This window comes from Manacus candei, unplaced genomic scaffold, assembly GCF_025592945.1.
Source record: "Manacus candei isolate 608988 ecotype Guabito, Panama unplaced genomic scaffold, ASM2559294v1 h1tg000011l, whole genome shotgun sequence".
In the NCBI taxonomy this organism is placed as follows: Eukaryota; Metazoa; Chordata; class Aves; order Passeriformes; family Pipridae; genus Manacus; species Manacus candei.
Window position 1 is genome coordinate 23,342,705 of NW_026138059.1, and position 288,358 is coordinate 23,631,062.

General features: G+C 38.1%; 1 protein-coding gene and 2 long non-coding RNA genes across 11 annotated transcripts; 2 read left to right on the forward strand and 1 right to left on the reverse strand.

Moving 5' to 3' along the window:
• The first annotated feature begins 1,617 nt into the window (after positions 1-1,617).
• Positions 1,618-152,073, forward strand: BCKDHB (branched chain keto acid dehydrogenase E1 subunit beta). Of its 9 annotated transcripts, none has more exons than XR_007902853.1 (12): positions 1,621-1,791; positions 4,478-4,555; positions 7,172-7,240; positions 23,452-23,585; positions 24,266-24,421; positions 29,689-29,797; positions 37,868-37,965; positions 41,099-41,209; positions 69,402-69,488; positions 110,628-110,780; positions 112,427-112,573; positions 116,791-117,128. XR_007902853.1 is itself a non-coding variant. In XM_051778054.1 (12 exons), exons 1-10 carry the CDS (start codon positions 1,656-1,658, stop codon positions 110,766-110,768), a joined length of 1,119 nt encoding a protein of 372 aa, XP_051634014.1. In that variant the 5' UTR covers positions 1,621-1,655; the 3' UTR covers positions 110,769-110,780; positions 114,448-114,480; positions 116,791-117,128. The 9 variants fall into 9 exon arrangements, 8 of the variants coding, with proteins under 8 accessions (XP_051634019.1, XP_051634020.1, XP_051634017.1 ...); XM_051778054.1 differs by lacking the exon at positions 112,427-112,573 and adding an exon at positions 114,448-114,480; XM_051778055.1 differs by lacking the exons at positions 112,427-112,573; positions 116,791-117,128 and adding an exon at positions 150,580-152,073.
• LOC127466792 (uncharacterized) lies at positions 117,649-118,051 on the reverse strand. The gene is made up of 2 exons (XR_007902854.1): positions 117,915-118,051; positions 117,649-117,873 (listed from the first exon to the last, which is right to left on the reverse strand). It is a non-coding gene; the product is annotated as an uncharacterized LOC127466792 (long non-coding RNA).
• A 104,550-nt stretch (positions 152,074-256,623) lies between the features above and the next one.
• LOC127466794 (uncharacterized) lies at positions 256,624-269,790 on the forward strand. The gene is made up of 3 exons (XR_007902856.1): positions 256,624-256,895; positions 261,785-261,850; positions 269,742-269,790. It is a non-coding gene; the product is annotated as an uncharacterized LOC127466794 (long non-coding RNA).
• The last annotated feature ends 18,568 nt before the right edge of the window (positions 269,791-288,358 follow it).

Sequence of the window (288,358 nt, forward strand, 5' to 3'; positions counted from 1 at the left end):
TGTGATCATCATCAGATCCTCATTAATTGCTCTGCATGATTATTCAGAACTAATAGTAATCACTGCCAGAGTTTTTAATGGTTGTCAACAACATTCAGAGTGTGCACAATGACTAATACACAGGTGGGGAATGTAGCTGATTTCAGCTCTTAAATGTCTGGTGTATAGATTTAACAGAAGTGACCCCAAGTGACTGAACAACTTCCAAATGAGAAAGCTGACTTCAAAATGTAATTAAAGTTGCTTGAATATCATAACATATATCAGCAACAACATGGATATAATTATTACCCTATCAGAGCTGGAAAGACATGAATGCTAGGACTTATCTTTGCTAACATATTGGTCAGCCAAAGTACATTTGGATAAACCTCTTTGCCCATTTCTCTTTTTAGTACCAGTGCAAATGCCCAAGGCCATGTGGACAAATCATCTTTTGTACTCAAAAGACAATAATAATTTAGGTGTTAGTATCTCCAGATACTTTCTTCTCTTTCACCTATGTCTGACTAGCAGGTGAACATATCTTACTTCTGTCCCTCCTTCCATCATAAATGCTATAACTTCCTCTGTAAGATACTGGGCCATATGACCATTCTTTTCCTTTTCAAGTTCCATATATCACCAGGTGTAGGAGACAACAGTCACTTCAATCAGACATGAAGGAATATCCTTTATCTGCCTGTGCTGAAAACTGAAGCATCTCCTGGAATATTTGACCGGGTCATTGCTACATTTTATAAATAACACAGCATAGCAAACACTAACTGTACATAAACTGAATATATCTTACAGTTTATAGTGTGATCTTAGCAATTCACAGATCCAACAATTCACATATTAGTAATAGATTATAGACCTACATGTACAGTAATTACTTTCTATACTGCAGTTGGGGGAGGTTTTGAGAGACAGAGTGGAACAAGTAATATCTGCAGGTCTATGAATTCTTTTTCTCCTTCCGGGCCACCTGCTTGGGCAGAATTTGAGGATTTCAGATATTTGTGAAGGGAGCCTAGAAGAGAAATGGAGAGAGTCTATTTACAGGAGTATGCAGCGACAGGAAAAGACAGAACGGATTCAAACTGAGAGTAGTATTAGATTAGATTAGATATCAGGAAAAAATTCTTTACTGTGAGGGTGGTGAGGCACTGGAACAGGTTGCCCAGAGAAGCTGTAGATGCCCCATCCCTGGCAGTGTTCAGGACCAGGCTGGATGGAGCTCTGAGCAACCCGGTCTAACGCAAGGTGTCCCTGCCCACGGTAAGAGGGTTGGAACTACTTGATCTTTAAGGTCCCTCCCAACTCAAACCATTCTACGATTTCTCGATTCTGGGATGGCGACGCGACAACCCCAGCGGAACGAAGGAAAAGCGTTTAAAGGGAGAGGCGAAGCCTTCGGTTTCAGTCGCGGCTGCGGCAGCACCGAAAAGGCGCCGACGCCCCCGCGGCCGCGCCGCTCACCGCCCCCGCTCCGCCTGCGCGGCGCACGCGCAGTCAAACCGCCGTGCCTCTCCCTCCCCCCTTCCACCCACCGCGAGACGGCCCCTGATTGGTCCGTCCCCCGCCCGCTGTGGCCAATCGGAAGGCCGTCCCCGGACCCCGCCTCTTTAGAACGTGCGGCGGTGGCGGCGGCCCCGGAGAGCGGCGCTGCGATGGCGGCGGCGGGGTGGGCGCTGCGCGGGGCGCTCCCCGCCAGGCTCTGGGGCCGCCTGTCCCCGCTGCCGGGCGCGCCCCGCCGGGCCGCCGCTCACTTCGCGTTCCAGCCGGACCCGGCACCCAGCGAGTACGGTGAGAGCGGGACTGGGCCGGGGTCCATCCCACGGGCCGCCCTCAACCTCGCTCTGCCGCCGGGTCCGCCCCGCCGCCTCCTTGGGGGACGCCTCCGCCCGGCCGCGACAGAGCGAAGGGAGGGAGGGAGAGAGAGAGAGAGAGAGACGGGTGGGAGCTCCCCGCCTCCGCCCCCCTTAGGCCGTGTGACCCCGCTGTGACCTCGGCGCTTCCAGCCCTCGGGTTTTCCGCGGAAATCCTGGGCTGTGGGTGGGAAGGCTCCCGGGGGCCGCTGGTGCCTCGGGTGGTGAAATGTTTCGGACGGTCAGTGCCAGAGCTGCACCAGGCCGGCCCCTCGTCTGCTCAGACCTGCGAGGCCTTCCCCGGCCCCTCTCCCAGCGGCAACGCATCTGGCAGTAACCTACTCACTGACATCCTCCCCGAGCTTTGTACTGCCTGCTTAGGTCGTGACTGTGATAATAAACCTACGGTGAATAAAGGCTGCTGTCCGATGAAAAGTTCGAGGTCATCCCTGTGGTCACATGGTTGAGAGTAAACACAGATCACTTGGAAATGAACAGGGTGATGAAAGTTGCTGTTTTGACTTAACTTTTGAGATGCATCCCTGCAAATGACCAGTGCCATGTTCACCTGGAAGCAGCCTGGCTGCTGCAGAATAGCTGTTTCTTTCACATGAATGTCACTGTCCTCTAGGTGTTACTCAGTTGGACATCTTGGTGTTGCAGCTTCATCGTGACTAACAGAGGTGGCTGAGAGTTTTCTCGGCTTTTTCTATTAGTGATGAGGAGGTACAGGCCTCCAAGGTGTCACAGCAGAAAGCTTGTGTGCTGCAGGTTGCTGCTTGAGATGATGGTGAAGAAACTCTAGTGGGGTGGGCCAGTTGCTGCCATTTACTAATAGAAAACTAGTTCCCTGTGAGTTAAAATACACTTTGAAATTCTGTGAAAAGTAGTGAAAGTGAAACAAAATTTTGCCAATACTGAACCTGATATTGCTGAGATAATGCTTTTCCAACTTCACAATTCAAATCTGAAGGGCACAATTAGTTCCCCCTTCCCTGCAAGGGCTGATACGAAAGCCTGTTTTATAAGCAGAAGAAGAAAGTCAGAACTATCTGTGTGAGAAGCTCCTGACAGTTGCTTAAATAATAAGCATTTATTTATATCAAATACTGGAAGGAATGAATCTTGTGGAAAAGGTGACTTAAGCACTGATGTGGATGACTTCAGTGATGTGGTGACTTCCCACTGATGTGGGAAAGGGAGAAACAGCTGCTGTTCCCCAGCTTTCTTACCCTTGAATTTGTAAATTTTATTTGTAGCTTTCATATAATTTCAACAGTTCCCATAACAATTTTTTTTTACATTTTCCTCTTAAAGGGCCAGGTAAAGTGTAACGAGTTCAAGAAGCATTTGGCCAATGCTTTCAGGCACATGATGTGACTCTTGGGGATGATCCTGTGCAGGGCCGAGAGTTGGACTTGATGATCCTTGTAGGTCCCTTCCAACTCAGCATATTCTGTGATTCTGTGAAGTTACTAAGCACAGGAATGTGTAGGAATGCAGCTACTCAGCTCTGGTTTGGCATGACATGAGTCTTTTAACAAAAAATACTAATGTTAATTAACAATTTAGGAGAAAGGGAAGCTGAATGTTTGGTGAAAGGTACTGTAGCTACTGGAAAAAGTATGTAGTTCTCCTTTCTGAATTCTAACACCTGTTACGTTTGTCTGGAATCTTCGCCAAACCATCTTTTTTTTTTTATTCATTCTTTACATGCTGTGCATGTTGATAGATAGCATTCTCCTGGGCTGTGGCTTCTGGTCATGACTTAGAGGCCTTGCTGGTTAAAGAGTTACCAAATGTCAGCCACGCAATTTCTTATCCATTCAGTTTCTTCTAAGGCATTATTTTATTTGCTTGGAGAATATGAGTTGGTCACAGTAGTGGGGACTGGCCTATTTTTTGGTCCATCTTTGCTTTCAGGCCCGTTTGTTTTTCCCTGCAGTGCTGGAATGAAGAAAGGCACTCCAGTAGCCTTTCTTGGTTTGAAGGTTTTCTTTCAATTTCAGTTAAAATTCAAAGATTTGAATACAGCATTCTAATGCATTTGCTTATTTTGGCACCAAGTTGTCTTTCTTTGAAGTATGAATTTGATGCTTCTGACACTTTCTAACTGCAGTGCAGAGAGCAGGCCAGTGGTCTAAAAAAATTGATAATGTTACATGTCTGTAAATGGGAAAGGCTGGTACTTTAAAAAATGTAACTAAAGCATGATGAGATAAGCTTAATGAGATCTGGTGAATCTTAACAGAAAGGATCCCAGTCCTCAGAACAATACTTTGAAAAGTTTCTTCCTTTGAAAAAACTGTTGTATTAGTCATTGTTCCTGGTGTTTGACTGAGCATTGCAAAGCTGCATTTTCTCTAGCTAAGAGCATATTTTTTTTTAAAAATGGTTGCATGCAGTGTAGTAGAATTATAGTCCTTGGGATTGCGAAGTATACCATACTCAATCTCGTCTATCCCATAATTTAAGTTTATTTGGGAAACGAATCTTGAGTACTCCTAACAGGGATCTTGTTTTTGATGGTTGACTGAAGTTTTTAGTCATGTTTGCACCAGTGTTTTCTAATGTACTTTGTGTTTTGAATGAAATTAAATTGCTAAATGATCACTTTCACACAGGGCAAACTCAGAAGATGAACCTCTTCCAATCCATAACAAGTGCCTTGGACAATGCTTTAGCCAAAGATCCAACTGCAGGTATCCTATAATTGTTAGTGTGTTTTGCTTTGTATAAACTGTGTTTTGGTTTGCCTATTTGTGTGCAATACTTAATGCATTTTTTATGGCCTTTAAAGTTTTCTAATAAGTTATTTCTAGATCTCAAAAAAAAAAAAATCTTAAAAATGTGTTGCTTTAACAGATTACTAATGGATTGTGTGATCTGAGATGCAGTTGTGTCTTCTGTTATTAACTCTGTGCATTTTGCTTGAAAGCCAGGACAGAAAGATACATTATTTAACATACTTCTGGTATTACTGATGTGAACTGTACTTAGGGGCAACTTGAGTCCCACCAGTAGGAGTTTTAAAAATGTAAATATTACTTTTAAATTTCTTAAACTTTCTATTCTCTAAAACTGATATATATATTTAGAGACTGTATATTCCTTGCTCTGTCCATTCTCCATTCCCTTCTTCCCCACCCTCCAAAATTAATTAAAAACTTTACTGATTTCAGTTCATCATTATGCATAGGCAATGTAAGATTTGCAAGGCTTTTTGTGGTCTGGATAACCTATAACTTCAAAGATTATGGTTCACTATAGCTGAATTAAAAGGCTTATTCTAAACTCTTGCATAAAACTATTTATTCCACTTTTAATTTGTATACATAAGAGGAGGTATTTTGCTTCTGTTGTCCTAACAAAGGCATGATGATTGCCAGATATCTGAAAAAGATGTTTTATGTCATGGACACAGCTGTGAAAGCTGCGCCATCTTGTGTAATTTTAGTTTTTCTTTTTAGTATTTTAGTAACTCCTTTTGGCACTGCTTGAAGCACTGCTCAACCTAAAGTCTGACTGGTCGTCTAATCTGTTGGGACAAATTTCATGTTGTCTGCCCAGTACTATGCCTGTATACATTCTCTCTCAATCTACAGCTGTGTTATATTCACCTTGATTATATTATATTATATTATATTATATTATATTATATTATATTATATTATATTATATTATATTATATTAGACAACTGAGGGTTAATTAGTGCCAAGGACAGATTTTAGTACCATTTCTGTAGAATCAGCCATACAAACATAAGTAGAATGTTAGCCCAGCAGGAACCTAGAGTCATATATAATCTTCAGCCTTTAGAGAACCAGTTACTCCAAGGTTCCAGTCTTGCTGCTCTGCTTTGCAGAGCTGGATCTTTGTAAAGCTCTTTGCAAGACCGTGTTGGAGTTCTGCAGTCCAGACTGTACAGTCCAGTGAACTGTCACTATCACTGCACTTACTGAATTAATTAGGACTTCTCGCAATACAGAACATATCCTTCATATGTTTTTAGTTGTATGGGAATTGAGCAACTGTTGTTTAAGTAGGGGAAATTCTCATACTTGTGTTGATGAGAATTAGAATCTGTCCAGGAAAATTAGAATCTGTCCAGGAAAATATGTTTTAGTGACTGAACGAAATGAGTAAAGCCACACAAATTTGTGGATACCAGCATTAAATGGGATTTTATTTTTTTTTATATGCCAACTGGCTGAAAGTGAGTAACCATATGGTAACAGAAAGGCCTTACAAAGATTTTAAGTACATAAAATCTCCCCCAAATTATTCTTAAAAATTAATTAGAGAAATAATCTGGGGACATACTTCAATCATATACTCCATGACTGTATTCATTTTACATCATTATCGAAGTTATTTTTCTTTAAATGGTCATTGATGTCAGAAGTGTGTTAATCCCCTTTAGTGCTTCCAATCAGAAATTTATTTTATTTAATTTAAACAAGAAGGTTAACTTATTTTGCATCTTTTAGAATATGGAGAGTATTGAGGAATTTGGGAATTATCAGAACTGACCCTAGTTCATGCAAGGTGCTATTAGTGGTACTGCTGCACATCTTAAACACTTAAAAAATTGAAATGGGCAATACTTATTTCTACGAAATAAATAACAAAACTGTTTTAAGAAAAATTAGACATCATAGTTCCATAAATGCAATGGAAACCCCCCCAGATTAGCTGGTACAAAGCAAAGTTTTAAAAGCAAATACTTTTAGTGATAAGACTTTACTGACTGCAAAGATAGTAGTGTTGAATACTGAGATTTGTCCTAGTTATTAGATATTCATATTTTCTGTAGAGGAATTCCTTTGAAGTCACTCTCCAGGGATCTGGCAAGTAGGTTTGGAGAAGGTTGAAAATTTCGTGTTGGATCAGTATTTCGAAGACAACTTCAATTTGATAGTTTTCAAAACACTATATCTACTGAAATCTGTGGATGAAGAATGCAAATGGTTACCATTTGAAGCAGAAGACCTAACTTCAATGACTCTATAGTGAATGAATATAATTGCTTTTTAGAATTTTATTCATTTAGTTTTAGGTATTGTGATATTATAGGATATTTCAGAAAAATAAATAGATGGTTTAATGAAAGCCTAACTGAATCAGTTTCATGAATTCTGTTGGTTCTTCCTTTGTTATAGTGCATGAGAAATGCTTAGGTCTAGATAGATCTTGTAGTGAAATGAAATGTAAGGTGTTACTCATGTTAGTGTCTCATATAAAAACTTTTGAAACGTTCATTAAAAGTAAGATACATTAGAGTAATATTACCCTCCTCTGCTGTCCTTATTTTCAGTAGTGTTTGGTGAAGATGTGGCCTTTGGTGGAGTCTTCAGATGTACAGTTGGCTTGCGAGACAAATATGGTAAGTTAACTTATAAATCTGACATCAATTTCATTTAACATCTCTGCTCTTTTTTACCCCTCTGTGTTTTTTAGGAGAAGAAGACATAGGAGAGAAGCCTTGTAAATATACTTCTGTTTTCCTTTCTGTTGTTCTTGGAAATAGAAAAAGCTGTGAATGTGTTACCATTTCTGTAAGCTTTTCAAGCTTTTGAAACTTGCTGATGTAATTTCAGGAGTCTTCTATTTCTCAACTACCTTTATCAATGTAACTTCATTTTTTTGAATTGTTTTCTGACTGGATATTTAATATTGTGGCCCTATTACTGTAATCAGTTATAGCTTAGCAACAATACATGGTGATGTTTTTTCATCCTATCTGTTAAGAAGCATGAAGAAATTACATTAAAATGGACTTAAACTCTTTGTTAAATAGTTTTTCCCCTAGCATGGCCTGGAAAGCCAATAGAGAAATTTTATGGCTAGGCTTGTCCTTTATCTAGAATGTGATTGGTTTACTTATTTGGGAGACTTATGGGAAAGCATTCAGAGAAATGCTACGACCTTGTCTCAAAGAGTCTTAGAAGTAGCCTTTACACTGTAGAGAAAAAAGAGGTTTACAAAAGTATATGAAAAAATAAGATGGTACCTAAGTATCTAATAGTTCAGACTGTGGAGGTGAGTTCAATGGAAGAGGAAAAATAATTAATTGCAGGAATTTTTTCTTAAAAACATATTTTTTCTAAGTAAACTTTAAATAGGAGATTCCTTTAAAACTTGCAGGAACTTTTAAAATTTTTAAAAATTTTAATTTTTTGTTTTTGTGTGATTTGTGATTTAAATTAATTCATATATTGTGTTCATTTTGGAAGAAACTTGGTTCATCAGCTTCTGTGGGACAGTCTCCTACAGCGGAGTTTCAGTGGCTTCCAAGGATGGTGGGGGAAGGAAAAGACTTTAAGATCCTATATTGTTGCACAAGCATATCAGTGTTACATTCACAGTTCTTGCTGGATAGAATGTAACCACTGAGTTCTGACACCTAAAGGTGTCAGAAAATCTAAAGGACTTTTCCAAATCCTTCACTGCTCTTCCAATTAAGTTTCTTCTTTGGTTATCCATTTGGTGTGGTGCTCTCAAAACCTGGCCATGCAAACCCAAAACACAGGAAAAATAAATGTTCTTTATGCTGCTGCTGAGGTACTGATAAACAAACAAAGACAATATCTGAAATACAAGTTTGGACAGAAAAAGAAGTCTGAAGATAAAGTGAATTTGGGGCTCATTTACCTAATGATAATTTAACTTTGTAAGGTGGGTAAGACGACACAGATAACTTGGCTTCTTTCTTCACTAGTAGTGAAATTCAGTAGAAAATAGGCCATGACTGAAGAGGGAATGGCAAAGATGAAGTAGAGGATGTACTGAAAATATAGTTACAGTGCTGATGAGAACGAGGAAAGACTAAAAGTGCAAAAATTAAGGGAATCCAATATTTTGAGGGGTGTGTCTGTGTATCAGCGTTGTCTTAGAGATTAAATAAGTTCTAGGTGGAACGCTTGTTTTATGCAAAGGAGGAGTTTCAGGTGGAATTGACAAAAAAAGAGCTTCATGGATCTTAAAGAGGAAGTTTACATACACTTACTGACTCTTTTTTTTTCTCCATTTTCCTCCTGCACTTATTATCAACATAATAATAGGTGATACAAGTAATATAATATAAGGTTGTTTTTATATGTTGATGTAAAATATGAAGGAATGAATGCTTTTTTCTCCTATTCTGGAAGAGAGAAGCTGATTTTTTGTTTAGTTTCTTTTTCCTTGCAGGTAATCAAAATCACTAGGTGGCAGTCTATGCCTGTGAGTAGTTATTTTGATACAAATTAATAGTTTCTTTTTAAGCACTTTTATAGAGGTCAAGGTTTAAATATCACCTAAGATTATAGTAGGGAGAATTTAGTATACTAATACTCAGTAGTAGTATTATACAGATGTTGGCTGCTATCCAGAATGTCTCTCTGGAGAGACAAAAAAGAGAAAAAATAATTCTTTTAGAATAAATCTGTCATTAAATATAAAAGCTGCATTTTTTTTTCCAGAAGAACCATCAAACCCGTGCACAGTGTAATGTGGTAGTATAAACACAGCTAGAGGCCTGTACTATCAAGTGAAAGAAGACAAGCTCATTGACTTTGTAAGGAAATAAATCCAGCCTTTTGATCAGATGAATTTTTAACATGCTACCGAGAATTTTGTTTGAAAATGTTTAATTAAGGAATCATATGTAAAGAAGGCAGAAGGAAGTTTCTTTTCCATGATAGCTGTGACTTATGATGCTATGTTTGTTCCTATACATCTTATGTCAAGATCTGAAACACGATTCCAGTTTTCTGGCATCGAACTGAATACTTAGAAATCTTTTTCAGTATAATCCTCCATCCTGAAAATGAGTAGACTTTCTGAAATATTTATGTAGAGTGTTCCTTTCATATAAGAGAAGGGAAATAAGTATTCTACAGTTTTTTTTTCCTTTGTCCCTTCCCTCTGGTCGTGTGCAGTGGAAGGCATATTAATGTTATATTTCTTATCTGCTTTCCCACTGCCCTCTGACAGGTTTTTGGTTGTCACCATTTTGCAGAGGTTACATCCTCTAACCTCTGGAGTATCTTTATTGAAATAAGGAATATGTGCTGTTTTATAGTCCTGCTGTGTGGAGATGTGTCCTGTCTTTAAAGCAATGTGATGTTATCTGCCTACTGTGTTTTTATAGCCTAGGTAATGTGTGCAAACATTTTTTAAATTTTATTTTCTTAAGAGTAAGTACATTATTATTTCCATCTTTTAGAGGAAATGCTATACAAATGAAATAACTGTACGATTGTCTTTAAGTTCTGCAAATCAATTTGAAACAATGATCTTGGACTGGGAATACATGTGTCCCATTGCTCTATCTGAAGCATGAAATAAAGTTGCAGCATGTAAAGATCAGTACTATCCACATGACAGAAATACAGAGGAGATCAGAGGTAGGAATTAGATGATAGGAGGTAAAGAAATGGGAGGGAAAAACAGAGGATAAGGTAAAAATGGAGAAAGTGGACAGAAGTGAAGACTGAGAAACAAGAAAGATGAAATAGTGATTGACAAGATATGCCAGTCAGAAGAATGCCAGGGCAGGTTTTTTTGGGGTAACTCCAAAAAAAAGAGACGTGTTATTCTACTGTAGCCAAAAAACGAAGGTCTTAAGACTGTATAAACATTTCCTTGAATGCTCCCTCTGGTGTCCTCCAAACACCTTCAGCTTGAGGGCTTCCTTATCTAAAAGTGCCTCTGTGTAGTCATTAGCCTCTGTAGCAATTTGTCTTTCATACCATTTTGGCCTGCACTTGAAGGGAGTCTCTAGTGTGCACTTACTGCCATGTCAAAAGACTGTCCTTAGTGAGGGTAAAGGTCAAGAGCTTTGTGACTATTTCAGAGCTCGATATTCTGAGAATGTGGAATGGGGTCAGTCTTTTCTCAGAACCCTGGGAATCCAGCAGATAAAAGGTGGGCTTGACAGGTCTTTCCCTACAGCAGTGTTTGGAGGAGGCTGATTTTTTTTGTGTTTATATGTTCACTTTTATAGATGACTTACTGAGATTTTGCTCAATCCCCTATTACACAGCAGTCTGCAGTTCTCTTCCATGGAATGTCCTTCTATTTGCCATCAAGGGAGTCTAGGTGACTGTAAATTAGATTCCCAATATTTGCAGGCCTGAATAGGTGATATTCTAAGTTTTTGAGCTATTGAAAATTATTTTTGAACTTAAAGAGTAGTGTAAATGAGTTTTTTACTTTTCAGGAGGGAAATCTTGAACAATGGTGTTTCTATTCACATACAACTATTTGCAAATGCAGGTAGAATGTGAATACTTTGAATGGAAATTTTTATTTCAAAGATTATCTCAGTTCCTGGAGAGTGGCACTTTGGTGTATCCCATCACAAGTGAGTGCTTGCCCGGGATAGAAGAGACTTGGCCTTAGTGCTGTCCCTCAGGAGTTCTGAACTTACTCCACAGATGGTTGACTGAAATACCAAAGCTGATCTTTGTGGAGATACAGCAAAAATGGTTTTGTCAGCAGTTGTTCTTTTGAAATATTTTGGAATTAATTTGTCTTTTGCTCAGTGATTCATTTGTCACTGTTTGGGATCCTCTGTGTGATAGCAGAGTGAACAAGAGGAAGATAGGTTTCTTCCTTTCTGAATTAATGTACTGTCACTGATTGGAGGGTATTTCACTCATGGTTTTTATTTTTGTTCATTCTGGTTTCTTTTAGGTGTTCTGTTTGGTCTCTGTTATTGCTGTTCCCCTCTTTTTGTTTGCCCATGCACACAGAGATGTACTGCCCACAAAAGCTTATGGTGCCCTCATACAGAGTCAATTAGAACAAAATGCTTTTCATAAGGTTTCTGTGTAACATTGCTGATATGTTCTAGAGTGATATTTGCTGCCTTTATTAGCAATGCAATGTTGACTGTCAGTTTGTGGCCTGATTTAGTCCCCAAGTCCTTTCTAATCTACTGCTTTGCAGTCACTAATTGTTTTTTTTTTCTGGGGGGACACTTGATAAAATGGAACTCGGTAGGAACAACTGTGTGTCACTCCTGTACAAAACAAAATCAATCTCAGATTATTTCCTTTCAGGTAATTCTGAGTTACATACGTGGCTAGAGACATTAATACATGCAGACAGTAGTAAATGAGGAATATGCAGCTTCAATTTTTTTTTTCTCTTTACTCATTTTTCATAACTAAAATAAATTTCCTCTCGTGGAGCGAAAGGGTGCAACAAGTACACACATGTAACTTGAAATTTAATTATCTTTTTTCCCTAAATATTTTCAAGCATATAGGATTGTTTAATAAATAATCCTTCCTATGCTTTATTATTTCGATGCAGCTAGAAGTGTAGATAAAGTTGGTAGGATTTTTTTCTTTCAAACTCTATTTAAAAAAAAGGGTGAAATAGGAGGGGAGCAGATTATAAACACTAATTACTGTCTGTTCAGTCAGTCCAGGATATTTTCTTGCAAATTGGAAAATCGCAGAACAAAAAGGAAAATCAAAAGAAGAAATAACACTTGTATTGAATCCCGTGAGAATGGGGGGAATTGAATCAAAAATTTCCCCTGTGGAAAATTTCAAACACATCAAAAAGCAAGTGACTAAATACATATGAAACCACAGTTATAGTTGTAACAAGAAAATAGCATTCTTATGTCAGGATGACTTAGCCACATTAGCAATCAACTGGATGCTTTAAAAATGATTTTATTTATCACTTCCATATTTGTTTTGTTTTCCTTTCCTTTCTGCCTGCCTTACAGAATTTGGTCTCTGAAGAACAGGGTATGTTTTGGGACAGATCAGCTGGCAAAAGCTGTTTTTAGCCTTCAGTGGTGGAGATTCTCTGGCTTTCCTGCACACATGATGCCAGTGCAGGATTATTCTTATGGTTTGAAGCTTTTCCTTATTGATCAGTTTTCTCTGAGCTCTGGCTGCTGCAGCTGGAGGATATAAGCCATCCAAAACTGGATACTTTACTCTGTGTCTTCCTGAGTAAAACCTGGTTGCTTACAGCTCTCTGCTGTTACATTTCATGATGATGCTAGTTTGTCTTGCAGCAATAATGTTTATTTACAATATCTGATCCACTGTAATCCCTGGTTGTTATTATGTAGACTTGTGTCTAAGGTGTAAACATCTGTGTGAGTTTTCAGGGAACACTTCATTCTCAGTAAATGAACCATTTGTTTATAGTCCAGTAAAATAATTCAGGAGTTTTTGTTTATTTGGGCAGGAGATGGCTGTGCTTAGCCATGCCCAAGGGACACCAGCCTTTCTAAAATAATGGTAGTCATTCTTTGAAGATAAGTATTTACTTGAGCATGATATTATTTTATGAACTTGAGCTGTAGAAAACTCCTGAAGGCAAGTTCTCTGCTTTAAGTGAAAAGCCTATGAGGGTAAACATGGGTGAGAAGATAAGAGTTGTCCCTAGGTTGTTACAGTATTTGGTGAAGCTTCTTGGCTAAAGTTTGGATATACTTGCAAAAATTGCTTAACATACTGATGGCTTTTAGTAGCATGAAATAATGGGAGCATCTTTTAAAGCTGAGCTAATAGAAGTATATAAAATGTAGGGGTTTTTTAAAGCAAATTCTGATAGTTTGCCTTCAAAATCCATTCAATACTTTAAAATGTTTATATTGTAAATATTTTTTACTAGTGATTTCAGGAAATTGTTTATTATCTGGACTTCACGGCATGCTACTGGTGAGGGAGCAGAGATCTGTCAATGGAGATTCTGGGTTCTGGTTGTTCTTGTGTTGCCAAACAGGAACAGTGCAAAGGCAAGAAATACAAGAACACAATTTGGATGGGCTGTAATGCAGTATATTACGGTACTGTGCTGCCTCCCAGAAGCTACTAGTTGTTGAGTATTAATTCAACTGGTGGGAAGACACTCTGGGGTTTTATGTGGGGGTTTTTAATCAATAATTATGGGGTCTTTTACCTTTTTTTAGAACATAATATGCTATTATAGGGAGGAGGAAAAACTCAGCCTAAAGTAACATGGGTGTTAGGGGTTTATTGTATAAACAGGAAGATAGAAAATGTTATGTTGATGCTTCAGAAGCAGACTGCAAGCTTGTTGGAGAAGCACAGTGCTTCTTTCACATAGGTGCTGGTCCTTCCTACCACACTGCATGTGGTAGAAGAAAGTACTTCAGAATTTTTGACGTGGTGGACTTAAGCTGAGAGTGGAACATTTTATTCAGAGTTAAAAATGACTAGTTGTATAGATTGAGTAAAACCCAAGTAGTCTGGGGTTTGGTTATCCTTGTTTCTTTGTGGATGGATTTAAGTGGAGAATTCTGCAGCTTACTTGCCTGGTTCTTCCAGAGCAGTTTGGCAAGACCTGGATTTTGTTCTGATTTATATAAATGCCTTTGAACAGTAACATCTGGAGAATGTGTTCCAGACTCATTACACAATAGTACATTTTGTTCGTTTTCATGTTAAATAGCCAATTCTTTTTTTAAGATTTACAGTTAGAAAAAAAGGAAAAGTTATTTGAGAACTTGCTAAAATGTAATATGTCTCTTTACACTGTTTGTATCTGTGGGATAATGATATAAATCAGTCTGTGTCAGAGCTAAATAACTTTTATTTTAGTTTTGGTTTTATTTTTTTTTAATTGTTCTGATAGTGTGCCTAGTGTGAAAGCAGTATTTTATTTGTTTGGGACTTACTAATATTTCTTAAGTTTCTTTTTATATGTTGTAGACCTGTTTGAGGGGAAGATAAAGAATATACTTTTTAATATAGAACTTCATACTCAGTGCAGAGCTTAAGAAAGCTGTTCTAACACATTTTTAAGGTATTTCAAGATACATTGCTGGGCAAAAAAAGTATGTGCTGCTGAGCTTCATAAAAATGGAATTTTCCACTTTAGAAAATACTTGCAGTGAAACATAGAAAAATAATATTTTAATAATATCGTATCAATGAGTTTAAAACTTTATGTATTAAAGGCACAAGATGGAATTGATGAGCATAACTAGTCTTTGCAGTCTGTAATAATAATACCAGGTCTGCAAGGACATTTTATGTACCTTGTTTTAGATGTCTGTCTTTATGCCTTTCCTATTCCTTAGGTAGAATTAAATGATTGGTTAGTCCTATGATCACCCACATACAAATGGACATCACTTTGAACAGCAGGGTAATCTTAATTTAGCTTGATTCAGAGCCATCTAACTTGGTTCAGAGCTGTCTTCTGGTGACTAGGCTGACATAACGTGTTAGTCATTATTATAAAAGATCTCCTTTCTTTTTAATTTGTAAAAACATTAAATCCTCAAAACCTGGTAAGGAGTTTTCACACTTACATGGAAACACCAAATATAGATCAATTTACTGATTTTTCTCATGCTCATTCTTTGCATGATAAAGGGACAGGAGTGGTTGCAAGTGAGATTTGTGAGATGGTTTTCATTACTGCAGATTACTGGTCATTCAGCCCTTTTGCTCCTGAGTACTTCTTGAGCAGCATGAAATCCTTGCTCCTGTGTTGGGAATAGTTGCTTTACAATTCAAGGTAGATCCAGCATGCTTTCCCATTTACTATAAAGTACTTCTACACTGCTGATACTGAGGAACGTGAGAGAGCATAACGTGTATTTGACAGTTTTGCTTATTCCCTTATTTGTCATCCAGATGGTGTACCCAGCTTATTACAGCAGAATTTTCATTAACATGTTGTAATACTTAGCTTTGGTAACTGTTCTGTGTTTCCTGTTGGATCTCTCTATCATGTGATGTTGCAGATAGTGTGAAAATGCATGGAGCTGACCTGAGCCTCTTAAATTAAGCTGATATATTGTCCTTTGGTTATACCCACCTATAAGTGTTTGGTAGATGTCAATTTTAGGGCGTATTTTTGCAAGTAAGCATTCTGTCATCTGGTAGAGCTTCTCATGTCACACTTAATAGTCAGTTATGCTTTTCTGCAAGTGTGCTTCTCACACAGCAAAATTTTTTTGTGGCTGAGCAAGGAATGTTATTAGTCACAGCTGGAGGAACACTCCAATCCCTTGTATAATTAGGCATCACACTTTTTTTATTTAGGATACAACTGGGTATGTGAGCCAGATGATGATGAGGAATTCAGTGTGGTGTGGGCAACCTGCATGAATGTTTGAACTAGCAGTTCTAGCTCAGAGTGTTCTCAAAAAGTCATAGTCTTATTCAAGACTATGCATTTTTCTTCCAAGAGTTCATTAGATCACAACTACACTTTCATCTCCTCTCCCTCAGGATTCCCTTAGGAGAAAAGTAAAAAGAAATTCTGGTGAGCAAATCTGCCACTTAGATGTGAGCTGCTTATTGAATGTTTTGTAACAGTGTGGAGCTGAATCAGTACTATTTTATCAATGCCATTAAGTGGTTCCATCAACAGGACGGGTACAGGCATAAAGAGTTTGGGTAGTGAGCATGTAGCTTTGCATGAGGCTGTCATTGAATCATCAAATATGAAAGACTGAAAGGAAAAGACCTAGAAAGTTATCTGCTCCAAAGCAGGACTCGGAGTCAGTTTAGGTTGCCTGTGTTTTGTCCAGCTGAGTTTTGAACATGTCCAAGGCAGGAGCTTGTACAACCTCTCAGGTTTGTTCCAGCAGTTTGTTCCAGCATTTCACTACTGTCATAGTGAGGTTTTTTCCTCTTAGATAATTAGTTTCCCCTTTTGTAAGTCTTCACTATTTGCTTTAGGAAGGCAGAGCTATTCATAAATTAGTTTTTTTGAGTCTTCCCTCATCCAGAGGGCAGTAAGCCTGACAAGTAAGTTCTCAATGTTAGTCATGCTGTGAACTTTTAGAATTTACTAAGTTTTACTAGAAAGTTTTCCTTCCAAACCTGAAATGTGGTAACTGTGCAGATTGTAAGAATTTGCAGGTAATTGAGGAGTTTGCCCCCTGTCTGTGGTAATCTTTTCTTTGTACTTCAGCAGTTTTCCTGATTCTGATATTGTTTGTGATCTTTGAGAGTAAGGGTTAAATGAAATGCAATAGATATACTTTCTCCTAAGGAGATCTTGGGGGAGAGGAGGTGAAAGCGTAGTTGTGATCTAATGAGCTCTTGGAAGAAAAATGCATTGTCTTGAATAAGAGAATGACTTGTTGAGAACATTTTGAGCTAGAACTGCTAGTTCAAATATTCATATTTCTTCAAATGTATGATTGCCTTGGAATTAGTGACTGGGAGAGACTTAAAAGGAAGTTGTTCTTAACTTCCAGTTTACCTGAACTACTCATCAGAAGTGTTGGTTATGTCAATGGCATGTATGATAAAACTGAAGAATTCCTGCTCTTATCAGTTACTGGGCAAAACAGATGACCTTTGCTATGGGCAATACTATGGTGATTGGTGCTTCAGAAGGATACATTGCTTTGGTGTGATTTTTTTTTCCCTCTCAAATGAAGCATAATTAACACTCCTGTAAACACATGAAACCGAATAAGAGACGTATCTGTCATTTGACCTTTAAAACTTCTGTCTAGAATAAGAAGTCAACTCCTTTGTTGCAGAGTAGAGCGTGATAGTGAATTTTGCAACAGCAGTATAGGAAGAAGCTAATTTAGTTTAGTGTATGCAAATCTCTTTTCTGACCATGTTGTCGGTTGCTCACAGATTTCTGTAGTACGTTTTTTTTACTCGCTCCTGTATCTTACTGCTATAGGTTGACTTTCTGGAATATTTATGGAAAAAGGGATGGGAATGCCATGTAATTAGTTGCTAAGTGGTCAAAATTGGAATGACTTTTTCATTCAAAGGAAGTAAATGTTGAAATTCTTTTGAAGGCATAGGCAGTGTATACACAGTGATTTGTGACTGTGTGTGGATATATATGTTTCTCCTGTAACAGACCCAACTCACTGCACTTGACTTGAGACTTTACGTTGACTTGACTGGGGGCTGGGACCATGGAGCTGGCTGAGCTGTGCCAGAGGCATAGTTGGGTCCTTGAAGCCTGCTGTGAATGTCTGGGCACACAAATGTTCTCGACTCTTGTAGGATACAGATTTGGGGAAGAAAAGGAGAGGAATATAGCTCAATTCTGTAAATTGTATTATTCTATGTGCAATAGATAAAAGTCATCTTAAGAAGTTGTAAGCTACTTGCATATGAAATCTTTTTCATTTCATATAGTTACTTTTCATCTGTTAGGTGGATGAAATAATGTATTTTAACATGGACAGCTCTGGAAAAAGCAACTATTTGATGACATGGCATGTTAGTGTGCAGGAATTCAAGACTGAGAGGTGAACCATCTCTGTGTCTGTGAAACTGAAGGCCTGCTTTTGAGAAGTAGGTTTGAAATTTCTATATTCAGCTGTAAAGCTAATGTGCTTTTACTGATATCCCCTGTAGATGAATAGGGCCCATTGCACACCTTTTTTTTTAAAGTTTGAGAACTGTGACTAGGATGTCAGTAAACCAAAATGATTAAAATTAATCAGAAATTACTAGAGCTCTTTTGTGTTCACCCAGGAGCTCTAAAAGAGCTGAGTATAAATTTACTTAACTACTTGCTGTTATGCCTGTCCTCTCCCAGAGTATCAGAGAAATGGAAGATAACAAGTGTCACCAGTTATAAAATGAGGCTTAAAATGGATGGTGGGACCAAGAAAGTTTGACTGCTGGATAGACTGTCTTAATTATGTTATGAAATACAGTTTGTAGACTTATGTAGATGTATATCTGTGAAAATGATATTCTAGGGTTACAAAAGGTCTTCAAAGGCAGGACTGATTTGAAATCAGTCACTTCTATTTGCACTTTCTACAGGAAGTCCCTGGTGAGTAGCAAAGAAGCTAATCTGCTGGGGCTTCCTTTCCTTTCCAGTTATTTCTGAATGTGCAGCCCCGCCTGCTGCATTTGATGTCAAAATTAGCTTCTTACACTCTTCTATTTGACTTCTGGTGGATGTTTTAAATGGAAGTTGATGGGATCATGGGGAGGAATAAAATGCTCTCCAGGTATATTGTTAATAGTACTCCGTACTGACATTTTTTAAGATGCCTTTTTTTAACACCAGTATCTTAAAAACAAAACACAATTCTCCTTTGACTAACTTGCCATCAGTACTCCTTAAACCACTCAAATGGTCGATATCACTCTTGCAGAGTGATATGAAATTACTCAGAGCCGGGGCATTGGGTGGTGTGTTAACATTTTAGGAGATTTGATATTGTTTGACCATCTTATTTTTGAAGTTACATTAAGACAGGAACATGACTCATTACAGATACTGAAATCTGAAATACTTTTTTCCTGGTGTCTTGGAACAAATAAAGATGAAGCAGGCCAAAACATTAATGCACAATAATCGACTACGTATGTCTGTAAACATGCTCTGTTAGGTTGCTATGAAACTCTTTATTTTTGGCAGACAAGAAGATGTCTTTGAGAGTGCCTTAAAGCTGTTGTCTCTTAGACAGAGGGTCAGTGGTAACTTGAACATTTGTGGGGTAGTCTTTGTTCTGAAAATCACAAAAATCAATCTTTTTTTATTTAAGTAAAAATAGATCTGGGCAGGATGAAGTAGTTGTTTGAAAATTGAATCAGGTATTACTTTTTTTCCTTAGTGTAGTAATTTCAGATTTTCCTTATTAAAGAACACTTCTGGAGTGTTTATTCACTTCCTTAACATGCATCTAGTCTTACTCCTGAGTTGTTGGGATGGAGAGATGAGAATCATAGAATCATAGAATCAGCTGGGTTGGAAAGGACCTCCAGGATTATCAAGTCCAACCCTTGATCCACTACCACCATGGTTACTAGACCATGGCACTGAGTGCCACATCCAGTCTCATCTTAAAAACCTCCAGGGATGGAGAATACACCACTTCCCTGGGCAGCCCATTCCAATGCCTGATTACCCTCTCTGTAAAGAATTTCTTTCTAATATCCAACCTAAACCTCCCCTGGCACAGCTTAAGACCATGCCCTCTTGTCTTACTGATAGCTGCCTGGGAGAAGAGACCAACCCCCACCTGGCTACAACCTCCTTTCAGGGAGTTGTAGAGAGTAAGGAGGTCTCCCCTGAGCCTCCTCTTCTCCAGGCTGAACAGCCCCAGCTCCCTCAGCCTCTCCTCATAGGACTTGTGCTCGAGTCCCTTCACCAGCCTTTTTGCTCTTCTCTGGACCTGCTCCAGCACCTCAATATCCTTCCTGAAGAATCATCATCTTCTTTTTTAACATAGCCCTGTTTGCCATATTGCTTCCTTCACTACTTGGCAAATGGCACTGACCTGTTCAGGTGGCTGAAACCAGGGATGTTTATAGAGCTAGGCAGGTTAATTGAAATGGACACCAGCATAATGTCTTTCTTCAGAGGCTGATGCACCTGGCTCAGATAATGTAGAGGTACTGCTTTACCTGGAATGACAAGAGCTTGCAGAGTTTGTGCTAGCTTGTTTTGAGCTGTGTAGCTGACACAAATCATAGGAGAAGAGTACATTTTAGGAAATGTTTCTTCATTGGTAAGGAAATGAAATATGGAAAGACAACATATCTCTGGGTTATTTGTCTGCTTCAGTCATATTTCAGCTGAAATCTGACTCAACTGGTTTGCAAAAGATGATGTAAATGGCTGTTTATCAAAGTCACTTCCTTTTCACATTTAAAAAAAATGTGAAAAATAAAAAACCGTGAAATAAAATAGATAAAAATACATAGGCTTAATGCATTTAAATGTTAAGAGTTGAAATATTTTGTGTTAGTTTTTAGTAATGATTTTCGTACTACATCAATAAAAGTAGGAGGTTAAAACTATACCAGACAATTTTTAATATTCAGTTAAATAAATTGAATTTGTTTTATCCTAATGATGTGTATATCTTTTTGTCTTAAAAGGCTAGATTTTATAAAGAAAACCTTACCCCTTGAAACTCTACCCAAGCTTGTTTTCCCATCTAATGAACAGTAAAGTGCTTTAGGATTTTCTTTTAAGGGATCAGTATTATTGTTTTAATGGAACAGTCAAAACCATTCCTGAGTAATAAATCTCATTAATTGAATTCCCTCGCTCAGTCTTTACTGTTTTAAGCCTTGGTACTTCAGAATTGTACCTTTAGTCCTGAAAGTCCAAATTAGGTGCTTCAAGCTGATCACATTACAGCTGTCATGTTACATTTCACTTTTGCTTCATTAATTTTCACTTCATTTATTTCATCATACTCCATTGATGGCAGCATGTTGCCTCTAATTTAATATCTCAATGGTATTTCAGCAGTTTTAATAGGATGTATTTTATATTTTGAATTATAGAGTGACATACTAGTGTGGTAGAGCTAACACACTTTTAAATTCGTTCACCTACCCCAAATTGATATTAAAGAACTAACTTTCAAGTGTGTAGCAATTACTATTTAAAAGCTCATTTTACAGGGTTGTTCAAATACATTTCAATTTTTGTGTGATGATATAAAATTATTTGTGGAACCTGTGCATTAGGCTATTTCGGTGTACTCTGAAAAAATCTGTTAATAAAGAATACAGTTAGGTAAGCTGTAAGTCTTGTATCAAAATATCCTGTAAGCAAGTGAAGTGAAATATATTGATGTGCCAGTGGACTTTTAAGAAGTAGGAAAGAAAATTACCAACATTACCATATGTCTTCATAAAGTTAATAAATTTTTAAAATGAGATCTGTTTTAAATTAAAATTTTATATGCATCATTGAAAGAGAAGGGAAAGAAGATGTCTTACTCATGGTACGCTAGATAAATAAAAAGGAGGGAAGATGTTTGCTAAGTGTTGGTAGTGTTACAAATGGATACGAGTACAGGGACAGCTCTTGTGGTTGTATCTAAAGCAGGGCTTCCACACTGTCACAATTGGCAATAAGGCCTGGGGCAACTACATGTTTACATGGGGAGTTTATGTTCCTCTTTCTTTGACCATGATTCCTGTCAGGGGAGAGTGCACCAGAGGATGCTATGTAGGAATGGAGATTACAACTATCTCAGAAATGAGAACAATTTACACAGTATACAGTCTCTTTAGGTGAAAAAATAATCTTTCATTCTTTGTTTCCATGTCTTGTATGAAAAATTGTGGAGTGTCCTGCAATTGTGGTAGCTCTTTGTAGTTGGTGTTGGCTTGTGTAGCCTCACTGACACCACCAACATTGAAGTATCATTTGATGGCATGTTTTTTTTACTTGCTTTAAATGAATGGTGTCTTAGTCTTGTTCCTAGTGGAAGGGGAAAAAAAGAAAAGCAGAGGGGAGAGCCAAAAATTTATATATATAAAATATGTCCCCCCCAATAAACAAACAAAACCCCCAAAACAAATCAACCGTTGAAGTAGAAAACTGAAAACACCAGGTAAAGCACAAAGACAGGGTACAAGGAGTGACAATGCTGTGCAGGGTGATGTGTGAAGATGAAAGATTTGTACTTTAAAGATCTGTAAAACTTGCCTCCCTTTCGTGTATGGTAAATACAACCTTGGGCAATATCAATCTCCCTAATCATCCATTTCTGAAAACTTACGTTAGCTTTCCTTTTTCTAATTTAACTTACAGCTATTGAAATTAGGAATCTTCATAGTAACAACTTTCCGACTTATCGGTTTAGTCTCTTTTTTTTGGTTAGTTATTTCATGGTTAGTTATTGTTTAATTTATTTCATAACCACTGCTGTGCACGTTTTTTTCCATCCAGTTTGAAGTCTTGGCATTTTCCTGCCTGATGGACTCTTATATAGTCTATTTCCCAACGTTCTAAAGGGAAGATTTAATAGCATATGGAGATTCTTCTGTTGTACTCCCTTGGCAGAAAAGTACTGCTGGCAAATATTGTAAACATATCTTAGAGGATATTGTAGTGGTGTTTCATCTCTCTCCCACTCCTTTTTTATAATTTCATGAACTGAACAATTTTGTCTTTAACCGTCTATTAGATTTATGCATATTTGGGATCTGAAATTACTGTAGCACAGAAATATGTCAGGCCTAATATAACCTTTTGCACTTCCACATGGAAGATACAAAATCAAATATTTTAGGTTTGCAACATTTTTTTCTCTTGCCTTGGAGACAAGGCAAATTCTTTAAATGTGGCTTTACCTTGGGAGAGAAGACTGATAAGAATGGGCACTGCTGATGGGGAGTGTGGCAGGAGGCAGTATGCTTTCATACAGACTTGTAGAACTGTGTGCCTTTGGGTAGGGGCAGTTATTTTTGACTGCCTGGAAAAAATGGAAGAAACAACACTTATCTTTATTGTAAGCTTTTTAAAATGCTTATAAGTATTCTTTGCTCCCAGGTAACCATGAAGGCTATGCATGCTTAACTGTATATACATCAGAAAAAATTATTTTCCTTGAAGTGTTAAGAACACTGTAGGTTACAGAAATTGTTCTTATCTTTCATTTAGTTTCTCCTTCTCTTCCTCTGAGTTGTTACAAGTTAGATTGAAAGTATCTGTACCTGCAATGGATGGTTATTGTTTCTATACCTAAAAAAAGCACATCTAAAGCACAATATGTTTAATTGCATGTGACTTGTTTATAAGTCAAATATTTCTGGGGCAATATTTTCCACTTAGTACTGGTGTATTAAAGGAATTGTGTGTTGGAGTCTTTTTGTCCTTTTTGTTTTTTTTTTTTTAAATACATAGGTAAAGATAGAGTTTTCAACACCCCTTTGTGTGAACAAGGAATCGTTGGCTTTGGTATTGGAATTGCTGTCGCAGGTGCTACAGCCATTGCAGAAATTCAGTTTGCAGATTACATTTTTCCAGCTTTTGATCAGGTTAGTATAAATAAATTTGAAAGAGGTTAAAAGAAATCTTATGACTGTTTAAATTATTCTTCTGTTAGCATTAGTACTTGGTTTGATTATGTAATTTTTGCAAGTATATCCACAGTTGCATTACTAATGTTTATGCATACCTTAAGTAAACAGGAGTAAACTGCAAACAGTATCAGTACTGTACTGACTGTACCAAGACCAGTTTGAAGGCTTAATAAGTAATGGAAATTAAAGATGTTGTTTGAAGCAAATGCCTCTCTGTTTGTTTTGATTTTTGGTTTTGTGACTGTGTTGGCTTCAGCAGCCTTAAATTCATCAGCTGTGTCTTCCCAACACAATTTCTCATTTCTACATTCAGCTGCAGCTGGCCATATATCCACAGGACAAACTACAGATTTGAACTGGGGTGACTGACAGTATGCAATGAGGAAACAACTGAGTTATAAGGCTACCCTCGAGGCTTAGGCATCTAACTTGAATGCACTAAATTATTGTTTCATTTGCCTTGAAAAATTTTTGTCTTTGCACTGGCTTACAGTATTTCTTTGCTTCTAATTTGGTCCTCTGAATCCCGTGCATGGTGCAGATGATGTAGTTACATCCCATGTATTGAAGTGACTTAATGATGCATAACTAAAGGTATTGGACTGAATGTTACTTTTGTATATAAATCTTCCCAGATTGTTAATGAAGCAGCAAAATACCGTTACCGCTCTGGAGATCTATTTAATTGTGGAAACCTCACCATCAGAGCACCCTGGGGCTGTGTGGGTCATGGTGCACTATATCACTCTCAAAGTCCAGAAGCCTTTTTTGCTCATTGTCCAGGAATAAAGGTACAGTAACTCTTATTTTATGAAGATGAATTTTATTTGTTTGTTTTGTAATGGACTGGACTAACAAAGAGTCTAGATGCAGGCAGGGGAAGAAAGGATGTTAGCAAAATATCTGAATATGTTAATTAAAAACTATTAGAAGTTTTCAGTTTATAAAACTTAAACTGTGTTAAGTGTTTGAGAATTTTTAGCCATTATTGAAGCAATCTTAGGTAGACATAGCGTTTTTTACTTGTCTGCTTTTTGCGCTAAAAACATACATTTTACACTTTTGTGTGTCCAGTATAGTACAGAACCTAAAAACTTTAATAAGTAGTACTTTCTTTTTTTTCCTTTCTGTATCTGTCTTAAGTGCATAATTGAATTAATTTATATAAATGACAGTGCCAGGCAGTGGGTAGAAACTGAAACACAAGAGGTTCTGTCTGAACATGAGGAAGCACTTGGCACAACTTGGCCAGAGAGATTGAGAAGTCTCCATTCTTGGAGGCATTCAGAAGTTGTCTGCGCATGGTTCTAGGCAACTGGCTCTGGATGGCTCTGCTTGAGCAAGGGTGTTGAACCAAATGATCTCTGGAAGTCCCTGCCAACCTCAACTGGTTGGTGATTCTCTGAGTGATAACTTTAGGCAAGCTTTCCACATGAGGTGGTGGCATTCCTCGAAGCCAAGTTTGCTAATGATTAGAGAAGAGGGAGCTGCAGGATCTAGTCATCTCAGATTAAGAGAGCACTTTTTGCCAGCTCTCCATTTTTTTCTGAGTAAACTTTTGTCTATAAACTTGTACTTCTGGGTTAGCTGGCATCCAGACCATTGAACTCATAGCTGATTAGTGTGGAAGACTTAAGCAGAACTGGTATTTGCATGCTAAAGACACATGTTCATTGTTTATCTGTTGTTTAAACTGTTGACCATGTATGATTTTGGTATTCTAAATCTTCAGATATAACTCATCAACAGGGAGACCATAACCATTTCTCCTTCTTGTTTGTCTTTACTTAAATACAATCCTTTATATTGTTCACATTTTATTTCATGATATTTGAGGAATGAGGATACATTTTTGTCTCTGGGTGTTCTTTATGATATTTGAGGTGTTCCTATTCTGAACTTGAAAGTATTTCCTAATACAGGCAAAAGCAATCTCCAAAATCTTTTGCGAGGTAATTGAATCAAATGGTTTCTTGATCTTGTTTATAAACTAAAGTAGTTTCTTATCATATGAAAGCACAAGATAACTTACATGATTAAAATACTGATGCCAGGTCTATATTTCTACTGATCTTGTTGGTCAATCTCAAATTTTTATATACTGAACCAAGTGCTGAAGTTTAGTGGTCCACTCAGGTGATTAAAGCTCTTTCTAATTCTGGTACTACCTAGACCGGTGCATAGTCTTCTCGATAAGTTAATAAGTCAAAATTTTATTTAGTCATGCTGCGTAACATAAGTTCTTTGCTCCCACCTCTGATATTTCTTCTTATTGGTTTTTCACTTCCTTTCACTTCCTTTCACTTTTCCTTGGGTAAAGTGCTAAAATAGATTGCTACCACTAAGAGCTGTCATCTCAGTTGAAGATAAAGGGCACATTAATTGGGTGGAACTGATGGAACAATATACTAGTTTCTGGTGCACAGAGAAGTATTTTAGACTCCATCTTTTGAATATTGTTGCTTTGTGAAAACAGTGTTGTCGCTTTAATATTTTTTGCAAAGCTGTTTGTTAATGCAATTATAATATTTCAAGATTGCAGATATTTTTAAATGAACCCAAACCTAGCCTTTAACACGGGAATCAAGAAGTGCGCATGAACTTGTGGTTCAGATGCATTCTCAAACATCCTGTGTCTATGCGTATTTTCTCCATTATTACAGAAGGAAAGGCGATGTCTTACAAGCTGAGAAGGGTAGGGTTTGACCATTGGGAGAGTAGTCTTCGTAACCATCCTCTTACTAAACTCTGTGGAAGGTTTTTGCCCTTCTATTTTGTGTTTTTCTTAAGTGGCAGGTGAGATTTGGATTTCCCAAGCCAACGGGAGTTTGTACAACTTTGGCTATTCAGGGGAAGAACTTGTCATGGTTTGAGATAGTCCCAAAATCCAATCCCCTAGCTCCATTCCCCCTTCCACATCTCAACCTAATGTGAGATGGGTTTTTCCAGACAAAACACACCAGACTCAAAGTGGGGGAAAGGGAATATATTACAGTGACTGTACAAATAAATACCATATCACATTATACACACGATCACAAACTATCTCTACCATGACATATGTATTTACAATGATCAGATCTCTTCTCCCCTCCAAATAAAAGTCCAGGAGGGAAAGAAGGACAGATCCCTTCCAGTCCTTAAGCAGCAGCATCTTCTGAGGCAGCAGTCTGTCTGTCTTCTCCACATGCAGCAGCTTTGGCTGGCTTTCTGCCAGCACTCACGAGGGAGGTATCCAAACCTCTCTCTCGGCCCCATCGCCTCCAACCGAGGGGTCTTCTGTGGGCTTCGTAACCCCAGACAAGGTCGTATCACCACGTCATATCACGAAGACACAGGGGGGTCTTCGTGACGGTCTGGTATCTCCAGGAGACTCAGCTCCTTGCAGGGCCTCTGTGCCCTGTCTCTCAGGCTGCCACCGTGGCAGCAGTGCAAGGGGGGGAGCCAAGGTCAACTCCCCCCGCATTCCTCTGGCCGTCCCGGTCCAGCTCCGGGACGCTCTGAGCTTCTTAGCTCCTCTCTGACTCCGGTGCTGCATGTCCAAAACTGCTCTCCAAAATAGGAGTCCACGTCCCTCTTCTCCAAGAGGGGTCTCAAGGGAGTTTTAGGGGATCTGGTACAGTCTTACCCCCAGAACTCTGTCTCTCAGGCTGCTGGCTCTCTTTCTCCCGGCTCTCCTTCCAGGAGTCCTTTCTCTGGTGCTGCATGTTGCTTCTGCTGCTCCTTCAGTTCAGGTCCTTATCTCCTGTCTGGCTCTCTGCCACCGTTTCTCTGGTGCTTGCCGGCTGCTGCTCTGCGCCCATGGAGAAAACATCTCCCGGCATAACTACAGGCACCTAGCCCAGCTTTATGCTGTTCCAGGTCCCCGCAGCTCCCAGCCAGGGGCTGGGAGGCCCCAGAGGGCCCAAGGGGCTCAGAGCCCCTTCCTCGTGGCTCTACAACATGGCCACCTCTCCTGCAACCAAAACTACAAATCATCTCTTCTGGTGAGCTTGTGATATGTTTACATTTTTGCAGGAGCGCCCATTGGGCAGAACTTCAAAACTTCCAGGGGTTTCCACCCCTTGGGGTCTACCACTTTTCTAACCTCTGGGGGAAAACAAAATCCAAACCACGACAAACTGCAGTCATTGGTACTTAGCACAAGTCTTATTGAGGTGGCAGGACACTACTGAATGGTTGTATCTTTTGTCTGCTGTTGTGAGGATGTACTTCTTAATGGATGGAAGATATTAATATTGATTCTCTGCATTCCATTGTAAGAATATTTGCTGTTGTGGCTAGAAGCTTTCTTTTCATTTCCAGCCTAAATTTGTTCCTGACTAACTTATAAGTTTAACGTATCTCTTCTTCACCTTCCCTTTCATATACTAAAACAGTTGTATTCTCTTTAGTCTTCCTTTTGTTAGACTAAACAAATCAAACTACTGAAGTAATGTTAACAAGTTCTGGAGCTCTTTTGACATGTGTTTCATTAATTTTTTTTTCCAAAGGGTTGATATAGTCATAAAGTATTCCAGTTAAGTTTCTAGCACTGATTTTTACAATAGCAAGAAAAGTTCCTTGGCTATGTTATTATGTACTGCATAGTGTCCTAGTTATGCTTTGAGCAGATAATAAATTCAGATCTGAATTTCTGCTGCTGAGTTCTAAATTTATAACAAAAATGTGGTCGTTAAACATGACTTTTCAGTATGTATTTTTCTGTTTGCTATTGTCAGTCATGTCCTCAATGTGAACTGGGTCTTTTTGGTATCATCCTCTGTAGTGGTAGTGACTCCCAGCTTTGGAATAGTTTTCACTACTATGTTCTGACTGAACATCATTAGTGAATAAGGTAAATAAAGTCTGTCCTAAAAATGATCCCTAATGAGCTGTACTAGTAACATCCATGGTTAGTTTCCCATGTGTCTGTTACCACATGCTTTGGTGAAATATGATAGACTGCTTCTCCCTTGTTTAGAAAAATCACTTATCAAGTTAGTTTGATGTAATAGCAGATTTAGATTGTGTTTTGACTCTTTTCTATTACTTTAATATAAATAAATGTTATTACTATCAAAACATATTTGAAGCCTTGGAAACTCCTGTAGGCAGTAAGTTAACATGACTAGTAAACATGGATTACTTTTTTTTTTTAACAAGAGCTACAACTACTGTTTTCAGTCAGAGGGGGCCACTTCTGACTCCACAGCTATAAAAATGTAGACTTCATGCAGCATGTGCCAGCTCTTTGAAGTCTCTGGGATGTAAATTAGTTGGTTCTTCTGATTTGAGGGAATTGAGCTCTTGAGTTCTACTTTTGTTTAAACTGTGATAATTTGCTAATTTTCTCTTCGTAACTAGCATTCTCTTAGGTCATCCGAAATTAACTCCTCTGTTGGCAAATATGTTATACTTTTTTCTTCCAAGTATTCAGATTACATTTGGAGGCTTTACTTAGTTTTCTGTGCTTGATATTTAAGGTATGTATTAGTGTTTGTTCATTTCCAAAATGAACACATTTCAGGCTTCCATCATAAACAAAGAAAGTCAACTTTAAATAGCTGTTTCCTTTTTCAGTCTTCAAAACTTACTGGACTAAGTCTGAAAACCTTCTAGGTCTGTTCTGATGAATCTTTACCCAAGAAACTGAGGATCACTCAGCTGAATTTTTTTAAACATCTACGTTAATTTTACTAAGTTTATATATATGTGAATATATATATGAAGTGTTATATATATTTTATATATATTTTAATCTGACTGACTTTCTTCCATTCCTTTTACCCCAAAAGTTGTTGTTAAGATGTTAGTTCTACCTTATCTGAGAGGAGTCCCTTAGTGTTTAAATCAAGGTATAGAGGGGTGCTTTTAAAGCCTCATCAATGAACAAAATAAAATTAAAAATTTAGAATGTGTGTTAACATCAGTGCTGCATTACTAATTCAGTTTGTAAGAACTGCTCAATCTGTACATAGATTCATTTAAAGCAAATAATTGCTTAGTTTTAAGTAGTATTGAGGAAGTTTCTAGCAGAATTTCAATATAAATAAATTACATAAAAATGTTTTTACAGGTTGTTATTCCAAGAAGTCCTCTTCAGGCCAAAGGATTGCTGCTGTCATGCATAGAGGACAAAAATCCATGCATATTTTTTGAACCTAAAATACTTTACAGAGCTGCAGGTAAAGTTTTGTGTATTTTCCAATAAAGCTACTTTTTTTTTTTTGCACATATATGTTGATAGTCACTGCTAAAACAATATTTCAACAGAAGTCTTAACTTGTTTGGTCTCTAGCTATGTTGGGCCTTGGGTTTTTAGAGGAATTGTGAAAATCGGATGAGATATCTAAATCTGACTGCAAGGATAAATGAACATTTACAGTCTGATTCATGCTCAATTAACTTTGGAAGTGAAATGCTTTATACAGTCTTGGGTTAAAAAGAAGAAGAAATAGAGCTAAGTGGCATTATTCCTTATCAAACTGCAGTATAAATTTGACAGAAATTAAAGTACTTTCTTGTGATAACTCTAGATACTAAAATAAGTTTCCAGATCAAAGTTTGTTTCCAAAAGAACTGAACCCCATCATCACCATTTTCACAAAGTGTAGGATTTCTTTGAAATGTGTAATTTCTAAAAATCTTGAAAATCTTCCCACATAGATTTTAATCTTATTTGAAAGGAAATGAGATTACCATTTCTTTTTTCATTTGTTTTAGTCATAGTAAACTTTTTGGTTCAAAGAAGCTTTCACAGCTGTCTTATGTGTAACTTATTGGAACACAGTAAATTGAAGATGATGGTGTTTGAGTTGGTTCTAAAAATTAGCTGGTACTTCTTTAGATCAGAGAAGTTGGACTGAGAACAGAAGATGGATGAAAAATTTTGCATGTGGAGATAGGCAGGGTAATTGGGTGAGCAACTGAGAAAATAGAACTCAAGCCATCACTTAACTTTAGTGTTTCTGTGTCCTATAACTTTATATGCAAACTATGCTGGGATCCATCTATCTAATTTATAAGTTGACTCTGTGTGGCCTGAAGTTGAGTGAAGGACAAAGTGTTTGTATTTTTCTTTTAGCAGCACTTTTCTGTCAGTACATCCATTTTGTTAGTAAATTTATCCTCTTCCTAGAGAAGAGAGACAAAGGATACCAAGGGAAAGATTTAGAAAGCAAACATCAAAGCTACAAAAAAATAGCAATATAGCTTGGGAACAAATAGGATATTTACTGGTGAAACTGCTTATTTGCTTTATATTTTAAAAAAAGACTCAGAAATCTGATTAGCAATATAAATTTAAAAGTGCAGCTATTTTTAGTGTGGTGGGGTGTGATGCACTCAAAGGGTGTTGCATTCCTTAAGTTCAGTGTGTTTTGAGAGCTTACTAAAATTTAGCAAAAAGATTTCCGCCCATTCAATTTAGAGTATTTAATTTGAAAAATGAGCTTGAGTCTGAGTTCTGTTAAGCAAAGAAAAAAAATTAAGTGTCTTTAAAACAACCCTTTATTTCTTCCCCTTTCCACCAGTATTTACAAGTCCAAAATACAGACTGTAGAGTTAATAAAATATTTGCTTTCATACTGGCGTGAATGGCTGCACATCAATATCACGCAGCTTTTGAGAATAGAGGGAGGTTTTTCTGTTTGAGGAAATGACTTGTAAAGCAATTGCTGGATCATCTAGTGAACATAAATCAGTCTTGTGATTGAAATCTTGAGTAAAGAATGTGGTGAAATACTGGTTGATGTGATTTATGTGCTGGTCAATAACCAGCCACAGCGTTGCTGTTGTGGTAGTTTTCTGAAAGACTGTGATTTCCTCCTAAATTCTGGTGGCCTGATTTTCAGAGACATTACCTATGTATTTTTTGCCTTAAAATATCTAAGAACATCAGTTTAGCTATGTAGGCTGAAATTTATAGTACATTTGTGTCAACATGTGACAGGGATGATTTTAAGAGGTAACTTCTTTTGTATACATGGACATTTTATTGTTTCTACAATGTAAAGTATGAACATTTTATTACGTGAAATGGTTTTTATGTTCCTTTTATTTTCATTGCGAACCTGTCCCTCGGTTTCATTAGTTCATCATCCCAACTGTTAAGCTCTCCTTTTTGGGTCAGCTTGAACTAGAAGATGACTGGTGTCTGGGAGTTTCTCCTATGAAATTAATCTCTGTTGGAGTTCATTCTTATGCTGCTGGCCATGGTCAGGGTTTCTTATAATTCCACCATTGAAAGAAAGTGGCCTGGTGGATTCAGAAATGGACCAGGATCATCATGGCATGGTATAGAACTCCACCTAAGATCTGGGACCTCGTTGTTCCAGACAAAAATTAATTTTCCTTATTTCCATTATGATGGCCAAGCATTGAATAGTTAAGTTGTATTGCCCCTACCATAACATTTCTTTTTGTTCTAGCTTCATGTTGAGTAGATGTGTTTGTTCAGAGAGCTTTGTGATTGATGTTACAGTGGGCGTGTAACATCATTGAAAAAATAAGGTGTCAAAGATGTTAATGGAAAGGAGGATTTTCTATCTGTAAAATCAATGTAGGCTTTTGAGCCTTGTCATTTTCCTCTAATGGAGTTTTCTTTCTCCTTATGAGGTCTTTAAGCATTTGTCTAAGAATTCTCTTTTTAGAGTTGTTAATATATTTGGAATTATATATAATACAGCTGAAAATAGGGTGTAGGTGGGGTAGTCTTTAAAACACAGGATACCTGTCCTTATTCATGTTGGCTGAAGCTAATAATGCTTTGTTTAAAACAAACAAAAAAATCAAACCAAACCAAACAAAAAATGACAAAAATCCCACATCCACTACACCCCAACCACCACAAAACTATGTGGTGTTGCTATTATTGTAATTAGATGTTGAATGCCAGCGACAGAAGGTCATATATATCTAGCTTAGGATGTATAGCCTGAAGTTGCATCTCCAGAATGTTAAGCAGGATGCCAGGTCATTGCTGTTTTATATAAGGTCTTGTGCAGAACCAGCCTTGTGATTTTGCATCTGATGCATACCTCCAAGGAGCTGTATAGGCCCACTAATTGCTTTCATTTTTTTGTTTGTTTTTGTTTGTTTGGGTTTTTTATTTTGCTTGCTGATGACAGGGCAGGTTTTGCAACATTCAAGCATAGCTTTTTTTCCCCCATAACAGTAAAGACATTGTACAAAAGAGAAAAGAATCTTCAAAAGTGTTTTGAATTATAAGTCTGGTCTCCAAGGTAAATCAGAGCTGTAGGACAAAATATTTCAGTGCAACTATCACATGGAAAGTGTGATTGCTTGCTATATTTTTGGAATAATGAGATTAGCCGAATGTCTTCACAAATGAACACAAATTTGCCTATTCAAATATGTTGTATGCTTGTTCAGACATGTGGTAAAACTAACCATGTTAGTAAATGAACATTAATTTCTATATGAATATTTGCTGTCCAAACATGCCTTTGCCCACAAAAGATACAAGAGTAAATACAGACCTTTAGTCTTCACCTTAGTCATTCTTGTGGATCCCAGGTGAATATCAAAGTAACATTGCCTTAAGTTTACCATATTCACACTGTGAGGAACCAAGAAGAAAAAGCAAATTCCAAAGTGAAGGACAACTTTGCAAGAACGTTTCAGAAATGTTTTCCAGTTCATTCAGAAAATAACTCACACCTTAAATATCCAAGAGCCGTGACAACACCAAAGGGAGGTAATGGGCTTAAAGCTAAGATCAAAGAATCATAAAATAGTGTTGGTTGCAAGTGACCTTTAAAGGTCATCCAGTCCAACCCCCACTGCAATGAGCAGGGACATCTTCAACTAGATCAGCTTGTTTGGAACCCTGTCCAACCTGACCTTGAGTGTTTCCAGGGATGGGGCATCCATAGCTTCTCTTGGCAACCTGTTCCAGTGTTTCACCACCATCATTGTAAAAAACTTATATCTAATCTAAACTGACCTTTACCCCTCATCCTGTCACAGCAGACCCTGCTAAAAAGTCTGTCTCCAACTATTTTATAAACCCCCTTTCAGTACTGAAAGGCCACAATAAATTTCCCTGGAGCTTCCTCTTCTCCGAGCTGAACAATCCCAACTCTGTCAGCCTGTCTTCATTGGAGAGGTGCTCCAGCCCTCTGATCATCTTCATGACCCTCCTCTGGACCTGCTGCAATAGCTCTATGTCTTTCCTGTGCAGACAACCCCAGAGCTGGATCTTAAACTTTGCCTGGGTATCTGTTAATAGTAAATTTTAGAAGTTACAGAAGAGCACTATTTTGTTTGAATGAAATACAATTGATAAGTTTCATATTATGCATTAGCTCTAGTGTGCAAACAAGTTGAAATAGTCCCCATATACAGATACATGATTTTATGTATAGGTGCATATATATTGTTATCTATGTGAATATATGTATAAGTAGCTATATATGTATGTAAGACTTATATCACAAAGCAGTAGCTAGATCAGAAAAGAAAAAGAAGTATATTTACCATGCATAGTTGTAGCTAGTAACTGCAGATTTGTACTTCCCATACTGTGAAGCAGGACAGCGCTGCATTTGTGGTTAAGCCCATGTGCCTATTTCTCTAACACAGTCACCCACTTTGCTAGCAGTTTGTTTAGCAGAGGACTTGCTGTTCCTCAGTGTACCTGGGCTCTTTGGAGTGCTCATTGTTACTCTTTGTTGACTTCCCTGGACACTTATGGCAGTGTCACCCCAACTTGGTTGTACATATGTGGAGTGGGAATGACAGTGAGTGTCCCCTGGATAGCTCTTTAGCTTTCAAAACTCTTGAGTGAAGGATCTTAACCAGTCTAGCAGCCCTTTGTGGTTCCCACAGGACCTGGTAACTTGTGTTTGGACCACATGTTATTTCCAGCAGCTGGTGGCCAGGGCCCCTACTTGCTCCTGTTGGTCACACCACAGGCTCAGGGTTTCTGCACCCTGGTTTGTTTCCACTTGCTGACCCAGTGTCTTGTCTTCTCATATTTGTCTCACCAGCAGCTACTACTTAGTCCTTGCAGCACACTGTCCTTGCACTGGACAGGATTTCCAAAGAAACTGGGACTGACCACTGTGATGAGGCACAGGGCTCAATCAGACAAATGTGCTGACCAGCCCTGTTTATGTGCAATTGACCCCTTCTATAACCCTTTCTGTTTCTTCCCCATTTTGCTCCTTGTCAACCCCATTCACCTTCTTATGCCCTCATCAGCTGGTCTAGTTCCACACTTGCTCCAATTCCCTGGACCCTCAGGTTTGCATGCTTATCAGTTGCAAGTTCCTGGTATGCCCATCGTTTCTCGATAGTCCTTCACTGAGTGTTCCTGACCAAATTTGTTTCTTGTCTTTGCTGTGTTTATTTTCAAGTTTGTGTCTTTATATTTTGTTTAGAGCTTCTTCTTTTTCTTTATCATCCTGTTTGGCAAGGTCCTCATAAGATAGTTTTACTGAAAGAAACACTCCCATATTCCTCATACCCTTATCAGTAAGTGGGACTGAGCAGGTTTGGCTCTCCTAACTGCCACCCTCATCCTTTGGTGGTTAGGTTTGTGTCCCTGTATGTTCTTATGGCTTCTTCCTCTTCCTCTATACCCTTTTGCATTAAAAAGTTCCTTGTCCAGACACCCTTAAAGGAGCAGATGCTATCTTCTTCCACATCACCATACAAGTGTTCTTCAGAAGTTTTGTGTATGTTAGTTGTCCTTCAATAATATTAGAAAGGAGAAAAGAAACGTAAACCTTTCTGGGTAAAAATAGAGAGTTAAATATGCAAGTACACATATATAGAGAGAATTCTGTTGCTATTTAACTTACGACATAATGATGTTATTGACAGTGCTGTAGTGACGTCCCCGTAAATGTCAGAGATACTAAGAAAATATCTGAATTAAAAAGGAAAAGGAGGCTTTGATTTATGAAAAGTAGTTAACAGCCTGTGCAGTGTCAAGAGCACATAATGGTTGTGAATCAAAGGAGAAGATGAGTCACCTTGACATTATCAGGTTTAGACATCTTGTGGAGAACCTACTCTAATGTTTTTTGACCTTTTCAGTTTCATTTAATTGTACTATATATGACATTGGTGGCGTAGAAATAAATACGACTTGCATCACTGGTTGTTATAGAGACAAGACAGGTAAGATGAGAAAATGTGTTTTCTTTTGCTGTTCAGACTGCTCCTTTAGAAAAACCAACAGATGTTGGAGCCTCTTAAAATTAATGCGATGGCCCTTTTTTGCTGATAATTACAACTTTTTATTAGTTGCTCTATTTGAAACATGACTTAAAATACTTTATTTCTTCAGTAATAGGTGATTGGGCTGCTTTGTATGTAAACATTGTCATCCTGGTTTAGATAGTTATTATGAAAGAATATTCATAGAATAGTTTCATGTACTCCTTTTCATCATTATTAGTGGGGAGAGGAGTTTTTGCAAAGGCATATAAAGAAAATCCTACCAAATCTGGACCTCCCTATAAATTTTTGACTAAGCTGAATTTTACATTTAAAATTGTCAGGAATTATAGATGAGCTCATCTAATGGACATGTTGTTGCAGAACGGTTTAGCTATCATAAGAAACTCGTTAATTTGTGTAATTTTATGTTATATTTAATTTTCCTGAGTGGATAGAACCATTACACAGAGAAAAAGCTCTTTTTTGCATCATGTACACCTTCCAGTTCTTCCTCTTGTGCATCCCACTGACTTCAAAACCTTCTCCTTCATGTCAGTTGCCTGGGTTTCCATTCAAGGGTCCCATCATATATTTTTAAGTTTCTTGTTCTCCAGGTTTCATGTAGATGACCATCTCATGACAAAGACAGTTATGCAAAGCCAATTAGTACAGTCATGGGTTTTGTTATCTTTCAGAACCTCTTTCTTTTGCCTGGGGTTTTACCATGTGCAAAATCCATAGAAACCTGGTTTGCTTTACTGACAACCAGTAAAATGCAGTGAGCAAGGGCTAGATGTGCCTTTCTTCTCTTTCTTTCCCAGCCCTATATTCATTTAGCCACTTGTTATTCAAAGAAATTAATGCAGAAAGACACTGATATTTTAGTACATTAAAATTGTTTCCAAATAGATCTGTTTTTTTGCTATATTGAAAAGCACCTTGTGTTTAAAATACATTTAAAATTTTTTTTTCTTTGATTAAATGAACATATGTTGTTGAATTATGCTGAAAAAGAATTTCCTGTTATATTTTTAGAAAGACTGATTTAGTTAATATGTATGTCCCTTCCGTGCCTGTTCAGGTAAAGTGAGATATCTCTAACGTAAGCATAGACAAAAACATTTTTACTGTGAGGGTGATCAAATACAGGAACAGGCTGCCCAGAGAAGATGTGGAGTCTCTGACCATGGAAATACTCAAAACCTAACTGGACGTGGCCCTGAATGACCGGTGCCGTTGCTCTGAGCAGAGGGCTTGGCCTAGGTGACCTCCAGAGGTCACTTCGTACCTCAGCCCTTCTGTGCTTCTCTGAAATATGTGATATTTATATATCGTTACTGACAAGGAAAAAAAAAATCATCTGCTGTAATTAAAAAAAAATAAAATTCCTATTTCATAGAGAAGACAAGATGCCTAATTTTTGCCTACTCTCTCTAATTTTGATCTATTTTTGGTGAATAGATAACCTTTTTTTAAAGTAAAAATGTTTTGACTAATTTAAAATTGCTATAATGAGAAGTTTTTGCTGACCCTTTATGTGTAGGTTCTGAAAATTTTTCCCTAAATTTAAACTTAAAAATGTGGAGCATTGTTCTTGGCAGATATCAGGAGGGTGCTGGCACAGCTGTTCCTTTGTTCCTTCTTGTCTGAGTATTGAAGTATAATTTCAAGACTGTCTTGATGATTATTAGAATTTACTGCACTGGTTATTTGACATTTTTTTATCAAAAGTAACAGTGTCATCTCCAAATCTGATGCTGATATTTTGACTTGTTATACACCAGGACTTATTACTGTCTTTTGTATGTGTATATATGCATCTTATTGTGGTATATAACATGAGTTAAACTCTACAGTGAATGTATTGTTAACAGTGTAATTTAAAATAATTTGAATTACAACTAAACCTTTGAAATGAATGCTAATACTTAATGTTATTTTGATCTATTTTTTTAGATGGCAGTAACACTGAAGAAAATTTTTAGTGTATGTTTTTATGGGGTAATATTGAACACTAGAGGAATCTAATGCTTATTTTCCTCTTTTTTAAAAAATTTATTCAGTGGAACAAGTTCCTGTGGAGCCCTACAACATTCCACTGTCTCAAGCTGAGGTGCTCCAGACGGGCAGTGATGTGACAATGGTTGCTTGGGGCACACAGGTTGGTAACGCTCTTACAAGCTATTTGTCACCCAGCAAAGCCTAGGCCATGGGTCAGGTGATGTTTGAATTCAAGCTCACCTGCCAGACAATAAACTGCATGCATCTTCCATCACTTTATGCTTGAATAAACGTTTATCAGTGTTTGTAGTTATATGAAACTTGCTTTTTATTGTGCAAGTTATTAGTTTGCTTGAAGATGACTCTGGAAATGTGGGAGAGAGCCTGTGCAGGAGGTTAATGATTTGTCTATGATTATGAAAGTGACAGATTTAAGAATGGGGCAGTGAGATGTGACTCTGAGGAAGGTGGTGGGAAAGTTCAAAATAGTATGCCGAAGGAAAAGTATAGATTTTTACTGCAAGATTTAAAAAAGTGCAGTCTGGGGTTCCCTTTACACAGAGTTAAAAATTCACTGAACATGTAATACAAATAGGGATTGCTATAGTTTTGATTCTAACAGTTACATTTCAAAGCTGTTCAGGAACATGATTGGACACATACAAACATTGCCAAATTAAGATGTGCAAATATTGAAAAATCTGGTAAGAAAATACACTTTTATTTTCCAGAAATATAGAAAAGAGAAACTTCAGTATAGTTTGGAATTTCTAGAATTTGCTGTTTTCTTGGCCTGATTGTATTTGAGAAGCTTTTAGAGGCGAGAGCGTTAAACTTTCATCACAAGAATATTGAATCGATCTCTGGGGTTGTGCCTTCTTATTGTCGGTTTCTTTGTTGTTTGTTTTTTGTTTGGCTTTTGTTTGAAATTTGTAATCTTCCGTGCTTTTCTGTGGTAGTTTCCTTGTCCTCAGACTACTTGATCTTCTTTATATCTGTGGTTATTCCTATTAACTTCTGATACTTTGCACTAGTATTAAATTGTGGACTTCTTAAATATCTTTACTTGTATCATTTCTCTCAATTGGATATTGATGAAATAGTGGTTTGGAAGCTGGCTATGGAGATTTAATAATATCCTTGATTTATGCCATAGGCAGTAGTGCAGAGAGGACTTGGAGTAACACCCTTCAAGAAATCTCTGTACTTTGGTTCTTGGAAAAAGTTAAGACAGGCATTTCTTTTGATGTGAATAGTAATAGGGCAGATGTGCAGCCCTAATACAGATTTAGGAGCTGACCAAACCATGGGTGTGGCTGTGTAATACAGCATGGGGACAGATGTTTCACACATATGCAGTAAATCCAGCATGTTCTGGATGTGCCAGGGTTATGCAGGTCAAATATGTTCAGTGAGTTTGTGCAGAGAATGTTTGTGGGTTGTGTACCTAAACTTTGATTGCTAATTGTGCTACCAATCCTACACTTACAGTCAGTAGGCAGAGTGATTGCACATACTCCCCTTATGCAAGCTTTCCTGGGTGATGCTAATGAAGGACAGCAAAGGCTTTTAGTTCCTCTCCAGTTATGCTCAGTCTTTTATTGTCTTTAGCTAATCCTTATCCTCTGTGAGCTAGGTAAGTGTTTTCCCTTTTGCATCAGAGAAATGGCAAAAATATCCATCCCATGTACCATATTGAACATTCTCAAACATTCTTCTTACAGCTACAGACGTATTAGAAGTTTAAACAAAAATACTGCAAGCTATATTTCCTTTCTATTATTACAATACTTCTATTGATATACCTTTTAAAACAGTTCTTTGGCGTTTAGCTGTTCATATTTGCATGATGTAGTTGTGTGTTTAAATCCTTAATCATCTTGTTTCTGCGTATATTTTTTACCCCGTGTAGAATTTATTAATGCTCTCTGACCCTCAGGCAACTGATATGGCCTGACCATGTCGATGTTGTTAAATTCTGTTGCCTTGATCTTGAGATCAAGATGACCTTATCCAAATTGCTTGTTGGGGATGGTGTTTGGCCTCCAACCCCTTACTATGTCTAGAAATTGCTTGATCGAGGTCATCTGCCACAGTCCAAAACCTGTATTATGAAACGTTCGAACAATAAAGAGAGACCCAGAGTTTATTGGCAGCATCATATCTAGAAATTTTTTTATCTTCATATCTCATAAGTAAATACTTCGTGCTGAGATATTTGTGGAGGATTATCTGAGTTGTTGTCGTAACAGTTGTTATTTTCCATGTTGGAGCATTTGCTTGCGAATATTTGTTTTAGGGAAGCCAGTGCTTGAAACACTTTTTATTTAAGTGTTTTATAACATAATGTCAAGATACAATTTTGAAGGTATGTAGTATTGCCTTCATTTCCACTCTTATACCTTATGAAAAGGATGGTAATAGATGTGGATTGTTTGACATCTACTGTGACACAGTTACATATGCTACTGAATAGATTCCTTGACTGGTGGAGGGTGAATAATCTGTATTCCGGTTCAGTAATAGCCTCTCGCTAGAGGGGAATACTTTTTTGTTTTAGTAAAGTGTTAATTACAGTAATCAGATAATGCAATGTTTGTTATGGTGGTATTAAATTATTTGCTGGAAGACCAGTAAATTGTTATATTATCCTACTAATGCCCATAGCCTGTGATTGTGGGTGTCAGGGTTGGATATTTACAGGTAACTTTATGAGGTGTTTACTTTCTCTCCTAGCAGTTTGTAAGATAATGCTTTGGAGATGATCAGTCAGTTATCTGTTTCAGTGTTGTGATAAGTGTAGTTACTGGGACTACAAGAACCGTCTCTTGGCTTTGTGGCAGAGATCAAATATAGTGCAGTGTAGAATTTTTGAATGTAGGTAATGCTTCCTGCAGGATTGCTTGTGACTGCTACATCAAAATGAATTACTCTGAAGTATTTGGGTCTTAGCTTAGTTACAGTCCTAATAAAAAACTTCTAAAACTTATTCAAACTAACTACAAATATAAAACAGTGAGGCCTGATACTCTTCACTGAAAGATACTTTTCTAGAAAGCAAGAGTTTTGTTCTCAGTGATTCTTTGGTGAAGTTAGTTTTTGAAGTGATGCTAAAATACTAGGAATAATGTAAGTAGTAAATAAGAATGAACTGAGTAATAAATGGTTTTTACTGAAGAGAAAGGTCTCTGCTCAACATGCAGATGATATAATCACTGCTTGAATATGCATAATTTAGAACAACTTAAACAGAATTTACATGTTTATTTGGTGATAATACATTGCTTTTTCAGGTACATGTGATCAAAGAGGTGGCAGCAATGGCTCAAGAAAAACTTGGTGTGTCCTGTGAAGTTATTGATCTGAGGACCATCTTACCCTGGGATACAGAGACCATTTGCAAGGTAAGAAAATGGTGCACGTTAATTTAAAACCACAACAAGCCTAAGCTTTTTTTAAAGACCTACATTTTTTTGCTTTGTATTATGTATATTGTTCTGTATCATATATGCAGCGTAAATGCACATTACATGGACCAAACATTGTTTCAGGATTCAAAATATTGTCAGAATTCATGTTCTTTGCATTGAAACAGAGGGCTGGATTTAATCAGACTTCTACTTGAAAACTTCTTTTCCACGATTTCTGACTCTCTGTGTTATCTTTGCCGTCTTTAGGTCTGAAAAGATCAGGAGAAATCTTTATCTTTTTTTCCTGCTGTTTTAGTCTAAGACCTTTATCTAGTTTTAGATGTGCAATAATGTGCCTTGGTTTTGTTTGTCTGTATTTCTAGAAATAAATGTTCTGATTTAAGATATGTGAATACTTGGGTTTGGGAGAAAAGGCAGCATTCTCAGACTATCTAGTTTGAAATTCATGGGTACTGTGAAGTCCTTGTCTTCTTGTGGAAGTCTTTGATTTTGCAAAGACTTTAAAAACACTGGGCAGCTGAAACTGGAATTTGAATTCCCATATACTGCGAAACCACGGGAAATGGTTATTGTACTTACACATACCTTGGTCTACTTACCTCTTTCTTCCCTCCTGCATACTGTTTTCTCTTCAGTAGCTAAGAGCTTTTGGGAGGAAAGACCTTGAATTAAATGGAAGGGAAAGTATTTTCCAAAGGTTTTTGTAAATGTAGGTAAGAATCCAAAGGCACACTTTCAAAAGTGTCATTTGTCAGAATTAAAAAAAAACGAACCCACACTAAAACCCACCAAAGAAATTTGAGGCCATTAGAACAGAACTTTATTGGGGAAAACTTGATTTCTCCTCTCCCAATGATTATCTTTTTTCACATTGTCCTGATTTAGCAATTTGGACATTATTTTCAGTTTCTGTAATCTTTTTCCTTCATTTTTCACCTAACTGTTTGGTGAGGTACTTTTAACATTACAAATACATTAATAAACTTAGATTCTGCAAATTAAATGTTAGTATTGTTAGTCATGAAAATTAGTCTTATGTCTCTTCCATGAAACCATGTTTTGTCAAGCTACTTGAGAAATGAGAGAAGAACTACTACCTGAGTGCCATCCAGCAGTACCAATGCTGATGAACATGCTTTTGGACTGTAATGCTCTGAAAGGTTCTGCAGGTGCTTTTCTTTCTGCATTATTTACAGCATTAACAATTAAAGCATAGCCAAAGGTTTATGCCTCAGTTTGCAGTAATGGCTCCCTTGGTGTAAACTTGGACAAGGTGTGTGATTAGCACGCTAGAGCTGTGAGCTTCCTGCAGGACCCTGGCTATCAACTTGTTGGGTCCTTATTCAGTCTCTGTACACTAGCTCATTTTGTGCTGCTGAACAAATCACTCAGAAAACTGACAGATGTCTGCAGCTTTGTTAACTCAGGCCTAGTAACTGTAGTGTACTGAGTTAAGATAACCATAGGGATGAGAAGAGCCATGGGATTGAAAAAGGTGTGTGATTCCATCAAGTACTTTCTCTGCCTGCAGTTTCTAATTTAAGGCATAATGGTATCATATCTACAGCTAACTCAGATTGTAGAGATATTTAAATGGGGCAGGTCACACACACCTCCTTATCTGACTCTCTCTATGTACTTGGAATGCCTTAATTGTGTAGACAAGTGTTTTGTTATTCTGTGGTTGCTCAGTAAGGGCCTTGCTTTTGGTCGGGTAAAGCATAAAGATATTAAGTGTAAAAAAGGGAAAGATGAGCCATTGATCTGCTACTCTGAGGCAAACCTTGTATTTCTCCACAGTTATAATTACCTGAGGGACTGGGAGGAGCAGATTATGGGAGGAAAGATCCATGTTGGAAATCTGCGATCGACAGTGTCCTGCTGCCCGGTTGTGGATGTGTAACAAGTTGTGTACTTGCATGTATAGCTATGAGTTGCTTCATATAAATTTGCTCTTCTCAGTTGAAGTGTTTTCCTTGTTTGTTTGAAGTGTGTTTCACGTTACCTGGATGTACTTTCTAGCTGTAAAAAATGAGATGTGTTGATTTAGTCATCAATATGAAGAGAAACTTTGGCTGTAATAAATCCTTTACAACCTCTTCTGGAAAAGTAAAATAATTCAATTTTTTTAGCTAAATTTTTTTCCTTCTTTAAAGATTTGAGTTGTCATTCTTTGAAAACAAAGCATCTCTTTGAATTAGCAGTTAAGTCTGTTTTGTTTGGTTAAAACTGCACTGAAATGCTGTCAGGAAGAAATGGAGCTGTGCATAGGAAGTACAGAGCTTTAGCTGTACAATATTTTGCAAATATGTTCTTTAAAAATAGATGCTTCATGAAGATTTTCAGCTCCTGTTCCATTCTAGACATCTTTTAAGGTAGCTGTAGCGTAAGTAAAAAGATCACAGAGTCATAGAGTGGTTTGGGTCAGAATGGGCTTTAAAGATATGTAGTTTCAACCCCTCTGCCATGGACAGGGACACCTTTCGCTAGACCAGGTTGCTCAGAGCCCCATCCAGCATGGCTTTGAACACTTCCAGGGATGGGGCATCCACAACATCTCTGTGCAACCTCTTCCAGTGATTCACCGCTCTCACAGTAAAGATTTTTTCTGTTATCTAATCTAAATCTACTCTCTTTCAGCGTGAAGCCATTCCCCCTTGTCCTATGAGTACATGCCCTTGTAAAAAGTCTCTCTCCATCTTTCTTGTACACTCCCTGTAGGTACTGGAAGGCCACAATTTGGTCACCCAAAACCTTCTCTTTCTCAGACTTGAACAATCCCAATTCTCTTAGTCTATCCTCATGGGAGAGGTGCTCTATCCCTTTAAAAGATGGAACAGATGGACCTGTGGCTTTAAATCTGTTTACCATTAAGAGGGTTGTTTCAAGAAAAGTACAGTGCACATTGGCTAGGCAGTTCAGCTGTTTATTATAATAAATACCAAATAGTAAATGTTTTTAGCATTGCTCTTATGTTAGTTTGGCTGCAGACTGGTCAGTCTGATGGGAGAAATGTTAAATTCTCTTCTTCTGTAGATCTTGTCTGTTTTGCTCAGCTGAAAATAATTAGTGGTTTGCATTTGTGCATTAGTTGGTTACATTATGCAACACTGAAAACTTTTTAACTTAATTTGCATTCTGGACAGCTTTTAAGGTAATTGCCAATGTAAACAGAAGGTTGGAAACTACAGTTCTAGGTGCTTGTTGTTGCCTCATCCCAAGAGGAATTGCTTGTGTCAGCTGTTGCAGTTGACAGTGGCTTACAAGTGGCTTACAAGTTTGTGTGATGGGACTTGTTATTCCCTTCCTGAGATGCCAGTGTCAGGGACCAAGAGAGCAGCTGAAAAGTTGGCTGTGCCAGAGGAAGTCCTCAGCTGTCTGTTGGTCTGCTTATGTTCTCTTTGCGGGCTCTTAAATGAAAATGGAATTGCTTTTACTCCAGTCCAACCTATAGGCAAATATAACCTGTTACAGGCTGCCCTTTGCCTCAGGCTATTACTTGCGTCAGTCTCCATAAACATTTTTGTTTTACCTTGTTGTACGTCTGTATTTGAAATACGTCCAGTGTCTCTTTGTTGTGTTGGATGCAGAGGAAAAGGATGGTGCATGTGTTACACTGCAACCTTATTGCTCTTCTGCTGGTGCTGGGATGCATGGTCCTTGGCTGATGGGAGTCTGTGTGGTGTTGGAGAGCAGGACTTTGGGTTTGGCTATAAAAACACGTCCCTCTGTTTTACTGCTGGGAGGGGTTGTCCTTTATGATCAGTAAAGGCTGTTATTTTAGTCTTACTTAGCTGGAAATATATGCAGCTTTAAGACTAATTTGACAACTGCTGTAGACGTGCAGAAGGGTAGGTTGAAATTGTTAGTGCTTTGGAGGTGAGGAGTCATATGTCAGAATTTTCATGGCAAACCTAACTGCTTAATCTGCTTTCTGTAGCTTTTTCTATAAAATCCATATTTCGTAGAACTATGAACTGTACTTCACAACTGCCACCAGAGGCCTCTTCTCATCAAGTTAAGCATCTGCTTTGACTTTGCATTGCTCCTATGAGCATGTTTATGAATATATAGCTCTGAGTGAAACATAGATAAACATAAAGAATAAATATAGTGAACATAGATAAAATTGCTGCCTAACTTTACTGATATTTTATTTGCATTTTTAAGATTTTGAGATTATGTTCAGTTTTGAAATGGCTTAGCATTTGTCTTCTGCATAAGGAGATGAGGTTGCACCTGCCTGGAGCAGACTACTATGGGCTTTGAATGGATCCCAGGAATAATTGTAACTTTCTTTTTTGCACAGTTCCTGAGATTGGTGAATGTGCAAACAGGGGCTAGATTTTTCTTTTGTCAATCTTCAAATGTCTAAGGATGAGTAATGAAGTTTGAGCTACTTACAGTAGCTCATAGAGCTGTTCTAGAGAATGGATATCTCCTGAGGGTCATTCTTCCCAGCTGCTTCAGCAGTCTGGTTTTGGATGAGATAAATTGGCCTCTGGAAATGTCATGGTTTACAAGTTTGATCTTAAAAAAATAAAAAAAAAGGAAGCCCTGACTGAGTGTAATGTAAAGTTAGGTGAGATAAATTGTACCCTCATTGTATAGCTCATAGATGATATCTACTGTTGACATGAGTGGTTGACCTGTTTAAAAAACATATCTGAAATCTCTTTGCTTGGATAAAAAGAAAGAATCTGTGTGTGTTTTATGTATATTTTTATACATTAAAACACATGCTGATCTGTAATCTTTCTAAAGTCTCTTGCAAGAAAAATGGAGTATATTCTACAGGTTGTATATGCTCAGAGCTCTGGTATATTGCTTCTGAATGAGACATGATGCAATTTCTTGTGCTTTACCCCTAGAGGATTGAAAGCATCAACTCTAAATATGTAGTTGTATAGATCAACATAAAAAGTTGTGTTATGTGTCAGAAAGTGACACAAGCTTGTTGAGTATGTGCTGCCTTTGGTGATTCATTAGGAAATGCAACAGTTCTTAGATTACTGAGCCTCTTGTCTATATATGCATTTTCAGAGCATGATGTCATTTCATGGGCCAGTGAAAAATTTGGTAGGTCTCGTTTATTTTGACAGTCTTCACTGATTTTGACTAAAGCTCTTCCTTTTTTCCCTAGGGCTGGAGTGATGCAGTGGTTATGATTCAAAGAGAGAGGAGTTAGCTGTCCATGGAGTTGATTTTTTTTTTTCCTGAGGGAGAGAATGCATTCCTTGTGCTTATTCTAACACCAACATCCTACATCTGTGTGTTTTATTCATGTATGAGTGGACTGGGATCAAGAGAGATTTCTCTCAGTTATACCTTCACCTGTAAACAGGAACACATGAAATTAATGTGTTTCTCAACATACCCTGCTGATAATGAAACCTCTGCCTTGACTATACAGTGCTGACTGCCAGCTGTTGCTTGTGCATGCAGACATCTGCATTTAGTGCAGGAAAGATGTCAGTTCCTAATCCAGACATTTTCACACTACATAATTGATTAGCTGTGTTATTATTGAAAGACTAAGCTACCATGAAGGGTGCTGCTCAAGAAAATGAAACATGAGATGTATAGATAATATCTATAAAAATTTTTTCTTTGTAACCTCCGAAACTGTTTAAAGATACTTTTTCTCCCTTTCAGAAATAAAGTTTTCAGACAAGGTTTTATTCTCTTCTGTACACTTAACAGATTAGCTTGGAAGCTTTAAATAGATTAGGCTGTGTGGATTTTTCTGTGTATGAACTGTTGGGTGGTGTGGTATTGATTAAAAAGCCAGTGGCACACTTCCCAGTGCTTCACTGGTCACATTCGGGGTAAAATTCTGTAGTTGTGGTTTTTATATTGAAAAATATGCTTGTGTTACTGGAAGTGGGAAATCTAGCTCAGGATTAAGTATTCTAAAGGGATTCTGCAAGTTACTGTTTTTTTTTCACCCTGAATCGAGCCAAGCGTGTTATTTAAACTTTAAACTGATTAGTATCCATCTACCATTTTTACTTTTGCAGTTGAAAATTTGCAAATGCACATTTCTATGCTTTTGTATTATTTAAAAGACAAGTATTTGCCACACATAATGATAAAAATTTGGTTTTATTACCTGATTAGTCATCTTAACCTCCTCTGAACTGTTGCTACTGTAGTGCAAAGAAATGTGGAAAATTATTCCTTCATAACTTAGTAATAAAAGCACTGTAATCTGAACTGCAACATTAAGGGCTTGTGGATTACTCTGAGCCTGGATAGCTTGGAATTTTGTGGAGAAATAGCGGTGCCTTTGCAGGAGTGTAGTTTATGGATTGACATTGTTAAGGATAATAATTCTGAAGTTGCTTCTTTAGGACACTATTACGGACAGGGGAAGGGGTGTACGTGGTTCTAGGGACTTGGTGTTGCTTTGCTCTTCTTTAGGCAGGGTTCTGCAGACCTCCACATTGAGGTCAGCACAAATTCTTGTCAAGCTGCAAAACCATCTGCTGCTCATTGGAAAGAGCAAATCTGAGCAAAAGAGAAAGCAGAGTTCCACAGAGGGAACAGCACTGGGGAGCAGATCAGGGGCAAACTCTGAGTCTGTTTTCCATCAAGGCTTTTTGATGGGAGCCATTTTTACAGCATGTATTAGAGCATTCTCCTTAATGCACAAGTGGCATTTTAGTCAGACATCATCAGCAATTGAATAATTTTCAATAGTAGATCATTGGTGTCCTATACTTAAGAGCCAGCATGTCCTAGCAGACCTATTGGTCTACCAGCTTGTTGTTCCCATTCCTTTAAGTTTACTTCATCTATTTGGACTGTGAATAAAGGAAAATCAAGATCAGCAGGCCTGATGTGGTTTTTTTATGCATTAAATGCACTCACCAGGCATCAAACTGTATAGTTGTAGCACAGGTATCCTGGGATCAGATTTATGTTTCTTGGCTATCTGTTCTTGAACTTTTGCCATTTTACATGTTGCTCCTTGGATTTCTTACTGAACGGATCTTGTACCTATAAAATATGATTAAAGTTGTACTGCTTACATGATGACAGTTTGTCACTGTTTCCATAAGAAACTTGTGTCTTTTGGTCTTGTAGTTTCAGGTTGCTAGAGTGTGCTGTGGACTGTTCGTTGGCTTCCAGAAGCAGAACACTGGAGCCATGCTTGCAGGCAGTCATTTTAAAGTTATGAGAATATATACATAACCATTTTAGAAACCAATTATTCATATCTTTGCTCATCTATATTGCAAGAAAACTTTGAATGAAACCCTTGTTTTTGTTCCTATGCATCTTGTTTCAGGAAAGTACTTCAGTGCTGAGGTGTTTGTGTATATACAGTTCTGTTTTCTCCTTTCTCCCTCCCAATATAAAAGTAGTTCTCAGTCTTTTTACATATATATTCATAAGTGATACTTGAGAAAGAATCTGATTATAGAAAACCTTGAATAGAGAAAAGGTATTTGTGTATAGTTTCTGTTAACATTGAGTATAGTGCCGATGATACCATCCATGAATTCTTCATTTCCTTTTTGCTCACATTCCATATTACAAACTTCAAATTTAAAGGCACTTGTGCAAGTAAATGAGTAGTGGTACATAGTCTATAGTTGAATGCTAATGGTAGTTGAGATGAAGCTCCGTGATGGTAATCATATATGAATCATTATTCCATAGAGATAATTATTGCTTCCCTACAGTATTGCCCTGTAGCTATTTACCCTGCTATTATCATTTAGTTGAGCCAGCTGCTCTTTTAAACTGTTTTGTTTGTTTGTTTGTTTTTGCTTACTTTTTTTTTTTAGAATTTGGATACTGTAGATTCTTATTATTTGTGCTTTATTAACCTTTACCTCATGGGAATGTAGTTTTAAGTATTTCTGCAATGATTTTAAAGATAATGTTGAAATTTGAGATGCCAATATTTAACCTGCTTTTTAGTGAATTATTGTCTAACAGCATATATATTTATTAATAGCAGAATGCTATTAATAAATATATTAATAATTAATAATTAATTTGGCTTCTTGTAAGTATTTTTCTATTCACAGTGAGCTTTCCGTGAAGGCAATCTGAAATGCTTGTAATACAAGCACAGACTATATTGACTGCAGAGATTTCCAAGTGGAAACATTGTTAGATTTTTTTATGGTAAGATTTTTTTTTCATTAAGGTGTTTTCCAAAGGTCTTAGAACTATACCTGGTAGGATGACATCTTAAACGCTGACCTGATAGATATATTGATTAGACTTAGTTTTCGTTATGCTCTTGTCTTCTCTGATGCTACTAATGTGGGACTAGATAAACCATTTACCATCCCTCTTGTCTTTGTTTTGTGCTCAAGAGTCCATACTTACAGGCTGCTTTAATTTTTGGTCTACCATGCAACAATGCTCACTACAGTTGAAGGGTTTCTTCTAAATAAACTCAGTATATTCTATAGTAACTTTTTCTGGCAATCTATTATGGACTATTCCTAAAATCCCCCAAATCTCTTGAAATTTTTTAGCCTGTTTGACTGATTCCCCCTGCAAATCTAGTGAGCTGAATTAATGCATAAAATCCTGAATGTCTAATTACTTTCTTGACTCATTATGATAGAAAACAGCTATTTTCTTGTTATATGTATTATATCTTCTTGTTATGCAATTTTTATTGCCTCTGACACACGTTAAGAACTTTACCATATTGATATATAGTTGTTTTGCCAGTTTATTTTATTTAAAAATAGGTAAGATTTTTATTTATAAAATTATAAAAAGTCTTTAGGGGGAATTAGTTCAAACTGTTTTTTTTCTCGTTGACGATAGAATATGAAAAATGATGTATAAGAAAAGCAGCCAGAAATTAAATTAATAAAGTATGGAAAGGTCTTAATCTGAAGCAATCTAAAACAACCATGCTAAACATTAGAATAATCTTAAGCATGTTTTAAAATAATGTGGTGTGAGGGGAATTGTTCATTCAACCTAAATTTTTTGAAGAAGCTGACAGTATTAGAAATGCTTACCATGATATGATTTTAAGATCAAGCAATTCTTTCTTTTTTCCCATTTGATACATGTGTGAAATATTTATCCACTTGCCTGAGCAATATTCTGTTTAAACGGTAGTCGCATTACTTGGATCAGCAGTGCAGTGTGCTGTAAGTTGGAACTGTACTTTGGTTTGTGTCTTGTAGCTTAAGACTTGCAATTGTTTACAGAGAATGCTAATCAAACTTTCCAGGTGAGAAAAACAGTAAGTGGTAATTTAAAATCACTTGGTTACGGTATAATGCTTGTGTTGTAGGTGTGCATTTTGATTTCTCCATCCAGCTAAAAAAACCCATATTGCCAGTTTCATGAATGTAGTTTGTTCTGCACATGACAAAACTGTAAAACCACTCTTTTAACATGTGGTCAAACCTTACCACTAAGTATTAATCTATACTACATTATCATATTTGGCACTTCTGGGGCTTTTACTGACACGCTACCTAGACTTAGATGTTCAAAACAGTGCTGCGATGGAAGGCTACAAATTTCTTAAGGAGGAAGGGCTTAGAAGGCTCTATTGCAAAAGGGGAATCTATTTTGTATTTAAAGAGTATATGGCATCTATTGATCATTTGACATTAAACTGGTACACTATTTTAGCACTAAAGGCAAAAGTTGGTTTATTATTTTTTCAAAGTTTTGAAAGCTTTCTTTTAGAAATTTCAGTTTCTTTATTAAATTTAGAATGTGTGTGTTTTCTGTCTGCTTCTCCTTACAGGGAAAATGGAGTTAACGTTGAGAAGAAAAAAGTAAATTTGGATTATTAAGCACAGTAATGTGACTTTTTGTTTTCCACTTGTTTGTGTTGAAGTATTTGCAGTATGATGGCAACAAATGTTGCGCTTTAAAAAGCCTGTGGAAACAATTAATTTCTGATTACCAGCTATGTTTTTTTGTTCATGTTAAAGAAATCTCTTGATGCTGTCGGTTTTTTTTTGGCTAAGAGCCTAATGGTGTTTTAAATAGTGGATTGACTAGAGGAAAATGTGATTTTTAGATCTTAAAAACTATGTCAGCAGTTTATTTTAATATAGTTTTATTTTCCTGTGAAAGAAAATAAATCTTTCAAAGGAGTTGGACTTGATCCTTGTGGGTCCCTTCCAACTCAGCAGATTCTGTGATTCTGTGAATCAGTCTACATAGTCATTTGTAAATTGTCTTTTCTACTGGACAATCAAAATGTATTTGGAGTAGTTAATGCATATGTTACTGGGTATGTATGCATCTGGATTTAAAGGATCATCTATGTCATTTAGGTTTTTAAGTACCATCATGATTGATATATCTATTTTGAAGTTAAGCCTGTGAAAGATATTGGTTGTTAGACCTAATTACACTTACTTGCACTGGTGAAATGTTGCAAAATGTAGAGGTTTTCTAGGGGCAATTACTTGGAGTAATTAAAAAGCTAATATATGGACCTTTGCTTATTTCAGAAATGACTTAGTAGCACAGTGGAATTTGCCCAATACAAAAGATAAATTTAGATACATATTTTTTTTTCTCAGTGACTTCAATAGTTGTTAAATATTTAATAAGATTGTAACCTTTTTTGCCTAAAGCAACATAGTGTTAACTAGTTTTCTGACCTGTAGTAGTCTATAATAAAATACCTTTTTTTTCAGTATTGGGAAAAGATCATTATAAAGGTCGCTGTGAAGCAGAAGACTCATATTCTCCCTCCCTCTTGTATTCTTTATTAATTTAGTATTAATTTCATTATCATCTAAAGTAATGTCAGAACCAACATGATTGTGCAGCTGGATTCAGCAAAGTACTGAGGAAATTGCTGATGTGATGAAGTTTTAAGCATTCTCCATGTGTTCTCAAAATATTGAGCTGTATACATTGGCAAAGTTCTAAAGAAATAAAATATTTACTGATAATACAGAAATGATCGTCTTTAAATAAATAGGAGACTTTGAGCAATCTAAAATTACATAATTTAGAGGCCCAATGCTTTTATAAGTAAACATAATTAGAAATGTGAAAGTATAAAGGAATAGATTGTGATTTGCATTAGTCAGTGCTTTTCAGTTCCTTCTATCATGTGCTACTTAAGATATTTGTCAAATTACTCAATTTCTTTGTGGCATGGTCTTGCCATCTATAAAACTTGTATTAATCTCTCCTTTTTCTGGTGTTGTCTAATGTAAATACATTGATTTGTTTGGGCTTCCAGTAAGTTTTAAAGCCTTAGATATTTTGTCTAATTTTCTTCAAGGCATGACAATACAGCCCCTTAGTCCCATTTTCCAATTTTCTGAATTCTGCGTACCAACCATTTAGTATGTGCTTAACCAATTCCCCTTTGAGGAAAATAAGTGACAACAAAAGCTAAGCAACAGTCTCTCTCTAAAATGAATACATTCCACTCAATAAAATTTTACCTGAGAAATCTAGAAACTGTGATAAACCTGCTCCTGAATAGTTTTTTGCAAAGAGTATCAGAGAACACAGAATTTATGGAGCAGTAAGCTGTAGAGCTTTTGTAAGATGGGGTGGTTTTCTGTAAGCAAATGTTACTCAGAGTAGGAAAATGGAGAGAACTAGTAAACAACCACATTTTGTTTGCTACCTACGGTGCTGGGTAATTGGTCTTCCCTCTGGCCTTTCTACTGGCAAACCAGATTTTTTAGAGATCTATAACAGATCTACAGCTCTGCTAGTTATTGCTGTCCAAAAATGAAGTGACACTCTGGTCAAATATAGTTTTGCTCCATTGACAAGTTTGGTTATGCTTCTTCCATTGTCATGCTCTGAGATGTACAAAGCTCCTTGGTATTTCCATGGATCTGTATTTAACGTCTTTCCTCTCTGTTCCCTGCATATGTAGAGGATGTAACTGAGGAGATCTCTACAGGCATTTTAATGATTACAGTGATGTAGAATTAATTCCTGACTTGGAATGAGTGTTATTCAAAAGCATTACATTAGGAAATCAAAGCTTCAGACAAGAAGGGCTTATTTGTGCCTTGTATGGTTCTTATGCCAACTTCATGATTTTCTGTCTGCATCCTATCTGCTGTCAAACATAAATGCCTTAGTGATTTGGGAGAAAAATATTCATGTGACACATAGTCTAGGACTATCACATTTCAAAGTGTTTAGAGTAAACACTGTGTCTCAGATATGTTAACAGTATGAAATAAGTAGAAATGAGGGAACAAAGACTATTATTCAGCAATATTCAGAACTCTGCAGTGAATGAATTACAGGCTTTGCGTATTTATTCTGTCATGGATGAAGATGACTGCTGTCTTGTTGATAAGCATGTAAAGGGTTCAGCATATCTTTTAAGCTGCTAATCTAAGTGAGAAATGCAAATGTCTGTGTATCATGTTGAACAGAAGAAGCCAGATAGTTAATTCTTTTAGGAGCATACACTAAATAGATAAGGAATATTTATAAACTCTTATTGCTCACACTGCTGACTCATTTTGATGCTATGGTGATCAATACAGTAAAAAAAATCTATATCAGTTAATGGAAGCAGGCTGGGTTTTTTGCAGCTTACTTTCACAGTTTTTCAGCTCATCAGGAGAGGCTATTTAAAAATAAAGTGTATTTCTTGGTCTACAGATAGACTTTCTTTTGTGTACATTTTAAAACTGCTATAATTAGTGATTTTTGGGCTAATGTGTGTTTAAGAGTTCAATGTAGCAATGAAATGTAGCTCTTGTGTGTCGAGAAATATCTGTCTCAAATCTGAGGCTTGATTTGGTGTTTGAAGAGATTTCTATTGACATCAGTGACAAATGCATGTATTTTGTGACAGTTTTTATGTATATTAATGCTTTATTGTCCTGTGCTAACCCAGCAAATGTCATTGTCTTACTATAGCTCTAAGAAGCATGTCACTTTTGCACAAAGGCTGTTAAAATTAATGGAAATGGATAATTGGAGAATGAATTTGATCGAATAATGTAGAACTAAAAGGCATGTGATTGACCTTTTTAATGTCTTTGAGCATTGGAAGAGGTTTTTATTTGAGTGTAATTTAATCTTTTTATTAGTTTTATCTTGGCTATGGAAGACTTCGATGGAACATGCTGGAAGATTGTAATAGTGGCATTTGTCAGAAAATAAAGTCATAGATTATAAAAGTCAAATTTACAATAAAGGAAAGATTGCTGAATATCAACCTCTGTTTACATCATAGAGCTTCAGACTTCTTGTCACATACAATTAGTCCAGAAAACAGGAATAGTAACAACTGCAAATTTATATAGACTGAGTCATCATGTAATCTTAATCAGTTGATATCAAGAGGTAATGTTTTACCTTTATTCCAAGGATTGTACCTGTAGTAATTCTTCTGGGGAAAAAGAAGTTATATCAAAATTACTGGATTGAGAGACACACATCAAAAAGATCAAACTAATTGTTGCAGAAGCAACAGGGTTGCTACTTAAATAAAAATAATTATTTCTCAAGTTTGATGATATTTTTATGGAAACTGAAATTAAAAAGTTACAGGCAAATTACTGAGGATGCTGTGTTAATGATGTAAAAATCCCAACAGCATAGTAGGAATGTTCCATTAAATGGAGGTCTGGAAAAAAAACCCAAACAGAACTCTCAGATATATGTTCCATGGATTTTGGATTTGGCCTTACCATCTCTTCTCTTCCCATGCAATGCTATGAAGGGATAGAAATGAATTGATTGCTTTACTTTGGATAACAACATTGTGATAAAAAATGAAAAATAATTACTGTGTGAGTAGTAAAGCTTAGTTTTATATGGATTCAGGTTCCATATTTCCTGCCTTCCACCATTCCATATTCTCCATTTACCTGTATTAGGATGCTCAGCTCTTCTCTGAAATGGCTGGCTAAACAAAAAAGAGAATTTATTGATGCATACTGGTTGCTGAAAGAGCTGTGGGAAAGATAGTGTTAAGTGCAGATTTTCTTTTGTTAGTTTACTAAGTAGGAGTACTAATGTCCCTCAGAGAGGCTGATTTTTACCAAGCTTGAAGGAACTCAATACTTTTAAGTCTTGCTGCAAAATGACTATCGGGACACTGACAAATGGACAGAAAAATTAGGTCAGGTCACAAGACCCTCATTTTCTTGGCTGACAGGCTGAAAATTAATATATACCTTGTAAATTACTATTCATTCTTCCATAGGTTGAAATAGGTCAAATACAGAGAGTGTGTAATGTAGAAAAAATTGAAGATTGTTGAAGAAATGACACAAGGATTGCTTAGATGGTTTTGATGAAGAGGGCACAAGAGATAGAGGGAGAGTAGGACAAAATATAACAGTGAATGAGTGAGAAGAATTGGTTGTTGTTTTAGAAAAATTAAGTAGTAAGTAATACAGAAAAAATATATTAAGAACATAAACAAGGGATACAGTAATTTTTAAGGCATAAGCTTGCAAGATACTTGGCACAAAATTCTGTAAACAATGTGTATCCTTCAAATAGTTATCACATCTATTAGATACCTACTAAAGTTTGTTTTTAAGGGGTCAGAGATGGCACAGCTCTCATTTTCAGACGTCTCCCTGACCATCCTGGTCTACTTCATATTTTTCTTAAATTATTTAGTGATTATTTTGCTCAGATCTTTCCATTGTATTGCCTCTTGCTTTCCCATATAATCCGTTTTAGTAATTCAGATTCTAAGTCCAATAAGTCCTAGGCATAAGTGGGTTCAACAGCTGCGGTGAAAACGATTCAGCTGTCTGTGAAGCTATATTTTTGCTATCAAAATTGGAATTAAGTTCAGGAAACTGGAATGAAGCAGATGCTGGATTCATAGGTGCTGAAGCTCCTGCTTCTTTGGGAGTTTGGGTGAATTTTTTTTAGAAGTCTAGTGTAAATTTTCAAAATGGTTTTTCAGATTATAAAATGCACTAGCTTTCAGATTTAGCATACATGCTCTGGTCTTCCTCAATATGATTCTTGTGGTGTTACTTGAAAAAGACAGTTACTGATATGAAATCTGTCAACAAAGTGGTTCTTTCCCCACCACACACTTAAAAGACATCTTCACAGGTGTTTACTGGTGGCTAGAAACTTACTGATGTTCCCTTCTTCTGTGTCTAAAACGTTTTGTGAACATGTGGCAACTGAAGGACACTGAGTTAGTACTGAGTACATTATTTTAGATAAACTGTATCTGTGAAAGTTTGACCATTTAGAACATCCTTTTTAAACATCTATTTTCATGCCATGCCAACATCTTGGTAAGGATTAGGACAGAATTTCTCTATTCCTGTTTGTGGTTTTAAAAAAACCCAAACCCCATTGCCCAGTTCTGAAATGTTGCACTTGATTAGTTGTGTTATCAGATGTTCTGGCTGGCGTGATTAGCCTACAGATAGATGATGTTTTATTAGAGTTCAGATGTTATTTATACTAGTCTTACAACTTGATATTCAATCTTTTTCTGTTGAAAGTTTGGTGAGATGTTTGGTCAGATCAGTTCAATATAGTAGCCTGAGGAGGCTTTATGTCTTAGAAGGGAATCTTCGAGCATTGTGCATGGTTAGTTTTGGTGTTTTTCCTCCTGAAAGGGAAAAGTAAACAATTATATTTGTGGGTTGGAAGACTGTCAGGGATCCTAAATCTTAGAATGGGGCAGAAACAGAAGAGAGTCTTTGAAGGCACTGTATAGGGATAAAGAGCAAATCGCATAGATCAGGCTAATAGTGAACTGTCATGGCCTGAACAAAGTCTCGCTGCTGTCCTGGTCATGCTAGAATGCCCAGTATGAACCAGAGTGAAAAACAGGCAAGGAGTATGCCACAATTGGTATTACCAGCACTTTTCTCAGTTCCTTTTTTCATATCTTCTAGAATCTAGGTATTTTCTTTCAAAAACTTGGCATCCCTCCTGCCATGGCCTTTTCTTTTTTCTTGTTGTTCTTTTCTTCGTTGACACTCCTGCACTTCTCATTTTTCAGCATTCATGTTTTTCTTCTGTCCTGCCCTCAAGTTCTTACATTCATTTCACAGTCTTTTTCTTCATCTACAGCTTTAAGAAACATCACTTTCATTTTAATCTTTCTTTTCAGATCAAGGCAGGATTTTTGCTGGGACACTCTACTTTTTGTGTTACATAGTTATTTGAATTGTGCTAGAAGCTACTGAGTAATTCAATAGAAAATAAAAGTATTGTTGTGTTCAGCAATAAAATTTCAGACTGTTTTACTTATTTTCCTGGTGACCTGATGCGATTTTGTTTCTTTTAAGAACAGTTGTTAGTTTTTTTTCAAGTTCTCTAAACCCATAGTTAGCCTCAATAAAATTATTCTGAGGAGGCCTATTATGTGGGTCCTATCTGGCAACACAGTGTTTTGCTTCTGGTGAATAATGCTAAAATTTGTTCCAGACAGTGTTTTTATGTGTATAATGGGGTGTGGGTATGGCAGTGAATTAGTTGTCCCATTCTTAGATCCTCCAAAATAACCGGAGAGGTGTTCAGAAGTTTTGCGAATCTTACAAATAACTGAATTATCTGTGGGAGCTCTTTAAGAACTGGCCAAGATCCCATCTGTTTTTTGAGAATAAAAGAATAAATTGGGAATTTACTTGAGACACTGTTCATCCTCGTAAAGTTTTATGACTCGTCTTTGCTGTCTGACTTTTCCATGTGACTCTACATGAGAATCAGAGCACCTGAAAGAGTGAGGGTGCTGAGCTAGGTGGTTATGAGGACGGGTGATAAAGCTAGCTAGATGTCTCAGTGGTTTAGGTACTTTGATAGTTCTGAGGTAGATGCCTTAGTGCCATGGTCTAGTAACCACAATGGTGTTGGATCAAGGGTTGGACTTGATGATCTTAGAGGTCCTGTCCAATCCGGCTGATTCTATGATTCTATGATTCTATGATCTTATGGAAAGTGGGTGTTTTCCCTCCCTTTTTGGTTGTAGAAGACTGCAGTTTTTCCTTAAAAGATTTGCTTGGAGGAACCTCAACAAACACTCAGACTTAAAAGCTTGGATTTTATTTTATTTTTAATAAAGAATTGTTATAGTATATATATATACTATTACAGCCTGATTATTCCAGGAATTTGAGTGAGAGATGAAATTTTCACAACCTGTGACTTTTAATAAGCACTATGCACATAATTTCTGAAAGGCCAAAGGGCTAAATAATCCTAAATTTTAGCTTACTAATAGACTTATAACTTCTAAGACCTAAAATAAGTGTTAGTTCTGAACATGAGTATGAAAAAACTGAAGAGGCAAATTAATTTACGAATACTCTAATTTGTGTTCCTTAGTTTATTTTTAGGTTAAGCAGGAGTATCCATCTGCACAAAACATAACTTTGCTCCATTGTCCCTACATTCTATGACCATTGTTAGCAGCTGCTGCTTTTTTAGCAATTAACTGTTTTAGGGTACATAAAATGGTGTTACAAAGGTATTACGAGAGGGTTTGTAGCAGTATTGTTTTACAAGACTAGGTTTACTGAAAGGCATTAGAGGGTTAGTCACTGCTTGATAGAATATCAATCCTTTTAATCTGCTTTACCACTGTTCTATTAAAACTGAAGCATCCCAAGCTGTATTGAGATGCACCCTGCTGTGTGTTATATCTCTTTTCTCTTTTTACAGTCTCAGCTATTTAAATTGCAAGCTGCTGCTCTGTATTTTTATGGTACCTAACACATTGGAAATCTGTTCTTGGGTCTTGGCTTTGCAGGAAACTTATAAATCTCTCTGTTGATCATCTCAACCATACCCTGACAGTGTTGTTTTGGATCTAAAGGCCATAACTCTTTTATTATTGTCTCTTCATTGCTTCTTCGGATGCTCTACCTGGTCCTGTAGCCAGCCCTTTTGGTTTTGACTGTAATTTTTTAAATTTTTCATGTTACTTTGCATTATTCCTGTGCTTGTTTTCATTTTTCATTATCTCTGCACCACCATTTTCATGCTACAGCATTATATTTTTGGTGCTATGCAGAAATATGCAGGAATAATTTCAGAATTATTTTTGGCATTTATAGTGTAAAATGATACATACTGGAATATTAAAATCCTGGTGTGTCGAGTCAGTAAGTTTTATGGTTGTGTTAACATTTCTCTGCAAGATGTTCCATATGTGCATCCCTGCTGTGGTCACATTAGTTCTTTATGAACTGTTCCTGCCATGCATACATTTTAAACTGGGGAAAAGATTCATCCTGATGAGGATTTCAAAGTGGTGAGGCTTAACCAGTGTGCTATGCAACATCAGCATAATAACAAACTATGCAGTGCAGTCACTGGGCACCACTTAGAAGAGCCTTGCTCTGTCTGGTTTGCACCCTCCCTTTTGGGTATGTATATACATGGATGAGGTCCCTTTATCCCAGACTCTTACTCATCTTTGTGGCCCTTTGTTGGACTCTCCAATATGTTCATGTGTCTCTTACTGAGGAGTGCAGAACCAGACAGCACTCCCGGTATGGCCGTATATACCAATGGTGAGTAGAGGGGCAGCATCACCTCCCTCATCTGGCTGCAACAGTCCTAGTGCAGCTCAGGATACCATTTGCCTTCTTTGCTGCAGGGGCACATTTCTGGCTCATGGTCAATGTGGGGTCCATCAGGGCATCTGTCTGCCTTTCCTGCCAAGCTGCTTTCCAGCAGTGCAGCCCCAGTGTACACTGGTGCCTGGAGTTGTTCCTGCCCAGGGACAGGACTTTGCGCTTCCCTTTTTGAGCTTTGTGAGGTTCCTGTCCGCCTGCCCAGGTCTCTCCGAATGGCAGCATAGCTCCTCTGGCCTATCAGCTGCTCCTCCCAGTTTTGTGTCATCTGCAACTCTGCTGAGGGTATATAGTCTACCCCAGATGCAACTGCAGAGTTGCTCGAGGAGAAAACAACAATATTTTCTAAATAATGATTTAGAATATAGTTCTGCAAATGTGTATTGAGATTGCTGAAGTGCTCCCAGCTGTGGGTCACCTCACTGTCACCACTCAGACTGCTCACAGATGCATGTCTTCTACTTCTGTGACCACTCAGTTGCCTTTTTGTAATCAAATTTAAGAAAATGTTATATATTTCATGAATTATCAGTAAATGCTTTAAGGCTGTTTTTAATAATTAAAACTAGTGTTCTTCGCACCGACTGCAAATTTCACATAATTTTTGAACGTATTAAGAAGAAGATGACGAAAAGTAAGCATGGCTTTGCTGAGGCTAAATATGTGATAAGTGTCTGGATCTGTGACAAGGGATGAGCAATGAATGACACCTTAACTGCAACTAAGCTTTTGAAACTCTCTCTCAGAATATTCCTGTAGCCAAGTTAGTGTGTTATGCTGTGATCCAATGGACAGCTGGATAGGTAGAACAGTGTTTGTGTGGTTGGGCCTAGATGGTCATGGTTAGTGGGTAGAGTACAGTATTCTACCAGGAAGCCAGTGACGAGAAGGTTCTGTGGGGGTCTGTACTAGAACCTGTCTTTCCTGCTCTATTCTGCTGGTAGCATCCTCTTCTGCTTCTGCCTTTGCCATTGTGAAAAATGTAGTCCAGCTTTTCCCTGTGCTCTAAATTGTTTACTTGTTCCTTCTCCTTCCTCTGGGCTCTCATTAGGATTTACATCCAGCTATATTTTGCTAATACTATGGAGATGGTAAAAGTAGTAATCAGGTGGAAGTACAGCTGGACTGATTGCTTAGAGAGAACAGATTTAAAGTGGCCATGTAACATCAACTTAAGTTCCTATTTTTGGAGCTTTACTCCTTGTTAGAAATCAATATTCAAATGCACAGTAGTAACTTTGAAAGAGCTGAATGGACAGTATGGCAGCTGTCTACAACATGCTGCAGCTTAGTACATGGTTTGATAATTTATTTGATGAAGCATTAATCGTTTGATTTCAGGTAAACATCTCATTGGGCAGCAAATACATTTCTAATACTTCTCTTAATTTTCCCATGTTTTTCTCCATTACTGTGATAGAGTTGTAATGCATTTTACTTTTAGATCTTTTTTTATTTTCTGTAATATCTGGTCTTTTACTGTGATTTGAAGTTAACTGGAAGGGAGGTTAGACGAAATTTCTAGGTGGTGGGTGTTTTTCTGTTTTGTTTTGGTTTGGTTTTTTTTGGTTTGTTTTTTTGGTTTGTTTTTTTTGTGTGTGTGTGTGTGTATTTTGTCTGTTTTCATTTTTTGCTGCAGAGAAGGCAGGTAAAGTTATAGGAACAGTGTCATAGGGTGTTTGTGCAGCAGGACAGCCTGTCTTACCACCCTGATATGCAAAGATTACTCTAGTTCAACATCAGCAGATGGCTATTCTCTGTCTTTCCCTTGTCCCTGATTCCTGTTAGTTTTGTTTCTTATGTTTTGCTTCTCCTTGACAGAAGCCGGAATCAAAGCCTCTTCATCTTTGTGTTCTTTGCAGTCTCGGAGCCCTAAAGGATCTGCTCATCTTTACCATGTAAATTTATTATCACAGATCTTTTTGCTTTGGGGAAACTCATTCTGAGCTTCCAAAGCTGGCAGTAGGTCCAAGCCTGCCACAGCAGCCTCAGCTATGCCATCTGCAGTCAATGAATTCTAGACTTGTAGGTCAGAAAGCACAAACCTCAGCTGCATCAGATGAACAAGCAGGCAGGAGTGGATTAGAAGCCACCGTTTTGATTTACTACTAAGAGGAAGACTAAGATTTGTGCTCTGCTAATGTGGATTAGTTAAAATTGGCAACTTTTTAGCTCTTTGTGTCAAGTTAGAAACATGTTGGACCTATTTTCCATTCCCTGCTGTTAATCAGCATACTCAGCTGTTACAGAATTGTCTGTTTTTTCATTTTATTGTTTGAAAAGTTTTGGTTAAAGATTTTTGACCAATGGCCCTCATAAGTGATGGAATAAAAATAACATCTTTTCCAAGTAGCTTATCTTTGATCTATGTAGATTGTTGCCAGTGTTCAGCTAGGATTGCCTGCTATACAGTTGCAATGCTGTGATATGTTTGTTATACTTAACAGGATATTAACAGAAGGAGCGTAAGGCTGACTGTCTTGTATCAGTAGTTGAGAAATCTCATTCATGCTTTGGGCTGTTGACCTGTATGTTCTGAAATAGTGGTTTTTCATGTCATTTGTTTATTTCTGAATTGTCTTGATTTTACTGACAAATGAGTAAATGAATTTCAGTCAACTTTTGGAAGTGATAGAGTGATAGAGTACATTTGAAACCTCTCTCATTTTCCTTCTCTGAGAATTTAGTTCAGTTGAAACCCACACCAGATGTTATTTTATTTTCTTTTAAGTAATTTTTTCTTCAGTGTGAAGAATTGGGTTTTTTTGGTTGGTTTGAGCTTAAAAAAATACTATTTCTAGCTTTTCTTGCTTCTAGGACAAGGCAGTCATGGGCAACTGGTGGCTAGAATTTGCAAACTAGAACATGGTCATTTGAAAGCTACAACTTTCTTGTGTCCAGGCCAATAGGATACAACTTATTCCCCATTCCTTCTCTTAGGACCCTAGTAAAAAAAAAAAAAAAAAAAAAAGGTGCTTGAGGATCTGGTTTTCCAGAGATCCCACAATGGGATATCTGTAAACTGGGGATGGAATAACTGCATTCGTTAAGATTGTCAGTATATGGGATGTGTCATCCTATGGATCTGTGTGTGCTGAGTAAATGTAATCCTCAGTGATACATCTGGCAGGTTATGTTACATATTTCTTGGTGGGAAGTGCTGAATAGAAATTTGGGCTCTTATTTCTATTCCTGTGGTTATGGTGTTTGGTACCAAGAATGCTGCTATGCAATTTAATTTGTTATTGAAGCATTAAAGGAAAAGTAGAACTAATGGGTTAAGGAAAGTAGCCTCCCTCAGGTTTTATATTTTTCAAGTAAAGATTCATTAAAGCTGATCTAAAAATGAAAATGAAGAATGTTTTTCAAGGCATTTAATGAAACTTTACTGTCTTTTTTTTTTTTATGGCTTCCATATTCTGATTTGTTTTTGGTAAAAGCACATATCTATTAATATTCATTTTTATACGTTTTTATAATTGCTTCATACATGTTTAGTGCAAAATAGGATACAATACAAATGCAATTGCAGTAGTTTTGCTGACTTTTAAAAAATTATTGTGGGAAGCTAGTTTTTCAATTATGCAGAAAGTTTTTATGGTCTTTAAAGAAAAAAATCGAAAGTATGGAAAAATTTAAATGGGAAAGTGAACATCAAAATAATTCCTTTTCTGTAAGAGATGGAAAATCTTTCTGTTCTGAGAACAAGATTTTCTTCTTAAAGAAAATAGGCAACTTGCCATTGTGACAAAATAACAGCCATTTATAATAAAATTTTGACTTTGATAATTTCTTTAAAGGCAGTTGCTATGTTAGTGAAGCAGCTGGTTATGCTGGCAGTAGTAGTGTTGCTATGTGTGGAGAGTAGTAGTGTTAAATGCAGTTTACCATCAAACTCATTTTTGTTTGACTGCTTTCTCCTAAGTAAGGGCAGAGAATGTTATTGGTAGTGTCAGCACTTAGGTTTCAAAGTGCCTGGAAGTGCCATGCTTGTGTTGTTTTTTTCTGTCATTGATGCCTGTAGGAAGGGAGAAAATGACCAATGTGATGAATTGAGAATTGAACAGAAAAGTGATTATAGAAACTCTTGGATTAAGAGTGCAGTCAGGGAAGTTGAAAATAATTTGCTGAGCTGCTTCACTGTAAAAATGCTGGGTTGCAGTTCAGAAAACCTTCAGAGTGAACCCCGAAAGTATTTGTTTTGCAAAGGCATTAGGTTTTTTTTTTACATTTCCTTATCAGAGTGATCATTAGCCTTTTGCTCTGATGCAATGTCAGTTGTTGTCGTTGTGAATGACACCAAGGTAAAACAGTCATGGCAATTAAATTGAGGTGGAAAAGTATAGTCAATATTGGTGTCTGGTTCTGTTTTAGGGTTGATTTAATAGTATGAAGGTATAGAGTCTCTTCTCTAATGACTGGATATAGCAGAGATGAGTGATGTGCCATAACCTGGGTCTCTGTTGCCTCCTGGAGCGAGAGAGCACTACTAAAGGTTTCTGTGAGTGAATCCTGATCTACCTCCCATCTCTACATCTGTCTCTGAGGTGGTGTTTGCTGCTTTGTGCTAACTGTACAGCACAAATCAGATTATCCCCTTCAGCTGGCTTTCCCGATAGCCACGTGGGTGTTGAGGAGATGTGAGGGATGGGCTGGGAACAGGAGGTTCTGAGCAGGGTAGGACCTTTCGCTTTTGAAAACCCAAGGTTGCATCATCTGAATTTGTCTCTGAAAGCACAGAGTGACCATGACACAAAGGGGAGCTGTACTTTCTAAATGCCTGAATGTTGCCTCTGACTTCCCTTTTTGGTATGTTACTAAAGATGGCCAAAAAAAAATTTGTTTTCATTTAATTTGAGACAGTGATATACCTACAGAATCTCTTAGTGCCCTCAGAAGCACATCTGGACTTCGGAGATCAGAAAGCAACAACTTCTGTTTGTGGATATACAGAAGGAACATTTTTATCAGTGCCAATCTTAAGCCATACCATATTCTTTGAAAATACATTTTCAAAAGCACTCTACATGAGCTGCAGAATTTCAAAATCTTAATGCATTTCAAAATTTTCATCTTTTACTTAGGTAAGAAAAAGTGTAAAGACTGGGGTTTTGGAAGACAGAGGGGAGATGCTGATGAAATGGAGAATCAAGCCCTTACAGAAATGCAAGTGTCTGGTTGTGAGGGGACAAAATACATTGTTCTTTGAAAGGCTGTCCTTTTCTCTTGGTAATCCAAACAAAAGATTACACTCCTTTTTAAAAGAGGATAAAGCAGTAGGATTCTATACTGGCCAATTTGTTACACTGTGCTGATTTAGCACTGTTTTGTCCAGTTTTATTGCAGTGATATTTCCCATTAATTTTGAAAGTTGAGGACACCATTACCTGATGATGTGATTGAGCTACAATTATTTGGCCTGTAAATAGTTTTCTGAACATTAGGCTTTGGTTATCCTGGAGGTTGAATTATGGCTTCATTTGAACTAACAGGGACTAATGTTTTGCAATAGAGTTTAAAAATAAAATTAATTCTTTATAGAAGAGCATTGATATCTGCAAATAATCTTTAACCATGTCTGCTGTGCTGTATAGAATGCATAGCAGCTAGTTTTGAAATTTTCGCTTTTAACTGATTAACTATTTTGCTTCCAGGAAATAAGATTAAATTTTCATTTGAAGATAAAGAAATTGAATAAGTTAGCCATTCTAGAACACTACCAGTGTATGAAAATGTTGGTTTTTTTCATCAGGCTTTCTTCTAAGTTGTATGGACTGAAATGCTTCTAAATGGTAATATATATTTTTAAAATTGTAATGTATATTTTAAAATTGTGTTTAAAAAAACCACATCTGTTGCTATTGTCTGCTGCTATTAATGTATAGTACTGTCATTTTTAAGATAGAAAAAACAATAACATAATTAAAATTAAAAGGGCATACAAAGACCCAATGTTTGCTAAATGAAAGTACCTCTTGGCCAGGAATTTATTAGTCTGATACCTTATGGAACAGTTTTGCCACAAAAAAAACCCCTGTACCAGATCAATTAGGAAGAATGATCCATAAACTAGGAAGAAGAAGTTATCAAAGAAGAAGGAGCTATTAAAAAATAATTAGAAATACATGACCTACAGTTCATGATCTACAGTTGTTTGAGCACTCACAAAACAAATTAACATAGTTTGAGAAGTAGGGCATTAGTGCTGTGCTGGCTTCAACTGTATGGCATAGAAGGGCAGTTTTTGTGAATGGAAATAGTAAAGTCCCGAGGTCCTACAAAGTTGGATTTTGAACCTGTTTTTTTAATATTTCCATCACATATATGGAAAACATTTAAAACTGTTACTGATAAAAGATTAGAGACAACAAACAGCTGAATAAACAGATAAAACAGTCACTCAGTTACTGATAAAGAGAAGAAAAGCTCATTAACTGAGCTAGGCTCAGACACACAATGTATTTTTCAACACATCCAAATATAATGTTGTGTCTTGAAATAATAAATGCACACTATATTTCCATCTTTATTCCAGGAAACAATTATCCTTTAAGGAGAAAACCCTCTTTCCCAAGAACAGGGAATCGCAGTTGTTAGTTAAAGCTGGACTTGTGTTATCATGCTTTGGCTGAAAGGCCTCATACATCTAAGAGCTGCAATACTGAGGCTGTATTATCTCTGTATTTGGTGGTGATCTGAGAAAATCTGGAATGCTGGTTCCAGATGGGTGTGCTTCAAGGACATAGGAAACTGGAGATGATTCAGGGTAGAGTAAGAATGATGAAGGAATTGGAAATGTGCTGTTTGCTGAAAGATTAAGAGCTCAGGCTGTTAAGCCGATCAAAATTGTGGTTGACACCATATGATCATAGTCTTAACATATTCATGTGGGAGCAGAAATGTGATCATAGATAGGGTCTCCTTCTAACAAATAGATATAATAAGAATCAGCAACTTTGTAGTTGATGTCAGCCAAATTAGTTTGGAAATAAGGTGCAAAATTGTTCAGGGAAGGGAGTTAGGCACTGGAAGAACTTACCAAGAGGTGTGATGCATTTACAAACACTGGAAATACCGTAATTAAGATTGCATGTCTTTCTGAAAGACTCACTGTAGTTTAGGAACACGGCATTAATGCAAAGTAGAAATTGATGTGTGGAGCTTGTAAATTTAGTAATCACAATACTCACATCCTTACTTAAAGTCCGCAGCGCTATTTGCAGTGCAGCATAGTGGTTCATTCCTGCTCACTTTGAATCTGGTTTAACCATTAGAAGAATTTTTTTTTTCAGTATTGTGCAATGTGGTGCAGGTATCTATGCTGTCCCTGAACAAGCTGGGGTGGATACTAAAAGCACTGAAGCTATGATAGCATGGTTTTGTATCAGGAGTCATATATATATATATATATATATACTGTGTTCTAGCAGGGCTGAGCTATTTGTATGCATGGCTTGGTGATCACAGCTGCTTGCTCTCTCTTAACAACCTCCTGCAGGCAAGGGGTCCTTGAAGACCTTGGGAATCGTATATAAAACCCAGGATTTATCTTGTAGTAGAGGCAGGTTTCCAAAAAGAGATTATTTTTTTACTCTTTTGTTGTTGTTGTTGTTGTTGTTGTTGTGTGGTGCTTGTTTTTTTGCTATGTTTAGTTTTTTGTTTTGATTGTACATGGCTCCAGTTTGAGAACAGTTGAAATAAAAGTTACAAGTTATTTACTGCAAGAGACCATATTGGATTCAGGAAACTGGTGGTGTGAAAATAATTGGAGGCTGAGACATGGTGAACGAACACACTGAAGACCCTATTCTTACTTTTCCCTAAACACTGAGTTATCTCCAGAGATAAGATGCTGGACTGCTGGATTACTGGTGTGATCACATGTGAATTTTCCTATATGCTTTCTAAGAGTGTCTGTTTCATACTACTATATTCTGAAAAATGAAATCTGTAACTTTAAAGACAGTTTGTAACATATCAAAATGTGAACCTCTCGGAATAAATAAATGCAACAGAATCTTTCTTTAAAATGATAGTAGGAGGATTTAAAAACAAACAAACAAAAACAACCCCCCTGAACTTTTACACTGATTAGTTGTATCAGTTTTACCATGGCAACTTGTACTTGATTGTATCAGTTTTATCATATCAACTTAAAACTGGAACATAAGTTTTGTTCGTTGAAGTGTTTTGATGTATTGGACAGATTTACAGTACAGGTAATGCCTCTGCTCTTTCAGTATGAGTTTCCAGTGCTGGCAAAAGAAAGAAATCGGCCTATGTAACTGGATTACTTTCCAAGTGTTGAAATGCCTTTTTCTGTCTTGTTTAGCTCTGAATGTTGTCAAACCACTTCATAGTACAGTATATGGATCATGTTTGTAGCCTGTGAGTTGCCAGCACATCTGTGTATGAGCTGCTCTGAGCCACTGATTGAGTCATTGTTAGAAGAGCAAAAGAATTAGAAAAATATTGAATCAGAGGGAAAGCTGCATTATTAAGGCATTGTCTTTATGTATTCTATTACACAGATAACACAGGGCTGCCCAACTGGAGACTGTGCTGGTGTAGACATTAAACTGAAGATCACAGTATTCAGAAAATCTAAGATAGTGCTGTCTTGGGCTTTTCCACTTGATGACTAATGGTGCACCAGCAGTACACTATGTACTTATCTTAAATATCAGACTGTAACTGTTCTTGAAAGATTAACATACACATTAATCTGATTTTTTCTGATGTGCATGTCTAAAAGTTTATGAAAATTTTTAATGCACCTTATTAGTATATTAATTTTAAAATGCATATTATGGAATTGGAGACTTTGCTGCCGTATTTCTGACCAAAGGTATCTGATACTGTTTGATTCTAGGCAATTTAGTGTGTAGTTGCAATAACCATCAAGATATTTGAGTGTGGTGAAGCTTTATATTCCCATCAGATTAAAAATATTTTGCTTTCATTGTTATGTTGCATAATGGACACAGATTTGTTTTTTGATTAAAGATGCTTAGATCACCTTCTATATGCTATATATTTATTTGTAAATTATATCACGTAAAGATTTTACAAACATTGAGATGTAAAATTAGAAAATGTTGCTTCTAATTGCCATGTAAAACTTAAATAAGGAGCAGTAATCCATGTATTTTCTTGCTGAAATTTTTATTTAACAGTTTTACTTTCTGAATAGCTACAATTCATAGGAATATAGGAACTGACTGTGCAGAGATATCAGTGAAGGATTTCTTTGTATGTGCATCTTTCAGTATTTTCAGGATTCAAGTTTTTATGGACTACTTTTTAAAATTCTTTATTCTATTTCAGGAATGTTACAGTTTGCATTAATAGTGTAAATTTATATACAGTGGATTCAATTTTTGTTTTTGATATTTGCTTAAAATTGAATGGAAATTGTAAACATTTTTTGTAGTAAATATAAACCCATCCTATTAATTACTCAATTTAGTCTTTTAGGATAATTTTTCTTTCACTGGAAATGCAAGAGTGGAAAAGTAGCTATGTTCTAACACTGCTAATAATGTCCCATATTTCATATGTTCCACAAATAGAACAAGTAAGAAATCATGAGTTGTAATTTGATGACATTTTGGGGGTTTGTTTTTCTGTTTCAGTCAGTGGCGAAGACTGGGCGATTGCTGATTAGCCATGAGGCTCCCTTGACAGGAGGTTTTGCATCTGAAATCAGTTCCACAGTTCAGGTACAGAGGTTATTTGTTTTTAAGTGTTCTGCATGGCTGAGTATGTTTACTTATAGAAGAAATGCTTATTATTACATTAAAAGTTTTGCATTTTTATTAAATTTCAGTTTTGTGGATGCCTACCTTGCTTTATCTGAACAACTGAGAAATCATCTACCTACCAGGCACTGTACATAGTGCCTGCTAAGCTAGAAATTTAACTTTCACTGCAAGTAGGGAGAATGCACTGTCAGATGTGGAGGAAAAATCTTTATGTATAATCTGTTTTTGATTTACTTTTCTTTTCCTGATACACTTATCCCTAAAGCTTCTTAAAAATACATTCTAGCAGTGTTGAAATCAGACACAGAAAAAGCACTCAGATCCAGTACAGTATAACGTGGGGTTACACATCGTATTCAGAGACCTGATTAAAAGAAAGGAGTCTGCAGAAGTTGTTCATGTGTAGTTGAGGTGCTGACACACGTGTTGAGCTTGTATGGTCAGAACAGGTTTGAAAGGCTGTACATCAGTACCAGTTATTTCTGGAGGATTAGGCTTCCTTAAAAGTCCTTTTAAGCTTTCTGTTGTGTTTTATATCTGTACCAGCATACAGATTTTCTCCTTACCTTGATTTTTTTTATGTGCACACCAATGACACTGGGTTATAGAAACATTAAACTTAATGTGCCCATCACCACCTGATAACTATTTTCTGAGTATTCTCTATAGGACTAGAGAGATATGAGATTCTAAAATTCATAAAATATAAACTGTATGGTCAGTAATTAAAGCTTAGGAATCAACCTTTTTGTAGGAAGGAATAGAGTTAATAATTTTGGGAATGTAATTTTAAATTAAATGTGCATAAGGAATCAGAAAACTATGTTTCTTGAGCTTTGTGGTACAACTTTTTTTAAAGAGTAGTTGTACTAATTTTAACATCATTATATTAAGGTAATTAATTTTTTCTATCAAAATGTTTTTCTCTGTTAAGAATCAAATATTGTATGCATGGAAACCTCATAGCAGCCTTTCAGTAGCTGAGAGGGACTCTTCATCAGAAACTGTAGTGACAGGACAAGGAGTAAAGGGTTCAAACTGAAAGAGGAGAAGTTCAGGGGAAGAGGGGAAAATAGGTTAGATATATGGAAGAAATTTTTTACTGTGACGCTGGTGAGGCACTGGCACAGATTGCCCAGAGAAGTTGTGGATGCCCCGTCCCTGGAAATGTTCAAGGCCAGGCTGGATGGGGCTTTGAGCAACCTGGTCTAGTGGAAGTTGTCCCTGCCTATGACCTTTTGACCTCCTTTCTTTAATACTTATTCTCTTCGATTAAACTATGATTAATAAAATCCCAAGGTACTGCCAAATGTGAGTGTAGAAAGTGATAATATTTTAAAAATTCTTACAAAAATGTGAAATAACCGAACGAGGCTGTCTTTTAGTGTCTTATGTTATTATTTACACTTGAGGAGAAAACTGTTCTAAGCCCTTTAGTGATGTCATAATTTACTGATATAACAAAAGAAAGCATGTATTCAAGAAAAAAGTTGAGCTGAAAAGAAAAAAAGCTTATCAGTAAATATAATTGGAAGAGCATGGGATGCCCAATATATTGCTAAACTACAACATGAGTTTTTAATCTCCTCACACTTCCACTGACAAAGCTACTTACCCAGTTGATCCATCTTGGTGTTGTTTTTCACATCACAGATATATCTTGGCAATTATCTCTTATTTAGAAAACAAAGTTTAAAATGCTTTAGTAAAGAGCTATTTATTTCTGTCAATATTGAAAGAAAATATTTGTTTTATTACAGTTGCTCATAATTTTATATTCATATTTCTTAGGAAACTAGGCTTTCTGTCTTGAGAAATATTAGTTAATCTATCACATGTGCTCCCTCAGAATAAACTGGAATATAACTTGTTGGGATTGAATTTATCCATGACAAGTTTCTGTCATATAAATGGGTTGACTCGAGTCTGTGTTTTGGTTGCATTCTCGTTACGCTGTATATCCATTCTTGAAGATTCTATCATCCATACTAAAATTTTGATATGAATTACTTTAAAGGTAATACTGCAAAAGATATTAGAATAATATTTACAAAACATTACAACTTTTTAAAGAACAGTATTGCTTTAGGCATAATAAAGACCTTGCCTTTTCTGCTCAGTTAAAAAACGTGATCTCTAAATGGTCAAGTCCATATGTCTAATATCACTGTGCTGTAAAAATAAAAACAAAAAGTGAAATTCTCTTTTGCTGGATACAATCTATACTGGGAATGCCAAAAATTGGCGATTGCACTTGGCTTTAGTTTCCTCTTACACATGGAAGTAATAGTACTTCAATAAAGTGTGTCCAGTTGGATTAGATGGTTAGTTTCCATATTGTTATTCCATCCTTGCTGTGAGGTCTCTTGTCATAGAAATAAGGTGAATTAAAGTACATAGGTTATTTTAGAAGTTAATAGTCACAAACACTTCATGGTGATGTACACTTCAAGGAAAAGAGTACAAATGGAAATGATGGCTTTCACTCATGAACTGTAGGAAAAAACTACATGGAATAGTTTTCTTTTTTCTTGTGTGAGATTAAAAGCAGTGTTTGGAGAGCATATTAAATCAGATTTGTTTTGTGTTGAATACAGAATATTTTAAAGGGGCATATTATTGCACTAAGTAATCTTTACTCTGCTCAAACACATAAAACTAAGAACAAGATGAGATGGTGTGGTTAAAACTCTACATGATATGACTTTACCCTTTGTTCCGGTGTTTTGTATGTGATCTCAGCAAGTAGTCTGAAGTGAGCAACAAATGTTAGGATAAATTCAATACAGCCACAGTTAATATTCCAAATTGATTGTATTCTGTATAAAAGCTTGCAAAAATGTCATGTTCAGTAGAGAAGCCATTAAACTTTTGCTTAAGGCATATGGTTGGAGCACAGTTTGAGAAGCCTTGGGAGAAAGGCCCACGGAGATGTTGCCTACAAAATAATGAAGAATCAGGTGTGGAATTCATCAGTACATTAATCACTTGTAATACAAAGGAGCGTAAATCCAGTAATTGTGTCTGTTTTAGAAAAACAAAAATAAAAAAAAGGGGGGAAAAAAAAGAAACAGGATGTTTTCAGAGAGGGATAAGTGGGCTGAAAAAGGGAAGTAGGAGTAGACTCTGTTGTGTGATAAAAAGCTCAGCTGCCCGTGCAGATACACACAAAGGAGCCCAGTGGCTCAGTAGGCAGGGGAACCCAAATAACTCAGTCTGGGAAATGGAGCCCCCAGCTCAGCTCCTTCAAAGGCTGTCACCAGCCTCAGCCCCATGGGCCAGGGTGGAGACAGCCAGCACCAGGAGTAAGGGACACTTTGATGACTCTGCAGTCTGAGTAGGGTTGCTGCCTGCCAGCATTTGAGACTTGATAGGTGGTGCAGGGGAAGAGTTTTGGAATCATGCAAGACTTATGGGATTTTTAGAGGAGGAACCAAAACTGGGGAGAGGTGGAGAATCGAGGTGGTTTGGAGGGGCATAGATATGGGAAAATTGAGATATAAAGGGATAAAAGGGAAAGTTGTGTTATGGTTACAATAATTTGTTGGTTACTATTTTCTGATAGGGTTGAGATAAATGTAGGGAATTAGCACATACCCTTTAGCATTGATCTTGCAAATACAGAAAATATATGTCACAGAAAGGTCTTGGTGGTTTCTAGCCATTCTCTACAAATAATGGATAAAATATTGAAAAATAGAAAATACTTTAATAATTTTTAATGTTTTCATCTAAGGAATTTAAAATTTCATTGAGGAATTTTGATTTTTGTGTACATCGATGACATAATAGCAGAATGCACCATGGAAATATATGCTGTTATTAAAATACAAGAAATGCACAGGATATAAAGTTGATAGCTGACCTGGTAAAGGTCATGGCTGCCTATAAATTAGCTAGTCAGCACATTGTTTTTTGTAGAGGGTTGCACAGATGTGAAAAGGAACATTTTGTCATTCTTGCAGGAACAAAGCAATTTTGATTTAGTTGTGGGTTTCTGTCTTAGTGGTATAGTTTCTTTTCTTATTGCCTGGTAATTTGTCCCTTTGAGCCCTTCCAAAGGACTCAGTGTGCTTCTCAGAATTATGCAGGGGTATCAGTCTTCCAAAAGATTGGTATGAATCAGATGATAGGACCAAGAAAATTCAATAAAATAACCTGTTTCTGAGGCTGAGTTACATGATCTTATTTTTTCAAATCTTGGGTTCTGTATCTAAAAATTGAGTATAATAATATTGGACTGTTTGATCAGTGGTGCTTTAGATTTCCTCCTCCTGCAGCAAAATAAGGCCTAGTTTCCAATAAGTGGTGTAATTTTCTGCTGGATTGTGACATTAGGAGAAACTATTAGATGAGCTGGTTTTGTGAGAAGCATTTCAGGAAGAGGAAAAGTAAGTGTATCTAGGAATACCTTTCAAAGACATAAGAGTTTCACAGCAGTTTTATTACTACAGGAGAAAAAGTACCAAAACAAAAACAACAACAGTAACAAAATTCAGTAATTTCATCAGTATGAACATTTAAAATAAAATTATATTGGCTGAAACTGTCTTAAATAATTATTATTTTATGGAGTTCTAGTGAAAAAATTTCACTTTTCCATCAAAGCACTTTATGAATGTTTGTCCTGAATCGTTTTTCATATGTCCATGAAAAATTATTTCTTTAAAGGCATTATATGTCTTTAGAATTTGGGATGTTGAGATATTCCAAATAGTTCCATTATTTCAGTTTTCTTGTGAGCAGAAATGAACCTGTGACAGTCCTCCATGGCTCTCTGCAGTGTTTTGAGGAAGTGAATGCAATGCAGTACTCCAAAATATTTGTGAGACCAGGTTTGTGTTTCAGTTTGTCTAGCAGAGGTGGCATTTTTCTCAATCTGTGTCACTTTTAAAAGGAAATCAAAATCTAACAATCAATGCCTTTCACAGGATGGTGCCTGGACTTTCTCCACACTAACTCATTGAAGCCAAAATTGGTTTGGATGTTACACAAAAGTCTCTTATTATAGTTTGACTCACTGCATAGAAGTATCTTAATTTTCATTTATCTCATGTTCTGATACTATGACCCATACTGATGTCTTGGTTTATAACTGCAAAAAATGCAGCACAGGATGAATGGACTTTTAAGACATTTTGTTTGATGTTATCATGTCATAAAGTCTGATTTACCCATGAGGCTTTCTGCATGCTTATTTAATTTTTGTGAACATAAGGAGGAACAAATTTCTCTAAAATGCAAACAGAAAATTATTGTAATACTGGTATATGTCATCAGTTCAGTCTACAAGGGAATGTTGTGTTCCTCTATTTTGGAATAAATTCAGTACTGAGCAGAGAAAAATGATTTAATGAATTCAATATAGCCAAATATTAAACGGGACACACAGTATTCTGTACTGTGTAAAACCCCCAAATACATTTATTTAAACAAGCAAACAACCCCCAAATCCTAAAACAACATTCAAGTTGGAAAATGAAGTGCTCAAAAATTGTGGTGGATTTTCATAAAATCAGCCCCAGAACACACTCTCTAAAGTTGTAAACACTGAATGTTTACATGTCCAATTAGTCCAGTCTCTAGACATAACAAAAATCAAAATGTCCTATTCATCTGCAGCTCAACTTGAAGTCTTTTCAGCTTCTGTGAAACAGTTAATGAAGAGGTCCATGCAAGAGTGGGCATGTGGGCTAAGACATGTCCCAGCCATGGGGCTGCTCATGCACACTTGCTCCTCTTGTTTTTGGGGACAGTCTCATCCTCTGGTTGAGAGGGAACACGAACCAATGTCCTGCCTGCAGGTGATGTTTCAGTCAGCTACTTGTGGCATGTGCTTCTGGTAGCAAATTATTAACCCACACATGAATCCCAGTGGCACTGATTTGGACATGGGTTTCTGCACAATGAGAGTGTGCCTTATCTACTTGTATTTGGGTGTGTTCTCTGTAAAAATTATTGGAGTTGGAGGTAGCTTTTCCCATGTGCTATGAGAGCTAAAGCTGTTTCTTTTTTATCACTAGAGAGGTAGAGGCAAAAATGAGACAGGAGCTTGGCAGTTTCCATAGGCACTGAAAGGAGAGGGACACAGTACTGTCTCATTAGCAGTCTTTAATAAGTGAGAGAACAAGGCAAGCAGTAAGGTCTTGAGGGGCTGTTCCCACTGTATGGAAATAAATACTGGCTCTTATGGAGTGTGCTACACTTGCCAGCTTTGCTGCTACGGGATCAGAGTTCACTGATGGAAAGGGTGGTAGGATGACAGGTGTGTGCCAGTGAAAACCTCACCATGGATGGAGCAGTGAAAACTCAAGGCAGTGATCAGCTTGAGAGTGCATGCTTTTCCACGAAGACATTTCTGATAGGCAATGACCAGCAAGATAGACACCTTTTAGGAAAGCATTCAACTGAGAAAAGAACATTTTTAAAGCTAATGGTTAATTTACATGCTTTCTATAGAGTTGCTTATTTTCAGGTAATGTATTGAAAAATGGCTTTTGGCACTGAAGCAAAATAACCCTTTCCTGTCCCACTTTCAGCTGTACTGTGTGTTAGGCAGAGGGCAGCATTTCTTTGAGATGCATCCAACCCTGTTTGTCTTCTCCTGTCTGAACTGCTTTTCCTTACATTGGTGGGGTACACAAGTATGCAGCCAAGTACTTTTTAATTGCTATTAATGCAAATTCTTGAAGAGGCACAAGTTTATCTCAGGGCAATACAAGGTGGTAAAGTGGCAGAATATGCTGAGAGTCATTGTGGTTCATTGAAATCAAAAGTTTTAACTACTGAACAAGCTCAGCGTTTGATTCACCTTAATCAGTCAAGTGTATAGTGTTAAGTATGCTCTTAGTGTATTCACTGATGACATTTTTTCCATGTTGTGATATTCAATTTGGCATACAAATGTTCACATGCCTGAGGCTGGACCTCCAGCATCATTGTCTTGCTGATGCACCCCTGTTCATTCATTGTAATTTATAACTTTGAACAATGTGTTTGGTCTTCCAAATGCTAATTCTGAAAAAGACCAAAAACATGGTCACTGAGGCAGAATTAAAATTTTCTCCTTGCTGTACACTCTCTCCCATTTGCATTTTCATCTTTCTAGCTGTTAGGAGTTGTTCTTCTAATGGAAGGAACTTTTTTGTGTATATACTTACTCTAAGGTACAGTATACATTTGCAATTGTAATTCAAACTGCTTTAATTAGAATCATGTTGAGATTCTAACATTTACATTTCTGATAGCCCATGGAGCTGATAGAAATGAGATGGTTTTATTCCACATTGTGAGGAGAGCAAAAAAAACCTTCTGTGGACTGCATATCTGGTGTTTGTTTTCTGGTCTGTGAACGCAGTGATTTGTTATGTAAACATAACAAATTTTGATTTAGGAGGACATCAAAACTATAAACTTTCCTACAGCAATTTTGGGTTCATGTTAAAGTTGTTACCCAGCAGGCCTTTTTATTATACCATGTCAAATCACCAGCTCATTGCTTAATGAAAATTAGTAAAAAAAAATACCTTTACAGTTCTTTGAAATTCTCACTCTAGTCTGATAAAAGATGATCTGTGGTAAGACTCTAGAGTAAGGCAACTCTGCAAAGCAACTACTAACTCAAGGATATTTAACCTCTCTTCTGCTTGAAAACTGAACAATACTATGTTTAACTTGCTTTATTTTGTTTGACGTTATCTGTTCCTCCCAATAAATTATGAGTTGCTTTAGAACTCCAAGTAAGTGTTTTGAACAGCAGTTTAGCAGGAGTCCCCTGTAAAACTGTGGTAATGACATTTCTTCTATTTTCCAGTGCTTTAGAGCTATAAAAACCTCCTTGGGTGGTTGAATTCACTCGACTTTTGGCATCATTTCTCAAAATGCTTCAATGGCATGCTAGAATCCTTATTAGCCACAGGTATAGCAACTTAATATGTGCCAAGGCACCCTGGCAAGCCAGGGTAAAGAATTATGTGGAGGTTTTTATTTGCACTTTGTGTCAGGTTTACTTCTTTGGAGCAGACAGTCAGTAACTTGTCTTATTTACTTAAAAATTTGTTTTAGTGGGTTGGTTTGGGGTTGTAGAGTGCTGATTCATGCAAGTATATTGTTCTGTATTTTCCCTGGCCTGTCATATTTTGATATGGCCATTGGAAATGGTCTGGCTAGACCATTAGTTTAGAGAAAGAGACATAGTTCAGAGTAGTGTGACTGGAGAGGAGTGGTCTGTGGCATATAAAAATCTATGAGGAAAAAGGGAAATTTACAGTATGAAACAGAAAAATCTATCCTCGCATGGTAATGGCTCAGTGAAGTTTTCAAAATACTGTATATAAGGAACATTGCTTTTTAAATTTTCTTGAAGGTTTAATTAAGACATAAAAGGCCTGTAAAACAGTGTGTATTTATTGATGTTTTATGTATGCATGCAGGATCAAATTATTTCAGTTCTGTGGTGAATGTATTTGTAGGAGGGAATGTGAAAAGAGCCTCTTGAACTCTTGTGTGGTTCTGTGCACTTTCAGAGCACTGTGAATTTTATAGTGTTGCTGTTGGCTACCTTAAGATCTTTAATAAAGAAGAGAAAATGGAGAGTGCAGTTTTACTACCTAGAAGAACTACTCTAGGAACTTCTGCTGCTTCCTTGAGAAGGGAACTGCCTGCTCTCCCTGGAGAGAGGCACAGCTAGTCAGTGCCCAACAGTCACTCTGGCTTAAAGCCTCAAGTCTGGACATATGACTGTAGCATAAGTTATGATGATGCTGAGTTTTGTTATGATATTTTAGGTAGGCACAGATGAAATAATTGTTGAATAGTCTTTTTTGTCTGATAGTCCTTTTGAATGTAAATGGACACATATTCAGTGCTATCATATAGGGATCTAGCAGTTAAAACACTACAATTAGAAAGCTACAAAGGTGATTAAAGTAATTTAAGAATTCCTGATAAGTAGATATAAGCCTGGAATTAGTTCCTGAGAAAAAGAAAGTTACAGTCAGTTACATGAGACAAATGACAACACTAGGACAGAACCTTCCATGTCCCTCTGTTCCCATGGCCTTATCTGAAACAAGGCTTTAGACTGATAAAGGTCTATAATATATGTAACACCAGCATAAGAGAATGAACATGAGATACTCCTAGTTGTACATATAATTAATATGCTGTATATTGGCAGTGCCTGTGATGCTTTATGTAGTTGTGCTGTTTGCTACCACAGTGGGATGTTGAACAGCAGCTTTATTCAAAGAGCAGTGGCAGTGAACATCTAAGCAGAAAAAAAGTTCTAGGCACCCATAGTGCAAATCATTCTACAGACAGCTGTCTCACAAGGAGAGAAAGCTAGTGAGGATTTAATGCTGGACATGACTGAGTGAGGAAGGAAGGGCTGCTTCCTCTGTACCAAACACTGAAGCAATCATTTTATAAAACAACATTCAAAATGGTGAAAAAATTGCTCTACAAAGAGCCAAACCCATCTTTTATGAATGTTCATATGGAAGTTTCTGACTGTGGAAAAGTTGGTCTGTGTAGCTGTAGCTGAAATTCTTCCTAAGATACATTTGCTTGGAAATAATATTTTGTTCCCTATCATCACTGAAGAAGTGCCTTTTGTCCATGTTACAGCAAGTGCTGTGCTCATCACCCAGCTGTGTTTTGCAGAAGGACTAAGCATGCACAAATGACTAACACTTTGTCTGATCTCGGATGCGTATTTGAAGCAGGAAGCACAGAAGTGTTTCACTCTTTCCCATCATCTGGTGAAAAGATACCGTTTCTTCTGTACTTTTTAAAGAAACTGCTGTCCTACATTTGGATTGATGGAGATTAGGAAGGAATATAGATAAAATGTGGGTTTTTACTCAAAGGAATATTTAAAAAAACCCCTAACTTGTCATCTGGGAGGTGGTAGGAAATGCAAGTTGCAGAGATTTCAGTTGTTATCTGGATACCATATCCCCCACTTCCCATGTGTCTCTGGCATTATCAACTTGGCTCTAAGTCACCCACGGTGAAAATATAGGCCCTGGTGATTAAATCTGTGGAATTAAGATTTCATTCTGAATACGTGTTTTTTTTGTATTCCACTTCTTTTACATGACAGCGTGTGGAGAGGATAGTTGGCCCTAAGAGGTACCTTTTTTTGTTTAACTGATTGCACATGTGTAGAATTGGAAACCTCGAGTTCTTTACCTTCTTTCGTTCAGGCAACAGCATTAGTTGTCCTGTGCATTGATGAATAACCTTGCAATGAATAAAAATAAAAATTTCAGCATCTTTAAGGAAAGAAAATGCCAAGACTGTATTCTAATATTACAGTGTTAGGAATAAATTATTGATAGATTATATATAAAAAAATGTCACCGCATGTTCTAGAGAGGGAACTTTTCTCTAATTTTGTTGATTTCAGCAATATTATATCAGAATCCTATATGGCTTTGTACTTCATATTACATGAATATCCAGTGGTTATTGTATATTAGGAGACCTAAATGAAGCTATTTAGCAGCCAAGTATTAGAGTAAATTTGTAACTTGGACACACTTATTTTAAGCTCTAGTGCATTTTTTGAGAGGACTCAAGGTTCCTCAACACAATAATTCAGTTCAAAACTGCACCCATGCCTCAGGAAAGGATAAAAGCTGCAGTAAAGATGGAGTCTTCATTATCATTAGCAAAAATACAAATTAACAATTAGAGGTGTGTCTTGCATTACTGGAAGTTATGAAAGGCAATGCAATGCATTTCTGGACATCACACAACCCTCTGAAACATATGCCACAATTATGATCGGTCTGTCATGGAGAGTCAGAAAATATAATTTTATTTTTTTAACCTTTGGTTTTAAAGGCTATTTGTGAGACTCTGCAGTCTCCCTTTTTCAGTCCTTTTTCTATGAGCTTCCTTATTAAAGTTGTCTGGTTTGGGGATTTTTTTCTTTATAAGGTACATGTAGTTAGACTGAGAAGTCTGTATTTGGTTACCTAAATATATGGACTGACTTAAAAAAAAAAATCCACATCTGTCCTGAAGCTTAATGAAATGTTCCTGCTGGCTTCTTTCTCTTAGAACTTCTCATTAATGAAAAACAGAGTGATTATGAAAAAGTTAACCTAAATATCTCCTTGTTCTTCCTTTTAAAGTTGATGCTCCATAAATCATCTGCTTAAGAAATAAAGAGAAAAATGCCATAATCACAGCAATACTTTTTCTTAAGAAAGTACTGAAAGAAAAAGGAAGGGTATTGAAGTTTTTGCGTCAAGGGTGATTGAACCACTGAGATCAACAAATCCTTAGTTAACTTCGGCAGAGCCAGCATTTCAAAACTCTATAAAGAAGCTTTTCTACATTTTGAGAGAGATCTGGATTTTACACAGCAGCTTTGCCCTCATAACTGTGTGACTGAAAAGGAGTAAGGTTTTCTGTGCATATCTGCCCATTATTTACTGGTTTGAGAACATCTTTAAACTTAGAGTGCTTTAAAAATAAGAAAATATGAAATTGTATGGTTTAAAGGGTTCTCTTAATATGGGTTGTAGATTTGGGAGTATCTTATTTCTTAAGGCAGCAGCATTTTCATGATTAACGGTGGTGTGTATCATGTTTTATAAATTTAAGTGACAGAATTCGGCTCCCCAGGGACAGAGATTGATACTTGTCTTGCACATGTATAATGCTAATAGATGCAGAAATCTATTATGGTAATGTATTGAGAATTTATTTTGAAATAAGGATAAAATTAACATTTGGAATAAAAATTACTTTTCATGTCCTTCCGTCTGATTTATTTCCTTATCTGTGGGCTGAACTTACCACAGAGCAAGTATTATTGATGGGTAGGATGCCTTGCAAAAAAAGATAGCTGAGAATTATTGCAGACTATGTTTCAGTCATCTTTTGATGCTGAGTTCAGAGTTTTCATGTGTCAGAGATGTGCACCTTTTAATCGCTTAACTTGCAGAAAGTTGTCTGACTTCTGTGATGATGTGAGTACATAATTTGGGCCTCCTGTGGTTAAAAACATTGCTTTTTCAGTAATTGATTGAATTAAAAGATGCAGATGTAATAATCTCTACCATGCATATAACATTTTTTGGATGGAGGAATATCCACTGTGATAAAATAACAGATTTCTTTTTTTTTTTGTTAAACTGTTCATATATTTTGTATTTAATGTGTGCAGACAGTCTAACAAAAAGTAAGCAGAAATAATTGAATTATAATTGGTGAGGCTGTTACTCATTATTGCTTTTGCTGAACATCACAGGTAAATACATTCTAGATGACATAATAAAATTAGCTGATATTAATTTCAAAGAAAATACTACATATCAGTTTTAAATACAGGATTATACTGATACATACAAGAATTGTGCTATGAAAACTGTTGAAACTCTTGCAGCCAAGTGACTTCATATTGCAGAAATGAATTTCTGGTCTGAGTTGTGGTAGTACATGCTACTACTTGAATTAAAGATGAAAGAAAATTCTGCTACTGAAATTTGCATTCCAGTGCTAGTACTATGATCAGAATAAATTGTATTTCTAAGCATACAAATATGTATTGCAAAAGAAAATATATTCTCTAATCTGACTGAAGCCTGGTAGTTAAATAAAAATGTAGAATATCTTAAATAAAATAGTTTTAAAATGTTAAATAAAATGGAATTTTGGTTTGTGGTTGAAGCTTTATAGGCTACACAGTTTTATAATTACAGGGGTAGTTTTTCTTTAATCAACCCTTAAGTATTTATTGTGCTTATATTTTATATTGTTACAAACAAGTCCTCCTCACTGACACTTTAAAATATTTTCTGCAAAAAAAGAAAAAAAACCTGCTTGTTTACATATGTTCTAGTGCTCTACAGTGGGATGTGGTTCTGCGTAAGTTAGTCCTGCTCTGAGTCATGAGCTGGGCCTGTTGCTAAAAATACGATGAAGATCACTTACACCTGTGGAAGTAAATCAGAGTAACCTGACTTGAAAAGCCTTTTGCAACATTTGAAATGTATTGCAAGTGTGAGATCCCAGTCCTTTATTAGCATGCTAACAGGTATCGTGTTGGCTTCAGTTGGGAACGAAGTGCTCTCTGCCTTGCCAGTTACCTGGCACTTCAGAAAATAAGAGGTATGAGTGCTAATTATCAGTGCTTGCACAATCTGTATCTTAATGTGGTCCTGCTTTGCAGTAGTTAAGGTTGAGTAGCACTGAGGCATATAAATAGAGCCGGTGACTGGCAGTGTTTCAAAACAAGGCTGAAATAAATTATGAAACACATAAGGGCCAATGTATAGGTGACTTCTATTCCTGACTGAATGTGACAACATTAATATCACAGCCGGTATCACAGTGAAAGTAAACACTTAAAACGCTGATTGAAACCATCAGGAAGAAAGACTGAAAATCTCTGACTGTGGGATAACATTAGGAAAGGCTGTGTTTCATGGTTTACTGGATGCACAGATCTGACAAGCTATTTGGTTGTGGTGACTGAGTTAAACCCATGTATGTTTCCTTTACTTTCCCCTTCATCACAAGCAAAGGGAGGAAAGCATCTTAAAAATGCTGTAAGTTTATTCAATCCATAGGGAATGATATGCAGCATGTTCTCCCTGAGAGGCGAAAGTACAACCTGAGCAGCCACAAATGCCAGGACAAAGAAGGTTGTTCAAAGTATAAAACCACCCCAAACCCTTCTGTCAGAACTAAAATCTCTTCTGGTACAAATTTATTGGCTAGAGTGGAGTCTTACTGGATATTACAAATGTGTTAAATATGCTCTTGAATAGAGCATAACAGCATCATTTTGGACAAAACCCAAAGGTACTATCTTTTCCCTCTCCCCCTTGATATCTGTTGAGGGCTTGAAGGAAACCCCGTTTCTCTTTCAGAACTGTCATTTACACCACTTCAATTGCTGGAGCCTTACAATTTGCTTGGAAATAGCTGCACTGTGCAATAGTTTTATTCCTTGAAACTGACAGTTTCTGCAAAGGCATAGAGACAAATTCCTGGCTGTATTCCAGGCAGCCTCACTGCTTTCTCCAGTCAGTTGCAAAATATTCTAATCTGTGTTTGCTTTTAATTCTTTTACAATTTACTAGCAGTAGATATGTTAAAAACACAAAACAGTTGAGGAAGATGGCTGAGATAAGGTTTTTAAATTACTATTAATTTTGGTTTTGCAACTGAAGGGATTAAAATCGATTATATTGTAACATGCCTTTTTATCTCCTCTGAATGAAGTGGCAATGTTTATTCTTTCTGAAACCTTAAGGTACACAAATCAGAAGGTAAAAAGAATGGAGAAATATGGGTGCAGATTTTACTGACAATTTTCAAGTTTGAAAATCAACAGTGAAATAAATATTGTTTTGATATGCTTCCAAAATGGAAGAGTAACTCCTAATTTTTTTTTAACTGTAAAATTTTTCTCTTGTTTTTTGGGGGAGGTTTTGTTCTTCCTTAGATTTCAACTGGACTAAGTTACGTGAATGATGCTGAACTGCTGGTGTACGTCAATCATAAATAATTATGGCAAGTCATCACATTAAGTTTCCTATATAAATGATTTTTTTTTCCTGTCCATTTCAACAAAATGTTTTTTAAGATAATAAAAAATTATAGGGAAAACTAATTTTTGGAAGATGTGTGCCAACATACTGCTTTCATTCTCTTCTCTTACCGTGTTTACAAAAACTGCAGGGTTAGGGTAGCCTGCTAAACTGTCATATTGGTGCTTGCAAAAACCACAAGTTTAGGGTAGCTTTTCTGCTAAAGAACCTGTGTTTGGTGCTAAAAATGAATATGAATTGGATATTGTTGCTTCATAGCTTCTTTTGGGCTGAAAAGGGTGTGTTCATGCTATTGTTCTTCTGGGCCATTTTCACTGCTTTCTCATTTGTACTTGATAATGCGAGCAGTAGCTCTCTAGAAGATCATTAGCAGATCTTGGGGATATTTTCGCAGCTGTGGCCACTCTTCCTTCTAGTTTTGTGTGCCTTGCCGATGGGCATGGGAGAGAAATAATGGCTTTTGATTAACAAAGGAATGCATAATCTTGTACTCTGCATTTATGGGGTTTAAAGTATCGTATATTGAAATTCAAGAGTATTATGTTAGCAGAAGGCATGAATGTTTGGTGCCTCTGTCATGCAATGCCTGGAACTGTGCCCATCATAGCAAAGAATGTTAATTAGAGAAAGCAGGGCAGCGAGGGCTTAGATTTGTCTCAGTTCTCACAATAAACCCATATCTGTTATTTTAGAAAGTTTTCAAATCATAAAAGCTTTTTGCAAAAGGTTGTCCAGTGTCTAATAACCCTACAGTCCTGATGTCAGTGACTACGCAAGCAGGCTTTCTGGTTTACTTTGCACTTCCCCATATACAATGCAAACAGATAGCTAATGACTGGGTAAATACAATGGGAATGTACTTTGTGCACTGTGTGTTCTGAGCTTGAGTGTTTTGGTCTTTATTTTGTTTGCCTATTTTTATATTCTTTCACAAGCACATTTTGTAATGATGGAATATTACAGAGTTCCTAGTACAGTACAGAGGCATAACACAAGGAATATATTGTGCTCACTCTCTTTAAATCCAAAATCTTTGCTGATGCCAATTATTTTTGGCTTTTATTCTTTTGAACTAATATAGATGAACAGGGGTTATGTGTTATGATTCATTAGCACAAGAGTGTTCATTTAAAGCAGAAAAAAAACCCAGACAAAAATGTATCTGTCAGACTTTAGCCTATCTGTTTTCTTTTCCTAACCTTCTAAGCTATTTTTTAAATGAAAATCCATGAAGAGTCTAAATATGTGAAAGAAAAGACAGTGAGAGCTGAGGAAGAAGTCATTAGATGAAAACTACTACCAGTTGTAGTATTAACCCATAAGGATTATATTTGTGTCATGTAAGAAATATGATTTACAAAACCACAAGAAAAAAGACATTGAAAGCAAAGTCTTTAAAACCAGTATGATCTTGGACTTGTTAGCACTGTGCAGCTCATTGCTCAGCAGGATTTTTAGCTTCTTTTGTGCAGGGCTACTTTCTAGCCAACTGCACCCAGCTTGCACTGGTGGTCAGGGTGCTTGGGTCCTGGGTGCAGCACTTGTTGTGCTTCATGAAGTGCTTGTCATTCTGTTTTTCTGTCATTCTCTGCTTCTGTCAATCTCACGAGGTGCCTCTGAGTAGCTGTTCCATGTCCCAGCTTATCAGTCCTTTCTCCCCCTAGTTTGGCATCACGTGTAATCTTGCTGTGTGCGCTCCATCCCGTCGTGAAGGTTGGTAATAAAGCTGTTTGTGAACACTGATCCCTGAGGAATATGTCTACTAATCAGCTACCAATTGGATTTTGTCCCTCTAATCCAGATTCACTTTGAACCTGACTGATCCAGACAGTTTTCAACCCATGTTCACTTTTTCAACATGTTCCTTTACAGGAACTTGATGTTAGGCTGACTGGCTTGCACTTGCAGAATCACGTTTCTGTAGATTTGCCTTCTTACCCTACCTAAAAGTGCTTACATTGCTATGCAGATCATATACCTACTGTGCCTTATTCCTGCAATCATACAGGATTTAAGGAAGAAATCAGCTTTTATAGATCTTTCTGTGGTACTAGGGAGTCCCTCTAAGCAAAAAAAAATCAACCCTGTGTTAGCCATTTGATTTAGTTTAAAGGTCGTGCTGGCTTTTGTTTATACAGTAGCCAGTGGCCTGAATGAAATGTATTGGCAGAAGTGCATAGGCTAGTCTGTTCTTACATAACTAATTTTCCTAATTAATTTAGAATATTATGGTGGAAAGAAAGGAAAACTAGTGATAGCGTTTCTGAAAAAAAACCCACCCAAATCCAACTCCGTGCCTAGCAGCTATTGTGTCAATATGAAAAGCTGCAGTGACCATATGAGACTGGAATGCTTTTGCTATGTATTGTGTTAACATCTTTCACTACCTAAATTAACTCTCAACTGGTCTGTCAAGCCCAGTCATCATCAAACAAGTCAGTTTGGATTTTGTTTGAATATTCTTCTGACATACTTATCTTTAAGGTTCAAACAGTGACACTTTGAGATATTTGGAAAAGATAAGCTAAATGAATATTGTATTATTTTTGAGGGAAGGAAGGTATTTATTTTGGAAGTTTGGTAGGCTTTTTATCCTGCAGGGATGCATGGTTTTCAGCATCAGATTTCTCTGAAGGTTTTTTTTACATTGCATTCCTTTGCAACAGCTGGAATTGGCCTCAGAAAGTGGACAAAGCGAACAGTTCTCTGAAGAAAATTTGGAAAAATTTTTCTCCTAGATTCCTGGTTTGTATATTGTTGGCTGATTTAGATAAAATAGAACTTTAGTTTGGAAAGTTTGGGAGCCCGTGATGCGTTTGTATGGGAATAATTATCATAAAAAGCACAGTGTTGTAGCAAGGGTGACCATCTGGTATCTGGGATTATTTGAACATATTTCTCCTGATCAGTTCCTTGATGCTGGATAAACCTTGGCTGCCACTGACAAACAGCTTTCACTTTGTCCCTTTCTTTCTAGTGTCAAATAGTTTCTATGGAGTTTTAGTATATGAATCTATTTTATCTTTGGGATAACTGGAAGCTATCTGTGTGAAACATAGTTGTTCTGTATGGGGCAATGGATTAGATGTTCTGGAGAGCACTCCAGATCTCCACGCTATCAAGTTATATGGTTGTGTGACATAATTAATGATTAGATTTTATTTTGTTTTCTTACTTTCTGTTTTGAATGTGCCTTTCTTATTTTCATTTTTGCCTTTCCTCAAATTCATCACTATTCAGTTATTTTAGAAGCTCTTTCAAATATTCTTGGAAGGAAAGCAATCGTATGGTCTCATTTACAAGAAAATATTTTAAAATGATCTAAGAAAAATCTGTAATGATAAACTGATTTGTTTTTAACTCAGGCTATAAAAAATAATTAGAGAATTATGTTGAAGGGGCAAGTAAAACTGTTACTGTCTTAAGATGAATTGCAGACTAAGCAAGTGCACTTTGTAAGGGATTTTGCAAAATGCAGCCTAAAATCTTTATGGAAGTTGCACAGGTTCTGTGACTTAGAATGCAGGCTACACCCCCTAAACCTTGGCAGTATTGGCAAGCAGCTAATTGGTCTTGCTGAGACTTCTGCTCTGGGTGGGTGCTCATCAACAATTATTATGTAGTTGTATTGAATTAGTGCATAACTGAGCTTCACTGCTCATGTAATTTACCTCCGCTTGACATCAATGCAATCAATAAAAATGTCAACAATTGAAAACAATTTCTTTAAACTCTGAGTTGTTATAGAAAGCTTACAAATGATAGCAATATATGTTCTTTATAGCTCAGCATAACAGATGTGTTATAATTGGTGTATTTACTTATTTTGCTTTACTTAAAAAATGGAAATAAAATTGTTTAATAACACTCAAAGCAAATGCTGAATTTTTTACAATTCTGACTATTTTATACTCTTGTGCTACATATATCTATGCTTGAATGGGAATGTTCGCCAAAGGCAAATATGCTGCTTCTGTAATTGAATATTAGTCAATAGTTTACAGTTGTATTGTGGATAGACAGTTTCTTAATGCAAGCTACTTCATCAGACAGAGTTTTAGTCAATTAAGGTCAGATTTGTCTCATCTAATTTTTTTAATAGCAGATGAAACAGAATTTTACAGAGAAGAGCTGACCCTTTTCTAAAACCCATGGACATATGCAGAAGGTGTTTAATCTCTGATGTGTCTTATATTTCCTTTCTAGAGTACTTTGATGCTAGGTTAGTTAGGATGCCTAACTTAAACTGAAGTTAGGGAGAAGTTCTACCCTTAGAGGGAAGAAGTAACAAATCGGTGAACTAAACAGAAGAAACTGCATAATTTACAAAAGATGATTTATGACTCAGGGAGTCCTTGTATCTTTTCTTCGGGGCTCCTCTCATGCGGCAGCCGGCGGCAAGTTCACCATAAAGCAAGATCTTAGGAAGGCGGTGGTCCTTCATCCTGGAGACGTGTCCTGCCCAACGCAGCTGTGTTCTCATCAACATGGCCTCAATGCTTGTGACTGCTGCTTGTTCTAGAACAGATGTATTGGTCACATAATCTGACCAGTGGATGTTTAGGATTGTAAGAAGGTAGCGTTGATTGAAGCGTTCTAGGAGTCACAGGTGGTGGCGGTAGATGACCCATGATTCAGATCCGTATAAGAGAGTAGACAACACAATGGCTCTGTAAACACTGATCTTTGTACTTTTCTTCAGGTGTTTATTTCGCCAAACTCTTTTATGAAGCTTTCTGAAAGCACTATATGCCTCCGCCAACCTGTTATCTAATCTCTCTGTCAATCTTACCATGTGAGGAGATGAGGCTGCCTAGGTAATTAAACTGCTGAACTGATTTGAACTCTGATTGGCCAATTGTGATATGGGTATGACGGAAGACTTCCTGAGGTGCCGGTTGATAGAGAACTTCTGTCTTCTTTAAACTGACTTCCAGCCCAAAGAGCTCAGCAGCGTTTGCAAAGCAGGATGTTAAACACTGCAGAGCTGCTTCTGTGTGAGTGACGAGGGCGGCGTCATCAGCATAAAGCAGCTCCCGGACAAGATGGTTTAAGGTCTTAGTGTGGGCCTTCAGTCGCCTTAGGTTGAAAAGGCTTCCATCAGTATGGTATTGAATGTAGATACCGTCCTGATCCTCGAGGTCTGCCGTGGCCCTTTGGAGCATCATGCTGAAAAAGACTGTGAATAGGGTTGGTGCGAGAATGCAGCCTTGTTTCACACCATTAGTTATCAGAAAGGGCTCAGAAATTGCCATATCTGACTTGGCTGTGCTGATCCTCATGGAGTGAGATGATCATTTTGAGGAACTTGGGGGGACAACCTAAACATTCCAAAATCTACCATAGACCTTTTCTGCTCACAGTACTGAAAACCTTGGTGAGGTCAACAAAGGTTGCATAGAGACCTTTGTTCTGTTCCCTACACTTCTCTTGCAGTTGTCTGAGAACAAACACCATGTCTGTGGTACTCCTGTTGGCTCTGAAACCACACTGACTTTCAGATAGAATTCCTTCTCCTATAGCAGGTATTAGTCTGTTCAAGAGTATTCTTGCCAGGATTTTACCAGCAATGGAGAGCAGAGTAATACCATGGTAATTTGAACAGTCTGATTTAATTCCTTTCTTCTTATATAGGGTGATGATGACTGCATCTCAAAGGTCTGGTGGTAGTTTGCCGAGTTCCCAACAGCGCAATATGAACTCGTGAAATTTAGCATGGAGTGCAAGGCCCCCATGTTTCCAGACTTTGGGTGGAATTCCATCAACACCAGCTGCCTTGCCGATTTTCACCTGCTGAATGGCCTTAAGGGTTTCTCCTAAAGTGGAGACAGTATCCAATTCATACTTCACCGGTTGTTGTGTGATGGACTGAATGGCTGTGTCTTGGACTACACGGTTGGTACTGAAAAGAATCTGAAAGTGTTCAGGCCATCGATTCAGAATGGAGGTTTTATCTGTCAGAAGTGTTTGACCATCAGCGCTGAGTAGAGGGCTTTGGACTTGGTATGTAGGCCCGTATGCTGTTTTCAGGGCCTCATGGAATCCTCTGTGATCACCCGTGTCTGCGCATAATTGAGTTTTTTCAGCTAGACTGATCCACCACTTGTTCTGGATGTCACGGAGTTTCTGTTGGAGCTTGCTGCATGCAAGACGAAAGGCTGTTTTTCTTGCATGACAGGAAGGCAGTGCAAGGTGTGCTTGGTGGGCGGTTCTCTTCTTCCTCAACAATTCCTGGATCTCTTGATTGTTTTCATTGAACCAGTCCTTGTTCTTCTTGAGGGAGAACCCCAAGGTTTCTACAGAGGACTGCAGGATGCTGTTTTTAATATGGTGCCAGAGTGTTACAGGAGAGGTATCTGTAGAACCTATGGAATGGTTATCAAGCCTAGTTTGAAGATTAACCTGGAATTTGTTTCTCACTGTGGCTGATTGGAGATTGTTAACTTGAAGTCTCCTCCTTGGGATACTGCCCCTTTTAGGTTTGAATTTAAGATTGAGGTTAAGCTTACAGCGCACCAGTCGATGGTCTGTTTGGCATTCTGCGCTGGGCATCACACGGGTGTGGTGGACATTGCGGACATCTCTCCGTCACACCAAGACATAATCGATGAGGTGCCAATGTTTGGATCTGGGATGCATCCATGTTGTCTTCAGACTATTTTTCTGCTGAAAGATAGTATTAGTGATGGTGAGCTGTTGCTCCGCACAGAATTCTAGCAGAAGTCGACCATTATCGTTGCAGTTTCCAACACCATGCTTGCCTAATATTCCTTTCCAGGCTTCAAGGTTCTTTCCTACTCTGGTGTTGAAATCACCAAGGATAATGATCTTATCATCTGCAGGAACCATCTGGGTAAGGCGGCGCAGGTCGGTGTAAAATTTATCTTTTTCAGCAGGGTCAGCTTGGAGAGTTGGGGCATATATACTAAAGAGGACAACGTGTTGCTTGTTGTGTAGTGGAAGGCATAGGGAGATAATGCTGTCAGAGTGACCTGTCGGCAGATTTTCGAGTTTAGGAACAATAGAGTTTTTGATCATGAAGCTGACTCCTGAGAGATGCTTTTTGGTTCTGGGCTTACCTGACCAAAAGAGTGTGTAACTGGCACGACGTTCTCTGAGGCTGCCTTCCTCGTGAAGGCAAACTTCGCTGAGAGCAGCAATGTCGATATTGAGACGTGACAGTTCATGGACAATCAGTGCAGACCGACACTTAGGATGTCCTCTATCCCCAGAATCGAGCATGGTTCTGATGTTCCAGCATGCTAGAGTTAATTTGGGTACACCTTTGGAGGCAGGTGTATGCCTTTGTCTTTTGATCTTTGTGTGACTGCATTTGTAGAAGATGTCGCTACAGGGCTTTGCAAATGTAGGTAAGGCCTTCGAGCCTGTGCAATGGATTTTTTAGGTGAGATGCAGTATGCGCGGAACTGTACCCACCCTTTAATCCTAAGGTTCATCTGCCAGGGCTGAGCGAGCTCAGACAGTGGCAGTGAGGTCCTCAGGACGTAGGTTTAATTAGAGTGACCTTCTCTTAGATGGATGGCCTTACAGGGCTGAACGAACTCCATCTGACCAGGTTTAGAGTTGTCCTTCTCTACTGTGTGTTCCGGGCTCCTCCTCTCATCTCCCACGATGGCACAGTCCGCACTGGCGGAGCTTCCCCTCTCTCGCTCCTTTCCATGCCCGAGGCCAAGCCCGAGCGCCCGGGGCTGGGCCGCACCACGCGCACGTGTTCCGGGGCTGGCTGGGGCCGCGCCACCGCGTGCACGCGTTCTGGGGCCAGCTGGGCGTGAGGATTGAACGGTTTTGAAAATGACAGATAATAACTCTTTCAGATATTGAAATACAAGAAGCTGAAATAGGTCCGAAATAGTCAAAAGTCTGACTTGTTTAGTGTAATGCTATAGACAAAATGACACTTTACCAAATGAAAGTAAGCAGAAATCACTTGAAATTTTTAAATATTAGTAAGAAATATACTAACAACATGAACTTCATCAGTGGTGATGCATTTGCCCAGTGCCTGAGTTTTCAAATATCCTGAAACAGTGACAGAAATCTGAATTTCTGTGCAAAACAATTGCTCTAATTCTAATCCTCTCACTACTATTACTGGAAATAAATAGTATTGGAGTTCAGAATGGAGTCCAAAAGGAGAACTGAGTTCAGGGGATTTCAGGAGTGTTTGCGAAGTTCAGAATTCATAAAGAGAAAAGGAGGGGACATACAATCAAGATGATAGTCCTGAAAAGGACAGATAACATTGATTCTGAAGGACAGGCATATGAAGCACAAGAAAATAACTGTGAGGCAAGCTCTGATATAAAACTACCTCTACCCTTGGCTTACTAGCTTTGGTAATTGTGCAGATTGAGAGGATTACATACATAACAATATTCACAAATTGTACTTAAAAATGCGAGAGGACTACATCAGGAAAATATATCCTGTTGTTGAGAGGTATTCTTCCATGTCACTGAGGCTTTTCCACAAATATTTTGTTATGGAAATTTGCTTCATATGGTTATAATTATGTTGACAGTTTTCTGGACTTTGAAAAGTTTTTGCTTCATTGAAAGCACAATTTCTGGACGATGAGAATAAGTTTAAGAATAAAGCATACTTAATTAAAACTATAAAGGCTTGTCTTCATTTTTTGCTCAGGTTTGTAAGATCTACATTGCTCTGTGGGTGCCGGATTTTACAAGTGAGCAGATTTTACAGTTCAGCAGACTTAAGAATGATCTTCTGTATTTGAATTCTTGAAAATCATGATGTTTGCAATAATTTGCTGTGCAAATGCTGTTGGTGCTTTGATTTTATCATGTGCTGTAACCTCTAACTACCCAGCTTGTTGGAAAAACTGATTCAGACTTAGCAGAGCAAAGCACTTGAGCTTGTTGGAACCGCTGATGGTTTCGTTTCTGTGGCTGGGAAATGGTGAGCGACCCATTACTTATGTTCCTCCTGCAAGTCTTCACCCTTAAATATTAAGAAGACACAATTCCTTCTCAACTCAGAAGTACTCAGTATTTATAACAAGAGAGCTGAAAAGTAGGATTTTCGGCTACAAAATATGGGTATTTATGTTTTAAACTGAGAGAGGCCAGAGTTGTTAATCCCAGTCATCTAGGCACTGAGTTGTGTCATAGAATGGAGAAGTCCTGGAGCCAGCATATGACACTAGAGAAGTGGGAAAAGGTTTGATCTTCAATGTAAGACAAGTAGATTACTGCTGTGCAGATAACTGTGCTGATAGTCAAATGTGTTATAGTGATATAAATTGTTGAGCATTTCCACACCACGAAAGAATTTTTATACTTTCCTTTTCATGCTGTAGCACTTTTTGTCATGTGGGAGATTTTAGTACTGGTTCTTTGCAGTTCTTTGACTGGACAGTTTTTAGGTATTCCTCCGTGGCACTCTTGATTTAAGACATGCTCTATGGTGACATCTACCAGCATGTATTAATTTATTGCCCTATATGAAAAATAAAGATTTACTTCACTATGTAGGCAACTGTCAGGATGACCAGGGCTCATGTAATTGTGTACAATCCGTATACATTTTTGTATGTCCTTTATGACTCAAGTAACTTAAATTTAGTGTTGGTAACTTTTTATATAAAGGGGACTTAATTTTGATTTGATTGTTTCTTGACTGTACAATTGCTTGGGGCAGGGTAACTGAAGGACTGGGAAGCTTTGGGGCCATAAACTTCCTCTGCAGTCACAAAGCAGAAGTCTCAGTCACGCAGAGCACCCGGGGTCTGCCATGCCCCTGGGGGGGCCCTGTCTTCTCCCTCAAACTGTGAGGAGGCTTCAGACAACTAGCTTAAACCAGATGCTGGCTCTAAAATAGCCAGTTGAGGTTAGAAACTGCCCACTTTGTTTTCAGACATTTTGTTGACAAAACAGTTTAAAATTAAATATTTTACTGTCTAAAGTGCATTTTGAAATTCTTTCAGGTAATACTCAGCTGTGGTTGCTGCCATTCCCCTCTGGGTAGTACAGTGACACAAATTTATTAATTGGTTTCTGAGTAACAAAACCTGCTTTTAAATGACTTAAAGCTGCCAAAATGGGGGTTCAGTGCTTGCTTTGTGACTTGAGGGACTGAATTGTGCTACCCAAGGCTGGAGGGTGATCACTATGCTATCCCTGCCTGCTCAGTGGAGGGGAATGCTCTGTCTCCTCAAAGAAATGTGAGAGATGCCCCCTGTGGGGTATCCACCCTGAGGAGCTTTGCCAGTAACTGTAGTGGTGCACTTCTTGAAATGTGTCCCGAGCGAGGTGGAAGTTTTGGGTCTGGAAGTTGCCTGGAGAATTTGAAGAAGGTCTTTGACTTGAATTCAGAAATAATTTTGGAAGAGGGCCCTCAAAATTGATTTTATTGAAGCAAGCTTTTGGTGAGTGGAGCAGATGGCTTTTCTCAGGGGCTCACTTCCAAACCAGCGGGCGAAGCTAACCTGTCGCTATATTAGAATGAATTGAATTACAATAAGCGTAAAGCAAAATCTGTTGTCTCAACTTTTACAGTTTTTGACCAGATTCACAGAAATGTGAGTATTTGATGGTGTGTATGTCTATCTTCTTCGATGGCCAAAATACCCATGGAGCTGAACTGTGTCCTACCCGAGGGCAAAAAAAACCAAACCCGGGAGTTGTTTTACAAATTAAATGTTTCTTGCTTTTTCTTGCAGTTTTGTGTGATGTAACATGTTCGATCAGTAATATAAGTAAGAGAGTTTAGTGCATTAACATGTTTTGTACTGTTTCTTTCACAAAAAAAATTCAGACCTAACCCTTCATGTTGTTTTTTGCTGTCATCTCTGACTTAGGTCCAAGAGTTTTAAGAGAACATGGAAAGCATTTTCACAGCTCACAGAGCTGGAGTTTTTAATCTCTATACAACATTAAATTTTTTTGACAATTCTGAGCCAGTCCTTTTGTTTACATTGTAGAAAGAATTCAGAATGGTAATTAGTGAAAGTAAGAATGAAAGAAATCAGTGTGTTTTTCTATATGAATATTAATAATAATTACACAATATATTCTAGAGAAAATGTATGGGTTTGTTATTACCTCATTAATATAGTATATTTCTTTTCGTAGTTTGATACTAAAAAATAATAGATTACCTCTAATTCTCTTTATGTATACACCAAGCATATTTGCCAATATCACCATTTCATATAAGTATTTTTACACCCAATTTTCTATAAGCACAGTGTGAGATGATTGCGATTTCAGTTAATTGCTTCCACGTGCTCTGGTTTGTCGTAACACTGCAGCTTTAAAATCTGAAGGCCATTCTCATGCCTATTTCATAGCATGAGATTTTACAGTAAAATATGAAACGTAAATACAGAACTTAAATACAGAACTGTAATGTTAAATATATTCTTTCTATACTACATTGATATATTTATTATTTATTACTTTTACGAAATTTTTAAATTTCATTCTAAAGGTCAGAAAAATGTTGAACATATTAGTGTTAGCTCTTTAAAAGAAACCCACATAATTTTTGATTCTAAAAGACCACTGAACAGAACACTGTAACCTTAAAAATAAGTTTTCCACATCTAAAAATTATGATAATAATTATGGTATTGTATATGGAACTCTGTATGTTTAATTTTTTTATATTTTAACTTTTTTTTTATGACTAAAGGAAAAATTTTCCTTTTTACAGCTGTTCATAGGTTTTATAGTCAAAAGCAGTTTTGAGTAGTACAATGGAAATTTCATGGGGCTACATTTGTACTTTTGCCAAAAAACGTGATTAATTCAGTGTAAAAATACATTAGAGTATAATATAATTATAAAAATACACAAACTTTAAAATTAAGTCCAGTCATCTATTTTAAAACTATTTACTGGATGTGAATACTCTGTTAGTTGAAGCTGAAACACAGGTGGAGTTCCACGTGCTGCATAATCTGATCTCAGTGTACAAAATCTTTGGAGCAATATAAACATATGTGTAAATGAATTATTTTAACATTCAATTTTTATAATATAATTGCTCTGAATCATGAAACCTCAGACCTAAGATGTTCCATCAGGGAAGCAGAAATACTGTTAACAGTGAAATCCAAAAAGCATACAAGAAACAGTTTATGCGTCCAAAGACAACTCACGTGGTGTTCCTGCAAAAACTTAAGGGGGGAAAAAAAAGGGCAGAAAACCCCATTCCTTAAATCCTGCATTATAATGTGAAAGCTTCATGCTTTTGTTGGACAGCTGAGATGGATGAATTGTACTTTAAGATTGGCTGCTGCTCTGAATACAGTCAAACTTATGCTATTCAGTATTGTCATAGAAAAAAGCTATCTGCAGGCCCAAGTTTCAGTAATTAAGTCCTGGAAGGCCCCTTGGGTGGCTAGCATTGACTGGTGTTATTCCAGAGAAATAAGCATTGCATTTCATTTATAAAATACTCAAGTAGAAATATGATGTATCTGTCCCTTGGCCTGACATAGTTTCAGTATTTTCCTTTAAGATGAACTGTAAAAGATATGCAGACTTATGTTTGAGTATGTCTGCAAGTCATGGGTAGATTCAAGACATTAATGGTAGGGAAAGAAGAAGACAGGCAAAAATTGCTGAGGACCTGGAGGAGGAATAACCATCCAATTTTATTATTTGGGGGCTGCTAGTATTCAGTCCCTGCAAATCTATTGTTTCAATCAGGCAGGAAGCTAATTACATGCAACACTTTCATCCTTTAGCAAAAAAGATAAAGTGCCTCTATTTTAGGACTGCCAGTTTTACCGGGAGGATTTTCAGGGAGTAGTAGTTCTATCTTTACAGGTGGAATTTTTTACAAGCTTGGTGTTCTTGGTTGAAAGTTCGAGTTTCTTTCATGGGCTGTTTCTCTGTTTTGCATCCTCAACCATTGCATAAAATGCCTTTGTGAGAAATAACAGGAGTTGAGGAGCTGCCATCCCTGAGATGAGCACCCTGGCAATGGGCAGAAGTGCCCCTTCTGTTCACTTGTGCTCCCTTCGTTGCTGTTCAGTAGCACTGTGACTTTTGGGATGCCACAAGAAGGATGCTCCTTGTTATAATTTTACCCCTCTCTGTGTCTGTTTATTAGGGAAGTTCTGTATTCATGTGAGTATGTGAAAAATTAGTCTTTCTTGTTTGTTTGTTTATTTTTTGTTTGATTCTTGCAGATTAGCTGCAGCCATCATACCTGGGGATTAGGTTCCAAATGTCAGATTCTTGCTGGCATGTGTTGGGAATCCTGTTTGGCTGAGAGTAAGAAATATTGAGTATAAAAAGCTAACATTGAATATTCTTCTGTATGCTGTAGGTGTCAGGTTCAAGTCTGCAGTAATGCATATGTCTGAGTCAACCACAATATATATTGATATTGATGGAATTAATGTGATTATAAGATAATAAATATATTGAAGGAGTTATTTATGCTCTATTCAGTCCTAAAGGGCAGAAGTGAAAAGAGAGAAAATGTCTCCGAAATATAAGTTGTAACACCATATATTGCTATGTGCTGAGTCAGAAAATTGTTCCCATTTATCCAGAATGCTTCAGGTAAGACATTTATCTTGAGAATGTATTGAGAATGTTTCAGATGAGCATGGAACCTGTTAAATAATACAGAAGAAACAATCCATTAAAAAATGAAGTTATATCATCAGTGTTGCATTTACAAGACCATTTTAACAACTTCCCTTAAGAGGAATCCTACTTGGTTAAATAAAACCTGATAAATCTAATTTCCTTTGAGGCAAAATCGTTTAATTATTGTCTATTTAATCACTATCTGTATTCAGAATACTAGGAAAAGGATTTCTCATATAAGTACGCATGATGGAATTAAGTGACTAAATGTGGATGTTACCATCCTTGCAAAAGTTATGAAGAAATTTTGACTGTTCTTTAAGGGTAGAAGTTCTGATGTAGCTTTGAGTAGAAAGATCTGAACTTCTCCCTTATTCATATGGAATTTTGAGCTACTGGAAGTAAACATCTGGTTGTAAATACTACATGTAACATTATGGGTGGGTTTAGAAGTTTTTAGAGCAAATGGATTAACCCAAAATAAATTATATTTTATATTTTTAATGATATTTTTATATTTTTACTATAAAATAAATTATAGGAGCAACTTTGGAAGTTATTGAATTACCTAATGAATGGCTTTTTTTGGATATTATGCCAACTTTGAATTCCAGCAAGTAGCCAAGAAAGTTGGAAGATCTGAAAACTTTTCACCATCTGTGTACTGACAGCCTATGTTGTCTTATACTTTATATCCATCAAGAATTTACCATCCATTTACCAGTGGAATACGAACTAGAAAGAGAGGGAAATGTGGGTGGATTTTTTAAAGTATTGTTGTCTCTTTCACTGTTATGGACACTCACTAGGTACTGCAGATTTTGTATTGATCCAGCTTGGTATTAAATATTTTCCACAATGATTCCATTTAACTGTGAACATTTGTCTCATATCTGTAACTACCTGTGTAAAGACAGCTGCTGCAATGAGGTGGCATGGATTCAAATTTTTCTTCTTAATTACTCAGGTGGGATTAATCTAAAAATTCCATCTCTAATCTATTCACTCCAGACCTCCTTCATAGTCAGTAAGAGTAAACATCTTCAAAAGGTGGCACATTTCCTTTTAGGTAAATCTCCCTATGGAGAGATTTGAAACTTTTTAGCACTGCCTCAGAATTAAAGATGCTGTTAGTTATCTCCTAAAATATCTGTCTCCCTTATAAGAATATAAATAGCATTAATTGCCTTTTTAATGGTAACAAACCAATGAATTATACAGAACTGACTGTTTTCCCCCTAAGTAATTCTTCAGCTGGGGAGGAAATCAGAAAGAAAGAAGTCTTGAAAACAACTGTTTTTAGATGCAAGTAGTGATCATTTAGAAAAGTTATATCAAATAATTAAGAAAACCTACACAAGATATTTGGCTGAAGTGAACCATTGTATTCACTAAGAAAACTGCAAACCAGCAACTTGAAATTCAGTATGCTCTCTTCACTGAGCTACAACAAACCTCAGCCATTATTTTGTTTGGTCACAGGGTCTTCTAGGCTGAAGTTGTTTATTAACCACTAAAAGCTAGGCTTTGCTTTCTCTGTATAATTTGTGGTGACTACTAAAATAAGTAGAAATGCCTTAAAAAATTATACACTGTTTGGAGACAGCTGCTTAAACCTCTGTTTTTCTGGAGCATTCAAAATAATACTGATTTTATGATGGACAGGAGACTATGCAACCAACACAACCCAGAATTTCTGGAGTATCTCTGATTTCATAGCAGCTACAAACCTTGATAATAATGTTACATGTGAACTTTATTTCCTGGCTTTTTTTTTTTTAACCAACCACAAAAGAAGACATTTGAGAGCATGTTTCTTGTCTTGTTCAAGAAAAAGTACAATGTCAAACACTTAAACTGGACTTTAGCAATATAAACCCGTGTCTGTAGGATTTATTCTTATAGTTGATAGCAGAATTGTTTGACTGGGATTCTACTGACTGGGAAGTGAAAAGTCTCACCAAATACAGTGAGAAAAGCTCCATAATAACTTCTGTACCAGTTGGATTTTTCTCAGCACTGGTATTCTGTCTTCATAGCTCTGAATTCCCTCCTAAAAGCATGCAGGTCTGATTTTCTTCAGCTATTGTGTTCTCATAAAAATGTTTGTCAGGCTGATGTTTTTTGAAACTTAGTTTGCCACTGAATTCGCTAGGCTTTATACAGAAAGTGTAGGTTGTGCCAGATTAATTTAACATATTAGATCCTGACATTACAAAAGGTATATGATGTGGAGATTGCAGTGTGCTGGGCTCCCGAAGTTATGAAGTTGTAAGAGTAGTGTTTCTTAAGACTTGACTACATGTTAACACTCTTGGAGTTTCTTAGTTGCAAAACCCAGAACTTTTAAGTCATAAAGTCAGTCTATTGTTGATATAGTAAAAATTGGAATCCTATAACGAACCTGGATGATGTTGAGGGTCTCAGAAACAGAGTTCAGTCTAAGTTGCTACATGGCTAGGAACTAATAACTTTTTTTAGTATAAGCTTGTAAATGATTATTTGGGCGAAGGAGGAAGACCTGGTATATCAGTTACCTTTGGCTCAGTTGTGTATTTTGCAGTAGGATAAAAAGACAAATGTGTTTGGAGAGGCCCTTATGGTAGAAACAGTAAGGACTTATTTTGTTGTAGAAGACAGTGGTATGGTCTCATGGAATATATTATCTAAGTGTGGTCAACTAGTTTTTAAAAAGACCATTGAAATCAGATGATGTGAGTGAGGAGCTGCTAGGGTCATCAGAAGCTGTGGAGAACCTGCTGTATGATAATAGCTTAACAGTGCCTGCCTTCTTCCCACTATCAAAATGAAGACTATAGTAATATAAGTGCTGTTTATAAATTTCCTGGGGAAATGAGGAAAGGTAAACAGCAGAAGTAATTACTAAAGTAATTACGTGGAAGAATTATGTATGAATGACTTTGAAATGAATGGCTTGAAATTAGAAAAAGGGTTTCAAGATGGCCTGTCACACAGGAGTATGGCTAAAAAAGCCAGTAACTGCATTATCACCACAGCACAGTACAGTACAGTCAAATATAAGCAATTTGTGATAGAAACTATGATCTTCTGTGATGGCGCTGACAAGACTTCTGTTCTGAGACCTTGCTAAGTGTTGTGTCCTTATGCTTTCTTAGAAGTCTGTGGAAAAAAAAAACCCAACCTTTAGCTGGACATGACCTAGTGGACTGATTTATTGAGGGGAAATCGGACACATGGGCTGGTGGGCATAGGAAGTTCCATGTCTGGATAAGTGTTGTTTAGAAATGTGTTTTGGTTTTGTGGTTGCCCAGCTGGAAGAGCACATTAGTGTCAATGCACCTAATCCCTGGCTTCTGCCATCAGTAATGACTTCATGTTACAGGAATTCTGGTTTGAACAATGGTGAGTTTGGCCACCAGCAAATGAAATGGACGTAAATAAAAACTCTGACTTCCCAAGAATTCTACTTTTTGGTTTATTCCTTTGTGCTTCCTCCTGTATGCCATATATCACAGTCTCTGTGATTGCAAGAGGCTAGAGTTTATGCAACTGTACAGTTACAGTACTGATACAGGACAAAACAAGAAGCCCAACGTGCTTTAAAAAGTATGTTAAATATTGAAAAAAATCATCTGACATAGGGACCATTTATTCTCAAACAATCCTGCTTTACTATAATAGTTGTGGATTTTTTTTCAGGTAGAGTAGAATTGCTGTTTACTAATTATCTTAATGGAATCAGACCTTGTAAATAATAAATTAATTTCCATTTGTACTGTAATTCTGTTTTATATTTATGATATTGAATGCCATTTTTTAGTGATATCTACTCTTGTAGAGTCCTGATAGATTGAGCTCTGCAAAAATTTTACTTAGTGAATAAACTGAGAAAGAATTTCTTAAAGTATTTACATGAGGGGAACATTTTTACTTGTACTGTTTAGGAACCATATGGGGGAAAAGAAAATCTCAGCTTGAACTGTATTGGAATTTCCTCTTTGCAATATTACCAATAGCTTATTTTTACATTTCATTCATGGCAAGTGTATGTTGAGTGCTAACTCTGTGACTGAAAAGAAGAAAATTATGCGAGGTGCTTCACAGTAACTAAGGCAGCTGTGTAGGTATTTTGTTTCTTCATTTAGAAGTTTTGCTATACAGTTGATAAAATTGGTGGAAGACATAGGTTATGTAAAAGATTTATAGTTTTGACTTTAATACAGTAAGTTCATTAGTGGAGTGAAAATTAAAATTGTATAAATGATATAGTGTAAAAGTAAAGTTCACATAACCATTTCATGTATGAAATTTATTTAAGCAGTCAGTTCTAAAACACAGACCAAGTTAAATACTTGGGCTTAATTCAGTTAAAACTTCAGTGAGACTCCTAGAATATACAGTTAACTTCTATCGTTTTATTTCTCTGTTCTGTAAAAATAATTAATTCTGTTATCTCCATTTCTGTTTGTAATGTTGCTGGATATATTACACTTCAAAATCAGGTCAATAATTTTGAATTGTTTGTTCTGGCATAAAGGTAAACTAAAAACTTCATTGCCTCTGAAATATGTTATTCCTTATCTTCGTTTTTAGACCAGTTCTTAAATTAAGAGATGTAATGCTAACTGTTTTAAAATGAAAGTGTTTCATTTGCAGCACATTCCTTGATCACTTGGTGCAGTGACTACTTATAGCTAAATGCAAAAACTAATGAAGTATTAATTTCTTAGTTTCTTAGAGGTCTTGTTTTTGTTTGTTTTGTTGACAACTTTTCTTTACAGTGGAATAGCAATGTAGCCTGTTTGAATAATAATTTAGGAAATGTAGTAAAAACTGAACAAAACTATAAAAAAATACATCTCTCTAGGAAAGAAGAAAAGGTAATTATTGTAAAAGAGTTGGTAAAATACTTATTTCATGCTTTTTAAGTCAGCCTGTACCCAACAGTATGATTCTTTTAGTGTTTCTAAGTATTTTTGCATAAACCTTTACACTTTCTCTAAAACCTCATTGCATTTCTTTCCATTCAATTTTTTACACTTTTTCCGTAGAATAAACATTACCTCTCTGTTCTCACCAGTCAGCTTTCGTAACTGTTACTTTTGCCTTCATATGAGAGAATATTTATTATATGAGTTTAAGCTTTACACTAGAAGTCTTCTACCTGTGGGTTTGAATCATCAAGCAGCTTCCTATAAAATAATTATGTAAGTAAAATGGCAGCTTGGTTTAAAGAATACGCTATAAAATTCCTTGTACCTTTGTTTCAAGTAATTTAATAATTCCCTCCTGCTCTGAGCCTGTTTTACAAAGACAGTAATGTTAAAAAATGCTTTGAAAAAATACTAGGTAAGCCCCGACCTTTTCATGGGAGGGCAGGATAGTTCCTTTGTACTTGTCTCTCCCTGGCTACATGACCAAACTTTGAGTTTGCCCTGGTGAAGGATTTGGTGACAGAGTAACAGCATAATTCTCATTGTGCTGCCCAAAGATGAAAATGCTTTGATATAGAAAGGGAAATACGCTGGTTTAAATTGTTTAGTGACAGCAGCTGAAATTACATTTCCTTTGAATTTCATTAGTGTGTGTTGAGTGAAGTACTTCTATTAGGATTTTACTGAGCCAGATACATAGACTGACAAGGCTGTCTTTGCAAGACTCTCTCAGCTGTCTCAACAGCTGTAAAAGTAAAAATACCACTCACTGACTACTAAAACTCTTGGCAGCAAATCCTTCCAGTCACTTCTGGCACGCTGAGCTTAACCAGGAAATGTTTTTACAAAATACTTAAATAAGTAATTAGAATGGTAGGTGATAAATGATGATCTAAAAGTATAAGGTCTCATTATATTGGTATGATATTTCTATCTTTGTTATTAAACAGTGTAGGATGTAATTAGAAGGATAATCTTCAATGCAAATCTTAAAAAGTGTTTGTTACATTGCTCATTCATGCAGAAAAATGACCTGTGATCTGCAAATGTTTTCACATAAGAATAATTTTATGCAAGCACTTTAGCTCCATTGGTTTCTCTTGGATTATTCACCCCTGTTAACATATGTGTAGCAGTTTGCAGGACCATTTACTGAACAGATGAGTTAGTAATGCCAAGTAACTAAATAAAGCAAGAATCTTCAGATACTTATGGGCCTGGGAAATCATTCTAACTGTGGGGCTTTGGGCATGCTTTTAGAAAATATGTGGGTCCCGGTGCAAATATTCATAATTCTACTTAAGAGAGTGTACGGGAAACTTGGAATATCATATAGAATAACATAATTTGTAGTGAATACGCTGTAAAGCAGTTTTCTGCTATACAGAAGAAATAAATTCTATTTGAATAATTTTGTCATATAATGGGTATATAATGTATAGCATATATAACTTTTAGGAAAGACCTTAGACTATTTCAGCTATGGTGCAGCAGTAATTGCCTAGAAAAAAATAGTATTTCTAGTACTTGGGGTGAAAAGATAGGGAGTGACCATTTAGTGGATTGAAAATAATTATCAAAAACCTGACTTCTGAAAGAGCATTGCTATGGTTCACTTAAGGCAGTAGCATATTCTGTAATCTGGAAATCCTCTTACATCCTTCTCCTGAGCATATTTGTCTTGTGTTATTTATTTTGTGGAGAAAATTGTGCTGGCTGCTGCATCTCATACCCTAAACAATGCAGATTATATATTTACTGGGAAGAAATGAATTTCTGTCAGTGTGTTATTCTGAATTGAGTATATTTAAATTCTAGACCCCCATCAGAGTGGATTTAATTTATGTAAAATTTTCATGGAAAATCTTAGCCTTTTTGCATAAAACATAGGGTAGATTGGGAAGAAATAGAAATTACTTTTTATTCTTTTACCTCTTCTTGTGATAAAGATAAGCTATTTGACACAAATTGAATGGTGTTTTTGTTTGTTCTGTGAGTTTGTTTGTTTGTTTTGTATTGTAAATACTTGGAGAACACGATTTCTTTGTGCAGTTCTAACACCAAGAAAATTAAGCCAAGGCTCTAATCCCAACAGCTTCTTTCTGTGAATGTTTGTTGGAGTGGTTGTGTTGTTAACTTGATAAAGAAAATTTAGGAAACAATACCAGTCTTACACTGGGTTATTAAATATTGTTCTGTTAATTTTTGAAGCTGGCTGAAATCAAAGGCAATCTTCAAACCTGTGTATGAATGAGAATTTTTGTTCATTTTATGTTAAAATACTTTATCTTTTATATAGTAAATTTGACTTCATCTCTAAATATTGTTTTATGTGGTTTATTACTATAAAGACAATATTTGCCAGTAATTGGTTTTTAATAATAACAAGCCAATGAATTACACAGACCAGACTTTTTCTTCCTAAGTGCTTCTTTATTTTATAATTACTGAAGTATATTTTAAGTAAAAATATATCTCTTTTTGCAATTATAAGGTAAATAATTTTAGCAGTGAACTATTCTTCTGTATTTGACAAGATATTAATTATGTAAATTCAAAGAACTGGTAACAAATAAAATGAATCATTACTAATCTGTGCTAAGTTATAAAGAGGTAGTTTTAAAGTGATTTATAAAGGAAAACCCTCTTTGATAGAAATTAAATATTTAAAACATATAACTGCAGAGTTCTCAAAGGAAAAATTGTGTCACTGTTGTAACTGTCAAGAAAAGATTTATAAAAAATATTTTAAGATGAAAATGGCTAAGCTGTTGGAAAAAAAGTGTTCCTCTAAAAAAAAAATAAAAAATCTCTCTCTCTCTCTCTCTCTCTCTCACTATCTATATCTCCAGACAGAACTTAAAAGTATCTCGTGGGTGTATTGTATAGTACTTATGTAGCTCATAGAAGGAACTGTTCATAAGAGTGTGACATACATATGTTGTCAAAGCAAATTATGTTTGAAATGTGTAGCGTTTGGTGCTTGCAGCTGTGAAGGAAAGTACTGTACTACAATTGAGAAACATATGAAAACTGCAGATGCTTCACTTTTCTGTTATTGAAAGTAAATTGTTCAGATTAGGCATTCTTTTTAAGCAGAAACCAGAGAAAAAGACCTTTAATCTTTGGTCTGAGCTTTATTGCATGAAATCCACCTTTTATAAAATGGGGTTTGATCTACTACCTCTTTGGAAAGCTTCTTTTGAAAATCTTTATCTAAGCTATGAGATAAAAAATAGATTTTCTTGTAAAAGAGATTCTCATGTTTGTTATTAACCTATAGTAGGTTTCATCTTATTCTTACAATAGTAGGTAATTTCCAGTTAGAAATCCATATGGGGAAGTAATAGATAATTTAGTAGTGGTAATAGATTTCTATAGTAATAGATATTACTATAGAAATAGATATTACTATAGAAATAATTTTTATAGTAATACATAACATTCATCAACAAAGTGATCTGGAATAAGTTTTCTTAACTATTTGAGTCCCACACTTTAGTTTATGGCAACAGCATAAATAAATCAGAACAAAAATACCAGAACAGAAAGTGAAACTCTGATGTGATAAGAGTTTTCTCTCTGAAAAATTCTTCAAGCATATATGTGTTTTTTAAAATTTTATAATCAATAGATTAAATTGCAAAATTCAGAGTTCTTATTGACAGAATTGACCACAATTTAATCAAAAATTTGTAGCTTGTCATGTGAATTCCTGACTATAAATTTTGTAGTTATTTTCAGCAAAAGAATAAGTAGTCTTGTATGAAAAATGTTCCTATGGTTTACCTTTTGTAATGGACTTTAACCTTATGTTTAGTCTTCTTTTTATTATAATAGCAATAATACCAAAATAAGTGTTAAAATTTCTATCAAACTCTTCCTATTCATATTAGTCTTTAATATCAACCTTTTGTTTATCATCCTACAGAAAGTAAATTCCTGTACTGAAAAAGGAGTTGTAAAATCAGTGTTCTTGTATAGTCGTCATCTGACATTCTTGTAGCTGTTAATTTTTTGGGGTACTTGTAGTGTTGCAAAATAAGAATAATATGAGGGAGACCCCTGGGACAAAAAATGCTGCAGAAATAATTTATTTTTAAAGAATTTTTTCACTTACTGAGTATTCTACAGAGCAGTAGAAATAAAAAGAATAAAATATCCATTTTACTGATTTTAATCCATGTCAGTTAGAGGGGAAAAATGGAATAGACTCCAAAAACATGGAATTAAGGAGGGTAAGACTAAAATAGGGGGGAAATATGAGTTTGAATTTGTCTGACTTGCTAGGTATGCATTAATAGTCTCATTTACCAGTACTTACTTACCAAAGTGTTTGCATTTGAAGATTTGTTTAGTATGACTGTGGAATGCTAGAAATTCCCTTCAGAGGAAGGACAGTCTGGAGCAAGAAACTCTTTAACAATTTTCTTATTGGCCATATGCCTAAAAGCATCTAGACTGCGTACTGGATTGCTTTGTTTTTCTGTACATTGCAGAAGGATGAGTAATGTTTTCTTCCAATAAGGCCCAATAGTGGATTTGTTTTTCTTACTTTAGCCTTTTTGTACGAATTTATATCTCTATAAATGTCTGCAGTTCTCAGTCGTGAGTTTTACACTCGGAACCCTGATTTAGCAATGAGTACCTGAATCTCTGATAAGAGGAAAAGATGTACTTAAATAAAGCTAAAAAAGGCTTGAGTAGAGCTTTCTATATTAGCATACTACAGTATTATAATTTGGGGAAATACAGGGAGTGTACCCAGTACTGGAGGATCCATTTCACATAGGAACATGCAACATCCATCAAGTCCTTGCTTTTAGCATCTATTCTAAAAATCAAGGCATGAGATTGTTTTGAAGTGGTGTGTGGGATACATCTGAGTGATTGCTATGACTTTTAAGAAGAGATTTTTAGTGGGACTTGTGCACTTAAGTTGTTTTGAAAGGTCTTCCTAAGTGTGTATTAAACATCAAATGTTGAGAGGAAATAGTGTGACCAATTAAAATGCCTTTATAGAATATAATAATGTATTTTCCAGGAAGCTTTGAGTGAAAATCAGGCAAATGAAGGTAACTGGCAAAGGTCATATTGAATAACTGAGGCTAGAATTTGGCCTCTGCACTTAGGAAGCAGAGCAAGAAGAACAGCAATTTAATGTTTTGTCTGATCTGTTTTTATTAAGAAAATTTAGATTTATTAGACTAATAACTGTATCTGTTGCCTTGTAAGCATTTAGTTTTCTAACAATATTTTTTTACTTCAGTTGAATTTTGGAAGTTATGGATATCTTACTGAATATAGTGATTTTCATAGTGATTTTCAAAACTGAGTTTAAACCATTTTACTCTGAATCAGAAATCCCATGCCTACTACTTTGCTTCCAAAACCATTTAATTTTAAAGTTTTTTTCTAAGGTCTTTCCTTGAAAGATGTCAGATTGTTTAAACAGTCTCTCTGAAATATGCAGGGACTTAGTGAAGGCTGTAAGTTTCCATTCCTCTCTTGTGCAAGAGTGCTTTGGGCTAATACCAGCCCTTATAAGCCCAAGTAATATGGAGTAAATCTGCTTATTTTAAAATTTTGACATTCTATCACTTTTAAATACTGTGATAGGCCTGTTCTAGTAGGCTTGTACAGTGGAGATCTGCTAATTAGTCTTAAAAAGAGCTGGGAGTTCTATATAATATTCTCTGTCAAGTTTCTCTACAATGTGGCTGCACAGATGCAAAAAATCTGGCACAGCAGTATGAACAGCAGATGGGGAAGTATCATATTTGGGACGAAGTGGACTCTTGTCTGTTTGGTGGGCTGATCACTTGACTTTAAGTGCTTTTTCAGTGCAAAAAGGAAGATTAGTTAGAAATATGTCCATAGATTATATAATTTTTTTCTATATCAAGATATATATCTTGCTAACACTATGATTTTTCAAAGCATGATGGCATGTAATGAAGAATGTAATTTACTCAAATTACAGTTGTTAAGTTAATACCATCAAGCAGGCAGTTTCATATTCTGTAGCATTGTGAAAAAGCTTTGTTTGATTTAGATTTAAAGGACACCAGTGAATATATTGTCCCATAAATTAGAACTGGTTCCAGAGGTAAATCAAACCCCCATGAACTGATAAGGTTTATTAACTTATTAGTTGTATTTTAAAAAAGATGGTAGTAATATACTGTGAGTATTGCACTTAATATTTTTAGTGAAACTAATGAACTTTCTCTCCAGCCTTCATCTGGGATGGACTGAGCTGGTTACAACATAAATCAGAAATCTCTCCTAGGCAGTGGTCTGTGTCAGGTACTTGGAAACAGCAATGCAGGACTGGGAAGCTGTGGGTCTAGAATACACTTGAATGTTTTGTGGTAATGCAACTTGACTGATGGTCTGGGCAGTCAGTTTTGGGATGGTCCAAAAGCTATTGCCTTGTCTTATTGGTCAGTTGCAGCATGGGAATCAAGGACTGCTTAGTATCAAAAATACCCTTGCCAGCAGGTTAGAGTAGGACATCATGATTTACCTCGTGCACAGGTAAAGGATTTAATACTCTCTACTTCACAGCATTTTGTACTAATTTGAATCTTTCATTTTACAAAGAAAAGAGTGCCTGAAAATGGAGCTCAAAAATATTTGTGTTTGCATATATTTTTACCTCAGATCTACTCAGACTCTGAAGTTTTTCAGGTGAATTAGTTCACTAATAAATGTAATGACACTGTATGCAATCACACAACTTCTTGGGCTTTTTTATTTCCATCTGTCTTTCAGAAATATCCACTTCACAATGTACCAAAGTGGTAGCTGTAGTGAAAGGTTACAATCTTAGTGTGTTATGAATACCTCCTATACTGCCAAATGTGATGTGTAGAAAGTACAGTAAGTAGAGTTGGACTGCTATGGACTGCAAGGCAACGTGCGTTCAAAACAGTTCATCAGTCTGAGAAAACACTTAACTCTTTTCTCTAGAAAAGCATAGCTCTTTAACTGTTTTCCTTGTGGACTGGTGGAAAAGACCAGTAGATAATACTTCATCTTCCATTTTACTGAGCCAAGTACAGGGGAAGTTGGCCAGGACGTCTCAGTTGCTGCAGTCCATAAAGTAGGGGCCAGGACGAGACATATTTTGTGTCTTGGTTTGTCTGCTTCGGAAAGCAAATACATATACTAAAGATATTAGGAGAATGGGAGTTGATAATTAGCGTCAACATCAGTTTGATCTGGCAAAGTTATTTCTACATCTGCTTCTTGCACATTATTGTGGTCCATGCCATCACTCTGGTACTTGCGAGTAATAAGATTGAAACTCCACTATTTATTTGGTTATTAAGGCTGATAATGTTACAGGTTACTTTCAGATTACTATGGTGTATCTGTAATATTTTGTGCCCTACTAGATCAAATAATGAAACTCTTGCAGTTGTTATCAAATCTGATCTCCAAGTAGAACACAGGCTGTGGGGTTTTGTGTAGAGCATGTGTGTGACTCAAAGGTTGGTGATACGTGAATCCACTGGAGTTCAAATTCATAATTTCCATAACTTCTTATTGCTTAGACAGAGTCTTAATGATCTTAGAGTTCAAAGAAGTTTGAATATGATGTTCATGTATCCAACAAATAAGACACACTCTTAGATCATGTAATTTTTCTATATGTTTAAAAGTGACATAGGAAAGAGACTCTTACTCCTTTGTTCCTAAAATATTTGTTTCTTGGCAGCAGGTGTCTGGATGTATAGCAGATGTACTAAATATAACCTGCCTATGATTTAATGCAGCACACATGTAGAAAATGAAAATAACATTAATACAAGTTGTTATTTTAATATGGACCTTTGGGCAAAAGGAAGCACTATTCTGGTCTCGACTACTTATTCAGTGATATAAATAGAAGGTTGGAGTTTCCAGGACTGTCAGTCTGGCAGAGTTCATTTGACCTCAATTTGTGAAGCAAGACTCCTGAAAATAATGGCCTCACTAACATTTATTCTGTATTTCTGTTAACAGGAGGAATGCTTTTTGAATTTAGAAGCTCCTATTGCAAGAGTATGTGGCTATGACACTCCCTTCCCTCACATCTTTGAGCCTTTCTACATCCCAGACAAATGGAAATGCTATGATGCTCTTCAAAAGATGATTAACTACTGAGCAGGAGTACAGGTGAGAAATAACATCTTATAACTGACAGCTTACCTGGAAGGTAACAGACAGAATAACTGCAAGGTTTGGGGCTGTAGTGCTACACTTTTATTTATTTATTTATAATAAGAATTGCCTCTTATGGCTTTGGGCCTTCAGTCTTAAAGGTGTCTGAATATTTTTAGGTGCTGCCATTGAAGTCAGTGTTTAAAATTAATTACTTGCTTAATCAATCTCAAAATTAAATGTCTTGAATCCTGAGAAGTGAAAAAAATGCGAAGTGAAAGGTGAAAGGAATACTAACGGAGAGAATATATTTTCATCTCTGTTAGAATACTGAGAGTTACTTTATAGGCAAACCATTGTGTTAAATTTTATAATTTTTTACTCTTCAGGGTGGCCTGTAATCCTGCAAGGTACTAATAATGCCCAATTTTCCCTGAATATTGGCTCTGCATTGCAAACATACACAGACCATTGAAAAGACATGAAGTATCTGTAGCATCTTACAGTTCTACTCAAGTACAATTATAAGACTAATATTCAGTATTTAATCTAAAAATAATTTTTCTTTATAATCTTTTAGGTAATTTGATCATGCCTGAAGATTTGTTTGCAGAGTACCAGGACTGTGGCGTAATATATATTTCTATGACATGTCTGTTAATCACAGTCTGTAACATCTTTTGTCTGTTTCATTGTAATATCATATTAAGTAGCATTCGGCTGTTCAGTGCCCAAACAGGACTTAGTGTTGTGCACCAAAACTTCTGGTGTTTACTGACCAAAGTTTTAACAGTGTAGAAAATGTGTCAATACAATTTGTTCTCTACTTCCTTTAATTGAACCAACTAGCCTAGTTTTTGACATACAGTCTTCATGGATCTTGTACATCTGAACTAAAAAGAAAAGAAGAAAACAACTGACCTGTTTTTCTTTGGAATAAGAATCTGTAGTGGGCAGGCAGGGGATTTTAAGCTATTGACACCAAAGGTGGGAGGGCCAAGGTGGACCCTATTTTAGGGATACCATCTTCTGTCCATTTTACCTGTACATTAGACTGTGAATTAAATTTAGGGCTGGGGATAGAAGGTTGTCAATACCATAATGTTAATATCCTTTATAGTTACTTTCAGGAGATGTTTTTACATTCCACCCTGTTTGTTTCCCTCAGTAGGTGGTAGTGGAATGACTATATGAGAAATGGGAACAATACCAGTGAGGCAGTGTCTCCAAAAAATACTATAGTTCCACTTTTCTCAAAAATCAGCTGTTACTGACGTATAAGAGCATTTCATAGAATCATAGAATATGCTGAGTTGGAAGGGACCAATTAGTATCACTGAGTCCAACTCCTGGCCCTGCACAGGACACCCCATGAATCACACCATGTGCCTGAAAGCGTTGGCCGAACACTTCTTGAACTCTGTCAGGCTTGGTGCTGTGACCACTTCCCTGGGGAGCCTGTTCCAGTGCCCAACCACCCTCAGGGAGAAAAACTTTTTCCTGATATCCAACCTAAACCTACCCTGACTCAGCTTCATGCTGTTTCCTTGAGTCCTGTCACTGGTCACCACAGAGAAGAGATCAGTGCCTGCCCCTCCACTTCCCCTCATGAGGAAGTTGTAGACTGCAATGAGGTCTCCCCTCAGTCTCCTCTTTTCCAGGTTGAACAGACCAAATGACCTCAGCAGCTCCTCATACGGCTTCCCCTCAAGGCCCTTCACCATCTTTGTTGCCCTCCTTTGGATGCTCTTTCATAGCGTAATGTCTTTTTTATATTGTGACACCCAAAACTGCACACAATATTTAAGGTGAGGATGCATCAGCACAGAGTAGAGCTGGACAATCACCTCTTTTTGAGCAGTGCCTAATGTCCCCCCTATTTCCTTAGGATTAAACAAAAGCTCTTTTCTGATCTGTGATCTTTTTTGTAGATTATGTAGTCAATGCTCTCTTATTTCTTTTTTGTTTGGCATCTCTGTAACAAAGGCAGGGAGGCTTTCCTAAAGAGAATGGTTGTATCCACTCCTTGAGGTGAGTTACTGGTTGTGCTAGGTAGCCTCTGATCTGTTCCTTTTCAAAGGAAACCAAAGGACCAAATATTCTTACCTCTGTAAGAAAAGGGAAACTAACCAAAGGCATTTGGTGGTTCAGAGACTTAGCTAACCCCCTGTTCCTCCATAGATTGCTGAAGTGAGGGAGTTATGAGGAGAAAAAAGTGGATTCTGAGATTGCATTGAATTTGCATACAATCCAGTTTCCACACTGGAAGTCCACACTAAACCTGGTCTAGATAGTGGAAAAGCCATCTGCATTCCTACTTACACTTCTCTTGTGGGCTGGACCATACACGAATATCGGAGGAGGTTATTGGCCAGCTGAAAATATGGATTTAGCATATCAAGAAGCAGGTTTATTAGACGTTGTCTGGAAAAGAGTGTAAAGACACAGAAAATTCTGCTTTCTGGTTTGTCTAACAAAACATCTAGATGTTGGGGCCCATAGCACCACATCTTTTGATTGGTATGACTAGATATCAGTGTCACAGAATGAGCTGCTCAAAGTTTTTTCTACAAGGGAACCTTAATGTGCCTTTTTGCAAGGAGTATTCCTTTATTTTTTTGTGTGCTACACATTGGCTTTATGTGCTTAGCACAGTAGTTGCAGTATATCTCCATGCTGCTATTGACTCCACAGTTTACCTATAAGGCAGTACATTTCTGTTTCTGAGAAATTGAAGGATTGCTTTACATTTACTTCTTTTTGTACTCATGGTAACATTTATGAGTGATATTACATGTCATTGATACGGAGTGATGAAGTTTATGTGTTCCAAACCACCTCATCTGTAGGGAGAGCATTTCTAAGTAACGGTGTTACAGTTTGTGTGGATTTGAGCACAGTCAGTCTTCTGGATGTTAGAGAAGTTGTGCCCCTTCTTGTCCTACTGCTGGAAAAACAGAGGAGCTGGCAGTTCCCTGTGGTGAAGAGGGGTGTAGGGTTGGCTTCTGAGTTACAGACATGGTCAAGCTGGTGTCATAGTTTAACCCCAGCTGGCAACTTAGCCCTACACGGCCACTCTCTCATTTCCCTCTAGTGGGATGAGGGAGAGAATTGGAAAAGTGAAAAAACTCATGGGTTGAGATAAAGTTTAATAAGGAAAGCAAATGCTGTGCATGCAAGCAAGGCAAAACAAGGAATTTATTCACCATTTCCTGTGAGCAGGCAGGTCTTCAGCCATCCCCAGGAAAGCAGGGCCTCATCATGCATAACAGTGACTTGGGAAGACAAATGCCATCACTCCAAATGTCCCCCCCTTCCTCTTCCCCCCGGCTTTATATGCTGAGCATGATGCCATATGGCATGGAATATCCCTTTGTCGGCTGGGATTAGCTATCCCAGCTGTGTCTCTTCTCAACTCCTTATGCACTCCCCGCCCTTCCTTGCTGGTGATGTGGGGTGAGGAGCAGAAAAGGCCTTGATGCTGTGCAAGCCCTGCTCACCAATAACGAAATCAACACTGTTTCCAGCACAAATCCAAAACACAGCTGTGAAGAAAATGGACTCTATCATAACCAAAACCGACACAGCTCACTAAGGTGTTGCTTGGCCTTCAAGTCATTTCTGTTAGATGCAACCTGGTGGTGTGGCTGACTGCCTTCCTCTTTTCTCTCTTAATTGACAGCTTACTAAGAATTGCTTCATCTATGGCTTTAAGGTAGGCTGTGGGAAAAAAGACACAAGTGGTAATTGTCAAATATATCAATGGAATATGTCAGATTGTCCTTTCTAACATGTCCTGAAATCTCTGTATTTTGAGTGAGAAGCTACCTGAAATGTCATTTAATGAAATCTGCAGTGATATGATTCCCTCCTCTTGTTACTGGATAGCACCAAGTTTTATTTATAATATTTCATGTTCTACCATTGTTTGAAAGGTGTCTTTAGACCCAGAAACAGTTTTTATAAACAGTTTTTATATTAAAGCATTGACATGCCAATTCCAAACTTTATTTTACTTATGCTTTTAAGGTATTGGTGTATCAAAGTCTTTCTACCCTTACTCACCAAGTAAGAATTTCTCGCTTTACAAAGAAGAGATCTACATCTTAACAAACAAAATTCTTCCTGAAATGTATTCATCTGTGTACACAGATGTACCTCAACCCAGAAAGGATCTTCTCAGACACCTGAATTAATTTACTGTTTCTTGTCTGAGGCTAATGCAAGGTTTCAAGCTGGATGCTGCAGTTAATGATTTCTAAAGTTACCCTTATTATCTTAATGTACATTTGGTTTTATTCAACCTGTGTTGACAGCATCTCACACATGGATAGTTGCTTATCTTGAGATTGACAGCACAGATGGATTTCCTGCTTAAAGGCAGCATTTGTCAATTCATCCTGTATACCTTACTGATGAGACAGGCAAGAACAAAGTCTCTATCTTTCAGCAGCTTCTTAGTTATTAAATTTTGTAGCTATGTTAGCTATAAGAGAAATAACTTCCAGGTAGACAGCTGTGTTCCAGATAACTCTCTGTAGTTGGAAAACAGATAAAGGTAAAAGAAGCAGTGAGATTAAGATGGATATACATTTCCTGTGTAAATGGGATGGTGTCTAGCTGTTCATTTGAGGGAGAGGAAAAACCCTAAAAGAAGAAATGGAAGAAAATAACCACAAATTTTATGAAATATACTCTTATGATACACAAATTTGTTGAGGGGTGACTGTAGCTTAGAAATGGCAGATAGCTAAGTGCTTTTCTGTTATCTTTTGCAGCTTTTACTACCACATTTGCATATTTTGTTTTCTTGTCAAATTCTGAATTTTAAAGCTATTGCTTGGCAGGTTATAGTTTACCTCCATGATGGTGTGTGTGTTTATGGAGAGACGTAATTACTGTTACAAATATAGTCTCTTAAAATGCAAAGCTGTCACACTGAACTTCATTATGGAACTGTTTTAGGGAAAGTTTAATCTTGGTGCTTAAAGGTTAGGTGATGTTAGGGGATGTCAGGTCGTTGATTTAAATGTAGTTTTCTTTCCAACCATGTATTTGAAGTCAGTTGTGCTGGGAAACAGGAAGGGACTTGGTAGGTGCTTTGGTTCATAATTGTATCTTCCTTGTACTCCTGGCTATTCGTCAGGACTTTATTCGGGTTAACTTGAGGTATCGGAAAACTATAATTCCTCTCCCTGTTTGGTAAGTAAGGTATGAGAGACTGTGCAAGATCTTTTTAACCTGAGACTAACAACCAGCTTTTTTTCAACACAGAAATTGCAAATGTGGCAGGCTAGAATGCCCGCCTAATAATGCGCTGTCTGTAACCCAGGCTGTCTGTAGAGGCTTGAGTAGGACACAGCATTTCTGGTTTATAATCTTTTCCTGCTGGATGACAAAAATCATGCAAATAGCCAGTGAATCATGTCTTATTTACAACTAGTGAGTAGTCCAAATATAAGATAACAGTCTACTAGAGCTATATGTTAGTCTTTTAGTATGGCTGTTGCAAGTCTGTTACTTGCATTCAAACCTTGCTGAGAATTTATGCAAGATCAATAAGGAAATTATCTTAAAAAAACAACCCTATAAACAGGAAAGGTATTGACTATAATTTTTTACAAGACCCCTCTTCATTGTAATAGTAGAATGATAGTATATCTAGTAGAGCTCCAGAAAAAACACATAACACTTTGCTTAACATTCTAGAGTGGTATGGAAGACACTTCATAAAATTTTTGCATACATGGCAATAATTAATGTTGTGTTGACACTAGACATCGGTCACAGCATTTCTAATTTCTGTGGATCTACCTTGGCACCTGTAAAAATAGTAACTAAATACTATAGAATTAAATAGTATTTAATAAAAAATGAGTAAGTATTTTGTTATAGTTCACAACCTTGACGTTAAGATATTATGAATTTAATAAGTAAGATTACCGTGGAGGGCACCGTGTGTTTAAGGTGTGGATATTACTTTCAGCCTTAGATTTATAATTTGTTTTGTCATCTTTTTCTGCAGAGATGAGAACAACAGGGATATACAGAAGCTGCCTTCAAAACTCTTGACACTTTATTCAGATCTTTCGGGTTTGGAATTTACATAGCAGACTGTTTTCTTTTAACTCGGCTATCCTTAATATTCATCTTGGCTACTCTTCAGAAACTTCAAATTTTCCTTAATTTTGAAATCAGTGATGGGCAGGTGATTGCTATAATAAGTAGTTTCAGATGTATTTAAAGATATTCCAGATGTCATATGTATGTTACACATAGCCATGCTTCACTAGGTTACATCTCTAGACTTCACTGTGTAAATATTAGAAGCAGAATTTTATTCAATAAAACATATTATGCTCATGTTGTCTCTTAGTTTTGCTATTGTTTTGGAAAAACCCAAAGAAGTGATTTGAATGTGACTGTATTTTCAGCAAAATAAATCTTAGACAGCCAGACCAAATTGTGTGGTGGAGACCTGCTTTAACTACTGGCATTAGCTGTCTTTCAGTTGAGTGGCTTCATGCATAATAGTCTGTAATACTTAATTTTCCTTTCTGCAAGGGGAAACTCTATTTTTCTTGAAAAGGGAAGCAAGAGTTTTTTGCTTTGTTGCTATAGGTGAGAGGCTTAATTGGTACATTGTTTCTGCAATATCTGTTTAATTTTTTTTCCTCTAGATATGTGATGTGTCTGCTACTAAGCAGTTGTGCAAAAAGCACTTCCCAATTTTTTGGTTGCTTTGCTCTCTGCACAAACCAGTGTCATGCTGCATGAGCAAAGGGGTTGGGGAGATGTATGCCAGTAGCCAGATAATCACATTTCCATGATTATACATGGATATTTTCAGGGAGAAAGAAGAATACCTTTTTACACAAAGCTACTCAGGACAATCCTCAAGGTGTCAGCTGAAACATGCCAGAGAGGAAGCTGAGGGGGATAACTTCACTGTGGATTTTCATCCCATGCCCTTCTATCACCCATTTTGATCACATGGGAGGTTGTTAATTGAGCAGATCCACTGACATCCAAGGGAAATCTGTCCTCAGTGGATGCCAAGGTGCACACGCCAACATCTCAGTGGCGTGTCTCAGAGCTCCTCAGAGCTCTCAGAGCGTGTCTCAGAGCTCCTCAGAGCTCCTCAGCAACTCTTATCTCACTCTCCCAAACCTCAAGAGCAATCCCTGTGGCGTACTTAATTTTTTGTAATATGTGGTAATGCTTGCCTTCAGCAGAACTCTATTCAAAAAGTCATGTTCAAAGGACTTGTATCTATGGAAAGTGCTAAATGATAATCTTTTTGGGTCTTACTACCATTTTGTGCAATATTCTGCATTCGTAGTTTGTACATTCCCTGAAGAATCACACAACTGACAGTGAAGCTAGTTGTTAATGTCTCCAATCAAAATGAGATTGTTAGTGAAGTTTTCTAAGTCTCCTGTAAATGCCATGTATAGAACTTGTTTATTGTTTTAAATAAAATAGATGCATTATATATTTTATATTTTTTTCCTGCTGGATGGAAGTTATTTTGGTTGTATGAAGTAAAATGGTTTTAAAAATTATTTCTGTCTTTGTAGAACATCAATAGATATTTTAGTAACTGTCTTCTAAAAACGTACTGTTACTGTATTTCAAAGCATATAAAATAGATGCAATTATATTACTGCCATAGTAAAATGTATTTGGTAATTAATAACCTTAATACAATATACTTTGTATTTGCAGTTTTCATAGATAAAAGCAATTTCTAATTTAATGCAAAGCTTAAGTTCAATTTACCTGTATTGAAATATGGAATAATATATTTCTTAATAAACACGTAGAAAATATTTGCTCGTAATGTGGACTGTGACAGTGTGGTTGAGGGACAGGTTTTGTATTTTTGGTGACTGGCGATGTGTTGGTTTTAATAGTATGAAAAAACCGTTCCTTTCTCCTCTGTTTTGGATAATAGAATATTTTTCCTAGGCAGAGGTGGATAATGTTGTAGAAATAGGTGCTGCTCCCAAAAGCCTGCCTAGATGGCAGTATGCACTCACATAACCTGTGCTCAGGGATGGAGGCTGTTTAAACTGCGTGTTATGGAAAAATGACTTACAGTTCTAAATTGGACAGGAAGGTGTATACTAGTACATACAAATTTTCATTAAGTTCCTTAATAATAAAATCCAAAGACAAATCATATTTTCTGGTTTTTCACCACTCAGGTCTTTTAATTAGATGAATTAGATTTTGCAAAGAATGTGTGGTGGAATATTCTCAAATTTAACCTGGCTATTGGTTGTTTCACTCTAAGTAACTCCTCAGGGAAAAATCATGTCACTACTCCTTGCTGATAGTCCAGAAAATTATTAACCATGCTCATGTAAGACTAATTGCTGGAAATACTTATGGTAGCTAGTTTAGTGCTGGGTTCTGAGACCTTCACCAAAAGCATTGTCAAGCTTGAACAGACTGCGTAGGGAAGTTGGCAGAGACACTGTCACTGGAGGTATTTAAAAGACGTGTAGATGTGACAGTAGGGACATGGTTTAGTGGTGGACTTCACAATGCTGGGATAATGTTTGGTCTCTTTGAGGCCTTTTCAAATGTAAATTGTTCTGTGATTCTTTAAAAGAGATACACAGCCTTCATGGGACCCCAGATTTATTAACTGCAGATGAAAGACTTGTATACTCCTCTGCTGTCATCTAACTCTGTTAAGACTGTAGTGCCATGACAACTGCACTGTAATAAACAGTGCACCGATTAATACAAATTGGATTTAAATCATTAGAGGTATTCCTCCTCGTGGCAGTGCACGTGTTTATAAGAGGATTAGTCAGCAGTACATTCTCACTGCAGTAGCCAGGAGTCTTGACACAATGACCTTCTGCTCCTACAGTCTGATAATCAATTCTGAGCCATTAATCTTTTCTGACAGCTTTCTTGCTCCCGAAGCTAAAAACCGATGTTTCTGGTATACTGCAGAAGCTCTGTTCTAGCCACATAACTTCAGAGGCAGCAACTGAAAGGAATCCATTCAGCAAGCTGGCAGAGATTGTTATCACAGCAGCTCATGGGGTTCAGTGAGCATTATATGTTCATAACAAAATAAGCTGACACAGTCTGTAAGCTCTGCCAGATTTCAGCAGACCCAAAATAAGGATGCAATTCCTTTGTAGCTCTTTTGCTGCTTAGCTGCTCTGCAAGATACATGTTTGTTAGATATGGGAGACATACAGCTGACTTCAGTATAAACAGGATTTTTAAAACTTAATTTGGTTGCTTATACTTTGGCATCAAGTACCATTTAAGACACCCTGGGGTATCCTGCATAGGCTCCATGGCTCCAGCTTCTGCTTCCATAAGTCCTATGTGATATCTGCCAACCCCATGTGTATCTTGGGTGCCTTAGGGCATCTCAAATGGCACTAGATGCTGGCATTCAGGCATCTAAATGGAGCCCTTTGTTTTCTGGAGCTTGGATAGCTGATGTCTGACTATTTTTCTGTGAGCTTGCATAAAATGCCAGCACTGAGATTGGTGCATTCCTTGATTTTCAAAATAAATTGCTCAAATCCCCAGTAAGTATATAAGGTGGGATACATGACGTTGTGTGTGAAAGACAGTATTGTCTCCTGGGTGATGGGCTGATGCTGAACTGGGCTTTTAGTTCCTTGAGGTGAATAACTGAGAGCAAAACCCCAGTCATAAATGTCCCCTGGCTGGCATTGGTTACCATAACTCACAAGGTTTCTGATGAATATCTGAAGATAACGTGAACAGGACCTGCTTCAATTTCAGCTAAACCATGAGCAACAGTGGTGAGTTAATGGGAGATGAAGGAACTACAGACCACTTGCTTCCTGCAGGCTGTGTGTGAGATTCAGCTCAGGATTAAGCCACCTAAAATTTAAGCATTGAGCTATATGTGTGTATGGCTGAACAGAGCAGTTGAGCTGGTACCAAGTTCCTTTAGGGTAATTTGACTCATTCTACAGGCTGAACTGACTGCCTTAGTTGTCAATGCACGGTGCCACATTAGATCCTGTAAGGTGTCCTGCCTGGCCTTTGACTGCTCGTCAGGAAAGGTTCAGGTCTCCCATCAGTCCTCAGTCATACCTACCAGTCAGGTACATCTTTCATGATGCCCTAAGTTATCTTGGGCATCATTGCTAAATGTGTGGGCAACAGGATTGAATTCTCCAGTGGCTGTAGCTGTCATGGGATCACAGTGCACGTGTGGACATTAGATACTTAACTTCAGATGAAATTACCTATTTCATGCTTTTGACAGAAGGGAAAAGGAGCAGAGAAGAAGCACATGAAGTGTTATGTAGATGCTGGGGCCATGCACTAAGTGGTGCAAGAAGCTGGGAGAAGATGATCTGTCTGTCCCTCAGTTCAGCTGCTACAAGCAGCACTGGCTTCATCCATACTTAACATCACGTTAGTTGTCCCCAGCCCTCTAGCAGGAAGAACTAAGCCTCCTGATGAACGACACTGATTAGTTTGATCATTAGCCTATTTCCATATTACAAGTGCAACACTGAAGCAGCCCCAGCTTTGGTTTTATGTTACTTACTTTGAAAGTGCTCTATGGTCTTTGGTGATATTTTTAAAGCCTATGTTTGTCTGCCAAAATAATGATGCTACTTTAAGAGTAGAAATTAGGGTCTGGTCTTGCTCATGTAGGTCTGTGGCTAACTGTTCTACAACTGACAGTAATGTGTCACCAGCGTTTGAGAAGGCCCCCCTGTTGATTCTTGTGTGTAATTAATTACTTTTATATGATAATTAAATCATTCCTGTTTACTTACACTCTGCTTGCAGTTGAGTACTCGCTGAAAACAAAAATTGTCTGAATTTATGATGCCTGTTGTTGCACTCTTCTTACACTGTTTGTGAGCACTGCCACGCCTGTTAGTTCCAGCCCTGAGCGATCTCGGGCAGTTCTGAGGTAAGTGACCTGGGCTTCAGGCAGATGGTTTCTTTCCAGTCTTTCCATCTGTGCTGGTTTTTGCTGGGGTAGCGTTAACTTTCTTCACAGTGGCTTGTATGGGGCTGTGTTTTGGATTTGTGCTGAAAACAGTGCTGCTAATATATAGATTATATATAGTGACAGCCTTTGCTGCCCCCCCGCCCACTTAGCCTGGGTGATGAAGCAGTGCAAACTAGCACAGTTGTTCCCTCTCCAGGCAAAGCCTCTCTGGTTAGTTCCCATTATGAATTTGGGCTGCTCATGGTGGCCTAGACTTGTCCTGTCATTCCCAGGGGGGAACCTGGAGAGCAAGGGAGTTGGTGGAGATACAGGGCTGCTCCAGTGGCTGGTGAGGGGTGGGCAGGGAGTGCAGTCTGCACTGACACCTCCATCCATGCACCTGCAGGCCAGCGAGAGGCCCCCGCGTCCAAATGTGGTTTGCTTGGCTTCTCAGATCTCTGCAATATGCTGCACAGGGTGTAAAGCTTCCCCTGCTGCTCTGCCGGTTTCAGCTGTGCTGAGGGCCTTGAGGCAGCCCTTGACAAGGGTCTGGCTGGTAGAGGACCCTGGGGGTGTGTGGAGTGATGCCAGGATCCCAAGTACCTCTGGTTTGGCCAGGGGCGAGAGCAGGAGAGCTTACAGAACCCTGGCTCTAGTTGAGCTGTGGCAGCGGGACCACTTATACCTGCAAGCCAAAGGATGGGGTCTGGCTATGCCTAGAGGAGCACATCCAAACAGTGGGTCTCAGTGGTGGTTGCATAGAGGAGATATTAGAGAATGACTGTTCTTCAGTGACAACCCGGGACCCAACAGCCACCGTGTGATTCCAAGCCTGCATGCATTTGTGGTGCAGCACTGCAGCTTTCCACATGCAGCTCACACTCTTTATTTTCTAATCCATGGGTTTGCAGGAATGGGAAAACCTAGATAGGTTTAAAATTTTGGGATAGTTTGTGCAGCAGATGCAGGGAAGGTGCCTCCAGCAGGACCCGTGGCTGCAATGTAGTACTGTAGACTTTACTACTGCAGAGCAATGCCTCAAGTAAACGCAGAAGGCACTTTAGAGGTGTGTGTTACATATTAGAGTGTTTTTTTGGTAATTATTTATCCATAAACCCCAGCAAGATTGTGTTTGCAGTGACTACAATGTTCTAATGCCTACTGGCTTGGCCTCAGGGATTTTCAGACGCCGAGAGAGAGGGAGCAGTGAGGCAGAGGAACAAAGTGCAACCTTGTTCAAGTGCAGCTCTAATGGTTTCATGGCATCTCATGTTGTAACCTACTAGTCTTGTTTTTCATTCACAAAACAGAATTTGGCTTGGGAAGGAAAGTGAGAGCAGGCTGGCATTCAAATGTGAATACATGGACAACAAAAAGGATAAAAGGCAAAGTTAAGAGTAATCGTAACTTATTCCTCTCAAATGATTTTTCCATCACTCCCACCACCCATCTCTTCAGTAAAGTTTTCCCCCTCCCTTTTTGCCAACAACCTAGCTACTCCTTCAGTTGCAACAGTTTTAAATTTTTGAAGTGATTTTTGTCACACTTGCTTATAGTAAAACCGAAGTATAGGTTATTGAGCTGTTCCTCATTTGGTTTTTGTTACACTTTAGTTAGAGGTGACTGAAAAAGAGGCAAGTGGGCGTTGAACATCCTTGCTGAGCAGAGGTGGTCTGAAGTCTTGGCCTTCTCCTTCGATCTTTCCCTTCCTGGCTTGACTCTGTGCCACAACCAACCCACAGCTTTCCCGGGTGTAGGGAGACTTTGCTACCCCCAGGCAGCAGGGCCTGAGCCAGGGGAGGTGGTGGAGTAGTACCACACCAGTGGCAGCTGCTGCTGATGGGTGATGGAAGAGTGAGAGGGAGGTGTGAGGTGGACATTAGGATTTCATTGTACCTGTCCTCAACCAGTGATCCCAGCTGCCCCAGGCTTCCTGCTGTGCTGCCAATCCCAGCCCTGGCCCCTTGGGAGAGGGAGCCAGCCTGGACATCACAGTCTGTGCATCTGTTACCTGAGGTGCCTGCAGCCATTGTGTCTCACCCCCTGCCATCCATTCTTGTTCCATCTCTCCCGGGTGGAGGCAGTTTTGGTGACTTACAGCTGTTCATTGCTCAGGGCCCTCAAGAGGCTGAAACACCTACTCAGGCAATGATAGGGGTGTTGTCACATACAGAGCATGAACCTTTGGGAGATGGCACTTATTAGCTTTCACCAAAGAATGAAGAATATGTGATTCATCTTGTGTTACGAGCAGTGAAATTGCTAAGCATTTTGCTGTCAGCATCACTAACTGAACTTTCAGCTACCATAGAGCTGTGCTTTAAGTGAGGCTCTGTGCAAATTTGTCTGGGTTTCTACACCAACTCACTCTCCTCAGCTTCATCTACCTGTGCTCTTGCATAGCTGTTTTGTGGCAGCACAGGAATTGCCTGCATCCAGCCTGACGTTCAAGTTATTAATATGGTTAAAATTATCCCAGTGGAGTATAGCTGCAAAAGCAAACTGCTACTTGTAGTTTCTGTGTCCATATACACACTGAAATGAGGGAGGCTGCTCTTGAATGAATCTGGCTCCCTGAGACTGAAGGTTAAAGTATTTTTCCCAATGAGTTTAATTAATTTTATTTTTAAAGACAGGCAATCCTTAGGGCTCATTCAATTCCTTCCACTATGCTGGTGATATCTGTCCATATCCATAGATGAAACCTTGAGATCCTGCAACTTAGGTACAAAATATGGGACCATTTTCTAAGCCAGTTCTTAGGATTTATTTTCTTGTTTTTGAACCAGGGGAAATAGTTAAATTCAAGTGAGATTTATTCTTTTATTACTTATTTATGAAGCTCTTTAAGCTTCTCATTAATTCTGATGCTATGCTGAGAAATCTGCTACGGAAGTGTCGCTGCAGTCCCTTGCAACGAGGTGAGTTATGGCTGCGAACGCTCCCCCTTCACTGCCAGGGAACACAGAGACCTGATGCTGGTTTTGACTGGGATAGAGTTAATTTCCTTTCTAGGAGCTGGTACATTGCTGTGTTTTGAATTTAGTATGAGAATGATGTTTCAGTTGTTGCTCAGTAGTGCTTACCCTAAGTCAAGCACTTTTCGGTTTCTCATGCTCTGCTAATGAGGAGACACATGAGAAACTGGTGGAGAGCAAGGCCAGGACAGGTGAACTGAACTGGCCAAAGGGATATTCCATACTACAGAACATCATGCCCAGTGTGTAATTGGGGGGCAGTTGGCCAGGAGAGGGAGGTTGCTGCTTGGGGATTGACTGGTCATTGGTCAGAGGGTGGTGAGCAACTGTATTGTGCATCACTTGTTTCTCTTGGGTTTTCTCCCTCTCTCTCTCTGTCCTTTCTATTACTATTATTATTATTATTATTGTAATTATTAAAATTAATATTGTTTTAATGTAATTTTATTATGCTTAAATTATTAAACTGTTCTTAGCTCAACCTAGAAGCTTTACATTTTTTTCCCCTATTCTCCTCCACACTGGGGAGATGAAGAGGAAGAGCCAGTGAATGGCTGCATGGTACTTAGTTGCCGGCTGGAGTTAAACCACAACACTGAGAAATAAAGTCATGACTAATTGTCCTGTATCCCGTACACCTGGAGAACATCAGTGCTTGCTGCCTCATCACCAGGCCCTGGCCATGCCAGTTGGTTGATGTGACTACAGGGCTTGTGCAGGACCGACCACCTCTCAGGACAACCCTCCAGCTCAGGCAGGGTGCTGAGGCTGCACACTGGCAGGAACACCAGATCAGAAATGTTCCCATGTGCCTTTGCATGTGAACAAGTTGTTCAGGTCTGGGTCACCACCACCAGCTAAATGTTGTGCTTACTGAGGCTGAACAAAATTATAGTCTCTCTGTCGACATGCTGTGCATCCTTACTGACCTGTGGCTGTAAGCTCACTCTCTGCACAATCCTGCAGGCTGAGCCCATCAGACAAGAATATTTCAGGCTCTTATTTGCACATAAACCTTCTTTTATTTCCAGGGCCATTGAACTGTGTGGGTGGTAACCCTTTCAGCTTCACCGATCGGTTGTTTCCTCTGCCCACACTGGAAATGATTAGGTGTCCCTCTGCCTCAAGATGAAGGCTTCTTACTTTGTAATTTGCCAGCCCCACCATGATGAGAGTGCAGCATACAGCTCCTGAGGCAGTGTCCCAAAGCAGGCTCAACTGCGGAGCCCAAGAGGGAGCTCAGTTGGGCCAGTCTGAGGCTATTTATATACCCCTGATTTGTTTGATCAGAAATTATTTGCAAGGAAAATCTGGGGGGTTGGTCCCATCCACCTGTTGTAGAAGTGCATGGATTCTAGGCTGGTGGAGCAATGACTACTGTCCGTGCATGAGTGTGTTATATGTACACTTTGGTGAAGAGCATACTAAAGACACTTGAGTTTCTTGGAGGAAAAAGTCAGCAGAACACTGCTCATGTGTTTTTAAGAGGCTATATATAGTGAGGTACTTGAGCTGTGTCCCACTATTTGAAATGTTCAGAAACATCTCAGTCAAGAAACAAGAAAGTGACAAAATGTGGTGAACACTATAAATTGTAAACTACAAAGCAAGCCCACATCTTGCAACAAAAGCTGCTTTATTCAGACAAGGAAGTGCACTTAGGCATAACTTTAAATAGCATGCATCAGAAAAACTCTCAAATTGTATATAATTTGACATAATTAAATGTAGGTATTTCATTCTACTACAATTTGCTGCCTTGCCCCTTGTGCCTACAATGTTGATATTCATTGTAGATTCGAGCAGTTTATTTCAGTGAGAGCTAACCCACACTTGCAGAGCCCAGATTATAATTATCCTACTCCAAAGTGCCAGTCATAGTTCCTCTGTTGCCCATCTGAGTGCTGCCAGAGCCAGCACCAGGCAGAGAGGCATTCACAGTGACTGCAGATCCCTGAGCAAGCTGCTGCCCACTCTGTCCCCTTGTCTTCCTTCTGGACTCCTGTATTGAAGACTGCTTTGATTTCCTCCTTATTTTGCTCCTCTTGTCCCCAGCATAAAGTCAGTCTTTTGACTGCTGAAGTCTGGGGATGTCATGTTTCCATGAGAAGAACATTGTTTCGGGCAGTATAAACAGGAGGAGAAAGTTCTGAAAACTTTTTTTTTGTCCTGTCTGTTATCTTCAAACCACTGAGAGCCCAGTGAAATGAACATATGGACCATTAGACTGTGTGTCTGACTTCTCCTAGACCTGCAAACTACTGGGGTTTGGTGCAGGCTGGGATGTTATGCATGAATCATAGAATCAGAAAATAGTTTGATTTGGAAGGGGACTTTACAAACCATCTAGTCCAACCCCCCTGTCATATTCAGCTAGATCAGGTTGGTCAGGCCTCTATCCAACCTTGCCTTGAACACTTCCAGGGATGGGACATCCACCATCTCTCTGGGGCAACCTGTTCCAGTGCCTCATCACCCTCACAGTAAAGAATTTCTTCACAGTATCTAATCTAACCCTACTGTCTTTCAGTTTGAAGTCATTCCCACTTTGTCCTATCACTACATGCCCTTATAAAAAGTCCCTCTCCATCTTGTAGTCTCCCTTTAGGTACTGGAATGCTGCAATAAGGTATCCCCAGAGCCTTCTCTTCTCCAGGCTGAACAACCCCATCTCTTTCAGACTGTTTTCATAGCACGGGTACTCTAGTCCTGTGATTATATTTGTGGCCCTCCTCTGGACTCATTCCAACTGGTCCATGTCTTTCCTGTGGTGAGGACCCCAGAGCTGGATGCAGTACTCCAGGTGAGGTCTCACACGAGTGAGGTAGGGGGACGGGGAGAGAATAACTTCCCTCAACCTGCTGGCCACTGCTGCTTTTGATGCAACTCAGGTTACTGTTGTCTTTCTGGGTTGCAAGCACACATGGAAATAAAATGGCCGATGGCATGCCACAGGAGCACAGGGGCCCAAGCTCTGTCACACATGGGAGAAGAACTTCCAGCCCATGAAAGAGTGCAAACCTCCAGGAAAGAGGTGGTGGTGTGCTCAGGGGCTTGAAGGGCCGTGACCGAGGTTGTGCTGGTTTGGGCTCAGGTAGAATTAATTTTCTTCTTAGTAGCTAGTATAGGGCTGTTTTGGGTTTGTGCTGAATACACAATGATGTGTGATGCATGATCACACAGTGATGATAATATTGAGATGTTTTTATTATTGCTGAGCAGGGCTTACACAGAGCCAAGGCCTTCTCTGCTTTTTGTACTGCCATGCTAAGCTGGAGGTGCATGGGAGGTTGGGAGGAAACATAGCCACAACGGGTGACCCAAACTGACCAAAAGGATATTCCAGACCATATGGCATTGTGCTCAGTATATAAAGTGGGGGGAAGAAGATGAGGGGGGGTGGGAACATTTGGAGTGAGCTGTTTGTCTTCCCAAGTCATCATTGCATGTTATATCTCCCTGCTCTCCTGGGAATGGCTGAACACCTGCCTGCCCATGGGAAGCAGTGAATTAGTTCCTTGTTTTGCTTTGTTTGCATGCACAACTTTTGCCTTTCCTATTAAACTCTTTATCTCAACCCATAAGTTTTCTGACTTTTACCCTTCTGATTCTCTCCCTGATCCCATTGGTGGGGGAATGTAGCTACATGGTACTTGTTTGCTGGCTGGGGTAAAACCACAACAGGGGTGCTATTGGCTTGCCCTGAGAGCTGCTGGCACATAAGGAACACCTTTCATCAGTGGTGACACGAATGTGTCAGTGCCTGCAGCATCTTGTTTATGTGACTAATGGGCAGGGTCTGGTGCTGAGCAAGCAGGTGATGCCATGCCATGGTGCCATGAGCAGGAGCAACCCTGCTTTGCCACAGAGCTGGAAAAAGAAGGCTGTTATCCAGTTCAAACTGCAGTCCCTGTGTTATGTGCTGTTTTGGGTGCAATTCCACTGGAATAGATGCAATGAGCAGGATGCAATCCTCAGCTCCCCGTGGTTCTTTCAGGGGGAAGCACAGGTACACCAGAGAACAGCTGAGGAGCTTCTGCCTCATCACTGTCAGCATCATCACTTTAAAAACTACCTCATCGCTTGCATTTCTAGTTGAAACTTACTATGGTACTGTCAGTAAACATTGTATGTCAGTAGAGGTCTGTATCATATATACACATCCTGGTATATACTATTAGACTGACTATATTTTTTGCTGGGATAGAATCTGAACATAATACCAAGATTCAGCTTAATTCCTTTGCTTCCCCTTCCTTGCTTATTATGTCATTGTTGGAATGGGAAAAAAGACCAAGAGGCATCTCAAGTGATTCTTGTGAAGAACATCTAAAACTCTGACCAACAATGTACTAAATTAGTTCTTTGATGTTGACTTGACTCACAAATCTCTGTTTAAAAGAAGGAAAATTGTTTAATTTCTGCTATATCAGCCCCCCAATCATTTTTTCACTATCGTGTGGGTTTTTTTGCTTTTTGATCTCTTCCTTTTACTTGTGTAAGAAAATACACCTAAGAGAAAAGTGCTACCAATGTGCTATACTCGAGAGATTGACCCAGGTAAACATATTGGAAGAGAGGGATTATGCTTTACTTTGTTTGCTGGGATTTGGTTTTCGCTCCAGAGACTTAAGGCAGGGCTTGTAGCAATGGTAGCTAAAAATACTTCCATGCAGATGTAAGATTTCCAATTTGACAAGGTCTCTTTAACAGAAAAACCTGTTTAAACAAAGTCCTTGATTTATTTTTTTCTCACCTCTGCGTCTCAGACTTGGCCACCCTCAGCCTTCAGCACAGGTACAGCTAAAGACGATGAAAAGCATTCTAGAAAGTATGATGGGAGTAAGCTTGTGTGTTTAGCCATTCCCTAACCAGCACTGGCTGGGCTTTCAGGGAGGGATAACCACATCCATACATTTCTATTTTTACATTCTGCATCAAACATGTTATTACCACTGAACTGAGCAGCGTGCTGAGAAGTGAAACTTCAGGCATTGCCTCTCACACACCAGAGGAAATCAGTGCCACCAGCCCAGCCAAGGAGGTTTGCAGCGTGTTGGCTCTGGAAGCAGTGGTGGGGATGGTATAGAATCTGACGAGGATGCTCAGCCCAGGGGAGCTTGGCCCCAAGGGAGCTTCAGCCTCCCTCTGCCCCCGCTGCTGCTCTTGGGGCAGGAAGGGTTCCAGTGTGGAAATCAGAGCTGGTTCCTTTTTCCTGTGTCCTCAAGGGCAAGCCATATGCTGGCACCTGGACCCAAACCTACTGGCACCTTCAGGGATTTACGAACAGAAATACTTTTATCGAGCCCTTTGTAAGTTCTCTGGTTTTCGAGTAGACATAGGTCAGTGGTTTGACTGCACACTTCGGCTACCAGGATTAAAGTCACAAGAGCACTACTGAGCTTCCAAAATAATAATCATAATTAAAAAAACCAAGTCTTCCTTTTGCATGAATATGTTAAAGGATACAGGAAATCCATGGATAGATGGATTTTTTCTTTTGGCAGATCTCGTAAGATTAATACATTTGCTGAAAAGCTGTTTTGCAAGCAATATTTGTATCAAGCATTCCCTTCTAAAGCTTGCAAAATATCTGAAAGTATTAAAAAAAAAAATCTGTGTTCAGTACCTGTATGGCTTCCAGTTGTAATAAAATCAGTCATGTGGCAGATATGATTGGCCTGAGCTTTTGAGGCATTTTGGGGGTGTTTATATATTTGAAGTTTTCTAATTCAGACTCCTGTGCCAGAAACATGTAGCAACCTTTTAATGTTGAAATTTTTTCAAGTACTTTTTTCAGTGTGTTCTCCCACAATCCCACTTTGCATTTTGATACAAACTGAGAAATCAATAAATGAAAGATAAAACTGGTGTTCCAGACATGATCCTCATTGTAAAGGTTTGCTAGGTGAGCTGTCCTGTACAAAACATACCGAGTTGAGCTCTTGAGACCTCTTTTGGGCAAAATTGTTTGTGTGGAAGTGTGATGCAAATTAACAAGAAAACAACAGTCAGTCCAAGAGGGACATCTTCTGCAGGGGAGATCACTATGGCCAGGTCAGTCCCAGAGGGACATCTTCTGCAGTGGAGATCACTATTAGCCCATGCCTAATTTGTGGAGGCCAGTGATAAGTGACATTCCTCAGGGATCAGTACTGAGACCAGTGCTGTTTAAATCTTTGTCGGGGACATGGACAGTGGGATTGAGTGCACTCTCAGCAAGTTTACTGGTAACACCAAGCTGTGTGGTGCAGTTGACATGCTAGTGGGAAGGGATGCCATCTAGAGGGACCTGTGAACCTCATGAACTTCAACAAAGCCAAGTGCAAGGTCCCATACTTGTGTAAGGATATAAATACAGGTTGACAGAGAATGTATTGAGAGCAGCTCTGAGGAAAAGGACTTTTGGGTGTTGATTGATAAGAATCATAAAATTATTACTGTTGGAAAAGACCTCTAAGATAATCAAGTTTGACCATTAACCCAACACCAACATGTTAGCACTAAAACATATCCCCAAGTGCCACATGCATATTTTTTGAACACTTTCAGGGATGGTGGTTTCACTGCTTTCCTGGGCCCTTTTGGGGAAGAAATTTCTCCTAATATCCAACCTAGATCTCTCCTAGGACAACTTGAGACCATTTCTTTTTGTCTTATTGCTTGTTACTTGGGAGTGGAGACCAACTCTCAACTGGCTATTGCCTCCTTTCAGGTAGTTGTAGAGAATGGCAATATCTCCCCTGAGCCTCTTTTTCTCCAGACTAAGCACCCTCAACCCCCTCAACCACTCCTTGTAACACTTGTGTACCAGACCCTTCACCAGCTTTACTGCCCTTCTCTGGACACACTTCAGCATCTCAATGTCCTTCTTGTAGTGAGGGACCCAAAACTAAGCACTGGATTTGAGGTGCAGCCTCACCAGTGCCTAATACAGGGGAATGATCTGGTCCTGCTGGCCAATCTTGCTGAAAACAGCCAGGATACCATTGGCTTTCTTGGCCACCTGGAACACTGAAGCTCAGCATGAGCCAGCAATGTGCACTTGTAGCCCAGAAAGCCAATTGTATTCTGGGGTGCATTAAAAGAAGTGTGGCCAGCAGGTCAAGGGAGGTGATTCTGCCTCTCTACTCTGTTCTGATGAGACCCCACCTGGAGTACTGCATCCAGCTCCGGGAACTCCAACATAAGAAGCACACGGACCTGCTGGATCGAGTCCAAGGAGGACCATGATGATACTCATAGGACTCATAGGACTGTTTCCTGTGGAAACAGTCTGAGAGAGAGAGGATTGTTCAGCCTGGCGGCTCTGTGGGTTACAGCCTTCCAGTACCTAAAGGGAGACTACAAGAAAGATGGAGAGAGACTTCTTATAAGGGCATGTAGTGATAGGACAAGATGGGAATGGCTTCAAACTGAAAGACAGTAGGTTTAGATTAGATATCATGAAGAAATTCTTTACTGTGAAGGTGGTGAAGCACTGGAACAGGTTGCCCCAGTGGATGTCCCATCCCTGGAATTGTTCGAGGCCAGGTTGATTGGTGCCCTGAGCAATCTGGTCTAGTGGAAGGTGTCCTTGTCCATGGTAGGGGAGGTAGAACTAGATGATCTTCAAGGTCCCTTCCAAACTAAGCCATTCTATGATTCAATATTTAATTCCAGTTTGATCTTCAACCAGCAAGAAAAACTTGGCTCTATATAAAGGGATGGTGGCTGCTGATGGGGGTAGATGAGAAGGCCCATCTACCCAATAGGAGGTTGTGTATGAACCAAATGTGGATGCTGACAGAGACTCAAGAAACTGGACTGGAGAGCCTGGGCCAACCATGAGCCATAATGCCTTGGCAGTGGTCTCCTCCCAGTAGCAGTGTTTTCAGAGAGCCCGGGGAAGATTATATCACCTGAAGATGTCAGAAGAAACAGGAAAAACAGAACTGCAACTCTATGTCAACAGAGAATGTGGTATAAAACACCATCCCCAAACCAGCCAGGCTGCTTTAAGGCAACAGTAGAAATTAGACAAAAGTGATGACAATCACCTCTTTTTTTTTTGTATGTGCTAAGGGAAGCCTCAGACAGCAGCACTGGGATGATGTCACCTTTTGGCAGGAGCCACGGATGTGCAGGTGAGCAGATACCTTGCAGTACCTACTTGTGGCACGCAGGTGAAAAGTGCCAAGCAGCATCCAACATGGGAGTAAGATCTGGATAAGTCTTGTATGTTTTTCAGTGGAGGAGAAAAGCAAGTGCAGCTCAACAAGAGGCAGTAAAGGTCAGTAGTGCTGAGGAATTTCATTTCCTTGGTGAGCCCATACTGGTATGGCAACAATGGAAATACCAGAGGAAAGATCAAGGAGAGAAGCTGGTAAAAACCCTTCAAAATGTAAAACATTGAATCAGTGATGTACTGTGCTTTCTGTTGGAAATAAATATGGGTGGCAAGAGTTAAAGTCATTCACTTACTCTCATAATGTTGACAGAGGATAAGAGAGGACAAATGGGGTTAGGGGTCTGGAAATGTCTGAGAGAGCTGGATCACAGCCAGTAAGATGTGGTAGGAAAACTGGTTAGATCAGGAAGATAGTGAAGCGGAAAGCTGGCAAGGTCCTGTGGCCAGCAGGAATCAAGAAAATGTTTGGAAAGATGGGTCAAGGATAACCAAGAACACTGTGTCAACAAAATATTAGTAAAGACCTAAATGAGCTAAAGGACAGCTGGAAAGAAGTAGATGAAAGGACCAATGTCTGTGGTTTTGGAGAAGTCATCTGCTGGGTTTATGAGTCATGGAGACCAAAACCAGATAGAAACAAGAACTGGGCAGACATAGTTAGGCCTGCTGTGTCTGGGAATGAACTACTAATTTATTTTGCATGTACTGTATTGCTGATTCCCTCCATATTTGAATTTAAAATTAGGGCATTTTACACCCAGAAAAATGAGTAACGTTTGTGAGTTTAATTCATACCACTTGAATCACTGCTTCTGTGAATCTGGAGGCCAGCAATTTTAAGTGTATGTGGGAACCTCAAGCTGTTCCCTTGCTTTCATTTCATGTATTTACTATACTTATAGTAAGATACTGAAAGTGGTGACAAACATTACAAAACCAGGTTGCTTTTGCTAGATGCTGCTGCTTTCAGCTCCAGCTACTTTCCTTTCCCATGAAACCACTGACTACTGCATGCTGCCATGCAGAACATAATGTCCCAGGGCAATAGCTGGAGAGGTGACAGCTGTCATGCACTTGTAGACCAGATGTGTGCCCATGGCTGCATCTGTATCTGTAACAGAATGGGATGCAGCAAATTATGGATTGTGTTTTTTACATGTGCTGGGTTTGCTTGGAGCGTGGCTGAGGATAAGCTTTTTCAGTCACATTCCTGAGAGTTTGGGGAAAAATTTCTGAGGGCCTTTTACAGTGTGTTACTGAAGGCCACCATGACACAGTAATTTAAGTATGTGACACTGACTGTTTCTCAGTCAGTAACAGCTTCATAGTTCCTACTGGAATAGGATGCCAGCATGACTGTTGGATCTGGGGTTTTCCATTGCTTCTGATGCTCATTGACTCGGAGGGGCAGGTTTCTGATGTGCTAGTTTTTTCCTCCTGTTTGTGTAGGTAGTGGTATATCTCATGTTGTGATTGAAATGTCTAGTAACAGCAATAACCATGGTAAGCCTGTGGTACACTTGGGAAAACCAGTGGAAGAAGATACAGTGATGGTGAACTACCTGAGTTCAGTTTCTACAGCTTTAGTTGAAAAATTCAGGATTTCCCCCCAGCAGTCAAAACAGAAACTCTTGCCAAAATCTCTTTTACCTGCAGAAAGAGACCAGGTCTGTTTTCTTTTTCTAAATGAAACTTTGATGAAGTCAGTCACAGGATGTTCTTGTTTGCTGCAGTCACAGAAATATAAGGCGTGTGGTTCCTTCACAGATCATTTCAAGCAGTTCAGCTGAACAGAAGTTTGGCTGTTCACTAGAGGAGGTAGTTTCCTTTTCAATTGTCATTCCAAAGCAATGCTAGGAATGTGGTCAAGAAATGCTATGACATAAAACTTGGACTGACTTCAAGATAAGTTCTAAATTTGTTTTCTACATAATCATCTCTGCTTAAACCTAGACCTCTTTTTTCTAAAACGCTGATGGCAGTTTGGAGACCACAATACATCTCTTCATAAGTGCAGTGAGCTTACAGCCCACACCTTTCCAGAGTCTATCCTGTCACTTCCTTGTGCAAATCCCACGAAAGATACCTGTAGCTCACCAGAGAACTCCATTTTGGTTACATTTCCATAATTATGCAAGAGGCATAGGATATGCCTCTCTCCAAACACACTTATTTTTCTCCGTATCAAAGACACTTGTTTCCTTGTTCAGATCAAAGACACTTCTCAGTGTTAGAAGTTTCTTGCAGGACGAACTAAGCCAAATAATTACAGTGCACTTGCTTGATACCTCTATCAAACCATACCTCAGTACATACATTACTTTTTACTTTGTGCTCCTCTGTATTTATGTTCATTTTCTTTTAACCCCAGAAGGACAGTAAAGCTGCTACCAGACACTGCAGTAGCTTTCATACTCTCGTTGTTATACAGCCTTTTTCTTATTTTTTTTTTTTAAACTTCATAAAGTGTTTGTGTACATATTCCAGAAGGATATGACAAGTATTTAAAACTGGACTATGAACTGAATTATACTAGTGATAAAAAAAAAAAACCAAACTAATTGCCCAGCCAGGTGGATGCAGCAGGAATGGGGAGTTCCATGGAACTGTTTCTTATTGCACTTGGGTGTACTCCTTGGAGTAGTTGCTTCTGTACCCTAGACTGTCAGGCCACATGCATTTCAGAAGCATAAGACTATCCTTTGCTATTTACTGCTTAATCAGAAAGCTCTGATAACAAATCATTAAGAAAAAAACCCAAAAGCAAGTGGGACTGACTGTCTTTGCTGTCTACTCTCCTTCAGTAAATCTACCTGAAGTATAAAGACACACTGGCACATGCAAGCTAAAGCCTCAGACCTGGGGGAGTCAGGTTTGAGCCTTTTCACTATTTTGGGCTATTTTTTATTGATAGGCAAGACAGCCAAAAGAGCAGAGGTGGCTTTTTCTTTCCTTCTCATGCCTTTCTATAGCCACTTTTCACAAAAGACCCCTGTGGGTTAAGCCCAAAAGATTAAGTAGGGGTGAAGTTGAATATATTGATCACTGGACTGCTAAACATACATCAAGTAGAGAGGCGTGAGGCAGGTCTGACTCTTGTGCTTCTCAAGCAGTCACAGCAACTGAGCTCAGCTGCAGGGGAGCTGCAGCTGCAGACAAAATGTGAGGTAAAAAGATCTAGTCAAATTTTTTGATGAGACAGATATCTTCCTATTAGAGAAGGGAAGCATGTGTGAAATCACGTGTGAAAATCACAGGGAAAGAAAGTAACTGTTTAGATTAAATGGCAATGTTAATAGTAGGTAAAAAACTGGAGATGATGAAAATTAGGTCAGAAATGAGAAACTGTCCAGTTACTCAAGGAACGGGATCTGGCAGGAGCTTTCTGACAAAAGGGAGGAGTTAGGATGGCTTAAGAAAGACCTTGTTATGTATATGGAAATGTTTATGTGACACTGGGGATGAGCCTCCACATCCCTCAGATATCCTTGAGCCCTTCCAGTACAGTGAAGTGCCTCCTGCTGTGGCATGTATTGCAGTCCTTATGGGACACTGAAGGGCAATTGCTTCTTCCTGTACACCCTGAGCCTCCTCAGGCATTGTAAAAACATCTGGCCTCAGGCTGTGCATGCTGCTGGATTCATGTTACATGTCACAGAATCACAGAATCAATTAGGTTGGAAAAGACCTCTGAGGTCGTCAAGTCCAACCTATGACCTAACACTACCATGTCAACTAAACCACTAAGTGACACCTCCAGTCTTTCCTCAAATACTTTCAGGGATAATGACTCCACTACCACCCTGTGAAGTCCATTCCAATGTCTAATCACCCTTTCTGTGAAGAAATTCTTCCTAATGTCCAACCTAAACCTCCCCTGGCACAGCATTTCACTATGCTGGGCAACACAATGCCTGAGTCCTCTCGTGTCTCTATCCTCTGGTCTCTGTAGTGCCATTCCCAGCTTGCTGTAAAACAGAGCTGTTACAGCCAGGCTGCTTAGCAGAGATGCTGGGAAGATTAATATATGAAAGATGGTAAGGTGCTCGGATGCTGTAGTCATGAAGGTCATGTGAGTACATAAGGTAAGCAAGCTGGAATTTCAGAAACATGGAAGAAACTGCTGAAAGCCAATAATACCTTTATTCCTGTTTCCATGTGGAACTTCTGGAAACCATTTGCTCTGATGGCAAAGAAAACGCATTTGTTTGCAACTGCTCCTCTGAAATTTCAGTGGGAGGAAGAGACCATGTGGCCTGTGACTGGCATGAGCAGTTCTACGTTTCTATAATCCCCTGCTGTATACTCCAGACCCTCGCTTTGTCCTTCATCATCCAACCACTGCTGCTCAGATTTTCATTCATTCATGTTCTTACAGAACTACTTGCAGCACATGCTACTTAGAAAGCTGGTGCCTGTTAAAAAAGCACTAGTTTCTGTCCTCTGACTCTTATGAGAGTGTTTTAAAGCCTCTTGCCATTGTCAATGGAAGCAACTGAAGCTAAAATTATGATTCTCCAGATGTTTCCTCCCTCTGGCTAGTGGTCAGTTCCACAGTAATCAGTTGGTCTAAGTTTATCTGTACAAATGTATACTTTCCTGTAAACAGGAAGGAAAAGTGACATGATGTTTGTGTAGTTTGGATATCCTTTGCAGGACTTCTGAGGACTACTAATGAATCATGGACAGGCAGGAGTGGGATGACAATTACTTCAACCTGCTGATGGTCTTCAGGATGTCACATGTTCTGTCAAACACCTATGCAGGGATTGTGCTGATCACAACTCATATTCAGTGGTGGTTAGGATATATCTGGAAAGGAAAGCAAAGGATCAAAGTTGAATCATTCCTTAATGAAAAACAGAACAAACTACCTGAGATGGGTTTTCAGTCAGTTGAAATGAACAGCACTGTGCTGCAGCTCTCCTGTCTCTGGGGTGTGAGATGAACAAGCCTGGAAAGAATACCTCTTCCCCTTGGAAGAGCACCCACCCTCTTGGGCTTTCTGCTTAAGTTTTCCTCTGAGAACTAGTTAATGATTTTCACTTCACTTCTGATAGAAGAAAGATAGCCAACTTGTGTGGCTTCGATTCCTGTCTCATTTATCTCTGCGTGTGTTGCATCTATGGCTTTACTGAGGTTATTTCTCGAAGAATAGGTTTCTGCAGTGCTCTAAATGTTACCCAGGCACAGCTCTGAGGAATTAATAGGCTTTGAGGATCTGGTCAATATAACAACAACAACAAAAAGACCAATTTCCTCCCACTCAGCAGCCTAATCAGTTTTATCACAGCTCATGCATTATCAGCACTTGCTCTTTGATCAAGACACATTTGAACTTGGGGTTTGCTGCTGTAGTTTGTCTGCTTAATTCAATTACTTATTTGATCACTTCTGAGAGAAATACCTATAGATTAAATTTCCATTTAATTTGTATTGGACATGAGCAAAAAACTTATCTTTCCCTCATTTCCTGGAATTGCAGCAGCAACATGAAGTGCATATTTATTTGCACAGACATCAACTAAATGTCATTACTCCCTGTTGATGACTTTCAAATGCAAGAACAAGTTGCCCTCTTGTCCCATGGACACCAGCTGTCAGCTGGGAAATACAAGAACCCTTCTCACTCCCTCTGCAATGACACACACCTCTCCCAAAGCCTTAACTTGGACCTCACAACTCTGCTGCGCTATTTTGTTGCAGTTGTGTCAGATATAACACAGACACAGTCTGGACTGACAGAGACCAGTGGACAGATTTTATTCTTGACAGAGCAAGCCAGCAAAATAATGGGTCCTCTGAAGGAGCTGCAGGCTCATATTTCAGTCAAACTCCATAAAATGAGTAGTTTATGAATATCCAGAAAACAAGTCACATATTCATGCAACAAATAGGCTGTAGAAGATGCAAGCTCCTCTCAGGCATCTCGAGCTTTTTTTTCCCAGTGCATTTGACAGCAGACAATCTTCTTGCTTCATTTTGAGGATACTTTAGACTAATATTTGGAGGAGAGAGCTAATAGGTTGTACTTGATTCCCTTCATCAGCTTCTGGGACACTCTGAACTGGGTTGCAAGAAAAACAAAGATTTTTTTTTTTTAAGTCCAAATGTCAATAGTGCCTCATTAACTATTTTTAGTTAGTTGTGAGACCCAAGACTAATGGTATTACGTATCTCATTGTCTTTGTTATTGTGTCATTGGTGGGAATGATTTTTATAACCAATAAGGACATTATTGTACACACACCATCAATATGGTGAAGAAATGCTTAAAGAATTTGTAAAAATGACAGAAGATATAAAAAACAAGTTTAAAGAGCTAGTTCTTCAATGACTATCCTCAATTGCATTTCTGGATGCCATCTTGCTTTTCATAAGCTGTATGAAAACAAACAAGGCTAACAAGAGCACTGATTTTAGCTATAAGAAGCATTAATATCAATTTTTGATGTACAGTTGAATGAAACTGTACACAGCTTTGTAGAGCAGCTGTGTTGTGTTCAACAGAAAGCAACTGTTAATTAAGTCTCATTTAACCTCAGTCTGACATGACAATCCAGAGGGCCCTTATCATGAAACCAGCCCAGTTGAAGAGCTGTGAGTGCGCTCGCAACTCATCTCTCTCCCCAGAATTTCTGGTGCTTAGCTAAACTCTCCCCACAGTTGTAAGGGTCTACTGCTCTGCCCCCTTCTCTGGCCCTGAAATAACACCTGAGAAGCTAGTCTGTGTGGACATGTTAAAAATCCCATGTAGAAGGCTTTTTTTTTGTAGGTTTTTTTATTCTTCTGAGAGGATTTGCAAACCTCATTTTAACTTGACCTCAGGTAAACTCCAGATCTGTAGGCAGGATTTGGCATGGTTGAACATAATACTTTTCTTCTACTTTCAGCCCTCACCATTTCTATGGTAAATTGCTTGTCTATCTATTTTAGTTCATGTTTAATATAGAATATACTGTAATATAGAATATACTGTAAAATAGTCCTTAAGTGAGTCATGAGGCCCAAATAGCTCTACTGACAAAACAGGAGTAGTTCCCAGACCTTAACTTCTCTATATCCACCCACACTTCTTGTGCACCACCAGTGCCTACCAATCCCTCAGAGAAGTGGAGCTACTGAAAAGTCCTATTCTGTGAGGTGTGTTGAGGTCATAACCATGACCTCAGCATGTTTCATATGACCCTTATACATATGACCCTTATGATTTAAGGGGTATTACACATTACTAAATTCTTTTGTAGATGGAAGGAGTTTATGATCCACTCCTGTCCTCTGAAGAACTGGAGTCACAAGTGTACATTGCTGGGTCATGTCCAGCTTTAATCCACCAGTACCCAAAGTCCTTCTCAGCAGCGCTGCTCTCAATTCCTTCATCCCTCAGCCTGTATTGATACGGGAGGTTGCCCTGACCAAGGTGCAGCACCTTGCACTTGACCTTGTTGAACCGCATGACATTCACATGGACCCACTTTTCGAGCTTGTCCAGGTCTCACTGGATGGCATCCCATCCTTCTGGTGTGTCAATCGCACCACTCAGCTCGGTGTCCCTTCGTCTATGTCATTAATGAAGATATTAAATAACACTGCTCCCAGTATGGACACCTAAGGGATACCACTTGTCACTGATGTCCATCTGGAGTGGGAAAAGATGTTGCCAGTGAACACTGAGACAAAACAGTTGATGACTATATCAGCCTTCTCCTCATCCACAGCTGCCGGTTTGGCAGCCTTTTTTATCAGGGGCAGTATGTTTCTCTGACCTTCCATTTCTGGTTAACACATAGAACTACTTAACTATACAAACCATTCTTGCTGTTCTTTGTGTCCCTTGCCAGGTTCAGCTCTAACTGCCCTTTGATCTTTCTCACCCCATCACTATACAACCATGAAACTTCCTTATACTCTTCCCAGGACACCTGTCCCTGCTTCCACTGCTTGTGCATTTCCTTCTCAACTGAGCCATGACAATCTCTTGCCTTCCTTGCCCAATTTCTTACAGCTGGGGATCGAGAACTCTTCTGCTCCGTGAAAAGCATTCTTGAAGATCTGCCAGCTCTGTTCTGGTCCCTTATTGGCAAGGACAGTTTCCCGGGGGATCCTATTGACTAATGCCTTGCAGAGCTGCAGTTTTGCTTTCCTAAAATTCAGGGTCCTGACTTTACTCTTCGCCTGACTCATATTTCTCATGACTGCAAACTCCACCAGTGCATGATCACTGCAGCCCAGGCTGCCTCCAATCTTAATATCTCTGATTAGTTCACTCATGTTGGTGACAAACAGTATTACATCCCATCTTGTAGGGCTGTCTATTACCCAGCTCAAGAAGTTATCCTCCATACATTCCAGGATTCTCCTGGATTGCTTAAAGTTCACTGTGCTACTTGTCTAGTAGATGCTGGGGTGGTTGAAGTTCCCCAGCAGGATGGGAGCCTAGTTTCTTGCAGGTTTATCTAAAAGCAAGGCATGTATTTTTACAAATAATTCAAATCTACAGTTTATAATTCAAATCTACAGTTTACAATTAACTCCATAGAAACAGGTGTGTAACTAGTATTGTCTAAAAATATAGTTTAGACATTATTCTTATTTAAAAAAATTGGAAAACATATAGCTAAATGAAGAGTTGTAAAATATTATTTATTCTGAAAGCAATTTTTCCTGACATTTATACATGTTCCTGCAATTTATTATTGACTTGTGGCAATTTAGAAGATTGTACTCACATGGTAATAAAAGATACTTTATCTTCCATTGACAGATATCATCACAAAATAATACTGACACAGTTATGATTTTCAGCTCCAGGTTCAAGTTGTTGAAGAAATATCAAGTATATGTTTTAAACATGATCAGTATCCTGTTTTTCTTTCCTTTTCCTAAGCTGTCCACTATCCATTAGACTTCATGATGATTTTATATAAATTATATTAAAGGTTGTAATGGCATTGTAAGCATTGTAACTTAGAGGATTTCACAAAAAGAGTTGTGATATTCTTTGTTCTGTGTGTTTAAAAGATAAAGTTACAGTTACTGTGGGCAGCAAGAGAGATCTACCACTTCTGCATCAACAGGAAATCAAGAGCAGCAGAATCTGGGTGCTTGATGGTTTAAGGAAGTTTGCTGTGATTTCAGTATGTGCTGGACAGAGCAGCTCCAATGATGTCTTAGTACTCTCATTGCCATCAGAGAAATAGGCCATCTTAGTAATTTGGTCACTGATTTTTTTAATCCAACCCCTAGTGTACATATCTAATAAAAGGTAGTTTTGCAGTGGGAGATTTTTCTCTGGTTTAAATGCTGCCAGAATGATGGAAATGGAGTATGTTTTGACGCCTGTCCCCATTTCCTGTCCTTCATTCCCTGTCCTTCATTCCCTGTCCTTCATTCCCTGTCTCCTGTTCCAGGTCCCAAAGGAGGAGTAAGGATTTGGAGCCTGCCTGTCAGTGGGAGGGATGTTGCAAGTGTCAGCTCCAGAGCTGCCTTTCTGGGAAGTGTTTAGCCCAGACAAATTCATCACACATTTACATATCTGGTCTTCATGAGTTAGGAACTTTCTGAAATTGGTGGACTATTTATTGCGTTAAGTTTTGAAAAGGGGTTGTGTGGGCAATTAACTTTTGTTTCATTTCTTTTTTTGTAAATGAAAGAATCTTGTAGGCGTCAGTAGATATTTTGTGAAGATGGTATTATTTTGAGCACCAAGAGTTAAATTAAAACATCTGTCTGGGCAGGTGTTCTGAGGGGCTACTGCAAGTCTAAGTATTTTTCAGGATGAAAAAAATGATAGAGGACATGGCAAAGTAATGTATGTATGTGTCACTGTGATTACCGTGGAAGCATTGTCACCCTGGGCTGAATGCCTGGCCCCAGGGGAAACAGTCAGTGTTTTCATGATAACTGTGAGGATGTCAGTTCAGGATTGAGATATGTGTTTGTACAGTGTCACAAATGGAATCAGACTCTCTGCTGAGTCTGTCATAGCCAAATTCAGTCCATTTTTTCCCCTTCTCTAAACAAGAAAAGAATACCTGAAGTAAGTGTGTTATAAAATCAGCACTGGTAACATTGTGTTGAAAAGTAAAATATCCCATTATTTCCTACTAAAGAATGATGACTGTAGTGTTGCAAAATGGAAATGTCATAACCATGCTGGTGTATTTACTAGAATACAATAAGGGAAGTTGTGTGATTGACTGGTGTCATGAACTAGATAAATATCCTTTATAGGCATCAGAACATGGCCTTGTTTGCTGTTTTTAGCTAAAGCAGAACTATTGGCTATGTAGGAAGGTCTTTATGGAGCCAAATGCCAGAGGTAATGGCTATTTACCTGGTTGTCACTTTTTTAGCGACACACACTCAGCTGCTGTAGCACTTTCTGTATGTTCCTCTTGCTCTTAAATATGTTATTCTTGGTGGTATTTGCATGTACAATCTGGGAAACAGCAGGCTTCTAAACTTTGATTACATTTATGGACATTTTACCACTGTCAGTGTGATACTCCAGAAATGTTCTTTCTTTCCCCTGATGATTTCATTGTGCTTATACTTCTTGCCAGCACTTCTAATTTTAATTATGTCTTCAACTATAGGAGCGTTTCATATGTTTGCTTGAAAATCTACGCAAAGACACCATTACTGCTTAGTTAGATGTATAACAACCAAACATCACTATAAAACTAAGCTTTAATTCTAGGTCTAATGAGCCTGAATTCTAATGAACTGGGTTTGGATGTATAAAAGTATATTTATAAACACAGTTTATCTGAAGAAACGTTGAGTGCATCCCTGTCCCTGGAGCTGCCGTGGGCTGCACTTTGAGGTGGTGGGGAGGGATGAGTTTGAAGCCAAGCTGAGACAAAGGGCTTGTACAGCATTTGCCCAGTGCCAAAGGATGCAGATACCGCTGTCCAACATCCCTGCCTGTGGCTCCAAGGTGGAGCCAGTCTCACGGGGCGCAGCCCAGAGCTGCTATTGCTCCTCAGAGCAGAGCTGCCCAACGGTATAATGGGAAACGGGAGGTTCAGCAAAACATGAGGGGATGGCTGTCAGCAGAGCTCTCTCTCAAGACATTTATTTCTGAAGGGTGTCCATAACTCCCCATCTCTCTTCTTTGAATCCCTGCAATACTTTCAATTGCAGCCTGGAGTATTTTGAATCTGTAGTTAGGGGAAAAAAGTTTTAATTAGAAAATTCTGAGAATGTACTCTTTTTAGTGTTAATGTTTGGATGTGAGTAGTTGTGTAATCCTTCATGGGAAAATTAGACATTTGTTTTCTCACAGTTTTATTGGAAGAGAAACCCCAGACACAGAAGGGGTAGACTTAGCAATAGCTCCTCTTTAGTACGTCTCTGTCCAGAAGCAATCTGTGTTACCTGGTGAAGCATTCATGCCTTCAGCAAAAGCTACCTTTCCTAAAATTGTGTGGGGATTGCAACACTATTCATGTGTGTTCATGGAGCTCTAGTGGAGGGGCAGTGGCCATCAGCACAGGTAGCAGCAGGAGACAACAAAAGAGGCATTTAGGTATCTGTGGAATACGTACAAATGGCTGTAGTGCTCTGATTAAATTTAACTTCCCAATTGCGCTGTGATCAACAACCCCACTCTGTACAGCAACTGTTAAACTAGGAAATAAATTCCTGTTTCGAAGTGGAAAGCAAATCAAAAAAGTGTTGTCTCACACACCCAGTCCCATCAGAGCTCCAGTGAGATGCTAATGGATGGCAGAGCAAATGTGTTGCTACTGGACTGTGAAGAAAGTTTTATGGTATCAGGGTCCAGGAGCCAGAGTACCTGGGTGGAGGTGCTTGGGGGCAGGTGCCTCCTCCTGGCTTTGTGCAGTCCCACTAGCCATGCTCAGTGTGCAGTGCAAGCTATCATTTTCAGGCACAGCAAAAGCAGCAAACGGGCAAAGGGAAAACCCCCAAAGCACTAAAAGTGTCTGCTCTACACTGTCCTAAGCGTCTGTGTAAGCTACAGAGTGACTCAGATGCACAGGTGTAGGATGTTTACAGTAAGCTGATTCACCCTCCAAGCTTCATCTCTAGCGGGATTTCAGTCACTTCACAAGAAGACGTTTTAAATATAGGTGTCTTGACCTTGAATTGCATCCTAGCCTAAATAATCCCTGTAGGAGAAATATTGGCTTCTTGTAAGTGAGATTTTCTTCCCAGTCTCTTTAAAATGCTTTGAGCTCACTTAGGGGTGAAATCAAATAACAATTTAATAAAGCCCAAAAGGAATCAAAAATTGTTGTAAACAATTACTTCTTATGACTGCCTATAACCAAATAATTTAGCCTTTCTGAGCAGAGCAGTTCCTTTCAAACTTTCCAGTGTGGCTGTCCAAGGCTCACTTTGCAAGAAGAGAGAAGAGTTTTGAAAAAATACAATGAAAAAATGAAAAAAAAAATGAAAATACAATGAAAAAATACAAGCTGCTGTATAACATCAGATTAGACAAAGGGAATGGTGGTTTTCAGGCTATAAGGAGAAAACAAAATACTGGATTTCTGGAAGCACTGGGCTTCTGCACTGATTTTGACTGGAACTTCATGACTGGAGAGTTTGCATCTCTCCAGGGCTGTTGTTTCTATGCCATGTGAATTCTGATGGAGGGTGGGCAACAGTCATGCTTTTGCATAGCCTGCTGGCAGATTACTGGAAGTATAACCAATGCTGTGGTGCAGAGTGAGGTAAGTAATGTCATACCATCCCTTCTGTCAGAGCAATAGGTTCTTTATCAGTCATGTGGAATTGGGAAAGTTCTGGCTTCTGTTAGATAAACATAAGGTATCCATTGAAATTGCAGAGAAATAGGAGGAAGGGTGAGGAACATTGAGGTTACAGTGATAAGTTCCTGCAGTTACTTGGTTTAGGCAGGTGTAGGGAGGGCCACTGTCTCTCTCTTCCTGACAATAGTGACTGCTGCTGTGATTAACCCCCTCAATGGAGACCTTCTCCACTGCTCAAGCCCAATAGCCTACCTCCCCACGCACCTTGTACCACCTTCAGAAACTTCTACACCCATCTGGCACTGTAGCTTTGTGCCATGCAGGTATCTATTTCACCCACATCGCCTGAGTAGTGGAGCTGATGTAAATATCTAGTTCTGGTCAGCACTGCACAACACTCACCTTTAACTTGATTTTTGTGAGATGTTGTCAGAAACTGAAATGTTTAATGTCTTAAACATGGTAAGATTACCAAAAGACTTTTGTCCACTGTAGCAAACTGAAAAGAAACATCTGCTCACTCAGCAAAGCCTACCCCTCCCTAAATATACCTGCTTCAAAAGGACCTTTAGATGATATAAGTAGGTGCTATTGTCTAGCTATTCCAGGTGCCAAAGGGATATCTGAAGCTACAAACTGGATTGCCAGATAAGGGAAGGGGCAAGTTCTGTGAAATGGGATAATCCTTCTTATCATGCCAGTGTCCTCCCTTGCATGATGGCTCTGCTATGAAGACTTCTCTGGGGAGAATGAAGACCCATGATATCATCTATTGTAGAACTCCTTGCCCTAGGGGAGGTACTAGGCTTCCCACCTGAACTTGAAGACTCATGAAGTCTTGAAGTTTGGGGGGGCTTCTCCCCCCCACAAAAGATCAAGACCATCACTTCAACCAACAGACATGGAAGCTGCAACTACCAAGTTTAATTGCTGCATCCAGCAGGTGGTGACTACATATATCCTAGGACCTTTATCCTTTCCCTCTCTTTCTCTCCCTTATACATGTTCTTAAGTGTTGTTTTTATGCTTTAGTATTGCTACATTGCTATAGATGCTTTAATATCGCTATGACTTAATATTGCTGCATTGCACCCAAAATAGCAACATACCTGTTTATGTTTGAAACAAAATTGTCCTAAAATAAACCCTACCTGTATATGTTTGCAAGCACCAATTATTCAGCGTTGTTTTGCTCTAATCCACCTCATGGGACTCACTAACAAGAACCTGGGCTACCCTCCCCTTCAGGGGTAGATCATAACAGATCTTCACTATAACTGTCTGATTTAAGTATACAACCCAAATTACTTTTTCTTCACTAAACCTTGTCTTATAACTCTTTTTTTTTTTCTGTCAGGAAGAATCTTCATCCCTATGAATAGTGAAACTTTGGGGCTGTATGTTAGCTCTGCTTATGGCTAGTGAAGCACAGCTCTCCCAGGGCAGCTGAATGTGACTGCACACGTCCCTGGCTGCTGGGGACCTCATCAGGCTGGCTCAGGGCCACTGCTCAGTGTGGTGGCAGCTGGAGGCAACAGTGGCATTTATTGTGGCATCATTCCAATTATCTGCCCAGTAAAGCCCAGGCTAAGGCACCCTTCTGGATAGAACCTCACTGTGGTGGTCCTTCCCCTCACCATTACTTCTTTTGTGTGCCCAGTGCAATGGCTCCTCTTCACTGCCTGACCTCACATCCCTCACAGCAGGACAAAACCCAGACAAAAATATCACCTTGTTCGTACATAATAAAAAAGTCATTTTCACCCCAAACCAGGACTAGTTTTGCTCTGAAGCTGGCTTGCTCTCAATGGAAAATAGGCCTGATACTGCTTTAACAAAATGTGCAGAAGTGAACCCACTTGTTTATACTGAGCTAGGAAAATCCCTTCACTTTGCTGTAGTTACAAATGTTTTTCACACTACTGTTCAGGACTTCTGCTTTTTATGTCTGGCCCAAAAGACAGATCTCTCCAGTCATTGAGTACTTGTTAACCCCATTTATGGGAAATGGTTGTGCACTGAGTCAGAGGGAATAATGACACTTACTGAATCACCAACACCAGCATCCCATGGGTTTTCCTTGGAGGCCTCTCAGCTAAATATTAGCTAGGAAAACACAGGGCCATAGGTACTGCTGAACCAACTGCAGCCAGTGGCTCACCTACCATCCTTCTGTCCACACAGACATGCTTATAATCGATGGAGCCCAGGCTCCGCCTTGGCGCAAAGTCAGGCACCACAGGTTTCAATCCAAACCTAGAGTCTCACTGCACATTAATTCTTTCCAAGCAGTGGATAATGTTCTATCCCCAGCAGCAGCCGGTCTGTTGCTCTCTGACAGCAAATTAGAATGCTTTCAGGCAGTGTCTGCTGCCTCTCCCCCACCACAGCACTGGCTCTGGCAGGCGATGGCAGCAGCAGATAGAGCTTCCCTTCCCCTCGTGTCCCAGGCTTTTCCCTTTGGATGTGATGCTAGCCAAAGCTGTCCTTCTAGCACAGGCTTTGTTATGGCACCCCACCATTCCTCTCCCACTCCATCCTTGCTCCCCTCTTCTGAGAAGGTAAGTTATGGCATCCCAGAGCCAGGGAAGAGGAGGAGGGCAGCTCGGGAGAGCAACGTGCTGCAGGTAAAGCTTCTGAGACCTCAGAGGACACGACTGGTTGCATTGGAGGAGTCATTCGTGCACTGAATAGGTTTCACACCTGACTGATCTGAGCAAGTCATGATCAAGAGAGGATCATGGCATGTCTCTGAGTCCTTTACATGCTCACTTCTTTCTGGACTGCAAGGAATCAGGGTGCTCCAACTGGCTCAGAGTTCAACCTCTGACTCAGGTCTGAAGTAAGAGACATTTCCATGTGCAAACAAGCCCTTTCCACCATCAGAATGGGTGAAGCTGCCTAGGTAGGCTGGGTAGCTGCAGAAGTGGGTGCCAAAATAGATATTTATCAATAATTGTGACCAGAAGATACTGTTTTGCTTAATCTGAGACCACAAAGCAGTATTATGTTGATGCTCTACAGAACATTTTTATCCTGAATTTTTAAAGTGAAAAGGTTCTTTAAAAAAAATCCTCTTTGCTATTAACTTATGTGTCTAGAAGTTTGTTATTTTCTGCTGTGTAATAAAATGGACCGTCATTGTTATTCTGTTGCACAGATACCTTTTTAAATTTTCCAAGAATGCTGAAAAGATTTGATGCAGAATATATTTTGAGCAGTTTGGATACATCCATTACATGGGAGATGAATTCTATAGTCTCTTATGTAGACTTAGTTTCATTTGAATGTCTTCTATACATTTAAAACACATTCAGGTGAAACAGAGAAGCAAAGACAGTACTCTTTCTCTGCATGGGTATGTGAAAGCAAAAGAGAAATGGAGAAAAGCCTTCATGACCACACTTAGCAGGTGTGAAAACTGCTCAGATCTTTGCCCAGATCTCAGTTGTCTCCCAAATTAGTTCAAAATATCACCAAGTACATAAGTCAGGAGTGCAGAAAGAGACTGCAAGACTGAAGGGTGTCATACCCTTATCAGCCAGCAATGAATCAATTCAGTAGCATCTGCAAATCTCAGCAGGAGATATCAATGTATGGTCAATAAAAGCTTGATCCAAGCCATGGTCCCTGATGCAGTTGATCTTCCCCTTGTATCGTGAAAGAGTCCTTGAACCTGGCTCCAGTTATGTCACCCAATTTCTGGTAAGGTCAGACATTACACCCTGCCAAATGAGTTTATCCTGATAGAGCAGTTTCATGTGCAGAAATTATGGTCTTTCTTTGCTTTACAAGCCACTGCATAGTACTGGCAACACAAAATAAATTTCCAGTGCAGCTCAAACCCGGACACACTTCAGTGGTGTGTGAGGCTCCTTAGTACTCTCTCTTAGAAGGTCCTGTTCATAGGTGCAAATAAATTTGTTAAATTTTAACCATTTTGTCTGATATTTTACATGCTGGTAATTGGACTCAAACTTTTTTTTTTCCTGTTTTTCTGGAAAGTTGATGGAAGAACTGGAAATGTCAACATTTTGACATGATTCCTGAACAATCACTTCTGGAGAGATGATAGAAGAAAATATACTGATTTACCAGAAGGGTGGGGGGGCAAAATCTCATGCCCTTTCCCCTGCTTGAATGCCATACCTTTGGGATGGCAGCAGTGGTACTGGCTAAGTGAGAGAGAGTAGAGGAGAGCAAGAGAGAGACAGAGGCTGGGAGGAGGGCTGAGTTCCAGCTCTGGGCTGCCATAAGGGCCAAGGTCTAAGCACCTTGGTAAACCCTGGTCTCGTGGACCCTGTGAGGCTGGAGAACACAAACTCGTATTTTTCTAGGAGGGCCAGGTCCAGTTGTACTGCAGAACTCTGTGCTGTCTGAATTTTACAGCTGTTTTCCCTTATCCCAGGTTTGAATAGCATATTCATAGATGCTAAACTCTCTCAAGCCAACAGCAGTGTTTTCATTGATTTAACATAACCAAGGTTTCAAACCAGTCCCAAAAATTAAACAAGAGATGATATTTTGTCAGTTCAACAGTGACTAAACCATACCATTGAGAATATTCCTCTCCCACTCTCTCTCAGGACTGAAGGATTCAGCATATATTGTGCAAAGTTTAATTCAGACAAAATTTATTAAAAAATCTGTTGTGTTGGCTGTTGCTGTACAATGATAACAAGCCTTGGGTATGTAAGCCAGGGTGAGAGAGGGTTTGTCCTTGGCTTCTGAAATCTAATGTGCCTGTGGTCATAATACTTGCAAACATTTGTTGCAGGTGGTCAAGCAATAACTGTTTCATAGGGCAAACTTCAGAAGTGCTGAGAAGCAAAGTAGCAGTTTCAGGTCTTCTTGGGAAGGTTAAGGAAGGGCTGTTCACCAAAAAGCCTTTGTTGTGTTGTCATGTTCTCTATTTGTTGAATTTTTGGTATTGTTTTTCTATTTTATGTTTCTCCAGAGTACCAAGGTCTGGCTACCAGGCAGGATTCATGAACCCTCTGAGAATGTGCAGCAAATCCTGACTGCCTGATTGATGCATCTCTGTCTTTTCATCACACAAAGCTGTCAGGCCATCTTATCTCCTGTCTCTTTCGCCTTCTGACCATCTCTTCAGCACTTTGGCAGGGTTCTTGATGTTATTTTCCATCTCTTTTGTAGGTAAACGTATAACACAACTTCTATTGTGAACTGATCTTTTTTTGTGGTCAGTTTTTTTCCCTTTGTAGAGGTCTTTGCTATCAGTGGCTCCAAGCTCTTTCCCACTTTCTGCACGCATTTTACGTGTAATTTCTTGAAGAAGGAAATAACTTAATTGAAGTTTCCAGATTTAATAAAGATATTTGAATGATTTGTGATAACTTGGGTATACAGGAGGTTATACTAAAATCTCATTTGAAGATATATTTCAATGAAAGTGTCCATCCACATAAAAAGGACACTCAGGTCAGCAGAGAAGGGCTGCCTAAGAAGGTAAAACCAGATAGACTATGGTCTGACTCTTTTTTCAGGCTGGAGACCCTGCTGGAGACAGGGTACTGCACCATGAAGTCCCTTGGTTTGACCCAGTGTGCCCAAGTTCACTGTGCTTTAGCATATTGTAGAAGGGACTTTAGTGTAAAGAAACATTTTTATTTATTTAACTTCAGCCTACTCCTTTCTCCTCTCAGCTGATGGCCCTCAGTTCACATATTGGAAAAGATGGTGAAAAATTTATCAAGAGTGGAAAAAATAATCAGCAAATATTTTTGTTTAAACATAAAAGAGTTAAAATTCTGCTCTACTAAATTTTTGATAACAATGTCAATTTCAGCAACATTCCTAGAAGCATGAACACACCTTAAGAATGCTCTGTTTTCAACAAGTCATTGAGATCACTTCTACTACAGGCACACATTTTGGTTATTTGCCTGTTGAACCTCAATGTGCCTGTGGACTGGGGATCTGCAGACAGCAAATCCCCTTGGCTGTTGTTTGATCCTTTCCCTTTGCTGTGTCACATCTACTGAAATGCACTGTGTGCAAAGGGGATATAAGAAATGGTAATTTATTTTATAAAATGATCATGAGCATATATGGGCTGCATTATTTTATTCAATTTAAATTGGCATTTTTGATTTTATTGCTTACATATAATGGAAATGACACTGTTCTACGGGTCTGCCTATGTTTCTTTCTCTATACAACCTGCTCACTCTGGGGAGGAGATTTGGGAACTGTGACTAAAGGTTAAGCAGGTAATTTTTGCATTATGTAACTACTCTAGAATAGTGCTTCTCTTATTTATTCAAAAGTAAGTCTGCACTTCTTTTCTGTCACTGATAAATATTAATAGCTACTATTTGGCTAAATAAATAATTACAACAACCAATTTCACTTTGAAAACAATCTACAACTGTAGTGAATAACCTCTCATCAGCTAATAAATACTGGTCAGCTGTGTTTGCCAGTGTCTTAAGAAATACAAGAAATAAAAAAATTCATATTTAATGCAGTGCACTTCTATTATTCTGGTTTATTTATTAACTTCCTATGCAATGTTTCTGTCAGTTGGTGAGAGGAATGCTTATTCTTCTACATTGCCATTTGGACTAAGGTCTGTCATCCAGAGGAGCTGGTTTCAGGAAATTTATGTGAGTGGGGCAGGGAAAAACAGGTTCCTGCATGCTGCAACAGTGAAATAGAGGAAGAGACATAACTTCATCTCTGGTCTATTACTGATCTTTCAAGGGCTTTCTCTGAACTGCATCAATCCACACAGCTTAAGAGGCAGCATGTGTCCATGGGATCATGGGTGCATTACCCTGGTGTATATGACAGTATGGGAATTAGGTGCACGTCAACTGCGCTCTATCTCTGCATATTTTGCTCTGCTTTCAGTATAAAATAACTGACTCATCTTTACTGGGAAAAAAACTGGGGACCAGTTTCTGTGAAGTATTTTGCCATACATTCCCTTCATCCTCTTATCAGTAATATTCCATCTGTCCTGGATGAGTTGAAAATGCCACAGAATCTTGAAAAATTAGAGTATATTTTTAATAAAAAACTGAAATAAAATCAATAATCTTTCTGGGTACTTGTTGTCACTAAGAAAGTCTGAAAAAACTATTGACAATACACTTGTTCTGATTTCAGTCGAAGACTTCCTTGAACGGAAACAGAGCAGAATTCTGGTGTTCAGCATGCAGGAACTCAGCTCTTAGGAAATGCTATTTCTCAGCTTGGCTGCTGTCTTCAAGAAATAAAAAATTCCCCTGCTATTTCAAGAAGTAAAGCAAATATGTATCTTTACTGTTTGCACAGTGCAAACTTTCATTTAGTAGCAAACCAAAAAAAGAAATTGGACAACATCACCTTCCCATTAGACAAATGGTATTTAAATTAAAAACAGCATAATTTGCGCAAGTTATCTTCCAGGTCTTTCCATTCTTAAGTCAAATTTTGAAAGATTCAAAAATATAACAACATTTTTCAACCTTTTCTGCCATGGACAAAACCTCCCTAGGGGACATGCTTTGTGTTTCAATGAGTGCAAAATGATATTCTACCTCAGGAATGCATTTTGTAAATAGGGAGGGTTTTACTCTGAGTCATTAGCCAAATAAAATTTCTGTTAGAAGAATGAGTGGCAGGGGTAATTTCCATCGTAATTTGGGGTCAGGGTACTTGGAACCATGTTCTCACCAAAATATAATCAAATAAGAGGTTCTTAGACTTGCTGGAAAGGTGAGGCTTTGGTAGGATGGAACAGGACTCAGATTATTTGGTTTTTTTAAATTTTTTGGAACAAATCTGAATGGCATGTTAGGGGTTAAAGTAAGTGTCCAGAGAGAAAACAAGAAGGAGCAATTGTGTCTGGTCATTCCTCGTGTCTGTCCCGACAGTGGGCTCCAGCAAGAGGTAACAAGAACAATTGCATGTAAAGCCCTGATCAAGCCCCATCAATCCACAATATTGCATGCTCTGTGAAATACTTTTTGGGATATTTTCGCTGCCAAACACTAACGAATATTTGCATTTGTCTTTTTTTTCTTCCTTTAGAATCTTAGCCTGATTTGGGCAGCTGTTCTTGGGCATACCATTCATACCTGGTGTTAGTGCAGTCTTTCTGCCAAATTTCAAGCCTTTGATACAAGGATGGGAGACAAAACTAGAACTTTTCAATGAAGGAGCAAATTTTCACAGAGTAACTCACGTATAGATACCATTTCAAAGACATATATTAGGAATGACCTTAAGTGTTTTTCAAATCTTTCCTGTTGGATTCAATCACAACTTTTTTATTATCCTCTCAGTGCTTAATTGTATACATCTACATCTGAAAACACATAACTATATCTGTTCCAATATAATTTTTTCAATTTTGGAGGAAACTTAACTTGATTACAAGTGTTTTATTCTGTTCCCTTTACATTTTAAAAGGCAGTGAATGCAGTTTTGCATATAGTGAGGTGACAGACATATATCACTACAGACATAAGCCCTCTTCAAATCAATACGAAGGAAATCATTGTCTTCACTGTCAATATAGTGTTGAGACTGATGGTATTTTAATTTGATGTTTGCCACATGCGTGTCTCATAAAAAGCACTAAATAACAAACCAGGAAAGAAAGAACAATCCCTGACTTCTTGCCTTGCCATAATAGAGCTGGAGTTATTTCAGGAACAAGCTAGATTGGTTTACCCTGGGACTTAAAAATATACAAGAGACCGTGGTTTCCAGAAAAGAATCGAATTGAATGAAATGCCAGCACTGGAAAAGAGATCCCGCCCAGATGCTGGGTTGTTTTTTACTGCATTATGCTGGTCCTGACCTCAGGAACATGGCGTTTCACCGACCATGATAGCTCCTCCTGTGGCTAGTCACAAATCCACACCTCCCAGGGAGAAGAAAGCCACAGAGGCTGAGGAAAATTAACTTTTGAGAGAAATATGTTCGTTATGGAAGCACTATATAGTAAAACAGAGCATTCACACTGTCAGTCCTTGCTAACAGGCTTTTCCTCTGGGAAGAACTGATAACGATATATCAGCACACTAGGTCCAAAGCATGGTCTTTTACCTCCAGTGAGTGTGGACAAACTCAGGGTGACTAAAAGTAGTGTAGGGTAGGCTTTCCAGCTCATAATAGTGTTTCTGATCAGCTTTTTACTGTAAACAAAAATAATAGAAGCTTATCCCTTGAGCTTCATTAGCATTGCTTGAATGCTAAATCCTTTGCTTCAGTGAGTTCTCCTCAATTTTTGCAAATTGTATGGGCAAAACCTGGTCTCAGGCTCTCCTTCCCTCTCCCAATGCGGGTAAAATGTTGCTGACAGGGAAAATGGTGGTTCTCTATCTGGAGTCCATTTCTCAGGGGAGTTTTCCAGTGAATAAACACTGAATTCTTAAGAATTCAAAGGAAAAAGAAAAGTCCGAATCTTTCTTTGACGGGGGAGGTAAAAGTCTTGGGGAAGAAAAAAGATTTGCATGGGACAGACAGGACTTCAAAGTAGGGAGATTGTAAACATTTTTTTTTTTTTATAATCAAGTGGAGCATACATGAGTTGGTTTCACTGGAATAAAATTCCAGGAAGAAATTAAATTATTTTGACTTACTGGTTTACAGAAGGCAGTAAAAAATGTCTAAACATATGCTAATATGCTAATAATAGCAATGCAGCATGAAATGTCCAACAGAAATGTCCAAATCCTACTTAAATATCCCTGCTGTCACAAAACTGTTGGTGCCTTGGTAATTTAGTGGAAGAAATAACAGTGTACTGCAGCAAACCTTGTGGTATACCAGGTACTGCGTTGCAGATATGAGGCTGCCTGGTCCATGTCTGGTGTATGTGTACACTTCTTGAATACAGCTATTCCATGAGTTCATTTTTTAAGAGGAAAAACTTATTTTTAATCTTTGCAAACATTAACGGTATATTGTTTTTTTAAGAACTGATGTATTGTGTGACTGGGAAGATCGCCTTGGTGTAGATGCAACATGAACTTTTATTCTGAACTGAAACCACTCCAGAGCAGTCAATACAGCTTTGTTCTGCATAATATAAGCAAATGAGAGGAATGTATCTTCTCTCTTTGATTGCAAGAAATTTTATAGTCTGTATTAACAGTCCTCCCTCTTTATGCTCAGGGTTGGTTGCATCCTGACTGACAGAATTCGGGAGTTTCATTGCTATTCTGTGAGTCTGCCTCAGCCTGCTCCACTGGGACAGCATCTGGGTGGAGGGAGACTGAATTTTATCTTCAGGTTCCTTGTTACTTCCAGGCAGGAATTTTGCTACTGTTACACTGCTGTTGATTGTTAGTATGGACCACCTAATGCCTTTTCTGTGATGTGCCATCCAAGTGTGTTAGGGAGCGACACTTCATCGTGATTGGCTGCAGAATAGAAATAAGTAGATGTTTTTGGACAGGGAAAGGGTGAGACCCTTGAAGAAGAGTGAGACTCCTGAAGAAGAGATAAATAAATGGAACCTTATTTTAGGCTGACGTATGTTTAAAAATAGGGTACAAGAAATAATTATTTTCATTTGAAAATTTATTGAGTTTCAAATTGTTTGGTTTGCACCTTCAACAAATAGAAAATTCTTTATCTCACAAAGATGGCAACACATTGATAGTTTATTGATATTACTTCATAGAACTGAATGACTGCCCTGGCTATTCTTATTTTTCAGAATCAGTTCTGTGGGAAATTGTACATCAGGGAATAATCCTTTGCAAAACTGAAGACATAACCTTGGCCTTCTACTCTTCTTTTATCTGATGTGTTTGATTTTGTTTTGTTATTCTCTTCAATCTCGTTTATGTAATTTTCCTTTTCCCTTTCCATCCTTTTCAAATTTTGTTGTTCTTGTTTTTTATAGTGTGTAAACAGAGATGGAAGGGCTGGATTCCAGCTGCTAGTTTCATTTATCAAAGTGTACAATGATAGCTGACAATTTCAAAGGATATAATTGAAATCAAACCTCTGAAATGGCTATAAGTAATTTCTAACTAACCAATTGAAATCTGTGTGGCTATGTTGATAGATGAGTGTTTTGTGGTGTCAAGTCATTGGTATGCTACCCTGGAGAAAATAAAACCACTAAATAAATGGATTTCTGTTAAAATAATAATAATGACAAATTAAAAAAAAAAACCCCATTGATCTTTAATAAAAGATTTAGAGGTCTTTATACAAATGATATAATATTCTAATGCATGACAGTTCCCACTTCTTCCCAAACCTAGAATGTAGGTTGTCTTGGTCATGGAAGTTTCCTGTCTCAGAAATCTAGATAGTGATGAGACAGTGATTCCTAAAAAGGTGCAATAAAAGTGCAAATAAATTTGAGGTTAGTTATTTATGAGTATTTTCTGTTTCTGCAAAAACCTGAGTTTACAGACAGATATAAAACAAGAAAATATATCCATTTTACTCCCTTAGTTCAAAGCAGATCTTGTGGATGAAATTCAGACCAACTGCAGAAGCCCTTCAGCTTCATCAGAAGAATGAGACATATTGTTAAGAATCTTCTAGGCTTGAAAGAAAAAATATCCCCTTTTGTTTTCAGCAGAGTATTCCTATCTAGTATTCCTAATGCATCTAGGCAATAGTCTCCTTCACCACCACCTCCTTTAGTTTAATTTTGCAGCTTCATATGTAAGCACATTCCATGCTTCTTCCTCCTGACTAATGCTGCAAGACCGGAATATTCTCCCATCTAAGTATAACTTGTGCTACTGCAAATGTAGCAGCATGAAAATTGCTGTTGATAGAAATGATGAATAACCATCCTGTGCTATATATGTCTTTCTGACAGGAAATGAAGTTATAGATACTACTATACACTTAGAAATATTTTCTTACATCACATTACATTTCTTTACCGTTTTTTTTCTTGGCTTAATTTGTTCTATGTTCTGTGTACAGCAGGCCAGCTTCATCCTCTGGTGCAATTTCGTAAAACCTTTAGCTTCCAGAAGAGTTGAAGTTGGATGGTGATCAGGGTGTATGTGATTAATATGCTTCTCAAAGGCTGGAAGAGATAGAAGATAACAAGAGAGCCAGAAGTGCAACCAAGAAGTTTATTTATTTCATGCTATTGACAGATAAGTCAGGCTGCCTCAGCTCAGGTTCTTCATCTATTCGAAATATTCAAAATTCATTTAAAATGCAACAAAAGCATATAACAGCACTCAATGGGCCTAGAGGAATGAAGCCAGTTAAATGAGAACACAAACAAATGGTTGGAGCACTGCAGAAGCAGTGAAGAGCACAGAAAGACTGCTGTGGATTTTTTGTTCAAAAGATATGATTCTCTCCAGAGTGAAGTGACCAAGTTGAACCAGCATTGGAAGTAGTAGTAGGAGAAATATTCTGGGATATAATGAGACACAGTTCTTCCAAATGAACAATGTCATCATCCATTTTTCATGCATCCTGAAAAGATCTGTTTTATGCAAAGGATCAGGATTTTTCCCCTTCCCTTCCCTTCCCTTCCCTTCCCTTCCCTTCCCTTCCCTTCCCTTCCCTTCCCTTCCCTTCCCTTCCCTTCCCTTCCCTTCCCTTCCCTTCCCTTCCTCTTCCTCTTCCTCTTCCTCTTCCTCTTCCTCTTCCTCTTCCTCTTCCTCTTCCTCTTCCTCTTCCTCTTCCTCTTCCTCTTCCTCTTCCTCTTCCTCTTCCTCTTCCTCTTCCTCTTCCTCTTCCTCTTCCTCTTCCTCTTCCTCTCTATTCCTCTCTCTCCTTATCATTGGAAGAGCAGAAAGTTTGCAGAAAGTTCAGGATAATCAGTATCTCTTACAGATTAAAGTGTGTGTGGGGGGTGTGCATAGAAATAAATGCAGAGATTTTATCAGGTTTGCCTCACTCATTAAAAGCTGATCCTTGGAGTCAAATTCAGTACTGTCAGTGAGGAATCCAGACTCACAGTAAAATAGGTACTCTACATTAGGGTACTATGTGTCTGGTTTTCCTAGGTGAATCCTTTTTTTTTCCACTCAGTGGTTTTATCTAAATGAATTTTGGACATAGTTTACTCTTACTTATGATTCTCTGTATGTTTGGTAGCTTCTAGCAGGTAGGATGTTACTGCACAGATAAAGTAGCTCCAGTCTGGCTGCTGTACATGTGGAAACCATAGTTAAGTTCATAATGCATGCATGGATCAGCATGGATTCGTAAATCCAGTTCTGGTGGGATATGTCAGGTTGCACATAGTTGTTACACAAGTGCACCACTTGGTGATATAACAGAAACCTTGTAAAGTGGTGTGATGTTTTCTATAATCCTGAAAAACACAGAATAGAAGGTTGTGAAACACCTTGCTTTATTTTCTAGAGGCCATACGTGCAAAACATGGTCTGAGATTTCTCAATTACAGTGGATAATTCTTGAAGCACTGCTCAGTTACAGTAGCTAATGCAACCCTTCTAAATATGTGACTACAGCACAGCAACAAGGTCCTGATTCAAGAAGGAAAAACACTACTGAAAAGCAGGACTGCCTTCTACTATTTCTGTTCAGAAATATTGCTCATTATGAAATGTCATCTTGGTTGTGAAACACTGGAAAGATGGAAGAAAAAGGCTGAGTTTTTGAATCAATAATGTTAGAAATCTAATGCCTGACGAAGGGCTGGTTGAACTTCAGATTTTGTTGCTGTTTGGTGCCCAGATTGGATCTCCTATATTTTGCAACTTCACAGAATTTTACATGGAGAAGAGATAACATGACAGTCAAATAAGCTCTTCCACATCATATTCCCTAAGACCCTACCTATCACTCTCTTTCATGGAAAAAGCTCTCATTTGATTACTGTGAATTGTTACATTCTTCCTTACATTTGCCTGGCCTAAAAATGTTTTAGTCCAAACCAATTAAACTGTTGTGTCCTCAAATTGCTTGTCAATTTGCAGGTAGCAAAATTATAAATTTAAGCAGTAGCTATATTTTTCTGTTTTCTCTCAGTTCATGTTTAAGGATATTGAGAATAAAAATGCTGAGAATAGAAAAAATTCTTCTTCATTATGTTAATTTTTGTCATCTCTGAGAAGTAAGAATTTAATTTTTTCTAATAGGAAAACTGAATTTTTTAACATTGTGCATTCAGATACCAAGGTGATGACTGATGTAACAGGTAGGAATAGAATAGACTAGTATTATGAAATATGCCATGTGGACTGTGTTTTCAATAGTCTTAAACTTTGGAAGTTTAAGACACGTTGGTTTTATGTAGGAATCATTTCCAGATATTGAAGAAAAGTGTTAGTTTTCTCAGAAATGTTCAAGTAAAGTTAACTTTTATATAACTCTGAAAAAATGTGCTGCTATGTGCAGAAATCTTTAAGAAAAGTGCCAACTTATATGGCATTTCCCTTAATATTCCTAAAATGGTGTTTGTTTTCTTAAAGAAATGAGCCAATATGTCTGCCTTGCCCAGAAATATTTATTTGAAAGCATGTTTTGAAAAGTAAATGTGTTGATTGAATCAATACACTGAATTAATTGAAGGAATGACAAGTTCAAAGGCTAATAGTGATAATGATGATTGCGATGATGATGGTAGCAACGGAAGTAAAAACAATGTAGCTGTCATTAAAATTTAGACCCTATGGAAAAATTAGAACTTGTCAAATGAGAAAAGACTGGTCTGTGCAAACTGTGAGAAAAAGCAATGCCCTAGGATTAATAATAAGTATTATGCTATTCATCATGATTTGGATGTCCACATGGAATGGATGAAAATATTCACAATTCCTGAAAAAGGAAAGATTTTTAGGACATGAATGTTTTCATTTGAAGATTCATAACAGAAATGAACTTTTGTTTTCATCACTATCCAGATCTAAGCATTTGTCACTGATTCATGGACTAGAAACAAAGCCATATGGTTCGAGTGGCTAATCACACAGCACAAATAACAACAAAATGTGGTCAGAGAGAACATCTGGTGAGCATTCTGAATCTGAAGATTATCCTGATTATTCTATGAATATTTATAAGTCAAAATATTAATAATAAACTAGTCCATTAGTCCATAAGCTGTTCGCAGTGAAAAGAAATAATTACTTACGCAATCAATATTATTTCAAGTGAATGACTGAATTAATTCAAATTTAACATACTTCTGATTATAACAGGTCTTTTGCTCTACTGGAATCTCCATCTCTCTGAATCTGGAATCTGACAACAACTTCTAGCAAAAGATTTTAACCTGTGTTTAGATTTTGTTGTATATTTTATTCACAAATAGTACATCACTAAAAAAGAACTAGAAAATTTGTGTTGGTGTGTTTAGAATATACCTCACAGACTTCAAAACACAACAAAGAGTTTATAATAGTGAAATATATTTGTTAAACATGTGTTAACCTGTGCCATAAATTAAGAAGTTGAATTCACAGGAAGTCAATATTTAGGAAGGACTGACTAGGCATACTTAGAAGATTTCCTTTAGTGTATCAAAATCTTTCCATAACTCCAAATGCACAAAACTTGAGAAATGAGAGAGGCTCACTGAACATTGATAAAAATTCTTCTGTAACTCGGTAGAAGAAAATGAAACAAGAGTTGTTAAACAAGTTCTGGAGCAGGTACATGCTGCATAGAGTTGAAATGTAAGACCTTGGTCACTCAGCCAATAGGAACTTTGATGATGACTTTGGTAGATAAAGTGTCAGAGCCTTCAAATTCCTTTTATAATCATAGAATGGTTTGGGTTGGAAAGGAACTTGAAGATCATCCAGTTCCAAACCCCCTGCCATTGTCAGGGAGACCTTCCAGTAGGCCAGGTTGCTCAAGGTGCCATCCAATCTGGCGTTGAGCACTTCCAGGGATGGGGCATCCACCACTTCTCTGGGCAACCTGTTCCACTGTCTCACTACCCTCAAAGTAAGAAATTTCTTCCTAATAATCTAATCTCAACTGACTCTCTGCCAGTTTAAAATTGTTACCCCTTGTCCTATCACTATACTCCCTGATAAAGAATACCTTCCTATCTTTCTTGTTAAGTTCCCTCTAAGTACTGGAAGGCTGCTATAAGGCCTTTCCAGAGCCTTCTCTTCTCCACACTGGGTAAGCCCAGCTCTCTCAGCCTGTCCTCATAGGAGAGGTGCTCCAGCTCCGTGATCATTTTCACATCCCTCCTCTGGACCTGCACAAGCAGGTCCATGTTTGTCATGCTGGGAGGACCCCAAAGCTGAACACATTACTCCCGACTGAGTCTTACAAGAGATTTTAATTCTAAAATTCTAAAAATTCTTACTTCTGAAGCTGTTGAGAAATTCTACCACTAATTTTGCTGGGCTAGAATTTCAGTCTTACTATTGTGTCGTCACCACACTGACAATTCATATGCTTGGGCAAGGCATTACAGTAATTCCATCTTGTTCCATTTGCATGTCTTCTTAGGTCACTCCTTGCTCTGCATCTTTTGTTTTTCCCATCACCTATCCTTTGTGCTGCTTGTTCATCTTGAACAGAAATGCTTTGGAACAGTGTCTGTCTCACTTGCACATTACTTAACACCTTGAGGTGTGAAAATCACTGAAGTATTTAAATGCTATTGCTATATGAATAATAACAATTAGAATTCTATTATTTGAAAAAATCCAAGCTGGCTTGCTGCATAGATTCATCAAATCCTTCATAGGAACAAGGCATATATTTTTAAAGGATGTTTAATTTTTACCACTGCTTTCAACTGATATTACAAGTCTATGCAAAAATGTATGTATTCTGAGTTTCTACAAAAACGTTTGTTTTTTTTTAAAATAATGAGTTTATACTAGTTATTTTTGGTGGTGTTTCAGACAGAAATAACACTATAACTAGTTACAGAAAGTCTTGTGGCTCACACCACAGCAAGTTTTAAATCTTATGAAGTCAATGTTGCAGCTTTCACTTAGAAAAACAGATGAAAATAAAGAGCTTCCTAGATTTTTTTTCCCAAGACAGATTTGGGGTGTGACCAGCCTAGAGTAGTTTCTGCAGTCAAATGCTTCTTTTGTTAGTAATGTTAAAATTTATTGAAACCACAACATTTTTCTTTGAAAAGGTGCTCTTATTTTGTTCTGTCCACAGTCTGCTAGAGCAGCAACAACAGGTCCATCTGAAAATAATATCTTTAGAAAAATTAACTGATGGGGAAAACTTCAGTAATTAATTAATATTCTAATGTAATGCTATCATCGCATTTCAAAATGGTAAAATATTTGAGAAATAAAACATTTCTAATGCTGGTATTTCCAAAGCAGTCATTGGCTCAGACTTAATTCCATACCTATTATCATTCTGGAAAAAAATAAGTGTTCATGTTATCAAGGTGCCATTGAAGTCAAAATAATTTTCCAAGCTGGTAACAACAGCTCTGCTCTTTTTTTTTTATTTAGACTTCTTTAAAAATCAAGGTTTTATTGAAGAAAAAATGCTCCCAAGAAAAGGGGATATTTTGCCTCATAGTTTTGAAATGCTTGATTTTCTGTCCTTCATGCAGCACAGTAAGTCTCAGGGAAGAGCAGTGTGGTCTCACTGTTCATACTTGATTTTTCATTCCCACTGTGTTTCTCTGTTCTATTGTCATCCCCATCACCACATCACATTTCCAAACTGCTGCAGACAGTAATCTGTGTTTTCTCATCCATATTTGAAAGCACTTTGCTCCTTTCAGGGCACTGTCAAATCATTTTGGTGGGGAAGAGAATCTGGTTGCTAGAGGAGCACAGTGGTGAAATTGTTTCTTCTCTTTAAGGACCATTCAGAGATCTTTTTCAGAGCAGTGTTCAGATTGGTCTCAGGAGAAAGGAGAGCATTCTAGAAAATTTGAGTTGGCTCTGAATGTCTTGCAGAAGAGAGACTCTAACCCTTGATTTCAACATCCCAGGAAATACCAGATTTTTCCTAGTTTTAGTAAAACACTCTCATAAGATAATGGCAATTGCAAAATTCTGCCTTTTTAGTTATATTTTACTCAGCCAGCAGGTCAAGATAAGAAGGATGATGTATCTTGTATAAAGCAGAGAATCTGAACCAGAAAATCCAGAAAGGAGAACATCAAAATATATCCATGAAGAGAAGGACTCCCTGAATCAGACAGATGTTGTTCAAACTTGTTCTTAGTGCTTAGTATTATGTTGCAGCCTAAGAAGCAACAGTAACAGAGAAAAGTACAGAATTAGGGTTTCTGGCATCCGATGTTGTTTTTAGCCTAGTTCCCTAGCTAGTTTCACAATGTGTAATGTAAACTCCAAAAGGTTCCTGTGATCTCCCTAAAGATAAGCAACAAGGTGACGGAGAAAGCGAAAGCTCTTGACATTCTTATTGGCTTGTGTTTGTTATACACCAGAGACCCACAGAAGAAAGTAACATTGCAGCTCTCCTGAAGTGTAAAGTATTTTGTTGAGACATTTAGAATTTAAGGAACACCAGAAAATTTAGTCCTGAGACAAGAAAACACGGGAAACTGGGGTTTGTTATCATCAATGCCCAAGAAATTACTTGGTTTTGTTGTATTTGCAACATCATCTTGTGAAGACAAACCTTTTAAATTTTAATTTCTGCCTCTGTTTTTTATTTTTTTCCTCAAGAACTTAATTTTAAGCCAGTTCCACTCTTCTGTTGGTTAGAACAACATCAGTAACTAGATCAAACTGCCATGTTGACACTATAGAGACCAAAGGATTCCTGGTAATGGGCAAACCTGGGATCTGATGGTAGATAACTACCCATTGTGTCCCCACTCACAAAATCTGCCATTTCAAGTTATGTTGATATGGCTTTTCTGACCAAGGCTGGTGATGTCAATGGCCATGGTGGTAGGTCCGAGTTTACATGACACCAGTGCTGCTCAGTGCTCCCGTACAAGTTTCAACTTGAGAGAAAAAAAAAAGAAACGGGGACATTCTAGCTTATGCTTGGGCATCACCAAAGACCAGAAGTCTTACCAGGCAAGGGAGGTACTGGGCAAATTCTCTTCTGTAGAAGAGAATCTGAGCCAGGAAGGTCTTTTCTCATTATGTCCACCAAAAAATGATGTTTCTCATGGACAGAAAACATTTATGATGCTGGGCTGAATATGGCAAATCAATGGCTAATAAAATATTTAAGAGCAGAGGCATTAACATCCTTAAAATAAAAGGAAAACCTTTGTTTCTGCTAGTAACTTACCTCATTTTTAATTTATTTCTGTAGTGTTAGTTTATGTTTTCATTTGGGTTGAATGTAATTTCTTTTTTAACTTTTTTTGTTTCAGTCCCAGACTACAAACTAGATTATTTCCTGAAACCTACAGAATGTAGCTTATAAAAAAAATAAGTGAGTTATAGGCCTGTTGTTCCAGAAAATGTTATGTTTAGAACCATTGTGTTATTTAACTTGGATAATGTCAAAACTGCAATATAACTAGTGGAATATATATATAAATATGATGCTAAAATTATCATCTTAAAATGAAATAATGGAAAAACTGTTGAAAGGCAAAATTTTACCATAATAAAATAAATTTGGTTGACTCTTTAGATAAGAAATTAATTTTTATTGTCTCCCATTGTGAGCTGTCAAAGTTAGCACAGCTCCCAAATGTTTCATACTTGATAAAAATACAGGTTTTGCTGGGAGAGTGAACATTTCTTTTTGATTACCACTGAAAGTTTGTTCCTACAACAACATGATGTTGATCTGCTGTGATCTGTAACAATCCTAGCAGAATTAAAAAATACTAAGGTAGAACTCACTTTTTTGTGTGCTTCTTAGAAAGGAAGGAGAAATGAATACATGTTAATATTTTACAGTGACAGAGACCACAGGTGAGAGTAAGGGGAAGCTGGTGGCAGGAATAGACTCCAAATCCGGTGATCTGGAGCTGGGAGAGCTGAGTGCCCTGATACAGAAGAATGTGCCATGGCTTGCAGCCTTTTCCCTTCCCAGGGACACCAATGCATCCCTACACCCATTTCCGGGGAAGCTGGAAAAATCCTCTGTTTATTACCAGACTCCAGTGCAGCCCAGCACAAAGAGGGTAGGAGAAATCGAAATGTAGAAGGGCAGCAGTGCCCTCAAGGACCATGCCCTGTAGCGAGGGCGGATGTGAGTTATTCTGTACAACATGGTACAGTCTATATATTGTTGAAGCACTTGAGAAAGAGCTCCAGTTGCCTGTCAGATTTCATTGAGATTATCCAACAGCTTCAAACCTAGTGGACTGGGGGAGAATGGGCTGGTGGGCCCCTGAGCAGACAGACAGACAGACATACACACAGCACACGCAAGTTGAATATAAAACAAACATAGAGAAGAACACTTTGTAGGGTTTTATTTGTTTGTTTGTTTGTTTTTTCCTATCTGTTGCAATGGCTGTCAGCTGTCATAGTACACATACTGAGATGCCAAAAGTCTTAAAACATGAACTTGAAACATGGAACATGAACTTGAAACATGGAAATACACCCATCTTCCTCCTAGCTTTTCTGAGAAAGCAGATGGAAGTGACAAAGGTATTGACCCCTGCTTCCCATACTTTTACAGGAAACCTAACCATTGGCTCTAGTCCTAAGGTATTCTGTGAACTAGAGAAATGCAAAATATATCTACCCTTGGGTTCCCAAGTTCCCAAGCAGTACTTCATCTTCTCTTCAGGGAGTATGAGGCACACTCCAGATGTTATCAATGGCAGGGGAAATAAATCTAAGCTGTTTCTCACAGGCCATCTGGAGGCATCTCCTTCTCTTAAGATGACATTGAAAAACCCACCTAATGTAAGTGAGGAGAAATTGAATCTGTCTTTGTTAAGGTTGTAGGTCTGACTTCATTGATCAAGGCTGGGAAAGGCTGAATTGGATTGCCAAGAATCACAGTTGATGCAGAAACATCGAAAATGTTGTGTGGTAAGAGCAGTTTCTAGTCTCTTCTTGTGTCAGCTTCAGTTGGGACCGATAAGGTTCACCAATGGGTTAGGGACAAATATGGTGGAGACAAATAAGGTTCATCAGTGGGTTAGGAAATAAATAATGTAAAAAAAAAAAAAAAAGGAAACATTTTGTAAGTTACATTTGCCACTGATGTGCAAAAAAATAGCTCTATGAGTCTACAGAAACAAATGCACAGAGTAAGGGGTTTTTTGGTATTGCCCATGTACAGGAAAGCAGTCACTGTGCACAACTGCAACACTGGCAATGGGAGATGGAAATCTGGAAATAAGAAAAAGTCAAAAATGTGACTCAGTTTTAATTGCACTGACTTGTTTACAAGATACCAAAATTTCAAAATCAAATTTTATTAGTTGAGATGTAGAGAAGAGTCTGCCTGCAGGACCAGGCCTCCCCCTTTTTTTTTAGTTTTGGGAAAGATTATATGGGTAGTTTAGCTGTGTCCCATTAAAATTGGTTTTGGTCTAGTCTTGCACATGATCCTAAATCAGCATGAAGTACAGTATGCAGCTACAGTAAACCAACCCCACCACTAAAAAGGATGTATCTCCCAAAGAAAAGAATTTTTTCTTCTGCCTTTCTTGATTCTGAACTCCTTATAAACAACTCTTAGCTCTATAAAATTGTTAATGCTGTGTGGTGACACAACTGCACTGACAGATCCTACATTGTCAGCTGTACAGGAGCACTTACATACATGCACGCTTACCTGTGATTATCTTTTCAGATAAGGTCTTCCTGTTTATTTTTAATTATAACTAAAAACTTTCAATTACTTTTATGAAACACAGTTAGAGTTCACAGAGCACTGATTTGCAGAGCAGAAGCTGGTGAAAGGCATTTCTGTCCTCTGTCTGGGGTGTTCCTTATCAATGTGAGCCTATGCTCTGTAGCCCGAAGCTCTGGGGCAACATCTCCCTCAAAAGTAAAAAGCTATGCCTCTGTTTGGTTGTATGGGATACCAGATGTCTCTGTTGAAGAGTGTTTTCCAGTGTGTAAGCACAACACTGAAACTCTGAGGTTCCCATGGGAGCTAGTCATGCGTAGCTGACTGGAATGAGAATCAACCTTTGAATAGGATGTCTTAGATGGAACATATGACTACATACGAATATAGGAATACCTTTCCTTAAAAATAATAATAATAATCATCTTGTCTCAGGCCCAACCTTCTTGCTTTTAGTCATTGCCAAGAAGTGAGATGTTTTGAGACCATATACTGGCCTTGAAAGAATGCCTTTGACATTTGTTGAATTTGGTTTGATCAGTGATCCTCTTAGTTATGAAAAAAGGAAGAAAGTTAAGAATTGGAATGTCAAAACCTCTGGGCAGCAAATGGAACAGAGGGGTTTTCTTATATGTAGGCTAAAACCTGAAAAAAAAGTTAGAATCAATGTTCAACCCTCAGGGATTAAGTTAAACCATTTCTGTGCCATTTTGCTTCAAAAAAACGTGACTGACACCATCTTTCTGTTTATGTTCTTTATCTGGGCTTCTGGGATGATGATCTTAGAGAAACCACTTAAACCACATTTCTCATCCGTTTGGGTTCTAACCAAGTCCTAGGATTAAATGACAGGCTTATTTTGTACTAATTGCTCTTTTGCCTGTCATGTAATTTGTCCTATATACAGTACAAGTCCTCCAGTATTTGACAAAAATCCTGTTTTCTTTCTCTCTATTAACCTATCTTATGTATTTTCTTACCAGTCATTGCTTCAGACTTGTCTATTTCTCTATCTCTGTCTGGCCTCTGATTTGATGAGTTTTCTTGCTCATTCAGTGTTTAGTTTTGTTAATGTATGTTTTCTTAAAAGCCTCTTTATTATTTGATATTTTAAAACATCACATTTTGAATAGACTTTATAATATTTTTTGTGTCAGTGCTCCTCCACTTTTACCCTTCTCATTTGCAGATAATTTTCTTTTCCTTGGTTCACTATTTGCAGTTCTCTACATTTTCTGTTCCCTAGGCTTTCCTGTGTTCCCCTTGTCCATGCTCTCGATTTTGATCATTTTATGTAGTCATTCTATTTTTGCCTTTACAGATAATTTTTTTAACAAAGACTCTTGGTCCTTCTGTCACTAACCTTTTCAGACTTCATTTTATTTGAGAGACCATTATTCTACTGGTTTATCATAATAAGCATGATGACCCAGTTCTTCATTTTGCAGCCTCAAAGGAGATATTACTCATCATGAAACAGCAAAACTGGCAAAAAGTTATCTTATGGTATATACTGCAATACAAATGGACAATATCAGAAAGATCCTCTTTTCGGTCATAGCAGCATTTGGCCTTTTATCATCATTTACCCACATGCCACCTAATAGGTTTAGTTTCATATTTCTTAATTTTCTTAATGGTAAAGATACGAAAAGTGTTAGAAGGAAAAGTCTTCTCGGATTTTCTGGTAGGAAGCAAATAAGGAGTGCTTTTATTAATCACTCTCTGGTTCATGTTGTCATGGTGTCGTCTTGCTCCCTGTGCCTTTGCCATGGACAGTGGTGGTAACAGTTGGACTCGATGATCCTTGTGGGTCCCTTCCAACTCAGACTATTCTATGACTCTGTGACTCTGTCTGGCATACGCAGACAGACAAAAGTGTGAAAACCTTGTGCTGTTGGCAATGAAAGCCTTTGATGATGGTGAAAGCATATTTTTGTGGGCTTAGATTCTACCTCATTTCAGACAGATAAAACCTGCAATCCTGCAAGTCAATTGACAGATAATTGCTGTGCTTCCACAAGGAGGTTGCATTATGATCACCCTGAATCTGCAGGAGTTGTAGGCAAAAGATTATGGACTAATTGCAGAGCAAATCTGGAGAAAAAAAAAGGACTCATTCAAGATTCACATCAGAGTAGGTAAGGAGTAGAAATTTCCTGTTTTTCCAGATCTCAGAATCAGTTTTGCCCTGCTTGAGATTGGTACTCTGCCATTTCTTATTCTTAAAACTGAATTATATTAAGTTCCTTCCCTAGTTTTGGTTCGGGCTTTCCATTTTTCACATCCTTAGTTTGAAATATTTTTCTAATATATTCATATTTATTTCCAGGCATCCAGCCTACTTTTAGTCTGGCCTTTGCATCTTTTTTTTCCTTCTCTGTTTTAATCCAACATAAACGATTCCCTTTCAGCACACACAGTACCCTGCTATTTATTTGAGATTGAAAGAAGGAAAGAAAGTAGTTTTCTCACTTGGTTTCTAGGACATCTCCAATTTTATGGCATGTTTTGGCCAGTTCCTAGGTAAAGCCCAGTCCTGGTCATTGGTATAATAAGTTAGTGTGTGTGGCTAATAGAACTTGTCTACAGATTCAAACACTTTGGTTTAATCATAATAATGTTTTAAGAGTTATGTATTAGCAGATTTTTATGTACCGTTTAATTATATTTGCAAACAAGAGATGCAGTGTTTCATTCAAGTAATTTTATAATCAACTTTTACATTGCCTAAAATTGTTATTCTAGGTATGGGGCCAGTCTGAATCTTTGGAAATCACCAACACAAAAAAATGCCAAAGCAAGAGAAAAAGAGGGCTCTCTTGACATTCTTCATTTCCAAGAGGGAAAGGGACATTGTTGGTTGTTAGAAATGCATATGTCTGTTTTCATGGCAAACCTAAGTTTTACAGCCTTATATTGTATACATTCCTTTTGGGTTTGGTTTTTTGGTTCTGTTGGGGTATTTTTTTTTTAGTTGGTTAAAAATGTATAGGTGGTTTGTATATTAGGGCAAATTAGCTGCTTCTTTGCAGTGTGTGTCTCAGACTTAAGTCAAGGAAAGTATTAATTCTGTTTTGATATATCATCCATTACAGTGGGGTCCTGGCCCATGACTGTGATTCTGAGCATCAGTAATAAAACACAAATATAATAGTTAGTAATGCTTTGGCTCCTTGGGTGGAACATCTGTCTGACCTGCACTGTAACCAAATTTGGCTTTCTTCTTTAAATAATACCAAGGTTGGAATTTTGTCCATATTTGCCACGAAAAGAGGTTTTACCCACATATTTTTTTTCGAAGATCTAAAGCTTTCAGTACCAAGAAATGATTTTGTCTATTTTCAGGGCTCTCTTTATTGTGGTACATGAAAATAAGGGTGTTATAAAAAGTTTCGAAGGTCCCAAGCATTCATCAGACTAGATTTTCAAGATGGGTGTTTAGGCATCTGTTCATCCGCAGGGATTCAGTGTAAATGGGTCTGCCAGCTGTCTGGAGTGCTTCAGGGGGATTTTGGCATCCCAGCTGTGATCTGAGCCCACATGGAGTTCTGGCTGGGTAAGAATACAACGGGAAACACTCAGGAGAAGAAATTATGCTTATACTCTGCCCCTGTCTTTGACACCTTGACCAAGATGTTGGAAAATTGCTCTCCTACATCCAGGGTACTTCGTGACTGAGGGAATTACTATTGGCACATGGCTGACAAAAGAGGCTGTCTAGACTTGTGGGTGAAACACTCTCTTGGCAGGTAGGAGACCAAGTGAGAGTATTTACAGCATGGTGACACTCAAGAGAATGCCCCAGTCACCAAGCCAGTTCCAAACCCTTCTCTGGAACACCTAAAACTGTGAGGATGCTCTCACCTCTCCTGTTCTAGAGCAACCTTCTTTATAGAACTTGGCCAGTGTCTGTGAGGCAGAGCCCTATCCTGAAAGCTGTGGCATTAGCTGAAGAGAGTGGTAAATTAAATTATTTAATGAAAGATTAAACAGCTTCAACTGAGAGAAATGGTAGCACCTTCTGCCAACTCCCTGAGCTTCTCTGCCTTGGCTGAAAGCCTTCTGGTGTTGTAATTAATGTGTTCACGAAGGACTGAGGTGCAGGTTTAGCTGCTAGATCCAGGTATCTCACAGCTCCAATGAAAGATTAAAAATGTAGCCTCCCTTCTTCCCCTTTTGTGTTGGTGAGTTCTGGCACCACTTGCAGGACCTGGGTATGCATGAGGCTGGCATAAGGAAAACTGGTCTGAGACACAGTCTTGCATTGTCTCATCCCAAAGTAATGCTTGTCATCACCAGGACTGAGGCACTTCTGGAGACCCTCTAGGACAAAACTGAAATGACCAATATATTCTCACATCAAAAAAAGAGATATATAGGTATCTACCAGTACCAGGAAGAGATGTGCTGGGTGAACAATTTTAGCATGAGTTCCTAATATGGTAAGTCTCCTAGGTCTCCTCCTGAAGTCCTGGTCCAATGCTTATTTTTTCCAGAAGGACCTGAAGCCTGGCTCACAGAATTTTTCTACCTTTGGAAATCTGGTCATAGTATTTTCTGTGAGTTTCTAACTGTAAGATTCCTACCACAGAGATATTTAAATTTTGGAGACATTTTATGAGTCCTGTCAAACTCCTCCACTCCTCCTTCCTGCCTCTTATTTTAGTAGGTAAAGAATCTTTTATATCTGAGGAACTCAAAATAATTTTTGCATCTTTTTTGTGTTAAATTTCCTTCTCTAGACTGCACTAGAGCTACTCAAATGTACTGAGAGTGTCTGAAGAATAGCTTTTCCCCATTTTAATGTGTTTAGCAGACCAAAGATTTTAGCTGTGTGTTCTGTCAATTTGCTGTACCAGTAACTTAAACATTTTTAGCTCCCAGTATGAAGAAAGCTCCTTCGTTCTCCGCTGAAGACTGAAATTACTATTGCAATACCTTGGCTGAGGAGCAAGATGAATTTAATTAATCTGTATGTGACACTCCCACACACCTCCCTCCCAGCAGGTGGAAAAAAACTGAAAAGGACTTGGTTGAGAATCTAAGGGGATGTGTACAGGTACATCAGTTATGTTGGCACAGGACAGTAACAATTTTCACATGCTCTTGCTTGCATTCCCCCTTTCTTTCTCTTTCTCCCACGGCAGCAATATGCTGAATGTGAGTCTTGTAGAAAGATAATTCTTTTTTTTCTACTGCTGAGCAGAGTACAGCTGAATACCCCTCTGGACATGGATCTTCGGTCTTGGAACAAAGCCATATTCTAGTCCTTACTGGCAGAGCCATATTCATTGTTTGAAAAGCATGTTATGTCAGGAAAGGTTACATAAACAATTCATCAACTGAAAGCAGCATAAACATGCCTAAACGACCTATTAGAAGAGTGCGGGGAAAGCTGAAGGTTGGAGAAAGGTAGTGCAGCTAGTGCTTCAGGTGCATTTAGTTTCTTTCTTTAAAGAGCCTGAAAATGAAACTCCTCAACTCTTATCCTGGAGGAGAAGAGCAGTTCATAGCATCATCACAGGATGATGCAGGTGTGAAGGGATTTCAGTAGGTCTCTAGTCTAGCTTCTTGATCAGCAGTAAGGTCAACTACAAAGTTCTGAAGGGTGATGAAAATAGGGTCAAAGATAAAATAATAGAGTTGAGTTTAGACATTCAGATAAAAGGATAAAATATCAGGAAAAAATACAAGGATGTAAATAGGGCAAGGAATGAGAAAATTACTAATATATTGGTACAATGGAGAGTCATGGCTTGCAAAAGTCTTGATCTAAGATCTGCTACAATCTGTTGAAAGATTTGAAGCAAAGTCAAAGAGTTAGGGAATCAGACTCTGAGACTAATAGTTCATGGAAAGATTAAAGAATGACTTGAAATGCAGTTGGGCAGTGAGAAGGTAATGTCAAGGTAATGTCAAGGTAAATGACACCCACTAGCCTTCTCTCAGCTAGAAATCCAGGACATTTATCCTAGAAGGATATCAGGTTGGTCAAACATGACTTACTACCGGTAAATCCATGCTGGAAATTTGCTTTTCCTTCTCCATGCACTCATGACCAGTTTTTTGTCTGGGTCAAGTTTTTTGTCTTTAATCCCTGACTTGGTCTTCACATTGTGCTCTTCGCATCATCATCTCAGAACTCTTCCACTTATCACTAGAGGACTGGGAAACCCCGCTGATGAACACGGGCAAAGCAGACATTGAGTACATTAACTTGTCGACTATCTCTAAACCACTACTCCAATTAGTATTTAGCCTTGTATTTTTCTTGTTCAGTGTTTTATTACTACTTTGGTCATAGAAGCTCCTCTTGAAAGTTTTAACTCTGTCTGGCCTTTGGCTTTTGTGACACTGTGTATCCTGGAAATGTTTTCAAGTTCTTCCTTCATATCTTGGCCCTGCTTCCACTTTACGTTGTCTTTTTGCATCAGAGCTTGGTCATGACTTTCCAGTCCAGCCAGACTAATATGCTGGTAAGTCTGCTTGATTTCCTAGGGATTGTGATGAACTGTTCCCTAAAGACCTGCCAGCTTCCCTGATCTCCTTTGACTCTTCAGGGACACAATGATATCACCTACCTGTTCCTTGAATAGTCTGAACTCTGCCCTCTTATGCTTCACTATCTCCTTCCTTGCTCCCCTCTGAATCTCTAAGTCCACTATTTCATGGTCATTGTAGTCAACATTGCCATTGATTATCTTATCTCTGCTCAGCTCTTCCTTAGTAGTGAATAGTAGATCCAATCATGTATCAACCTTAGTTGCCCATTGTATACCTGAGACAAGAAGTTATCCTCTTCCACAGATCCTCTTGACTGTCTGTGTCCCATCGCATTATCCTTCCGGCTGCTGTTGAGAACGTTGAAGTCTGCCTTGAGGTGCAGGGTCTGTGACCCAGACATTTCTGTACATTTGAAAAACTGCTGTGATGGAAATACAATGCTGAATGATGAGAATTTAGTGCAGGCTACTTCAGCTATAACATTGTAAATAATAAATATTATTTCATAGGTCATAGGATCATAGCATAGGTCAGGTGCAAAGGGACTTTGGTAAGACCACCTCTGTCTCAAAGCAAGGGCAGCTATGAGATCAGACCAGATTGCTCAGGCCTTAATCTATATGTGTTCTTAAAACCTCCAAGGCTGGAGACCACACAGCCCCTCTGAACAATCCGTTCCTGTGATTGACAGTCCTGATCTTCTTATGTTTAACAGTGAATAAACAAACAAAAAAAAAAATTAAAAAAAATTAAAAGAATGAATATGCTCATCATCATTTTGTGGATGACAATTTAATGCATCTGCTAGTGAATGCTCATAAATCTTCTCTTTAAAACTGAGATCATGAAAAAATTATAAATTATTTGAGATAGCCGTTGAAAACCAAATACAACTGTCTTCAATAAATCAGTCTTCATATTAGGAAGTCATTAGAAGAATCTTAGTGAGTTAGCAGCTTCTCTTCAGAGGCTCCCTCAATCAGATCTGTAGTATTAGCATTGCAATGCTGCACTGTACAATAAGTATTGAAAAAACTGTAAGTTCAGCCTTATTTTGCTCTTATGGTTTGAGGTTACATTGCTACAGATTGATGGAGGCATGACATAGAATGTAAAATGAAGCATTACCACATCTGCTGTTGTATCAAAGGCATTTGTCTTGCAGTATTACCACAGAAATTTTGTAAAGAAATAGAATGATACTGTGTTGCCATCATATTAGTGCTAGTTACACTCTGACATAATTTTATACCCTCTTTTTCCCGCCAGTATTTCAAGTCTGGTATTCATGCACCAATTTGGGACATACTTTGGTGATGATGTAGATATATAAAAACTGTAACAGAGATGATTCATTTTTTTTTTTTATTTCTGGACAACTTTTGGCAAAACTTACAAAACCAACCACTAATATAATATAAATATAGAGGAAACTTTTCTATTTCTAGAGGCAATTGTACTTGCAAAGGTGCTATATTTTAGCACTTTGAGGACTGCCATCACACAGTCATGTCCTATCATCTGGGGTCATAGTCACTTAGAAAGCAAAGCAGTGTCCATTTGCAATTGTGACTATTTGTGTTATTTCCTTTCCCATGCACAGAGATGCCTTGTTTTTGTTCCTAACAACAGCCATTTCAGCTCCAAGAAAAGCATGCCTTCCTAACAATGAGATCCGAAGGGAGACCTCATGCTGAAATGACTGAAAGGGCTCTGTGAAAGAAGGGGAAAACCCTGTTGTAATGAGCCTCTCCCTTGAGACGTGAGAGGTTTTGCAAACCTGGGGGACAAACTGAACAGCTTCTTCCTCTGACTGAGGAATTCAGCCCTTTTTGTGGGGAATATATATAAATGCCCTCCCTGGACTGGTGCAAATACATGACTTACTACTGCACCACCAAAACTGAATCAGACATGAAATTCTGGCCTGTTCATGAGGATGTGCTGTAGCAGAGGAGATTTCAAAAGGACTTTAATTATCTTTTTATTTCCTATGTGTGTTTCAGGCTGGCACTGCCTCTGGTCCTGAGCTCAGCTTTTGGGAATACAGGCAAAGTTGGAGACGACAAGTGAGAGAGGGCATTACATGTTAACCCCAAGAGATATACTGTCAGATGCTTTTCCTCAGACAATGTGAACCTGATTGAAGCTGTGCCATTTCTTTGGTGCTCCAGAGACGTCAGTGGCTACAACCTGCACCACCATAGCCATAAGGTAAGAGAGAAGAGTGTCTCAAATATGTTCCATAACAGAGCAATTAACAGCTGCATATGTGGCCACCATCACAAGGACTGATGGATACCAAAGGAACTGAAGAAAGTCTGACCCAGAACTGGAAACTTTGCTATTCTTCAGTCCAGGTGGATATCCCACATATCCTGTTGCTACCTTCTTTGAGAGACTGGTGTTTTTGAAATCTTCTTGTGGAGAGGTGGACTGTGAAATATCTGAAATATGGAGCTAAACCTGCATTTTCCACATCCCAACAGGTGACTTTTTTGGTGGGCAATCAAGGTCTTCATGGTGTCTCTGTGTGGCCCCATAACTGACTTTTTTCACAGATATAAATCAGATAAGCAATGGCCCAAGCAGCCATGACATTTAAGGTCCTCTCAAAAACTAATCAACACACTGACTTTTAACTATCAAATGTGACCTTTTCCATGAAGATTTTTGTGAATATTGATTCAAATATGATATATTCTGATATAGAATCTCACAAATAGGTTGTGACTGTGAACTTGGAATTGAGTACAAATCAAGGCCCTGCTCACCAAGCCACTCTCTGCTCTTTATTTAAGTTACTTCAAAACCAAATACTTCTTCCATGGTGCCTGAAGTACATCATATGATTAATATAAGTTAATAAATTTGCAAGTACCATCAGGACAAGCATATGTAAAAAAAGTGTGAGTACCTAGTCCCTTTCTACAATTTTATTCAGTTTTTTGCTGTTCCTCCCCTTGTGTATTGGTGCCATCTGGCACATCTCATGCAACAGACATCTATCTTGTCACAAATGCAAACTACTAACAAACTAGTGAACTGCTCTACACTTCCAGTGAGGTGATCACATTTTGCTGCCTTCTGCATTCAGTTGGAGCATCACCTCCTGCAAGTACCCAAAAAGCAAGAGGCAGTCTCTTGCAGAGGGCTATTTAGCTTCTAGGAAAGCTGAGCTGTTGCCTGATACCCACCATTTTTCTTTGTGTGTTTTTACAGGGAACCTGTGTTGACTGACTCCTAATTTAGGGTCCTTTGGTTAGATGAAATGAACCTGAGCCCTCAACAGGACTTGAGTATGTAAATCTTTGAGGATTTGAGCCTAATCTCTTTGTACAAGGATAAAAGTCAAATCTTGCCTATTTACTTTTTAATGACAAACAAATTTTTGGATGCTATTTAAAAATAGTAATTTCTGATAATGACTCATTTATAGAAGTTATTACTTGCTTCTAGTTTTCTTTTAACAGATCTGGAAATAAGAGAAAACCTGAATTATAATATTTTTATATTGCAATCTTGTCTTTTTTGGACTTTTTTAAAAGCCAACAAAGCTGGAAATTCTGATGTTACATTTTAATTTGAACTGCATTCATTAATGGAATTAGATACAAATCAAAGTTTAACATCTTGAATGTATTACCATTTTTGCATTCCTTTTTACTTACTTAAGAGCCTTTTTGGCTAACCATGTAGAACTGAAATGGTGAATTAGTAATTACACAGAAACCTGGAGTATGGCACGATTGCCCATTATCAGATAAAACCCCCAAATCCACAGAAAGATTATAATTTTTGCAAAGAGATGTTTGCCTTAGCAGAAGCACCTGTTTTGACCTTCTGGTTTGGCAGATAACCATTCATTTAAAATAACAGATAGATGAAATAGGTTCTCCGTAATCTTGCTCTAACGTCTAAACCAGCTGTTGCTATGGGAAATGTATTTCCCATGCAACTCTCCTGAATATTACATGATGATCTTAATCCTTGCCATATGTGCACATCGAGAAAAGAGAAAGGTTATGGTTTTTTGGTGTGTTCTTCCCTTCCGACCTCTGCTGTATTTGATCGCTTTGACCTGTAAACATACTGCTTATCTCCACAGCATTTCACTCTATAGAACATAATGCATCTTTTAATGAGTCACTGTCTTGCTGTCTCGTGAATATTCAAATTACATTTGAAATTACTGGATGAAAAGAAAAGCAAGTTAAATACCAGTACCCACTTGGTTAAGCTGTCATACTATTGTTACATTTCTAGTGAAATGCCAGCCGAATTTCCCAGGTGCAGTTTCCATGTCCTTCACATAACATGAAAATAAAATCTCTGCACTAAAATAATGCATGCAAATATACTGGTGGTTATGAGGGGAAAAAAACACACATGGTGTAAGTTCATCCAAAAGAAACTATATTAAATATCTGTTGTGAGACAGAATTTTGGAAAAGCTTTAAGCAACTTTTCATCAGCATGGTTCTCTGAAGAGAAACACTTTCCAGTATTGCTCCTCTTTATAAATGAGCTAACATTGGACGTTACCAAGCACCCAAACAACGGGTTGTTTCAGACTTGCAGTACATTAATAAATGATGATGTTTATAAGAGATATTGCAGATATTTTTCCAGGTCTGTGCAAACCCCAACAAAGAAGGAAAAAAAAAAAGAAAGAAAAATCCAAAAGAAGTGTCTAAGGTCTTCTGGTTTTTCTGGGGGGCCAAAGATGTACAAGCCTAAAGCAGGAAGGCTACTCTATGTTGAAAGGCCACTGCTGACAATCTGTGATCTTGGTGCTAGGGAAAGGGCAGATGTCCTCAGAATGAGCCTACTGTCTGTCTGAACTGGCAGCCCTGGGTTTGTTTATTTGTTTGTTGTGGATGTTTTTTGAACAGTAGCACAGCAGAAGGTTGCTAAATGCAAGTATAATTAGAAAGGTCTGAAAATCCTCCACTGACACAGCAGATCCAGAGGAACAGATGGTGTACCTCTTCGATAGTCTCCTGTCAGAGAGGGTGATACAAATCCTCACCACACTTTGTTCGAGGTCTCATCACACAGCTTTGAGGAAGATTTCAGACGATTCATTACACTTACTGAATGGGGTTGTTTGTGTACAGAGACATCAAAATCTTGTCACACCTCAGTTAATTACTGCAATAAAGAGTCTGTGATAGAAATTAAGTATGAACACACAGAGAAAACAAACAGGTATGTGTGCATGCACACCTACTCCTCAGTGCTGCTTGTAGTTTTCTGTCTTGCTCAGAGACAAATTTCTTCTGTGCACTGTAGCTTACTGCTCTCAGTCCCCACCCACTCAAGGGTTTGGAGACAGACAAACTCCAGGAGCAGGTATGGCTGCAGGCCAAATTCACACAGTTCAGATGACTGCTGACTTCCTCAGAGCTTCCCTGTTACTCTTACAGCCTACTGTAGGTCTATGTGCTTTGCTCCAAGGTCTACAGAAACCTTATTGTAGATTTCTCTGGAGATGCCTTGGTATGTAGTCATGTTCTAACAGGTTCTGGTACTGCTCTGACAAGCTTGAAGAGAGGATCTTGGAGTATCTTTAAAGTGCTTTCAGGGGCCTTCACTTTTTCATCTTTATCAGCCCAACTACACAGCATGCCAACATTTTTGATAACTTTGGGTACTTCTTCAATGAGTCTATGCTCAATGTGGGGGTACCCACAGTAGCATCATTGCTGCGAAATGGAATACCAATGTTTGTCAAACACTCATGCCAGAGGATACCCAAAACATTAATTAAGCAGTCATGATAAGGCAGCTAGAGCTGTTGGATTTGGTAATAATGCAGGTTCCAAGAATCTGGCTAACAGAGGGAACAGATATTTGAGTACTTGCACATGGCCTATTTTGAGTATTGGGCTGGATCTTTGCTCCAATGATAATTTTGCAAATAATCAAAGGATGGAATTTATAAAGAGAAGAAGAGAGATTTTATCATCAATTATATTGCATGTTCCCAAATCTTTGTTCATGAAGCCTAGCCATGATATTGCATGTATGAAATATAGGTATTTTGAAATTAACAATTTACTTGAAGATCTTCATCCTGCACTTGTTCAAGACTGTGAAGTCATAAGAAGAAGAAAGATTCTAGATTGAGGAATGTGTAAAAAAAAACCAATATAAAATCTTTGGTGGTGTTTACTGGCTAGAAAACAACTCAGTATACAAGAGATGTAGGGAGTAGAGAAGCTGTGCAAGGCAGTGGTCATCTGTAATCTCGTAAGAAAGCAAACAAATCACAGGTGACAATTTGTCAATAAACCCAAATGCAAATAGTAAGTAAAGGAAAAAACCACCCTAAGGCCATTGCAATATCAGAAAACAGAGAACTGGAGCATATGCAGCTTAAAGAAACACAGTTTATGTAAAACAGGAAGGTAGAAAACAAATGCCCAAACCAAGGCACGTACTCTTTTAATTCTGTTTCTCCCCTTGATAAAAATATCAGGCTAAATTAAGCCCTGATGTAACTGCAGCAAAGTCAGTAGAGTTACACTGAGGATAAATTGCTGCCGTAAATAATCAAAATCAATGACAATTCTGTGTTTTAATGCCAGAAATTAATCTGGCTCATTACAACAACAATTTTTTGACACCCAAAGCTAAATTTAATTTCTGATTTCTATGTAACAAAATTAACTTGAGTTTTGATGTGTAACGACATGCCTGTGTCCTGGGAAACTTTCCTCCAACCGTTAGTCTACCAGCTTCATGGATGCGAGCGTACAGCATCCCTGATCTGCCGTCCACTTTCCCTTCAGGTGTGCCTGGCTCCACACTACCCTCCTGTTGCACTGGGATGAAGGGCTTTTGCAGTGCATAGGGGCAAAGAGGTATGAGCTAAGGAAATAATCCATCCCGTACTTGGCCTCATACCTTGATCTTGCTGAATGCAAACACTTGCACATCCAGCACTTGGTGCAGCTCTAGGGTGGTTAAGGAAAATTTCTGCTCCTCAGTATAATGACACTTTAGGAGGATGTATATGGGAGTGAGAGAAGTGAGAATAAAGGAAAGGGTTTTTGTATGCTGCCTGAGATTTCTCATGATAAATAAGGTAACATGAAACAAAACTATGGGGCTGAAATGGAGGCCTTTGCACTTTAGCCAAGTGTTTTAACGGATAGTTTACTCTGACATGCTCTTGGACCTTTCCTCCTTTTTTTTTTACCCTGAGATCCTCCTCATAAACAAAAGCAAAGACCATTCCTGCACTTGGGCACCAGATGGACAGAACTGGAGATGGGATTCACTTCCTTGTGTGGAAAACAGAATTTGAAATGTTAGTTTTCTCATATTTACTCCCCAGCTTTGAATTCAGGGACCTTTGGGAAGAGTCAAAGGTGGTATAGTTCTCATTCTCCCAGTGTCCACAGGGAAGAGGGGTATATGCTCTCCATCCCCACTCTCTCCCCATTCATTTTGTGATTTGCAGAGGATACGTATGGTTTTTCATATCTTGTTCTGGGTAAGTTTCTTTCATTGAAAGAGACAGTATTTAGGACTAGTTAATAGTTTTCATGCTCTAGGTAATCTAGTATTTCCTTGACACTTGCTTATTATATGCCCTGAAGCTCAGCTTCCTCTGCTAGCATTACTCCTTCTGCCAAAAAGGAATCTCCTGGTTCTCAAATGATTTGACACCAACTCCAAATCGATATCTTGGAAGACTGATTCTTAAACTTTATGATTGTGATTTGACTTCCAGGTGTAACACTCATTTTCCTCACTATTCCACCCCAGATAATCATATTAATAATGATGTTTGTCAGGCTTGCAACCTCCATTGTAACTGCTGTGACTCCAAGGGGAGTCAGTTACCTTAAAGTAGGGGGGGATTGAGTTTTTCCTTACAACAGTAAGGTGCAAGGGTCTATTGAACACTCAGCCAACAATGACTGGGCATCTGATTTCCATCCAAAAACTCCCTTCACATGGCATACACCTGGCTGCTCATTCCTTAGGTTGCACAGTACTGACACAGTGCTAGTACTGTCTACAAGTAACTCTGAGAAAAGAGTATTATCTTGGCAGCACAACAAACTGATATAGCCTTTGCCTTTTATCAACACTTGTAACAGAGACAAATGGAGATTATTTAGGTAACTGATTTTTTGTGTGCATATGTAAGATTCCAGGTTAATTCATTCTCTTTCTATTAAAAACTCTGTGCTAGTTTGAAAGGCTGCATTTGAATTCCAGCTAGAGTGAAGGTTTTATTTTCTAGCATGAATCTCAGCATTAATCAGAGCTGGATGCAATTTACACTACCAGCCTGTAAAAAGATAACGAAAAAATGTTAATCAAATGGCAAAATCCACAGAGAAAAATTTGATCCAGAAATAAATTATTTGAGCATGTCTGACTTCCGTGGCATTGCCAATGTAAATATATGCAGTAGGTCACCACAGTGGAGTCCATAGTGGCTAAGTCTGAGGCTTTGTTTTATATATGTTTCTTTTAAATCCCGACCATCTAATTGCACAGTGTTCTGGTGTAACTGAAAAAATATGTCTTTAACACAATATATGTAAAATAAGACAGATTTCTTTGCTGCTATTACAGAGATGTGCATAATGAAATCACTGACAGAAAATCACTAATTTACTATATTGTGCAGATCTTCAAGACCTCATTATGGTCTTTGTTTGTCATGCCCACTGTTCACTTGCTCGACAACCTGTCTTCATAGTCATTAATATAATGAAAGTATAATATTATAGGTCAGGCTGTACAAGGACAGAAGACTTTTACAGGATATTATTTTAACATTAGATAGACATATATATTAAAAATTCTTCATACGTTTTAAATTTTATAGACACAAAATTTAGACTTAAAAAACCCAACCAGACCACACTAGTTTCTTTTTGTTATTTGTATGAGTTTCAACCCACATTTCTGTAATCTTCAACAGTGAACAATGTAGCCTATTTCAGGTTCTCATTTTATGGCATATTTCCTATTGGGATCTGTAAGACCTAAACAGTGAAATGCAAAACAATTGAGAGACCACTCATTTAAAAAAAAATAAATTGTTCTGTTTAATAAATAACCAAAGCTTTTTTTGTGCATCCAGGTTTTGCAGAAAACCTATGGGCCTAAAGCAGCTATCAGCCATCCCTGTGTCTTCAGAGCCAGAGTCAGCTGTGGTGCAGCAGTCCATGGGGTCACACAGAGCATGCTTATATCTCCTCTAATATACAACAGCTGTGGGTAGGTCTTGGATCCACACACTCTCCACACTTCTTATCTTAAATGTAGGGCAGGGAGGATTGACTGGTGGCAGAAAACAACCCTCAGCATTTACTTCTAATTTAAATTCAAAGCAAAATGACTTAGACCAGACCAGCTAGAGAGGGGATGTTTCCAATAAAGGCTATAAATACCCCTCTGAGCACAAGTATACTTGCAAATCTGGATTTTTGGTAGTCATGTATGTTCAAGCTTTAGATGAATTAACTTGTTTGAGATGTTGAACACATTCAGAATATCATGAAACACCACTATGTTTATTTAATACTACTGCAACACTTGAAATATTACATTATATGTACTCTGATGTCACCACCCCATTGACTTTTGGAAATTAAAATTATGAGAAGGATGTGATACTATTTTCACACAGGTACATTTTATTTCCCTGGGAGTAGAGAAATTTGGATGCATACAGGCTTCAATCTCAGCATTTCCCCCTCCTCCCATTTCTTCCCACTTAAAATGTATGCAGTGTTGCCATTACAGCTCATGTACTAAATAACTGGAAGCATCAAACCATCCAAAATAAACTGCAAAATCAGCACTCTTAGGTTGTGTTTTTATATACAATCAGAAGAAAACTTTGCCTGCTGCAAAGATTAAACAAAAATACCCTGATAACGTGTATCATATAAGGCAATGATATTAGCCCAAAAATGTAAAAATGTGAAGGTCTTGCATTGAAAATTATTTTAATGTATTATTTAAGAGGGATGAAATAAGTTTTAAAAGCTTATGTGAACCCTTAAAATGCCAGTTTTAGGAATCAATATGGCAATAAAAACAACATACATCAGATGCTGGAAAATGTCAGGGGCTAAGGTGATAAATTGCTAGGTTTGTGCCTGTTTTGATGTTAATTTTGCAAATTACTTTTTTTGGGTGAAGATGGCCCTGGGGCGTGCAGTCTTTGCAACTCACTCTTCCCAGTAAAGAAAGTGAAATGTGAGTAATTATGTCTGAAAACAAATGTTCTGAAGAGTCTTAAGACTATTTACATGGTTTGGAGGTTTTACTTTTTTTCCTATATGATACAGCACCACCAGTCCCGGTTTTGTCCGGCTCCCATGAATGCTCAGGAAATGGCTGCTGTCATCTGTGTTATGGAGCTGGAGCATCAGCTGAGTGCAGGGCAGCTGCCTCTGATAGCCCTGACAGCTGGGCAGCTGCTGTTGGATGAAGTTCTGTGGAGCACCCATCCTACACACTGGTTTCAACCTTCCCACAGGGTGGTGGTCTAAAGCAGCCTGGATACTCAGAGAGGCAGATATCTGTAGCAAGATGTGGTGTTCACCATTCGGAGATGAAAATCCCATCTGGAGGAGGAAGACAGAAAAGGAACACTGAACTTTCCTATGCTGCAATATGAAGTTGTTTTGAGTTTTTTTTTCTGCTCTGTCATGCACATTTTTCTAATCTGAATTCAAGCCTAATGTCATCTGCCTTCGCTTCCTCAGTGCATATGTGGTTTTCACATGTGCTCATCACTTTGAGGACAAATTCTTACATGGCAGGGAATGGGTCCAAATGGCTCATCCATTTTGTCAAAGCTGATTTATCATCAGGATCAAAGCAAGTCTCTTTTTGAAGATATTTCCCCTGCTGCTTCTCCAGCTTCCTAGGGACTTGTTTCTCCTCTCCTTGTTTCTGGGGAGGCAGGTCTGCTTTTCTGTTTCTGTGTTATCTTCTTTTCCTTGCTGCAGTTGTGCTGGGTATGGTCTGAAGCCCATGATCTCTGTGGAGCTGCTCTGCCTCTGGAATTTTCTTTGTCCTCTCTGTGTTTTTTCTTTGCTTTCCTCTGGGTTTCTAAACTTCTTTTGTGTCTCTTCTCCTAATATTAGCATCAGTAACCTGCCTGTGTGCCATGCCAGTGTTTTGAGAGAAAGCACTGTCTTCTGCAGAGAGGTCTTGCTGTCTCCTTGTGTTTACACTGAAGTAAGACCTAACAAATTTTGCCATGTATTTGCTCAGTTTAGGTGTTTTTGTAGGAGCAAACATAGCAGTTGACAACCAACTGCTTTCAGTGTCTCCCAGTGCAGTAATTTGCAATAGACGGACCTGTTCTATGCACAACTTCTTCAAAACTCAGCTTTCTTTGATCTGCAGAGATATTTTTACATGATTTGTGGAAACTAACAAAGCTGTGTAATCATGATGAGTAAAATTTCCTATCTAGGACGCAGTAACTCTGAGACAGGCAATGAACTCAGACTGGTTTGCCTATGTCTGCATCTATGTGGAGGCCTACCTTTGACAGGTAGAATTAGAAATTCCCTGTGCCCTTTGAAATTCACTGTGTGCCCTTTGAACTGCTCCTGAATGGTCTTCCAAGAAAGATAAACACAGAAAAATCCCAGGATACGTTTGTATCTCTCCTAAAGAAAACAGGACTCTTTCCGCTCAGCATTCAGAGCAGCTACCGTAATTTCTGTGCATGCTTTCATTTTACAGATATGAACTCAGCTCATGAAATGCTAATGGTAGAGTTTTTAGGTCTGCCTGGGTGTGGGAGACCATGTGTGCTACAGACAGCAGCCTTGCATGTATTGCTTGGCATTGATAAAATTCTCAGACTGTTGAGATGATCTTGAAAAAGTTCTTGAGGTTCACCTCAAAATGCTATTAAATAAACTCTATGAGTCCAGGTTAAAATACTTCTGTGTTACTGCTTTTTCCCTCTCACTGTGTGTATCAAAGTTGGAGGGGAGAACCATAAACCAGCATGTACATTTGAGTAAATACAGCAGATGATGTTGAAAACGATAGGATGGGAGACCTACCACTGTAGTCCGTGAGAAAAACCCACTACTTCATTCTTTTGAAACAATTTGAAGAATACTATCAAGCTATTCTTTCTGTACCACCATGTTATCTTTGACACTGAAGTAGGAAATCACAGTATTTCACACACCTCTGGTTGGTGATTTGTGGCAAGCATACAAATCTGAATCTTGACACAGTACCACTGATTAGCTGGACAGCACTGTCTGTTGACAGGTGTTTGTGTAATATTTGTAGCTCTCTCTATAGGTTACTATCAGAGGAATTAGTACAGCAACGATGCTTATCTCTTCTAGCAGCTATGTGGTTGAAAATGAATGCTGTTTATCATCTTATTTACATCTCTTAGAGCTTGGATAACTTTTCTCTGAGTATGTAAACATCTTGCAATTAAATTTCTCAGTCAAGTCCAGTGAGTGAATAGGGCATAACGACCTACAGTGCAGGGGAGGGAGTTCAGTCATGGATACCACTTTCTGTACTGCTACTTAGGGAGCAGAAATGAAGTTCCTTCAGTCAAAAGGAAGAAATACAGTTCCTCCAGACTCCAGGCATCTATTGCAGTCAAAGGTGGACTGCCTTTGCAAGGATAGTCTCTGGTGGGACATGAGTGAAGATGCCTCTTTTGAATGCAGTGCATAAATATTAAGAAATATTTTCATTCATTCACAGAGGGAGAGATGGAGAAACATTGCTTTAATTGCTCCATACGGCATAGTTACAGTGAAAACAATTTACTCATCAGTCAGTTCCTCTTTTAACTGCATCTTGTTCATCCTGTAGCTTGCTTATAACCAGCTGAAAAACATGTAACTTCCTTTGCAGTATTTGATCACCAAACATGCAGAACTCCCCTTTGAATTGGAAAAGAGGAATTTCAGTTACTGTATATAGGTCTCTTGTTGTAGGAAACAATACCAGAATCCTGTGGTTATAAATTGTTAGTTTCTTTCTACAACTTACTGTCTGTTTTTTATAGTGCAGTATTTAATTGCCAAAGGAATACAAATGCTAGGTTCTTGTCTCTTGACTTTATCCTGATCACTACAGAAACATTAATACAGCTTGTACCCTCAAAGAGAAAAAATAAAATAAGCATCAACAATGTGCCAAAAACAAGTGCTGTGTTCTTTAAAAGAGGAGAGAAATGGACAGAACCTGTTGCTTCATAAAAATATTTGAAGAATTTAAAGAAAGATATCCAAATTACTGGTATACCGAGTCCAGAGAATTTAGTGCACAGCTGAAATGGATAGTCTCTTACACTCGTATATCTTATCAAGAAGTGCTTTGATTAAACACACAAAAACATTCTCCCTGTAATGACGCTAGTTAGTATTTTTTCATGTTCCATGGTATGAACAAATTAAATACCACATGTCTCAAATGTCTCAAACAATTAGATTTATCTTGATTATTCTTGCTTTCTATCTGCTCCTCTGTCTGCTCCTCATGACACTATCAGGTCATAAGAAGTGGCATGGAGCGTGGATATCATGAGCTAACCAAATTTTACAGAAATAGAGATGAAGTGTCCCTTAACCCTGTTGCAGAATTTCAAGAGGGAAAACCAGCTTCTGAAACTAAGAGTTTTTGAAGTTTTGCTGAGACTGCAAGGACACAAGCACGTCAGACAAGGCATTTGATGCCTAGGACAAAATCCCATACAAATTTTTTCAGGCCTGGAAGCATACCACTGTGCTAACCCCAGGAGTACACTGCCAGAGGTAGATTTCCAGAGGTGGTGTCAGTATGTGTTTCTAGCACTGAAATTTTTTACCATCACACATGTGGATAATCCATCCTGGAACTATCTTCCTGCTAATCCCCTGTTAGCCTGGTCTTTCAGCACCAACTGGAAAATGTGGCCCAGAAACTGCAACTTGTTCTCTGAGATAGACTGACCATTACAAACTATAAAGGTAATAGCTGTGTCCTTGCATAAAAGCACAGGGCTTGCTTTGTTTGGTTTTAGTTAAATCTAGCTCTACATGTCCTGACCAGTGATTAAATAGTGTCCATATGCCTCTACAGAGATTATTGGCAAGCCCCTGCAACATGCAAGCATACCATGCCCAGGTAGAAATCTTGCTAGTACTTAAAAAATGCTTTCTTTGAAAACTGGAGTACATAAACAGCACACCACATTCACTTTAAAATAAAATAACAATGGTCCCAGTATATTGACTGGATTGGGGTCCCTCAACTTCTGCATATTTCATATCTGGCCCACTAAGCCAGATGCCCAGTACGACCAGAGCCCACTCCTCTCTGTGTGAGTGCAACAAAACCATCCCAACCTAAGGGCTGAAAACTGCCAAACGTCAGGGTGTGGAAGATCATATTACCCCTTGGCATGGGATTTTGGCTAATTGGCTTCTGAATGTTCCTGCCCAGTGGACACTGCACAGCCTGATGGTTCAGCAAACATTTTTAACCTTGCCTTTACTGCAGCAACTGATGCACCTTCAAAGGCATCTGGGGAAGATTCTGGGAGGAAGTGTTGTGCACATGGGCACTTACTGAACCTGCTTAGGCATCCTGGGCATGCTCTAGCTCTGTTAGCACCGTGAGTAGCTTCCTTTGGTGTGCACTGCTGCATCCCCAGGGATGGAAGTGCACTGTGGTCCTATGAACACCCCCAATAGGTTTTTTGGGGGCAGAACTGCAGGGAATACTGTGAGGTTGCCTCTGCCTCATAGCACAGGCACAACTTGGAAGCATTATCCCTCGAAAGCTGAGCAGACATTGCCACTGCTGTGTGGGACCAGGAGGCATGTTATCAGCACGCAGATGTTCAGGGTAGGCTGACCACTCCAAAAAAGGCAGCTGTTCTAGCAGGAATGATACTGGCTGGTCCTCCTGGTCTGTACCCAAGGTCTACAGCTGGACCTGAAGGCTGCTGTGCATGAGGCTGAGCATGCACCCTACAACTCCAGTGCCTGTGCACAACCTCCACGAGAAACTATTTTTATTCCTACAGCCGACGGTGCTGTTCTAAAAGGTCAGTAAACACCAGCTGTGGATCAGTGCCAGCCGTGTCAGTGGGAATCCAGTTAAATTGAGACAGGTTTTGAATAAGATATTGTACTTCACTGCTGTGTAGTGAGCCATGATTGCATACATACAGACAGTATGGGTGTCAGCCAGCTTAACACATGAGTCCCTGCCAGCTCTGGAAATACAGACTGCTGCCTGGTAAGCTTCTCTGCTCACCCGGGCATCAGCGGTGGCCTTGGGTAGAGGTAAAAATGAGCACAGGCCAACAAGGAGCATGCCTGGAGAGTCACAGAATCATGGAATCATAGAATGGATTGGGTTAGAAGAGACCTTAAAGGTCACCTGGTTCCAACACCCCTGCAACGGGCAGGGACACCTTCCACTAGACAAGGTTGCTCCAAGCCCTGTCAAACCTGGGTTTGAACACTTCCACGGATGGGGCATCCACAACTTCTCCAGGCACCCTGTTTCAGTGCCTCACCACCTTCACAATAAAGAATTTCTGCCTCATACCTAATCTAAATCTCTCCTTTTTCAGGAAATGAAAAATTGTGTGTGCATTTGTTAACAACAGAGGCAGACAGGGAACAGAGAAAGAGTTGGAAGCAGTCAGAAAACCTGGTATCTGTGTGAGAGAGAAAGAAAACAATCAGAGTAACTTACAAGCAGCTGGGGGGAAACCACTAACTCTAAATAGTGATTACTTCCTCCTTTTTGATTCCTGCTATGTTCAAGGAAGCTAGAGTCTGTGCATTTTTTTTTCAATGGCACAGTATCTTAGAAGAAGTTGCTAACATCAATTCATTAATAAAAAAGAATTTTCAGAACATCCCCAATGACAGCTTTCCAAACCCCTTGACAATCATAGAGACCTGGAGTCTGGATGCCAGTACTTTTTTATACATGATATTAGAGGAGGAAAAAAAGTGATTTCATTATGCCAAGGTGGATAGTATCAGTGGGTGGGTACCTGGAAAAATATGATTCTAATATTAGCTTGAAAAATGAGCACATTTGCAGTGTAAGTTGTTAGACTATGAAGATGAGGTTGCGTGGAGCAGGATACTACTTCCAACAGTGACCTGATGAAATAATATTTCAAAGTTAAAATTTTGCCTTTTTTTTTAAAGCTTATCTCAACTTTCTTCATTTTCAGTAATGCACTTGGATAATTTAAAATAAAAGGAAAGTAGGCGGGTAGCAGCATACTGAAGACTCAAAGTACCCCTTGGTACAAATGCATTTCTTACAGTCTGTTTAATCTTGCCTTAAAAAGCATGTGTGCTATGTACACTCTTTGTACAGTTATTCTACTTTTAGCTATGTTTTTCTGCTCCAAGTTAGTAGTTTTTGTGTTCTGAAACTCTAATTTTCTCTCTACCTCTCCAGAATCTTTAATTCTCTTACAACTTGTGTAGTTTCACAGTTCATAGATTAGTGAATTGCATTACATTGAAACCTTACTTCTTGCACTGGAATTACATTACAAATCAGCAGGATATATCTGCTCCTTCTCTGCAAGTGCCTTACGAATAGTGACAGTTCTGCTGTGAGAGCATCTAGGGTGATTGGAAAGAGGGGTCTCCTCTTCAATTAATTTGTGAAAAAACAGTTCCTTTAATGTAAGGTTTGTGCTCCACCTCAGAGTGCAGTCACTTATGGGGAGGAGGGGTTTTTAAAATAATTTAGTGGATATGTTCATATTAAAGTCTCATAAAGAGCTTTATTTCACCAGGAAACCCTTCTTTTCAGTGAAGTGGGCTGCAATGCACTTGCCAAACCACTCATCCACTGCTCACAGGAATGAGCATGGAATTAAATCAAAGAAAGAGATGTGGTTGGGTGATGCAGGTTTCCTTTGATATGTAAAAAAATAGGGGCATGTTCATCTGTTTTGTAATTTTCTGATGGTGTTTTGATTGGCTCAGTGGAAAATGGCAGTTAGAAAAGAATCCTCATACAATACTCTGATCCAGCACAAGGCTTGGTTCCTTAGAGACCACTGGCATATCTGAACATCCAAGCTCCAGATTTTGTCCACTGCTAGCATGCTTGAAGGTCAACAGTATCCTTTCTGATTTGCTTGGATTATGCAGGTGAGCTTCCAGCAGCTCCCAAAAATATAAATCTGTGTGACAACACAGCGAGGAAGGGCTGGCGTCACAGACAAGATTTAAAAGGGCAAAGAGCTCAGCCTTACCTGTTTCTGCCGTCTCTGTTCCCCTTCTCCTGAGAGCACGCTGCAGCTGGGATTTTTGAAATAACAATAATAAAAAATTTGGATTGTTAAAATTGGATGTACATCAAGGGAAACCCATCTGACACATATTTTTATATGATGGCTGTCTTACTAAGATGTACAGACCCCATTTTTGTTGGGTTTAATTCAGAATTGGTCAGACTGGCTTCTCCTTGTGGAACCACAGAGCCTGCCCATTGAATTCCTCTAAACCCTCCAAACCAAAAATATAGTAAATCACCTTTTCTTTTTTGTTTGACTATAAATCCAGCTGATTTTTGCAGTGCTGCTTTCTAAAAGACTCAGTTTCCACCAAAAAAAAAGAAAAACGTACCATTTTTTTGATAGAAGTGTTGAATCAGGACATTATAGCATGTCACAGACCTTTTGTTTTCCGTTCTTCACTAATAACAATGCCAACATGCCTTCCCTCAGAAATCCTTAAGATGCATTCTCACCTAGATTTTGGACTATGAGTTTTAACAAAAAGTTTTTCAATTTGTTTTTGTTTTGCATCAAATGAAACTAAGTCTATACCTCAAATGTATTATTCCAGACAGGATGTCAACATTGTATTAGCTTACCTCTTCACAGATCCTGTCAGAAAGACTAAATGCAAATGGGTGAGTGTTTCTTGCACATCACATGGAATGCATACTTATTATAATATGGCTCTGCTACACTGTATTTCTTGTATTATGAATTTTTGAGGAATGATCATCATTTTCCAAATGGAGATCGCCTCATCCTCAGAGGCATTGATTGGTCTTTGGAAATGAGTAGGGATTTTTTGGATGAGTCACTAGTTCAGATCAATTTTTGCAGGTTATATGAAAGAGAATGAAAGATAGAGTTAAAAAAACCCCAGCACTTACATTCAGCTGTCACTGGCCAGCAGCTAAGAACCAATTTTATTTCACATTTCAGAAACAACAAAATATAAGGTACCCTCCCCATATTCATCTTAGTACTTTAGTAAATTAATTTTAGTCTTTTAATCTATCCATGGAGCTGCAACATTATTGTCTTTACAGATTTTCAATGTAATCCAAAGCTTTTTACTTCCACAACATAAAATTTCTCTGCAGAACAGCGGTCTTATTCAGAACAAAGTGGTTGTTTTCAAGGTCTGCACGCATACTTAAAATTGTTAAATATACTTACAATTTTCCAATCCAGCAGGCATGGGAGTGTTCCTCCTTGTCCTGCCTGTTAAATTTAGTTAGATGTTCTGAAAAGGGGAGCAGATTGTTCACCATTGGCAGGTAAAATCAGGAAATAAAAATATTGACTCAAGACCTTTGCAGGACAATTAAACAGCTAATGAAAGGGTTGGAGTTCCTGCAACCACAGTGAGCAGGAAAGAAGGATGATGTGCCTCAGTTTGGCACTCCTCTGGGTCCTACTTCTACCACTGAAATGTTTTCGTTGTGGAGATTATAAAGGAATTCTGGTGAAGCATCACAAGTAATAGGCAAATATTTTCTGAAGCATCTCTCAATAAAACCAGACACTTTATTCCCTATTTCTATTCTTCCAGACAGGATGTTCACAGTGCTTTACCTTTTCTTTGGACAAACAGTGGCAGCAAACCTGTGGCGAAGGTGAATGCTGAACAATACAGGCAAAGCCCAGTCCTCCTGCACAGCTGCTTCTCTGACTGACAAACAAACTTTCCAAGGCAAACATGGAAAGAAATCCAGATACCAAGAGCAGGAGTACTCTCTCCCAGTACTCCTCACTATTTTGCTAAACCAGAAAGAATAAGCAAGTTTGGTGTTGAAATCCTGGCAGGCCCCATGGACTGTGATTGGGAGTGGGAGAAATGGAGACTCACTGTTCCTTCTGGGCTGCTTTGGGCCCCAGCACATGCAGAGACTGTGCCCACATGTGCCTGCTAGCAGCAGGGAATTGCAAGAGCAAGGGTACTCTATCCCACTTTTGAAAGCTTTAAGCAGCTTGGCTCCCTCTGACCTCGGGTGTGTGGGTACTATCTCCCTGAGTCCTGTGTCAGTCCTAGCAACTCAGGATTTTCCCATGGACACATTGATCTTCAAAAGTCCGCAGATAACAATTTACAACCACAGCATGACACAGGTTTTTGTTTAGCTGAAAATTGCTCCATTTGTTGAACTCCGCTGGCTCAATTCAGCCAGAATCACCGTAAATACAGGTGTTTTTAGGTTTCAAAGCAGCAGACTGAATTTGAAGCATCTATGTGTGCTTAGGTAGGGATGGGGGGAGAAACCAAAGGGAAATATCCATGAAGAAGTGTGAAAATACATATTCTTAAATTTGAAATGTCACTACATTTCCTCATTAGACAAAAAGACCAGTTTTCATTTATGCTTTTTGTCACACCAGTGAGAGATTCAGATATCACAGGCTATGCTCAGAGCTGTAGAATATTAGGAGGAACAAGGGAACTTCAAGGCAACTAAATTCATATCCAAAGATTCTGTGTTTCTGCTTTTTCTCAGGGTGTAAGACATAGGGACATGAGTTTCTGAACTTGAGGTTTCTGTACCATGCAATGATTTCCCAAACTAATTAATCTCCGTTGTAGAATATCTGTGTTTTGGGGCAACTAGAAGAAGATATCATCAGATAAGGGTCATCTAATATCCAGACTGTAATAACTCTATCACAACAGGGATGAGGGTCATCTAATATCCAGACTGTAATAACTCTATCACAACAGGGATGGTACCACCTGCCTGAAGTACAGCAAATACAGAACAGCAAGTAGTCATGCCCTTAAGAAAGCTGAGCGCTGGGCAGAAGAAGTGATTCAGTTGATCCCATGAGTGGAACTGCCAAAGCTTGCCTTGTTCAGCAAAGGCTAACAGGAGATATGTCTGCCCTGTGTAAATATATTAGGAGGATAAACGCCATGAAGGGAAAAGAGCTGATTAAGCTAAAGGACAATAGGAGGAAATGGCTATAAACTAATCATGAACAAATTTGAAGTGGAAGACAGAAATAATTTCTCACCATCACAGTGAGGTTCTGGAGCAGCCTGCTGGTAGGAGAAGTAGACATTAACTATTTCTTACAAAATAGAGCCCTAGGAAGGGAATATATGACATGACAACCTGTGGTAGCAAACTCAGGGATTGATGTGTTCCAAAGTGACAAGAAGCAATCACTGGAAAAAGCCTATTATCTCAGATGAGGACTGCCTTGCCTGCTGCCATTTGATGTGAATGTTAATGTCAGGCTTATCAGGGCTGTGTCCCAGACTAAAGCCCCAACTCCCTCCTGCTGTCATCACGATGTGTTGCTGACTCTGCCTTGCAGCACAGTACAGGGCTGCCCTGGCAGAAGCTGACTTAGACAGAGAGACTGAATTCTCGAGGCTATAAAGACTTATTTCTGGCAGAAATAGAATACTTAATAATTTTTGGGTCAGGGTACCCAGAGGAAGAATATGTCTGACCTGATCACACCCAGTGCACTCTGGATAGTTACATATTTGGTCCCAATTATGCTACTACCCTTTTCACAAAAGGCACAGAAGTTTAGTGACCTGGCAGAAGATTGAGCCTAATGTGACATAACTCACTGGGGTTTTGGCTCTCCATGCTGCAAGGGAGCATTAGCAGGTAGATGGGATTTGTTTTGAAAAATGGCAATGCATTATATGTTGCACTGGATCACAGCAGGGCTTCCCTCACTTTTATTGCTTGAACCTTCACTTCAGATTTGGAATGGTTTAGCCAGGTGGTTCCTACTAATACAGGATGAACAACTTACTCGAAAATACCTATGTGACAAAGGATTTATTTACTAGGGGGATTCTACTGATAATTTCATACTGGACATATTTGGAGTAGGGATTTGTGCCAACTGTTAGCCCTTAAAAAGACAGTTTCCAGAGGGCTTTTTCTGGATCGTGAATGGTTAAAGGTAAAAAAAGATGGTAAAAGGTTAACATGAGTATTGAGGACCAGCAGAATGTGTATATTTTTGTATGGAAAAGAGTTTGCTAAGGGTGCCTAAGATCAGGAACAACTTTTCCTACAGCCAGGACATCTCAAGTCAAGTTCTAATCACCACTTTCTGTCCTTGCAGGGAGTTGTAAAACTACTTGTTCTGGCCTATTTATTTTGTCTTAATATTAATCTTCACGTTGTGTGTGTAAGGAAACCTGCTGGTGACTGCTCTATGTCTGGAAACACAAAGTCTGATCACATTTGTAAATTGTCCCTGTTACACTGTCAGCTGCAGCTATTTTTATTGGTTTTTTTTTAATTAATCAGCATGGCAAGGAGAGGGAGTGGAAGAGGCTCAAAGTAACAGACCAGTGTTTATTTGCACTGACATCTGAGACCATCTTAAAATGGTTTTGGATGTTATGTCAAGAAATACAGGAACTGTGAGTCTTTGGATCTCATGTTAATTTTTTTTCTGGGTGTGAGTTTTACGTTATCTGGCAGGAAAATCATTTGTTGAAAATTACTTCACTGATGACCCACATGTAAGTGTGATTTTGTATTGTGATCCACTTTCTGCTGGAAAGAAAAATAATTGATTTTCTTTTGGTTTGGATTATATTTTCTCTGGGAACACTGGAGAGAAATAAAAACGTTATGCTTTATGATATGCAATATTTTTTTGAGGGGGAGAATGAATAGCTTGACTACTAATAATGAAAGAAAAGACAAAAGATGCCTTTCAAAAATGTTTGAATTTACTCTAGTTTTAAGTAGAGACTTTACAGTAGCTTCATATTTTTATTCTAGAAGAGAACCGTCATGAATCATTCATAGCAAGGAAGAATTTCTATTCAGTGTGCTGCTTCTTTACATATTACCTTCATACTTTATCAGAGTCAGAATTGACTTAACTCACTCATATAGTTCAGGAAAACTGCAGAACTGCTCTTCCATACTGCAAATAAAAGAGAAAAATAACTTTCAATCCTAAAGAAATAGTCTGCAATGGTAAGCACGTCTACTGAGCTGGATGAAAGTGTTAAAATAAGGTAGTTTTATCAAATCCATGCCCTGAACAAAACTCTTCTGCAACATTTTCTTTAAAATAGAAATTTCCTTTCGGCATAGGTACATGTATGTGATATACTTAACCACACGAGGTCACTTAGAAAACAGTCTCATGCTGTTTTCAATATCCTACATTTTTTTTTTTGATCAATTTTTGGCCCATTCATCTTTCCCTGACAGTTTGACAATTTGAGTCTGAACTTTGAAGCCAGTTCCTGTTTGAATTGGAACTGAAGTCACATAAAAAACTAGCCATGTGACTAATATGGGAAAGAGATCTGCCAAAAAGTAGGCCAAATGCAAAGTGTCTGGAGGTGTCTGATTTAGCACCCAGAAATAGTTTGAGCAATGAGTGCCTCAGACCATCCACTTGCCAGTTGTGCTAGACCCTGCTCCCTTATGAGGCCAAAGAAAAGAAGCAGGCACAGCACCCAGGTCATTCCTGTCTTTTAGGATGTCTGATTTCAGTTTCTGTCACCCACATCTTTGTACCCTCTATTTTTACTTTGTCCTTTCAGATCTAGTTGAATCCCATCAGGTTTTTGGATACTGTTCCTAACCTATTAAACCTGAGACAGAAAGTCCTAACCAGTGTTTACTGAAATAAAACCAACACTAAGGTCAAACAGTGAGTAAGAAAATAAGGTTTTCAGAATCAGGCTAGTGAAACAAATCTGTTTTCATTGCAGTGTCTTTGAACAAGCTGCTTTCAGTCATGTATTTCCTTCAGCTTTACCTGAGTCCTCTAAGATTTCTTCCTTTGCCTTATAGCTCTGTAATCAGGAGTGACTATGAGACCCATCTCTTGTTCATGAACAGTTACCATATCGTATTACTTCGTCGCATGCTATCGCAAGGAAAATGTGTTTTCATGATAGAGGGTTTCTGTAGTAGAGATTAGTTTGGTTCTCTGCAATTTTGGATCTGAAAGCAAGCTGTTTTGGCAGATAACAGTGAGGTCATTCTCTTGTACTCTCTTCTACCAAGCATAATGGTATTTAACAAAAAAGGAAAAAATATAAGTAAGTAAGTTACCATAATAATGACTGTTTCTCATCCTTGACTTCAGAACTCATTTTTTGGAGCTTCTGTTTTCTGTGATCTTACCTTTATGAAGAAGAAGATATCCAACCCTAAATGAAAACATGGCCTGACCCAAGAAATGTCAAACATAGCAAAAGAAATTTTTTCCTTTTCTCTGCCTTTTCCTTCATTAACCCCATTCAAAGGGATGATTAGGTTATATTTCTGAGTGTTATTCAACTATGAAAGGAATCTCAGTATTTGAAAATAGATGAAAATTTTCCATTGAAATAACCTTTATGGGCACTTATCACCTTTTTTGTTTGTTTTAGCTGTTTTGATTCAGGCAGTTCTGTACAGTTCAGTTCACCTGATAATAATAGAAGAAAGGGGAAGAGAAAATGTAAGTAGACATGAAAAGTTCCTAAAGCCAGGATATAGTGAATGTAACAAATACTTATTTGACACAAGGATGTTTTTAATATTTGCAAAAGATATAAAAAAATTTCTTCTAATGTTGAGCTCTGATGTATATCCACTGTACTACTCCAAAATCTCACCCTACCTTAATTATAGAATTAGGTTTTCTATGATAAAATAACTTCTGAATTTTTATATGCCCGGTAAATTTCCTTCACCTCCAGATTTCCATGAGACCTCAAGCTAAATAACCTGTTGATTAGCAGCTAAAAAATATGTGCAGCAAACCCCTGAATCAGTGCCACAGGCATTTAGAAATACTGTCTTCTAAAGTTGTTCCCACAAGAGTAAGAACACTTTTGTATGTGGAAGTCCTAGAGTATTAGACTATGCATAGTGAACATCTGTTTAAATAATTCCATTCAGACATGTTAAACAATCTTTTTGTGTAATGCATAATGGGATGATTAATAATGTAAAACAGGGTCTTTGACTGTAGCATTTTGATTTAAAAGAAATTAAGTGAAGATAGAAAAGAAAACATCATTGACTTAATAATTTCTCAGAGCAGAGGTAAAACTGCACTGCAATTTTAAATAGAAAGAAAATTTTCTGGAGGACACATTGCATTTTAGCTGCTGGAGGAAGCCAAAGAAATAACTGAAGAAACTACTTTTTAGATAGATAAGCAGTATAAAAAAAAAATCTGGAACGAAAGACCTGTAGGTTGTTTGCATATTGTTTTAAAGTAAAATCTTGTTATTGGAATTTGTTTTATTCCACTTGTATCTAGAAATGGGTCATGGCCTCCTGCAGGTGGCAGAACTTTGGGATAATGTCTAATGGCACACTGAACGAAAACAGCTTTTCCTGAGTGACTAGCTCTCCGTATTTTAAGATTAAATGAATGATTCTCTGAAGATGTATTTATTCTCTGATCAGCGAAACCTTATGGTGCAATTTTTTCTTAGCCATTCCTATAACTCTAGGTGAAACCATATTTTCGTAAGTATTTAAGCTCAAAAAAGGTGGGGAAGTCACTCTATATAATAAAAAGGAGGTGGTGATCAGGCTGCCTATCATCTCATTGCATTTACCCAGAGCTATAAGTCTTTGCAGTAACACCAGAATGGTCTATACAAGAGCAATAGGAAGCCCAGCACAACGTGTACATTGTCTGTAAGCCCCATATGTTCTACCTGCACCATCCTGAGCAGTTTCAGAGGGATCTCTGGGCAGCTTGGGCTGTGGCAAGCAGCCTTTGGGGCTTGCTGTGGGGCAGCTTTTCATCAGGGTTCACTGAAGCCAGAACACCCATGCAACCCACAAAAAGAAGTTCAAACCGAAATACTGATTTTCCTGTTCATGTCATCTAGTAGCGTTTAACCTCTGTTTTCTAAACACATTCTCTGAAAATTGTAATGTGTGCTGTTGCTTGCAATTTTGTTTGGAGACAGGAGCACGTTTCTCCTTTTTCAATGCAGTGTCAGTATATGTTAATTTAGCATTATATTCATTTGCTGTCCAGCCCTATACCAATAGCCTTCCTTTAACCCACAAGTGGCTTTTTTCAACTGCTCTTCAATGACCATACTGCTGCTTGAATGTGCTAAACAATTCAAATTTTATACTGAAACTAGGTTCATTCAAGAAAGTTAGATCATAGCTAGATCAAAAGCACCAGCAAAATCTGTTTCTTTTCTGATGTCTCTTCCTGTGAACTGGGTGCATATCCTCAGCTTTATTCCATTTTAAAAGAAGTAGGGTCAAATAAAGGGGCACTGTGTGTTGGAAATGGTTTTTTGCCAGATTCTGTAGTAAGAGGATACAGCAAGTAAGAATGAATTTGAAAGTTTTGGTTAAAACTCAAAACAAAGAAAAAGAACAGAAGAGTAACTCTAAAAATTAAGAGCAAAGGGCCCGGTGTCCTCTTTCTGACAGTTGTCAACATGTGGAAATCAGTGAGATATAGAAAAAACCAAAGTATATAGTGATTCTTCAACATCAGTCCTTCTTACTCAATTATGACATTTCTTTAAAGAACTCACTGAAGCTAATTTTTTTCCTCATTGTGCTTAGTACTGATATCCCATAGCATTTGATACTTTAAAGAAGAAGGGTGTCAGGCAAACAGGGTAGTCTGGTCCCCTTGAATAGGCCATTTTGTAACCCCATGAACAGTGTTTAAAAGATTCTTTCAATTTACGTGAGTGACAACAGGTTCTGTGAAAAAAAAAATAAAATTTAAAAAAAATTCCCTCGCTCCATAATATATGCCTTAGCTGAGGCAGAGGCATGCAGTTACTGGAAGTCATTTAGGAGTTATATCAGCCCCTTCAAGCAACAACATGAAGTCTATTCAGAGGACTTAACTGAAAGCATCTCTCTAACGACTCGAGCAGGACTTGGCCATAGACCAGACAGCACAAATAGATGATGAGGCTGAAGACTTTAAGTTAATAAATTGCTTAATTTACTTCAGCTGTCTGCATTACAATTAAGAAGAAAAAATTAATAAAAAAGGGAAAAAGTTTATCTGAAAATCTCTTTCTCTTAGTTCAAGAAAGCGGACAACTTCAAATGGTACATGGCACCAAACATTCTTGGGCAAAAGCAAATCAAAGTCATTCTGTATTAGAGGATGGTTTGGGTTTTGTACAGCCAAGTTATGGAGTGACTGCTGTTGTATTTGAACAGGGAAAAAATCTGTTACTTTCTGGAGGCAGGATGATGCATTTGCCTGATACTTCTGGTTGATGGAGTGACAGAACCAGCCATCAGTATTGTTTTGTATTTTCTGATTTTTAGCTTAACAGTCTTCCACAGTAGTTGTGGATTTCTTACTCATAACATTTTACACTCACTTCACACTAGCTTAACAGAAGTATAAATGCAAAGCCATTTGCTAGACAGGGGAAATCAACCCCTTGACCTGTCCTACAAACCATCGTTTCTTTTACAAAGACTAGTACAAGAAATACATCTGCCCTGAAACCTCAAAAAATGCTTGACAGTATCAAAAAAGCAAGTGTTTGACAGCTTTATGTTTGCTCAAAATGTAGCTACAGTAGAACATAAGTGCAGTCTAAAGGTTTACCAGGCTTTGGCACAAGAATGAAATACAAAAATAGGGAGCAAGGCTAGAAGGAGAGAGGCTGCTTAAATTTTGCCTGCTTTTACTTTTTGTAGAGCTGAAAAGTCTCTAATTTTTATCAACTTTGTAAATTTCTAACATTTTTATACATTCTCACACATAAGTTTATATATTACTGGAGAGGAGCTACTTTGATTCTCAGATGAGAAGAAAATCTAGAGAAAAAGGTCTAATAATTTCAATTAGCTTTGTTCTGACATGCATCTCAAATCAAATGAATGTAGATACTTACAAATAAATAAATATACAAATATATTCTAAAAATTAAGTACTATGTCCTTATATAACCAGTGATCTGCATGCAAAAAGCATGCAAAACATCAGTAGATCATCCTGTTGACAAATTTATATCCATTTTGAGCTGTGAAAAGCAGTCAAGGATTGAATTCATAACTTGCATTGAGTTCAAAAGTTAAAATTTAATACTCTTCCTACTTACCAGAACTACAAAGTGCACTGAGGAAATGGGATAAAAACATAATCTTCTAACTATCTCTACTGGTTATGATAAATAACCTGTAATGACAAATTTGACTGACAATTTTTTCAATAATACATGAAGCAAAATAACATACCAATTGCTTATTCCTGAGCGTATTGGATTTGCACTATTAACAGTGATAAAATTGTTGTTATCTGCAGAAGTAAGGTGAATTGAGTGAAAGCAAACAGGAATTTGAAACGGCAGTTTCCTTTAACATACATATGTTCAGATAGGGTCAAAATCAGAAGGCCCAATGCACTTACACTAGTGTAACTCTGGTATAAATCAAATTGGAATTACAGCCAGGAAAGCAACATGTTGAGGTAAAATCCAGTGACACCCCCAAAGAAGAGCAACAGAGTTAGTGAAGGGTCTGGAGCATGAGTCCTATGAAGGGTGGCTGAGGAAGCAAGGGGTGTTTAGCCTGGAGAAAAGGAGGCTCAGGGGGTACTTTATCGCTCTCTAAAACTACCTGAAAGGAGGTTGTAGCAAGGTGGGAGTTGGTCTCTTCTTCTGATTAACAAGTGACAGATGAGAAGAAATGGTCTGAAGTTGCACCAGGAGTGGTTTAGACTGAATATTAGGAAAAAAATTTTCCCTGAAAGGGCTGTCAATCATTGGAACAGAATGTCCAGGGAAGTGTCAGAGTCACCATCCCTGGAGGTATTTAAAAGATTTGTAGGTATGACAACGAAGAACATGGTTTAATGGGGGACTTGGCAGTGCTGGGTTAATAGTTGGACTCAATGATGTTAAAGGGTTTTTTGAATCTAAATGATTATATGATTCTATTAAAGAATATTTTGTGTGATTATTTTTCTGACCATATTTTACTTCAAGTGCTACATTATGGATCACCAAGTGACAAAACAGTTATGAAAGGTGGGTTTGTACATTATATGATTTAGAAATCTACAACTTTAAAGGAACAACAATGAGCTGCATGGGATTATGTATGTTAAACAAATAAAATATTTTAGAATATTTGTGAATGCCAAAGATTAGATAAATTACTTTAAAAAATTCTGGAAGAATAGGGATGGAAACTCTTTCATTAACATACCATAGGACATTGTGGGAGTTATGAAAATTAGAAAAAAATAAATGATGTGTCCTTGTGTAAGATGGGCAAAGGATATCGTCCATGTAAGTATAAAATAGATAACTTGATGTTTGCCTTTGAGAGAGCTGCAGAAAAGTAGTTATAGAGTAAAGTAAACAAAAAAATAAAGGTTCACAGCATGGATAATTAATCTCTACATTTTTGAGATAAAGCTTTTTATGAGGCTGCTACAAGTTAGATTGAAACAATAGTATGTAAAATATTCTTAAAAGAAAAGCTCATCTTTTAACTCTATTAACTTAGGCGATCATCCCTCTTGAACATAATTCATATTCTTTTAGCCCATTCCAGATTTGAGCTAAAGTTTGGCTTAAAGTTTAAGATACATCACTTTTTGGAGATAGAAAGTGTGAAGCAGTTAGAGCAGTTCATCTTATGAGCGGTAACTTTAACTTCCATATTTTCTCACAGTCAAGCATATGCACCTAATTGGAGACTCCTGTAAGAGATTTAATTTAACCACAAATCATATTCATATCAAAGCCTTATCAACATACAGAATGAACTAAAAGGTGTTCAAACAGGAATTGCAAAGGGCACATTTGTTTCCTTACAGGTTTACATCTCATGAGCTCCTACGTGCAATGTGTTTTACTAGTGCCAAAGCCTGCAAAGGCAGATGGCTTGGAGAAAAGGTCAGAGCAGCACTGGTGGATGGCAGACAGATGGAAGCACCGGAGTTACCGTAATACGGCAAAGAGGTCCCTGCTCTGCAGCACCCAACGGGCTGCCCTTTTCATACTATCCCGTTTCTTTTCTCAGGCAAAAGACTGAAGGGTAGTTAGTCCAGAACTGCCTCCAGTGCCTTCTGCCAAAAATCTGCTGCAGCTACCGGGCTGACCGGAGGGTGTTAGTCTTGGCAGGTGCTAAAAAATTTCTTATTCCTCAGGGGTATGTCTGGAGAGTGATTTAGCAAGTGTAGCAGCACACAGTAATATTTAGAAAAACATAATATTCTTCAGTGTTGCTTGATTGTATCCCAAGGCTACATGGGTTTGATGTAAAGACGCTTGGTCTAACCTCATTCTGTGGCAGACTATATTACCAGAAGGTAGCTCAGAACGCATCTGCTACCAGTAAATATCCCAAACGTTGCAGGAGACGACATCACAGTGGCATCCTTAGTGTTCCAGGAATCTCTGTGGGATATTTTGAAAGAAATCCTATGAGTTTGCATAACTGCTGAGGAGAGGGGAGAAAATAGCTTGCATTTACCATGAAAGCTGTGTTTCAGTGCAATGTCATTGCAGCTTGCTATTATCTTGTCTGTGTGTCCTCCTGCATGGCAGAGGTAGCCCTGCAGGACACTGGCATCCCTGCCTGACATGCTGCTACTGCACGCCTTCCGCTGTTTCCCAGTCAGGAACAGACTGATGTCATGTTACTGGAAAACCCTGGTCTCTGGTTTGCTCCTGCAAGTGCACAGCTGGCTGGAGTGCTTGCTGCAGTCTGCAACACATATCCTGAGTGCCTCCAAATCCAGCACATCATGGAAGAAGCAAGTAAAGAAAGGGCAGAAATCCCAAGGAATCCTGAGGGTTGTAAGTGGAAGAGACGCCTCCCATGATCCTTGTATCTAAAGGCTGCCCTGCAAGAGTAGGTTCACGGATTTAACTCAATCCCTCCCACTTTCCCCATGACTGTGCCTGTTGTGCCATACCCTCTGATGCTGGCAGGGGGAGCACCTCTCTGGCCACGGGGAAACTTTTGTTGGGACTGGGTGGAGAGCTGTTACTTCAATGCAGGAGTGAAGGGAAAGTGTACATAAGGGAGTAATGGAGGGCAGGAGTAAAAATCAGGCCCAATGAGCCATCGTTGCTGTAGATGTGCACTGAGAGTGTGTGTTCCTTGGGTATTTGGTGCCAGTTTGACAGTGGTAACGTCATATTTAACCCATTCAAAGCTGAAGATACAAATGCAGCTGTATAAAGGTGTATCTCAGGCCTTTATTTTCCCAGTATTGTTTTCAGGATGTCTTCTGGGGAGCAGGATGCTGGGCATGGGATGATTTCCCTACAGACATTGACCAGAACGATCACTGTTGTTGTGTGTCAGGCTGTCACTTTCAACTCTGCAGAGTTTTATGTTTTTTTTGTTTTTTTTTTTTTTTTTTTTTTCCCAGAGTTTGAATTTGTTGCAAAATAAGGAAAAGTCCAGATGGCCAATCTTCATAGCCCAGATGCCTTTTTCTTTGAAACTCTGTTGCAGAGGCTTTGTTCTCCTCAAACGTCAGCACAATGTGATGGTTTAGTGTGTGGGGGTTATCTGGGATTGTGTTAGAAGACTGTCTCATGTAGAAGCAGCAAGATGTAGCAAAATCTGAAATGGTGCTGCTTGTAGGTTACTCAGTCTGGACAAAGCCGTGCCCTTTCCATTATTCTAGCTTCCCTGAGGACAGCAGTTTGGGGTTCCCCGCAGATCATAGCGCAGGAATGAAATAACCTGTGTTCAGTATCAACTCTGAGGGACCAGAGCTCTACAGTGAAACATGGACTGAACTAAAATGAAGGTATAGCCATTGTTGCCTTAGAGTTTTTGATTTTTTAATTTTTATAAACTTTAGAAGTAGTTATGTAGTGAATGTAGATTTTAAAGTAGCTGTATTATATCCCTCACCCTTTAGCACAGTAGTTCACACATTTTCCCAGCACTGTTACTCCCTTCCCATATCAAAATTCTGTTAAGTTCGTTAGCTGTTTAGTCTTCTTTTCAACGTAGAATTGCAGAAAGCACCTTAACACCTGCCCCAGGAATGTAAACACGGGCGCAGCGATGTTCAAAACCCAGGACTTTGGAAGGTCCCCAGGGACTGCTGTAATGAAGAGGAAAATGATGAAAGAGGGGTCCCAAACTTCCCCAGACTTAATTCCTGAAGGGGTGTGCCAAGGGGGGGAATGGGGCAGAACCAGGGGGTGGACAAGCAGGGATTGGGTGGACATCATTATAAAATTGTAGCACCTGGATAGAAAGCGCACGCAAGACACTTGTATTCCCAGAGCCTGGTGGCTCATTAAAGCTTTCTGCTTTCTTATCTTGTCTCCTACCTAATTGAGCCTGGAGTTTCTTTTCCTCAGTCTTTTAGACAACACCATAAATATCTTACACTATTCTGGTGTCTACCCTTCTCAAAAGACACAGATGTTAGACAAGGTACAGTGGACAGACCCTGAGTTTGGGAAAATGCTTGTGTATTAAAGCTCCTAAGAAGCTGTCTGTTTCTTCTAAAATGCCTTAAGGAATAATATGATCATAATTTTTAAAGAGCTACAAAGGGAATTATTTTCTGGAAATAACAGAGATTCCCACAGCAACAGGCTTAACATGATCCACAGTCTACAGACTGAAGAAAACTTGGAAGAGAAGTTGATCTAATATTGAAGAAAACTTAGAAGTTGGTCTAATTCTGAAAAAAAATTGTACCTTGAAACATGATGGATTCTCTAACTTTAAATCAAGATGTCCATCTCAATCTAGATGGAGAAATCTCTCTCTTTTATTTTTTTTTATAAAATATGCTATAGCTGAAAGAGAAACAGTAGTGTTTTTTCAGAAATAGTTGAGTTAGGTTCTTTGTTCTTTGTTAGATAGGAGGTGAGATTAGATGATAATTGCATTTTTTCTTCGAGTCCTCAACAGTGAAAGCATGATAAGGGCCTTTTGCTTTCACATATACCAGTAGGTGTTATTTTTTGCTGAATGCTTTTTAATGGAAAATGAAAACAGAAAAACAACATTCTGTTGTCACTATGGATCAAACATAAATGCTGATGTGATTTAAACGTGAAAAGATCTTTCTATATGTGAATGAGGAGATTATTAAGAAGCCTAAAACAAAACACAAAAGGTCTGAAAAGAGATATGCAAACTGGACTTAGGTCTCTTTAGGATTCTTTTAAATAACTCAAGCAATTTTCAAATAAAGTATGCAGTTGGTAAAGAAGCACTGGCACTTGCAAGGATGACAGTGGAGTAACCGATATTGGCATGAGGGGAACAAAAATCATAGCAAGAATTCATCTGGCATCTGATTTTGCAGGAAGGAATGATGACTGTTCGCATAATTCTGTGGGTTTTTTTTCTTCCTGGGATGAGGGAGTCAGAACTGGGGGGCGGGTGGGGTAACAGCAAAAAATACTTATGAACATTATAAGTTTGTAAATTTGACGTGGTGTCTGTCCAAAGAAAATATTACTGAGATCTTATGGAAGGGGAAACAGAAAGAGGAGATGTTTTCATAGATATTTTCACAAGTTCACTCAGTTAGGCGACATTTCTGAGGACTGGTCACAAGAACTGGATAGCCTTCAAAAAGCATAAGAATATATGAAATAGAATAGAGACTAACTGATATATAAGAAAAGTGCAGGAAGTGTTTTAAGGAGATTAAATGGAGAAACATTTGTAAAAGTAGTTTGAAGAGGGATTCCTACTTCATTTTCAACAGGAGAAAACTACGCTTCATTAAATTAACAGACCAGTTTGAAGCTCATTAGTGCTAAGACAGAAAAAAAGGGTAACTAAGAACATAACTTCTATCTAAGTTTTCCATCAGAAAGATTAGTTCTTAACCTACCTGAGGTTATCATATAACATATAAAGTTATGGAACAGAAAAAACACTAAACCAGGTTGGAAATTTGGCAAAAATAGAGGATAGCTTCACAGAGACTGACTTCAAGATTTATGTAAAAAAAAGGAAAAGCCCCCAACAATTCATCCACTCTGAAAATGACCAGAGTAAGCAAAATTAGAACCCAAGTATAATGAGACAAACACCACTTATTATGATGAGTGTATTTAAGGGGAAGGTCAAATGAAGGAATGTTTCTGGTCTTTGCAGTGTTTCACTGGGAACATGGGACACTCAGCTGTTAGATATTGGAGCCCAGCAAATAAGTACCTGGTAAGACTGGAATCACAACCCACATGGTAACAACCAAGGCTGGTGAAGTGCAGTGACTAACTCCAGACAAGGACTGCGAGATTCTGATTGTGGAAATTAAAAGTTGTTATGAATATAAGCCTTGATTATTACCTGTCCAGAAGTCCGTCTGCTGTTCATTACTGGGAAAGACATTTGGCCAGGAATGGAAAAATGTGCTTGAAATGTATATTCCCTGAGACTGCATACATTTTGGGAACATAAAACAACCAGTGCTATGCTGGTTCACCCTGCTCTGTAATTTTTCCTCCCAGGCTTTCTTTAGTCAAATTTCTTTCTTGTATATGTCTAATATCTAGTGCAATGAAGCTCAGGAGTCATTTTGCTCTTTTCGGCTTTAGTAGTCTCTAAGAAATCCCAGAGAAAGTCTGAGAGGAAAAGTCAGCTGCACACACTCTTGAATCTGGATGGTTTATTATTTGTTGTTCTGACAAAACTATGAGAAAACCTCCCCAAGACAGATGCCTATGTTTCATCTCTCCTACCCACCTGGCATCAGACATACCTGAAATGTTTTGGGAAGGAGGGAAGAATCAGGCTTAAAAAGATCTGAGCTCCTTAAAAATTTGGCTTAATATACAGTACAAAGTGGTTGTTTGCTTCATACCAAGTTCTCACGCTCTTTTTCTTCAAACTTCAGACATACAAGGAATTGGTTGCATGGCTTACTAGAAAATGTGGTATGGATAAATATATTTGTAATTTGATTTGTCTGGCTGTATATAGTAAGTACTGTAATAATATAGCATTATCCTCTATTATATAGCATGCTCTCAGCTGCACTCAGGGAGATCCACCCTGGGTGGAGAGCATGGAGCTTGGCTGAACATGGTGGTTTTAAAAAAATGAAGTAACACATGCTTGGGACCTAAAGTTTATCAGTAACTTGAAGTCACAAAACTAAATACCTCTTAACCACTCAGTGAATGAAGTTGTGTGGAGCACATTTTTGGACCAGAATGGATTTCTACTGGAACAGGATTAACTCTTGGAGATTTTTGTGCTCTGTTTAGGGTTAGGAGTTAATTAGATGCCATCATTGTAAAACTTTCTCTTGTATGTTATTTTGCCTAAGCTTTCTTTTCAGAGTATTTTTATAAGCCTGGTGACAGTGGAAAGATATTGTTATTTTTATCCAGAAAAAGAAATAACCTTGTCACTGTACTGACTCTTCTTCCTCCTCTCTGGGAGCAGTCCAGAAATAATACATCATGGGATGAACTATATGTTATGCACTGGTATCTGCTTTTACTGAAACTCAAAGCAGCGCGGTATCTTCTGATTGGTAAAACAAGAGAACTTAAAAGATAAATTTGTAAGTGAGCAAGAGCAGGGAGGTTTTTTTCCTCTGGGATCAGCCATTAGCAGATTTGCTTTACTTCTTTGGAAACTTTCATGCCAAATTTGCAAGGAAGTTCTGAAGTGAAGCAAACTAAACTAGTTGGGGTAGAGTGTCCAAATCTCCAGTTCAAATAAAGCCAGCACTGGTCTAAATTTGCCACAGTGTCAATATGCCATGACAGACATAAATAGCATGTACTTATTAAACAAAGGAAACAAGCTTCTTTAGTCTTATTTTCAGATATAGTAAACAAATCTAGATTTTGTGCATTTTGTATTCATTCTTCCCTCATGAAAACTATATGCAGGTCTTGACATACCAACAAAATCCATCTAAGTTAGTTTTTGTAGACTTGATTGTGTGTTTGGCTTTGTTGCATTTATTTTTTTGTTGATTTGTTTGGGTTTTTTTCCGTGTATGACAGGAACATTCTAACCTGGAGAAGTATTATAGATGAACCGTGCGAGGGAACTGCAAGTGGTCAGAGAAAATCCTGGTCTCATGGCAGATTGAAGATATTTCAGTGACTCCTATGCTCTGGTATGAGTTCATAGTGGCAAGAAAACTATCCTTGCTTTCACTGTACTTCTTCTTCTTGTAATTTATAATTATGCAATCAACAACCGCAAATCTGTATTGGCTGTTGGAGGGAAAGTTCTGCTCATTGCTTTTAGGAATTTAGAGTGAAGTAGTAGTTTGTGGTGTAGCTTTTTCCATGGGAAAGCAAAGAAAGAAATCTTCCTCTTCCAGTCCAAACCGGTATTCTCTGTTGTTTCTTTGCTGAGATGATAACACATTCTGTTTATCAGAATACCTTCCTGAGAAGTGAAGTGGTGGCCCAGGCTTTTCCTGCATATGCAATATACCACTAAAATTGTATAAGTCTTGGATTTCTTTGGGTTTTAATGTTGATGGAGTACTTTTTAAATGGGATTTTATATTGGACTTCAAAACTATAAACAGATGAGAATTCCTGTGGCAAAAAGTGCTGAAAGTTAAGGAATTCCCTGCTCCAATTTTCTGGCAAAGATAGAAAAATTAAACCAAATTTGATACGCATAATTTTTCCTCAAAGTAATAAAAAAAATGCAAATTTGTTGGTAATGAAAACAAAATGAAAATAACAGAACTCCTGTTTCTCTGGTAAGGCATAAATTTGCAATTAAAAGGTTTTTTTCTGCTTATTTTACTGTCTTTTAATTTGACCACTTTATGATGAAGAACTAGAGCCAAACTGAGTGTAGGCTTGTGTAATGAGGGAATAAGATCTGATCATGCTACTCAGGAAATGCTTGTCCACAGTAGGACTCCAATATAAACTGAGTGGAAAGATGATTTAGTAGTAGTAATTAAAAGTCACACAGGTAAGCAGAGTTCATGGAGTCCTGCCTGAAATTGCTTTGGGAACATGCATTTTTAGAATATTAATATAACTAGCCCATACCAGTGTTTTCTCAGGTTCTCCAGTTCAAATCCTAAGAAGTTTTATGTTTTTGTCTACTCAAATTTTATAACTTTGTATTATAATTTTCATTTTACCTTCTTCCCCCCAGGCTTTTCCTTTCACTTCCTTTCCTCCTATTTTAATCTACTGCAGGTAAAAAATGCAAATGACAAGAAGTGTTAACTGTCAGTGAAGTCCTGGTATAAATGGCAAGACGTCCTATTGACTTCAGTGGGTGTTACATATACTCATTCCAGGACAAAATTTATTTTATAAGTTAAGAAAACTGGGGCAGGGAGGAAGAATTCTGGCATTACTACTTTCCTTCTTACCATGCTTTTGTTTTGTTCACTTTTGACATTACATTTCAAGTTTTTTCCTGTATGTTGTAAATCAATAAATCTAAACCCTTGCATTTGAAGAGCTAAACTTCTCCAGATAGGAAACAACTTGTGTTTTTCCAAAGCCCAGTCAACAAAACTCACCTAAAAAACCCATAAAACTCCTCGTCAAGGGTATCAGGTTTTCTCTTTGTACATCCCAAATGTTTTGAAAAGAACTCCACAAGAGTAGAAACAAATAGGGTAACATAATTTAGGAAGTGGAAATGGTCTGAAAAAAACTTTTTCCTTCATAATGTGCAAATGAAGCCAACTATGTCCATAAACTCTTTCCTTTATTTCCTCAAACCTCCTTTATTCTTCTTTTGTGAAGGTAAGGGGACAGAAGAAGATGTGTCATGCTGGCTGTTGAGGAGGCTGCTTCAAAAACCCAAAGCAGTCTTATGTGTGGAAAAAGCTTTAAAGAATAAGCATGAATTCTCACCACATGGGTGATGTAATGTACCCTACATTAACCTTACCTGAGCCCTGAGGATCTGAAAAATTAGGCAGAAAGCCACAATTGCTTTCCCTAAATTCACTGATGCCTACCATCACCAAGTGAATGAAGAAAAGTATGTTTTCTTGTTCAAAGGCAAAAGAAAAAATGATATTTTAACCAAAAGAATTCAGGACTTAATGAATATAATTCAATTTATTTCATAATCAAGCCATTATCTTTTAAAAATAAATCTTAAATTGATAATTATAAAATACTATCTGAATCACGGGATTTTCAGCATCAATTTGTTGTGTAAATTAATTCAGTCTGTGAATAAGTAATTATTTCTAATTTCAATTAAGGTGCTAAATCCTTGATAAGTGTATAACTAAAGACCCAGCAGACTGTTAACAGCATTCAGTCAATAGCTATCTAACACGTGGGCTCCTTTGGCTTTGAATTGCAAAGGTAGAGGAGAAGAGCAAATTTGCACACATGTACAAACTGAAGGCAGGGTTGATAAGTCTGTTCTGTGGAAATGCAACACTTCCATTTTACGCTGATAGGCACCAAATGACAAAGGTAATTAAAACCTTGAAAGATATACAGCAGGTTGAGGGAGGTGATTCTCTCCTTGTGCTCTGGTCTGGTAGACCACACCTAGAGCACTGTGTACAGCGCTGGGACTCCCAGCACAAGAAAGACATTGACCTGTTGGAACAAGTCTAGAGAAGAGCCACTAAGTTGATCAAAGAGCTGGAACTCGCTCCTATGAAGACAGGCTGAGAGAGCTGGGGTTGTTCATCTTGGTGAAGAGAAGTCCCTGGGCAGACCTTATAGCAGCCTTCCAGTACCTAAAGGGGACCTACAAAAAGCCTGGAGAGGAACTTTTTGCAAGGGCATGTAGAGATGGGATAGGTGGAATGGCCTTAAGCTGAGGGAGGGTCTATTTAGTTAAGGTATTAGGAAGAAATTCTTTACTGTGAGGGTGTAGAGACACTGGAATGGGTTGCCCAGAGGGTTTGCGGTCTCCCCATACCTGGAGATGTTCAAGACCAGGCTGGATGGAGCTTTGAGCAACCTGATCTAGTGGAAGTTACCCTGCCCATGGCAAGGGGGTTTGAACTAGCTGATCTTTAGAGTCCCTTCTAACCCTAACCATTCTATGATTCTGTGATTAATAAATGTGGTGGTACTGCCAGACCAGATCATTCCTTTCCATTTCCTTCGCTACAAATCTTTCTATCCCTCTTCTTCTTGTACACTCAAACTGGTAAGTGACTCCTGAATGGAAGATTCCTACAAGAATTCTTTGCAAAAATGAGGAAACTCTCTTACTTTTTTCCTTTTGATTATGACTGTTAATTATGCTTCAGTCACACTTCAAAGCAAAACTTGTACAGTAAAAGAGGTGAGGATTTTTCTTGGTGCCTTCCCCCATCTCCCTCCACTAGAAGTAGCAGTTTTTAAAAATTCAAGAATCACAGAACTGCCTAAAACAAAAAGTTGTAGTACTGCTGGAATTTGCAAATGAGGAAGTTCACAGGCATGAGCTAGAATATGAGGGAGAATATCTCCTAGCAGACCAGTTGATTTTTTTTTTGTCTCCCAACAGGCTTTGCTTCATGTGGAAAACTGAAAAGAAATGACAAACTGAATGCTTCTTTTAGAAGAATAAACCTAGATGGTAAAAATATTAGTCATGTAGTGATAGAACCAGAGAGTTTCCCTAATTAAAAAACAACACTGCCTTTCTCAATGAGGCATTAATTTAGACTTTGCTATTTACTCTGATGGGAAATGGTGACATTTGGGTTTTAAGAAGAAGTTTAGAAGAAGGAAGAGGCTCTAGGAAGGAAATGGGAGGATCAGCTCAAGCTCAAATCTGTTAGTCAGCCTGTACCTCTGCTAGAGGAAGGGGGTGAGGGCAGAAGCCACGAGTGCACTTTGGAACTCCCAAAGTCCCCTCTTTCCAGCTACCCCAATTCTCTGCAGGATTTCGCCACTGGCAATGAGAAAGAGGGATTACAGGGATATACCTGTGTCCAGCTGGGGTTATCAGAGCAGCTGTAGCTCTTCAGCAGTGCAGAGGTAAAGCTGGACCTCTGCCTGTCTGGCCACCAGCAAACAACAGCAGGGGTTAGTCTGAGCGGGCTTTCACTTTTCCTGGGGCTGCAAACCAACTTGGGGCAATGAATACTTCAAAGAAAATGAACATAAAGGTTTATTTTTGTCTTTCACTAAGCTAGGCTTTAGCGGACCCTAAAAATGGGACCTTTTGGTTCAGAAATTGTTAGAAAAGATCTTTTTGTGGGAACTATCATTATCTATCTTTCATCACATTTTAAACTTCTGTTATTAAATCATGATAAACCCCACAAAGTCTGATTTACTTTATTTTCACTACTGAAGAAATTTCAGTTTTAATTTAGAACAGAGTCTGTTGACAATTAAGTATTTGGTTCAAATTTCCACAGAGATTTCCTCCTCTATCAGCAAGATATAGTTTTTCAGGAAATCACCGTTAAGTAAAAGTTGGGATACCATCCAACATACACCCGTCTTTCATGAGATACTCCTTTACTATGTTCTTTTCTATGGAATTGTCTCACTCCTTCCATTTGTCTTTTCTCTGCCTATAATCCATGTCATCTTAGCTTTCTTTTTAGATAGAGACATAATAACAGACTCAGATTTATCCCGTTGCTGCTTGTATTACTGAAAAACATGCTATGAGCAAAAGTAGTGCTCTTTCCGTACCATAGAGTGGTCTAACTACCTGGGACAAATTCCGGAGCTATACTTTCCTGTTTTGTGGGCAGAAATCTAAATGAGGCATAAGGAAAGCCAGCTGCAGAATGTATCACCTTGTATCAGGACTCAAGTTTGCCCACTGTGCTTAGTTTCTTGAAAGCCAACCCAAACCAAACCTAACAACTTCCCTCCTTCCTAATTTTGGAGAACAGTGCCTCAGGGTACAGCTGGTGTGCTTACGTGATGCCTCATTTATTTGGGCTGCTCTTCCCTTTGTGCAATGCTCTAGCAGAAGTTTTTTTGCAGATAGGTATTGCTGTTGCTATGCTGTGCTAATACCTGCAGCTGCTATACTTCTCTGCCCTACACTGACATGGTACATTTCCCAAAACAAACATGTTAACTACAGATTCAATCAGGGAAAAAAGTATCTAATTAAGAAAGAAAGATCTTAAGCAAAGTTGTATCAGTGGTGGTGTTGGGAGTATGATATGAAAGGCCAGAATGAGTATTTTTAAAATGTATGTAGGTGCTTAAATTATGTGTTTTACTTGTGGTGTGGCAATACAGGTCCCTGGTAGCAGTATGTACTGGTATCAATCACTGGAGCTACTTGCTTGATCATTTAGACAATGACATTGAAATCAAAGGCTGAATAAGAAATAGAACTGGTCACATTTTCCAACCTGAAAAATAACTGATGGTTCACATTTTTAGATGGAAAAATCCTACTTATTTTATTTGATATGCTTTCTTCCAGCCCACGTTTTTTCTACACTTTTTAATTTTTTGAATCTCCACAGCAGCTGGGGAACTATTTACACTGGACACTACAACATCCTCAAATTTGCTCAGCCAGCTCCATCAAATAACATGAAGGCAGAGAGGACTATCAGTTCTTGTGGTTTCCTTCAAGTCCCATTGGAAATATTCATTGTAAATAACAGCTTTGTACAGGAATACTGACTGTAACTGTGGTAACATGGGAAACTGTAGCCACAGTTGCCAGGGTGTCATGGACAAGGATGCACTGTTCTTACAGGCTTTTCATGAAGGACAATAAGACAGAATATTTCATAAAATAGTTAACTGTCCCTCAGCCATACTGATTGGCTGTTTGACTTTTCTTTCAAAGGTCTCCTTTAGCTTTTCCTGTCTGAGAGTGATCCTACATGCTTACACTATCAGAAAATAGGTAAAGGAAATATTCGCTACACAGTACTTCAGAATATGATCAAGTAAAGTTCGGTTTCCAACATTTCTGAAAGTTTTTATAAAACAAAAAAACCCCAGCACTCTTGGTCTTCAGAATATCCAGAGGCAGAGTTCCATTTGAGTACACAGCTACTCTCCTCACTGTTTGTGTCAAGTTTTACTTCAGGTAGGAACCAGAATGCATTAGAGAAAGAAGGTCCACACAGATCTTGTACTGACATCTAAAATGGTCTGTAGGGTTGTGAGTATTTTACAACTGCATGATGTAGACGTACCTCAGGAGCCACCCTGGACTGTGTGACTCAGAAGACCTTCAGAGGTTGGGCTACTATAGAGCTATAGACCTAAGGAAGGTCTTCCACTTTTGCTTTGTTGTTAGCTTAGAAAGGAGACAATTTATAGGTGTTAATAAACTTGCAAGTTCATTTCACTAAACATTCTAAGGGCAAGGATTATGCAAGAGAACCCCTCCTTTCTAAAACTACTGTGTGAAGTAAAACATTTTCAAAGACTAATAAAAATTTGCATTTAGTTCATTGTTCAAAACATCTCTCAGAACCTTTTTAGACAGAATATGCTTAAGAATAACAGATTAAAGGAAGCAGAACAATATTGCACTAGGTGGAATAATCCATAAATAAGAAGACCAGATGAAAGTAATTTGGAGTCATTCCCATGAAAGACAAAAAACCCCATGAGATGAGAAAGTCCTTGGAACAACCCAAGACTGTCAGGTAACTTATTCTCATTTTATAAGGCTTTGGCTTTGTGAGGATGTGACTAAGTTGCAGATTTAAGATTGTCTTTCACTAACTGGTCAGGAGTGATAGCAATTCTTATTAGCAAGAAAATAATCACAACAAATCTCACAAATTTGTGGCTTAGTGGAAGCACCAGGATTTCTGTGGTGCATCCTCTTTTCAGCCTTTCATCTATTTTTTCTGCCAACAGGCAATTAAAAAGGGAGCATTTCATAGGTTTAGGATATACCATTAACAGCAGGATTTCAATAGTTTCATTGTAGTTTGTTCTGCTTTTATTGATGGTAGTACAGGAAGAAGGGAAAACATCTAATCAATGTACCTATTGCCTATTTTCAGCTAAGCGGTTTCTTTTATTTTCTCTCTAATGGCATAATTTATCCTTTTAAACTCTGTGCAATCAACTATCAGACAGTCAACTGTGTTGTGCTAGTCTGTGGACTGGGTTTACATGGCAAGGTTTAGGTAGCAGAGGGGTACAGGGGTGGCTTCTGTGAGAAGCTACTAGAAGCTTCCTTCATGTCTGAGAAGACCTGCTTCTGGCCAAGACTGAGCCAGTCAGCAACAGTGACAGTGCCTCTGCGATAATGTCCTTAAGTAGGGGAAAAAACCCAGCTACACAGCAGCAGTCAGAAGAGAGGTGTGAGAGCACACAAGAGAAACAGTTCTGCAGACTCCAAGGTCAGTGAAGAAGGAGGGGGGGAGGTGCTTCAGACAGTGGAGCAGAGATTACCCTGCAACCTGTGATGAAGCCAGTGGTGAGGCAGGATATCCCCCTGCAGCCCATGGAGGTCCATGCTGGAGCAGAGATCCACACGTAACCCATGGAGGACTCCATGATGGAGCAGGTGGATGCCCAAAGGACTCTGTGGAAGACTTCACTGAGGTGGCACTTGGGAGGACCTGTGGACCTATGGAGAGAGGAACCTATGTGGGAGTAACTTTGTTGGCAGGACTTGTGACCCCATGTGAGACACACACTGGAGCAGCCTGTTCCGGAAGGACTGGTCCCCATGGAAGGGACCCACACTGGAGCTGTTCATGGAGAACTACAGCCCATCCTGGAGAAGTTGGTGGAGGACTGACTTCTGTGAGGGAGACCCCACATCAGAGAAGGGTTAACTACATATTAGGGGAGGGGAAGAGTGAGAGGAGTCCTCTCTCTGAGGAGGAAGAAGTGGAAGAGGCAATGTGCGATGAACTGACTTCAGACTCCATTCCCTGTCCTAAGTCGCTGGAGGGGAGTAGGTATTGAAAATCAGGAATGAAGTTGAACCTATTGAGAAGGGAGGGGCTAGGGGAAGGTGTTTTAAGATTTAATTTTTTTCTCATTACATATCCTCTCAAAGTAAAAAATTGAATGAATTACCCAAGTCTGTTTTTCCCATGACTGTTACTGCTGAGTGATCTCTCCCTGTCCCTATCTTGACCCACAGACTGTTCATTGTATTTGTCTCTCTCCTGTGCAGGTGAGGAGGGAGTGATAGAGAAGCTTTGATGGGCACCGGAGACCAGACCAGATCAGACCAGTGAAACCACCAAACCACCACTCTGTTTCCTATTTTTAGGAAGAGCTCTCAATCAAACTGTGTGTATTTATTAACTTTTTCTTATTTACATATTTCCTTAAATGCTCCTTTTATCATGATACCTAGAAACCACTATTCTTTGTCAACAGATGATGATCATTATTGATATTAATATCAACAAACATCTGAATTTAACAAATGCATCTCTCTTTCATCATGTTGTCTAATCACAGTCTGCGTGTGGCCTGCAGCTGTGAATGTTTCTAACTTACTTGCAATGTAGGAAATAAATAATATTTATGTGGGAACTATGGGATTCTGCCCAGAAACTATCATACAAATAACTTATATATGAAGATCTCTTTAAAGGACTGTCTATTTTGTGGCTGATTTTGTCCCATTTCTTCCCATGGTGCTTGAACTTCCCAATACTAGGATGAAACAGGTCTATTTAAACAAGCTTGTAGCACAGAATCTTTGGAAAAAAAGATCTGGATTTTTTTCCTGTATATTACTTCCACCTATCCACTTAGATTAAATGAAATCAGCTTCTTGTAAATGGACACACTACCACTGTGCTTTACAAGCTACTAGCGTATAAATTTCGTGTTCCGTTTGTGAAAGGGAAATGAATTGTTTTCATATCAGTTAGAATAATTATTTTTTGTATTAGAAACTAATGTCATCTTATGTTTTCTGCATGTTAAATAATGTATATTCCTCATTCAATCTTGATGGATTTTATTCCCACCAAGGCACTTTTGAGCAATCAGTACCAAATGTTTTATGGTGGAGGGAAAATACAGTATGTCTTGACTACTCCACAGACAGGCCATTTATAATGAAATGAAAACATATTATGTAAAGCTAAAAGCATTTGCTTTATTAATTAATCTGAATGCTCTTCCCTCAGTCTATCAGCTGTTCTGTTTAAGAAAGTAGCCTACTAAATCATATTGGATTACATGCTTATATCCATTTTTAATTACATTTGGAGGAAACATGATAACAGCAAGAAGAAAAACAGAATCTCTTGATTTTGTGAGTTAGTCAGCGTTTGGTCACATCATCTAAAATTGGTTTGGTTAGGAAAGAATCAGGGCTGTGAGATACAATAAAGAAAGAACATCATTATTCTCTAATCCTGCCTAAATTTATCATGTTTAGTATTAAGGAATGCAGGAATCAAGGTTCAAAGAGAAAGCACTAAACATGAATTAAAGGAATTTGTGAATAGCCTGTGAGATTAAAAAAAAGGACAGAGACATGAATAATGAACGGTCGCATACAATTTTTCATTCACCTTTTTATTAACTCCAATTATTTTTCCTGTAAATTAAGAGAACTGCTTTTTTCAGTTGCCAAACTCTTTGCCCAGTATGCTGAAGCCTCTGCATCCCTTCATTATAAGTGGATCAAATCAATACAGTATGGCACACGTAATCTTAAAGCAGAGACATGGAACTAGTTGTAAATGAAGCTTAGGGGAATGTCTAAATTGGTAGACAAGTCTGTCATACCCCACTTTGGGAGTTGTTCTTATTATTTAAGTGTAGATCCCAATTTCTCTTTGAAACTGTCAGAACAATTATCACAATCAAAATGTAAACCAGAGAGAGTTTAGAGACAAATTTTTCTCCTTTTATGAAGAGGTTGGGAAATGGCACAAAATGGTTTTTTACTTTGACTACTATAGTTTCTAATCTGTGTCTTAATCCATTTTTGTATGCTAGAGATAAATTAGTCAACTACTCTTTTATGAGCACAACATCAGGTCCAGATTCAGTTTCAGATGGATATTTTTTATTTCATAGACCTTATATTTGGCGTTCTTCTGAAGAAATGATATTTTGACTGCATCATAACTTTTTAATATGTCCTATGCTACATCTTTGGATAAGGATCAATTTTCAGATGATCTTGGAATGCCTAATTCAGCTGGGGAGACAGAGGAACAATTCCACTGGTTTTTTTTCTCCTGCTGGAAATTTCCCATCAAAGGAATGGAAGCTTGCCTTCATTTCAAAGCTACATACCCAGGAATAACACCAAAGAAATTTTTGGAGTAGCTGTGACAGAAGATGTGGCACACTAGACAGACTAAAAATAGAATAGTCTCTCAGACATTCATAATGACAAAACAACCAGACTTAACACTGGCACCTCTAGGCAACTGTCTGACTGCATACGACAGTGTTAAACATATACATGCATATATAATAAAGAATGACTTCTACTACTCTTTTTTGTTTGTTTGTTTGGTTGGTTGGTTTGGTTTGGTTTGGTTTGGTTTTTTTTTTAATCCTCTTGCCCTGCACATTGACTTTAAGACCCAGGGGCTGACTATGGTAGTCTTGTCTGTTGTATGTTCCTCTGTGGAAAGGAGATGTCCTCCCTGGCCTGTTTGTGGACTGAGGCAATGTGCACCAGCTTTGGCTGACACAATCCTTTTGATCCCCTCACTGCCTGGTTCTTAGAGGAGATTGGCGAGGGGTTCCTTACAGTGGGAGCAGAGTATACGACTGTAGAGTACACCAAATCAGCATTTGCTATAAACTAGCAAGGCTAGAGAGAAGCAAGATTGTGTCAGCTCTTATGAGTCACCAGAACAGGGCACAGATCCTTATGCTGTTCCTTGATGTCAAGAAATGAGGGTTATCTTCTTTCTCCTTTGTTTTCTCCTCTGATTTTTCAAAGTCAGTCCTTTCAGGCTCCTAGGTACTATGCCAAGCTTTCCCACCTCCTCAAGGGCAGTCATGTCCAGGACAAACAGCTGACTCTTGTTTCACTTGTTCTCCTTCTTGCTCTGGTCTTCTAATCCCTGAAAATAGCACATTATCACTGAGGTGGATTGACAAGCAAGTAACCCATTCTTTGCTACAGGTCAGGTTTTTTCTTGGTTGCTCACCTGGCAACTCTCTGGCCCACAGTGCTGTATGGACAGTACTGTCTCACACTGATTATACAGAGGACATTTCAACAGTGATGTACTGCAAAATCCTTGGAAGTCTTAATATATAAAGGGACTTAAACTGTACTCTTGTGTAGAAGGATGTACTGTACTACACAATACAGTGATGTGGGGAGATCCTCATGTTCATGACAAATCAGGTAGACTCGAAACTGGAAGCAGTGAAGATGCAAAATGCAGGTAAGACACACCTTGTTTTTGGCGTTGACAGCAAACTGACTTCACAACCTGTCTCCTTCATTAATTTGGAGAGGCAGTAGGTTTTTGGAAGATCTGGGTAGAAGTGTCCTGAATTACATGCTTCCACTCTAGAAAGGAGATACCACAAGAGATACAGTTTGCTAAGGTGCCACAGTGTGTAGTCTGAATATTGCTTTCTGGGAGTCAGCCTAGAAACCTACTGGCTGTCACATTAACTGGACCTCTGTAATGAAGAATATTTGCTCTTTCCCATATCTGGAAAGATAATGTTTCCCAGAATGTCATGGTTTTCAAAGGCCTCATTAGACAATTCTCTAGTACCATTGAATTTTTCTATGCAGGTAACTGGATGGTTACACACACGGGACTGTCTAATAGTAAGGCCTTGCCTGATTTCTTTGAGATTGTTATGAGATTTTGAACAAAGCCATTCCTGTTTTGTTCATGCTGTCTTTCATAATTCTAGCCTTATCAAATTAGCAATATATATTGCTGTTTTAAGACCTGCATTTGTATCTTTCATGCATCCCTGTATGCCCTTTGAAGCTGTGATGCAACAGTGACTGTTGTTTCCTGGTTTCTGTCATTCCTATCTCACCCCCTTTTATATTCTGTACCTGATGTTCAAGTTCTTCTGTTTTCATTGTCTAGAGTCATTACCTTGTTATATAAATGTACTGTTCCTGAGAACAGGGTTACATTTAGATATCTGGGCTGAGAGGGGTCTTCTGTGTTTCCTCTGTTCCCCAATGAGAGAAATAGGCAAATCCAGAGGTGGATTTGTCCTATCTGTTTCAGGCACTTAATTCAAGATGAGATGAATAATCTGCTCAATGCATTTTATTTTTTACTGTGACTATAAGGGGGGTAGATGATTAGAGTAGAACAGATGCACAAATATAACATAGCTAATGTTAGGTGAGATGAACCTGGATCCTAGACCAACCTCGTTGTCCAAGTTCCCTCAACAGTTAGTACATAAAAAATTAGCACAGCCAATTGATACTTGTTACCTTGTATATTTAGATGGCATGAATTTCTGTTTGGAGTGCCTCTAGAAATTAGGGAAGAAGCTTAGCCTTACCTAAATTAACTTCTGATAGCTAAAGCAGGAGATATAGATGTTACTCAAACTGTGACACCATGCAAATACTATTGTTATTAATAGAAATATTTTCTTTCTCCTTGGAAAATACACAACACACTGCTACTCTTTCATCAACTTTGTGAACCTAGTTTCCCACTGCTTATGGGCTAAAGCTAACCACAGAAATTATATAAACATGTCCCAGAATCTTTCCCATGTCACTGCAAATAAATATAATTTTTCTTTATTTGTCCCATCTGAATTCTATAGAAATTGTGTGTACACAGGAAGTCACATACAAAACCACATTTCTCTTTTCACCAGCCACAAAGATGATGTTAATTTTGTCTTCATTCTCTTAATATCTTATGTTTAATAAGGTGCAACACATTATCAAAAAAAAAAAAGAAAGAGAAAAGGAGAATATGGATTAAGAATAGAAAGTGAACATACAATTCTTACGGATAAAAATGAACAACTCAAATATGATGAATGACTTGTAAAGAGGAGTCTGGAAAATAAAATTTCTGCTCTCAGTTAACCATGGTTAATTGGGCACAATGGGTCACTGGGGAAAGACAAGTGTGTTATTTCTCTGAATAGAGAGCAGTGAATCTCATTCAGACTTCAGTTTTGTGAGACAACTGTCATAATCTATTTAGAGTGAGTGTTTGACCTACACAATAATTTAAAAAAAAATTGCAAGTTTGTCACTAAGAAATTGAACAGATACCTGTTATTTTCACAATGCTCCTTATTTAAACTCTTATTGACAACAAGGGGGTGAAGCTAGATATCACTGGCTGTTACCTCAGTTTAATCTGAGAACAGTTCTGCCCTCAAAATACTGCTATTCAATAGTCACTGTAGAGAGTCAATGTTTTTGAAAACAAGACACATATCATCACTTATGACATTCAGTTTTAAGAGTTCTCATTCAAGCTTATTGAATTATAGGACCACAATTTGTGCAGTAACACAATTGCAACATGTTGGTTCTCTACAGGTCTTATGCTTTACGTAACAGTTTTATCACATAAGAAATGTTATGCATACAACATGTCCTTTGTTCCTTCATAATCAAAACATTTACAGTTCTAATTGGTGCAGTCCCACTATGCAGCCAGAATCAACTATTTACTGAAATCAAGACACTGGAAGACACCTATGGAACTGAATGAGAATTGTATCACAGAAACAGCTATGCAGATTTTTGATGTGTTAATAAGTTTCACTTAACAGAAACAATTCAGACTTAGTTTATCAGCTGTCAAATGAATTAATGGTAACAATTTTCCTTGGGTCAAAGAGAACACAAATGGAAATGGCATTGCAGAAGGATCAGTAGTATCCAAATGGTTGTAAAGGTCTGGAGAGGTTTTCAAACTTGTATGAAATCTTCACCTACCTTAGAAGTGTACTTTCTTGCTCAGTGAGCAGCTGCAAATTTTATAGATTTTCAATCAATGTATTAATCTCTCTAGGTCATGCTGAGTTTTTCAAACATAAAAGAAGTTCTAGTAATTAGTTCTGACCTTAAATGGTTTTCATGCAAGTGAAAATAGAGTAATTTCTCATAGTCTTCATGGTGGAACCAGCAGGGAGATGACTGATTAGCGAGCTTGACGTGGCAAACCATCTAAGCAAGGACACGTTATCCATTCAGTTAGTGGGTATTAATGAAGAACAACATGGCTACAGAAAGTAGGGCATCAACCCTAACATTGGTTTAGTAGAGACATCACCGTCATGGCAAGCAGCAAAGCTGGGTAAACAGAGAGGGAATGAGTTGAGTAGGAACTTGAGTAAGAAGATGAAAAAATTGAAATTAAACTCAGCAGTGAAGTGTGAGTCAAAAGATCTTCATTTATTATCTATGTCCTTCTACTTAAAAATGTCATTATTTGAAGGAAAGGTTGAATGCTTTGTCCCATTTGCTTGGTATGATGAAGTGGGGTATGTGTCACAATGAAAGTGTACTTTGTTAATTAATTGAGTAAAACTATGAGCTCTCTCTTGAATTATTTATTAGTCTAATGAAATGGATTAAACATTTATTGGAGGGTACATATCTATTAAATCTATTTTTCTCTGTTATTATTAAATCTGTCTCTATATAGGCGATGTAACATTTCTTTTGTTCAACTGTGGGATTAAAATTTTATTGAAACAAGGGTTCTCTGAGTTCTTTATATGCTTTGGACCTGCTAGTGAGATTGTGCATTGAGAAGTGATGAACACTGAAATCCGTGGCAAACCTCAGGCAATGTGCCTATACAGTCTACTGGGACATTTTGTGCAAGTCTCAGATATACCTTCCAAATCTCCCCTAATGAACCTTAAAGTGTTCCTAACCCACTGCCTGTGGGCTTGAGTTTCTCACTGTGCGATGAACTTCATTCTGGGTCACACTCTGAGGACACATCTGCTGATGGAATGCATGTTGGTTGTGTGATAGGAGTGTGTTGCTGGCTGAGCAGGTTGACTCCATTACCTGCCAAATAGAACTTTAAGTCCTCTTATGGATGAAGGGAAGGATTTCTGCTTTGCTTCTCTGTTTCTTCATTAAGGGAGTGCTTTGACAACTCTGCTGTTACTATCACCTGCCTCTCACATGGATGTTGATGAGCTCCAGAGTGAGAATGAGGACCATTGCTGTAAGAAACTCTGCTGAGACCCCTTCTGTCTCTACGTACAAGCACTAGTATTTTTCTTATGTTTTATGTTTTTCTTCAGTGATTTGGGTTTCACACAATGGTAAATAATTTCTTTTACTTCACTTACTCCCTTCTGCTCCCCCAGCCTTGTGGGATGTACCACCTGAAAGTTATCTGTAGAAGCTAAGCAGCTTCCTACATTGGAGTGCTGTTCAAAATTCTTTCTCTTTTTTCTGTTTTGGTTTGAACAAATCCTGAACCAAAATCCTCTTTGCTAAGCCTAAGTATAACCTTTCCCCATTTTCCTGGTATTACTGGAAAACTGAAAAGCTGTCATACCTTTGAAATGATGCATCATGATGAAGTGCTAAACCAGAGCTGCAATTTACTCTAGCCTGTAAATTTCTGACAGATGCCAAGAAGAGGCAGGGAGCCCTATTTGACTAAACTGGAAAAAATTCCACAAGGAAAACAAGTCTACCTCTCATTTTATTTATCATTTCCATAAGCTTGTCCACCTCTTCAGTCAACATCATAAATAGCAAGGGTAAACAGTAAATGTCTATAGAAGATTGGCAGTGGCTTCCCATGTCTCAGTCAGGGCTGCAGTGCACTGCAGGTGATGGAAAAAGGAGGCCGTGCTGCAGACATAGCAGCGAGATTTCAGTCACTGAATATCAGAACCTGCTTCTGCTTAGCACAATGGGACAACTCAGCCAACCTTATCAGACTCACAGACAGCTGATTAATACAGTCCACAATGTACATTCTAAATACTAGATTCAAGAAATCTCTTCAGATTTTTGGTGTCAAACTAAGTTTTAACTGTAAGCAATCTTTCAATGATTTTGCAAGATACAAAGCAGTAGAATCATAGCTCTAATTCTGTGCATCCCAAAAGGCTAGTTCTGGTCTTAGAACTCAAAATTCAAATTTGAAAAAGTAGAGCTCCTAATCAGTGTCTGAAACACTTTCTAGGGAGTCTCTTAATAGACAGTAGAGCTCAGTTGGCATTTTGAGGAGGGGGTTGTCAGTCCGATTTAGACATTGGTAGGATAAGAATATCTGCTTTCTAGAAATATCTATTGGTCCATTAGTGCAAAAAGGATGGAAAAGTGTCAGGTGTGTGGGTACTGAGTATCAAACTGGTTCTCGTCCTTTGCGAATGTGACATTTACAAGGTCCTGGCAAAAGCATGTGGCAGAGGAAAAAATTTAATGAGACTCCTTTACTGTCACCCTAAAAAATGGACAATTTTTCATAATCTCCATTAACTCCTACTTTTAAAAAATAGTCATCAAACTTTGTAATACATTAAAGTGTTACTGATGATTTCTACTCCAGAATTTGCCTTGAGCTGCAAAAAACAGAGGGATGCTCCAGATAAGAATCAATGCTTTTTGACAGAGTTGTGTGTGGGTGGAGAATGTTTAAACACCACTTGTCCATGCTAAACCTGATTCAAATCAAAGCCACAAGAACATGATACTGTGTGATATATTAATAATGAGATGAATGATGAAAGAGATGTATCAGCCCAGAGGAAAAAAAATAGTTCTACTTTTTTTTCTTTTTTTTTCTTCTGCACCTGCATGAACAATTTCACTCTGAAAGAAATATGCACAGTACTTCCAGAAATGACATTTCACTGCTGCAGACTCAGAGGAAGGCGTGTACACTTTAGGACACATGGGTAATTAACACTTCATTTTGTTATCATTACCAGTGAAAAAAAAAATAATTGGTGGGTAAATGTTAATTTCCTTCATGTCCTTTTTAAATTTTATAATTTAAAATAATGACTGAAAAAGGGGTTTACTATGAACATCCTGAAGAGAAAACCTAGACGTTCAGGATTTTAACAATTAGTACTGCCATCCTACTATCAAACTTCAGTGTTTTCCACTGATTTGGTACCTGATTCCTCAGGTGTGTAAGTTGTTAGAATGAGATAATTGGATTACAGTTGTGAATAGAGTCCAATACGGCAAAAACTTTATGGCATGAAATTGGTCCAGAATTGATCTAGTCTCACTTTTATGATAAACATAACTTGCTGAAAAAAGAAAAGGATGGTAATGACTTGGAAATACGGCACATCAACTATGTTGAAGATTGGTTTATTCTCACAAGGAAGAGCACCACGTTGCCTGCAATGCTTAGTTATGGATCTGCTGTAGCTGTTGAGGTGAGTGTGTAGTAATTCCTAAAGTCTGGTAAAGAAACAGACTGAACTGTCAAATGAATAATTGGTTCTCTTTCTAAGCAAATCTTTTTCCATTTTTTTGGTAGTGAGAGAATGCTGTTGTTGCTGTTGACTCTGGTCTATAGTGAGAGAGCAGTCTTCCTTTTCAGACCACTGGTATTTGCTTGCAGCTGAAATCTGTTTGGAGCCCCGTTCTGGAAATGAAGCCTGGGAGAGATGAGCTTGCAAGTTGCTGTCACCTGGAAGAAAACTATGGTCTGACATTTTCGCTGGGGTACAAATGTATCACTGCATTATACAGGGATTTGTTTCTTTTCTTCAGAACCAGGTAGGAGCTGGCCTATGGGAGGTCCTTAGGAGCATTTGAACCTACATAACCTTATCTCGTCTGACACCATGAGGGACTAATCTTTCTTCACTCTGTTGTTAAATAGAAAACTTTCTGAAATGCCAGCTGTGGATGTTGGCAACTTTCTATTGTACCTCTGCAGTGTTTTTTACCAGCCACACAGGAGTGTGCTAAAAATCCAAAATTTTAATGGCTTCTTAGATTTTGTCTTCAAACCTGGACATATGACTTCCAAAATTTGCCCTCTTAAAATTATATCCCACTAAAATAAACTCTAAAATTTTTAACTCATGTAATTTTTGCAAAATGGGCACTTCATAGTAGATATGTCACACCATGTACTTTCCGATGTTTATTTTTTGTGGTATGTAATAAGGGCTACTTGTTCATCCTTTATTTATTCTTATAGTCAAAACAAAAATAATTGGAGGGAAGAAAACACTGAAAGGGAGGTGGTGCTTCCTTCTCTGCATTCCCTATAATGGAAACGTGTGCAATTCCAAAAGGTGATACAGAAATCCAATTTTTAAAGTCAGTATTCTGCCTTTTCTATTGAGAAGAGTTGAGGTGATATGAGGTACTCACTTTTCATTAAAGAATGACTGGTTCTGTTTTCCATTACATCTGTTGTTCACATAATGCTGAGATTGGAAAGGTCCTCTTGAGATCATGTAATCTACTAACCCACTAAAAGAGGGTCAGATAAACTAGGTTAGTCAGGGTTGTGTCTTGTTGGGTTTTGACTGTCTCCAGAGATAGAGACTCCACACCCTCTCTGGGCAACCCATTCCAGTGTTTGACCACCCTCACTGAAAAATACAGTGGATTTGTGTGTTCACATGGAATTTCCAAAGTTATCAGTAGAGCTGCCTTCCAACCAATTGTCCCCCTGCATGTACTGGTGCCTCCTTCCCAGATGCAGGGCTTCATATATCCCTTCCTTGAACTTCCTGAGGTTCCTTTGTACCCAGTTCTCCAGCCTGTTGAGATCCATTATATTTCCCCCACTTACTAAAAGCCCCTAGAAAGCTGTATGCAATCTGTATTGCAATTCACAACTAAAAAAATTTCCTTCTCCAATTGCAAAGATATTTTCATTTAAAGTAAAAATCAATCAAAATCAACCTGCTTTTTTATAATATGGGAATGTATGCCCCTATTAAAAGTACATGCCATAAACTGAAATTTTATTTCTTTATATAAATAAATTGTAATAGGGAGGAATTGAAACCAAAAAATCAAGACCTTCATGTAGCTGGGTCTTTTCAGTTCACAGACAAATCTAGATAATTTCTTTCAAAAATATTGTTATGGCCCCTGTGTTTCTGCTATCCAAATAGAAGAATTTACTGCCTGTCACCTACTAACTTTGTCATGACTTCATGTGACTGAGAAACTGAACCACAGAGCTGTTGGAAAGGTCATAGTACCACAAATATTAGAAGTGAGGTGGCAGATACTGCGTCCAAAATGCACTCCACTGAAAAGTCTCTGTTTTGTTTCGACAATGATTTATTTTTCTGTTTGCTTTTGTGAGATGATGCTGATTAGAGAGATACAGAGAGAGTGAGAGTACTGGTGGCAAGGGAAGTGAGAGTAATAACTCAACCTCTCTGCGTTCTTCTCCATAGCAGCTGGGACTTTAATTGCCCTCTCTTATCCCTCAGGCTTGAGATGTTGGGGATATCTTCCTTTCATTCCTCTTCCCCAATCCCCCTCTTTTTTAGGAGACAACATTGGTCCCAAATGGACTTTTTCCAAAGCTTCACAGATTGATCCCCTGCTTCAACTTTGGGCATGTGCTGCCAGGACTCATGTGTACATAGTTTAACATTATAAAGCAAGATGAGGGGGAAATAAGACCTGTGGAAAATGTGTTGTAACATAACCTGTGATACTGAATCAAGAAGGCAGAAAAAAAAGATAGCTGATGGTCTGCTAAAGCTATGTTTATTTACTGAGTTTCTCTGTGCTTGGATATGACAATATGTAAACATTCCACCTGATTTCTAGTAACTGGCCAATCCTACGGCAAATTATGCCTCAGTGCAGGCAAGTCTGGAAAAGACAAGGGAAGAAAGTGAATGAGGAACAAAGATTACCACATCAACGAAGTCTGAGGGCTGACAAAATCATAGCAGTGATGGAGGTACAGCTTACCTTGCCAGTCTGAAACAGAACTATATTCACTCAAACTGTCTCCCAACAGATATTTGACTAGTATTTTCCTAAAACTAAAAAAAAAGGTGAGAGATTTTTAGCACTTCCGCTTACAAAACCTTGCCATGCAAATCCAATGTAAACATAAACATCCCTTGTAGCCATTGTTACCTAATTTTTACACAAGCGTTCAACTTTGGTGCTTAGTCTTCTTTCACTTGCTTTCATTGTACACCTTTCAGAGGGTGTATGCCATATTCAGAGAGTCAGAGCACTTTGGATTCCACTCTTGTTGGAAACAATACATGCAAGGCCTCCCAAGTTGCTTTGATGTGCACATTTTATATGTTAATTGCACCAAAACCTTCTGTTTCAGCAGCTAACTGAAAAGATTTCTTAGTAGCAAATTTATAGAGGACTCCTCTAGGACACTACTTCATCTGCACAACCAGTTTCACAACACATTACTTACACATGTTCTTTGAGCTTGACTTACAACAAGCCGTACTCTACAGTAATTAGCCAATCTTTCCCCAAGTTATTTATATGTCACATGGGATGATGTCCCGACTTTACTACAGTAGAGTTATAGCTTATCCTAGCCTGGCATCCTGGCTAATTATCCTGTCAAGAAAGGATCAGGTTGGTCCAACTCGTTCTTCAAATATCCATGTTGACCATTTCACTATCTTGTCACTCTCTTGGAGCTTTCAAAGGATTTCTAGCACATGACCCATTGCCCAAGCTAGGCACACTGCACTTAATTACCCTGCAGTTTTCTTTTCCCCATAAGAGTACATATTCCACCGATTCATCTTTAGTGTTTTGGATTTCATTTGCCCTTCGTGACTCCACAGTGGCGTCAAACAGTTTCACAATTACTTCGTATTGTTCTTTAAGTTTTAAGTACTTCGGGGTAAATTGTATGAAGTCATGATACTAGTTTATCTAAATAGCTCTTGTGTCCCTTTTCTTCCTTTGTTTTCATTTCTGTACCAGGTCAGTTACCTTACACATATGGTCAGAATCTTTTCTTTATGTGTGTGTGTAAGGAATGAATCAAACAGGATATGGAACATTTTGATTTTATCAATGGCACCTGACTGTTTCTTCCCATTTGTTTCAGCATCTGTTTTTTGTTTTTAAATGACCACACAACTGTTTTGCAATGAATATTAAATGTGTCAAACTGTGGAATATTCAGAACATCAGTTCTGGTATACATACCTTTTGTGCACTGGGCCCATCCTCTGCCTTTGAACTCCAGTGGTTTTTTTTCTCCTGCTACCTAGTATAATACACTCCTTTTTGCTCCCTGTGGTGACATCACTGTTTTTAAAGCTGAGGAAACAACCTGAGGCTAGGAAAACCATATGAGAGCATAATAAAGATCACTGTGCACCTTGAAGTACATACTGACTTTGTTATTGCTCCTGGTATGACAAAATCAATAACATTAACAGTACTGTAAACCTCTACTTCACTTGAGAATGCTTTTAAATTTGCTGACCTGGTTGTTTATGGTTCTTTGTCCTCCCACAGAGGGACACTTGAAAGGATTCTTGAACTTACCTTTGACATCTCCCCCTCCTAGTTCAGGCTCCTTCTTATGTCCTTCACTATGTGTTTTTCATGCTCTGCAGGAGCCTGAGCCTATGGACATGTATTTTTGTCACTGGAATGCCCTAATGAAGTGTTCTGAGCAATGGAAATTATCATACATGTGACATCAGTCCAGTTCATACAAACAGACTATGGATGTTTTTTGGGACTTCGACTGAACACAAACACAGAGAGAAGATGTTTACCTTTAAGAGGCTTTTCAATAACTAGTACCTGCCAGAAATCTGACTCATTCATCACCGAATACTATGACCAGTTCAACTAATGGGAATTTTTGACAAAGAATGAGCTACACTCTCAGATTTTTATGGTTTTCTTTTGGTGTATGGGGGAAAGGGAATGAATTTTTTCCGATTTTTTTTGTCTCCAACAGAAGACCTGTGCAAAAAGTGATTAGTGGTTTCTGTGTTGAATGGGTAACATAAAAAACCAGTATCTCTTCCAGTGTCTTAAAAAAAAAAAAAAAAGAAAAAATAAGAAAGAAAAAATAAGATCAAAAACTAAGAAAAAAATGACCCAAGCAAAGTACGGCAAAATTACTCAGCCAAGTGTGTTCTATATTCAGTTTTATAACAACCATGGTATTCAGAAAGCTGGGTTACCTAAAAGACCATGGAGAAAAAAACTCCAGGCCAATTTAGTGTAGGAGATAAGATAAAGAGAGCAGGTGCTTTAATGAGTCCGTAGGCCTAGAGGGATACATACCACACGTGCCCTCAGACAGTAGTTCTATGACTTTATAATAAGGCCCATCCAATCCCAATTCTGTCCACCATCAGTTCTGCCCCCCAACATACCCCTTTGGGAGCTTGGTCTGGGGGAGTTTGGGACCCCTTCTTCCTCATCTTCGTCTTCTTCAAAGCACGTGCAGTCTTTGGAGTTCCTCCAAAGTTCTGGGCTTGAAGGTCGCTATGTCTGTGTGATATCTTCTGGTCCAGGCCTTAAAGTGTTTTTCTACAATTCTACCTTGAAAAGAAGACTAAACACACCAACGGAATTTTGAGGGATCGATATGAGATGGGGTAGTAGGGTTGGGGATGTGTAAACATTTATGCTACAGGGTAAGAGATATAATACAGCTACATTAAAAGCTACATTCACTACACATCTACTTCTAAAATCTATAAATATTTAAAAATCAAAAAAGCTCTGAGGCATCAGCTGAACTGTGGAGCAATGACAAGGATCAATGTATAAAGACATCATTTTCCCTCAGCCTAGAGATCATGGCCCTTTCTCTGCTGCTGACACACATGAACTGTGTACAGGCAGGTATTGGGGAGTGTAGGTGCTATGGCAGATATCAGCCATGGTGGGGCTCTGGCACGTGAGGCAGTGGTGCTCATTCCCTGGCTCATGGCCTACTGTCCAGCCACAAGCCCACTTTGTTACCAGTGAAATCCTTCCTTGCCTTCAGTTCTGCTGCTCCATTAAACATTCATGAAAAACCCCCAGCTTCCTAGTGAGTATCCATTAGCCACCAATGCTGATGTTAATGAGCAAACTGTGAATGCACCAAAGAGCAAACTGAAATGAGTCACAAAATACACTTAGGATGTGCTTCCTGTCAGTATTGGTGCGTCATTGGTAAAATGCTGGTTCCTTAACAACAGGAGTATAAAGAGCAGGAATACAGCTGATTGAAAAAAGGCATTTTTTAAAGGAGTTCCATTAAAAAGATTAACTAATTTATGAGCAAATGAATCATATCTGCACATTAGCCCTTTATTTGTCATCCCAAATTGTTTTCTATTACATTAAAGCAGTTTTAAATTAAAAGGTAGAGTTAAATTAAATTAAGTCCTGCTAGAGAAACAAGATGTGTTTCAATACGGACATAATTTAATTACAGTTAGCCTGTGTAAATAAGAGTAAATAATTAAGTTGTGACAGTAAAACTGTGTTGTCTTGCATTCTTTGTTCAATTTAAGACATATTAGGGCCTAGAAGTACAGTGGTTTTTTGTCTTTATTAATTCCTTTCCATTTTACACCTGTCTGAATATTTAATGTGAAGCAGATGGTTGTTAAAAACATATTGATATACATCATTTGGACAGATGGGAGGAAATTCTTGCTGCATTGCACAGGATGACAGCTGGCACTGATCACAATTTCAGGTGACAAGTCAATCCTCAAAAACTGGCCAGAAAAGGAGTATAATCTGGGTTCATCCCAGCTTCTCTGTTGTCGTCCACACAAGGGAAGGGACGTGTGCATTCACAGTAAGGTGCTGGCCACTGCCCCTGTCAGAGTGGTATGACTACAGCTCTGAGCCTGGGGACAGGCATCTTATTGCCTGTAGGAACTGCACACAGGCTTCAGACACCTGCTTTGTACAGGACTTCTGTCTGTGATGTTAGTGAAGTACCATTGCTTAAAGCAGGAAAAAAACAGCTTGGAGTCATTTCACAGGGCTGGGGTGAATCAGCAGGCAGAAGAGGAAGTATGGGAAGCCTGGAGGCAGTAACGAAATCAAGCACGTGGAGTCTGCAGATGGGTGCCAGTGGTGGTGAAGGCCTTTCTGGAAGCTCCTCTCTTTTCCTCCTCCATTAATAGGGTTAAAGACCCAACTCTGCCAGAGTGGCTACAACTGGGCAAATTCAGATTCTAATATCTGTATATATAGAATTATCCAATGCAAAGGAGCAACAGCTGCCTTAGAAGTGGGCTATTACCAGCTGGCAATAAAGGTATGTACATGGAATATGAAAATCTAGAGATCAAGGAGCTAAAGACTTAGAGAAAAGCCTTGAAGAAAAACATGCTTGATTTTCTGAGATTTTACAGTGTTCATTGTGACTAGACTCATAATAATCCAGTTTAGTTCCCCCTGAAGTCCATGGAAAGACTCCAGCTGAGTGCAGAGGAGGTTAAAATTTGTGTACAATAAGAATGTTACTCACAGTTGGTTGAAAAGCTACTACGGAAATCTCCACTTTGACCATTCTTTGATATAAACATCTTCACTTTTGAAGAACTTTCATAAAAATATTTGTTTGAATGTTTATGAAGTTAAGCTTATGAGCAAGCATTGACTAATCTGAAAATCAAATTTACTTCATGAGCAAAATAAATTAGTTCTGGGCAGAAATGGAAGTAGTCTATTTATTAAAAAAGGGATTTTAGGCCATCTGTCAGGAAAGTCAAACTACACAATCTGCTCAGTTCTCAACAGATGTAAATCTGTGAAGCTCTGTGGATTTTGAGTGACCAAAAGCACAGTTCAGGTGGAAGTGAAAAAATTACAGTTTATTCGCAACTGATAAGTTGAAATTTGATCACAGAAATATTTACCCAAAAAAGTATTCCAAACCAACTAGAAAAAAAACCAGAAACATTTAGAAATTAATGAGATTAAATCCGCTACATTTTATCATTATTATATCTGTCTTGCTGCAATAACCCAGGATAGTTTCCCTGGAAGACTTTTTTTCTGCTTCTGCATCTTGAAGATCTATGCCACACAGCAAAGCAGCCCAATTACATGTACAATCTTGCTAAATACAAACTCCCCTATCACAGGGTGGTGCTAATGAGTTCTCTTAACAGTGGTCATACTGGAAGAAATCATAATCTCTTCATTAAGTGGCCTGGGGTAGGCAGTAATGCTGGGTTTACAGATGACTTCTACTTTTGAACAGTGCTCTTTAACATTCTTTATTCCTACTAAGGTGTACATAAAAGAGGAGAAAATCAAGATTGAAATATTTGAGGACATTTTTATGTACCTTAGAAAGGATGTGTTTGCAAAGAGTTAAGTTGTGGCTTTCAGCATGGGGATAAACAGAGACTTACAGAAGCCTGGAGCTTCTAAATTTTGTGGAAGACAGTGAGCAAATCTCTGGGCTGAAGTTTTGCACTGAATCCCATGAAACAAGTCCAGTCTTAGCACCACTGTCTATAACACACCTCAACCTGGCATGTTTGAAACACAGCTCTGAGTTTCATTGCAGATCTCTATTCTCATTTTGAAAAAACGGGGTCAGTTTTGTCAGACAAAAATGGGGCACAATGAATCTTCCAATGCTTTGTCTGAATTTTGATGGTCCTCTCTGTTACCAGTATCAGCTCTGGGGTCATAACAGAATCTAAACTCAGCAAAAGTGTAGAGCTTTTTCTTACATGAATCCCTGCGTGTCCAGGCCCTGAAACTAGCACAGTATGTTTGGAATACCTGGATCAAAAAAACTTAAAGGGGTCACTCTGTATGAATTCTCAGTGCATCTGTTGCTTGTTTGCTAATTAGTCTTATATTTGATGCTCTGTCAAATTTGTACATTCCAGAATCTTAATCTTTGCTTCAAACTGGGCTATAAAATGGCTGCAGAAAGGGATAAACTGTAGAAATGACTGGAGGTGGGAGAGAGAAAAAGGACATGATCTAAATTTCTAATGCCTCATAATTACCAAAGTTGTAATGAAAGTTTATTCCATTATTATTTTGTCCAGCTGTCTCTTCCCAGTCTTTGGTTCTGGCCTTACAGACTGTGGCGATGTTGGTGGCAATGGGAGATGGCTGACAAACTCCATCTTCAGTAAATCATCTTCCAGTCAACATTTGTTTTTTCTGCCTGGATCCCCTGAACTGGGTCAGCTCAGGTCATAGAGAAGAGGGAGAGTCTGGCTGAATGTGTGAGCTGTTGATGTGCTACTGCTTTCTTTGGGCCTGAATTTGTAGCCACTCCCTCCTGAGAATTCCTCTTGAAGGCAGTGGTAATTCCAAACTTGAGCAGCTGCAAAACCAAGCTCTAAATCAATTCTACATGTCTCCTTGTCAATATAGTGCTACTGCTTACTACAGCATTGACAGAGAGGCTTATGTATCCATGGCACTTACGTTTAGGTAATGGGAAAAAGGAAAAAAATGATTACTAGTGCAGACTAGTAGATGCTGGGGAGCTGGGGGAAGAAATATCTGCTGAGTTTTCAGCTTTTTTGTTTCCAGAAACTCTCAGTACCAGATTTAATGGAATATATGAATCTTCTGGAATATATCTGGAAGATATAAATCTTCACAGATCCTCGACAGCTATAAGCACTTTGGAAGGGATTTCTGACTTTTTTTTCCCCCATCAGGTCTTTCATGTAAAATAAAACAGTGCATAGTGGAAATCAAGAACTGAATCCTTCTAAGAAGGAACCTGAATGGATCAGAGAGAACAAACTTGCAGAAGCCTTTGACAAAGCAGCTGGTGCTAGAAGCAAGTACCTCCTAGCAGAGAAAAGCTGGAAAAAACTCAACTTGAGTCATATACATCAAGTTTCAACCTCGATTTGCACTTCTACACTTTTAAAATGCTCCTGTCATAGCTCTGTCAGCATCAGTCTTTTCCTTTTAAGGATGCTCAAGACAGTGGAGTTCAAGGGAAAACTTTACTGAAATAATCTCTCTTTTTGCTGGCACTGCATTTCTTTCATTTAACAAGCAAACAAGATGTACACAGCTCAGTCTCCAAGTAGAACCTCTAGCACAGTTCTCTGGCTTCCGAGGGGCTTAATTACAATATTAGATTACAAACATACAGGAATTCAGATCCTGAATATATTAAATCCTTCCTCTAGACTAGGGTTTAAAGATACGACTCAGAGATGCTGGTGATGGGTCTGTTTGTTTTGAATCAAGGGGCTATGCTATTCTCCTGTAGGTAGATAATGTCACCCTTCAGAAAATCCAAGCAGGTGTTGCTCCTTTCTTTTAATTGTGGCAATACGGAGGAGAATGCCAAGACCTGGATTAGCCAGATAACGGGATGAGTAGTGGAGGCGTCAACAGCGCAGGTCTCAGCTTTGCACTCAGTGCTTTCCTGCATTTCCAGGTGTGTCCTCTCCTCCGCAGAAGTGAAGGAGGTAGAGGGGGGTTAATTCTCACAGGGCCGTGGGTGACTCCGGAGGGGAGAGTGAGCCATATGGGCACCAGAGGTGGGGTGCATGCATTGAGCTACCGTGATTTCTCAACCAACACACATGCAAGTGTGAAATGGTGTCTTTGTTTGCTGTTGTTTCCTTGGATCAAAGGATTCATGTCCATGTCTCCTAGGAGAGAAATTTCTATTCTCTGAAAACTTGGATCCAAACTAGATGTAAACTCTCTGTCTGTAATTACATTTAATAGGTTTCACCGATACACGTTTTCTGTCTAATGAACTTTAGTTCATTCAAGGATGCCTTCGCTGAAAGCAAATCACATTCTGCCATGATCAAGAGAGGGAAAAAAAAGAGAGAAAGAAACAAGGCTAATGCAGTATTAATAAACCCAATATTAAGCAACGGGTTCTATTCCAACAACTCCAAACGTTCAGACATGTACATTTTTAATCAACCGCTGATTCTTATTGAAAAATGTATGAATACAACTTTCAAGAGAGGATTACACAACAAGTTTCAACTTGTTTCATTAATTACTTTTTTTTTTTTCCCCCCAAAGGAACAGCAGGAAATTGCTGGCAGGAACCTTGGCGAATTGTGTCCATGGGCCATTAAGAATGGATTAAATTTACTTTTATAATCGCATTGATTTAAGACTTTTTATTTTTTTCTTTTCTGAGGCAAGTTGACTTGGAAATGTTATTCAGAATTGTTCTTTTTCTGCAGTGAAAGTGCTAAGAAGAAAGAACACATTATTGGATTTTGTTGTTCTTTAATACTGAAAATGACAAAGGTAAACAAAACTGAGAAAAGCTAAGTCCATCTATTATATGCCATTGGGCACAACACCTCTAGTTATGGTTTTGTCTAGTAATGAATAAATTATACTGTCACTTGCTTTGACCATTATTATTAGCTTTTAATTAAAAGACGGTGGTCAAAATGAACTATGTGACCAGATTATAGTGTCCTACAGCGGGAGTTCTGCTGAGGTATTTAGAGAAAAGAAATGTTGACTGCATTATTCTACCTCATTTCAAAAATGTGGAAAATATTTTCCACTTGCAGTACTAGTTGCATTAAGATTTCTGTTACCATATTCAAGACAAAATCACGAGTCAGTTTGCATGTCTCCTTGAAGGGATTAACGGAACAGCAGCTCCATTCATATGCTTAAGAAACTAATGCAAATCTACCGTCCCATCATGGTTTTCCTCACTTTTCTAATTTTTAGTTGGAATTCATGATATAGGTTGGAAGTGAAACAGTACAGTTTAAGTTTTTGCTGAACAATTAATTCAATTACTGACTTGAATCCAAACATTTTACCTAAAATCATACATAGTAGCACTAACTATTTTCTTGATGATGTTCCAAAGCATTGAAGCATGCAAACATGAATCTGGTATTAAATACGTGCATTGTCTTTTGTATAGAAGGGATTATTTGCATGATTAAAACTGCGTTTATGCCTAAATCTGTTGCAGGATGGCAGCTAGTCCCACGGATATTTCTGAGTTACTCTACTTGCTCAGGGTTGTATCTGAAAGCATACTCTAATGCAAATGAAGTAATTTTCCAAATTTCAAAGTTGTTAGTGGGATCCTGCAGCCTAGCACAGGGTGTATGGTTGTGTCTACTGGAACAACTAAATTACTATCATTCTTATATATTCAAAGTTCAGGATAAATCCTTTGGAAAGACACATAGTCTGCTACTGGTCCTTTTTAGTGGTAGGAATAATTTTGGTTCATGTTAGAAATTGTTTTAGCAGAGAGCACTGTGATATAACTACAAAATGTGACAATAATTTGCAGTTTGAAGAATGCATGACATTAACTGAAATAATAGAATTCAAGATTGTAGTAGTAGTAGTACTGTGGAAATATAAAATACAGTAAATTTATTTTGTGGAAATGATTATGTAGTCCAGTGGATACTTCATTTTTAAGACAGAAGACAAAAGACAATCGAATTGTAGTTTTCCATTTTGGTATTTTAATGATCTTGGTACAATTCTTAAGACAGATGACAAAAAATTATTCATCAAATACACAATAATGTTCACTAGAAATATTACATTAGAGAGGCACTGAGGGTGAAAATTACATTCACATGCATAATTTTGAAGAAAGCAATGTAACAAACTGTACTGTTGAATAAATAATTCTGCAAGGTGAAAAGGTTTTGTTTAAAAATGAGAGCTGCAATAAATTTAACCTGTTTGTTTCCAGTCTTTTCTGAATGCAGATTTACATATTCTTCTTTACTGTTATATCCAGTTACTTTCCTGAATTTCTGAGGCCCATGGAACATATGGCTATAAGGGCTGCCAGCTTGGATCACACCAGAGATCAATCTAGCATGAAATATTGCTCCATCAGGGAAAGAGAATGAAATCTGGGACAAGACTAAATAACTGCTCCCTCAGAATTCTTTCCATTCCTTTTGTTCCTCTTTTCTTTTACTACACAATAATTTCAGTGAACCATCACTGGGCTAGGTGTGACCATGAGAAATAACGAATCATCATTCCCCAGTCACCCCTCTTTATTCCCTTCATGACTGTATATAGCATTACACTCCTCCTCTACCCCAAGTAGAGAAGTAGCTTTTCCAATCTGAGTGCTAATCTATGTTATATCTCTTTGAAAAGGAGTTGTTTTATGTCTCAGATAATTTTCATCACCATTTCTTTAATCTTTCTTTTGTGTTAGACCCCTCTTGAAAAGGGATGATTACAGAAGCATGCATTACTCAGAAGTTGGTCAGATCATGGATATGTAGAGTGACATACTGGTGTCCTCTGCTTTATTCTTCATTCCTCCCCAGTAATCCTGCTCTTCTTTTTACCTTTCTGATCACTGCTGAGTCAACATGTTCAGGGAGCTGTTGATGGTGTCTCAAAGATCCTTTTGCTGATTAGAGCTGTTAAATAAGAATCCACCAGTGTGTATGCAATCTGAGGGGAATTTCGCCCTTTGCTCATGACTCCACACACATCAACAGTGAATTTCATCTGCCACATATCATTCAGATCTGCAATATTATTGTATATTTTTTCAGTTCTTTACAAAATTCTTCGGGTTTAACTCCCTCAACTAAGTGTGTCTCAACCAGCAGTATTTGCACCTCACTATACTCACAAGTAGTATACTCAGGGATACCTCCACAGATCTGCCCTGTTTTTCCATTTTGGACCTTACTTAGTTCTTATCCAAAGGCAACTATGTATCTTCAATAAGGGTCTTCACGGATAATTTTATGATTACCCAAGGGGTTTTAGCAAGAGAATTTTGTTCTTGGCTTCTTCAAAGATGTCCTATGAGGTATTATTTTCTTCAAAAATTTAAAGACTGAATAGGTCATATTTATCTACTATTTCTATTAATTATTGGTTTACGATTTTTTTTTTACCAGTTAACCTAGCTTAGCCATCACGTTGACTTCTAGTTTCCAGGATCATACTTGAAGTTTTTTTAAAGAATTGCTGTCACTGTTGCTGCTTTGATCCTTCTGGTGATTTAAGCTATAGGTTACATGCTGTGCTTACTGGTTCAAGAGTTCCACATATGGGGTCTCTTCTGGGGTTCTTGGATAAATGCCATCAGCTATCTTGGTTTGATACCATTCACTTAATTGCTCCACTCTGAAGTTTCTTTTATTAGATAATTTGTTCTTTTCCTTTATCTTTCATAATGCTACCTGCTAACCCTTGGCCTGATACAATTTCTTGCTTAATATAGTGTGCCCTGTTCCATTCAGCCTTCAGGAGTTCAGACAGTCATGATGTAAAATTATTCAAATATATGCAGACTGAGTTTTTTTATATAGGTTTACCATAGCAGATAAAATTACCCCAGCCTAATTCAGAATTTTACTGAATATCTACAGGTTTCTTCTCTGAACCAAGCAGATTTTAGTTGAACTACATTTTTAACAGCTTAATGGTTACATTTTTGCATCAAACACATCAAAAAGTGACAGGTAGAAAATGTAGCTTGAGGGAAACTGACAACTTTTCTTTCCAGTTGGTGAATAATTCCCCTACTATTATTCACTCATCCTCTCCTGGACTGATCCATGTTTTGATACTCAAATAATTTCACATGGGCATTTTAACTAGCTTTCCTGGTTTAACTCATATTTCTCTACAGAATGTCCTTTTAACTTGAATATCAAGAAGTTGGAACTCAAGAAAGAGAATATATTAAAGCAGAATGGACTAATTACACACAGTTGTAGGTATTTCAGAGTATTAAAGCTTTTATAGTTCTGGATTTGTATTGACAGAAAGAGACAAAAATGGGAAAAAATCAAAAGCCTTAGCTCTACTTCCCGTAGATTAAATTTTGCAGGTGAGATTTTTGTATCAAAATATGTTGTATTCTAGCCTGGGACATACGAAAGGCACGTGTTCTCTGCAAGACTGACTCTCCCAGAGGATCTTATTGTCCTACCATTGCAAAGTTTTAAAAGGAACAGGAAAAAGGGCAAACTTAATAAATGTAACTCCAACTGCAATAATGAAGTGTTGCTTTTGGCTAGTGTAGTTATGTGGCTACACATATTTCAGTTTACTCTGATTTATTGTATTGCCTTACCTTCTTTTTCTTTCAGGAATATGTAAGAGATTGTACTCCATTTTAAATCAGAGTTATATGGTCTGAAATACCACTGTGTTAAAAAATAAGCTTGTCTGAATCAATAGAGCTTTATTGACTTTCTCTGATTTATGCAAACTGAGGATCTGACTCAGTGTGTCAAACATGGTGATGAGTTAGGGCAAACAGAAATAATACTATGCTTTTCCTCTATGAGACTTAACTTCTCACAGAACCTTAGCTGGTGTTTTCTTAGTAGCTGCAGAATGTATTTTTGGGTGGAAAAAAGTTTCTGTGTTTCCTTACCTAGATCTACATACAGCTTCCCTTCTTGCACAAGCAAGGTGACCTGTAACAGAAAAAGTCTTTGTAGGCATATTTCCCCTTCCTAACGCTGCAATTTGCGATGAATACAATACAATTTTCTGTCAATGTCCCATGTAGACCAGATCTTAGGTTTGCTCCTTCCTTGTTCAGTGACTAAAATGATTCGTTTGTTTTCTTCGTAAAAAAGTTCTTCCACCTTTGACCTAGATGTCAGTTCACACAATATTTTGCCCTTTGAAAGTGTGGTCTTGAAGTATTTTAACGTAGCCCTTAAAGTTAGGCTCAGAGGTTACCCCCTCAAGAGAGGGTATTCATAAGTATTATATTGATAAATTTCCATAAATGACACTGTCCTAGTTAGAACAACTGGGACCAGTTCATCACTGTATGGGTGTAACCCAAAACTGTGTATTCTGTAGCCTTCCATACCATTTCCCAGAAACCGTTATCAATAGACCATTTACACCCTCTGCCCAGAGCAGGCCTGACTCCTCAGGCTATAAACTGGGTATTGAGAGGCCTGTGAGATAAGAGGGTGCTCCTGTCCTCACACCCATTGTGGAACTCCCCGCCCTGAGGGAGGTACTGGGCATTCCTGCCTGAACTGGAGGATATATAATCTTGGGGTCTTGGGACTTTTTTAAACCACTCGTGGGATCCAGAGGAAAACTGCAGATCATCGCTCTCAACCAGACTGCAACCACCACTCTTGGCCGGACTGCACCAGCACTCTCACCAACAGGTTTTTCCCCTTTCCTTTTACTTTGGACTCAGGGAGTCCAATGAACACCACTCTGTTCATGCCCCAGGGTGGTGGGTTATAAATTTGGGTTTTGTGGTTTAAAACAAATTGTTTGTCTGGATAATCGTACTTATTGTATTATGTTATTAAATTGTTATTCTGATTTATAATCTCTCTTTTAAGTTGGGTTCATTTCCCCTACCGGTTTACGTTTAAACCAGCACAGACACTTTGCAATCAATTGTGCAGGAATATCAAAGATCATTCAGCATAAGAAACTGAAATGCTTAACTAATAGATTATATACCCCTTAGAAGATGTCTCATCCTAAATACATTTGACTTGTTTTACAGCAGGCTCTGGAGGCTGTGATCTAAGGACCTTCCAGTTATTCTTCCTGAAGAAAAATGAGGAAATAATATCTATCAATAAGATATTAAATGCCATATGTGATGTTCAACTCGAAGATATTTTTTTGTTTGTTTGTTTGTTTGGGATTTTTAATTTTTACATGTCATTTCTAATTTAATCAAGGTAATTCCTTTAATGAGTTTTCAATGGTGAAGATCAGAAGTGGAATGCGAGCCTTGAATTTTATACCTTTTCATAATTCCTTGAAAGCATACTACAGTAGTTTCTGCTAGATTTTGTTATCATTAATAAGAGGCTGTGTACATATGAACAGTTACGCTTTGTCGCTTCAACTTGAAGGTGGAGATCAGCTGACCATTGGAAGATATTGACAAAGAAAAGATGGATTTCTGCCTTTGGGATGTGGTATTTCTTAGTGAAATATGTATTTACAGCTATGTATTACAGTATGATCAGCTTAAACTGAATGATCTGCAGGTGTAATATAAGTCATCACTGACCCTTATGGAATAAGCCCATGGCTGCAGAGACAGCATAACTTACATTGTGGTTTCACTACAGTGTTAACAACAGCCAAATGTTTGCAACGTAAGTTAAAGCCACAGCTTGCACCTGCTCACAATATGTCACGTGGATAAGTGGCTCAGAAGCCACAATGCAGCAGTCTGAGAAAGGTCATTTGTGGGTGATAGGGTTTATGACTGTACCTAGTTCCTCGGCTGAGACTTTTTGTGATGGCTCTGGTTGCATGGTTCTGGTTTCTGTTCTCTGAGTTCTTACTCATTTGGGATTAGACTAAAATGCATCTTCCATCTTAGCATCAGACCTGAAGTTTTGTCTGGCTTTCTTTCTTTAGGAGGTAAACCACTCAATGTGATTAAAAGTCTGTTTCAAGCCTCTTAGGGGCAGAAGCAAAATACGATTTAAATCTAAATATCAGTCCCATAAAGTTAGCACTGTTTTGCTTCTGTGCACAACTCCAACAAACACACACCAAAATTTGAAAAGCAAAATAATACCCATTTGTGAAGGCTCAGCTCCAGATGGAGTGCTGGAGACATTTAACACATCACCACCTCTACCAGAGAGCTTTCTGAAACCATCCAATGGAAAACCCAGGTACTGGTGATATGGTCAAATCTGGATCAAGTATCTTGCTGAGGGCTGCAGGGAGATACTGGTTCCTGCCAGGAACATGGGCTGGATGAGTGGACAGCCACTACTCATTGGCCCCAGAAGAGCAGGTTTGCCTTCTCCCTCTAGGAAGCTGATTGCTGAGGTAAGAGGGGATGGAAACAGAAAGGAAGATATGGGAAAGGCTTTGATAAACTCATCAAGAAGAGTGACACCTACCCTTTTCAGATCTGTGCATTTGTGATATTCTCCCACAGTCCTCTGAACTTGGGAAAGAGAGAGATTTCAGGCACCTCCAACATTCTCCTCAAGTTGAATTATTTAGAAGGTAGTTCAAGACTGACTGGGCTAAAAAAACAGAACACAGCATGGAGCATTGAGGCTGGAAAGGTAATCTAGATTCTGGTTTTAGAATTTAAGGCTTTTAATGTATTTTGTATTAGGCAGACTTGAAATATAGGGCTAAAAGAACAAGGGAAGCAAAGACCAGAAACCCATATATTTTCTCATAAGAAACTGCTACAACCACGGATTTAAACAGTCCTCTCTGTTCATCAGTCATCCAGTCTCCATAGTGCACCAGTTTTTACAGGAACAATCCTGATAGTGCTCTGCCTGTGAAATTATGGCTTAAGGCATAGGGACCTGAATACCATCAGTCAAACAAAGACTTTTTTCTGTATGGATACTCTAATCACTAAGCTAAGATAGAAAGTTGTTCCAATCTCCTCCTTCAGAAGTTCTATTGTGAAACAAAGAAAAATTTCTCACTGAATTTTAGGGGTCTGTCCCTGTTAGATGAGGCTCCACTTATGCAAAAGGAAGTCTTGTCTTTAAATACTGACTGACCAAGGAGGTAAATTCTAGGCTGCTCATACTTAGGTAGATCAGAACATGGGTATGAGCGAAGTACTCCCTGTCAAAGAGAAGGAGAGCTATGAAGTATATGCGTCTAAAGGACTGGGATAGTTAGTAGAATTACTGCCTGAGAAGAGGTATTTATGACAGTGGTTTGGGATTCAGGTCACTAAATACTGCCCAAGTCCTGATTTTGGGTACTCCTTTTATAACCTAACACTTTGTTTTAATTGTCAAATCCAGTAGGTTACAAATATATATATCAATAGAGACATATAGCTAGTTGATAGTATACACAGTAATTTATTATTTGGAGAGGCAAGAAATCTGTAGTAATGATACAAGCTCAGTGACTATAGCATAGTTTCTAACACATGTAGAAACAATCTGGGTCATGTAGATCTACATGTAGATCTGATAATACGTGTATCATTTGAAATTGGAAAGGTGGGATCACTACTGTATAAAGTATGCATTCATTCAAAGGTATGCACACTTGAACTACAGAGAAATGTCAGCTCTTTCCAAGAGTCTGTGTCCCTTGGTCTAAGCTACAGAAACTTTAAAACAAGGTGACTTGTTTTAAGAAGAAACTTTAAAACAAGTAAACAAAGGTACAGTGAATTGCATTGTGGCAGATGTATATGTCTGTGCATTTGAAAAACAAGAAAAGGAAGGCATGATTTGATAAGAAGGAATCTGACTATTTGACAAATTTAGCTCTGATATACCCAGGGAAATTTGGTTTTTTTGGAATAGAGCTAAATATCCTTCAGTGTTTATATCATTGGTCTGAGGCGATTTATAATCATGTCAGCTTGACATTCCTTGACAGATTAATGAGGTCCATAGTCTCAGTGAGACTTTAATAGTCAGAAATAAAAACAAAGCAACTTTATTTCAATGTGCTTTATGACCAGCAATGGAAACACTGGGCAGACAGATGTCAGCAGCTTTTAAAGGTAATGAGTCAATGTGGACAGTAGCAGCTTGAGGTTGAAAGGACCATTCCTTGTTTGGACAGGAATGGTCTTCATAGGTGATTGAACCATGTGATCTAACACAGAAAATTAATGGAAAGTTAGATATGGATATTTGGGAATGACCATATTTGAACTTTAGAAAGTGTAAAGCATTATTTTTATCCATTTGTATTTGGTGATATTCATTGAAGGTAATAGTTCAAGCATTATGAATATTGGAGATTATTCGGAGGTCAGTTTTTCAGTTTCAAATAACAAGTAGTTTACTTATGAGTTGCACAAAGTGATATGGATTACAATTTCTGTAGGATTTCTTGTTTCAAAGGATCAATGGAAATAAGACCTTTAAAAATCTGAACTTCAGAATCTGTTTAAAGCACAGGATTATTCTTCTTAATCTTGTAAAATTTACTTCTTGTACTGATTAGATTTAAAGAAATAGTTAATGTAAACTAATTTATTCATTCATACATTCATACATTCATTCAGAAAAATAAAATACAACAACAACAAATCTTACATTTCCAGACCCTAGTTCTGTAGATCATAACACATAATACAATTTCACACCCAAATGCATACCTTGAAATCAAGATTTTTTTTAAACTATATTAATTAATTTTAAAACACATTGTGGAGAAAATTATTAAAGCCACTCTTTATTAATTAACCTACTGTTATTCTTTGACATGTATGAGAAAATAAGCAGGCCCATACTGAGTCAGCAACCGTAGAGGTATCCCAGTAAGTATGCAGCAGACTGCAGCTGTACAAGGAGAGGGTAAGAAAAGTATGGAATAATTCTCTCCTAGACTTCAGTTATTTTTGGTTCTGTAAATTTCCTGAGTTATATGTGGGTTTTGGGGCTTCAGTGACCATCACAAAATGTCTTTTCCACCTGTTTCTTCAGACTGTCCTTAGCTGCCCATAAACTTTGCATCCACAGCATCCTTTGGCAAGGAGTTTTGATGGCCAGGTGTCTGGTGTCAGGTTTTTTTCCCTTTGAATCTCACTTCTTCTTTTCTTTGCCGTCCTGTACTTTTTTCTGTATTACAAAACTGAAGGAACAGTCAAGCCCTATCAATTATGCTTAAGTCAGCATAATTTTGGAGGCTTCTATTCCATCCCCCACCTCCCAACTCTCTCTTTTCCAGACTGAATCCAGTTTATTCATTCCTACTCATAGAAGGTATTTTATTCATTTAGCAGATCTGAAAACTACAATGAGCACAATTAGTTGCAAGAAGAGTTTTAGCATATTTTATATTAAAAAACAGTATTTGGGATGTGGGAAGATAATACAATGAAAAATATTTTGGGAGAAAATTACAAATATGTCCCTGTTAGCTACATTTCAACTCTATCTCAGAATTTGCCTCTGTCACTGGTTTAATGAGGGATTCTTCCCAATCTCACCCTCTTTGAAACTGTTATGTTTTCATCTAGAAAAGAAAGAAAAGGGATCCCACTTTACCTTCCTTTTTATTAGGAGTTTCAATAAAGTTAAAATATGTTGAATATTTAGGACAATAAGCAATAAAAACATATATATATTTTTTTTTCTTTTTAAGTGCTACAACCATTGAACAATGAAAATGAGAAGAACAGAAATAAGAATAATATTCTTTTTGTGACTAAAGGATGAAAGAATATTAAACTCTTTCTGCTTCTTCTCCAATTTTTTCCTAGGAGAGATCCAGTTGCCTGTGGTTTTGTCTGTGATTTCAAAAATAGTAGAAACAAGACTTGGTTGGATGTCAAATAGAAATGACTATGGCACTAAACTAATGTTTGGATTTGTAGAAATCCCTTGCCTAAATCTGATATGTCAGTCTAGATTTAAGGTTTTGTCTTATTAAAAATAAACTGTTTTAAATAAGAGTTTAAATAAGAGTTTATATCAAGCTTCTATTTCAGTTAAATGCAAGAGGGATTCCTTCTAGCTGACATTTAACTCAATGTTTCCAGATATTTATATTGTATGGAGAAGTAAAACTGAGTTTTGATGGACCATATTCCATTTTCAAAAGAAGAGGACAAATTATTCCTGAGATTAACTCTTTCTAAAGCATTTAGCTTTGTTTTATGTGAACAGATTGATTCCTTTCTAAATTATCTGTATTTCAAGTCTATTCTATAATGATCCCTGAGTATGTTACTCTACTGATGGACCATAATTTTACAAACTGAAATGATGCTGTTAAGACTACAGGGCAGTGCAGATAAGACATAAGGTACTTGTCCTGTTCCCTGATTACAAGAGCATGCACAGACTTTCAATCTCAATGCCTTCTAACATTACACTGAAGTTTGATTTTTAAAACTACTTATGAATGTAACTTTGAAATCCATTTTCCATGAACATGAAATGCAATCACTTGCATACTTCCAAAAAGTAAATCCAAAAGGACCATGAACATAACTAAAGCAAATTAAATTGCTCTTAAAAAATGTCAGTAGAAAATCTCTGGTATTATTTTCCCAGCTTCTCGTTGAAGATATTAAGGGATTTTATGTAAATATTATTGAAAGGTGATATCCTCTTTTTTTGCAATGTAGACACACTGCTCATTGTGTGCTAATCCAACTGCTGTGGTGTTCAGTACTTCTGTAGCAATTTCTACAGAGGAAAACACATGTATTTCACTCGTAAGGTACCTGCTGAAGCATTCATCCCTAAAGATTAGCAACCACTCAAAATGATGTTGTATGTAGAACTGTGCCATGCTTTCATTAAAAAATTACATTTATACACTTTCATACAGAAGCGAGCAAATTTGATTCAGGTTTCTAAAGACTTGCGATTTTTTATCATGAGGGGAGTGGTTTTTTTGTGCTTACCAACACATTGTTTTGAAGGTAAAGTTTATGCATGATCAGCACCCCTCCCTATTTTTCCCTCTAAGTTATAATTTCACCTCTTTCTTTTCAACTTGGTGTGTTTCTGCTCACTCTGTATCTGGGAAAAGTGCAAATAGTCCTGCACTTTATGCTGAGTCCTTGGATGATTGAAAGAGTGCTTCCTGACACCCTCCTGTTTTCTAACTGTGGACTGGAGACCACAACTTGACTTTGGAAGAGATATTTTTCCTCTGTAGTGTACTTGAATAGAGACTAGTCTGTTTTATTCTTTTACTCTGACTAATTCACTCAGAAACCTATGATATTCCAAATCTTAGGTTTAGACGAGGCCATACACTGGAGCCAGTGATGTGGAAGAAGCAAGAAACTCATGTATTTCAAAATACAGGCAGTTAATGAAGAGGTGAGGGGACTGAGGCAACTGATGTGGAGACAGAGATTGCAATTCATTAGGGAAGGAGTAAAGGGATAGAAAGAATCCATGCTTGAAAACCAGGAATGAATTTGCTTTCTGTGTCCAGGAGGGGGTCTGTGTGAATGTCTCAGGTTTTCTTGGCCTGGCTTTACACGCAGGGTCTGTAGGGACAGAATAATCATCGTGGTTCCAAAGCGTTTTTGGGGCAGGGAGTCATGATAGAGACAGTGAAGGATGTCTGTGCAGAAACAGTCATGGAGAAGGGACACTGTGTAATATGCAGCCCAGGTACAGCCACGGCAAACCCAACTTGCCTTGTGTCCAGATGTGCATAGTGGAGATATACTACTCGGGGGAAGTCCTATTACTTAGCCTGCCATCCATTTACATTAGGAAAGAATTAGATGGCATGTCCATGGTAACTGAATACCACAGTTTGGGAAAGCGTGTTACACCTTGGGTCCTTAATTTAGGGGAGAGGAAGGCCAGCCTGAGTGACAGCAAACTGATCTCTTCCCTTAGCAGTTTGTTTGAATGGCTTTATTACTGGTGCCATTTAATATCTATGGTGTAATCTAGATCTGCTTTACCCTGATGAAATCTGTTAATTCCCCTAATCTCCCTTAGATCCATCCTCCTAAGTACTTTACATAAACTGTTATCTATTGACTGTTTCATAGCACTGAGGTCCTAGGATTCATCCATGGTAATGAATGTTTCTTAGCTCCATTTTTCTACTCTTGTGCCATGTTTTGTTCAAAGATTCCCAAATAAATACAGCAGAAACTCTTAAAACAGTCAAAACAATGTCACAGGACATGGCAACATATGCCCATGCCGTCCGTGACTCTTGGAATGTGAAAACATGAGAATCTTGACTTAAAAGGAATGTGCATTTGCTAAATTTCAGAGAGGAGGACAAAGCTCTTCAGAGATTCAAAAATACAAATATTATTCAGTCTTGCAAACATAAAAATGATAGATCATGTTCTTACAATGACCATGATATGTTGCTTCTCTCAATGGCTGATGATTTTTTTTTTTCTGGAACAGTGTTTACCAGATTTTCTAAAGAAGCCACTGAAAAATCCTCTGGAAAAGTCAGTCTGGTTTGCAGTATGCTTACTGTTGAACTGATGTAATTTTTCCAACCACGCGAACTCAAGAAAAGTGCAGAGAGAAGAATGAAGAAAAAAAATCCCACTGGTTCTATTCAGTTAGGGATTTCTTTGACAAAATCTCCAAGTAATTCCTTCTCAAATGTAACACTCAGCTCCAGGTTCAAACACCTTAGTTGTTGTCAGCTAAAGTACCTAAGCTCCCATAAAAGTCATAACCCTGTTGTATCAGTGGACTTGCAAGAGACTTGCAGCTGACCAGCTGTCTGAGCTAGGAATTCAGGCACCTCAGTTTTCACATCTAGTGCTATTTAGTAGCTGATGGTATTTAAGGCACCTGAAAAAAGCTTAGAAATGTGACTAAAAGGAAATCCTTTTCTGCAGAAGCATCTGGAAGCTCAGTGTGATTGTTTATTTTCATATGACACTCAACAACTACATTTATGCAACAGAGTTGACAAGCACAGCAAGCATTTTCCCCCTTAGATTTACAAAATAATTCCAATTAATTTGGTCCATTAAGAACCAAAGAGCATCTTGATGCAGCATTAGAATGACATAAATGTCCAGACAGATTCAGCAACAATAAAATTAAATGTGAAAATGAATTAGTACCATTCAATGCAGGTTCCAGTAAGTTCTCTAGTTTTTTTTTATTTGACAATGTTTCTACAATGATACTTTTTAAAGTCTTCAACCAATTGTTTCATGCATTAGAAATCACAGAAATTGTGCACAGTATGCATGGTAGGACTTTCTTATTTCGTATCCATGAGTTTCCACAGTTAATTACTACACTTTTAATTTTAGAAATAACTGAAAAGTCCTTTTTCCAAGATTTATAACCCTACATCAACATTAGCAATGTAGTGGAGACTTGACAACAAGAGGACCAGTCCAACAAAAGATCAGTTAGTCAGCTATTTACAAAAGCTTGTTTCTACCCTTCTCTGTTGTAGCAAATACACCTTCAGCCTTTTCCTAACTCTCCCACTTCCCAAACAGATGGTGTTTTTAGCAGCCTTGGAAGGTCCCCAAATTCAGACTATTTTGGAATGAGAGAAGTAAGATCTAAGTCTTGGAGTGCTCACAGAGAAGGGTCTGCCAGACATAACCTCCTTTGTGCAGAAGAGGATCGATTTCCAGCACCCTGCTGACCACTTGCTGGGAAATCTGACACGAGAAGAGGATTCCCCCCTGGAGAAAGCCAGCACTGGCAATTTTAGGCTATGTGTGTTATAATCAGCTTCTTTGAACCAACTGGACTAAATGAAACTGTGTTTCTGAGTCCCCATGTGTGATAATAAGTAGTAGATTTATTTACAATATAATGTACTACTGACAAGACTGTGTGACGTAAACCTAAAATGTGTTGGATACATTTATGGGCCAAATCTGCCCTCAGTAAAAATCAGCACAGAGCCACTAGAAGGCATGAGTTAAGCCGATTTCTATGAGGTAATGGTCTCATCCAAAATTTCCCAGTTTCTCATTTTTTATGGAAGGATTTGAAGTAAAATATATTTCACATATTTTCTTTCCTTTTTTTTTTCCTTTTTTTTCCTTTGTAATAGTAGAAGGAAAAATTTACTTTGAGGAAAATGATTGCACACACCCCCCCTCCCCCTGTTTTTGATTATTTCTTAGGAAAGGTTGAGTGTAGTTTTCATCTTTTTGGTTTCATTAGATGGTCATGGTAGAGAATGACTTCTGTGAACACAGTTTTTGCTTATGAGCTCTGGCTTTGAATCATCTTGTCATGGTTAGGGCATATAGCTTACAAAAAATGGCTTTTCTTTTCTGCATTGCTGAGAACGCATAAAAGCCTTTTCAAGCTTATGGATGCTCAAGTAAATAGTTTCATTTTTAAACTTGCAAAACAAAGGCATAACACAAAGGTGGCCTGATGCACTGTGAAGTGTTGCCAACCTTCTTCTCTTTTTATAGATCACCAAGTATTTCCAAATAATTTAGGGAAGGAGAATAAACAAAATTATTTCTACATAGCTCTAGATTACGTATTCTGTTTTACACCAGACTTTGGGAAATTCTTTTGATAGAATTCTATTAAAGTAATTTGGACCAGAAACTGTAGTCTCTGCCAGTGGAACAAATACAGTATATTACTAGAAAAACTGAGATCTGTTTAGTGTATTTCTAATTGATATTTCCAGATCTTTCCATATGCACTATGTCTATGTTGTTAGAAGTTCCCTGTGGAAAAGAATACTTCACAGCCAGAAGGGCTAATGAACTGGGCCATTTCAGGTTACCTTATAATCATTTTTGTCAAACTTTCTTGGCAGTATCACTAGAGCATTAAAAATGTGCTAATGCAAAAGGGAAAAGTTGACGTTTGGGTTAAGATTTTTCCAATCCAAACACAAAATCAAAAACATGTAAGATAATCAAGAACTAGACAGCAAACACTTGGTTTCATAAGGTATAAGTGATCTATTTTGCTTATTAATTACCAGTAATAAAAAGAAAATAATTATGACATGGCCTATATTTTCCTTCTTTTTCTCTTTCTCCCTCTCCCCTGCTCCTCCGCCACCTCCCCAGTTTATGATATATTTTCTGGATACTGTGAGCTCTTCTGACTGGAAACTCTAAGAAGGGCTTAAATATAAGGAATATCCTGTGTTTCTTTAGACTTCAGTTATTTCTGTTGCAAGGCCCTAAAACCTGCAAAAATACTCAACCGCAGTAATAATTGGCCAGAATAGATACTTTATACATGACCAGTAGGATTTCAAATTAGCTTAGAGTGCATTGTGGCGCTGAACTGCTATGTTCCTAAATGCCTATAGCAATATCAATTTCTGTCTGAGTGTAGTTTTGGCTATTTTCAAGTTCTCAATAGTTTAAGGTAACAGTTACACCAGTGATATCATACAGAAATGCTAGTCAGGAGATCATATCCACCTAAAACCAGCTCATGTTGTGAAATTGTCTAGAAAGTACTTTCCTATAATTTATATTAAAATCAGTATCTGAGAGAAAGAGAAGTGAAGAATAAATATTTGTGTTAGTTCAATCAGCTTTTAGAGTGTTTTAAAATAAGCCTGAAATTACATCACAGTAAGGTAAACATATCTCTTTTATCATCCTGATAAAATCATGCTGTGATGTTTGTCACCTGAATAAATCCAGAGTGCTTGCTTGTAAAGCCAGAATACTCTTTGGTGTAGTATAATAAATAATATTCTAAAAATAAAAATCAGCTGAGATGAAGGTTGTCCTGTTAATACAAGCCTGGCCTCTTTCTTTTTTTTTAAATATATATGTGGAATTAGGATCTGACTATTCCTTGTAACATGAATTTTAAGTTCTGTAAGCCAAGAGGAATAAAAATAAGGTAAATCCAGATCTTTCAGTAGCTGTACTTCTTGAACCTCTGCCTGAAACCTCCCTCATTTGTACAAGATTGAGTTAATTTGTGTGCAATAAATTTTACGCTCTTCTCAGAAGTTCAAGCAGAAGTACAAACTCTGTGAAAAAGTGCTATTTTTGCACTTGAAAAAAACCAGACACTGTCGATGGGTGATTTACTGAGGCAAGTAAATATACTGCTTTGTAAGGGATCCCAGGATAAAATATAAACTGTCACAGTAAAGAGGACCCAGCTCTTTTCCAAACTGCAGGCGGGATGCTAATTCTGGCAGTCACTTGCTGGTCCTGTGAGAGTGAGTCATGCATTGCCTGCAGATACAGTGGTAGCACGTGGGGCTAAGTGCCACTCAGCCCCAGCTTCAGCTCCCTGCTCTTGGTGCACCCCAAGAGAAGGTGGGAACCCTGCTTCTCTTCTTTCTCTTTACAAGGTGCCTTCCCTTGCTTCTCAACACTGCTAGGACCAGCTTAGAAATGAAAAGAAGTTGGGTAAATTGAGGCAAATAGGCATTTCTGTATAATAAAAATAGATCAAATATTTTACACAGAAATCACACACCCACTTAGTTTTAGTGAATACTCTATGTGCTGTAGAATTATGCTTTTAAAGTTATGACTCATTCCAGGAGTTATATTAGCAGATGTTCATGCAGCTCAGCAAAAAGCCAAAAAAATAAGAAAAAATGCCCCCTTACACTTCTAATTTTCTCCCCATCTCATTACAGAGTTGCAAGACACTTCTCTCTCTCATACTTTGAGTGTCACTCTGTACAATATCAATAAATACAGGCAAATACAAATATCACATGAGAATCGAGTATCCAGGGAGAGTCAAGAATTTAGAGACTTATTTAGATAAATGACTCTAGTCAATGCTGGCTAAGATACAACTGGTACAATTTTCTGGACATATGAAAAAGAGTATAGAAATACATGTAAACATAGCATTAGTAAACACAACTTTAATAAGATGCTGCTAGACTCATCCTGATAACCAGAATTATTGAAGGATGTAGGATACTTCAGAGTTCAGGAAAGGGTTACAAAGCAATCAAGAGTCTGGGAACAAAACCCTTCTACTGTGAAGCTTAAGTGGTTTAAGGTGGCTCTTTTTGGTTTGACAAAAAAGAATATTAAGAGGTAAACCAGTACCCTCTACCTGGTCACTGGCAGGCAGAGAACAAGCCTTATATCTGTTTAATCTACTTTGCAAAACCTTCCAGCACCTTGTGACTGAAAGTTGACTTTTGACAAGTTTACCCGAAGAATTTCTATTCATAAAGGTAGGAAAACCTCAAAACAACTTTCTGGGCTGATGGTGAAAGGACATTTTTTGGATTCCTTAAAACTAAGTTTGATTTCTGTAAATATTTGGTTTAATACAGATAGTATCTGAATGACTTTGGTTTGTTTGTGTTGTTTGTTTTGTTTTGGTTTTTGGTTTTTTGCTTTGTTTTGGGTTTTTTTGTTGTTTTAATTTTATTTGTTTTTTTCACACCACATTATTAAAAATATGTGACAGCATGCAATTAATTTTATACAAACTGGTGAGAGACAGCAGCTAGGTACCTACTTTATTTGCTGCCAATTTATGTTGCATTCCAAATGGGGCCTTAGAGACAAAAGGCTCTTTGTCACAATGCCAGCATGTGTCTGAGCTCAGGCAGCTAAAGGTGAAATCATGTGGCTTATGTGTGCAAATTTGATAATACTATTGCTTTCAAGTCACCTGCAATGTACTGATCCTGCTCCACAATGCAGTGCACTATAGCCTTCATAACAGGCCTATAATCCCTGTGCATTCAAGTAAAGCTGAATTTTTATATCCAATATATAAAGCTGTTTATCATATGTCATTGTAACTACCAAAGGATTCTCCCCAAAGACTCTAAAAAGACACTCGTTGTCTTAAACAAGTCCAATGAGAAAAAATGTTTAGAATGTCTTCAAAATAAAGTAAACCAAAGTAGAGGAATACTTTGAAAATAATCTGTCATAATAAAAATATATAAATGTGTATGTCAATTCTTCCCTAACGTAAATAGAGCAATACTGATTTATGGCTGCAGATAAGTTCATTCATAAACTTTAAACCAATACCCTAATAATTTCCTTGAGCTGAAACAGTCCTCAACCCTGTGCATGTTTGAGTGTATTATTTGTAACTGAAGGGGGCACGTGTGGTCCCTGAGGCACTGAGGAAGTGAGTTGAAATCAAACTGTTACAACAGACAAACGCTTCCAAAGAACTCCAACTTTTACTGTCCCAAGAATTCTAACTTACTGTCAAGAAGAACAAACTCTTGATCTTTCAAAGAATGACATGCATGGTGAGTTTGTAGAAGTTAGAGTTTGTAGGTTAAATATTGTGCTGGAGGACAAAAATATATAAAATAAGTGCAAAAAAAAAAGAAGTTGAGAAAATATTGGTGATTGATGTGACTCTTTGGTCAAAATCTGCCTGAGAAAGCCCCTATTCTATGGAGTATCCAAGGCTGGGATACTCCATAGAGAGAGAGAGAGGGGATAAGGAAGATGTCATAGAACAGACTCCCCTCTGCACACCAGGCTTCCTGGTCTTTGTTAGCACTGGCTATCATAGCACTGCTTCCAGCCACAGGGTCCTCTAGGCTGGCAGAGCCATCCTTACATCTTTGTGACAGTACAGATCCACAGTATCATCTTTCAGTATTATTTTTATTATTATTTACATTTTAATTGAGTTTATTTTTATTTGTGTATCTCAGTTTGCATGTCCTTAATGTTAACATTATGTCCGAAAAAATTACTCCAGACGTGCAGATCAATGCAGAAAATACATGCATTTAAGATGATCCTCCTCAAAGGTAGATGTCCCAAGAAGGCACACCAGACAAGGAATGCCTGTTTCTCTCCCTTGACTGTAAAAAGTCTATAGAAAGAGCTCTATAATGAACTCTTGCATCCTGCAGATGTCTAATGACACAGCATCTGTGTCCAAGACAACATACTGGAGAGCCTGGAGCTGAGAGTAGAGAGTTGAACATCTTGGAGTAGGTGATCCTTGAATATTAACCAGCTTTTTTGGGCTCCACTTCTTTCAGGACATTATCCCAAGGTACTTGACCAAGCAAGTCCTTGAAGAGGCCAAAGTCTACTCTCCTGAAGTCCAGGGTAGTGAGTTTGCTGTGTGTCCTACTCACTACCCTAAGGATCTTCAGCTCCAACATTTCATGGTTTCTGCAGCCAAGGCTGCCCTTAAGCCTCATATTTGCCTCCAGCCTCCCCTTGTCGGCAAGAACAAGATCCAGGATAGCATCTCTGCTCATTGGCTCCTCTACCACTTGGAGAGTTACCATCAATGCATTCCAGGAACCTCCTGGATTGCTTATACCCTCATCTTCTTGGTCTTCTTGGTCAGGTGGCCTGTATCAGACCCCTAAAATAATGTCATCTTTCCCTGCCCTCCCTTTAATCCTCACCCATAAGCTCTCAGTCATCTTCTCATCCATCCCTAGGTGAAACTTTATGCACTCCAGCTGGTCATTGCCATAGAGAGCGACACCCTCTCCTCATCTCCCCTGCCTGTCCTTCCTAAAGAGCCAGTGTCCTTCTATCCCAACATTCCAGTCTTAGAAGCCATCCCACTATGTCTCCATGACACCAATAAGATCATAGTCCTATAGGCATGTGCATGTCTTTGGCTTCTCTTGTTTATTTCCCATCCTCTGTCTGTTTGCCCAAAAGCATTTAAGTTGGGCCCCCCATGAGGTTGACTTACTGGCTGGAGTGGCTGGAATTCCTTTGTTTTGCTCTTCAGATGCTCTCTTGCTGACCTGTGCTCCCCCTCCAGACTCCAAGCATCTGCTGCTGATGCTGGCATCAAACTGGTAGGAGTGGGATGGGCTGAGGTTCCCCTGCCCTGGCAAGTTCAATTCAAAGCCCTCTTCACCACCAGCTTGGCAAGCCTGTGGCCTATATATGTGCAGCATTTACACTGTATGGCTTTTGCTTCAGTCTTGATGTGCAGAGTCCCTTCCCACTGGGACAGATCCATACAGGGTGCACACGCACTAAGTCCCACAAAGCCAGTGTCTGTTTCATCAGAAGTTATGAGTTTTGGATAGCTTGGAAAATTAGGGTCCAAGTCCTAGCCTTGAAAAAGACACTTCAAAGTAGGAATTAGATTCTTGTTATCTCGGTGCTTTTTTCTTTCTGAGAAGCTTTTTTAATCTGAGAAGGCCTTTTAAATAGTATATAATAAATCGTTGAGTAGTTGCTATTGTCAGCCTGAACAACAAGCAGAATGTTAATTATAAAGTGTGTAAAATTAAAGAGAACAAGTTAATTAAAGGCAGGGAAAGGCTAATTGAAATATCTCCTTTTTTTCCCCTGTTTATTGTTTGATCCTTCTTCTAAGTAGGTGGGAAAAGAGACTATTTCTTTTTAATTTTTCCTTTATTTTTTTTTTCCAGTACAGCTATGGGTTTCAGACTATTTCACAGTTGTATATGAGCTGAGCAGCAACTGAGACAGACGGACTTTTTCTTGAAAAAAGGGAGAGAAACTTAAAAAGTTAACATTTAGCAAATGTCAAAACACACTCTAGGCCAGTTTCTCACTTGGTGCTGCTGGAGGTTAGTGCCTTTGACGTCAATGGAATGGTTCCCATTTTCAACAGGTGTATCCCAGCCCACTAGCCCAATATTTGCACCATATACACCATAGAGGAAACAAAGGAATACTGAGAGAGCTTTATCTATTTACCTTAGGAAAAAAAGCTGGTTTTTTATGGGTGAGAGTTATAAATTTGCTGGTTGAGTGCATGTGCTCAAATAAAAGGCTATATTATTTGTCCTACTAAGTACAGTCTGTTGGATTTTCAAAGCTGGTTTGCTATTTACCACAAATACAGAGGGCTTTGTACTCACTCTGACCTTTGGTTCAGAATTTATCCTTTATAATGTTAATGATTTCTCTAGATTTGAATGAAACACATTTTTTTCTGTGTGGTATGGCCAAAATTCTTGTTTCAAGAATTCTTTGGTGGTCATAATACTGGTCTCACTTCAAGAAAGACATTGAGAATCTGGTGGAGGGTCTAGAGAGTAAGTCCTGTGAGCTGAGGGAGCTGGGGTTTTTTAGCCTGGAGAAGAAGAGGCCCAGGGAAGACCTTACTGCTCTCTACAACTATAGGAAGGGAGGTGGAGTTTGACCTCTTCTCCCATGCAACAAGTGACAGGACAAGAAGAAATGGCTTCAGTCTGTGCCAGGGGAGGTTCAGACTGGACACCAGGAAGAATTTGGTTAAACACTGGAATGGGCTACCAAGGGAAACAGTGGAGTCACCATACCTGAAATGTTCAAGAAATACCTGGACATGACACTCAATGCTATGGATTAATTGACATGGGGGTGTTCAGTCAAAGGTTGGACTTGATGGTCTTGGAGGTCTTTTTCAACCTCAATGACTTGTTCAACTGCAAGAAGTTTAACAATGGCAAGTGCTGGATTCTGCATTTGGAACAGGGCAGCACTGGTTGTGTGTATAGATTGGAGAGCAAGAGGTTGGGGAGCAACATTGCAGAAAGGGACCTGGGAATTTTAGTTGATGGCAAGTTGAATATGAGTCAGCAGTGCCCTGGTAGCCTGGAGGGCCAACCCTGTCCTGGGGGGTATCAGGCAAAGCATCACCAGCTAGTCAAAGGAAGTGATTTTCCAGCTCTGCTCTGCACTGGGGTGGCCTCACCTTGAATATTGTGTGCAGTTTTGGACCTCACAATGTAAAAAAAGATGTTAAGCTATTAGAGACTGTCCAAAGGAGCCATGAGGATGATGAAGGTTCTAGAGGGGAAACTTTATGAGGAGCAGCTGAAGTCACTTGGTTTGTTCAGCCTGGAGAAGAGGAGACTGAGGGGAGATCTCATTGCAGTCTACAACTTCTTCACAAGGGGAAGTGGAGGGGCAGGTACTGATCTCTACGCTCTAGTGACCAGTGATGGCATTAGAGGAAATGGCATGAAGCGGAGTCGGGGTATATTGTGGCCTTATTCCAACTGCTTATTTGGTATCTATCACAGAGATTGAAAAGCATCTTTTACCCAAAAGCTTTCCAGTGGTAAGATATTCCTTGCTCTACTGATTTCTATGTGTTTGGGCCTTCTTATTGCTTAGATAAAAAAAACCTTTGTTTTAAAAAGTCTCAGATGATTGGTTGCTGTTTCTGCAGCCAGGTGAATGACCAGGAAATAGAAAGAAACCATTCTTTTCAATTCAAGGAAAGATTTAAGGAGACTTAGAACTGCCTAAATCCCTTGGGGTTAAAGAGAAAATAGGAACAAGAAGAAAATGTCTGTAGCAGAAAAGCTCTTTCTCTGTGTGTGTGTAAGTGGAATAGTTGCATTTGTTCTTCAGACTTTTAAACCTTTAAAAACATCCTGGTCTGACAAAGATTTCTGTATTCTCAAAGTCTTCAGTTTGCAACTGCTTGCTGCTGAATTTAAAACCTGGAAGAAATTGCAGCAGACTTTTGCTACACTTTGTACATTCTAATCTTTGTCCTGGTTTTGGCTGTGGTAAAGCTAGTTTTCTGTGTTTTGGAATTAGGATGAGAATAATGTTAACACATCAATGTTTTAGTTGCTGCTGAGAAGTACTTACAGTAAATCGAGGAGTTTTCATCTGCTCATATTGCCCTGCCAGCAAGGAGGCTGATGGACCACATGAAGCTCGGAGGGGACACAAGCAGGACAACTGACCCAAACTGGCCAAAAGGATATTCCGTGCAATAAGATGTCATGCTGAACAAAAAAACTGGGGAGAGTTAGCTAGGGGGCAATGGCCTGCTGCCTGGCAGGGCATTGGTCAGTGGGTGATGAGCAAGTGCATTGTGCATCATTTGTTTTGTATATTCTTTTATCATTATTATTATTTTACCTTCCTTTTCTGTCCTATTAAACTGTCTTTATCTCAACCCATGAGTTTTAAGTTTTTTTCCAGTTCTCTCCTCCATCCTACTGGGGAGCAGCGAGGTGTTTAGCTGCCTGCCGGGTTAAATCCCAACACTCTTTTTTGGGGCCCAGTGTGGGATTTAAAGGGTTGAGATAATGACAGATCTGACCAGAACATTTGTTCTGGTTACAGAACAATTTGCTAAAACAAATTTGTTACAAGTATTTATTTTATTAATTTAATAGTCACTGGTTACAATGTTGATTTATTTACTCTCAGAGTTGATGCAATTGTTCTCAGGGTTGTGTTATGCAGCACCTCTCCTGTTGTGCTGTTTATCATCTCAGGGGTTGGATTAAGATTAAAATTTTGCTGTATCTTTTGTATAATACTAGTTTATGATTTGATAAAATGACTAGTTGTGAAACTAAACTGGTATTTGTACGCAGTATTGCTGTTGTCTCTATACTTCAAGAACCATCTATCAGAAACTATTAATAAATACATCTTATACCATTTCTCCTTGGACAAGTAGCCTCCAGGCTAGTTATAATAGCTCTTGAGAATGCTGAATATCATTGGGATGTTCAATCATTACGTTCCTACTACTATGTCTCCTTAATGTGTTATGTGTCTTGCTTAAAGTTAAACTTAAGCAAAAATTGTTCTGAGAGTTCTGGCAATTCAAAGAGGACATGTCCTACTCCTCACCTATACAAATGAGTACCTTAAGTATGAGGAGTAAGAGTTCCTCTGTTCAAGAGGGAGGATATAGTGGATATACTCCCCAGGGTAACTACAGTTTACCTGTGGTTCCACAGGGAGGACACTAGGAAATGGGATGGAAAATCTACCTCAGCCTTAGAAGTATGGGTATCTGAATTGCAAGGAAAAACAGTCACAAAAGGAGAATCCCTCTTGTGCAAAATTTCCAGGAAAATTGCTGCTTCAGTTTCCAATGGGCAGTTCCAAAAAGAGTAGAAAGGCTGATCATAGTTCTGAACTTAATAAAGATACTTCTCATTTGTATTTACAGGAAGGGAGTTACAAATGCTGTGTCCTGGACTAGAGGGGATCTACCTTCAGCCAGGTGGAATAAGAGTACGACACAGTTTATATTGGACTATGTGGATCCAATTGGCCTGGCACTTAGACCCACAGGCTCTAGTAGACACCAGTGCACAGTGTTATCAAACTGTAAAGGGGTAAAATCTGTCTGGATTCTGTGACAGGGGGAGCATTTGACTTCATTGTTATGTAGGTCATAATGAAAATATTAAACAGTATTGACTCCTGAGACATGTTGCTTGCGACCAGTCTCACAGTGACAATACTCCTCTGTGTGGTGTCAGAATCAATGTGCAGTACCACAGATTTTGGCATAGATGTTTTTGTCTGGTAAGCTTCGTGCTGTGACTACTTCCCTGGGGAGTGATCACATCACCAAGTTTACCAGAGTTCAAGAAACATGATACTCTCAGGCACATGGTGTGACTCTTGTGGATGGTCCTTTGGAGGGCTAAGGGTTGGACTTGATGATTCTTGTGGATCCCTTCCAATTCAGCATTTTCTGTGATTCTGTGTTCTTCTAAGCTGTGTTACAACCAATGGAGAGATTTAATTTGCGATTCCATAAGTAAGATCTGAATCATCTTTTAATTTACAGCTATTCAGTAGAACACGGGTGGCTATTCTGAGCGACATTTTCTAAGCTTGAGGATTAAATACAAGACTTGGTCAGAATCCGTTTTCATCAGTGAGAATGTAAAGTTTTTAATGTAACCAAATCCAGTATAAGGGAATAATTTAAAAATATCCTCTTTTCTAGAGCACATATTTCTTCTGACCGCATGGGCACATGAAGTTTTTCCAGGGTCTAGGGCTGTTCATTCCAGTAAGTTATTTTTCCACTTAATATGAAAAAAAAGAAGAATGTTTTGCTTTTATAAAAAAAAATATATTGTTCTTTATATATAAAATCCTTCTGGTATCTCTCAGAAATTACATACACTACATGTGATGCTATATATAGTTTTGAATCTATTGTGGCTACATTGTATTTAGATATTGCACTTCTCTTCCTCTACAGAAGTCTAGTTTCCTCATCCTTCAGAAGCACATAATTATTATTTTGAGGCAAATTTGTTTTTCCTTGCTGACAGGATCTGTTGACACACAAGTGCTCACCTTCGAGACTGTAACTTTTTCTTTTTTTCACTTTTAAATAAGAAATATATTCTGGGAGGTTTTCATGGTAGATTTTTTATTTGTTTCAAATGACAGGACTAAACAAACCCATTTCTATACTCTCCTGCTGCCAACAGCCTAAAGCATTCATCAATTGATCCCTTTTAACCTGCAAGAATTCATTTTCTGCCTTGCTTCAGTTTCTTGCCAGTCCCAGATCACCACAGTTGCTTATTTTGCACACAACTTTTACAACCTTTTCTCAACTTTCCTTCTGATGAGAATGGAGGAAGGCAGAGGAAAAGGAATAATAAATGTTGATTTTGCCTTTTCTCAGAACTAATAAAACCAATGTTTCTTATCCCACCACTTCTTATATGTGAACAGCTGATGCTTTCTTTAACATACTGCAGTCCAGGCTTAGCACTGGACAGACTGTAACATTTATTAATGAGGTGAACAGTATTGCCTTTTTCTAGGCAAGACTAAATGTTGCCTGTGGCAAAGAGGTTTTGTGCTGGAGTATGTGAGCTTTTTTTTCTCTGTCGTACTCTTTCCCTGATGTGATATTATGTTGTGAGACTAAGAACAAGGTCAGGAAGAAATATGCTTGAATACTTCTGGGTTGATTAATCCTTAAGTTTTGTTCTTAGGAAATTTTGTTTTCACATTTCTGGACATACTGAAGTCTGTGACCTTGCCCTAACTGTGCTGCAACCAGACATAGGATTCATGAGCCATTATATTGCTTTATTTTTCTGACTTTATACCTCCAGTTTTCATATCTTTATATCTGTGTGGGAGGTTGATGCAATGTCTGATGTGCTTCTAAACGAAAAATCACCTCTCATCACCTATATAACTGGAGTACTTTTTGATGAATTAAGCTAGGAGCTTTTTAGTGTTGAAGAGCAACATCAAGCCTCTCTTGAAAAAGAGAGAAAAAGCACAAGATTTTCTCAGAAAGTCTTTGAAAAATTTTCAGCTTGTTTCTAAATATTGTTTCAAAACATAGAATTTATTTTACCTCCTCCAGTCTTCTCCAGTAAATGCAATGCACAATTAGCAAACTATTCTAGTATTTCAACTTGACTTACTGTACGTCAAAGGATAGACACACTCAGATGGTCTAAACTCCACTGAAGATGGAGCTAGAGTAAAGGCAATTCCAACTGCATTGCATCTCATGCAAATGATCTTGGAGACTAAGCATTCCTGGGCTTGTCCTGTACTTGGATAAGAGACCATCTGGAAGTCCCAGATAAAGTAGGCACAAGCCAAGATGTCGTGGCTGAACATTAGACCACAGAAAGTGAATGAGTTAGAAGGCTACATTCTCCCCCTCATCACTGGTGGATGAGTCAGAGAGCTAAAGTTACCAGTACTATTTTCATTCCCTCAGTGAGAAATGTCTCAGGCAAATACTGCAAATCAAAAGCATTAAAATTAGTGAAGTTATATGAAACTTAAGCTTCACAGGGACCTTTAACCAGGGTTAAACAATCATACCCTCTATGATGCCTATGTCTGGAAAATTATATAAACTTACCAAAACTTTGTAGTATTTCTGTACTGGGAACCAACACGGGGCAAGCAAATAGCTGTTTTGTTTTTGCTTCTCTCTCCTATCAGGCAAGTCCTGGGTGCTATGACTGACATCGGAGCTTTTCTCTATCCGTATGTCATTTTACAGAAGTGAAGAGATTGTTTTGGCCCCCATTTTAGCAGAGAAAGGGAAAAGTCTTCTCTGCTTCTGAAAGAAACCTCCTGCAGCCATTTAAGGAATAGTACGATGGGGAAGGTTGCCCTGTGCAGTACAGTAACTAGCATTTTTTCAAAGCAGAAACTTCGTATGAAGTATTCAGTATTCTAAGGAGGGCTCATGCTTCCTTGTGAGAAGAGAACTGGAGTGTATGGATTACTGAGAGAATATAGGAAGGAGGAGGGAAAGGGAAAAGAGAAAAGGGACCATGCAGAAAAAACTTACCTAGGAAAAAAAAGAGAGAATAAACTACTAACTTTTCCTTTTATGCTAAATTTTCAGTTCCCTCTTTGCAATGAACCAACACCATAAATTGGTAATATCTATATCATCTATGTCAAAGATCACTAGTTCCAACATAGGAGAATTTACACACATTGAAAATTTGTGAAGCTGAAATTTAATATTTGGCCCGATAATAACAAGGCTTAAAGATATTCCTATGGTAAGCTAAAAGATGTGCAACTTTTGAGATGACTGGTTCAATCACAAAAAAATGTAAGAATGAAGTTCAGGTGAAAAGCTACCATGTACGTTGTCCTCACTATTTCTCACCATGCAGATTCTGAATATGGAAGCAGTTCTAGCTTTGTGTTGCAGAATTTCTCTTCACTGAGTAGCTCTTTTCACTCTTTCATTCTCTCCTTCTTTTCTGGCAGTGAAAACACATTCTTTTCCTCTGTAATGTAATTATACACAAACTCACAACCTCAACCATATTGCCATGATCTAGCATCACCCACAATCTGGCAGATGCCACTGACTGAAAACACAGCTCTACTTCAGAGTAAGTCATACAGATGTACTGTTTCTACATATAAAAACACAGTTTCCATGGCATGACAGCACTGTCTGTACACACTGGGGACTGACACCTAAGCTTCTTTGTGTGATGATTCATTCTTCAGCTCTCATAAGCAACATTAATTCAGAAAAAGTGTGTGCAATGATTCTTATTTAAAGATTCTGAATTTTGAATAATTTTGAAATTACAGTAATTTTTACTTTAATGTCATTGCCAGTTAGGTTGCCTGACTCAGAACATGTGGTTTTGATTTTAAACAGCTATTGACTTTGTTTACTTGGGAAGCAGGGTCAGTATTATACTTGGAGATCCTCTTACTCATCTTTAATTCCCATACTTTTTGTATAGACATTTAAGCACAGTATACATACAGTATTTTCTATGTGATACAGTGGCTTTATTGTATTCCAGTGAAAGCTATGCAATTCCAGCACAGTTGATTGGATTATAATGTCTAAGACTAGTGTAATGGAGCATGAACTTGAGACCTTGTAAATATCGAAGCACAACTAGCTTTGCCCTAATATGAGTTACAAACAAATAATAAGAGAGATGAACCATTATATCTAATTACTCTAATTTCCTGTCTTTTTTTCTTTATTTTCCATTGAAATAATTTAAAACACTGCCTTCCAAATAAGTTTGAAGGTATGTGCTGCATCCTCATATCTTAATTTAATTTATCAAAGGTGTAAAAACAGAGGGAACACGGGCCCATAAGGACATAATACTTTTCAAAGACAGAAAACTGGATGTCAGTATTTGAATCACCTAATTCGAATCACCTGATCACTAAAACCCAAGTTTTAGTTCAGCTAGTTCCTGCAAAGAAGAAATTCCCACTGTCCCTGTCATTGTCTGAGATATGTAATTTATGTCTTTGACCCCTTTGTAGACAAGTAGGATTTATGGAAAATGGAAGGTTACAACAGGGTTGTAAAAAGTGCTATCCAGTTGTGCTGTTGCTTAATTCAAAGGGTTAAGCATGAATGAATCTTACACGGAAAAGAAAAAATTCATTCTCTAAAAGAGCAAATCACAGTATTTAAATATTGAAGAAATAAAATATGAGGAAAAGGTGACAGCACTTAGCAGTCTTTTCAAACATAATTTTTCAAATTTCTCTAGGCAGAGTTTCCTGGAAAGAAATTCTTGAAAATTCATCTTTGAATGGGATTCTAAAAGCACTGTCAATAATTATGACTGTTTATGGGTGAGGAAGTATTTTTGTTTAAGGTCTGATGAATCCTGCTTGTTTTGAACCACATCTCATTAAACTAATTTATAAGCAAGCAAATGTAACATTAATAACTTATTTTCCTGAAAGCAAACATTTCAGTCAGGTTTTTATATAAAGTTTTCATTCAAGTGATTTTTTTAAACAGTCATACTAATCAGGATCAAGAATCTTAAATCTGAACTAGATCACCCTCTTTGCATTTCTGCTTATAAAAGATACTCTCTCCTACAGCAATACAGGGGATAGACGGTTTTAGAATAAGAGTTGTTAAATTATACTCTCATTCCAGTAGCTCATCAAGACCTATCCAAGAACTGAATCTAACCTTTCAACATTGTTTTTTTCTGTTTTGACATCTCCCAAATGGCTTGCCAAAAGCTCTGGAACACTATAATCTCTACTGGAAAGTAACTCCCTCTTGGAAATACACTTTAGCTTCCTTTGTTCTTTTCTCTCCTTGATGGGCTGGATGCTGCTTGCTCCCAGAAATGAATAACATGGTGTGCAGTGAGTGCTATAAAGTCAGGGATGTGAGCCAAGAGACAGACAGAGATGCTTGTTCAAAGTCATTCATCCAGTGACTTCACTGGAAGCTGGAAATTATTTCTCATTGAAGAAAAATGTTTGCCTTTTAACTTAACTGCTCTTGCACTCTCACACTGTAAAGTATGTGAATGCTAGAGGGAACACAGAGAAACTGAGTCGAAACACCACAGTCGCTGTGAAAGTCATTCTAGAAATTCCTTTTGTATTGCTATAAGTTGTTAAAAGAAAAAATATTTTGTGTTCTTGGCTCTGTCAAAATATTGGGAATTTGTAAGAACTAAGTTTCAATTCTACTTGATAACTAGACAGGAGCAGGAGGAAACACTTTCTGCCATCTTGCCATCAATGACAAGCAACATATGTCTTATAGAAAAGACTGCAGTATTGGATCATCTAAAAGTTAGCATATTATATAACCCCTTGAATATCCATCACTCACAAACTCCAGCTTTGTCAACATGTTGGCATATCAGTTTTTAACCAACACAAGCAGATCTGAATTATCTTTATTTATTTTTATTTATTCTTATCCTGGATGAGAAGATCAAATGTACCCTCAGTAAATTAGTGGATGACACCAAGCTGTGTGAGTGTCAATTTGCTGGAGGGTAGGAAGGCTCTCCAGAGGGATCTGGTCAGCTAGAGAGATGAGACCAGCTGTATCAGCTTCAACATGGCCAAGTGCCGAGTCCTGCACTTCAACCACAACAACCCTCTGCAGAGCTACAGGCTGGGGGAAGAGTGGTTGGAAAGAAGCCCAGCTGCAAAGAACCTGGGGGTGCTGTTTGACAGTGTCTGAAAAAGAGCCAGCAGGCTTGTATCAAGAGTTGTGTGGCCAGCAGAACTAGGGAAGTGGTTGTCCCTCTGTACTCAACACTGGTGAGGCTGCATCTCAAGTACCATGTCCAGTTCTGGGCCCTTCACTTCAAAAAGGACACTGAGGTGCTGGAGTGTGTCCACAGGAGGACAAAGATGCTGATGAAGGGTATACAGGGTAAGTCCTGTGAGGAGTGGCTGAGGAAGCTGCAAATGTTAAACTTGGAGAATAGGAGGCTCATGGGAGACCTTATCACTCTCTACAACTATCTGAAAGGAGGTTTTTAGCAAAGTGGGGATTGGTCTCTTCTCCCAGGCAACTAGCCACAGGATGAGAGGACACAGCTTCAAGCTGTGCCACAGGAGGTTCAGACTGGACATCAGGGGGAATTTCTTCACAAAAAGGGTGGTTAAACATTGGAAGGGGCTGCCCAGGGAGGTGGTGGAGTGACCATCCCTGGAGGTGTTCAAGAAACTACTGGACATGGCACTCAGTGCCATGGTCTAGTTGACATGGTGGTGTTTGGTCAAGGGTTGAACTAGATGATATTTTCCAACATACCTGATTCTGTCATTCTCTGACTTTCCATTTGCTTCTGGATAAAATTCAATATATTAGAACTACTCGAAGTCCCACTCCTTCACTTTAGTTTTGTGGGGGTTTGTTGCAGTGCAGGTTTTTTTAGGACAGCATGCTATTCACTGAAAGTATCAAAACACATTCACACACTTTACACAGATATGACATCGCAAACCGTGATTACAATACATTCTCAAACTCTCTACAATTTTATATTATCTTCCATGTTTCACACTGTTTAGGTTCAAGGTAAGAATTCAAAGGCTCATTACCTCTCTGATATGCTGAGAACTTATTAGCATAATTAGAAACTAAAAAATCAGGAAGTGATATTTGATCCAAGGAGTGGTGTACCAGCAGAGTCAATACAAGATGGAATAAGTTTGTAAGAGTGCTGCAAAATTTGTTTTGTTTTGATTCAATGTTTAAAATGCTTATGCTGATATTTAGAAGACAAGCTATTAGGGTAGTAAGTACAGAGGAAATCCTTCAAGGACAAAGGACCACTATTGCTGCTACAGTCATGCAATGACTTTGGCTGTGGGATTTTGGCTGTGGACACTTTAAACTGTGTTTTTGAATTAATGTTGTAGAGAAAGGTGAGAGAATGACATTACTGCTACAATACTGGTTGTATCACAAGAATGTTGGGATTAGAAGATATTTTGTGTCTTATTTAATGCATATGTTTGAATATGTATTTGTAAATGTATTTCTATGTATGTGATGGCACATTGACACCTACTTACCTATCCATTCATCTGTGGATAAAACTTGTAAAACAAAATAATACAAGTCAAGAAAAAGGAGAAAGGGGAAATAAAAGAAAGCTGGATTGATTATTCTAGTGACAGAACTTAAGAACTGATCACAAAGTCCTGCCACATTAAAAATTCTTTGGGCAAGATTTATGGCATTTACTTTTAAGGACTGGAATATTAATAACTGTAAAAGCTAAGGAAAGGTTATCACTGACAGTAATAGTGCTTTTATAGAGTGAGAATATTAAAGTTATATTTCTCATACAAAGAAATCCATTCTTCTAAGGAAAAAAAAAGAGGATCACACAGGACTGTGTTTTCTAGCACAACCAGTCATACTTTATTCAGCCCTGGACGAAGGAAACTTTGGAAGCAATTAAGCTGGTGTCCATGAATGCAAAGGTGGCACACACATTTACTGTGCATTGAAATGCTCTCTCTTACATAGGAACCTGATATATTCTGCAGGTCCATTGCTTGGAAGTCCTGGGAAGAGCCAGGGTCCTAATTCTGGGAATTACTTGCTGTCAGGAAGTGGGTAAAGCAAGACCTGGCCTCACACTTTGAGTGAGAATGGTTGTCAAGGTTACTGATGCTGAGTGGAAGATAGATAGGAATATGGAACCAGAATGTCAGAGTGAGATCTGGCATGAAAACAGACATTATTTCAAGGACTTACTAGCAAGTGGACTGGCAAAAAACATAAAGGAAAGATTAGAGTTGGTAACATAAAAGGACCTTGTCTGATAGCATTACAGAAAACAAAGAGAAGGAAGAAATGTGGTAACAACTAGGTCTCTGTAGGGGTTGAGGCCTTTGTATTTGGAACATAGGAAGTAGAAAATAAATTGTTTCAAATTATAGGAATTTGAAAGAGGCACTTATCTTCAGCAAATAGTGTTTATTGTTTTGGCCTTACCCCTTCTATTAGGTAAGATTATCTTCGTGGCACTTACTTGATTAGATAGGAATATGAACACCTGTAAAAACTAAGTGACATCTGATTCTGAAAAACCTTTATATCCTGATTTACAGGTCAATATTGCCTAATCTAATGTGTCCTGACTGAACGTTTTCACCCATGACAGGTGCACCTGCTGCAGCCTTCCAGCCAGTGACCTGGTCTGACCTCAGATGTGTAATAGTTGGCTGCAGCCATGTAACACTGACCAGCCCCTGTGCAGGCTGACCCCCATCACGACTGCATGGTGGCTGTTGTGGGAGGCAGGTAAGACCCTCCAGCCAATGAAGGTTGAAGTGACCATATTTAACCACAGACAAGACTCAGCTCTGACCTCACCAGAGTGGGTCAGTTGAGCTGGTCCTCCTTGAAGCAGTGGGTCTGCAGGGAGTCTACAGCTGGGGCCTCTCCCCTTGGGTCAGATTGCTGCCCAGTGTAATTCCACGAGGTTGAGAGCTCTCCACTGATTGGGTATATGATTGCACATTATGGGTTATCCTTCTGAAACATGAAGAATTCTTAAGTCATTCATGTAGTACCAATTCCATGTGACATCATGAATCTGTATTCAAATGCTGATATAACTTTATGTGGTTTAACTGTTTTATCTCACTTAACTGGTTTATAAAGTAAATCTCATTTGAGTGTATCGTGTCTCAATTTTATAAGACTACATGACATCACCTGGTACCTCTATGCAGAAACAACTATATATTTGGAACATGAAAACTTTCAATAAGGAGTGCAGGAAGTATATTCTGCATTCAACATCTGAATATCAACAAACATCCTCATCATCCAAGTTTGGACCTGAAGAAAATGAGGGGAATAAAATAAGGGAAAAGAGAATTCATATTGTATATTTGCCTGCAAATTCTGTCAGCCTTAAGACTTGTTAAGCAGTAAGACAAGATAATCAATAAGAGAATGGATATTAAAAATTTCATATCCAAACTACCTTCTCTCCTCCACCATTATAGGTATTGGGGAAAATACAATAATTATATTTCTTTGTCTGATGAGGCAGAAAGAGGGTTTGTTTTAGTTTTGCTGCTCATAATCCTGATGTTTTGTTCCTAATTCTTAGGAAGTACAATTAAAATATTCTAAAACTAATTAGCCTTTGCCTCAAGTTCAGATGAGCAATTTTTTCCCTACATAGTTTTGCTCAGCAAAACCATTGCGCAGTTGCAAAACGATAATAGCATTAAAATTATAACCTCAAATTAGTTCTACTGGGAACTGATCATGTTTAACAGTCAAATGAAAAATAAAATACTGATTAAATACAACAAACTATTTAGAAAATCTCTCTCAGAAAAGATTAATAGAAAGCTTTCATGTCAGACAAAAGAAAATATCAGAAACTATGTGGGAAGCTACAGGAAAATTAGTATAAATTATTTCCTTTTAGTTCTAGATTGGTCAATTTTTATCATATTGGTGATCTGAAAAGAGAAGGAGTAAGAGAGAGATGCATATGAGACATTGCTATGAAAGTACTCCATAAAACTACTAGTGAAAATCTGCTGCAGAACAAACTAATCACAGTCAGTGAGTAAACAAGATCAACAAACAGGTCAGTCCTGATACAGACAACATACTGCAGAGAAAGATATGTTTAATCCTTTCTCCCTTCTCAAGGAGGCTTGCAAGTTGAGCTGCTCCTGTTGATAAGGTTTTCTGGAAAGAAAAAGACAGTAAAACTATACAGACCTCAAGAAAGATGCCCTGTTATGCACTGTTATGTATCTGGCTGCGTTGAATTTTCTTGTCTTGAAAGACTATAGCACCCCAAAGAAGTTTTGGAATAGTCACTGATGATTTACACTCTTAGTACCTAATTCGGGTGAACTATGGTTTTGACATCAACTAATTGTTGACAATCAGTTGTCAATAAAAAATTCATTTTAGATCTATCTTGTTTATGGAGTAGTTTAATTATGAAGACCTGACATTTCTTTAGCTTTATTATATTTATTTTACATGGTACTTTATAGCTCTGTGTATCAACTCCAATTGACTTGTTCCATGTAAGATAAAATTCAGTTTTGCACTGTACATCCAATCAAGTTCTACCAAGTTCCTAATTTGATGTAATGTCAAGCATGTGTTTAAAAACACTATCAAAACCCCCTAGATTAAAATATCTTGTTGGCACTCTTCTTTTATTAATATTTTTAGATGATGTGGTGATATTAAACCCAATTGATTAACTGGAATTTATTCACTAGAAGTTTAATACCTAAAGATAGGTGGTTTTAGTACTTGTATGTTGATTACCTATGCTATCTAAAGTACTCAGCCCTAGGGTTAATAATCTTTTGGGACATCCCCAAAAGGAGGCCTAAAAATGATCCTATGATATAACAAAATGAAATAAAAAGCAAATATGAACACAAACACAGAATTTGTTAATTTATATAGGTTTCTGTTACAAAAGATTTAGAGAACTTAACAACTCTCAAATCTAGGCATGAAATGTGCAGAGTCCTTGCTGAGTACCAATTTTATATATTGCAAACTTTGCTTTTTTTATTTGGGATTGATTTACTTCAACAGTCAGTAGTCATCAGGATGCAGCATATGCATTACAATTAATTAAGGTACTTAGAGAAAGCAGACATTCTAAACTCAGCTTATATAACTTTATAGTGTCATATCAGCTTCACTATGGAATGGAAAGTTATAAAATGCCTTGTTTTAAAGATACTACTCAATATATAAATTTTATTGATGAACCAATTAGAAAAGTAAAACCTACCCATTTTACTCTTTAATCTACTGACCTTGTTTTAATGATTTTAATTTCTTTTTCCTCTCCAGATCTGAGTGGCTGTGACTTGCTTTTCTTCTACAATGGTTCCCTGCTCAGTGTGCATGTAGTGAATCTCTGCGGATCTGACATAGCGAGTGCAGTCATGTTCTACTGGCCCTCTCAAACAGCAGCTGAATATTTCATTGTCCTCCTTTCTCAGACAGCAGAGTAGCTGCTGTTCCCCTTGGAAATCCCCTTCCTCCACCCTCCCGGGAAGGAGGGTAAGGACATCTTTGAGGCAACATTAGGAGTGCTGGGTGTCCCTTGCCTTTCAGGGAAGTTCCACCATTGCTGGCTGTACCATGTCCTACCTGCCCTGGAAGTCCCACCCCTCCTCTGGTCATGAAGTCTCTTTACTTCACCTCCTTCTGTCACCTGTGGTAAAATGGCTTTTCCATGTGTTGGTAGGTAGCCCTTTGTCTGGCTGGCAGGACCAGTGGCCTCTTCCAGTTTACCCTGAAGTACAGGAGAACAAAAAGCCCCTACCTACCAGATACACCAAAGTCACCATTATTAAAAATGTCATAACCTCAAGGTTTTCATATGGCAGGTTTACTATTTTTTAAACCTGTCATAGCCATGTGATCACAAAGCATCCTCTGACTGGCTGCTTGTTTCCTTTGGGCATAGAAGTGCTGTTACATAAAAACATATACCTTTATATATATTTTTCTCTATTTATAGATAAGAGTGTACAAACATGCATAAATACATTTTATTGGGTTTTGCACTTTATATTTATTTATATATCAATATATATCCAAACATTAAGATTAAAAAAAATTAAATATATATACACAAATGTATCAGTATATAATGTACCAGGTATTCTTTAATTAGAGCTAATGAAACCAATAATTAAAGGATAATTAAAATGAAGGAGTTAAATAAAAATAAAAGGCAAGTTTGGGTTCCACCACTTTGCAAGGCTACTGAATCAGCCCTAACTTATTTGGAGTGGATAGAATTCACAGAGATGTGGGACCATGGGCAAGTTACAACAAGCATACAGTTAGTCTCTGTCTGCTCAGCTACTTCTCTCAGGAGCCAGGGAGCTGCAGGATAAGTTGACCTGTCTGTCATGATGGGGCTGGTCAGCTCTGACTGCACGTTTGAGGCTGTAACGAGAGACAAGACACCAACAGTCTGGCTCCACAATCCAGGGAAAACCAATCTCATCTGGCTGTAGTATCCCTAAAGGCAGAGCAGCATCAATGAGTATCTTTGGCAGCACAGGAGGACCTGATGTCATGGTCTGGGAAAGAAAATAGATTGGTGGCCAGGGTTGGCAGTGATGTCATGAAGGCGTTCTGGACAAAGTGACCTCAGCAAGGGAGCCTTTCCTTCTCCAGGCTGAACAGTCCCAGCTATTAGCCCCTTCTCATATCAAAGATGTTTTAGTCATCATTTTTTTGGCCCTGTGCTAGACTTGCTCCAGTAAGTCCATATTTTTCTTGTACTAGGTTTCATAGAACTGGATCCAGCACTTCACAGGTGATCTCACTAGAGCTTAGTAGAGAGGAAGGGTAAACCACATGGTAATGTTCTTCCTAATGCAGCCCAGGATATCCTTGGCTGAAGAGGATATTCATTATGTTTACAAGTAATATGGCCTAGTGATGAAGTGAAATTGGAAAGAATTGCTAGATTGATGCAGGACAGAGAATTCACAAGGATTTTCACCAGTTGGAGAAATAATCCTAAAAATATTAAGGATTAAATACTACAAGGATGAAAGAACATATCCATGTTTGGAGGAAAAAATGTAGAAAGTTACAGCAGACCTGTGAAAGAGAGAATATTACTTATAGAAGATGACAAGCTCAACAAAAGTTAGCCACATCACACTCTTAAAAAAAGAGACCATCATCCTGGGATATGTGAAGAAAAACAAGAGATATATAAAGAGAAGTTTCAATTGTACAAAAGATGAAATCATCTTACTGTTCATTTCAATTTTTGAGAGGCCAGAGGACAGAATATTGTCTTTTATTCACCACACATTTAGGAAGATGATGACTAAAGAACACCCCCTAAAAACCAATGTGAAGAGCTTACTCCTTGTCCTAGCTCATCCTGACTAAATCCTATTCCCTGTGAATGACCTGGGATTCTCATGCTGTGCCCTCCAGGCAAGGCTTGAACTCCTGGATTGTATCCTGGGTTCACTCACAAGAGAAAAACCAACCTATCCCTTTTTCTTGCCTTCCTCTTGCGTGATCTTCATCCCATTCCAACCAAAAAGTCTATTGCAGTCTTGAGAAGTCTAGAAATAAAGACACAGAAATAATTACCTGTGAACATGGCTTAAAAGCAGCTGGACAGTCTAAGAAATATGATGAAAGAAAGAAAAAATGGCAGTCTTCAAGTTTATAAATAGAGAGAATGGGATCTGTTCTTCAGATCTCTGTTGGACAGGATGGGAAGATATTAAATTGCAGTAGGAAAATTCAACTTGAATATTATGGAAACTTTCCAGCTACGTAAGGGTTTGATTAGCTCTAGCTTGTATGGTCTGGGGAGCTGGGCAAGTTCTTGTCACTAAAGTTTTTTCAGAGATGTTTTGATATACTTTTGCAAGCACTGACAAGGGATAGTGGATCCTGATTGAGTCAGAGAAACATCTTGCCTCTCCAAGCTTTTCTTTCCCAATGTAATTTTCTATAACTCTCTTATACTGTAGTAAAACAGAAATGCTGAAAGGATTTTCTTTTGGAAAGGGCAGAGTTTAGGATGGGCAGATTGATTTGTGAGATCAAAACAACGCCATATTCTTCAAACAAAATTCAAAATAAGAGGTACTTCGGAATTCAAGGCCTTTTTTTTTTAACTTGAGCAACTAACAATGTATCATTGACTTTTGAGTGGTACAAAATAAGAGAAATATGCTCCTACAGATAAAATTTCCTATGCCAGCTCCTCTGGATTTTGAGTTTACAAGGATTATATTATGTCAGAAAACTCAGACACATGTTAAGAAGTGACATAAGTCATATATAAAAAGAAATTTTCACAGACCTGCTAACTCAATAAAAAACCCTCACTGGAATATGTATGAGGACATTCATTTTAGCATAGGAAGCACAGAAAGTACAGTCAACATTGAAAAATTTATTCAAGAACATTCCCTGAGCAAAAGCTTCTGTTTCAAAGGTAGAGTGATGTTTCCTAAATCAGTCTGGAATGGCAGGATAAGAATGCCAGGTCTGCTGGGGAAAATGAAGATCAGTCTTTGGCCTGTTGCATGTCTCCTAAGGTTTACTTTGAACTTCTTTTTACCAAAAAAAAAAAAAAAAGGGTAAAACAGCACATCTATTCTTTCCATAGTAATTCCTACAGATAAATGTAAAGGGTTTTGTATATCCTCAAAGACTGGAGATTTTACAACCTAACCCATAGCTTCCTGATGACAATACAAACTGTTTATCAACCTGAATGAGTTTCAGGGGCTTAGTGTGAGATCCTGAAAGGTAACTCCAGGTAAGGTTTTTCAGAACATAAAATTTTCTGTCTTTGCATAAAGTGAAACAAATCATACCACTTGCCCACTCTTCTTAAATAGTCAGTGGGAGATATAATTTCCTCCAGAGGTAATCTGCAGAATTTAGCAAACATTGTAGGAAGCCACTAACAAAAGCAGAACTTGTGAGTTCTGAGGAAAGTTTCAGTAATGTGTTCCCCGCAGAGTCACAACCACTTCTCAGCAACTCCCCTCACTTCTGGGTTCCCAAGCCTGTGTATGTGGCCTGTGCTGCGCTACCACAGTGGACCAGGCTGAGCCTCCCTCTTTACAGGCTGGCTTCGGCTTGTAAGGTGCATGTGGGGACTCTGGACTGGAGTTATAGGGCACTTCCATGTAACCATGACATTCAAATAATTTTTCAAAGCCTTACTAAAAAGGTGAGGTATTTATAGTGCACTTACTTTTCATTTCTTTCCCATAGACAAATGCAACAAGTGAGCTTTAAAATCAGTAACAATAACCACAATAAAATATGCAAAGAGTTTGCTATTATTGCAGCAGGATGTGAATTTGTTTAATGAACACTTGATCAGAGAGAATGGAAAGATTTTGATGTGACTGCTATTAGGGGCTGCTCCAGGTATTTAGGAGCATAACAGATGACTCTCTAATCCCATGAAGGGTATTATTTATGCTTATAATTGAAACCTGACCCTTTTATTAAAATTGGAATTAGATAACTGGTATGACTGAAGCTCACACTGATAATATTGTATTGACTAGCAGGGTATCTAGATACTGTGACTCTGCAACTTAAACTCATTGCAATTCAAACCATTAAAGAGAAGTGCTAAAAATCTAAACTAGTTTCCATGTTTTAAATAAGTATTTTTACAAATATTGCAAAATAAAAAACAGAGTTAATGGTATTTTTTCAATATTTAATATTTTATTGTTTATCAATAACAGAAAGTACCCTGCCTTTTTGCATATCTCAAAACTTGAAAGGTTGTATAACTGACCTTTCATTAATCTGCTTATGTTGCACCCTCTTACTGAAGCACATTGTTTTGTCTACATTTGTCTCATTCCAGTAGATGATAATGTAAGATAAAACTGTTGGTTATACAAGAATTCTGTTTTTAAAAATTCTGCTAAATAGAACAACTGTTTTAGAGGTCAAGATGGAAGAAGGATCTATTTGTATTTTTTCATGTATTAGTCTCTTAGAGCTATTTCCATGTGCAAAAATGTATGTGAATAGGAAGTGAAAAATAAATGCAAGATACTTAGGACTGCATAGTAGGACTCTACACTAAAATCTAAATTAAATAATTCCTTAATTTGTTCTGTTCTCCGCAGATGTTCCCATTGATTTAAATATGGTGGCTGGAAGCATGGGAGACTGCATGAAGCAACCAAGTAAACTAGTCTGCTGCTAACCTAACTAGTTCTGGAGGGAAGGAGGTCCATGGGAAGACTACATGCCTCAGATGTTCAGAGTTGTGGGTCTGGAGTTATAGGAAATACAGATGCCCCATGCTTATTGTGTAGCCATGGTCAGGATTTGCTGCTATATTTTACAGTTTCCTTGAAGACTTTTAATTATCAGAACTACGTTTAAAACTCCAGTGTCAGTTGTTTCATCCCATGATCAGAATAAAACAGGGCTGTTCCATCTGTTCCATTTCAATAACAGGGCTGTTATTGAAATACTTTGGAAGGATTAAGAAAAGCACTTAGAATCAAAATGACCAACTTGTAAGCACAAAAAAAGTATGCAGTGCCAAAGACAGGGAAGAAGAAATCGTATCAAAAATAGCTGAGGATAAAAAAGAGATGACAATCAACTGAGATAACCTTAAGAATAAACATCACTAGATAATATGCAAAGGGTTAACTGGAAATTCACGTAGTGATAATGAAGTGATATCTAAAACACTTCTCTAATGCTAGGAAAAAATTAAGCTACTACCATATTTTTTCTCGATTAAACAGTTGAAGAAATTAATCACTTGGCAGTTTTGTTTTTAAAGGAGAAAAATCTTTACTAAGAGAAACTTTGCTTAAAACTAGTTTTTAGAAACCCTTAACACAAATATTACTACACCGAAAACCTTCCTATGTAAGAGCAGTCCAGCTGGATGGATACTGTCAAGTGAAACCAAGATCTCACATGACAACCACACGTCTGTTGCAGATTCCAAAATGCTGTAAGATACAGCCTGGATCCATCCCACTAATCAGAAGGCCCTTAAACAAAGAAACCACTACTGTAGTATGGAGGCCTATGGTGTCTCGGGGTGCCTGGGATCCAAAACAGCTTTTGACATCTACAGTCATCAAGTATCCTCAGGCATCTTGCGTAGTCAATAGCAAAAAATGGCCGCAATCCACCTCACCCACTTTAAATGACTTTGCTATGTCTTCCTGGAAGACCTTTTCTCCTTCACGGATGAAAAAAGAAGGCCAGACAACTGATTCAGATGCGGATGTGAGTCTATTTGGCCAAAGAATTCCCCCTCATTGTGTCAAAACCATGAAACCCAAAACAATATTAGAAAGATCCAACAGTCAAAACAGTCATTAGAAAACTGTTTAAATTTATAGTCTTTTGTGAAATCTTTATCCTTTTTCTTCCCATTAGCAAAGTTTTTCTTGTTCTTTACTAGTGGTGCCTTATCAGCATGTAGTGTTATAGCATGAGGCAGTTTTCAGCAGGTGCATGTTAAATGCTTTTAGAAATAAATAAAGAATGCACATAATATGTAGAAATTAATTAATCAGTTCCTGAATCGGCATCATACCCTCTGATATCCCAAATTAAGGGGCCTCCTGAATGAATGATTTCCAGCTGGGAGAAGGTTAGTACAGCTCCTAAGGACCTAACATGGGATAAAATCCCATCTCACCTCAGCAGGAAATACTTGCAGATAAAAATAATGGCATTCCCATGTAGCCACAACATGATTGTGCAAATGCTCAGGGTATCAGTCCTGAATGCTTGGTCACAAGATGAAGGACTCTCCTAACTTATTAAGTTTCTTCAAGCTTCTGAGCCCCATCTGCAGCCACTGCTTCAGACTAACAATTAGCAAATTGGCCTGTTCAGGCAAAATGTAAAAGAAAATAGTAAAAACAGACATTGGAAAGATGCAAAAGAACAGAGGCAAGTTAACTTACATTAAAATTAAAGGTATAAAACTAGAAGGACAGTGATTTTTCAGCTCAGGAAATCATCTAAAGCGTTTGACCTTTTCTCATTCTCCAGCAAATTTTTGTTTCCAGGTAACTGAATGTTTACTTTTAGCTTTACAGGTGACTTCTAATTTGTCTTTCTATCTTTTTTTTTTTTTTTTTTAATCATAATTAGCTTCCATTTTGGAACAAACCATCATTTCAAACTGGAAAAGAACTCAGATTATTTTCATTGAACTAAGACTTTTTCTGTAACAGAAATTTCTCAGAAGTGAGAAAAAGTAGTATGTTTGTATATAATAGTGGTTTGACCAAAGACACAGTTAATTTCTTCAAGCACAAATAATAAGAGTGGGGGTTGTTAATTTTGTTTCTTTGTTTTTCTATGAAACATGGAGGGCATCAGTTTCTGACTATCTTGGATTATTGTGAGGAAATCTTCATGAATATTTGGATTGGATACTTCCTCAAAAATCAGTGGAAGAGATTGTAGTTGTTTAACCTAGATTTCTTGCAATTATTTTTGAAACTAAAGGTTGCTTTGCTGGTGAAATTTAGTGAAAATTGAACAATTTTGGTGACTATTTAACAAATAAAAATGGTTACTAATAGTCAATATCAATACTGCTACAAGACAAGATTCCTTTTTGATTAGACTTGAGAAGTACTGGCTCCAAAGAAATCTTTTTGGCTGAGTATTAATTTTTAGATGCAATTCACTCTCTAAGACTGTTGCTTAATCACCAGTGTTATAGGGTAAACTTGGGAAGATACCATTTAATCACTGCAAATCTGAGCAGTACAGCATTTCACCTCTCTTCAAATGTGTATCAGATACAAGTAAATTTTCTAACTTTCCCATTTACCTTAAGTCAGATTCTTTAGTGTAAGAAGTTTCGTTTCTGATTTATTGTCCTGAGAGGGTACACAAAGCGGTCAGCACTCCACAGTGGTCATTACATTAAAATCCTTCAACAGTATTGACCTTATTATCAGATAAAAATGATGTTAAAATCAACGTGTGTATGATTTGCTGTCATTTTCTCACTTTATTAAGCTGGGTTCCCTTCCAGCTGCTGTCAGCAGTGGTAATAAGCTTATGTTCATAGCTGGTGCCATCGACTTTCTGGACTGGGCCATGCGATTTTCTAATTCATTCTCTGTTCTGCTTTGTATTTCCAAATACTCTCAATGTTCAGGACAAACTTCCAGGTTTCAGTGCTGTTATTGTTCTTGCTAAGCCTTCTGTAGATGTTCCTGTACCTGGCATATATAGATTGGTTTCCTTAGGCAGAATTCATCGAGACAAAGAAAAAGATTTTAATGAATTCCGAGAGGCTGGCAACATGCCTATAAATCTTCATACTTAACTGCTGCATTATGCTATGATTATAGAGTTAAGTCTTCTTTGTAAAAGAATTTTTTCCCTGATTTTAAGTAACACCTAGATTTTCTAAAGGAAACAAACTAATCAAGAAGAGGCCTTTATGGTATATTTTATAATATTATTGAGAACTGAATTAATTTAAGCAGAATATGTGACAGCTGAAAAACATGCAAAACATTCTTTACTTGAAACCCATCATTGGTAAGTTCAAGTTTTTGCAGAAGATTTCCTGTTCCCAGAGCCTGGAAAGTCTGGAATACTAATAACTTTTTCAATAATACTGAAGTTCTTTGGACTTTGTTTTCAAAAATTTGTAGATTGATGACAAAATTGTATAATCGCCCATCCTTCCAAAACCTCACGGGTTTTGATAGGAATGTGGATGATTGAACTAGTTTCATTGCATAAGATGACAGCTAACTAACAAAAATTTTCTACATACGTATACATAAAGCTCCTCAGTCTTTCCTTAAATCATCTTGATTTATCTTTGAACTTTAGCAATGCAATTGAGAGTGATACAAGCAAAGGTTATCTCATTAAGTGGAAGGTAAATGGACAGAAGTTTAAATGGGTCTTACAGATGCAACTTGTTTAAACTTTTGCAAATTTCCTAATAAACTGAATATTTAAAATTCACTTTTTCTGAATCTAGACTGATACACTTAACCATGTTGTGTGAGAAGAGAATTCTCTGCAAAAATACATTGTGGCAGAATAACCTGTTATTGTATTACTTTCTTCTGTTCAAGAATGGTTTGTGGAAATTAGCTGGCATTATAAAATGGAAGAAAATTATAATGGATGAGAAAGTCCAGCAAAGACATCTCCACACAAAAGCTTCCAGCTTTTTGTGTCCAGCCTGAGCAATGCAGAACTGGAGTTGGCTCTTAAGCTCCCCTTACATTTTATCTCACAGAGGGATCCTCAGAAAGTACTCCTCACCAGTAAACTTGTAGGGTACACTGAGGTGAAATGCAGAGGAAAAGGATGAGTTTTACCCACCTAACAAGGAGTGACACAGCAGAGCTGGATAGGGACTCAGGTCTTCTGTCTGAATCCTGAGCTCTGAATCTTCCTCTGGAATTCAATGCCAAAGGAAAGGGATGATTATACTGAGTGCCACACGGCCTATGGTATGAACAGCGAGGTCTAATTCCTCATTTGAAAGACAGGTTTGCACTTGTGTCTGCCATATTAGTAGGGACTACACACTGAGCTTTGGGTCTTGTTTACTAACTTCAGTGTTTTCAGAGACTGGTAATTTTGTTTTGTAGTGTCTTGGGACATGGACCAAATACAGGCTCCCACCAATTCAAAAACACTTTTCTGTTCCCAATGTCTATGTAACCTGCATGCAATTACCTACAAGAATATAGGCATCTAAAGGGTTTAGCAATTAGGCAGCAGTTCTGAAGCTGTCAATGGTACTGAACTGAAAGACTTGGACAGAGAATAAAATGCCTAAGTCCGAGGTGATTTGTTTAATTTTTTTTTTTTTACTTCATTTTCAAAACTCCTGTTCATTGCAAAAGAAGATGCTTTGTGTAAAATAACCAAACCTAACCAAACAAATCTCAAACAAATAAGCAAAGCTTGATTATCTTTCCACTTCAAGATCATCCTATAAACCTAACACATTATTGTGAGGGTTTTTTTCCCCTCTGACTCAAAAAGACCTGGCAGAAATGTGGGAAATAACAAGCTTGCAAAGGTTTTGTCATTGTCAAAGAACACATGAAACTAAGTGTGAGATAAGAAATGAACAAAAAATTGTCATTACTTAGAGCAATTTTTGTCACAATGAGCCAAAGTGGAAGACTGAAATACAAGATCAAAGAAAATATTTGAACAGTTCTAATACATGTCAAAGCTACTGTTACAATTAAATAGAAAAAGAAAACAACAACGACAATATAATCAAAACAAACACATCAGCAAAACTACAGGTTGTGGTGTTACTCTTTCTGCCAGAAGTGTCATAAAAGATGAAATTCAGACTTCACCACAGCTTAAGCTCAGCCTAGGATATACATCTTGAAAACCTGGTACTCACTTAAGTAACGAAGTGAGGATCTGCAGTCACTGCTACCAAGTTGCTCTTGGGTTACCAAGAATCATTTTATATTGCACTTACATCCAGGTTTTCTGGAATGCTTGCAATGAAATTGGTTTAGGTCTACTACTACTCCTGAAGTAAGTGGAATTTTAATCACAAACAGAAATATAGGCTGAATTTGTACTATCAGATAGATAGTTTTTATGTGGTACCACGTCTGTATCACTGGTCTCTAGTGGGGGCATACATCTTTTTTTTTTGCCTTATTTCCAAGAGAAGATCCCTGCTCAGCCAAGCAGGCCTTCTGTCTCACCTACTTGACTTCTGACATTTGGGAATTGCCTGCTCCTGTGCCCTTGGGAGGTGATGTTTGAAAAGTGACCAGCACTAATTTATCCCAGCACCTGCAAGAACATTTTCCCAGGGGACTTTACTCAGTAGTTCTCTAAGCAGCCTGAAGTCTGCTCTCCTCATGTCCAGAGCTGAGGTTTTGTTGGCACTTTTCCTCCTGTTAACAGAGATTTTAAATTTGATTGCTTCGTAGTCACTGTGGCCAGGACAGCCACCAATCTCCACTTCACTTGTGAGATCCACTCTGTTGACAAAAAGCAGATCAAGTCAAGATCAGACATTTTTTCTATTTTTAATAAGAATATTTCAGCAGCATGAAAGTAGAGAATATCACACTACAGGGAAAGTAAATTTGTGCCAAATCTGAGAGTAATATTCACATCAGACATTTTCTGATACCCAGATTGAGGTAGTTTTGTATAGGTTAGGATGTGGTAAAAGAAGAGGGAAATAGTTGCTGTCAAACAAGTCTTGGTTCTGTTTCCTCCTAGCAGAATACTTATTCTGAAAGAAAATGCCATTATTCTTGTTCCATTTAATATGGCAAACATTTTCTTGAACAGATGGAAAAAAAAGCAATTAAAAATTTAATTGTATAAATACAGTTGAAATTAGTATAAGAATGCTGTGATATGACTGGCAAATACACTGATTTAAAACAGGCATTGTGGAAAAACAAAAACATAGTTAAGATCTCAGCTGGTGGTACTCTGGTGACAGCAGAGTCTTGATGTGACCTGTTCTATTGTAGTCAACCTTTCCCGTGGAGCTTGGAAATGGCTCTGGGAAATTAAGAGTTGTATTTAAAGCAGTTTTCTGGGCTGGTATTTGAATGTTGAGTAACATAAGTAAACACAAACATCACCTGTATAATAAGAAACAGACGCTGTACATGAAGTTCAAGGTAAATCAATAATTCACATACATAAGTTAATTCAACTTATACATAAATAATTGTGGATATAATTATTTGACCAGAGCATGAGCTGGGGAGTATTCTAGACTTTTTAAAACCTAACTTTTACAGATCTGTAGATAATAATTTCTGTAGGGATTTTTAAATACCTAAGCTGCAGATGAGAACTGGGCAAAAACACTAGCTCAGAATGTTTTACTACTGGGTGGTTTTTTTCCAGTTTTTTCTTTTTCTCCTCTTTCTTCCCAGTGGGTTTTTCCTCGGAAAAACTGTGAAAAAGGCAGAACCAGAAAATTTGAAATGAGTTCTTATCATTCATTTAGGCAGAGTTAATAAACATTTACATTCACAAATATACATCTGATATCAGGCCAATGAACTTTGGTATTTTTATTTAATTTTCATAAACAGCACCCTAAGCCAACCGCAAATATAAAAGCATTCATAGTTAATATACTTTAGTTTATGTTATTGTCTCATAAAATCTAGGGATAACAAATATTTTGCTCATCATCTTTTACTGGGATTCAAAATATTGTTTTTCTACTCACCATGGGTTTGGGTTGTAATCCATACAATCCAGGTAAACACTGCATTTTCTGTCTTTGCTGATGTCAAAACCCAAAATTCAAATAAAACCTTCTGTCAAAATCACCAAGTTTCACCTAATCTTGTGAAAAATCCAGATATTTTGCATGGTATCCATTCAAACCACAAATCAGGACAGCTTTCCTCAGTACTGTGTTTCATAATACAAAAATGCTTGTGAAGTTCAGCAAAACTTTCGAAGAACTTGGTCTGAGTTTTGCATTTTAAAAGAATTAAAAACCAGATGTTTTATATGATTTGGAGTTTTGTACTGAAAGCTTTGCCTGACTCTTCTCTGCAGTTAAATGAGACAACATTCACTAAGACAACAGTATTTTGTGAAGACTTTTTTCCATTTCTTTTAACAAGGTGCTCTTTGAAGAATCTTGTGAGAAAATTGATTTTTCTAAACCCCTAAAATGAAGAGAAAATGACAGAGATTGACTGGTCTCATATAATCCCAGTTTTATGACACTGTGAATGCACACTATGTTGCAAGAGGAATAGAAGATTGCAGTGGAGATTTGTCCTGATATCCAGTAGTTTGCTGAAGATTTTCTAGCCTTCTATCTAACTCCAGACTAACCACATTCCATTTCACCTTCTTTTTTTATCCTTTGAGTTACTCCTTTATGATTGTATGATTTACAAATACTGTTACCACACTCAGCTTACGCAACTTCGTATGTGACTGCCTAAACAGAACAAAAGACAATTTTTATGTAGCTGGCACGTATTCTTTGAACATTGCTAAGGTCTTACTACACCAATCATTCACAGACACTTGCTGGACTACTAACTCATAACACCTCCAACAATACAAACTGTAACATGGAGAGTTCCTTAATATATCCTAAGGACTGCATTGTGTTGAAGGAAACGCTCCAGAAAATATTTTTCCAAAGGCATGTATTACATTGTTGAAGCAGAACTCGCTTTGAATGACTGTAGGGTAGAATGGGTTGAGAATTGTTCTGTTTTATATGTGGACTAAGGTACTCTAGGTAGAAAAATGCAAAACTCTTTTATACGTACTTCGAAGTTTAGTTTTCACGCGTTACCATTTATTTTTGTCCAGTCTTCCCCAGAATTTGCCGATTAGCCTCTGAAAATCTGGTTCCTACAGAAACAATCCAAAGAACAAAACTAGGGGAAAAGAAAGGGGAAAATGTGGAGGCAGCAAAATTTTAGTAATAAAACAATCACCTTAAGATCACATTCTTGATGCTGGGCGTGGTATATACATATATATACACCAGAAAAATATCCAAAGAGGTTTTAAAATGGAATAGAAAGGCTACAAGGGGAAAGGGTGTAGGGAGAAAAAGGAAAGTTCTCCGAGAGCTTTAGGGAAAGTGTAACTTGACTCCTTGAAACTGGGAGTTAGATAAGAGTATCTCTAAAATTATTCTATGATACTATGAAAGAAATCCCTGCAGCCTGCTAATCCATACCTTTTAAGATACCCAGAACAAGAAGTTCAAGCATATATCTAAGAGGATAAATACAGATTAACTTGGAAAGAGAAGGCAGAAGAATTTAGAAGTGTTTATCAAGGGGCACATAGTTACTTGTTTTTCAACCCAGCATATGGGATTTAAATGACAAAATAAGACTTAGAAGAACGTCAATTCTGAAACGCTGCAATCAGTCTGACACATTTACTCCCCTTGACAACAAACTAGCATTTGCAGACTTGCACTCGAAAGCCAGACATCCTTTAGTTAGGTCCAGTTTCGAATATACTGATCCTTCCTTTGAAAAGAGAGATAAAAATAAGAAGCTGTCCTGTGGAAAAAGTAAAGGCAAAGAGACATTTTGTAGCATTGCCCAAGTAACTTTAATAGTTATGAAAGGTACACAGAATGCCCATGATCTCATAGGAAAAATATATGTTTCTTATGCCGGGCAATGGAGTTATGAAAAAAACATCTGCAAGCCAAGCTCTGTCTACCAGTCACTTATGCCAGCACTTAGCCGGAGGGAAAATGAAAAAAAAAACCACCACAAAAAACCCCCAAAAACCAATCACCCCCAAAAAACAATCCTGCAAAAAACCAAAATTCAGCAGTTAATACAAGCAGTTGAGGATAGAAGCCTTTCACAAAAAAATATCACATATTGAACAAATACATAAGCTCGTCTAAATGACTTTGCTGAAAAAGATTTTTTTCACCTGATGTGAAAGGAAAATAACTACTTGGCAAACTTTTTAAATATGGCTTATGGCTAAATGTCCTCACAGTTAAAGGCAAACAGAAAGAAGCTTTTGGTAACAGCTGCAGCTCTTTCCAATGATGTGAGCTAGTCTTCTAAGGTCCTTTGTTTGCCTTTTTCTAAAGCTGACATTTTTGAAATATAATATTGGAAATTCAGTCATTTCAATACTGATCTTCGACTATAAACAATATATATATTGTCTTTAGAGTAATGCCTATAGGATGAAGATTTTTTTTTAGAATAAAAGTTGTGGGTGGTTTTTCATTTTGATTGGGGTTTTTTTTTGTTTTCAGAAAGCAAGATTTTCTTTGTGAAGGAAGAAATAGAAAAAACAAGTATTGCTTTGGAAAATACAATTTTCTAAAGTGACTTAAAGTCTTTTCAACTATAGTTTATGCAATATCCTATTGTATGCTTTCCTGTTCTTTTGGATTTTCCTCTTTTTTTTCATAATAAGCTAGCATTTTGCATGTATGTTTTTGGGTCTTTTCCATGTAAGTGCTTAGGGATGCCTAAGCTTTAAAGGCAAGATACCAACACTTGGGCTTTATAAGCAAGATACTAACAGGAAAAAATGAAGAATGTTGTCACTATGAAGATGCTGCTGCTGAAAAATTGTATTTCATACAATACTTGTTTTAAGAAAAAGTATTTTAAAAAATTATTATTTATTAACCATAAGGTCAATGAAAATTACTCACATCTCTAGGGATCTTGTTAGTTTTAATAAAATTTTGTAGAGAAGATGCAGTTTTTGTAATTTTAAATCTAGTAGTCAATTTATGTAGGAACTTGCCAAACAATTTTTGAGGAGGGTTGGAGTGCAGACTCGTAGAGATTCTGGACAAGAATTTACTTATTTTATCAGTTCAGTTGTTGCAACAGCTATTTAAAATAGTGTAGATACAGAACAAACTACTGGAGCTTAATGATGGTGACAGTAAGGTTGAGTTTTATGGGTAAGAATTGGGAACAAGGCCAACAAGCAGATGTCATGGTGGGAGTGTGTTCTAGACCACCTAACTAGGCTGAAGAGGTAGATGAAATATTCCATAAGCAGCTGGGAAAAGTCTCACAATTGTGATGGCACTCCAGATCATCTACTCCAAAACCTTTCCCAGCACCAAGGTCACACTGACTGGTCTTGCTTCTCCCTGAACAACCAGAATCAGGCCCAAGCCAGCATGGGTTTATGAAAGGCAGATCCTGCTTGACAAAGTTGATCTTCTTCTGTGACAAGGTGACATGCTTAAATGGATGAGAGAAAGGCTCTGGATATTGTTTACCTGGACTTTAGTAAAGCCTTTGACACCATTTCCCACATCATTTTCCTGGAGAAACTGTCTACTCATAGCTTGGATGGGTGGTGGTCTAGTGGTGGACTTGGCAGTGCTGGATTAATGGTTGGACTTGATGATCTTAGAGGTCTTTTCCAATATAAATGATTCTATGATTCTATTCTTTTACCTGAGTAGATCCAAACTCAGTTCATTCTAGTATGGCTCAGTATCAAGCCAGACTAGAGGTGTATTCCGGCAGCCTTCATTTTGTGTAGATAAGGAAATACTTTCTGGATCAGGAAGCCAGGTGTCATACTTCCCTGGTGATGTCCCAGCCTGAAGGCTAACAGTCTGCCCCATCTTATGGACTGATGTAGTACCCCAGTAGAAAGTGGATCAGTTCCAGGTAGAGAACCTCATGTAAGAACATTTACTCGAGAAAACAGAAATCTTGGGTGCATTCC

Coding starts and splice junctions, on each gene's coding strand:
- BCKDHB (XM_051778055.1), top strand. CDS start 1,656: ATGGCGGCGGCGGGGTGGGCGCTGCGCGGGGCGCTCCCCGCCAGGCTC. Junction 1,792..4,477: donor CCCGGCACCCAGCGAGTACG/GTGAGAGCGGGA, acceptor ACTTTCACACAG/GGCAAACTCAGAAGATGAAC. Junction 23,586..24,265: donor TTTTTCCAGCTTTTGATCAG/GTTAGTATAAAT, acceptor AAATCTTCCCAG/ATTGTTAATGAAGCAGCAAA.